The 266,641-nt window shown below is 38.4% G+C and overlaps 15 protein-coding genes, 1 long non-coding RNA gene and 2 pseudogenes across 16 annotated transcripts; 8 read left to right on the top strand and 10 right to left on the bottom strand.

Annotated features, from left to right (window-relative positions):
- Nucleotides 1-4,221: 4,221 nt before the first annotated feature.
- LOC125780455 (tripartite motif-containing protein 16-like) lies at nucleotides 4,222-8,830 on the bottom strand. Its single transcript, XM_049482133.1, has 6 exons — nucleotides 8,210-8,830; nucleotides 7,893-7,988; nucleotides 7,301-7,534; nucleotides 6,408-6,567; nucleotides 5,966-6,025; nucleotides 4,222-4,920 (listed from the first exon to the last, which is right to left on the bottom strand). Exons 1-6 carry the CDS (start codon nucleotides 8,798-8,800, stop codon nucleotides 4,385-4,387), a joined length of 1,677 nt encoding a protein of 558 aa, XP_049338090.1. The 5' UTR covers nucleotides 8,801-8,830; the 3' UTR covers nucleotides 4,222-4,384.
- A 3,382-nt stretch (nucleotides 8,831-12,212) lies between these two features.
- Nucleotides 12,213-32,866, top strand: LOC125803954 (E3 ubiquitin-protein ligase TRIM16-like; annotated as a pseudogene).
- Nucleotides 32,867-33,489: 623 nt separating this feature from the next.
- Nucleotides 33,490-33,874, bottom strand: LOC125803840 (uncharacterized). The gene is made up of 2 exons (XR_007440182.1): nucleotides 33,794-33,874; nucleotides 33,490-33,558 (listed from the first exon to the last, which is right to left on the bottom strand). It is a non-coding gene; the product is annotated as an uncharacterized LOC125803840 (long non-coding RNA).
- Nucleotides 33,875-48,120: 14,246 nt separating this feature from the next.
- LOC125803816 (tripartite motif-containing protein 16-like) lies at nucleotides 48,121-54,472 on the top strand. Its single transcript, XM_049482111.1, has 6 exons — nucleotides 48,121-48,491; nucleotides 48,696-48,791; nucleotides 49,266-49,499; nucleotides 50,231-50,390; nucleotides 50,782-50,841; nucleotides 51,870-54,472. Exons 1-6 carry the CDS (start codon nucleotides 48,168-48,170, stop codon nucleotides 52,403-52,405), a joined length of 1,410 nt encoding a protein of 469 aa, XP_049338068.1. The 5' UTR covers nucleotides 48,121-48,167; the 3' UTR covers nucleotides 52,406-54,472.
- Nucleotides 54,473-63,403: 8,931 nt separating this feature from the next.
- Nucleotides 63,404-69,131, top strand: LOC125780492 (tripartite motif-containing protein 16-like). Its single transcript, XM_049482116.1, has 6 exons — nucleotides 63,404-64,355; nucleotides 64,474-64,569; nucleotides 64,953-65,186; nucleotides 66,476-66,635; nucleotides 67,019-67,078; nucleotides 68,215-69,131. The coding sequence occupies exons 1-6, from the start codon at nucleotides 63,765-63,767 to the stop codon at nucleotides 68,751-68,753; spliced, it is 1,680 nt and encodes a 559-aa protein (XP_049338073.1). The 5' UTR covers nucleotides 63,404-63,764; the 3' UTR covers nucleotides 68,754-69,131.
- Nucleotides 69,132-85,104: 15,973 nt separating this feature from the next.
- Nucleotides 85,105-93,829, top strand: LOC111190795 (tripartite motif-containing protein 16-like). The gene is made up of 6 exons (XM_049482154.1): nucleotides 85,105-85,907; nucleotides 87,880-87,975; nucleotides 88,538-88,771; nucleotides 91,127-91,306; nucleotides 91,868-91,913; nucleotides 93,230-93,829. Exons 1-6 carry the CDS (start codon nucleotides 85,317-85,319, stop codon nucleotides 93,766-93,768), a joined length of 1,686 nt encoding a protein of 561 aa, XP_049338111.1. The 5' UTR covers nucleotides 85,105-85,316; the 3' UTR covers nucleotides 93,769-93,829.
- Nucleotides 93,830-104,367: 10,538 nt separating this feature from the next.
- Nucleotides 104,368-109,912, top strand: LOC125780480 (tripartite motif-containing protein 16-like). The gene is made up of 6 exons (XM_049482132.1): nucleotides 104,368-105,306; nucleotides 105,728-105,823; nucleotides 106,041-106,274; nucleotides 106,577-106,736; nucleotides 107,120-107,173; nucleotides 108,104-109,912. The coding sequence occupies exons 1-6, from the start codon at nucleotides 104,716-104,718 to the stop codon at nucleotides 108,637-108,639; spliced, it is 1,671 nt and encodes a 556-aa protein (XP_049338089.1). The 5' UTR covers nucleotides 104,368-104,715; the 3' UTR covers nucleotides 108,640-109,912.
- A 7,146-nt stretch (nucleotides 109,913-117,058) lies between these two features.
- Nucleotides 117,059-121,310, bottom strand: LOC125803819 (tripartite motif-containing protein 16-like). The gene is made up of 6 exons (XM_049482124.1): nucleotides 120,619-121,310; nucleotides 120,403-120,498; nucleotides 119,786-120,019; nucleotides 118,899-119,058; nucleotides 118,462-118,515; nucleotides 117,059-117,883 (listed from the first exon to the last, which is right to left on the bottom strand). The coding sequence occupies exons 1-6, from the start codon at nucleotides 121,204-121,206 to the stop codon at nucleotides 117,348-117,350; spliced, it is 1,668 nt and encodes a 555-aa protein (XP_049338081.1). The 5' UTR covers nucleotides 121,207-121,310; the 3' UTR covers nucleotides 117,059-117,347.
- Nucleotides 121,311-144,904: 23,594 nt separating this feature from the next.
- On the bottom strand, nucleotides 144,905-149,855 carry LOC125780435 (tripartite motif-containing protein 16-like). Its single transcript, XM_049482155.1, has 7 exons — nucleotides 149,237-149,855; nucleotides 149,023-149,118; nucleotides 148,430-148,663; nucleotides 147,686-147,845; nucleotides 147,386-147,393; nucleotides 147,237-147,291; nucleotides 144,905-146,018 (listed from the first exon to the last, which is right to left on the bottom strand). Exons 1-7 carry the CDS (start codon nucleotides 149,825-149,827, stop codon nucleotides 145,483-145,485), a joined length of 1,680 nt encoding a protein of 559 aa, XP_049338112.1. The 5' UTR covers nucleotides 149,828-149,855; the 3' UTR covers nucleotides 144,905-145,482.
- A 6,068-nt stretch (nucleotides 149,856-155,923) lies between these two features.
- On the bottom strand, nucleotides 155,924-253,046 carry LOC125803953 (tripartite motif-containing protein 16-like). Its single transcript, XM_049482767.1, has 5 exons — nucleotides 252,944-253,046; nucleotides 252,548-252,703; nucleotides 252,111-252,164; nucleotides 250,730-250,866; nucleotides 155,924-156,611 (listed from the first exon to the last, which is right to left on the bottom strand). The coding sequence occupies exons 1-5, from the start codon at nucleotides 253,044-253,046 to the stop codon at nucleotides 156,153-156,155; spliced, it is 909 nt and encodes a 302-aa protein (XP_049338724.1). The 3' UTR covers nucleotides 155,924-156,152.
- LOC125803818 (E3 ubiquitin/ISG15 ligase TRIM25-like) lies at nucleotides 165,736-166,384 on the bottom strand. The gene has a single exon (XM_049482113.1). It carries the CDS (start codon nucleotides 166,356-166,358, stop codon nucleotides 165,756-165,758), a length of 603 nt encoding a protein of 200 aa, XP_049338070.1. The 5' UTR covers nucleotides 166,359-166,384; the 3' UTR covers nucleotides 165,736-165,755.
- Nucleotides 169,787-187,638, top strand: LOC111188272 (tripartite motif-containing protein 16-like). Its single transcript, XM_049482137.1, has 6 exons — nucleotides 169,787-170,398; nucleotides 173,268-173,363; nucleotides 180,058-180,291; nucleotides 184,126-184,285; nucleotides 184,606-184,665; nucleotides 187,030-187,638. The coding sequence occupies exons 1-6, from the start codon at nucleotides 169,808-169,810 to the stop codon at nucleotides 187,563-187,565; spliced, it is 1,677 nt and encodes a 558-aa protein (XP_049338094.1). The 5' UTR covers nucleotides 169,787-169,807; the 3' UTR covers nucleotides 187,566-187,638.
- On the top strand, nucleotides 194,392-199,277 carry LOC111188271 (tripartite motif-containing protein 16-like). Its single transcript, XM_049482119.1, has 7 exons — nucleotides 194,392-194,513; nucleotides 194,629-195,251; nucleotides 195,456-195,551; nucleotides 196,026-196,259; nucleotides 196,993-197,152; nucleotides 197,544-197,603; nucleotides 198,644-199,277. Exons 2-7 carry the CDS (start codon nucleotides 194,661-194,663, stop codon nucleotides 199,177-199,179), a joined length of 1,677 nt encoding a protein of 558 aa, XP_049338076.1. The 5' UTR covers nucleotides 194,392-194,513; nucleotides 194,629-194,660; the 3' UTR covers nucleotides 199,180-199,277.
- LOC125803829 (tripartite motif-containing protein 16-like) lies at nucleotides 206,452-210,676 on the bottom strand. The gene is made up of 6 exons (XM_049482144.1): nucleotides 209,982-210,676; nucleotides 209,766-209,861; nucleotides 209,152-209,382; nucleotides 208,266-208,425; nucleotides 207,816-207,875; nucleotides 206,452-207,239 (listed from the first exon to the last, which is right to left on the bottom strand). The coding sequence occupies exons 1-6, from the start codon at nucleotides 210,567-210,569 to the stop codon at nucleotides 206,701-206,703; spliced, it is 1,674 nt and encodes a 557-aa protein (XP_049338101.1). The 5' UTR covers nucleotides 210,570-210,676; the 3' UTR covers nucleotides 206,452-206,700.
- Nucleotides 217,216-221,776, bottom strand: LOC125803820 (tripartite motif-containing protein 16-like). Its single transcript, XM_049482125.1, has 6 exons — nucleotides 221,109-221,776; nucleotides 220,895-220,990; nucleotides 220,300-220,533; nucleotides 219,502-219,661; nucleotides 219,064-219,117; nucleotides 217,216-217,843 (listed from the first exon to the last, which is right to left on the bottom strand). The coding sequence occupies exons 1-6, from the start codon at nucleotides 221,697-221,699 to the stop codon at nucleotides 217,305-217,307; spliced, it is 1,674 nt and encodes a 557-aa protein (XP_049338082.1). The 5' UTR covers nucleotides 221,700-221,776; the 3' UTR covers nucleotides 217,216-217,304.
- LOC125803817 (tripartite motif-containing protein 16-like) lies at nucleotides 236,862-242,294 on the top strand. Its single transcript, XM_049482112.1, has 7 exons — nucleotides 236,862-237,487; nucleotides 237,602-237,957; nucleotides 238,179-238,274; nucleotides 238,749-238,982; nucleotides 239,709-239,868; nucleotides 240,254-240,313; nucleotides 241,389-242,294. The coding sequence occupies exons 2-7, from the start codon at nucleotides 237,634-237,636 to the stop codon at nucleotides 241,919-241,921; spliced, it is 1,407 nt and encodes a 468-aa protein (XP_049338069.1). The 5' UTR covers nucleotides 236,862-237,487; nucleotides 237,602-237,633; the 3' UTR covers nucleotides 241,922-242,294.
- A 999-nt stretch (nucleotides 253,047-254,045) lies between the features above and the next one.
- On the bottom strand, nucleotides 254,046-257,743 carry LOC125803952 (E3 ubiquitin/ISG15 ligase TRIM25-like; annotated as a pseudogene).
- A 3,408-nt stretch (nucleotides 257,744-261,151) lies between these two features.
- LOC125803833 (tripartite motif-containing protein 16-like) lies at nucleotides 261,152-266,270 on the bottom strand. The gene is made up of 6 exons (XM_049482151.1): nucleotides 265,649-266,270; nucleotides 265,444-265,539; nucleotides 264,849-265,082; nucleotides 263,956-264,115; nucleotides 263,519-263,572; nucleotides 261,152-262,288 (listed from the first exon to the last, which is right to left on the bottom strand). The coding sequence occupies exons 1-6, from the start codon at nucleotides 266,237-266,239 to the stop codon at nucleotides 261,753-261,755; spliced, it is 1,671 nt and encodes a 556-aa protein (XP_049338108.1). The 5' UTR covers nucleotides 266,240-266,270; the 3' UTR covers nucleotides 261,152-261,752.
- Nucleotides 266,271-266,641: the final 371 nt, after the last annotated feature.

Here is a 266,641-nt window from a genome sequence, read left to right as displayed (position 1 = left end):
CTGACGGGTTGAATACTTATGTATTTCTGCATTTGTAATAAAATAATTTATAAATTGTTCTGGAAAATTTTCCTGATTCGAATAAATTTTAAAAATAAAGATACATATTTGGAATATATTAATATTATAAATAGAGAGAATTTGAAGTTTCTGAAATAAAGGAGCAGCTGAAGTATTTAGATGTGATCGTGTTGCAATACGGACAAATCGTTTCTGAAGAACCAGAATTTTACTAAGACTAGTAGAATATGTACTCCCCCAAACTATATTACAATATGAAAGATATGGATAAATAAGACTATAATAAAGAGTAAGAAGACATTTTGTGTTAACCAAATAACTAACCCTCCTTATTATACCAATAGATTTATTTATTTTTCTACTAACCCAGTCTATTTGCTCTTTCCAACTTAAGTTTTCATCAATAATGATTCCCAAAAACTTAGAACTTGACACTTTAGGCAACACCATAGATTCAATTGTAATTTTTGATAAGCTTTTAGAATACATTTTTCTTCCACTAAAAATTATATAATTTGACTTTTTTATATTTAAAACAAGTTTATTTAATTTAAACCAGGTTACATAAGCAGCTAAACCAGTATTTGCATCCTTAATCAATGTATCAAAATTTGAATGGCTATTTATTAGAGTTACATCATCTGCAAACATTATTGGGGAAAAATATGAAACATTAGACAAGTCATTAATATAAATAAGAAATAACAATGGTCCTAGAATAGAACCCTGTGGGACACCACAAAGCAATTCAGCTCTACTAGAATAACAACCATTTACACAAACAAACTGCCTTCTATCTGAGATATAGCTTTTTAAAAGATTATATGTAGTATCCTGAAAACCATATTTATGTAACTTTTCTAATAATATATGATGGTTAACTGTATCAAATGCCTTTGAAAGGTCTAAAAAAATACTACAAACAAATTTACTTTTTTCTAGTGCAGAGGTAATTTTGTCAGTCAGATGAAGCAGAGCCATATAAGTAGAATGATGTTTCCGAAAACCATACTGATGTTTGTAAAAAACTGAATTAGAATCTAAATGAAAAATAATCCTTTTATATATTATTTTTTCTAATATTTTTGAAAAACATGGCAAAATTGATATAGGTCTATAATTGTTAAAACAACATGGGTTATCTGCTTTAAACATTGGAATAACTTTGGCAACTTTTAAATCTGATGGCACAATACCAGTTTTTAAAGATAATGAAAAAATATAAGCTAGTGGCTGCAATATTTCATGCTTCACCTGTTTAACCAGAAATGCAGAAATATTGTCATGACCAGCTGAAGATATCTTTAATTCATCAATTATATCACTTATTTCTTGGATATCAACAGATTTAAAAGAAGATATAACAGGAAAAGTTCTGGTTATAAAGTCCAGTGGGTTACCATAACAATAGGGAATGTTATTTACTAATTCACAACCAATATTTGCAAAAAAACTGTTAAAATGATTAGCAATATCAGATGGATTATTGAAATGATTTTCACCATCTGACATAACTGATGGTACCTCTATAGCAGCTTTCTTCCTTTGTAACATCTGATTTATCACTTTCCATGTTGCTTTAGTATCTTGTGAATTAGTCATAATTTTTTTACTGAAATATTTCTTTTTTGCATATCTAATAAAATGAGTATACTTGTTTCTATAGTTTTTATAAGTACTATGTGTTAAAGGAGTAGGATTTACAACATATTTTCTATACAAACCATTTTTTTTCCTCAACATCCTTAGTAAATCTTTAGTAAACCAAGGCTTATTAAAATCATTACTGTTTTTCTTAGTAGAAGTACTAACTCGTGTGGATTTATAAATAAGAGGAAAAAAATAATTTGAATAGAGAACACTAAGAAAATCCTCTACTTGAGTATCTAATTTATTTTTAAAAAGATTTATGTTGAAATCCCCTAATATATAACAAATTTTGCCTTCTACATTAATCAAGTCAAGTGACCTCGACAAACTTTCATTGAAATCTTTGATAGCTATATCAGGTGGTCTATAAATAGCACCAATAATTACATTTTTCCCATTAAAAGCATCTAAAAGTTCCAAAAAAACAGATTCCGCCTCAAACCCATCTGACTTTAAATTAAGATCATTCCTAATTTTAAATTCATAATTTTCATGAATGAACAGAGATACTCCACCTCCAGACCTATTATCTCTAATATAATGCATATAATTATAACTAGGAAATTTAAAAATATCTTTAAGATCCTGAGTAAGCCATGTTTCTGATAAAGCAATAACCGAAAATTTGTGTTTAAGCGAAGATAAGTAGTGAATAAAATTATCATAGTTACTAGAAAGACTCCTTATATTCAGATGAAAAGTAGAAAATACCCTAGAGGACATAGAAAAACATAAATCATTAAATTGTATTTCATTATAAAAACTGCAGAGATTAGAAACATCAACTGATGAAAAAAAATTTAAATCTGGATCAAGATTCAAAGTATAAGAATCAGTTGTAGCATGATCAAAAGGTTCAAAGATCTGATTTTCAAAGTCACATTTACAGTTCATAATTAAAAATTATGATATAAATATGTAAATTAAAAAAGTTTCTGTCAATATTTAGTGAAGAATCAGTAAGCTAATTTCTTCTTTTTTGCTGTGATGGATTTTGAGGTGGATGGACAATGAGTCTGTCATATCTCAAGTATGCAATGTCACCTCTTTCTCGAGCTGCCTTCATTTCTGGAACCAGTTCTTTTCTTCTTTGTCGAACAGCTTCAGAAAAATCCTCATTGATAAAGATGTTGGAACCTTTCAAGTTCTTTGCTTTATCCAGAACAGCAAGTTTATCCTTCAGCCGCAGGAATCTGACCATAATAGGTCGAGGTTTTTCTGACGAGGACAGTAGTTTCCCTGTTCTGTGTGCACAATCCAGTTCTATCTTCAGCTGATCCAACTGTAATTTTTCTCTGAAGAGCTTTCTCACTTTTTCTTCAGATTCAGATGCCTTCTCTTTAATCGACTCTTTGATGCCATGGACAACAATATTGTGTTGCTTTGATTGGCCCTCTAAAGAATCTGTCTTATCTGAGAGCGAGATCATGCTTTTGCATACTGTATCCAAATCTGCTCTGGTTTCATCACTGTTTTTAGACCAAGTCTTACACAAAACTTTAAAATCATCAAACTCCTTTTGAGTCATTTCTAGACTCACCTTGAAATCATAAACTTGCTTTGATAGATCATCAATCCTCCTGTTTGAAGAATCAACTATGATCTGTACACAAGCTTTGAAGGTTCTTTCCTGTTGTTCAAGCAAGGTTCTGTAGAAATCCTTCTGCTGATCCAGTAATTCACGCACTTGAGCCATTGTGACGTATTCCTCAGTGTTGTTAGAGGCTTTAGGTGGCATGGTTTGGCACTCAGCCTTCAAGGCCTAGTAGGCCCAAAGTTCCAGCCAAACAAAGGTCTAAATTTACACAAAAAAATGCTTGCAATGTCCAAAATTTCAGGTGACAAAGTTTCTTCAGCTCTTCTTATTTCAATAAAGAACAAAAAGACTTGCAATTATATACAGGATTTCTTAGATAATCATTAGATTGTAGAAAGAGACACTGTCGTTGCCACATCTACAACAGGAAGTGATAGTTCCTACCCCACATCTGCTCCTAGTGCTCTGAAAACCAGAACTAATAGTAATAATTAGACAAATTAGATCCTCTGTTCTGAGCTTTCAGCTTCAGCTTTATTATTAATAAGATATATCCCACAACATTACAAGATTACAGGAATACAATCTGAGTACATTACAAATAAAATCAAATTAATACAGAGAACTGTGTAGAGTTAAATGATAAAATGCTCAAATAAATTAACTCAACATAGAATCACATATATTAGATTAATTAGTTTAAAACTGCTGTAACACAAAAACCTTATGTCTACTGTATCTTATGTTCATACTTTATCTTCATACTGTGTCAATATTTCCTGATTAAAGGGCAAATAGAAATGTAAAGTTGCTACTTTAGAGATATAATGTTTTTATGTGACAGCGATGATAAATATATTAAATTTAAGCTACAATCAACAGTGCAATATTGTAAAACTGTGTGTTTCATAGTGTAAGTTAATGTGTGTAGTGTACAGTAAGTTAAATGTATATTTTATATTATATTTGACTATATGTTGTATATATTCTGTTCTTTCAGGAAATGTACCTGCAGTTCTAATCTGGGACAGACGTAATTACCGTTCAGAATTATGATTATTTATATTAACAATATCTCCCAGCACTATTATAACTTTATTTGATCAGTTCTACAGTCTAGATTCTGCAGTTCTTATCTGATCTAATCCAGCTCTTCCCTTTGTTCTGCATGTTCATCTATTTTGCTGAAAGTAAAAGATTTACTGATGAGCCGGAGCCCAACCAAAACCCAGCGTAGAGCGGCTGAGTGAAGGTGGTCTGGACTCTGTGGATGAGGGTCATGGTATCAGAGATGCTGTAGAAGGACAGAGTTCCTGCCCTGTGATCCACATACACTCCTACTCTAGAGGAGACGGGCACTCCGGAGATTTCAGTTTCTCTGTTATTGTAACTGAATGTGTATCTGGAGGAATAACAGAACAATTTCCAAGACTGATCATTACATCCAAACCCACACTCCCAGCCTTCTCCCTTCCTGGAGATGCTTTTATAAGACACTGCTATATAAACCCATTCATCTCCTCTCCACTCAACCTCCCAGTAGCAGCGTCCACTCACACTCTCTCTACACAGAACCTGCCACCATTCATCAAATCTGTCTGGATGGTCAGGATATGGCTGGACTGTGTTGCTGTGGGTCACCACTGTGTTCCTCTCAGACAGGAGGAGGAGTTTATGGGCTGTGTTTGGATCCAGTGTGAGCTGACAGGAATCTGAAAGAGAGAGAAAACCCATCAGCTTTTAGAAAATGATCTAAAAACAGCCCCTAAAACTGAAATAACCAGAGAACATACTGGAAGCATATATAAAAAGTGTTTGATTATGTTAAAAAAATATTTATTCTCATTATTATTCAATTACACAACATAACAATTTTATGTATATTTTTGTTCTCAGGTGTTAAGTGTGTTTTCCTAATTCTTTGTGGCTAAAATAATAAAAAAAGAGTTTTATTCCCCAGAAACTTTGCTTTAGTGGTGGCACAATCATATCTGAAACTGATCTATTTTTTTGAATATTTGTGAAATATAAAGTGCTGAGTATACTAAAGACTTCCAGAAGCTTCTGGAACTGTGATAACTATCAAGAAGTTTTCAGAACTGTCCAGAATTGTGTAGAACTTAACAGTATAAATAAAGAAGTTTATCAGTATAAATAAAGAAAATGATCAGAGACTATATTTGGGGAAAGATTGGTGAAAGTGATTTGCAGTTTAGTCACAAATCTCAGAAAACAATACATTTCTGAACATTTTTGGTTATGCTTGTAGATGCACTTTAAAATTACTGTTCTTTGTTGTTTGTTGTTTAATTGGGGCATTTTAAAATTTTCCATGTTCACTTTGCCTCTGAAACAGCCTGGATACAAGTGCTCACTATTGCACAGAGATTCAGTACAGTCACTAATCCAGAAAACATACTCATTTTTTTAATCCATTATACAGAGAATCGATTGAGTTGTATAATAATTGCAGATTTGTAGTAAAATGTTCATTGTTTTTATCTAAATAAATACAAAACTATGATTATGATATGGCCATTATCACAAAATCAAAGTTCATAAGGAATGTTGGTGTTTTTTTTATCAAGTTTATACGTAAGCAGTTGAAATATAACAGTTAATTATTTAATATAGACGTATAAATGTCAGATTAAACTTTGTGTATTTGTAGATTGTGGTGTTATTTCTGAGAGTGTGTGAGAAAGAAAGGGGGAGTGAGAGAGAGAGAGAGAGAGAGAGAGAAAGGGCTGGACTTACACTCCAGAAACTCTTCTCTGCTTTTGAGTTCAGGAGGAAGAATGATCTGCACTTCCTTCACTACAGGAAAATGTACACAGTTACTACACAGCATCACTGAGCTTCTGTTCCCTCTGTACATTTACTACAACATTAAAATAATCTAATACTGGATTTTCTCTCCATGTAGATGTAGAGTCTTAATCTACCCTACCTGGACTTTCAATCACAATAAAGTCACACCTTATATACAGTCTCAACCACTTCAGTCCAGAAACTACTGACCACTTCATCAGGATTTAGAGAAGAACCTACAGTGCATTCTGAAACTCTTCACACTCTTTTACTTAAAAAAAATCCTAAATAGTTTTTATTTTGTCATTATGAGGTACTGAGTGCAGAATGACTATTTATGGACTTTTCATTTCATATATTTACTTTATTTAATTTTTATTTAATATACCTGCAGCTGATGTCTTCTCAAATTCCTCTTTCCAGAATTCGTCTAGTTTTACTCTCAGCTGAGAAACAGACTTCATAACAACTTCAAAAGTGTTGAGAGGACTGAGAGTAAAAGCAGGTGAAGCTGAAGATCCAGGAGGAGCTGAGAGAGTCTGAAAACTCTACATGTAGAAAAGAACAAACACATAATACCTTCAACAATTTCTAAATTATATTTATATTGAATTAAATCAGGTAAAATCTGGCCTAAATCTGATCTTATTAGTCATTCATGATTCAGATTAATTATGTATGAGACAGTGTGAAAGGAAAATAAAAGTCTGTGTAATTGAAATCTGATACATATCCAATATCCAAGACCGATCAGAATTCATGCAACATTTACGTCAAAACTTACATTGAGCATAAGGGAAAATGGCGACAGCAGTTAATGAGGGATTCATTGGTGTGATAGAGAGATAACAGACCCCATAAACATTTGGACTGATGTCTCTGTTCATACTGAATTAAATAGTACACATCACAACCGCTCTCTCTTTAAAGATATATCCAATCAAATTGCTGAACACAGCCAATAGATGGTGCTGCTGCAGCACTAAGTAAAATAAAAAAACTTAAAATTGTTTAAACAAAAAAGATAAAGGACAGACATTAAAGAGGAGGGCGTGGCCAAACAACATGCCCTTTTTTAAAGTGAGCTGGAACTCATTCTCTGTTAAGATCAGCTTTCAGTCACTGGTGAAACTGAAACTTCATGTGAAGCTCTGCTCTTTAGTGCATGAGCTTCAGTTTAAGAACTGTTCAGACTAATATCAGATATAGATCACATTAAAAAGATGGTGTAAACAGTCTAAAATAAACTTTGTATTTGGGGAGAAAAACAGAGTCTGTTACCTGGAGGAAATGGATGTGATCCTCTGTGAATGAAAGCTTCTCCAGATCAGCATCTCTCCTCTTCAGCTCTGTGATCTCCTGCTCCAGTCTCTTCAGACGTTCTTCAGCTTCACTCACTGCAGCTTTCTCCTGATCTCTGATCATCTGCCTCACCTCAGAGCGTCTTCTCTCAATGGAGAGGATCATCTCAGTGAAGATCTTCTCACTGTCCTCCACTGCTGTCTGAGCAGAGCGCTGGTAGTGGAATCACAGAGAGAGGAGAATGTTAGGAGCAGTTCATTCACATCAATAAGTGGATTTACATGCACTTCATAATCTGATTACTGAGGAACATCAGAGTTTATCAGTAGTCAGAGTTTTTATTTGCAACCAGCCAATAATCTCACAGAATAAGACGTGACATAAATATTGTGTAAATCCGAACTTCATGAAGCTGTAAATATTATTTAATTTTGATAGTTGATGACTAAAACTAAAATAAAATGTGACTTTAAATGACATAAAAATGAGGACACCTTTAGTTAAGTAATTAAATAATTACCCTTAATGGGAAAAATCAGATCTTTATTCTTCTACTTATTTTAAAAATCACCTTGTGAGTCTCCACAGCTTCTATTAACTCCTGAAGCTCCTTCTCTCTCTCCTGGATTCTCTCCTTGTATTTCCTCTGTGTTTCCACCACCTGATTCTGCAAATAAACCAACCAACAAAACACAATAATTAAAAATTCAAATACCACACGTCATGGGACAGGTGATGGTATTGGGTCCCATAATTTTGGTGTCTCTCATGTAAGCCACGTAATATATTTTAACTACAGAATGTAAGGAAAAAATATGATTTGCATGAGATAAGGAATATCAGTGTAAATGACTAAGATGGGAGTAGCTACTCCATTTACACACTTACCTGTTTCTCAGATCTTTCTGCTTTAAGTGACACTGTATCATGTCCTTTATGGTCATCCATGGTACACAGCATGCAGATACACTGCTGGTCAGTGTGACAGTAAACCTCCAGCAGTTTATCGTGCTGAGAGCAGATCTGCTCCTGGAGTCGTCTGGAGGCTTTGACCAGCTTGTGCTTCTTAAAGGCTGGAGATTGGTAGTGAGGCTGGAGGTGAGCTTCACAGAAAGAGGCCAGACACACCAGGCAGGACTGGACGGCTTTGTGTTTTCTCCCAGTACAGGAATCACACTCCACATCTTCAGGATCAGCAGAAGAGTGATCAGGAGGAGCAGCCTGGAGTCTCGTCTTCTTCAGTTTCTCCACCACCTCAGCCAGCATGGTGTTTTTACTCACGACAGGTCTTGAGGTGAAGGTGTGTCTGCACTGAGGGCAGCTGTAGATCTTCTTCTGATCCTCCTCATCCCAGCACTTGTTAATACACACCATACAGAAACTGTGTCCACAGGAAATAGTAACTGGATCCTTCAGGAGATCCAGGCAGACTGAACAGCTGAACTCATCCTGAACCACCAAAATACCAGCTTCTGCCATTTTACAGTGTGAAGATTTTGTTTCCTGGTTCTCTGTTGGAGAGAAGTGAACAGAACTATCCTGTAATTCTTATTAACCAAGATAACAATACTCACATTGTCTGACTCAACCGGCAATTATTGTAGAGATTTAGGAAAACTTACATTAACGACAAATGACAACTGAAAATCCAGACACGACGCACATTGATTTACACACTCACACACCTGCAGGGAAAACTGGAAATGATGAGATTTTACTTTCACTCTCACTTAAATAGACAGCCTGCAAGTTTGTGAGATTTGGGGATTTGGAGACCTCTCTGGTGAGAATGTGTAATTGCACCGAATATTCAGAAGAGTAGACAAGATAAGACACAACAATCAGATGGGATTTGGACTCAACAAAGGTGTTCAAGAACCCAACATTGGCAGCTTGAACCTCTCAAACACCCAAATAATCAGCTCATTAACAAAGCCTTTCAGAGCTGCAGGAGTGTGTTTAAAAACTCCAGCAGCACTGCTGTGTCTGATCCACTTCTACCAGCACAACACCCACTAACACCTCATACACCACCACCATGCTAATCAGTGTTACTGCAGTCCTGTGGGGTCCTGAGCATTAAAGAAAGAGAAACAGAGACAGGACCAAAATCTGTTCAGCTACTGAGAGACTCTTATTGCTGAGTTTTAGCCAAAACTGATCTGATATTTATGTTATTATAAATAATACAGCCCTTCAGTTCAGATTATTACTAAGTAGTAGTAAAATAACATTGTTAAATATATAACACAAGATTCTGAACTGATTTATCTAGTTTAGTAGTGACTTTCAACTCACTTTGTGTGTGTGTGTGTGTGTGTGTGTGTGTGTGTGGTAGTAGTAGTAGTAGTAGTAATAGTAGTATTATGAGATACTTTCAGCTGCCGTGGAAAGAGCTAAAAACAGGTAATATTATGTATATTTTTCTAACAAACCTGTACTAGATAAGGAGATAAATGCAGTTGATTTAGGATGTGCTGAAATGACTGTAAATCATTTTTTTTATCTTCACAGAGAGTTATTTAAAAGAAACAAGAAAAAAAAAGAAAAACACATCAAGGAAACAAAATGTTTATTTTTCCACTGCAGTGAATTCAGTAGAGATGTGTTTGCTGGTATCTTATTCTACAGGTTTGACTACATGTTCCACATTCCTAAAGAAAGCCATGAGCCCTCTGGCCAGTGTTCAACTTCCCTTACAATAAACCACCTCACAACGTTTACGAAGTTTTAATGCCACACCCTGACTAAACTTAACCATCAGTTTACATTCTGCAATCATTGGAATTGCATCAAGTGTGGAGGCTGTGCTGTTTGATGAGGAGATCATTTTCTCTAGTTCTAGCTGTGGAAGTGGGTTATAAAGATTTCCAACCTTGCTTAGGTAACTGAGTTTTGTTCTATATCAGCCACACCAGATGACAGAGAGGATGTGCTATTTATCTGAAGAAGTCCATAAAAGCGTTGCTGGTCTGAGTGGCTGGAATCTGAGGTTCACTACCTGCCTGGTTTTTAGTCAATTTGGAAATAACACTAAAGAGAGCTCTAGGATTATTATTTTTATTAATCTCGATCTGTGAGGCCAGATACGCTGAGCAGGCTGTATTACCCCCCAACTACACCCCCCCCCCCCCCCCGCCCCCCACATTTTTTAACACATTTTTCTAAAAGCCATAACGACTATAATGCTACATTAAAATGTTAATGTTGATAATATAATTTGGGATGCACTGGGTTGTTCCTTGTTTCAGCTGCATATATGCTGATTGCAAATGAATGTATTTTAGCAGAATGTAAATATATTAAAGAAGTTTAGTTTGACTGGAGTTTGTCTGGAGTTCTCTTGACTCTCTGCACGGATCATCTTCATACTAGGCTACATACGTCTGATATGTTCTTGCTGGAGAGATTTCTTTAAGGAAAAGAAAAGAAGAAAGCACATCAAGGAAACACATGACGTTTATTTTTCCACTGCAGTAATTCCAGTAGAGATGTGTTTGCTGGTATCTGATCCTACAGGTTTGACTACATGTTCCACATTCCTAAAGAAAGCCATGAGCCCTCTGGCCAGTGTTGAACTTCACTTACAATAAACACCTCACAACGTTTAAGAAGTTTTCATGCCACACCCGGTCTAAACTTAACCATCAGTTTACATACTGCAATCATTGGAATTCTGGCACTTTAGTTTATATAACATGACCGAAACTTTTCGGGGGATGAACACACCTGAAGCACCCTCCTCCAAACTAAAACCCTATAAATATCATTTCTACCTTGCTCACATGTTTAACAAGTCTTTGCAACCATTTACCACTCTTTAATACTGTTATCCCTCATTGCTGACCCCATACAAATATCCATTTAGGGAACTGGATCAAACCAGCTCAAACTGCATCAAACAGGCCAAACTGGGTCAAACCCAAACCAAACCAAATCCAGGCCAAACTGTGAAAAGAAGGGCCAAATAAAACTACTGTACTACTGTAAGTAGCAGTATTAACATTCATATTTTTGTGTTTCTGCAGAAGAAGTTGGAGTAGACCAGAAGGGAGTCCCAGAAAAAAAATCAGGAGAGGATAGGGATGCTGTGGCTATATTATTTGCCTGGATAAATAGTTGAGTAAAGCCTTTAAGGAGGACTGTAGTAAGACGTACTACAGGGTATTTTTCTAGTCACTAAGTTACTTAATACCTAACTAGCTAGCAAGCGAGCTAACACGCGAGTTTTCATTACAGCAAACAAAAGTGATTACCTAGCTATGTTTCATGTCCAGTTACCGTAGCCTTTTATTAAAAAACAGCCTGGGGAATCTTGCACTTATTTTCTGCTCATTTTTCGACAACTTTCACCATTAATTCAGGTTGGTTTATGAGGTTAGTTAACCACACAGATGCTGCCATTGAAACTTATGGATATTCTGAATCATTCAGTTTTGAAGCGTACCCCCAGCCTCACTTGTTTCAACATGAGCACGGAGTGAAAAAGGTGCATGTTGGGTTATTGAACACCTTTGTTGAGGCCAAATTCCATCTGATTGCTGTCTTATCTTGTCTACTCTTCTGAATATTCAGTGCAATTACACATTCTCACCAGAGAGGTCTCCAAATCCCCACATCTCACAAACTTGCAGGCTGTCTATTTAAGTGATAGTGAAAGTAAAATTTAATCATTTCCAGTTTTCCATGCAGGTGTGTGAGTGTGTAAATCAGTGTGCGTTGTGTCTGGATTTTCAGTTGTCATTTGTCGTTAATGTAAGTTTTTCTAAATCTCTACAATAATTCCTGTTTAAGTCAGACAGTGTGAGTATTGTTATCTTGGCTAATAAGAATTAAAGGATAGTTCTGTTCACTTATCTCCAACAGAGAAACAAGATCTTCACACTGTAAAATGGCAGAATGGCAGGCTCAGGATGAGTTCAGCTGTCCAATTTGCCTGGATCTCCTGAAGAATCCAGTTACTATTTCCTGTGGACACAGTTTCTGTATGCCGTGTATTAACAAGTGCTGGGATGAGGAGGATCAGAAGGAGATCTACAGCTGCCCTAACTGCAGACACACCTTCACCTCAAGACCTGCCTTGAGTAAAAACATCATGCTGGCTGAGGTGGTGGAGAAACTGAAGAAGACGAGACTCCAGGCTGCTCCTCCTGATCCCTCTTCTGCTGATCCTGAAGATGTGGAGTGTGATTCCTGTACTGGGAGAAAACACAAAGCCGTCCAGTCCTGCCTGGTGTGTCTGGCCTCTTTCTGTGAAGCTCACCTCCAGCCTCACTACCAATCTCCAGCCTTTAAGAAGCACAAGCTGGTCAAAGCCTCCAGACGACTGCAGGAGCAGATCTGCTTTCAGCACAATAAACTGCTGGAGGTTTACTGTCGCACCGACCAGCAGTGTATCTGCAAGCTGTGTACTATGAATGACCATAGAGGACACAATACAGTGTCACTTGCAGCAGAAAGATCTGAGAAACAGGTAAAAAATACAAGTAAAGTACTCTTCTTTACCTACTTGTTGAGATGTGAGGTGTGGTTTGCTAGTATTGACCCACGCCCTTGACTGGGCAGAGAAGAAGAAAAGACGGGGAGTGAACTCAGAGTATTGGGGTGGAGTTCGGGGCACCTTCGCTGTAAAGCGTGAAGCCGAAGCCCCCCCTCACATGAAAAGAAACACGAGAAGAGAATAAAATTAAATAAGGAGGAAGATGGGGAGGAGGTGGGTGTGAGGTTTGTTCAATGAGCAGGTAGAGAGGAAGTGGCGGGAAGGAAGTGGGAGGAGTGAGGGCGTGGATCACTCCCAAAACTTAGTTATGATACATAACTCCACTTTGCTAGTATTGACCCACGCCCTTGACTGGGCAGAGAAAAAAAAAAGAGGGGGAGCAAACTCAGAGTATTGGGGTGGAGTTCGGGGCACCTTCGCTGTAAAGCGTGAAGCCTAAGCCCCAAAAATTAAATCAGAACTTTCGACCACAGCAAGGATTTAAGAAGAGGTCTGACTGTGAAAGGCTTGGGAACTCCAGCAACTGAGTGTTGGAAGTCCGACCTTGTAGTCTTTGAGAAAGCCAGAGGATGAACCGATGCATGGGGAAGGCAGTGTGGAAGTCAAACGAAAGAAAGGTAGGGAATAATTAAGTAAGGTGTTTAAAGGTGCTGCCAGCCTATTCGAGTATTGGAATGTACTGGAATGACAGCATGGAGGGTGAGGTCCTTGGAGGCAGAAATCGGTTAAAGTGGAAAGGTAGTGTTGAGCGACTTAGTGGAATGATGCACATGTTGTACATGTAGTTTAAAGGCCCCAAAAGCAGCCACCGACCCACCTGCGTAGCAGGAGCGATCGGGTAAGGTAGAAGGGGTGCTCCTGCAGTCCAACAGAAGCGGGGGGGGGGGGGATGGGGGGGTTGGGGTAGAGAGTGGGAAGACAGGGCGATGAAGTGGGAAGACGGAGTGGGAAGACTGAGTGGGAAGATGGGGGCGATGGAGTGGGAAGGCGGAGTGGGAAGACTGGGCGATGGAGTGGGAAGACGGAGTGGGAAGACGGAGTGGGAAGATGGGGGCGATGGAGTGGGAAGGCGGAGTGGGAAGACGGAGTGGGAAGACTGAGGCGATGGAATGGGAAGAAGGAGTGGGAAGATGGCAGCAACGGGAGATGGAAAAAGAGTAGGGAGGACAGACAGACTGAGGAATGGGAGAGGAAATGAGTGGCCACGCCTGAGCAATGCCCTATGAGACTGCAAGGAGGCGGAGCCACAGCCCGCCAGCGGGCCGGGCGGAAAACGCGGGTTGCACGGGAAAAAGGGGAGGGTGGGCCTCGGGACCAATGTTAGGAGGATGGGCAGGGAGGACAGACGGACTGGCGTCGGGAGGATGGAGGATGGGCAGGGAGGGCAGACGGACTGGCGTTGGAAGAATGGGGGATGGGCAGGGAGGACAGACGGACTGGCGTAGGGAGGATGGGCAGGGAGGACAGACTGACTGGCGTTGGGAGGATGGAGGATGGGCAGGGAGGACAGACGGACTGGCGTAGGGAGGATTGAGGATGAGCAGGGAGGATGGGCAGGGAGGACAGACAGACTGGTGTAGCAAAGATGGGTAAGGAGGCGAAGACGATGGTGGCGGTGACGACGATGGTGACGAAGGTTAGTATGGTGAGGGTGATTGTTATGATGGCAGCGAAAGAATGGAATGAAAAGGGCAAGATTATGTCCCAGATGTTGGCGATTATGCGGGTGGTGAAAGTGAAAGCTATGAAGTTGCGGCGATGATGGCGATGACATAGGCAGAGATGGTGGCAATGATGCCGATGGTGGTGAAGATGGCCAAAGTGAGGGCAAGATGATGCCCAAGACGATGACAACGAAGGCGAAGAAGATGAAGACGTAGGCGAGAAGATCGCAGCGATGACGATGGCGATGACAGACAGACGGCGACAATGAGGATGGCCATGACAACTGTGGCAGAGATGATGAAGGTGATGCAGGCAGAGATGGTGGCGATGATGACTATGGGGGCGAAGATGGCCATAGCGAGGGCAAGGTGATGCCCAAGACGATGGCGACGAAGACGAAGAAGACGAAGACGTAGGCAAGAAGATCGCGGCGATGATGGTGATGTAGGCAGAGATTGCGGCAATGATGAGGATGAAGATGGCTACTACAATGACGATGATAGCCACAATGATAACTATGGCAGCGACGATGAAGGCGATGCAGACAGAGAAGGAGGCGGAGACGACAAAGGTGAAGATGGCCACGATGAGGACGAGATGATGCTCAGCATGGCGTTGATGAGAGCGAAGAAGGAGAAAGCAACGAATATGCAGGTGAGAAGATGGCGGCGATGAAGATGAAGGCGGTGATGTAGGCAGAGACAATGGCAATGGTGATGAAGACTACGGCGGTGATGAAGGTGATGCAGGCGGAGATGGCGGTGATGATGACGATGGCTATAAAGAGGGCCAGATTATGAGAGCGAGATTATGCTCAAGACAATGGCGATGACAAAGGCGACGATGCAGGCGAAGCAGGTGAAAGTGATGAAGATGCAGGTGAGAAGATGGCAGCGATGATGGTGATGTGGGCAGAGATGGAGGTGATGATGACGAAGACTGCCATGAAGATGACTACTATGGTGGTGATGATGAAGGTGATGCAAACGATGAAGACTGCCACGAAGATGACGACTATGGTGGTGATGATGAAGGTGATGCAAACACGGTGGCGATGACGACGATGGTGAAGATGGCCATGCTGGTGATGGCAGGGATGATGAAGGCAATGGTAATAGTGATGAAGGCAGAGATTGTGTCATGACAACAAAGGGGATGAAGGTGATGAGGGTGTGATTGTGATGACGACTGCGATGGTGATGATGGAGGTGAGGATGATGAGGGTGCCAAGGATCGTGGTGACGACAATGGCACAATATAGTAGACAGAGCAGCGATGGTGGCAGAGATATGGTGGCAACGATTACAAAGGTGAAGATGCTGATGGCAAAGACGAATATGATGGCATGATAATTATAATGATGGCGAAAATGATTAAGATCATGATGAGGAGGATTATGACGGAAGCAGGGAGCACATGCGACCTACGCACCCTGTCCCGCTCAAAGGATAGACACCACGTTGGATAATTGTCTACAAGTCCGAAATGAGGTCAGCATTCACAGGAACGTCAGTTCCGGGCCATCAGCAAGCCGGCCCATGGCAGGGATATATCGGGCAGCTGGGGGTCTCCCGACATGCAGTCTTCTACACTGAAACTAGCAGCATGGGACCAGCAGGCGGCGCCAAAATCAGCAACAGGAATGTCACAGTGGCCATGCTCGAGTACCGCCCAGTGAGGCGGAGCCACACCCGGCCAGCGGGTCGGGTGGAAAAAACGCAGGTTGGAAGGGGAAACAGGAAAGAATGGGCCGCGGGAGCAGCGTGGGCGCCGGCAGCGGTAACGGCGTGGGCGCCGGTAGAGGCAGAGAGAGAAAGAAGACGCTGAGAGAGAGAGAGAGAGGCGCTGAACTCATATGCAGGAATTTCACTGAACTATGGATTTCGCTCAGGAGAGAGAGAGAGAGAGGTGTGGCTACGCTCGAGAACCGCCCAGTGAGGCTGTAGGAAGGCGGAGCCATACCCGGCCAGCGGGTCGGGCGGAAAAAAAACGCAGGTTGGAAGGGGAAACAGAAAAAGAGGCGCCGGTAGCGGCAGAGAGAGAAAGAAAGAGAGAGAGGCGCTAAACACATTTGCAGAAATTCCGCTGAGAGAGAGAGACCGCCGCGGACGACAAGGTCGCTTGGAGGCCTCACGAAGGAAGCAAGAGAGGACTAGTAGCAGCAGCAGCGTCGGGAAGGTGGCAGAGAGAGAGAGAACGCGGAGAGACCGCTTAAGGCCCGAGGAGACCGCACGGGAGTTGCCAGACCAGGTCGAGGAGACCGCACGGGAGTTGCCAGACCAGGTCGAGGAGACGACAGCCACAGCAGGCGAGACAAGATAAAACCACTACCAGGGAAGGCAGCCTAGAGCAGTGGCAGTGGAGGAGCTAGGGTGGATGGGAGCAGCTGGTCGCAGGAGACAGACAGGTGCAGAACCATAGTGGACCAGGTAAGGAGCAGGAGCTAACACCACATGCGAGGTTTGTTCAATGAGCAGGTAGAGAGGAAGTTTAAATAGGGAAGGAAGTGGGAGGAGTGAGGGCGTGGATCACTCCCAAAACTTAGTTATTATACATCCACTTTGCGATAAACACAGAATTTCACTTCTATTAATTTTGTACTTTACTAGATGATAGATAGATAGACAGACAGACAGATAGATAGATAGATACTTTTTTATCCCGAAGGAAATTTAGGCATCCAGCAGCAACAATACAATACAATAAGAAACATATTCAAACATAAGAAGAACAAAGAAGAATAGAAAATATATAAGGCTATAAAAAACGTACTATACAAGGTAAAGGTATATCTGTAAACGGAGCAGTGCAGTAGATGTTGCTAATGGTCATTACATAATTCAGTAATTAACAGAGCAAAGTGCAATGACATTGATTATGAAAGTGACTGATGTGACATAGTAATGTAATATAAATATGCATCTGTCACAAATGTAGTTCTAAAAAGAGAATGTGAATATGTGAATACCCAAAGTAAAGTGTACTTGAATGTAAGTGAGGTTGGGGAAGTGTTAATATAAATAGATTTTCTGAGTCTGTCTGTTGTGCAGCTCTGTGACAGCAGACTGCCACTGAACACACTCCTCTGCTTTTTATGGTGGTGTGAAGTGGGTGACTATCATTGTTCATGATAGAAAGCAGTTTATCCAAAGTCCTCCTCTCAGCTATTGTAACCAGAGTGTCCAGCTCCACTCCAACCACTGCCCCGGCCTCTTCATGTTGCCTCCCCAGCACACCACAGTGTAGAAGAGAATGCTGGCCACGATTGACTGGTAGAACATCTGCAGAAACTTCTTACAGATGTTAAAGGACCGCAGTCTCCTCAGGAAATAGAGCCGGCTCTGTCCCTTCCTGTACAGGGTGTCTGTATTTGTTGACCAGTCCAGTTTGTCGTCCAGCTGCAGACCAAGGTACTTGTAGGTCTTTACTGTCTCCACATCAACCCCCTCGATGGAGACCACTATTTCTTTGGACAAAAGTGTCTGCCAAATGTAATGTAATGTAATGAAAATGGTCATATTGATATATACTGTCATGCCCAAAGTCATGGTACAGCAGTATTTAAAATTGTCCTGATACCTAAGCTGACAGCTTGGAAACATTTAGACCTTTAAAAGCTGTGAGGTGTTTGTGTAAATCGAGTAGTTACTTCCAATCTCAGTCATTTATACTGATGGTTTATTTGTTTTCCTGATGATCTATAGTTAACATACAGTTGCAAGAAAAAGTATGTAAACCCTTTGGTATAACTTGGATTTTTGCATGAATTGGTCATTAAATGTGTTGTGATCTTCATCTAAGTCACAACAATAGACAAACACAGTCTGCTTAAATTAATAGCACACTGTGAACACATGAACATCAAGGCTTTTAGAAATATTTTTGTAAACCTTTCCAGCTTTATGAAGGTCAACGATTCTTGAGCGTAGGTCTTCTGAGAGCTCTTTTGTGCGAGACATGATTCACATCAAGCAATGCTTCTTAAGAACAGCAAACTCAAAACTGATGTGTGTTTTTATAGGGAAGGGCAGCTTTAACCAACACATTCAATCTCATCACATCCTGGCTCTAATTAGTTCTTAGAAACGTCTTTAGCCTAAGGGTTCACTTACTTTTTTCCACCCTGCTCTGTGAATGTTAAGATGTTGTATTCAATAAAACCATGCAAACATAATTTTCTGTGTGGTATTAGTTTAAGCAGACTGTGTTTGTCTATTGTTGTGACTTAGATGAAGATCAAAACACATTTAATGACCAAGTAATCCCAAAGGGTTCACATACTTTTTCTTGCAACTGTACATTTCCTCAACTCCCCATGTAAAACCTATCCTGTACAAACAGGTCTACAGAAGGAATTACCGCCCACAGGGGACAGCAGAGTGGGTGGTAATGATTGTGACCGGCAGTGTCTGGCTATACTTGCTAATGTAAACATACAAGTGACTCAAAATTCACTTTAACATTCAATAAAGGAGACCCCACCCACATACTCTACAGGTCAGTGCAGTGTTCTTTAGCTTCCATGGGAGACGCAAAAATTATAGGACCCATTTCCAACACCTGTCCCATGACATATGGCATTTGATTTTTTTAATTATTGTGTTTTGTTGGCTGGTCTATTTGCAGAAGCAGGTGGTGGAAACACAGAGGAAATACAAGGAGAGAATGCAGGAGAGAGAAAAGGAGCTTCAGGAGTTAATAGAAGCTGTGGAGACTCACAAGGTTCTTTTTAAAAATAAGTAAAATGATAAAATCGAAAAAGAAAAAAGAAAAGATCTCTTTGAGAAACATTACTTTTTATTTTCACTTCAGTTTCTCCAATTTCTGGCATTTATCCAATCTGTTGTGTCAGTTTTGATGAACTGCATAATAAATGTCAAAACTATAATCAAAATGCAATGGTAACGTTTTTATTTATTTGTCCTTGCATTAGGTAGCATTTCTGACAGAATTAAAATTAAAACAAAATGAAAAAAATCAATAGCAAAGTGACAGTTTGTGATTCAGTGTTGGGCCTGGACGGTGCTTAAAGTGTCAAAATAATAAGCCAATACAAAAGACGATTAGTGCTCTCTGCTGGTGATTTACTTTTCATTTCATGCATGCAAATACATGTAAATTAACAGTAAAGAAGTTATTTAAAACATTTTAATGTGAAAGTGAAACATTCCTCTGTGTGTAATATGTTAATTTATACAACAGTTAGTTCCGACCTCACAATCTGATTGGTTGAGAAGTGATCTAGCCGTGATGATATTTCGTGATAACATCACGGCCTTCTCGCACTAAACTTGTATCTCTCCGCCGACGCGTTGCCGAGTAACGGCGTATATACACAGGACACCCGCAGCAGCGTTAGCTTAGCACAGACTAGCGCTCAGCCGCGGCACGCTCGCCCGCAGCGTTGGCTCGTCTTTCGTGGAAAAAAGGGAGCGAAAATCGCTCGGTTACTGCCGTCTTACAGCCAGAACGCTAACCAGCCAGGCTAGGCTAAGCTAAGTTAATGCTGAGCTAAAGCAAGCTACGCTAACCTAACCACAGTCCAGTCGGCTAGCTAAAAACAACACCATCCAGGAAAATAAGCAGAAATGCTAAAATTCGCGGCTTTCACCTGAAGACGACTCCACAGAGCAGGAGAGGAGAGTATTAGCGTTATTTCACGCTCCTAACGTTACCATCTTCACTATTCCCAATTTTGCTTTCAAGCTAACTTTCGTGGTGTTAGTCTGCCTGAACCATACACTGTATGTAGTTAAGTTGTGGTGGAACTACTTTTTGGCAGAAGGCTCAGTCCATATTAAAGCATATTCAAACTGAATTTCGTAAAGTTCTTTGATTTATTTTCTTTATTTATTTAGTAAAAAAATAAACTGTTTTATAAAAGCAATAGAACACTCGAGGTCGTGTGTTATCGCAAAATAACATTACGGCCGTGATGTTATTTCGCGATAACACACTCCCTTTCGTGTTCTATTGCTTAATTATACTAAATCCAAAAATATATCTTTTTTACACAGAGGTAGTTTTTCCACTTATTTGAATAAACTGCTCCTAACATTCTCCTCTCTCTGTGATTCCACTACCAGCGCTCTGCTCAGACAGCAGTGGAGGACAGTGAGAAGATCTTCACTGAGATGATCCTCTCCATTGAGAGAAGACGCTCTGAGGTGAGGCAGATGATCAGAGATCAGGAGAAAGCTGCAGTGAGTCGAGCTGAAGAACGTCTGAAGAGACTGGAGCAGGAGATCACAGAGCTGAAGAGGAGAGATGCTGATCTGGAGAAGCTTTCATTCACAGAGGATCACATCCATTTCCTCCAGGTAACAGACTCTGTTTTTCTCCCCAAATACAAAGTTTATTTTAGACTGTTTACACCATCTTTTAAATGTGATCTATATCTGATATTAGTCTGAACTGTTCTTAAACTGATGCTCATGCGCTAAAGAGCAATGTGAATGCTTCACGTGAAGTTTTGGTTTCACTTGTGACTGAAAGCTGAGCTTATCAGGGAAAGCGTTTCAGCTTACTGTAAAAAGAGGAATGTCATTTGGCCACGCCCTACTCTTTATGTTTATCCTTCATCTTTTCTGTTGTTTTTTATTTTTGTTTAATGCTGCAGCAGCGCCATCTGTTGGCTGTATTCAGCTAAATCAGAACAGGTGTAATATGTACCTTTTCATTTAGTTTAAACCAAGTCATAAGACTTTTTATTGCCTTTCACACGGTCTCATACATAATTAATCTGAATCACGAATGTCAAAAATATCAGATTTAGGCCATTTTACCTGCTTTAATTCATTGTAAATATGATTTAGGAACTGTTCAAGTGGTATTATGTGTTTGTTTTTCTACATGTAGAATTTTCAGACTCTCTCAGCTCCTCCTGGACCTTCAGCATCACCTGCTTTTACTCTCAGTCCTCTCAACACTTTTGAAGTTGTTATGAAGTCTGTTTCTCAGCTGAGAGGAAAACTAGACAAATTCTGGAAAAAGGAATTTGAGAAGGCATCAGCTGCAGGTATATTAAATACTGTAAATGTTACTACAAGTGTAAATATCTAAAATAAGAAACCCATAAATCCAATATTCTGCGCTCAGTACCTCATAATGACAAAGTGAAAACAATTTTAGATTTTTTTTTTTATTGGAGGGATGAAGATGTCCAGAATGCACTGTAGGTTCTTACCTATATCATGATGAAGTGGTCAGTAGTTTCTGCACTGGAGTGGTTAAAACAAGGTTATATGATAAAGTGTAATTTTATTGTAATAAGTCCACTGCAGGGTAGATTATGACTCTACAGGTTAATAAAATCCAGTATCAGATGTAGTAAATGTAGAGAGGGAATAGAAGCTCAGTGTTGTAACTGTGTACATTTTTCTGTAGTTTCTATAGTACAGATCATTCTTCCTCCTGAACCTCAAAGCTGAAAAGATTTCCTGGAGTGTAAGTCCAACCCTTTCTCTTTTTCTCTTTCTCTCTAGCCCTTTCATTCTCACACACTCTCAGAAATAACACCACAATGTACAATTACACAGAGTTTAAACTAACATGTATACTTTAATAGAATTCAAGGATTGACACACAAAGACCAATTGTTAAAATAGAAAAATATAAGATAAAATAAAACAGAATAAAATAGGTACCAAGATAAATACAGGAAAAGAGGGAGTAGACAGGCAGCAGAAACATGAGTCCAAAGTTGCTATAGCTGCATGATGGTGTGAACAGATATGTATAAAGTACTAGAGATACAGACTTACAAGTACAAGTAGTCTGTCAAAAAGTGACTTGAGTAGAAGTTGAGGTGTTCTTTAAGCATTATACTTAAGTAGAAGTATTAAAGTATTCAAAAATGTTTGTACTTAAAGCTCCACAAGGTAGGATTGAGATTTTGTTGCAGAGTGTAATAAATCTATACAGCACTGTCGTACTTTTTCTATTACAAAGTAAAAAGCACACAAAAATAATTACAACCATCATCAATTTGTCTCTTTTAGCATGAAATGTTTATTTTATTGTAATCATGACTAAAACAAGACATTTCTTCTGTGTCTTCAACTGATAAAACAGCGTGTTTACAGAGTAGCACTGTTAGCCCTCACCACCAAACAAGCACAGCATGAAATAATATTAAAACAAAAACACAGTATCAGTAAAAGCTTTTGTAGCCCGGGTGACCAGTGAAGGAACGTTTGCGCATGCTCACTGGAGTTGTAATTTGGGCTGGCGTTAAAAGGGGCAGCGGTGGGTCCTTCCGGAGCAGAGCCGGGGTCCTCCCGAAAGCAGCGGTAGAAACACATGGGATTGCGGATGGCAACGCTGTGAGTGTGTTTGGGGTGAGAGAAGAAGTACTCGCGCTGGATGGCCGGCATGTGTGACGGCAGTATACAGTGGGGACGGCGGTTGGTGCCCGGTGACTGCATGTAACGTGATTCCAAGTGCTAACTAAGAGATAATGGGAAATGTGGTTTCTATTGTCTAATAAATTTTCAAGAAAATACTCTGATCCGAGTGGGTTCTCATTTTTTGGGTCTTACCCTGGTTATCCTTAAGTGTTCTTTTTTGTGTTGCTCTGGCTGTTAGTCTCCCAGGGGTTACATTTTGGCGTAGTCGGCAGGGTGGACCAATATAGTTATTTTTTATTGGTATAGTTGATTATTGGAAACTGATAGTTTTGTCTGTATATATTTTCTTTCGTTTTTTTTTCTCTTCTTTTCTCTCTTTTTTTGGGGGGGTGAGCAGCCCAGATCTGAGTATAGGTGTTGAATATTAGGATAAGAACAGCAATTGGCAGCGGAGGATCGACTACTACAAACATGGAACCTGAACCCTCGGCCTCACAGCAATCTGCAGGCCTGATGGAGGAAGAGGCAGAGGGACCAAGGCCATTGTCTACTTTAGACAGTGCGGGTGGCAGTGGACTGGAGTCAGTACCAAGAAGGGAGCAGTTTGTGTACCTCCCTAGGGAACGTAAATGCCCCAGATTTTCAGGTTTAATGGGGGCAGGGGCATTGACTGTGGAGGAGTGGATAGAGGAGGCCCAAGGTTGCATACGATCCCGGTACTTGTCTGAATTTGATAAGGCAATGTTTTTATATGATCATTTAGAAGGTCAGGCACGTAATGAAATTAAATATCGTGCCCAAGAGGTAAGAGAGAATCCTTTACGGATTATACAAGTGCTTTGTGAAGTTTTTGGGTGTACCAAGTCTTATGTGTACTGGCAGCAGAAATTCTTTGATCGTAAACAGAAAGAAGGTGAATCCTTATATGAATTTTCTCATGCACTGATGGAATTAATGGAAAAAATAAAAAATTGTAAGGGTCATTCTTTGTCAGATCCCGACCGGGTAATCAGAGATCAATTCTGTGAAAATGCTAGAGACCCTACATTGCGTAGGGAGTTAAAACGCTTGGTGCGAACTAACCCTGATTTGTCTATTTTAGAGGTACGACAAGAGGCGCTACAGTGGGTGGAAGAGGGTCAACCAGGTCGGGATCGAAGGTCACAGGTTGGAGTGGTATGTGAACAGCAGTTTACTAGCCAAGGGGCGGTAGGTACAACAAAACAATCACCTGAATTGATGGAATTGAAAGAGATGGTTCTGAAGCAACAAGCTCAGTTAGACTTGCTGTTAAAACACTTGGGTCCTCCTGGTATACCTACGAGAGCCTCTAGTTCTATTGGCTCTCGTCGGTTTAGGAGGGCGCCAGATGGCCAACCTATTTGTAATCGCTGTAATTTGCCTGGCCATATAGCTCGCTATTGCCAAGTTTCTGTTATGCCTGAGAATTCGCCCCCTTCCACAGGTAGCTCTCTTTCTGGTAGCCAGTCGGGAAACTAGTCGCTCCCAGCGTGCAGAGCCACACGCTGGGGAATGATTTGTTAGGCTCTACTGCTGTTCCTCACTCAAACTATGACCAATTGGTGGGAGGTTGTCCTATTTTAAATGTGAAAATGAATAATGTGTGGGTCCCATGTTTGATAGATACTGGGTCTATGGTTACCACCATTACTGAGAGTTTTTTTTCGAAGTATTTTTCACAAGTGCCCATTCGAACATGTGATTGGTTAGGACTGAAGGCTGCTAATGGCTTGGGGATACCATATGTGGGCTATTTTGAAGTAGATGTAAGTATTTTGGACTCATTTATTCCAAAAAAGGGCGTGTTAGTTGTGAAGGATCCCGCTGACCCCAGTTGTAGTCGTAAATTAGATGTTCCCGGCATATTGGGCATGAATGTTCTTAGTGCGTGTTATTGTGCCTTATTTGAGTGTTTTGGTGCAAACCTCTTCTATGCCCCCCCAGTGAAATCGGCACCCTTGGCGTTTCAACGTGCCCTTCGTCAGTGTGAGAAGACTGAGGCGATCCTAAATGCCCCTCAGCCTTTTCGTGTTCGAGTTCAAGGATCGTTGCCTATTCGTATTTCTGCAGGTACCCTGACCATGGTCCCAGTCACGTGCCCTCAGACGTATTTAAAAGAGTTTCTGTTGGAGCCAATGAGGCCTGAGGATGGTTGTCTCCCCGAGGGGTTGCTATTATCCCCAAGTTTGGTTCAAGCAGAGTTAGGCACTTTGTTTGCTCCTATTACTAATGTAAGTAACAGTGATGTGTGGTTGCCCCCACGACATGTGGTGGGTGTGGTGCAGGCATTGATTTTTGGTTCTGCTTGTGGGTCACTTATCAGGTCTCAGGAGACATTCTCTAGCAATGGGGAAGTTATGATGTCTGTACAGGAGGCCTCTATTGTAAATGGGGGGGAGGATTTATTGGGGGCTGTGGAGTTTTCAACACTTACACCCTCTCAGGTTGTGCAGGCTAAAGCTCTTTTCTGTAAATATAGTTCTATTTTTTCCCAGCACGAAAGTGATCTGGGTTGTACTAAGCTGATTACACATGATATTTCGCTGGTAGATGATGTTCCTGTACGACAGCCATATCGCCGCTTGCCTCCCTCCCAGTATGAAGTAGTGAGGGCACATATTAAACAACTGCTTGATGCTGGGATAGTAAGAGAAAGCTGTAGTCCTTATTCCTCTCCTATTGTGCTTGTGCCAAAAAAAGATGGCAGTATTCGCCTATGTGTAGACTATAGACAACTGAATGCTAAGACACGTTGCGACGCCTACCCCCTCCCGCGAATTGAAGAATCTTTAGATGCCTTGTCGGGGGCCAGGTGGTTTTCTACGCTTGACCTGGCAAGTGGCTATAATCAGGTACCAATGTCTGAGAAGGACAAATCCAAAACCGCTTTTTGTACTCCCTTTGGCCTTTTTGAGTTTAACCGCATGCCGTTCGGGTTATGTAATGCTCCTGCAACATTTCAGCGGTTGATGGAACGCATGTTTGGTGATCAGCGACATCAGTCTGTTTTATTATATTTGGATGATGTCATTGTTTTTTCCTCTACCATTGAACAACATATAGAAAGATTAGGAGAAGTTTTTTCCCGGTTGCAGTGTCAAGATCTAAAGGTTAAACTTTCCAAATGTCGTTTTTTTCAGAGTCAGGTGAAGTACTTGGGGCATGTGGTTTCTGCTGAAGGTGTGTCCGCTGATCCAGACAAGGTAGGAGTGGTACGGGATTGGAGACGGCCGGTGCACCTTGCTGAGTTGCGTTCTTTTTTGGGGTTCGCAAGTTATTATCGGCGATTTGTGGAGAACTTTGCTAAATTGGCCGCCCCATTACATCGGCTAGTGGGCCAGTTATGTACTCCAAAGAAAAGAGGTAAGACTCCCCCTGTGCCTTTGTCCTCAGTATGGGATGGAACCTGTGAGTCTGCTTTTCAAGAGCTGAAACATAGACTTATTGGTAGTCCAGTACTAGCATACGCAGATTTTCAGAAACCTTTTATTGTTGAAGTGGATGCTAGTCATGGGGGGTTGGGTGCAGTCCTGTCGCAAGAGCAAGGGGGTAGAGTTAAACCAATTGCCTATGCTAGCAGGAGTTTAAGGCCAACTGAGAAAAACATGGATAATTACAGCTCCATGAAACTTGAGCTACTTGCAGTTAAATGGGCCGTCACAGAAAAGTTCAGGGAGTATTTATTGGGGAATTCGTTTACCCTTTTCACCGATAATAACCCATTATGCTACATTCAGACAGCGAAGTTGGGGGCAGTGGAGCAGCGTTGGGTGTCCCAGTTGGCTTCTTTTAATTTTGAGGTGAAGTACCGTCCTGGCCGTAAGAACGGAAATGCAGATGCCCTTTCTAGACAGTATGTGGACCAGTGTAGCCTAAGTACGACGATGCCTGTTGGGTTGGTAGGGAGACCTCAGGAGGATCTGCTTCAATGTTTTGAGGTGCAGTGCAGGGAAATTTTAGCTCTTCCGGGTCGTTCTATGGCAGACCTCGCTTGTTTGCAGGATGGGGATCCAAGTATTAAGCCCATAAAGGAATTCCTGAGGCGGGGTAAGTGGCCTGGAGCGGGTGAGAGGGGAGAGTTTTTACAGGAGAGTAGGGAGCTATTGCGACATTGGGAGCGACTGGTGGAGAGAGAGAGGGTGTTATGGCGGAGGTCACACCTTTCAGGGGGTGGTAAGGAAATTTACCAGTTGGTGGTGCCGACCTGTCTACGAGAAGAGGTTTTGCAAAGTGTGCATGATAACCATGGGCATCAGGGCATTGATCGGACACTTCAGCTGCTTAGAGGTCGCTGTTTCTGGCCCAGGATGGCCAGACACGTGGAACAGTGGTGCCAACGGTGCGAGAGATGTATTCTGGGGAAGGCAGTGCAGCCGAAGGTACGAGCTTACCAGGGCACATTACAGGCATCTCGACCTCATGAGATATTGGCAATAGATTTCACGGTTTTGGAGCCAGCTAGTGATGGGCGAGAGAATGTGTTGGTGTTAACGGATGTTTTTTCTAAATATTCTCAGGCCATACCTACTAGAAATCAGAAGGCTAGCACTGTGGCTCAGGTTTTAGTTCAGCAGTGGTTCCATCGTTTTGGCCCTCCCAGTCGCATACATTCAGATCAGGGGAGGAATTTTGAAAGTTCATTAATTCAGCAACTTTGTAAGATATATGGCATTCACAAGAGTAGAACCACCCCCTATCGGCCTCAGGGTAATGGTCAGTGCGAGAGGTTCAATCGCACCTTGCATGACCTGCTTCGAACTTTACCTCCAGCTGAAAAGAGACACTGGCCCCGTCACTTATCTCAGTTGACATATGCCTATAATACAACCCCCCATCAGACTACAGGGATGGCACCTTATTATTTAATGTTTGGCTGTGAACCCCGGTTGCCGGTGGACTTTTTGCTTGGGAGTAATATGGAGGAGACGGAACCAGTAGAGGACTGGGTTCAAGACCATCAAGCCAGTTTACAGGTGGTTTATGAGCATGTGAGGCAGCGAATGGAAGAACAGGCAGTCAAGCGTAATCAGAGGCACAATGAGCGGGCCAATGATCAGGGACTTGAGGAAGGTCAGTTGGTATATTTGCGAAATCATGCAAAGGGGCGGGCTAAGATACAGGACTACTGGGATCCTCGTGTATATCAAGTGGTTAAAGGTCAGGGTGCAGTCTATTCAGTTACCCCAGCTAATGCAGAGGGACCAGTTCGACAAGTCCATCGAACAGAGTTAAGGGCAATACCTGAGGGTTGTGGTCAGCAAGATGAGGGTATATTAGGTGGGTCCAGTGAAGCTGAGGTTCCTACTCCTGAAGAGGAGAATTCAGAGGGGGAGTTGGAAGGGGGGGGGGTATTGTTTTTTGGAGGATGAGACAGAAGAGACAGGTGCTCTCCCTTCAACTCCTGTGCAGGAGGAACTAGATCTTACCTTTAGGGGTATGCCAGTCCGTAGGTCTACTCGGGCTACTGCAGGACATCATTCTAATCCTTTCCATCTGCCTAGATCTGTCATCCCGGGTGAAGAGAGGGGGACTGAAGTAGAGACTGGGCCAATGGGCGAGATTTAGTTTGAATCGTCGGGTCGCCGATTCATTTGGAGGGGGTAGATTGTAGCCCGGGTGACCAGTGAAGGAACGTTTGCGCATGCTCACTGGAGTTGTAATTTGGGCTGGCGTTAAAAGGGGCAGCGGTGGGTCCTTCCGGAGCAGAGCCGGGGTCCTCCCGAAAGCAGCGGTAGAAACACATGGGATTGCGGATGGCAACGCTGTGAGTGTGTTTGGGGTGAGAGAAGAAGTACTCGCGCTGGATGGCCGGCATGTGTGACGGCAGTATACAGTGGGGACGGCGGTTGGTGCCCGGTGACTGCATGTAACGTGATTCCAAGTGCTAACTAAGAGATAATGGGAAATGTGGTTTCTATTGTCTAATAAATTTTCAAGAAAATACTCTGATCCGAGTGGGTTCTCATTTTTTGGGTCTTACCCTGGTTATCCTTAAGTGTTCTTTTTTGTGTTGCTCTGGCTGTTAGTCTCCCAGGGGTTACACTTTTACAAGCCCCAGAGACTAAAATGTAGATTTCAGTTTGGGGCAATTTACTGCAAACTGAGCTTAAAACCGGCCATATTTTACACTGAACATGATATATTTACACATTTAACCCGATCGCTAATGCTAATCGCAAATGCTAATCGCTGCTAGCTTACGCCTGCTAGCCTACAGCTTTAGCAGTTAAAACAAACACTTTAACTCAACTTATACCTCACATATTTACACTCTGGATGTTTTAATAACCTTTTAACTCTCTTATTAACATTTTAAGCTCCTTACAAAACAGAAATACCCACTGATTTACTTATAATCTGTTTTTATCTGGTACTTTCTGAACTCACCGGTACAGCAGGGGAACAGAACGGGTAGGTAATGCCAAGGTGTACTTCCGCCCACACTGTCGCAAACAGTTTTTTTAAGGATTTTAAGATTTACAGAGCTGTAAATAGTACATTTTCATTAAATTCAGCATTCACGCCATCCTGCAACAAAGGAACGGGCAAGGAAAGTGAGTGAGTGAGTGAGTGAGTGTGTGTGTGTGTGTGTGTTGAGATGGATGGGGGTTCGCTCTCATGCTTTCGCTGAGAGTAAAATAAACTGATATTTTGATGAATGTGTTGTACATGTTATTTACAATAATTTGCTGTGAATTTTAAGAATAAAATATTTTTTTTATATACATAAATTCGTTGTTAGCTTGAGAAATACTACAACTGGTCAAAGACCACCCCCATAATATGGGTATAACCCAAACAGGTTTGTTATAATATTAAACTAATTAAATTTCTAAAATGTCTTACACACCCATTAATACTAAATTTACACAGTGTAAAAGGCACAGTTTATATATCAACTGCTCAAGGACAAAGAAAATTATTAATAATTATTCATTAATTATTATTATTAATTACAAATTATTTTCTGGTTTCTGGTTGATGATAAACTAATAAAATGTGAAGTAGTTTAGACTTGGGTATATGTAAAAATAAATAAATAAAAACACCACAGGCTTTTACATGTTAACTGAATTATAATTGGTTTAAACAGCTATCAGTCTATCTAGAATTCAGCTTTTCCCTTCCAAAACGTGCCACCGGAAGTGTGCTGCTAAGAGATGAGAGGACCATTTGAGCGAAGCTGTCCATTCACTTCCATTCATTTCGGGGTGTCTTTGAACCAATTATAAATGTATTTCCAAGCCGTTTTTGATTATGACACGGCCCATGTTCTTTTTTACAAAGAACAAATTTTCTGTCATTTGATCCATAAGATTAATAATCTGTTCATAGCTTTAGAAAATAACATTTTAATACAACTATGCTAACGATGATGTAAAAAGACAGCGACCCAAAATACCGTGCTGTAATGTTTGGAGAAGTTGCTCCTTATAATTCAAAAGTACGGAGCCGGGTCAAAGTAACCTCTTATTATGCAAATATAATACTACTACTAACAGTGATAATACATTGTAGATAGAAATATAGTAGTAAATAGAAGTAAGAATTATAATGTGTAGATATAACTGTAATTTATATTACACATTTATTATTCTTATTACTGAGTTTCTAAATGCTTGTTATATAGCCAAACTATGAATATTCTTCAGTAAATCCGTGGACTGATATTGATATTATCAGTAATTCTAGTTTATATCTGCTGTTCAATAAAAGCTCCATTCTGGGACGGAATGGAGCTTTTCTCACTGAGGAGTGAATAGTTCTGTGCAGCTCCTATAAGGAAGTGACACGATTGGCCTCACCTGGCTCCACTGAAATCAGCGGAATGGCTTGGTCCAGTTAATATATACTGTCAATGCATACTACACTGTTATGGAGCCAAATTAGGGACAAAAGTTTTGTCAATTTGAAAAAAAAAAATTGAAACTAAAACTTTAAGTATTAAGCTTGCACTTTGAAAAATACAAAAATATATTCAAAATAAATATAAGTGATTCAATATAAATATAAATATAAGATTCAATTCAGGAATAGTTTAAAAAAAAAATTAAACAATCCTTTTTTTTAGGCTTCAAATCTTTTTTTCAGTTCAGATCTTGGTTTTCAGGTTTATTACAGCTTCTGGAATAAAGCCGTTCCTTAGTTCAATAAATAACTGATAAACATAATTGTTCAATAAATAACTGTAATAATTCAACTGCTTACGTATAAACGTAATAAAAAAAAAAAAACATTTCACATGACCTTTGATTTTGTGATAATGGCCTATCGTATTTCAGAGTTTAATATGTCATGTTGAAAGTTCTCGCCTTGCTCCTCTGAATTAGCTCTAAATTCTCTGTGAATTTATTGAGATGGCAATCACAGAGTACTTTTTAATTGTCTTTATAAACAGGCCACAGATGTAGAGAAATCCGTCTGCTAAATATCTGCAACCTGGTGATATCTTAATCCAAATTAACTTGTGCTGTAAACAAGTTCAATAACTCAGCAGAACATATAATTAAATAGATAATTTAAGATATTAAACTGTATTTATAATGATATGTAAACTTCTGGACAGTCCCAGAAAACTCTTGAAAGTTCTATACAATTTTGCACAGTTCTAGAAACTTCTTTATAGTTCTCACAGTTACAGAAGCTTATGGAAGTCTTCATTATACTCAGCTCTATATATTTCACCAATATTCATAAAAAAGATACATTTAAGATATTATTGTGCTGACCTCTCAAGAAAAGTTAAATAATAATAATCAGATTAATAATCTTTTCTATTAATTAATTAAAAAATACACTTACCAACTGGGAACAACAAATATATGTAAAATTGTAATTTAGTGTAATTTAAAAGTGGGACAGTCCCAGAAAGTTATAGAAAGTTCTTTACAATTTTGGACAGTTCTAGCAACTTCTTGATAGCTCTCACAGTTCCAGAAGCTTTTGGAAGTCAACATTATACTCAGAAATTAATATTTTACAAATTTTACAAAAAAGTAGATCAGTTTCAGATGTCATTGTGCTGACCACAAAAGTAAAGTTTATGGGGAATAATAACCTTTTTCTATTAATTTAGGCACAAAGAATTAGAAAACACACACTTAACACCTGCGAACAAAAGATATACAAAAATTGATAATAAGAATGAATATTTTATTCACATAATCAAACACTTTTTGTAGATGCTTCCAGTATCTTCTCTCATTATTCCAGTTTTAGGGGCTGTTTTTAGATTGTTTTCTAAAAGCTGATTGTTTTTCTCTCCCTTTCAGATTCCTGTCAGCTCACACTGGATCCAAACACAGCAAATAAATACCTCCTCCTGTCTGAGAGGAACACAGTGGTGACCCGCAGCACCACAGTCCAGCCATGTCCTGATCATCCAGACAGATTTGATAGATGGCCTCAGGTTCTGTGTAGAGAGAGTGTGAGTGGACGCTGCTACTGGGAGGTTGAGTGGAGAGGAGATGGAGGGGTTGGTATAGCAGTGTCTTATAAAAGCATCTCCAGGAAGGGATCAGGCATGGAGAGTTTATTTGGATTTAATAATCAGTCTTGGAGATTGCTCTGTGATTCCTCCAGTTACACTTTCGGATACAATAATGAAGCTACTGTAATCTCCAGAGCCCCCGTCTCCTCTAGAGTAGGAGTGTATTTGGATCACAGGGCAGGAACTCTGTCCTTCTACAGCATCTCTGATACCATGACCCTCATCCACAGAGTCCAGACCACCTTCAATCAGCCGCTCTACGCTGGGTTTTTGTTGAGCCCCGACACATCAGTAAATCTTTCACTTTCAGCTAAATAGATCAGCAAGAACAAAGAGAAGAGCTGGATGATATCAGATAAGAACTGCAGAATCTAGACTGTAGAGCTGATCAAATAAAGTTATAATAGTGCTGGGAGATATTGTGAACATAATTCAAATCAAATAAAATCAGATTTATTGTCACATCACATAAGTACAGGTGTACAGGTGAGTAAAAACCTGGGTGCATGATCCTACTTAGTATGCAGAAGGAACACAATATATACAACATATAGTAAAATATAAAAGAAAATATACATTTAACTTACTGTACTCTACACACATTAACTTACACTATGAACACAGTTTTACAATATTGCACTGTTGATTGTAGCTTAAATTTAATATACTCTATTATTGCTGTCACATAAAAACTTTATATCTCTTTGGTGTAAAGTAGCAACTTTACAGCAAAAGGTAAGGTAAACATTTCTATTTGCCCTATTATCAGAAAATATTGACACAGTATGAAGATCAACAGCTATAAAAGTATAAACATAAGATACAGTAGATATAAGGTTTTTGTGTTACAGCAGTTTTATACTAATTAATCTAATATATGTGATTCTATGTTGAGTTGATTTATTTGAGCATTTTATCATTTAACTCTACACAGTTCTCTGTATTAATTTGATTTTATTTGTAATGTACTCAGATTGTATTCCTGTAATCTTGTAATGTTGTGGGATATATCTTATAAATAATAAAGTGGGAGCTGAAAGCTCAGAACAGAGGATCTAATTTGTCTAATTATTACTATTAGTTCTGGTTTTCAGAGCACTAGGAGCAGTGTAGCGGCCCACTTGGATTAATCACAAGACAATGCTCGGAGCTTCTACTGGTGCAACTTTATTTCTCTCCTCTTCTCACCACAGACGTTTTGACACCGTGAAAACTACATAATAGATACAAAACACAAATGCCATAGTACCATATTTCACAGATAATGAATAGAACAGTATTTAAACTTTTAAATGAGTAAGTCTTAGCAAACTTCCACATGAATTTAACCTTTTAAGTTATTATGAGTTACAGTTCCTACTGAAAATAAAATAATAATAACCATTTCTCTTTGTCTTAAATGAAATAAATCACTCATTTGAATTAATGCACAATTTGTCTCTTCATACCTCCTTCTGCTTCCAAGGGCGCTAAGTTTGAGCTTTGTCTGCCAACAGCCTATCTTCCACACACCTCTCAGTGACAGTCTATGCGTGACATACTGTGGCGTCTGTGTGTGTGTGTGTGTGGCTGCTGTATGCCTGTGTGTGCCTGTCTCTGTGTGCCCGCCTCTGTGTGTGTCTGTTCTGTGCGTATGTGGCCTCTTGTGTGCTGTGTGCCAGGCTACGTGGTTGGTCCCTCCCCCGTTGCCTAGGTTATGGGGAGGGGCCATGCAGATGAGTGCCAGTTAGGGCACTCACCATAATGTAGCTTAGTAGGGGGTTTAGTGACCTGGCTGTGTTTGTGCTGTGTGTGGCAGTTGGGTTTCGCTCTCCTAGCCTTGTTAAAGGCTGTAAGCGAGTGGCAAGCCAGTTCAAATAAAGAGCTTTGAGTACTTGTCATGAGTCTCACGGGTCCTCCTTCCTCTTCCACGCCACATTTGGTGTCAGAAGCGGCCCTGCTGGATGATATGGAGATGCTGGCAGGGGAAATCGAACGGCTGAAGAGGATAACGGCGGACCAGCGGACGAGGGGCAAGACTCACCAGCGGAGCGGACCCAGACCTGACGGCGCCAGCAGGCTGTCCGAAGGTCGAGCCCGCGGAGCGGATGGCGCGAGGACGGCGGCACCGGCTCACGGAGTGGACGGCGCGATGACGTCAGCGCCGGCTCGCGGAGCGGATGGCGTGGAGACGGCGGCGCTGGCTCCCAGAATGGACGGCGCGCTGACGGCGAGCTTGACGGCTCATCCCCGCCTGGCATGCTATGACGGCAGCGCTGACTGGACGGCTGCTGACTGGACGGATGCTGAGACGGCGGCCAACCTCTGTCTGGCGCTGCAGGGAGACGCACTGAGGGTGCTGATCGAGCTCCCCGCGGAGTGCCGCTGCGAGCTGTCTGACTTGACACGGGCGCTGAGAACCCGTTTCAGCCGTCAACCTTCCGAGGCGGCCGCCAAAATGCTAGTGGCGGACCGGCGCCGGCAGCGGGGAGAGACTTTGGGCGTGCTGGCATCTGAGATGGCTCTGCTAACCCGCCAAGCGTACCCGGCATTTCCGCGAGCGGCTCAGAGAAGTCTCGCGCTGGATAATTTCCTGCGCGCCCTAGAGCCAGGCGAGCTGCGCAAACATGTGAGACTGGCCGACCCACAGACCCTGGAGGCCGCGGTGGAGGTGGCTGAGCGGTCCGAACTCATCCTGTCCAGCCATCCGGAACCATGGGGGGCGTCGCCCGGAGCCCATGATCCACCGAGATGGAGGCGGAGCCGGCCTGAGGCACAACTGGAGTGCTGGCATTGCGGGGGGCGTGGCCACAAGCGAGCGCAGTGCGGCCGGTCGGGGAAACGGTGCTGGGACCACCAAGTGAGGGTTACGGTGGCCCCAGGGATTCTAGGATTACCCTCGGGACCTGATCACGGAGCTGTCGGACCCGGCGGCTATTTTCTGAAGTGCACGCTGAATGGAGTAACGGTGGACGCGCTGGTGGACACGGGCTCGTCAGTCTCGCTGATAAAGCCTGAGCTCGCGATGGATGTGGCAGGCGAGCTTGGGATGGACTGCAGCCGGCGCATCGCTCTCTCTTCGGCCACCGGAGATCCTATCGCTCTCCTGGGATTAACGGAGCTGACTGTTGATGTTGGCAAGGGCCCCTTTCAGCAGGAGTTCTGGGTTGGGCACATCAACGATCCGTGCATTCTGGGCAAGGACCTGCTCGCACGCGTTGGTGCCATCATTGATTGTGCACAGGGCTCGGTTCTGGTGACTGGACTCCCCGTAGAGGAACATGACGAGTGCGGGGTAAGTGAGCCGTTGGGGGGGGATGCGTGTGATTCGGTGCACGTTATGTTCGAGGGTCCGTTAGATGAGGGGTTAATTATCGATCCGATTGAAGAGATGCTGGAGCGCAGTTGTGTGGGCTTATCAGAGCCCCAACAACTGCGCTTACGCGACCTGATTGAGCGTTTTCGCGCTAGCTTCGCTGTGTCTGAGCGTGAGTGTACTAGGACTAGCCTTGCATTTCATTCTATAAACACAGGTGACGCCCAGCCCATCAGGCTGAGACCGCACCGTCTGGCATTAGCGAAACGCGTAGCGGCTGAGCAGTTAGTCCGTGAGATGGCGAGTGCGGGCGTTATTGAGCCTTCGAGCAGCCCGTGGTCGGCCCCGGTGGTCCTTGCAAAAAAGAAGGACGGGAGCTGGCGTTTTTGCGTTGATTATCGCCGACTTAACGCCGTCACGAAGCTCGACTCTTATCCGCTTCCCAGGATCGACGATACGCTAGATCAGCTATCGGGCTCGGCCTGGTTCAGCTCGCTAGATTTGAGGAGCGGGTATTGGCAGGTGCCCCTAGCTGAAGGGGATAGGGAGAAGACCGCTTTCTCGCTCGGCTCGGCTCTATGGCATTTCACGGTGCTCCCGTTTGGGTTGTGTAACTCGCCGGCTACTTTCGAGCGTCTTATGGAGCGCGTGTTAAGCGGGATCCCGCGTTCGTGCTGCGTTGTTTACCTGGATGACGTCATGGCGCACGGGACCGACTTCGACTCCGCGCTCTCTCACCTCGAGGTGGTGCTCGGCGCGATTCAGGCGGCTAACCTGAAGCTCAACCCGGCAAAGTGTAACCTGCTGAGGCAGCGCGTGAATTTTCTGGGCCATGTAGTGAGCGGTGCTGGTGTGGAAACCGACCCTAAAAAGACGGAGGCTGTCCGTGACTGGCCTGTCCCACGTAACGCGAAAATGGTTCGTAGTTTTGTGGGGCTCGCGTCGTATTACAGGCGGTTTATCAGGGGGTTCGCGGACGTGGCGGCACCGCTTCACAATTTAACTAGACCGGGTGTGACATTCCGTTGGTCTGACGAGGCGGAGCGAGCGTTCGGGGAGCTAAAAAGCCGTCTATGCAATGCTCCCGTTCTTGCGTATCCGAATATGTCGGGAAGCTTCATTGTGGATACTGATGCGAGCGACCGTGGCCTCGGAGCGGTTCTATCACAGGTTCAGGACGGCTCGGAGCGCGTAATAGCATACTATAGTCGCCGCCTAGACAAGGCGGAGCGTAACTATTGCGTGACGCGCCGGGAGCTACTCGCGGTGGTCGAGGGCCTTAAGCATTTCCGACCGTATGTGTATGGGGTCCCGTTTCTGCTGCGCACCGACCACGCCTCGCTTCAGTGGCTCATGCGTTTCCGCGAGCCCGAGGGCCAGCTCGCGCGCTGGATATCTAGACTCCAGGAGTTTAGCTTCGAGGTTGTGCACCGACCGGGCCGTAGCCATGGTAACGCGGACGCTTTGTCGCGCCGGCCGTGTGTGGCCGTGGACTGTAAGCATTGAGCTCGTGCGGAGGAGAAATCCGCTGAGACTGCTCATTGCGCTGCAGTCTCAGCGGATGTGACCGGCGGTGTAGTGGTGGCGCAGGTGTCCGTGGAACAGATACGAGATGCGCAACGGGCGGATCGCGACTTAATGTGGGCCGTACACGCGCTCGAGGCGAATGTCACGCCGTCGTGGGAGGAGGTGGTGCCGTTGGGTCCGGTCGCTAAAGCGCTACGCTCCAACTGGGCTAGCTTTAGCTTGTCTGATGGCGTGCTGTGTCATACCTGGGAGGATCCGGCGAACGGGCAGCGCGTGTTTCGGGTGGTGATACCGCGGGCGCTTAGGGATTCGGTCCTACGGGGAGTCCATGGGTCGCCTGGGGCTGGGCACTTTGGCGTTACCAAAACCCTGAAGCGCCTGAGACAACGCTTTTATTGGCCTGGGTGCAGGACTGATGTGGAGCTATTCGTGCACTGCTGTGACGTGTGCGCCGCCAAGAAAGGCCCCGCGAGGGCGCCCCGCGCCCCACTTCACCCCTATCAGTGCGGCGGCCCGATGGAGCGGGTGGCCGTGGATGTGTTGGGCCCCTTCCCGGTGACGGACTCTGGGAACCGCTATGTCTTAGTGGCGATGGATTACTTTACAAAGTGGCCGGAGGCCTACGCGGTGCCGGACCAAGGGGCGGTCACTACTGCGGATGTCCTGGTGCGGGAGTTCTTTTGTAGATTCGGGGTTCCGGAGGAGCTGCATAGCGACCAGGGGAGGAACTTCGAGTCGGAGGTCATGGCGGAGGTCTGCCGCATTTTGGGCATCCACAAGACCAGGACGACGCCCCTTCATCCGCAGAGTGACGGGCTGGTGGAGCGGTTTAACCGCACGCTGGCAGCGCAGTTGGCCATGGTGTCGAGCAAAGGCCAGCGCGACTGGGACAAACATCTACCGGTCGTGCTGCTGGCCTGCCGCTCGGCCGTGCAGGAGACGACAGGATTTACGCCGGCGCTGCTTATGTTTGGTCGCGAGCTGCGGACGCCGGTGGCTCTGGCCTTCGGGGCGCCTCCTGACGGGGGTGGGGACGCTAAGGACACGCCCGCTTTCGTTTCGGGCCTTCTGTCTTCGCTGGACTTAGCGCACGGGCTTGCACGCTCGAACCAGTCGGCTGCCGGACAGAAGCAGAAGCGCGCGTATGATACGCGCTGCTTCGGGGACCCGTTGGAGGCGGGGGCGAGGGTTTGGCTGTACAACCCGCAGCGTAAAAAGGGACTGTGCCCGAAACTTCAGTCGGCCTGGGTGGGTCCATGCCGGGTGCTATCCAGACTTGGGGAGGTCGTTTATAGGATCCGGTGGGGCAGACGCACTATGATTGTGCACCGGGACAGGCTGGCCCCATATAGGCCGAAGCTGATGGACACTGGGGACGGCGGCGCGGAGCCCGCCGGCCCTGCACCTGAGCCTGGCCCGAACTCTGGCTCTTCGGAGCCGCTGGCAGGCGGCGCTGTGCCCGGCCCCTCCAGGCTGCCGCGAGTAAGGAGGCCGCCCGCCCGCCTTAATGACTTTGTCTGTGAGTAATTGTAAAAGAAAAAAAAAACAGTGTTTTGTTGTTCACGGGGTTATGCTGGGTTTGTGGGGTCGCCGGGACGGCTGACCCTTGAGGGGGGGGCTATGTGGCGTCTGTGTGTGTGTGTGTGTGGCTGCTGTATGCCTGTGTGTGCCTGTCTCTGTGTGCCCGCCTCTGTGTGTGTCTGTTCTGTGCGTATGTGGCCTCTTGTGTGCTGTGTGCCAGGCTACGTGGTTGGTCCCTCCCCCGTTGCCTAGGTTATGGGGAGGGGCCATGCAGATGAGTGCCAGTTAGGGCACTCACCATAATGTAGCTTAGTAGGGGGTTTAGTGACCTGGCTGTGTTTGTGCTGTGTGTGGCAGTTGGGTTTCGCTCTCCTAGCCTTGTTAAAGGCTGTAAGCGAGTGGCAAGCCAGTTCAAATAAAGAGCTTTGAGTACTTGTCATGAGTCTCACGGGTCCTCCTTCCTCTTCCACGCCACAATACAAATGACACAAAAAACGGAGCAAACTACAATAAAATATCTTTCAAAAGTGTCAACACAGAAAATAATAAATAATTAATTTGTTCTCATGTTTTTTACCGTTTCTGGAGCAACGTGCACAGCATTATGGTGAGAACTCGAACAGAAGGTTTAGCGTCAGTAATAACAGGAGGTAGTAGAATAAGAGCGAAGCTCTTCAAAATAAAAGCCCAAAATGTAGAGTGGTAGAACTGCATCATTTACCAAAGAAAAATAAATAAATAAATAAAATATTCAGCTGTCATTTACAAGCAGATGTCTGGGATAAATGGCTGAAGATGAAGCTGTTTTCTCATTGGTTTCTTTTGCAGCATTAAACGTAGCATTCTTAGACTACGCTAGAACTTGAACAGATCCAATCTGGTTTATTATCACAACAATCAAAACTCTATATATAGAAATAAAAATATAATAAACACATTAACTTGCATTCTTTACTCTACAACTTTACACTGTTTTAAAATGTACTGATCAGTATTGGCGTTTATAGGTTTTTGATTAATCAACATCACTAAACTAATCCCTCTCAAAGGTGAGAAAAATATCTTTATTCATTACTCTGTAGGTAGAAGTATAGATACTAGAGTTTAAAATACTTCAGTAGAAGTTGAAGTATCAACTCAAGCTTTTTACTCTTTAAGTAAAAGTGTAAAAGTACTGGTTTCAAAACTACTTAAAGTATAAAAGTAAAAGTACTGTAAGGGAAAAAATGAAGCCAATAAGAATAAAAGCTTAGGCCACGCCCACAGAGTCCTATAGTGCACTACCCCCCTCCCCAAAACACATTTTTCTATAAGCTATAATGACTATATGGTGCTATTACAATGTTAATGTTGATAATATAATGTGGGATGCACTAGGCTCCTCCCTGTTTCAGCTGCATATATGCTGATTGTAAATAAATGTATTTTAGTAGAATGTAAATATATTAAAGAGGCTCTAACTAAAAACCAGGGGTTTCGTGCAGGTGTGATGGATCACTGTATAAACCAATAGGGTGTCAGAATGGTATATGTTTATACTTCTCATCCAACCACAGTCAGATTCACTCTATCTGGATGGAGAGATTTATCTGGATAGGGGATTTATTGAACAATGTAAAGACGCTACATTTAAAATAATTAAGCTGGCTTTTATTTGTGTTTATACAGCTAATACGTTATGTAGTCCAGGTTTAAATGTTAGAAATGTAAGACAATTTGTATATAAGACATTTTGCTATTCAAGAAAATGATTTTTATGTAGCATAAAACCCTCAAAGCTATGAAAGCTGGGCTAGTTTACTCCACCTACTGATTTCAAACGACTAAAATTAATAAGTTCTATTACATGAAATGGTGTGTGTATATTTGGTATTTGTGTAAAATAATGATAACATTTAAAAAAGTTAAAAAGAAGAGAGGAGAATTAGCTCTAGAGAGTGTCTTTCAAGTTTATCAGACGCTCCTGAGTGACTCTGAAATTAATGTGTTTTTATGGAGGATTTGAGCAATAAATCTGAGTTCATAAATAGGGTTGCCACCTATGTCTGACAAAAAACAAGGACACTGTCATACTGGCAGCTGCCCAAAAATATACGGTTGATGTAACATAATCAGAGACGGCTTTGAGAAGTAGGGTTGTTCAAAGCAATGAATATTGCTTATTAAGTATAAGAAGGAACTTCTGCTTACCTGCTTATCTAAGTACTGGAGTGAGCTTTGCTTGTGCTTGCTTTTGCACCCTCTTGGCTAAAAGGTGAAGGAGGGAGAACACATCAGATTTGACATCACCACATTTATACCAACTCTATAGACATTTACTGTGTATAATCTTTAGAGATTGAACTGAAAATAAAAAACCTGAAACACACATCATAGGCCTTTCCTTACCTAGTTTTCCATTTATATTTGGCATTTCCCTTTGCTGCAGCTACCAGCTTTCTCTGTTCTTCAATGAATGACTTAAACTCGGTGCATGACAAGTTAAAATTCAGACGGACTTGAAGCTCAGACTTAACCATTGAAACCGACAGTCTGTTTCTTTTGTCTGAGCAAATATCCTCCATGTGACTGAACACTCGCTCTGTGTAGGCATTGCTGACTGGTATAGAAAAAACAAAAGCAACTACTTTCATCAGCTCAGTGGATTCAGTAGCCTTGCTGAAAAAATAGGCCCACTTCTTGTCAAGGGTAAGGTCTTTTGGAATGGTGCCTGATACTTCATTCAGGATGACCACATCACCATACAGCTTGTCTTCATCAACATCCAGGGCTAGTTTGTCCAGTAAATGATTCAGCTGAGACCACTGGAGTGACTGACCCTCATCAAGGCTAAGGCAGCCAGCATGTGCAAGAAGCTGGTCATTGAAGTCAAATTTATCCTCGATATACAGTACTGCTTTCTCAAAGAATCTGTCTACCAGGCTTCTGAAGTGATCTTGTTGCTGGGGTGAGAGACTTCTTGTTATTTGTTTTGCTTTACTTCCATAGAATCTGTCGGTGCGCCTTGCGTTCAGCTGGTTGCGCAATCGGTTCATCACTGAGTAAACGTCTATGACAGTAGCACTGTCACTCTCTAGCTTCCTGATAGAGGAATCAAATTCCTGCATCACATTGTGCATAAATGCCAGGATGCATTCAGCCATAGTATGGTCCACATGTTCTGTGTCAGAAGCACCGCCCACAAATGTCCAGACAATGCTCGGACAGTCATCCTTTCCAAGGGATAGAAAATAAGACTTCAAGGCTGGCCAGCACTCTAAAATTCTCTGGATTGCAGGCAGCAAAGACAGCCAACGTGTGGGGACATGCCTCAGAATCTCCCTGTATTTTGTAGAAGTGAATTCGCAAAACTCCTTAAGTAATTCTACCTTTTTAGCAGAACAGCTAAATTCACTATACACCTTCAGCACGAAGGCTTCTACGTCACATCCTGAAGAACTAAAGACGCGATTCGCTGTTTTTACAGCATTATTTATCATGTGACACTTGCAGTTGCCCTTCAAAATGTGTGGATTAACTTCTCTGAGTTTCTGAAAAACCGAGTTGTGCCGACCATAATTAACTGATGCATTATCTGCACCATATGCACTAATCTGGTTGACTGAAAGTCCACTGTTTTCAGTGATGGAGACTATCTGTTTAAATATAGCTTCACTGGATTCATCTGGGTCTTCATAAAAATCTAGCAATCCACATTTCACACCCTCAGATGGACAGAAGTACTGGACTGTGTATGGGAACAGCTTTGTGTGGCCAGAATTGGAAGCATCAGAACACACTGCAAAATAGTGCACTTTCTGCAACTCTGCTGCTAGTCTCTCCTGACTAAATGGTGCTAACACATTCTCAACTAAGGCCTCGCTCTTAGTTCTGCCACATGACATCTTGGTTGCAATATTAGAATCACTGAATATTTTCGCACTGACCTTGTTCCCACAGTCAGTGGACAGGTAGCTGTGGCCATGTCGCACACCGTGATAAGTAGAGGTTAGTTCGGCGACAGCAATTTTGTCCTCCTCAGAGTCTTTCTTGATCATAAATGATGAAATTGCTCTGGTTTGTCGAGTGGTTTGCATTCGATTTAAATGTTTTTTGGTTTTAGCATGGTCATCCAATGCAGTTTTGCCCTCATGTTTAATCACAATTTTAGCTGAGCACATGGTGCAGGTGGCCGAAAATGGATCCTCATGGGTTGGCTTTAGCCATGCGACATACTTTTCATTTTTCATCCAGTCATTATTGAAATAACATGAACGTTTCATTTTCTTTTTGACTGGCTTATCAGACTCACTAGGCACAGACTCGTCGTCCTCCTCCGTTTCGCCGCCCATCTCAACCGCTGTATTCCTTAAACTCCTCAAACGACGCTATAGCAATGCCACTGATTCACTGCCCGTAACAGCCGCCTGTACTGAGATGGCCGTAGCTGCAGAACCACACGTCCAGGGGGTGGGGCTAGATCTGATCCAACTCTTCCTACGTCGTGTTTTCATTGGTCTGAAGCACATCGGGGCTCGAATCCTAACCCTATCCCCTTGGACTTATGGGAGGAGTCAGATCAGATCCAGTTCAGATCAATGAGGCACAATGGTGCAAGTCAGCGAGAAAAAAAAGACAGATTTAATGCAGGCAGAAAAAGCCTAAATACTCAGTTAAACTAACCTAGTGAAAACCGGGACATTCATTGAGATTTTTTTTTCCGGGACCGAATATTAAAAAGAAGGACAGTCCTGGGAAAACCGGGACAGGTGGCAACCCTATTCATAAATGTTTTGGGATAATAAAAATAAAAACAGAACAATATCACATGATATTCATCACTGCAGAAACATTTTCTAAAGCTTTTAAACTCCAGTTATAAACCTTTTAAACTCCAGTTAGCTCTCTAACCACTCAGCACACATTAGCATCAATGCTAACTAGCTCCTCTCTTCTCTAGAACCTGTTTTATGTAGAAAAATGTACATTTAAAGGTAAACTTTCTTTGCTGTTTTAGTAAAATTAATCATTTTGCTTTGTAAAATCAGAAAAATATTCAAAACAAGTAGTTAGACTCTATTTTAACTTGGGGTTTTTAAAGGAGTTGAGGCTAATACTAATGCTAATGCTAATAACCATGAAGGAGGGGGCATGTTTGTTTACTTTGTGTTAGATCCTGTGCTGCACTGATATAGATTTACACCCACAGTGATAATAAACGTACAGAATAAGTAATATAATAAACTCAGGTAATTAGAAGAACAGTAATTAGAAGAAGAGGAGAATTTAGCTGCAACAACAGAGTTTTAAACAGACACAACACAGAAATATGGGGTTTTGAGGAGCTCCATTTAACTTATATCCTCCACCTTAAACAGAAGAGGAGCTGGTAAATTAGCTAGTTAGATTATTAATAAATATTTACAGCTTCTAATTATCTCAGTGTTTTATTATATACATAAAAAACGAGTGAAATGGTTCTGTTACACCAGCCAGAGCCGTACAGAGTGAGAGAGAGTCGCTTCAGCTCCGTTTACTCCAATCTTCACTTTTTAACAGCAATGTCGACTCATGGAGCTTCTCATTAGTTCCTGTAATTTAGCGACTAATACAAGCAGCCCCACAGAGCTGCAGCAGAGTACAGCGTTAGTGCTGCACTTTTACAGGATAAAATCATTAAATATCCTGATTTAATACTGTCAGCACACCTGAATCTATTTCACATGTAGAGTACAGCATGATCCCCACTAAATTACCATCGTTAAGATCGTTAACAGAACAGATTAGGGTTAATTAGACAGAGCTAGATAAATGATCCTGTCTGTGTTTGTAGGTTTTGTATTCTTGTTACTGAATGTAACTACTCCATTAATTTTAAGATAAGACTATTAATTCTGAATAAATAAATAATATCATAAGGTCTGAACTTATGAAACTTATTTATATTAAGAAATGTATAGAGAATGTATAAATAATGCCCAAGGCAAAAAAAAAAAAAAAAAAAAAAAAAACTATGCGCTTATGGATTAATCATTTTTACTAACCCTTTGTTTTTGTTTTTTTATTCTGTTTTTATTTTAGATTACATTTTATTGTTAATGACTGTTTACAAAGTTGAGTTTTCATTGTACATATTTAAAAATTCTCAGTTTAAAAAGTTAAATTATACAGACTTCTCATGAAATAAATGTGTTGTTGTTAGTACGTCAGAATCTGATTTTAAAACATCCCCAAACCCCCATCAGTGTAATTATATCAGTTAACATTAGGATATAAATGCTTTTCATTACAATACGATAATCAAAACTCAAAGCTCATAAAAAATAAGTTTTTACATTTAAACAAAGCCTATCAATGGAATTACATGTACAGAAAGGTTTGCTAAATAAATATTGTAAATTACTGCATTCTTTAACTGCTAATGCCTAAAACTGCAGTTCTGTCTCAGTGTTTAAATTGCTGATATTAACTTTCTGGAACTATTGGAGCTCCTCATGGGTCTCGAGAACACCAAGCATTTAGGACTTCCGCTGTAGCGACTCTCTCTCTATACGGCTCTGACACTAGCTAGCTAACTGACTATATTATATAAAAGAGAGAGAGAAAGAAGGAGAGAGAAAGAAGGAGAGAGAAAGAAGGAGAGAGAAATTAGGCTAAATAGCAGAACATTAACTGGTTATAAACTGACACACAGCAGAGGAGCTCAGTTCCCCAGAACCTGCAGAGCTTCAGACACAGCTGCAGAGAACGGCTTCACTTCAGCTTCAACTGGATCCAAACTGGACAGATAAGTGAATCTATCTGACTGGCTTTAGTAAAGAGCAGTGGAGCTTCTGTGTTAGACGGAGTTTTACTGTCTAGTAGCCTCTGTGCTAGCTAACACTAACAGGCTAGCTAACACTAACCAACTAGCTAACGCTAACAGACTAGGTAACGCTAACAGGGTAGCTAACGCTAACCGGGCAAGCTAATGCTAACAGACTAGCTAACGCTAACAGACTAGCTAACGCTAACAGACTAGCTAATGCTAACCGGCAAGCTAACGCTAACAGACTAGCTAACGCTAAGAAGCTAGCTAATGCTAACCGTTTGCTTTAGCTCAGCTCAGCTAACTCAGTTAACCTACAGGAGAGAAACTCCTGTTTATGATTTAAACTATAGAACAGTGTGTGCTGAAGCCAAACGCTCAATACAGCCAAACAATTAAACAGTGGGGAAATCCCAGCTCCCTAACTAGTAAGTTAAATATAGCCTTCGCATTTATATTACATTATATTTATATGTGTTCATCTCGTAAATATAATATACTGCATGTTTTAAAGGCATTATTAATTGGGACTCGAAAAAATGCAAGAATATACCAACCTTAATAGTTATTCACACAAAGTAGCTAGCTAACCTTTCTAACTCCTTCATTGATTTCACTGATTTAGTAAATACTGCGGTAATAAGAAGCTCTAAATATCAGTTAATTGGTTAATTTACCCACTGTTGTTACCGGATTCAGCGTTTTACCGGGCCCATTGTAAGTGTGGGTGTCGTACTGAATCAGGTGTAAATGATAGAGATTATTAAAACTTGTGTGTAGTGAGTAAATATAAAGTGATTAGGTTGGTGTGGGCTATTGTAATGCAGGTGTCATGTGTGGCTGCTGTAATGATTAAATGGCAAATTCTGTAGTTAGGAACTTTACTTACATTGTATCTAACTTGTATTATTTATTCTCACAGATGACAGCCACACTCCCCTGGATATCTTTAAAATGTACTTTCCAGAGGATGCTCTGGCAGCCTGCTCAAGGAATAACCTGGACAATTTACACTAGAAAAGAGCTACTTTCCTACAGACCAGATTCTCTTATTACTCTGTAATGTCACTGACTTTCCTCCTATGGGAAAATTTTGAGCCAAAAAATGCCCGCTGTATGAAAACGGTATGAAGTATTGTTCCAAAAAGCACAAGCAACGTAATTCAGTTATGTGGTTGTAATGTGAAAGCTGTAGGAGGAGTAGCATATAGAAAAGCGCAAACAGAATAATAATAAGAAGAAGTAGCACTGATTAGCATAGTGGTGGTAAATGAGGTGTTAGTGGGTGCTGGTACGAGTGGATTAGACACAGCAGTGCTGCTGGAGTTTTTAAACACACCAGCAGCTCTGAAAGGGCTTGTTAATGTGCTGATTATTTGATTTCAGTTAGTTGGAAGCAGGGAAAGGACTAAATGTGCAGTGCAGGGGGCGGCAGGACCAGGATTGAGAGGTTCAAGCTGCCAATGTTGGGTCCTTGTGGAGTTCAAATTCCAGCTATCGATTAATTTTGTAATCGAGTACTCTACTGAAAAATCGATTTGATTAATCGAGTAATCGGATAAAACATTTTTGCTTGCTTAAAGAGCAATTAAAAAGACACAAGAGAAAACAAGTCATTTCACTTATTAATGAATGACCAATTCGGTTTCCTTGTTTAGAAACGTTATATATTTAAATTCACAACATACATTTCCAAATTGCAAATACAAATAAATAAAACACAATAAAGAAATAAATACCACAAGTAAAAATACAATTACTTACATTACTTTTAAATTAGGATTCCTTGTAAGTATCAAATATAGGGTATTAATCAATAAAAAAGGCGGAAACATTGTCTTTGTGTTTTGCATCTTAGCTTCTGAACAGCAGAGACGTTGCCAGGTCTGCCAGTGTAGGATAAGCTCGCTGCATTCTTTTACCACCAAGCCGGTTCTCCAAAATATACCAGGACTTGTGGAATAATTGTGACAACAGAAGTATTAAAAATGTTGCTTTTTAGTTTATTTACATTTTGGTTTGTGCATTGGGGCACATTAGGCACTAGTGGTAATTAATATTTTATCCAATAATATTTCATTCAATAAATAAGAGACAAACACTGACCTATATCAACCAAGAAATCAAGCATATTGTTAACAGCTAACTTTAACATGTATTTAACATGTTTATATTCTGAACTCCTCAGCGCTGTGTTTACTGTTTACATAAAGCCTATATTATTACCCACACATTAGACCGTTTTCCTAGTAATCAGTACTCCACAGGGCAGTCGTTATGTTAAGGTACATTAATGTTAATCTCATTGATTTATTATAAGTTATATTTAACTGGTCTCTCAGCGTCCTCGCGTCTCGTCAGCTGAGAAGGTGCAATTACACATTCTCACCAGAAAGGTCTCCAAATCCCCAAATCTCAGAAAATTGCACGCTGTCTTTTTATGTGATAGTGAAAGTAAAATTTGATGATTTCCTGGATTTTTTGCAGGGTGTGTGAGTGTGTGAATCGGTGTGTGTTCTGTCTGGATCTACAGTTTTGTTATTAAAGTAAGTTATCCTGAGTCTCTACAATAGTTCCTGTTCGAGTCAGACAGTGTGAGTATTGTTATCTTGGCTAATAAGTAGAATTACAGGATAGTTCTGTTCACTTCTCTCCAACAGAGAACCAGGAAACAAAATCTTCACACTGTAAAATGGCAGAAGCCAATGCTGATCCTGAAGATTTGGAGTGTGATTTCTGTACTGGGAGAAAACACAAAGCCGTCCAGTCCTGTCTGGTGTGTCTGGCCTCTTTCTGTGAAGCTCACCTCCAGCCTCACTACCAATCTCCAGCCTTTAAGAAGCACAAGCTGGTCAAAGCCTCCAGACGACTCCAGGAGCAGATCTGCTCTCAGCACGATAAACTGCTGGAGGTTTACTGTCGCTCAGACCAGCAGTGTATCTGCATGCTGTGTACCATGGATGACCATAAAGGACATGATACAGTGTCACTTGGAGCAGAAAGATCTGAGAAACAGGTAAGTGTGTAAATGGAGTAGCTACTCCCATCTTGGTCATTTACACTGATAGTCCTTATCTCATGCAAATCATATTTTTTCCTTACATTCTGTAAGCTTACATGGGAGACAACAAAATTATGGGACCCAAAACCAGCACCTGTCCCATGACATGTGGCATTTTAATTTTTAATTATTGTGTTTTGTTGTCTGGTTTATTTGCAGAAGCAGGTGGTGGAAACACAGAGGAAATACAAGAAGAGAATCCAGGAGAGAGAGAAGGAGCTTCAGGAGTTAACAGAGGCTGTGGAGACTCACAAGGTGATTTTTAAAATAAGTTGAAGAATAAAGATCTGATTTCTCCAATTCAGGGTAATTATTTAATTATTTAACTAAAGGTGTCCTCATTTTTTAAATGCTATTTAAAGTCAAATTTTATTTAAAAAAAGGTTAGCAATATTTAGTACTTTTCGTTAGTATTAGTTCATACAATTATTTTTATTATATTATATTTTTAGTTTTAGTCATCAGTTATCAAAATTAAACAATATTTACAGGTTCATGAGATTAGAAAAGCTGCAGCATGAAGTTTGGGTTTATGCGATATTTAAGTCACATCTTATACTGTGAGATTATTGGTTGGTTGCAAATAAAAAGTCTGATTATATTGTTAAATGGATTACTGATAAACTCTGATGTTCCTCAGTAATCAGATTATGAAGTGCATGTAAATCCACTTATTGATGTGAATGAACTGCTCCTAACATTCTCCTCTCTCTGTGATTCCACTACCAGCGCTCTGCTCAGACAGCAGTGGAGGACAGTGAGAAGATCTTCACTGAGATGATCCTCTCCATTGAGAGAAGACGCTCTGAGGTGAGGCAGATGATCAGAGATCAGGAGAAATCTGCAGTGAGTCGAGCTGAAGAACGTCTGAAGAGACTGAAGCAGGAGATCACAGAGCTGAAGAGGAGAGATGCTGATCTGGAGAAGCTTTCATTCACAGAGGATCACATCCATTTCCTCCAGGTAACAGACTCTGTTTTTCTCCCCAAATACAAAGTTTATTTTAGACTGTTTACACCATCTTTTTAATGTGATCTATATCTGACATTAGTCTGAACAGTTTTTAAACTGAAGCTCATGCACTAAAGAGCAGAGCTTCACATGAAGTTTCAGTTTCACCAGTGACTGAAAGCTGAGCTTAACAGAGAATGAGTTCCAGCTCACTTTAAAGAAGGGCAAGTAATTTGGCCACACCCTCCTCTTTAATGTCTGTCCTTTATCTTTTTTGTTTAAACAATTTTAATTTTTTTTATTTTACTTAGTGCTGCAGCAGCACCATCTATTGGCTGTGTTCAGAAATTTGATTGGATATATCTTTAAAGACAGAGCGGTTGTGATGTGTACTATTTAATTCAGTATGAACAGAGACATCAGTCCAAATGTTTATGAGGTCTGTTATCTCTCTATCACACCAATTAATCTTTCATTAACTGCTGTCGCCATTTTCCCTTATGCTCAATGTAAGTTTTGATGTAAATGTTGCATGAATTCTGATCGGTCTTGGATATTGGATATGTATCAGATTTCAATAACACAGACTTTTTTTTTTCCTTTCACACTGTCTCATACATAATTAATCTGAACCATGAATGACTAATAAGATCAGATTTAGGCCAGATTTTACCTGATTTAATTCAATATAAATATGATTAAAAAATTGTTGAAGGAATTATGTTTTTTTTGTCTACATGTAGAGTTTTCAGACTCTCTCAGCTCCTCCTGGATCTTCAGCATCACCTGCTTTTACTCTCAGTCCTCTCAACACTTTTGAAGTTGTTATGAAGTCTGTTTCTCAGCTGAGAGGAAAACTAGACGAATTCTGGAAAGAGGAATTTGAGAAGACATCAGCTGCAGGTATATTAAATAAATCTCATCACATTTTCTATGTAAATATATGAAATGATAAGTCCATAAATAGTCATTCTGCACTCAGTACCTCATAATGACAAAGTAAAAACAATTTTGGATTTTTTTTAAAAGTAAAAGAGTGTGAAGAGTTTCAGAATGCACTGTAGGTTCTTCTCTAAATCCTGATGAAGTGGTCAGTAGTTTCTGGACTGAAGTGGTTGAGACTGTATATAAGGTGTGACTTTATTGTGATTGAAAGTCCAGGTAGGGTAGATTAAGACTCTACATCTACATGGAGAGAAAATCCAGTATTAGATTATTTTAATGTTGTAGTAAATGTACAGAGGGAACAGAAGCTCAGTGATGCTGTGTAGTAACTGTGTACATTTTCCTGTAGTGAAGGAAGTGCAGATCATTCTTCCTCCTGAACCCAAAAGCAGAGAAGACTTCCTGGAGTGTAAGTCTCTCTTTCTCTCTCTCTCTCTCTCTCTCTCTCTCTCTCTCTCTCTCTTTAACCCTTTCATTCTCACACACTCTCAGAAATAACACCACAATGTCCAAATACACAAAGTTTAATCTGACATTTATACGACTATATTAAATAATTAACTGTTATATTTCAACTGCTTACATATAAAGAAAAAAGACCCACCAATATTCCTCATGAACTTTAATTTAGTGATAATGGCCTATCATAGTTTTGTATTTATTTAGATGAAACACAAAATTATTTTTTTATGATAAAATCAATGAACATTTTACTACAAATCTGCAATTATTATACAACTCAATCGATTCTCTGTATAATAGATTAAAAAATGAGTATATTTTCTGAATTAGTGACTGTACTGAATCTCTGTGCAATAGTGAGCACTTGTATCCAGGCTGTTTCAGAGGCAAAGTGAACATGGAAAATTTTAAAATGCCCCAATCAAACACCAAACAACAAAGAACAGTAATTTTAAAGTGCATCTACAAGCATAACCAAAAATGTTCAGAAATGTATTGTTTTCTGAGATTTGTGACTAAACTGCAAATCACTTTCACCAATCTTTCCCCAAATATAGTCTCTGATCATCTTCTTTATTTATACTGATAAACTTCTTTATTTATACTGTAAAGTTCTACACAATTCTGGACGGTTCTGAAAACTTCTTGATAGTTCTCACAGTTCCAGAAGCTTCTGGAAGTCTTTAGTATACTCAGCACTTTATATTTTTTAAAATCTCCTTGAATCCTTGAAAATGTCTGGGGAATAAAAACCTTTTTATTTTTTTTAAGAATTAGGAAAACACACTTAACACCAGAGATTAAAAATATACATAAAATTGTTATGTTGTGTAATTGAATAATAATGAAAATAAATCTTTTTTTTAACATAATCATTTTTCATAGATGCTTCCAGTATGTTCTCTGGTTATTTCAGTTTTAGGGGCTGTTTTTAGATAATTTTCTAAAAGCTGATGGGTTTTCTCTCTCTTTCAGATTCCTGTCAGCTCACACTGGATCCAAACACAGCTTTTAAATACCTCCTCCTGTCTGAGAGGAACACAGTGGTGACCTGCAGCTACACAGTCCAGCCATATCCTGGTCATCCAGACAGATTTGATGGATGGGCTCAGGTTCTGTGTAGAGAGAGTGTGAGTGGATGCTGCTACTGGGAGGTTGAGTGGAGAGGAGATGGAGGGGTTGATTTAGCAGTGTCTTATAAAAGCATCTCCAGGAAGGGAGGCAGGGAGTGTGGGTTTGGATGTAATAATGATCAGTCTTGGAAATTGTTCTCTAATTCCTCCAGATACACATTCAGTTACAATAACAGAGAAACTGAAATCTCCGGAGTGCCCGTCTCCTCTAGAATAGGAGTGTATGTGGATCACAGGGCAGGAACTCTGTCCTTCTACAGCATCTCTGATACCATGACCCTCATCCACAGAGTCCAGACCACCTTCACTCAGCCGCTCTACGCTGGGTTTGGGTTGAGCTCCAACTCATCAGTAAATCTTTTACTTTCAGCAAAATAGATGAACATGCAGAACAAAGAGAAGAGCTGGATGAGATCAGATAAGAACTGCAGAATCTAGACTGTAGAGCTGATTAAATAAAGTTATAATAGTGCTGGGAGATATTGTAAACTTAAAAAATCAAAATTAAAATGAAATAAATCAGGTACATAAGTACAGGTGTGTAAAAACCTGGGTGCATGACCCTACTTAGTATGCAGAAAGAACACAATATATACAACATATAAATACAAAATACAATAGAAAAACACTTAAATTACTGTACACTACACACATTAACTTGTTGATTGTAGCTCAATTCTTCAGTTCTTTAAATAAATTAGATAAAAAATAGATTCAGTTCAGAGCTATCAAATTTGCAAACTAATATTTTAATCACATTTATTTTCCAGAGTCAAAACATGATTTTAACCTTTTAGAAGTTAAAGGGGACATATTATGTAAAACTCGCTTTTAGCTTTTGTATTTCCGCTTGGGTCTCAACTGACCCTATAAATGTTATAAACAATCCAAGCTCCAAAAAATCTATCCATCCATTTTCTATGAATCAGCTGAAAGAGTTTGGAGTAAGGAATTATTTGTTTCTATGAACTGTTTGGATACTTCCTTATTGTAACATAACAATAAGTGTCACGCCTGACCCTGTTTCCTGTCTGTCCTCGTGCCTGTGTTGTCCCACGTGACCCGTGCCCCTGTGTTCTGCCTGTGATTTTCCATTACCTGTGTCTCATTTGTAGCTCCACCCCTTCCCCAGGTGTTTCCACTCCCAGTGTGTTTCCTGTTTAGTTAAATAGCTTTCCTCTGTCACTTGTCCTGGTCGGTCTTTGCACTGTCTCCTGTTGTTTGTCTCTTTCTCTGCGTTTCTTAGATTCTTAGTGTTTCCTTGTTCCTCGTAGCCTTTAGCTCTCTTCCCTTGTTATTTTGTTCCTAGTTTAGTAGTTATTCCCTGTTTAAGTTCTTAGCTCTGTTTAGATTCTTGTCTACTCCCTTGCCCTGTCTAGCTTTAGTTATTAGTTTATTTCTTTGTTTATCTACTCCCGCTTTGTTTGTTAGTTATTATCTATCTAGTTTAGTTCCTTATTGTTTTCCTCGTTTGTTTTTGTCAGCCTCCCTATTTGTTTGTAGTATATATTTATCTTCCTGTTTATTCTGTTATTTTCTAGTTCCCTGTGTTTTCCCTAGTTTATTCCCTTGCCCTGTTTTAGTTTATCCTGCCTAGTTTTATAGTCTCCCCGTTTGTTTATCTTTAGTATCTCTTGTTTGTTTGTTAGTTTTAGCTCCCCTCTGTTTCTTGTTTTCTTTGTTTCTTGTTTACTTGTTTATTTGTTTTTATATTTATGTATGTTTATTTAATAAATTCGCCCTACCTGTGAATACGTCCGCTTCCACGTCTCTCTGCCTGGGTCAACCCTGACAATAAGGAAACCTGCATAGAACCACCCTGGCTCCACCCCTCACACGTCAACCGCCACCAGAGTCCCACACACTAGATCAGTTTAAGAAAAAAACATTTTGATCATTTTGGTTGAGAACCTCAGTTGAGACAGTACACAGCAGGATTAGCCAGCAGACTTCGTCTGTGGGAGGGATCTGTACCTGTGGCATGTCAAGCTACAGTTGATTAATCCCTATTGAATAACCACGAATCCACAGATAAAGGAAACACATTCATTGATTAATATTGAAACAATTAAATGTAATATACCTATTATTGTTGTCATATAAAACCAGTAGCAACTTTACAGCAAAATAAAATTTTGGGAACATTTTTATTTGTCTTTAATTAGGAAATATTGACACAGTATGAAGATCAACAGCTGTAAAATAATAAAGGTAAGATACAGTAGATAAAAGGTTTTTGTGTTAAAATAGTTTTATACTAATTAATCTAATATATGTGCTTCTATGTTGAGTTGATCTGTTTGAGCATTTTATCATTTAACTCTAAACAGTTCTCTGTATTAATTTGATTTTATTTGTAATGTACTCAGATTGTATTCCTGTAATCTTGTAATGTTGTGGGATATATCTTATAAATAATAAAGTGGAAGCTGAAAGCTCAGAAAAGAGGATCTAATTTGTTTAATTATTACTATTAATCCTGCTGTTCTACAAGCATGATCAACTTGACCAAGATAGACCATCAATATAATCAAACTTTACTAAGCTGTTCTACAAGCATGATCCACATCACTAAGCTGATTCCTGTTAAAGGTGAGAAAAGTATCTCCATTCATTACTCTGTAGGTAGAAGTATAGATACTAGAGTTTAAAATACTTCAGTAGTAGTTGAAGTATCAACTCAAGCTTTTTACTCTTTAAGTAAAAGTGTAAAAGTACTGGTTTCAAAACTACTTAAAGTATAAAAGTAAATGTAATGTAAGAGGAAAATAATAAAGCCATTAAGAACAAAAGCTTAAGCCACGCCCACAGAGTCCTATAGTGCACTACACCCCTCCCAAAACACATTTTACTATAAGCTATAATGACTATAATGTTCTATTATTAAAATGTTAATGTTGATAATATAATTTGGGATTTTGCTCTAGGCTGTTCCCTGTTTCAGCTGCATATATGCTGCATATATGCTGATTGTAAATGAATGTATTTTAGTAGAATGTAAATATATTAAAGAAGCTTAGTTGGACTGGAGTTTGTCTGGAGTATCTTGAGTCTCTGCACGGATCATCTTCATACTTGGCTCTACAATACATGAGGTGCATTCATCAATACCACTTCAAACTTTACTGTGCAGAACAGAAGCCTTATGTTAACCATGTCCAGAAGCCGTGTACACTTCTCTACTGGGCTTGGATGGATATAAGATGGACCACCACACCGTGGCAATGTGTAATGTGGTCAGATGAATCAATCTTCCAGATATTTTTCAGATGAAATGTAAGACGGCATTGTTTTTAGGGACATCCATGCATTTTTCAACAAGACAGTGCAAAAGCTGTTCCCTGTAGAGCAGAACTGCTAAAACAGGACCCCCTAAAGCAGATATTGTGAATATGGAAGGAGTTGAGTCCTTATATGGATATTCGAAGTGTTTCTCCAACAAAAGCAAAATTATATCTTTTTGATAAACTTGATTTAGGAATTAACAGTGAATGAGCAGTATTGACAATACTTTTGTCCATATAATGTATTTGTTTTAGTCATATTTATTTGATAAACCAAAGAGAAGAGTTTCAGCAACTTTGTGTTCAAATTTATGACCAAAGTACAGTACAGGCCAAAAGTTTGGACACCTTCTCTTTTTCAGTGCGTTTTCTTTATTTTCATGACTATTTACATTGAAGATTCTCACTGAAGCATCAAAACTATGAATGAACACGTGGAGTTTTATACTTAACAAAAAAAGGTGAAATAACTAAAAACATGTTTTATATTCTAGTTTCTTCAAAATATCCCCCTTTGCTCTGATTACTGCTTTGCACACTCTTGGCATCATTCTCTCAATGAGCTTCTCAAAGAGGTGGCCACCTGAAATGAAAAGTTTTCCAACAGACTTGAAGGAAGGAGTTCCCAGAGGTGTTTATTAGCACTTGCTGCTCCTTTGCCCTCTTCACTCTGTGCTCCAGCTCACCCCAAACCATCTGGATTGGGTTCAGGTCCGGTGACTGTGGAGGACAGCTCATTTTTTGTTAAGTACATAAAACTCCACATGTGTTCATTCATAGTTTTGATGCTTCAGTGAGAATCTACAATGTAAATAGTCATGAAAATAAAGAAAACGCAATGAAAAAGAGAAGGTGTGTCCAAAGTTTTGACCTGTACTGTACCTCAAAAAGGTGCATGTTGGCACAGTAATAGGCAGTGTAGAATATCATATACCTGTATAAGCACATATAAGCTCTGAACCATTAAAGCAGGGGTATTTAATTAGAATACCATACCGCCACCATTTTTAACTTGTGTTATGATTCAGTATTAGATACTGTATTCTGAAGAAGCCTATAGTAGTTCGGTCAGTGTTTTATGTCATCAACGCCTGAAAGACAAAACAAATTACACATACTAGTATATTTCAACAATATGTATTGTTTTAAATTGGCCTGTCACAATAAGTACATTATCAACCTATCATAAAATAAATGGAAACACCCTCAATAATTTAACTTATCGAGTCTATTAATGTGAATCTGTATGTTAACTTTGTTTCAAAAGGCTATTTTTATTCTATTTAATTTTATTTATATTAGATTTAGGCCTGTCATGATAATTACCCGAATGACAAATCATACAGTGTATGGAGAAATGTTTGCTGAACTTGGCCAAAATATCAGCTTTTTTTAAAAACAGCAGTTTTATTTTATTTAATATTATTACTGTATCAGACTTTATTATGTTGTGGGTAAAACTGATGGGGGAAGTTGCCAATGCTTTTTGTCCTCTGGGGGCTGCCGTAGTTTTGAGTTCTGATCAGGTGGAGTAAAGTGGAATATTTTGCACTCTTGTCTCGGTTGTTTCTCTTTAATTCCTCCAAGTAACACCGCGAGGTTACATTACTGTTAGTATGTTTTATAAAGATAGTGTTTTGATTTCTTTTTCTGGTGCGCACCATCTGAATTCTCATCTTTTCTCGCTTTATTCTCCTACTTCTCACCAATGCCTGCAAATTATATACAATATCCCAGAAATCCTTTTTTTTAGCACAAGCAATAGAGAGTTAATAAGAGTTACAAGAGCGAGAAAAAAAAACGATATTTTAGTAATCTATAGGCGAAGCATCAACTGTGCACCGTGCAGCTTGAGTTAGGGCCCACCCTGTGTTAAGATCATATTTTAAACTTTATATTACAGATTTTTTTTCATTTTTAACACATTATCATTTATTATAAACTGAATGAAAGATCACAATAAAATGTTTAAATTATTATACTGTTGTTTTATCCTCAACATTTTTATATTAAACCAAAGAGAGAGGAAATCTGTGTGTTAATGCTTTAACTTTAATTTTACAATTAATGTAATATCAAAAGGAAAGAACAGAATATATACAACATATAGTCAAATATAATATAAAATATACATTTAACTTACTGTACAGTACACACATTAACTTACACTAAGAACACACAGTTTTACAATATTGCACTGTTGATTGTAGCTTAAATTTAATATATTTATCATCGCTGTCACATAAAAACTTTATATCTCTAAAGTAGCAACTTTACAGCAAAATGCAATTTTGGAAACATTTCTATTTGCCCTTTAATCAGGAAATATTGACACAGTATGAAGATCAACAGCTGTAAAAGTATAAACATAAGACACAGTAGATACAAGGTTTTTGTGTGACAGCTGTTTTTACTAATTCATCTAATAGATATATTCTTCTATGTTTAGTTGATTTGTTTGAGCATTTTATCATTTAGCTCTACACCCGTTCTGTATTAATTACATTTTATTTGTAATGTTCTCAGATTGTATTCCCGATTATCTGTCACGTTGTGGGTTATATCTTATTTTTAATAAAGTGTGAGCCAACAGCTTAGCACAGAGGGTCTAATTTGTCAAATTATTACTATTATTTCTGGTTTTCAGAGCACTAGGAGCAGATGAATGGCTGAAGATTGCTGTTTTTTTTTCTTCTTTTCTTTTGCAGCATTCTTAGGCTACACTAGAACTATCACAGATCCAATCTGGTTTATTATCACAACAATCAAAATAAAAATATAATAAACACAATAACTTGCATTCTTTACTCTACAACTTTACACTGTTTTAAAATGTACTGACCAGTATTGGCGTATTCAGATTTTTGATTAATCAACATCACTAAACTAATCCCTGTCAAAGGTGTGAAAAGTATCTCCGTTCATTACTCTGTAGGTAGAAGTATAGATTTGAAATACTTCAGTAGAAGTTGAAGTATCAACTCAAGCTTTTTACTCTTTAAGTAAAAGTGTAAAAGTACTGGTTTCAAAACTACTTAAAGTATAAAAGTAAAAGTACTGTAAGGGAAAAAATGAAGCCAATAAGAATAAAAGCTTAGGCCACGCCCACAGAGTCCTATAGTGCACTACCCCCCTCCCCAAAACACATTTTTCTATAAGCTATAATGACTATATGGTGCTATTACAATGTTAATGTTGATAACATAATGTGGGATGCACTAGGCTCCTCCCTGTTTCAGCTGCATATATGCTGATTGTAAATAAATGTATTTTAGTAGAATGTAAATATATTAAAGAGGCTCTAACTAAATACCAGGGGTTTCGTGCAGGTGTGATGGATCACTGTATAAACCAATAGGGTGTCAGAATGGTATATGTTTATACTTCTCATCCAACCACAGTCAGATTCACTCTATCTGGATGGAGAGATTAATCTGGATAGGGGATTTATTGAACAATGTAAAGACGCTGCATTTAAAATAATTAAGCTGGCTTTTATTTGTGTTTATACAGCTAATACGTTATGTAGTCCAGGTTTAAATGTTAGAAATGTAAGACAATTTGTATATAAGACAGTTTGCTATTCAAGAAAATGATTTTTATGTAGCATAAAACCCTCAAAGCTATGAAAGCTGGGCTACTTTACTCCACCTACTGATTTCAAAAGACTAAAATTAATAAGTTCTATTACATGAAATGATGTGTGTATATTTGGTATTTGTGTAAAATAATGTTAACAATTAATAAGAAGAGAGGAGAATTAGCTCTAGAGAGTGTCTTCCGTGTTTATCAGATGCTCCTTAGTGACTCTGAAATTATGGAGGATTTGACCAATAAATCTGAGTTTATAAATGTTTTAGAATAATAAAAATAAAAACAGAACTATATCACATGATTCAGCACTGCAGAAACATTTTCTAAAGCTTTTAAACTCCAGTTATAAACCTTTTAAACTCCAGTTAGCTCTCTAACCACTCAGCACACATTAGCATCAATGCTAACTAGCTCCTCTCTTCTCTAGAACCTGTTTGATGTAGAAAACTGTACATTTAAAGGTAAACTTTCTTTGCTGTTTTAGTAAAATTAATCATTTTGCTTTGTAAAATCAGAAGAATATTCAAAACAAGTAGTTAGACTTTATTTTAACTTGGGGTTTTTAAAGGAGTTGAGGCTAATGCTAATGCTAATAATGATGAAGGAGGGGGCATGTTTGTTTACTTTGTGTTAGATCCTGTGCTGCACTGATATAGATTTACACCCACAGTGATAATAAACGTATAGAATAAGTAATATAATAAACTCAGTTAATTAGAAGAACAGTAATTAGAAGAAAAGGAGAATTTAGCTTCAACAACAGAGTTTTAAACAGACACAACACAGAAATATGGCGGTCTTGAGGAGCTCCATTTAACTTATATCCTCCACCTTAAACAGAAGAGGAGCTGGTAAATAAGCTAGTTAGATTATTAATAAATATTTACAGCTTCTCATTATCTCAGTGTTTTATTATATACATAAGAAACGAGTGAAATGGTTCTGTTACACCAGCCAGAGCCGTATAGAGAGAGAGAGAGAGTCGCTTCAGCTCCGTTTACTCCAATCTTCACTTTTTAACAGCAATGGCGACTCGTGGAGCTTCTCAATAGTTCCTGTAATTTAGAGACTAATACTAGCAGCCCCACAGAGCTGCAGCAGAGTACAGCATTAGTGCTGCACTTTTACAGGGTAAAATCATTAAATATCCTGATTTAATACTGTCAGCACACCTGAATCTAATTCACATGTAGAGTACAGCATGTTCCCCACTAAATTACCATCGTTAAGATCGTTAACAGAACAGATTAGGGTAAATTAGACAGAGCTAGATAAATACTCCTGTCTGTGTTTGTAGGTTTTGTATTCTTGTTACTGAATGTAACTACTCTATTAATTTTAAGATAAGACTATTAATTCTGAATAAATAAATAATATCATAAGGTCTGAACTTATGAAACTCATTTATATGAAGAAATGTATAGAGAATGTATAAATAATGCCCAAGGCAAACAAAAAAAAATAAACAAAAAAAATACTATGCGCTTATGGATTAATCATTTTTACTAACTCTGTGTTTTTGTTTTTTATTCTGTTTTTATTTTATATTACATTTTATTGTTAATGACTGTTTACAAAGTTGAGTTTGTCATTGTACATATTTAAAATTTCTCAGTTTAAAAAGTTAAAATTATAAAGACTTCTCATGAAATAAATGTGTTGTTGTTAGTAAGTCATAATCTGATTTTAAAACATCCCCAAACCCCCATCAATGTAATTATATCAGTTAACATTAGGATATAAATGCTTTTCATTACAATAAGATAATAAAAACTCAAAGCTCATAAAAAATAAGTTTTTACATTTAAACAAAGCCTATCAATGGAATTACATGTACAGAAAGGTTTGCTAAATAAATATTGTAAATTACTGCATTCTTTAACTGCTAATGACTAAAACTGCAGTTCTGTCTCAGTGTTTAAATTGCTGATATTAACTTTCTGGAACTATTGGAGCTCCTCATGGGTCTCGAGAACACAAAGCATTTAGGACTTCCGCTGTAGCGACTCTCTCTCTATACGGCTCTGACACTAGCTAGCTAACTGACTATATTATATAAAAGAGAGAGTGAGAAGGAGGGAGAAAGAAGGAGAGAGAAATTAGGCTTAATAGCAGAACATAAGCTGGTTATAAACTGACACACAGCAGAGGAGCTGAGGAGCTCAGTTCCCCAGAACCTGCAGAGCTTCAGACACAGCTGCAGAGAACGGCTTCACTTCAGCTTCAACTGGATCCAAACTGGACAGATAAGTGAATCTATCTGACTGACTTTAGTAAAGAGCAGTGGAGCTTCTGTGTTAGACAGAGTTTTACTGTCTAGTAGCCTCTGTGCTAGCTAACGCTAACAGACTAACAGAAAAAATAGCTAGCTAACCTTTTCCAACTCCTTGATTGATTTCACTGATTGAGTAAATACTGCTGAAATAAGAAGCTCTAAATATCAGTTAATTGGTTAAGTTACCCACTGTTGTGACCGGATTCAGCGTTTTACCGAGCCCATTATTAATGTGGGTGTGGTACTGAATCAGGTGTAAATGATAGATATTATTAAATGTGTGTCTTTGTGCTAAAATGTGTGTGTAGTGTGTAAATATAAAGTGATTAGGTTGGTGTGGGCTATTGTAATGCTGGTGTCAGGTGTGGCCGCTATAATGAGTAAATGCAAATTCTGTAGTTAGGAACTTTATTTACATTGTATTATTTATTATTATTAAAAGTGACAGCCACACTCCCCTGGATATCTTTAAAATGTACTTTTCAGAGGATGCTCTGGTAGCCCACTCAAGGAATAACCTGGACAATTTACACTGGAAAGAACTACTTTCCTACAGACTAGATTATCTTATTACTCTGTAATGTCACTGACTGAGGTAAGATAAAATTGTTGTAATTTTATGTGTCAGGATTTTACCCATATTCTGTGTGTGTTTTAAATAATCTGTAAAAGAGTTTTCTTTGCCTCTTTTTTTCTTCCACTGCACACTTTCCAAATGTTTGAGCCATTAGAATTTACGTGAGTTTAGAGTATTAAACTTTTTAAATAGTGTAATTCCAGATAGCTTAACTGTGTAACATTATTATTGTGAGTACATGGGGAGAGTACAAGCTTAAAATCAGTTGTGACGAAATATTGGCTTTAAATATCGGTCATCTGCCACTTGTGATTTTTAAATATCGGCATCGTCATCAGCAATAAAAAAAAAAAACAATAAAGGTCGATCACTAGTCTATACGTTCCTCTATATACACACAGCACTAAGGAGTGGTTCAGAGGGAGCTGTGCCATGTGTGGCTGTGCTGGGGGTGTGTGATGAGATGTTGGAAATTAAAAAAAAAAAGCGTAAATCAGATTGATTCACACAGCATATCATCACATGTCGTAAGTTCTTCGAGTCTACTGATTTTCAAGCTTCTAGCTAAAAAACTGTGACCTGCAGAGCCTTTTAATTTTTTTGTCCAAAACTTTTAAATGTATTCCTATGGGAAAATGTTTAGCTGAAAAATGTCCTCTGTAAGAAAACCGTACAAAGTATTGTTCCAAAAAGCACAAGCAACGTAATTCAGTGGTTGTAACATGAAAGCAGTAGGAGGAGAAGCATATAGAAAAACGCAGATATAATAATAATAATAATAATAAGATTTTTTCCAAGCCAACTTAATAATTCTCAATCACAGTGGATATAAGTTGCCTAGCTGGTGAACTATCTCTGTTTTGTGTGTGAAAGCTGGTTAGCTATGCTAGTGTAAATAAGGTTAAATAGGCTGTTGGAATGCTGGGTTAGCATATCTAGCTACTTTATGATCAGTGTTCAGAGCAGTAGCTACTTTAGACTGCATTTACTTTAAATACGATACGATCAGAAACCACTTAATATGAACTGCTCATACTACTACTACTACTACTACTACTACTACTACTACAAACACACACACACACAAAGTGAGTTGACCGCAGTGTTTTAAAGGAACTGGGAGCTGGATGATTAGAGAGGTCAGTCATATCTGGATTATAAGATATTAAACCCGCTATAAAACAGTCCTTCTGTGAAAACAGAAAGTCACTACTAAACCATATAAATCAGTTCAGAATGTTGTGTTATATATTAAAAATATATATTTTACTACTTAGTAATAATCTAAACTGAAGGGCTGTATTATTTCTAATAACATAAATATCGAATCAGTATTGTTTAAAACTCAGCTTTAAGAGACTTGAGTAGCTGAACAGACTTTAGTACTGTCTCTGTTTCTCTTTCTTTAATGCTCAGGACCCCACAGGACTGCAGTAACACTGATTAGCATGGAGATGGTGTATGAGGTGTTAGTGTGTGTTGTGCTGGTACGAGTGGATCAGACACAGCAGTGCTGCTGGAGTTTTTAAACACACTCCTGCAGCTCTGAAAGGGCTTGTTAATGAGCTGATTATTTGGGTGTTTGAGAGGTTCAAGCTGCCAATGTTGGGTTATTGAACACCTTTGTTGAGGCCAAATTCCATCTGATTGTTGTGTCTTATCTTGTCTACTCTTCTGAATATTTGGTGCAATTACACATTCTCACCAGAGAGGTCTCCAAATCCCCAAATCTCACAAACGTGCAGTCTGTCTCTTTAAGTGATAGTGAAAGTAAAATCTGATCCTTTCCGGTTTTCCCTGCAGGTGTGTGAGTGTGTGAATCGGTGTGTGTCGTGTCTGGAGCTACAGTTTTGTCATTAATGTAAGTTTTCCTGAGTCTCTACAATAATTCCTGTTTGAGTCAGACAGTGTGAGTATTGTTATCTTGGCTAATAAGTAGAATTACAGGATAGTTATGTTCACTTCTCTCCAACAGAGAACCAGGAAACAAAATCTTCACACTGTAAAATGGCAGAAGCCAATGTTTCACTGGCTCAGGATGAGTTCAGCTGTTCAGTCTGCCTGGATCTCCTGAAGAATCCAGTTACAATTCCCTGTGGACACAGTTTCTGTATGGCGTGTATTAACAAGTGCTGGGATGAGGAGGATCAGAAGAAGATCTACAGCTGCCCTCACTGCAGACACACCTTCACCTCAAGACCTGTCGTGAGTAAAAACACCATGCTGGCTGAGGTGGTGGAGAAACTGAAGAAGACGAGACTCCAGGCTGCTCCTCCTGATCACTCTTCTGCTGATCCTGAAGATGTGGAGTGTGATTTCTGTACTGGGAGAAAACACAAAGCCGTCCAGTCCTGCCTGGTGTGTCTGGCCTCTTTCTGTGAAACTCACCTCCAGCCTCACTACCAATCTCCAGCCTTTAAGAAGCACAAGCTGGTCAAAGCCTCCAGACGACTCCAGGAGCAGATCTGCTCTCAGCACGATAAACTGCTGGAGGTTTACTGTCGCACCGACCAGCAGTGTATCTGCATGCTGTGTATGCTGGATGACCATAAAGCACATGATACAGTGTCACTTGCAGCAGAAAGATCTGAGAAACAGGTCAGTGTGTAAATGGAGTAGCTGCTCCAGATTATAGGACCTAATACCTTCACCTGTCCCATGACATGTGGCATTTTAATTTTTAATTATTGTGTTTTGTTGGTTGGATTATTTGCAGAAGCAGGTGGTGGAAACACAGAGGAAATACAAGGAGAGAATCCAGGAGAGAGAGAAGGAGCTTCAGGAGTTAATAGAAGCAGTGGAGAATCACAAGGTGATTTTTAAAATAAGTAGAAGAATAAAGATCTGATTTCTCCCATTAAGGGTAATTATTTAATTACTTAACTAAAGGTGTGCTCATTTTTAAAATGTCATTTAAAGTCGCATTTTTTTTCAGTTTTAGTCATCAATTATCAAAATTAAATAATCTTTACAGCTTCATGAGTTAAGAGAAGCCACAGCATGAAGTTTGGGTTTATGCAATATTTATGTCACGTCTTATTCTGTGAAATTATTGGCTGGTTGCAAATAAAAAATCTGATTACTGATAAACTCTGATGTTCCTCAGTAATCAGATTATGAAGTGCATGTAAATCCACTTATTGATGTGAATGAACTGCTCCTAACATTCTCCTCTCTCTGTGATTCCACTACCAGCGCTCTGCTCAGACAGCAGTGGAGGACAGTGAGAAGATCTTCACTGAGATGATCCTCTCCATTGAGAGAAGACGCTCTGAGGTGAGGCAGATGATCAGAGATCAGGAGAAAGCTGCAGTGAGTCGAGCTGAAGAACGTCTGAAGAGACTGGAGCAGGAGATCACAGAGCTGAAGAGGAGAGATGCTGATCTGGAGAAGCTTTCATTCACAGAGGATCACATCCATTTCCTCCAGGTAACAGACTCTGTTTTTCACCCCAAATACAAAGTTTATTTTAGACTGTTTACACCATCTTTTTAATGTGATCTATATCTGATATTAGTCTGAACAGTTCTTAAACTGAAGCTTGTGCACTAAAGAGCAGAGCTTCACATGAAGTTTCAGTTTCACCAGTGACTGAAAGCTGATCTTAACAGAGAATGAGTTCCAGCTCACTGTAAAAAAGGGCATGTTGTTTGGCCACACCCTCCCCTTTAATGTCTGTCCTTTATCTTTTTTGTTTAAACAATTTAATTTTTTTTTTTTTTATTTTGATGCTGCAGCAGCGCCATCTATTGGCTGTGTTCAGCAATTTGATTGGATATATCTTTAAAGCTCACCTTCCGCGAAAATCCGATTTTTCTTGTTTTTTGTGGAATACAGTAGGTCTCTCTGAGTTGAATGTGTACACCTGCACATTAAACTGTTTTGCAGCCCCCATTGTCTGCAGGAGCTAAGCAAAGAAATCCCCCCTCCGAAAAACGGGTGAATTTTGAATTATCTTTCTGCCTACGTAGGCAGAAACTCACAGACCAGCCCACCTTGGCTCGAGAAACTCCCAGAGGCGGAGCTGAAGCGACGCAACATCACCGCTCAACAGTTAGGAGGTGGGAGGCAGTGAGCGGCAGAGCGGTGGAGGGGCGTCGCAGTGCTCCTAGCCAATCAGAGGAGAGATATTTGCATGCTGTTTGCATGTATGAATATTCATGAGCAAAGCTGGAATCCGGTCATTTTGGACACACCCCTAAAACAGTCCATTAAAAAAGAGCTATACAGAGACACCTGAGCACTTTTTTTTTTACAAAAACGGCTCACATGTCATTCATTCATACTAGAGACCACAACTAGACATTTTAAAATGAAAGAAAAAACGACGGAAGGTGAGCTTTAAAGACAGAGCGGTTGTGATGTGTACTATTTAATTCAGTATGAACAGAGAAATCAATCCAAATGTTTATGAGGTCTGTTATCTCTCTATCACACCAATGAATCCCTCATTAACTGCTGTCGCCATTTTCCCTTATGCTCAATGTAAGTTTTGACGTAAATGTTGCATGAATTCTGATCTGTCTTGGATATTGGATATGTATCAGATTTCAAAAATAGATCCTTTTTGCCTTTCACACTGTCTCATACATAATTAATCTGAATCATGAATGACTAATAAGATCAGATTTAGGCCAGATTTTACCTGATTTAATTCAATATAAATATGATTTAGAAATTGTTGAAGGTGTTATGTGTTTGTTTTTTTCTACATGTAGAGTTTTCAGACTCTCTCAGCTCCTCCTGGATCTTCAGCATCACCTGCTTTTATTCTCAGTCCTCTCAACACTTTTGAAGTTGTTATGAAGTCTGTTTCTCAGCTGAGAGGAAAACTAGACGAATTCTGGAAAGAGGAATTTGAGAAGACATCAGCTGCAGGTATATTAAATAAAAATTAAATAAAGTAAATATATGAAATGATAAGTCCATAAATAGTCATTCTGCACTCAGTACCTCATAATGATAAAGTAAAAACAATTTAGGATTTTTTAAAAAGTAAAAGAGTGTGAAGAGTGTCAGAATGCACTGTAGGTTCTTCTCTAAATCCTGATGAAGTGGTCAGTAGTTTCTGGACTGAAGTGGTTGAGACTGTATATAAGGTGTGACTTTATTGTGATTGAAAGTCCAGGTAGGGTAGATTAAGACTCTACATCTACATGGAGAGAAAATCCAGTATTAGATTATTTTAATGTTGTAGTAAATGTACAGAGGGAACAGAAGCTCAGTGATGCTGTGTAGTAACTGTGTACATTTTCCTGTAGTGAAGGAAGTGCAGATCATTCTTCCTCCTGAACCCAAAAGCAGAGAAGAGTTTCTGGAGTGTAAGTCCAGCCCTTTCTCTCTCTCTCTCTCTCTCCCCCTTTCATTCTCACAGACTCTCAGAAATAACACCACAATCTACAAATACACAAAGTTTAATCTGACATTTATACGTCTATATTAAATAATAAACTGTTACATTTCAACTGCTTACGTATAAACTTGATAAAAAAAACACCAACATTCCTCATGAACTTTGATTTAGTGATAATGGCCTATCATAGTTTTGTATTTATTTAGATAAAACACAAAATTTGTGTTTTATAATAAAAACAATGAACATTTTACTACAAATCTGCAATTATTATACAACTCAATCGATTCTCTGTATAATAGTTTAAAAAAATAGTATATTTTCTGAATTAGCGACTGTACTGAATCTCTGTGTAATAGTGAGCACTTGTATCCAGGCTGTTTCAGAGGCAAAGTGAACATGGAAAAATTCTAAATGCCCCAACCAAACACCAAACAACAAAGAACAGTAATTTTGAAGTGCATCTACAAGCATAACCAAAACGTTCAGAAATGTATTGTTTTCTGGTATTAAACTGCAAATAATTTTCACCAATCTTTCCCCAAATATAGTCTCTGATCATCTTCTTTATTTATACTGATAAACTTCTTTATTTATACTGTAAAGTTCTACACAAAAACTTCTTGATAGTTCTCACAGTTCCAGAAGCTTCTGGAAGTCTTTAGTATACTCAGCTATTTATCTTTATCTATTTTGTATATTCTAATTTTATTGTTTTCTTTTATTTTATCTTATTTTATCTATATATCTATTTTAATAACAGCTCTTGGTTGTAAACTGGATCATGAGATCACAATTTCGTTCCACCTCATGTACCACATGTGATGCGAATGACAATAAAATCTCCTTGAATCCTTGACATTTTCTGGGGAATAAAAACCTTTTTATTTTTTTAAGAATGAGGAAAACACACTTAACACCTGAGAACAAAAATATACATAAAATTGTTATGTTGTGTAATTGAATAATAATGAAAATAAATCTTTTTTTAACATAATCAAACACTTTTCATAGATGCTTCCAGTATGTTCTCTGGTTATTTCAGTTTTAGGGGCTGTTTTTAGATCATTTTCTAAAAGCTGATGGGTTTTCTCTCTCTTTCAGATTCCTGTCAGCTCACACTGGATCCAAACACAGCCCATAAACTCCTCCTCCTGTCTGAGAGGAACACAGTGGTGACCCGCTGCACCACAGTCCAGCCATATCCTGACCATCTAGACAGATTTGATGTATGGCCTCAGGTTCTGTGTAGAGAGAGTGTGAGTGGACGCTGCTACTGGGAGGTTGAGTGGAGAGGAGCTGGAGGGGTTGGTATAGCAGTGTCTTATAAAAGCATCTGCAGGAAGGGAGGAGGCAGGGAGTGTGGGTTTGGGGGTAATAATGATCAGTCTTGGAGATTGTTCTGTTATTCCTCCAGATACAAATTCAGATACAATAACAGAGATACTGTAATCTCCGGAGTGCCCGTCTCCTCTAGAATAGGAGTGTATGTGGATCACAGGGCAGGAACTCTGTCCTTCTACAGCATCTCTGATACCATGACCCTCATCCACAGAGTCCAGACCACCTTCACTCAGCCGCTCTACGCTGGGTTTGTGTTAAACCTTCACTCATCAGTAAATCTTTTACTTTCAGCAAAATAGATGAACATGCAGAACAATGAGAAGAGCTGGATGAGATCAGATAAGAACTGCAGAATCTAGACTGTAGAGCTGATTAAATAAAGTTATAATAGTGCTGGGAGATATTGTTAATATAAATAATCATAATTCTGAACGGTAATTACGTCTGTCCCAGATTAGAACTGCAGGTACATTTACTGTATGGAAAGATTTATTCAGATTTAGCGTTAAATAGTTTAAACTGTTTATATCATTAACAGAGCTCACAGTAACAGAGTTCATATTTTAAACTTCATATTACAGAATTTTATTAATTTTAACACATTATCATTTATTATAAACTGAATGAAAGATCACAATAAAATGTTTAAATTATTGTACTGTTGTTTTATCCTCAACATTTTTGTATTTAAACAAAGAGAGAGGAAATTTGTGTGTTAATGCTTTAACTTTAATTTTACAATTAATGTAATATCAAAAGGAAAGAACAGAATATATACAACATATAGTCAAATATAATAGAAAATATACATTTAACTTACTGTACACTACACACATTAACTTACACTATGAAACACAGTTTTACAATATTGCACTGTTGCTTAAATTTATTATATTTATCATCGCTGTCACATAAAAACGTTATATCTCTAAAGTAGCAACTTTACATTTCTATTTGCCCTTTAATCAGGAAATATTGACACAGTATGAAGATAAAGTATAAACATAAGATACAGTAGACATAAGGTGTTTGTGTTACAGCAGTTTTAAACTAATTAATCTAATATATGTGATTCCATGTTGAGTTGATTTATTTGAGCATTTTATCATTTAACTCTACACAGTTCTCTGTATTAATTTGATTTTATTTGTAATGTACTCAGATTGTATTCCTGTAATCTTGTAATGTTGTGGGATATATCTTATAAATAATAAAGTGGAACAGAGGATCTAATTTGTCTAATTATTACTATTAGTTCTGATTTTCTCATTGGTTTCTTTTGCAGCATTGAACCTAGCATTCTTAGACTACGCTAGAACTAGAACAGATCCAATCAGGTTTATTATCACAACAATGGAAACACAATATATAGAAATAAAATAAAAATATAATAAATACATTAACTTTAACTCTTCACTCTACAACATAATTACACTGTTTTAAAATGTACTGACCAGTATCGGCATATTCAGGTTTTTGATTAATCAACATCACTAAACTAATCCCTGTCAAAGGTGTGAAAAGTATCTCCATTCATTACTCTGTAGGTAGAAGTATAGATACTAGGGGTTAAAATACTTCAGTAGTAGTTGAAGTATCAACTCAAGCTTTTTACTCTTTAAGTAAAAGTGTAAAAGTACTGGTTTCAAAACTACTTAATGTATAAAAGTAAAAGTAATGTAAGTGGAAAATAATAAAGCCATTAAGAACAAAAGCATAGGGCGCCGAGTGGTCCAGCGGTCTAAAGCGCTGCCACTATGAGCAGGAGGTCGCTGGTTCGAACCCCAGCTCATGCAGCTTTGCCATCAAGCTGCCGGCGTTAGAGGGAGCAAAATTGGCCCTGCTCCCTCTGGGTGGGTAGATGGCGCTCTCTCCCCACATCACTCCTATGGTGATGTCTGGAGCACAGGGCGTCTGTGAGCTGATGTACCAGAGCCGAGCCGCTGTGCTTTCCTCCGAGCGCGCTGGCTGCTCGGCAATGCTGCATCAGCAGCAGCTCGAAAAGAAGCGGTGGCTGACTTCACATGTATCGGAGGAAGCATGTGCTAGTCTTCACCCTCCTGGTGTGTTGAGGTATCATTAGTGATAGGGGGAGTCCTAATGAATGGGTTGGGTAATTGGCCGTGTAAATTGGGGAGAAAATGGGAAAAATTAGAAAAAAAAAATTATAAGAACAAAAGCATAGGCCACGCCCACAGAGTCCTACAGTGCACTACCCCCCTCCCAAAACACATTTTTTAATAAGCTATATAATTACTATAATGTTCTATTAAAATGTTAATGTTGATAATATAATTTGGGATTTCGCACTAGGGTGTTCCCTGTTTTAGCTGCATATATTCTCATTATAAATGAATGTATTTTAGTAGAATGTAAATATATTAAAGAAGCTTAGTTTGTCTGGAGTTATGTTTCATAGTTACTGACCGCCAGGGCGGTGCTAATGTGAATGTATTCCCTGCCGTGCCCACGGCGAACCGAGAGTTGTATACCAACGAAGTCACTACACGTGACACAGCGTGTGACGCAAGCGGGGTATAAATGCCCCCTGGCACTCGCTGCTCCTCCTCTTTTTCTTCTCGCCCAGAACCGATTGAGTGCAGCTCGCTTCAGAGCTCGGATTCCGACCTCTAGAGCTGTTTTTTCATCATCCTTTTCTTCTCCTTTTTTCTTCTCCTATTTTGGATTACTCGTCGCCAGTACCCACACGAAGCTTGGGGCTTGGGGTTACTGTGCATTTCCCGTCGAAGCTCGAAACCAGTGAGGACTCCCACCGTAGTTCTAACCTAGCTTCAGTACCTGTCCGCTGCCTCAGTTATCGTGCGCTCTGTACACCGAGTTCACTTTAACCGCAGCGAAGCGCTAGGCGCCGGGATTAGCCTCAGCTAACGCCCCCACGAGCGGCTATCTACACTGTGGTGTCTTCGCTGGAGCTGACACGGTGAGTACTCTCTCCTTAGCTCTACTAGTGTTACGCCTCGCGAGCTATCTGCCCTAGCTAGCTAGTGCTCGGTACACTGAGTTCATTTAGCCGGCTACGAATCGCTCGACGCCGGGGTTAACCAGAGGCTAGCGGCCCCACGAGTAGCTATCAGCCGAGCGGCTGTCAGCACTGCTGTGTTTTTTTGCCGGAGCCTGACACGGTGAGTACTCTCAACCGTAGCTCTAACTAGCGCAAACTCCTCGTGAGCTATCTGCTTCAGCTAGCTGGTGCTCGGTACACCGAGTGACTTAGTGGGCAGCGAGGCTTTCGACGCCCGAAGCGAGCCAGCGGCCACCGCGAGCGGCTGTCAGACCCCCCCCGGAGCCGCGGCCTACCTAGCGCTGCTATGCTATCCTCGATTAGCTGCATGCACTGCCAGGCCGTCCTGGAGCCCGACGACGGACACCGACTGTGCCCGTCGTGCCTGGGCTTGGACCATCTGCGCGAAGCGCTCACAGACCCATGCATCGACTGCGCGATGATTCCCATGGCTATCCGCCACGAGTGGCTAGCGGGCCTGGAAGCACGAAGCGAGGCATCCCTCCCCGCGACAACGCCCAAGGCTCGGGGAAAACGGAGCGCGGATAGCTCGTTAGAGCCACCGCAAAAAAAGAAAGGCTATGGAGCTCTCTCTAACCGTGTGGACTCGGTTGTATCGGAGTTACACCAGCTAAAGAACCTGATCTTAGCTATGAACAGCCAGACACAGGACCGAGCAGGTGAGAGCCCCTCGGTCGAGTTTAAGGAGTCTGTTTCGCCAAGGCGGGAGGCTGAGTTTGACGTTCTCTCAACGGCTGCCTCCAACGCGAACTCTCGAGCACGAGATGGGGTTCGGATCTTTTCCGACCGATAGCTCTCCTGCACCCCCACACTCCCTGTCTTCGGATGGAGCCAAGGAAAGTGAGGACACACACCCCGCAGCCTCTCGCAGGGCTTCAGTGGAAGAGACGCTTAAGTTAGCCTTAGCTAGGCTAGGCCTGGATACACCAGCAGCAGGGAGCGTACGCTCTAACGCGCTGTTTAAACGCCTGGAAGCGGGTGCTTTCGCGGTGCCGCCTTGTCAGGACTTCGTGTCTGAATTCTCGGCTGCCTTTCAGAGCGAAAAAGCAGGTCGGCCGACGGAGACGGCGCGCTTGCTAGCATCCATGGCCGGAGCGGCTGACTATGGACTGGCCACCATGCCTGCGATCGACCCCTGTGTGGCTTCCACGGTGGTTTCGCCAGACGAAGCGCTACGGCCGGAACCTCGCTGCCCGAGCGCGGAGTGTAGGCGCACGGACGAGCTGGTTGTTAAAATGCACAACTCAGCGACGCGGATGGGGAATTCCCTCTGCATCCTGCTCATTGCGCTGCAGAATTCCCCCGCATCCACAGAGGACTCAAATAGCTCGGAGGAGCTTCTGAATCTAGCCCTCTTGACCGCGGGTTACATGACCCACGATACTGGTCGGCTCGTCGCTACGAGCCTGCATGCTCGACGCCAGGTGTGGCTGGCCCAATCCTCTCTGCCCGAACCTTGCCGAGCTACACTGCGGTCCGTGCCTCTCAAACCCGGGTCTCTCTTCGGACCAGCAGCCAAGGAAGCCCTGGAACGGCGATCCTCCCTGACGGAGGCTCGAAAGCTGCATAATACCGGGCAACCACAGAGTTTTCGTCGCCCACTACAGCGGGCTCGAGGACACGATAGAGAGAGACGCTTCGGAGCCGCAGCTCCGCCGCCGCGCCCCGCAGGCCCCACGGTCCCGCCTAGAGCGCCTAGGCGTCCTCCCCACCCTTCCAAGCCGCGCGCAGCTGCCGCTGCTGACCGCCGCTGACATGCTACGGCCGGTGACGCTGTTGCTCTCACCATCACATTTGGCCTACTGGACAAAGATGATCTCAGACCCGTGGGCTCTGAGCACCATGACAGTGGGTTACAGACTGCAGTTTCGCCGCCGGCCACCAGTATGTTCTCGCCCTACGGTGACCAAAGTTCGGGATCCCGTTCGGGCTGCAAGCCTCTCCCAGGAGATAGGCTTCCTGCTGGCCAGAGGAGCCATAGAGTTAGTAGACCCTCAAGTTCACCCCGAGGGGTTCTACTCAATTTATTTTGTTGTTCCGAAGAAAGACGGCGGTTTGAGACCGATCTTAGATCTCCGTCGCCTGAACAAATTTTTGAAAGTTCTTCCGTTCCGGATGTTACACACCGCAACTGTTCTCCACGCGGTTTCCGAAGCGGAGTGGTTCACTCTAGTGGATCTCAAAGACGCCTACTTTCACGTTCCAATCGTTCCAGAACACAGACGGTTTCTCAGGTTCGCCTTCCGAGACAGGGTATTCCAGTTCAGAGTGCTACCGTTCGGCCTTTCACTGGCACCAAGGGTGTTCACGAGATGTATGCGGGCGGCCCTGTCCCCCCTTATGGCTCAGGGGCTGAAAATCTTGCCCTATCTAGACGACTGGCTGCTGTGTGCCCCCTCGGAGCAGAGGGCTCACACAGACACACTCAGATTACTGCAGCACAGGCAAGCGCTGGGGCTCGCGGTGAACTGGAACAAGAGTGTTTTAATTCCTGCTCAGTCCATAACCTTTTTAGGCATGGTCTTGGATTCTCGTCGCATGTTGGCCACCCTGCCTTCAGCTCGCGCTGCGGCTATACTATCGGCCATTCACAGCCTCAGGTGGGGCGCCAAGGTGCAGTATGTGAGGCTTTTGCGACTACAAGGTCTTCTCACCGCCGCTGCGCAGGTGGTGGCACTGGGGAAGCTCCACATCCGACCATTTCAGATGTGGCTCATCAGTCTGAAACTGGATGCGGCACGGCACAGGCACACACGCGTTCGCATTACCAGCGAGTGCTTGGCTGCCCTCGATGTCTGGAACTCTGCACCCTTCCTGCTGTCAGGGGTAACGATGGGCCAGATTCCTTCTCGCAGAGAAGTGATCACTACAGACGCGTCAGCCACAGGCTGGAGGGCTGTCTGGAACCACAGCGCAGTGCAGGGTGTTTGGTCCATGCGGCAGGCGCGAGACCACATCAACATCCTGGAGTTACGTGCCATAGTGCTCACCCTGAGACATTTTCTCCCGGTGCTCCACGGCAGACATGTCTTGGTGAGATCGGACAATGTGTCAGCAGTCTATCATGTAAACCACTTCGGCGGAACACGGTCCCGCAGGCTATTAATGCTGGCACAAGAACTCTGGACGTGGGCTCACCCCAGAGTGTTATCTCTGAGTGCATCTCATGTGACAGGCGCCACCAATGTCACGGCGGATGCGCTATCTCGCCGTTCTCTTCACCCAGGACGATGGAAGCAGACCTGCTTTCACAGCTGAACGGACAGGTGTGGCACCCACGTCCGGAGCAACTCCGGCTATGGCTGTGGCCCTTAGGCCCACCAGCACATTAGATTCGTGCACGGCCCAGGTCAGACGCACGATCGATAATGCTAGAGCTCCTTCTACGCGGGCTCTATACGAGGGCAGGTGGAAGGCTTTTGAAGCTTGGTGTATTAACCAGGGTGTGGTACCACACCTCTGCACACTACAGACTGTCTTGTCCTTTCTCCAGACGCTACTGGAGGAAGGCAGGGCCGCTTCGACGCTCAGGGTATACGTGGCGGCCTTAGCCTGTCACGTGATGCCGGCGGACGGTACTTCCTTGGGCTCTCATAAGCTTGTGACTGCTTTTTTGAAGGGAGCTAAGAGACTGGCTCCCCCTCGTAAGCCGTGGTATCCCCCCTGGGATCTTCCGCTAGTCTTGAACGCTCTCTGCAAGGCTCTTTTTGAACCGCTAGAGCGGGCAGAGCTGAAATGGATTTCTCTAAAGGCTGCTTTCCTGTTGGCTGTTTGCACAGCAAAGCGGAGCTGTGAGCTGCATGCGCTGTCTATCAGCCCCCTGTGTTTACAGTGGGGCTTGGATGATTGCAGTGTGAAACTGAGGCCGAAAGCTGCGTTTCTGCCTAAGGTGTTGAATCCTGCTTTTGTGAACCAAACCATTGATCTTCCAGCCTATGTGGACGATTCTGATACCAGGAGGCTAAAGTTATGCCCTGTAAGAGCTCTACGGGCATATGTTTCAGCTACGATGGCTGTTCGTCAAACGGACCAGCTGTTTGTATGTTTTTCTGCTGCGAAGTTGGGGAAACCACTTTCGAAGCAGCGGCTATCCCACTGGCTTGTGGAGGTTATTCAGGGGGCCTACAGGGCTGCAGATCGCCCTTTGCCTGCCCCGACTACAGGACATTCTGTTAGAGGCATCGCCACATCTTGGGCTGCGCTTCAAGGAGTGTCTCTACTAGAGATTTGTGCTGCGGCCACATGGTCGTCACCATGCACCTTCTCTCGTTACTACAGTGTGAACGTGGCAGCCGCCGAGGGCTTATCTACGGCGGTTCTGTCTGGAATCTCCTTGTGACATCGCTGGTATGCATCATCCACATTAGCACCGCCCTGGCGGTCAGTAACTATGAAACATAACGCTAGTTACGTATGTAACTGTGGTTATGTGAATAGTGGATGACCGCCAGGGTTCTTGGTCACTCGGATTGCGAGAAGAACCAAGTTTTGAGGAGGAGCAGCGAGTGCCAGGGGGCATTTATACCCCGCTTGCGTCACACGCTGTGTCACGTGTAGTGACTTCGTTGGTATACAACTCTCGGTTCGCCGTGGGCACGGCAGGGAATACATTCACATTAGCACCGCCCTGGCGGTCATCCACTATTCACATAACCACAGTTACATACGTAACTAGCGTTTTTTCTGTAGCATAAAACCCACAAAGCTATGAAAACTGTTCTATTTTACTTCACCTACTGATTTCAAAAGACTAAAAGACATTTTTTTTCTCTTTAAAGCCCTTAACAGATATGTTCTATTACATAAAATAATATTAACAATTAAAAAAGTTAAAAAGAAGAGAGAAGAATTAGCTCTGGAGAGTGTCTTTCGTGTTTTTTCAGATTGCTTCTAAGTGACTGAAATTAATGCGGTTTTATGGAGGATTTAAGCAATAAATCTGAGTTTATGAATGTTTAAGGATAATAATATCACATGATTCAGCACTGCAGAAACAGTTTCTAAAGCTTTTAAACTCCAGTTAGCTCTCTAACCACTCAGCACACATTAGCATCAATGCTAACTAGCTCCTCTCTTCTCTAGAACCTGTTTGATGTAGAAAAATGTATATTTAAAGGTAAACTTTATTTGCAGTTTTAGTAAAATGAATCATTTTGATTTGTAAAATCAGAAGAATATTCAAAACAAGTAGTTAGACTCTATTTTAACTTGGGGTTTTTAAAGGAGTTGAGGCTAATACTAATACTAATGCTAATAATGATGAAGGAGGGGGCATGTTTGTTTACTTTGTGTTAGATCCTGTGCTGCACTGATATAGATTTACACCCACAGTGATAATAAACGTATAGAATAAGTAATATAATAAACTCAGGTAATTAGAAGAACAGTAATTAGAAGAAAAGGAGAATTTAGCTTCAACAACAGAGTTTTAAACAGACACAACGCAGAAATATGGGGTCTTGAGGAGCTCCATTTAACTTATATCCTCCACCTTAAACAGAAGAGGAGCTGGTAAATTAGCTAGTTAGATTATTAATAAATATTTACAGCTTCTCATTATCTCAGTGTTTTATTATATACATAAGAAATGAGTGAAATGGTTCTGTTTTACACCAGCCAGAGCCGTACAGAGAGAGAGAGTCGCTTCAGCTCCGTTTACTCCAATCTTCACTTTTTAACAGCAATGTCGACTCGTGGAGCTTCTCAATAGTTCCTGTAATTTAGCGACTAATACTAGCAGCCCCACAGAGCTGCAGCAGAGTACAGCGTTAGTGCTGCACTTTTACAAGATAAAATCATTAAATAACCTGATTTAATACTGTCAGCACACCTGAATCTAATTCACATGTAGAGTACAGCATGATCCCCACTAAATTACCATCGTTAAGATCGTTAACAGAACAGATTAGGGTTAATTAGACAGAGCTAGATAAATAATCCTGTCTGTGTTTGTAGGTTTTGGATTCTTGTTACTGAATGTTAATTATTAATTAAAATTAATTTTAAGATAAGACTATTAATTTTGGATAAATAAATAATATCATAAGGTCTGAACTTATGAAACTTATTTATGTGAAGAAATGTATAGAGAATGTATAAAGAATGCATAATAAGGCAAACAAAAAATAAATAAACAAAAAAAAACTATGCGCTCATGGATTAATCATTTTTACTAACTCTGTGTTTTTGTTTTTTATTCTGTTTTTATTTTATATTACATTTTATTGTTAATGACTGTTGAGTTTGTCATTGTACATATTTAAAATTTCTCAGTTTAAAAAGTTAAAATTATACAGACTTCTCATGAAATAAATGTGTTGTTGTTAGTAAGTCGGAATCTGATTTAAAAACATCCCCAAACCCCCATCAGTTTAATTATATCAGTTAACATTAGGATATAAATGCTTTTCATTACAATACGATAATCAAAACTCAAAGCTCATAAAAAAGAAGTTTTTACATTTAAACAAAGCCTATCAATGGAATTACATGTACAGAAAGGTTTGCTAAATAAATATTGTAAATTACTGCATTCTTTAGCTGCTAATGCCTAAAACTGCAGTTCTGTCTCAGTGTTTAAATTGCTGATATTAACTTTCTGGAACTATTGGAGTTCCTCATGGGTCTCGAGAACACCAAGCATTCAGGACTTCCGCTGTAGCGACTCTCTCTCTATACGGCTCTGACACTAGCTAGCTAACTGACTATATTATATAAAAGAGAGAGCGAGAAGGAGAGAGAAAGAAGGAGAGAGAAAGTGAGAGAGAAATTAGGCTAAATAGCAGAACATTAACTGGTTATAAACTGACACACAGCAGAGGAGCTGAGGAGCTCAGTTCCCCAGAACCTGCAGAGCTTCAGACACAGCTGCAGAGAACGGCTTCACTTCAGCTTCAACTGGATCCAAACTGGACAGATAAGTGAATCTATCTGACTGACTTTAGTAAAGAGCAGTGGAGCTTCTGTGTTAGACGGAGTTTTACTGTCTAGTAGCCTCTGTGCTAGCTAACGCTAACAGACTAGCTAACGCTAACAGGCTAGCTAATGCTAACCGGCAAGCTAACGCTAACAGACTAGCTAATGCTAACCGGCAAGCTAACGCTAACAGACTAGCTAACGCTAAGAAACTAGCTAATGCTAACCGGCTAGCTAATGCTAACCGTTTGCTTTAGCTCAGCTCAGCTAACTCAGTTAACCTACAGGAGAGAAACTCCTGTTTATGATTTAAACTATAGAACAGTGTGTGCTGAAGCCAAACACGCAATACAGCCAAACAATTAAACAGTGGGGAAATCCAGCTCCCTAACTAGTAAATATAGTCTTTGCATTTATATTACATTATGTGTTCATCTCGTAAATATAATATACTGCATGTTTTGAAGGCATTATTAATTAGGACTCGAAAAAAATGTGAAATGTACCAATCTTAATAGTTATTTACACAAAAATAGTTAGCTAGCCTTTCTAACTCCTTCATTGATTTCACTGATTGAGTAAATACTGCGGTAATAAGAAGCTCTAAATATCAGTTAATTGGTTAATTTACCCACTGTTGTTACCGGATTCAGCGTTTATTAGTGTGTCAGAGTAATTTTATGTGTCAGGATTTCACACATATTCTGTGTGTGTTTTAAATAATCTGTAAAAGAGATTCCATTGCCTAGACTTTTCTTACACTGCAAACTTTCCAAATGTTAAAGTGTCTCAAACATTCAATGTTTGAGATTAGAATTTAAGGAAGTTTAGAGTACAATTTTTTTTTAATAGTGTATTTCCAGATAGCTTAAATGTGTATCATTATTATTATAAATACATGGGAAAAGTACAAGCTAAAAATCAGTTGTGACAAAAACGAAATATTGGCTTTAAATATTGGCCTTCGGCCATTTGTGATCTCTAAATATCGGTATCGTCATCGGCCATTAAAAAAAAAAAATAAATAAATGCCCGCTGTTAGAAAACCGTATGAAGTATTGTTCCAAAAAGCACAAGCAACATAATTCAGTTTTGTGGTTGTAACGTAAAAGCTGTGGGAGGAGTAATATATAGAAAAACACAAATAGAATAATAATAATAAGAAGAAGATTACAAAGAACAATAAGTCTTTTCCAAGCCAATTTAATAACTCTAAATCGCAGTGGGAATAAGTTAGCTAGCTGGTGAAGTAGCTCTGCACAGCACTCCTATCTTTTATCTGTGTTTTGTGTGTGAAAGCTGGTTAGCTATGCTAGTTTAAATAGCTGTAAATAATAGGGTTGGGCGGTATTTTGACGGTATTTATTTAAACTGCTGTAGTGGAAACAGCACTTATAAATAAATTAACAAACACGAAAATGAGGGTATTCAATCTGTAATTTCAGTTTGTTTTCGTTTTTTTTAATCACATTTTTATTAGTTTCAGTTAAGGAGAACTTTCACTTTTAGTTTTCGTTATTTTGTTCTTTTCGTTAACAATAATACCTGGTTACTCAGCTATATGGTGATTTTCATGCCATAGCTTTATATAAAACAAAAATAGTATTAAAAAACAGATGACTACATCACAGGCTATTTCCTGGAGCCCGACCCGGCCCGAGGAAAGTGATGGGAAATCAGTCCAGGCAGAGAAATAAAAGTCAAAGTATCCTGCTATTTAAAAAATGGAAAATTAACAACAATAATAATATAGAGTTTAGATTGTCTACCCGAACCCGAGCCTGAACCCGAGCCTGAATGCCAGCCTGACTGACGCGATGCCCGAATTTGGGCTGGCGAGAATTCTCTCGCTGAGCAATGTATGTTTTAAAACGTATATAGTTTGATGTCAAATATGAAATGCTTGGATTATATTAGCAAACTATATTATAACCTATTGGGGTGTGTGTGTGTGTGTGTGTGTGTACGCTGCATAATGTATTTGGTTTTTATTTAGGTTATTTCAATTAATAGGGACACATACAGTTATGGAAAAAATTAAGAGACCACTTCAAAATAAATCAGTTTCTTTGATTTTACTATTTATAGGTTTATGTTTGAGTATAATAAACATTGTTGTTTTATTCTATAAACGTTTGACAACATCTCATAAATTCCAAATAAAAATATTGTCATTTAGAGCATTTATTTGCAGAATGAAATCTGAAATGGGATTAAAAATCAGGGTTATTTCACTAAATATTGATTTCTAAACTCCTAACACATTGGTATTGTTGTTTCTAAAAGAATATGAACTTATTTGCATTGTTCTTTGCATAATTTGAGATCTGAAAGCACTGCGTTGTTTTTGTTAATTTGATCAATTATCATAAATAAGCTAATTAATGCTTTAAATTAATATATTTTTATTTAGAATTCTGAAAAAATCTTGCCAGTGGTTTATAGAATAAAACAACTATGTTTCTTTGTACTCAAACATAAACCTATAAATGGTAAAATCAGAGAAACTGATCATTTTGCAATGGTCTCTTAATTTTTACCAGAGCTGTACATAATGCTGTATTCACACAGAAATACTAAATAATAAAATGTTTATATTTGGTATTTTCTTAGAGGAGGAGTGCAGGAAAAAATGGAAGAACCTCAGGGACCAGTACAGGCGAGAGAGAAACAGGGAGAGAGAGGGGAGCAAGAGTGGTTCTGGGGGTGCCGTCCAAAAGCCATGGCGATACTCCCAGATTATGTCTTTTTTAAATCCATTTTTGGAAAGCAGACTGACGTCTAGCAACTTGTCTCTGCCCTCATCTAGCCAGTCTTCTGAGGGTCAGATGAGCCAGATGATTGACTGTGAGATACATTTTGAGGTGGAGGAAGAAAGGGAGGTTTTAGTAGCAGAGACGCAGCCAGAGCCAGAGCCAGGTACAGTGCAGCCAGGGAAGAGACGGTCAACAGGATCCCAGATGAGCCTGTTTGAAAAAAGACTCATTCAAGCAGTAGAGACAGCATCAACTGCTGGGCAGGGCTCATCATCATCTGATGAAGATCAGTTGTTCTTATGAAGTCTTTTACCATCTCTGAAATGGCTCACTTTAGCAAAAAGGGCTGAAGCCAAACTCAGGATCCATCAGATCATGTTTGAGATGGAGTTCTCTGAATAGTTAGTTACCAGGGTACAGCTGACAAGATGGTGAGGGGTGTCAGTAAGCTTATTTCCCTTGCAGTCTTGTCAGCTGCACCTTGAATAACCAGACACATTGTGTTAACCTTTGTTCTGTATACAGGGTGTAGGTGATAAAAAAATATTTTTCTCTGCAGTAAAATAAGTTATTTACATTCTGAAATGTAAATCTCCTACAGGAAACTTGGAGAAGCTGCCTGTTTTTTCTCTGCTCCACTTAATAATTCCAGATCAGTGACATAAATCAACCCGAGTTCTGCAGGTTTAAAAATAGACATAAAAACTAGAAAATTATAACGGAACTATAGGTCTGGAGGAAATTAAATGTTTGATTTGTATTCAGGAAAATATTGATTTTGAAAATTAAGTTTTTTCAATTTCATGATTTTATTCATTATATTTTGACATTAGCAGATTTACTTGACTATTCTTTTTAGATTTTCTATTACAATTACAGTTACACTTTTTAGTAATGTTCCTTAGTAAACATCAAAGATTTTAATGTAATGCTTGAATAGAAATCCTCAAGATTTAGTGCTGTAATGTCAGGAAGACAATTGACAAAAATCCTGGCCTGTTAAGGGGTTTTAAGGTGGGCATATCAGGGTGTCACATAGTTATTTATATGTATATAGTTTTGTTTGAGTTTAAGTTTTTTGTCACGCATGGCCCTGCTTCCTGTCTGTCCTCGTGCCTGTGTTGTCCCACGTGACCCATGCCCCTGTGTTCTGCCTGTGATTTTCCATTACCTCATGTCTCATTTGTAGCTCCACCCCTTCCCCAGGTGTTTCCACTCCCAGTGTGTTTCCTGTTTAGTTAAATAGACTTCCTCTGTCACTTGTCCTCTGTCGGTCTTTGCACTGTCTCCTGTTGTTTGTCTCTTTCTCTGCGTTTCTTAGATTCTTAGTGTTTCCTTGTTCCTCGTAGCCTTTAGCTCTCTTCACTTGTTATTTTGTTCCTAGTTTAGTAGTTGTTCCCTGTTTAAGTTCTTAGCTCTGTTTAGTTTCTTGTCTACTCCCTTGCCCTGTCTAGCTTTAGTTATTAGTTTATTTCTGTGTTCCCTAGTCCCCTAGTGTTTAGTCTTTTAGTAGTTTATTCCCTATATTTATACATCTCTGCCTTGTTTAGTTTTGTATTTATTCAGTTCCTCGTTTATTGCTTTGTTTATCTACTCCCGCTTTGTTTGTTAGTTATTATCTATCTAGTTTAGTTCCTTATTGTTTTCCTCGTTTGTTTTTGTCAGCCTCCCTATTTGTTTGTAGTTTATATTTATTTTCCTGTTTATTCTGTTATTTTCTAGTTTCATGTGTTTTCCCTAGTTTATTCCCTTGCCCTGTTTTAGTTTATCCTGCCTAGTTTTATAGTCTCCCCGTTTGTTTATCTTTAGTACCTCTTGTTTGTTTGTTAGTTTTAGCTCGCCTCTGTTTCTTGTTTTTCTTTGTTTCTTGTTTACTTGTTTATTTGTTTATATTTATTTAATAAATTCGCCCTACCTGTGTTTACGTCCGCCTCCTCGTCTCTCTGCCTGGGTCAACCCCTGACATTTTTTGTCAATGTAGGGGTATTGAAAGTTTATTTACATCCGTTTTCCCCTTTATATAATATTTTGTATGTTAAGTGAATAACATTTCAGAATTTAACATAGTGTATTTTGTCATCTTTTTAATATAATCAGATTGTATTGTATTTTAAATTCTTTAATCATTGGGAAACATGTTGTATGATGGATAATAAGATGTAATACAATTGTAAGTATGTAAATTACTGTATTATTTATTTGTAAGATATCTGAACAGGGAGGTCTTGTGCTTGTGCATTACAAGAAGGAACTGTGATCTTTGGTAAAATAATTGTTTGGCTCTTAAAAGAGCCGTTGCGTTGTTGATGGCTTTTATAAAAGCCTTTGGTTTTTCTTCTAACTCAGGCCATCTGGTCTTGCCAGGCAACAGCACCTTCTGCAGAAAAATAGTTGGCAAAATTTTCCCTCACTCGAATTGCCTCCCTAGCAGCATAGTTGCTTCCAGCTCTTGGGGCATTCTGTAGGGCAGATGCTGCCTCTCCCTCAGACACTGCGACAGTAGATGGATTCCTATCAGTTATTTGCATGAAGTTGTGTAGAATACATGTGGCTTTCACACATGCTCCAGCATTGTCAGGGTTAGTACCAATGACCCATCTGTACATGCGCCACTGTGCTGCCAGAATACCAAAAGTATTCTCTACTACCATGCGTGCCCGTGAAGGCCGGTAGTTGTAGATCCTGTTTCTGTGGGAACTCCTGGATCCAGGGAAAGGTCGCAGAAGATTTCGCCTGAGAGGGAAAGCTTCATCTGCCACAAACATATGAGGTTGAGGTCCCAAATGCTCTGCTCCTGTAAGTAGTGAGTCTTCTGGAAGATCAAGTGACCCATTTCTGAGAGCTTGGCCAAAGATGGAGTTTGCTATTGTTCCACCATCACTTGTTTTTCCATATGCACCTACATCCACAACCCGAAAACAGTAGGAAGCATCCACAAATGCCAGGAGAACTATAGAAAGGGTTCCCTTGTAGTTGTGGTACATAGATCCAGAGTTGTTTGGAGCCTGGATGACTATGTGCTTCCCATCTATGGATCCCAAGCAGTTTGGGAAATTCCATCGCTCATGGAACCCAGCCGCAATGGTTCTCCAGTCCTCCTTGGTGGGCACTGGCATGTATTCTGTGACCAGGCAATCCCATATGGACCGTGTCACTTGGGAAACTATGCCAGCCACAGTGGAAACCCCAACACGGTAACTGAAGGCAAGAGAACGGAAGGAGTCCCCAGTTGCAAGGTACCTAGAAAAAGGGAGAGAATTTTTTTAACTATAAAAAGGATTGAATTATTTTATATGTCTCTGAATTATTGTTTTAAAAGGATGGCCTAATTAATTATGAACGTACAATTAAAGTATGCAATAAATAAATTGTGAATAATAAAGAAAATTGTGATTTTAATATAAAAAAAACGATACAGATTATTTAAAATGGTGAATGCTCTGTTTATATGAAACTTAAATCTTTCATCTTACAATATGCTTCCGGTAAATAGAGAAATACATTAAAAATATGAACTTTTATATAAAACATTTATATAAAATATATTACTTACCGAAGGCAAATAGCAAGGCGTTCGGATGGGCTGATGGCTCGTCGACACCTTGTATCCTGTCTTGCTATTTGGGGTCCAATCAGTTTATTTTTAACCATTTTAGTGATCTTAATTTAGTTAACAAATACAAATTTAATACAAACACATTTAATAAAAATATTTTTCTAAGGCGGTTGAAGCAATACAATTGTTTGAGCCTTTTTTCTTGTCGGAAGCTGGACCATGATACACGTGCGCGTTTAGCTTTGACACACCCCCAAGCGACAAACGCGGGGCGATGCAAGCGACTGTGAACGCAGGATTAGTAGCTGAACAGACTTTAGTCCTGTCTCTGTTTCTCGTTCTTCAATGCTCAGGACCCCAGAGGACTGCAGTAACACTGATCTCAGAATCTCAGAAACGTGCAGTCTGTCTCTTTAAGTGAGAGTGAAAGTAAAATCTGATCCTTTCTGGTTTTCCCTGCAGGGTGTGCATCAGTGCGTATCGTGTCTGGATCTACTGTTTTGTCATTAATGTAATTTTTCCTGAGTCTCTACAATAGTTCCTGTTTGTGTCATTGTGAGTATTGTTATCTTGGCTAATAATTCACTGTAAAATGGCAGAAGCTGGTATTTTAGTGTTTCAGGATGAGTTCAGCTGTTCAGTCTGCCTGGATCTCCTGAAGAATCCAGTTACTATTCCCTGTGGACACAGTTTCTGTATGGTGTGTGTTAATGATTGCTGGGATGAGGAGGATCAGAAGAAGATCTACAGCTGCCCTCACTGCAGACACACCTTCACCTCAAGACCTGTCGTGAGTAAAAACACCATGCTGGCTGAGGTGGTGGAGAAACTGAAGAAGACGAGACTCCAGGCTGCTCCTCCTGATCACTCTTCTGCTGATCCTGAAGATGTGGAGTGTGATTTCTGTACTGGGAGAAAACACAAAGCCGTCCAGTCCTGCCTGGTGTGTCTGGCCTCTTACTGTGAAGCTCACCTCCAGCCTCACTACCAATCTCCAGCCTTTAAGAAGCACAAGCTGGTCAAAGCCTCCAGACGACTCCAGGAGCAGATCTGCTCTCAGCACGATAAACTGCTGGAGGTTTACTGTCGCACCGACCAGCAGTGTATCTGCGTGCTGTGTACCATGGATGACCATAGAGGACATGATACAGTGTCACTTAAAGCAGAAAGATCTGAGAAACAGGTAAGTGTGTAAATGGAGTAGCTACTCCCACCTTAGTCATCTTAGTCATGTAAAATTAATCCTTTACAAATAGGTCTACAGAAGGCATTACCACCCACAGTGGACAGCACAGGGATTAGGGATGCAACGGTACAGTGTGGCCACCGTTCGGTTTGTATCACAATTATCAATATTATCTAGCTCCAACATGCAGTACGTTTTTAGCCCTTTCTATTTCAAATCAACAAGGTGCTCCTACTCACACTCGCAGAGCCAATATTAAATAGAAAAAAGGCACAGATTAATTCAAATCACAAAATGTATTTTTATTTATATGTCTGCTGACTGTGTTTTTTCCTTGTTCATCATACTCAACGCTGAAGCCAAAACGGTCCCAAATAGCAGATTTATAAGCTGAAAGCGCCTGTTCAACTTTCATTTTCTCCGTTTTGCATGATCACGCAGCTGAGAAAGTTTTGTTTAATTAGCACTTAAATCTTCAGAGTCTGCCTTCAGAGCGCTGATTGGCTCCTGGGAAATTCAGAAAACATTATGATCATAGACTGTATATAGCTGGACAGAGCATCGTCTCTCAAAAGTGAAGCCACCACAGGTCGGGCGCCCCCTGCTGTTCGGCTGCAGAAAGCTGTGTAACTCCACCCATCCCCATAGGTTTCAATGGCAAAACAGACATCTTTTAATCACGTTTTTTTCTAATATGCTGTAATTCTACCTCCATTATTTAAATGCAGCAGCTAGTGTAACCTCTGCTTATATTGTCAATTTTTTATATTCTCACAGAGTTCGTTTTTTAAAACGTTATTCAGCTCTATTCAAAAAAGGTGTGGTTATGGTAAAAGGGCTGCTTATGGGCGGGACCAATAACAGACCGTCAGCTCCGCTCCACTTCGCTCTGCAGTCTGTGACCGCGAGGCAGCCCTCAGGGGCGGAGTTATTTAAATGAGTAGGAGCTCTCCACAGCCTTTCTCCCTCCTCTGGTCTCTACTGCGCAGACTCTGGTCTCTGAATCGCCAAAATGGCGGAAGATTTTGGCTTCATTTTCATTGAATGAATGGGAACGGCGACACGGCGTCCATCTTTATATACAGTCTATGATTATGATTGGTTGTTGCATGGTGGAGAGACACGCCTAGAGAAGTTTATAAAGAAGTCTTCCCCGGGTCCTAAGCAGTCCTGTCTATCGCCCAATACACAGAATACAGTGTCCAATCAATAACCACAAATAAAAAAATAAAGTTTTATCACCAGCGAACCAAATAAGGACCAGAACCAGAAAGAGACAGCTGGACTAAAAAGTCAAACTTTTTATTTTCTTAACAGGGAATTAGCAAACTCAAATGAAAGTGTTAATTCTTCTGTAGAAGGGAAAGACAGCAGTTGGGTTGGGGGTGGGTTTGTGGGGTGGAGACAGAGGAGCAGGGCAAAAAAAATACACAGCGTTGATGTGTCTGTCTCATGGAGCAAAAAAACTCACTGCCCTGTGCTGAGTGAGTGTCTTCATGTGCGTTTATCAGCAGCACGCTCTCAGCCCCTCCACCTGGTCATGTTGCATAGTCTGCTTTCCTAAACAGTGCTGCTTAACTGCGGATCTGTGCATTCAGCACCATGTACAGCGGGAGAGCATTCGCTCGCTCTGTTAGTGTGCGTACCGAAATATCGCGTTCATCCGGGTGTATCAAACAGAACAGGCCGAACCGAACGGTTTGATGAAATACAGAGAACCTTTACGTACCTAGTGGTAATGATTGTGACCGGTGGTATCTGGCTATAATTGTGAATCCAATCACTGACTTAGAATTCGCATTCACTTTCAATGCAGGAAAACACACACACATATCCTACAGATCAGTGCAGCGTTCTTTAGCTTTCATGGGAGAAGCCAAAATTATGGAACCCAATACCAGCACCTGTCCCATTACATGTGGCATGTAAATGTTTAATTATTGTGTTTTGTTGTCTGGTTTATTTGCAGAAGCAGTTGGTGGAAACACAGAGGAAATACAAGGAGAGAATCCAGGAGAGAGAGAAGGAGCTTCAGGAGTTAATAGAGGCTGTGGAGACTCACAAGGTGATTTTTAAAATAACGAAGTATAAAGATCAGATTTTTAAAAAAACTCTTTGAGGAACATCACTTTTTATTTTCACTTTTCATTATTTCTAATGCATTCATCCACTCGGTTATGGCAAGCTTCATGACTAGGTGAACAATGACAATGGAGTAGTTATAGTGAACATTGGCATTTGATGGGAATGCGGTTGATCTAGAGCTGCAATTGTGTTGAACTGTTTATGGAGACGTTCTTGTTCTGTCTCAAAGATGCATTTTTACTTTCTGAATTTTTTGGACTAAAGCTCAATCTTCACCTCAGTATGGAGATGATATGATAAATATTAGGTGAAAAGTGTAAAGATTGTCATGGATGTCAAAAGTTACTTTCTTAAAGAAACAGGGTTATCTGTTCTCCCAAGATGATAGGGTGGACAAGGAATTCCTGTACATGTTTTAATTATATTAAACATACTTCTTGCTTAAATCTAATCTAATTTGTGATCTGAAATAGTTTTACAGTAATTTTTACTGATGTTAATGGGCTGTTTCTAACAGATACCTGTCTCTGTTCCACTACCAGCGCTCTGCTCAGACAGCAGTGGAGGACAGTGAGAAGATCTTCACTGAGATGATCCTCTTCATTGAGAGAAGACGCTCTGAGGTGAGGCAGATGATCAGAGATCAGGAGAAAGCTGCAGTGAGTGAAGCTGAAGAACGTCTGAAGAGACTGGAGCAGGAGATCACAGAGCTGAAGAGGAGAGATGCTGATCTAGAGAAGCTTTCATTCACAGAGGATCACATCCATTTCCTCCAGGTAACAGACTCTGTTTTTCTCCCCAAATACAACGTTTATTTTTTTAGTGTGATCTACACTACTGCTCACAGAGATCACAGTGAAATTTTCTTGCTTTCAATGGAAACACACTTAAGATTATGAAATAAAGCAAATAAACAGGACAAGCAGACATTTTCAGAGTAAGAAATATTGATTTGAATGAAAATGATGACTGTGTACTTCAAATTTTGCCTTCATCAAAGAAGCCACCTTTTGCAGCAATTACAGCCTGGCAGACTTTAGGCATTCTAGCTGTCAACTTTTAGAGGTAATCTGATGTGATTTCACCCCGTGCTTCCTGTAGCATCTCCCACAACATGGATTGGCTTGATGCAGTCTTCCTCCGTACCATACGATCAAGCTGCTCCACAACAGTTTAATAGGGTTCAGACCCGGAGACTGTGCTGATCCACTCCATTACAGTCAAAATCCCGACTCCTTATTTCTTAAATATTGCCGACACAGTTTGAAGGTGTGTTTGGAGTCGTTATCCTGTTGCAAAATAGTGTGGTAGTCGTCTTTTCTTTAAGATTCCTTCCTCTCTGTATAAATCTCCTATTTTACCACCTCCAAAGCATCCTCAGACCATCACGCTACCTCCACCATGCTTGACAGATGACATTAAGCATTGGTCATGCATCTTTTCATTGGTCCCGCGCCTCACAATTGTTCTTCTGTTTGATCCAAAGACCTCAAACAACATCCTTCTTCCAATCTTCCAGTGTCCAATGTCTTTTCTCTTTGGCCAGTTTTTTCTTTTTATTAGCCATTGTGAGGTATGGCTTTTTCTTGCCAATTCTGCCTAAAGTCCAGCATCCTGAAGCCGCCTCTTGACTGTTGATGCTGACAATGGTGTTTGACGGGTCCCATTTAGTGCAGCTGTTAGTTGACAGTCTAGGAGAGCACACTCTAAGATATTTATCTTTTTTGCACAGTTGTGCATCAGGGCCTCCCACTCCTTTTTCTGTCCTTGTTAGAGCCAGTTTGTGTCACTCTTCGAAGGGAGTAGTTACCAGCATGGTAAGATATTTTTAGTATCTTGGCAATATCTTGTATTGAGTAGCCTTCCTTTCTTAATACAACAAAGGACTGACGGGCCTATTAAGAAAGTTCTCTCTTTATGGCCATTTTGAGCCTGTAAGCAAGCCAACAACTGCTGATGCTTCAGATACTAAACTAACCTTGAATGTTGTGCTCCCATTTATGCTCATTTATTAGTATAATGTTTTTCAGCTGTGCATCACAGTTGAGAAAGGGTGTCCTAACAACCAACTAGCCAAATAACATTCTTAATATGCAAAATAAGCCTCTGTACAAAAATAGGCTTTAATACAAACATTTGTATTATTTAAAATCATGTAATGCACCTAAATTAATTGTAAAATGGACAATATTGTTTGTGAATTGCAAGAAAATGTGTTTTTCTTTCAAAAAGAGGGAAATTTGCAAGTGATCTTAAACTTTTGAGCGGTAGTGTATATCCAGACAAACCAAGTCTCCCTGAAGCTGTGGGAGTCTCCCGCATTTCAGTAGTGGCTCCCTGATGCCCGCGAGTCACATATAATCTCCCGGAAATTCAGAACGAGTGCCCCAAGAGCGCACTGCACATAAACGCGCACACAGGCCACAGACTTTTTCAAATTTTGCAACTTGGGATGTCTGTATATCTGACATTAGTCTGAACAGTTCTTAAACTGAAGCTCATGTGCTAAAGAGCAGAGCTTCACATAAAGTTTCTGTTTCACCAGTGACTTAAAGTTGAGCTTATCAGAGAATGCGTTCTAGCTCACTGTAAAAACGGGCAGACTGTTCTGTCCTCCATTTATTTTGTTTAAACAATTCTAAGCTTTTTATTTTACTTTGATGCTGCAGCAGCGCCATCTATTGGCTGTGTTCAACAATTTTATTGGAAATATATGTAAAGTCAGAGCAGTTTTGATATGTACCTTTTATGTTTATGAGGACTGTAACCTCTCTATCCCACCACTGAAACCCTCCCTCACTGCTGTCGTCCAGTTTCCCTTCTGCTCGATTAATGTTTTAATTTAAATATTGCATGAATTCTGATCTGGCTGTTCACACTGAGTCACTTTGCTGTTTCGGATCTGATATATCAGATTTCAATATTTCAGTATCACATAAGAAAACTCTTAAATCTGAATTTTCCCTATATACACTTTCAAACACATAACAAATCTGTATAACAAATGACAAACAAGATTAAGCTGAATTTTCCTGCTTTAAGTCAATATAAATATGATTTAGGAATTGTTGAAGATAAAACTGCTCTAAATTGTGTTTGTCTTTGTTCGTCTTATTTGTGTTTTTAAATAGAGTTTTAAGTCTCTCTCAGCCCCTCCTGGATCTTCAGCATCACCTGCTTTTACTCTCAGTCGTCTCAACACGTTTGAAGTTGTCAAAAAGTCTGTTTCTCAGCTGAGAGGAAAACTAGACGAATTCTGGAAAGAGGAATTTGAGAAGACTTCAGCTGCAGGTAAAAACTCTTTCAGTAATGTTGAGCAGTGTGATGTTGAGCAGTGTAATCTGTGTTAGAGCTTTAAGAGGCAGATAATAAGAGAAAGTGGCTCTCAGTTCAGCAGCGCTTCCCAGAAGGGTTTAGTATTTAATTACGGTCATTAGTTTATACTAATTACAACACCTGACCCAAATAATCAACTAACAACTAACTAATCAACTACCTGCCCTCACTGAGGCAGCAACGAACCTTAAACACCAATTTATTTAGGGTGACTCATATGAACAGCTCCTGCATATCATGTGAAAGTCTAGGTTTTTGTCACCAGTGTCAGGTTTTCTATCTGGAAAAAGACATATTTTATATGAAAAATGTGAGAAGGTTGCACCTGTACATTTCTAAACAGCCGAGACCTTAATTTACAGTGTTATACCTTCAGATTTTCTAATTTAACAAACTTATTTTATTTAAAATTAAAACCAGTTTAATCCAAATTCTAAAGAAAGTCCAAAGTATTGTAGATTCTACATTGAGAGAAAATCCAGTATTAGATTAATTTAAAACATGTTTTACATTTTCCTGTAGTGAAGAAAGTGCAGATCCTTCTTCCTCCTGAACCCAAAAGCAGAGAAGAGTTTCTGGAGTGTAAGTCCAGCTCTTTCTCTCTCTCTCTCTCTCTCTCTCTCTCTCTCTCTTTGTTTAATCCTTTCATTCTCACACACTCTCAGAAATAACACCACAATGTTCAAATACACAAAGTTTAAACTGACATTTATACCTGTATTATATAATTAACGGTTATATTTCAACTGCTTACGTACAAAATTGTTACTTGTCTTTGTGTTTTATTTCACTACAGTTATACAATTATTATGAAACTTAATTAATGCTGCGTATAATAGATCAAATATACGTATATTTTATGAATTTGCAGTTGTACCAAGTACCCCTCGCTGCAGAACCACAAGTCCAGGGGGTGGGGCTGGATCTGATCCAAGGGGTGGAGCCTGACCTCCTGACCACCCATATCTTCTTTTAGGTTAGGGTTAGGGTTAGGGTTAGGGGTAGGGTTAGGACTCCGAAAGGCGAGTGAGTAAAACCGGATGGGGAAGAGTCCGATCTGCTTCAGACCAATGAAAACACAACGTAGGAAGAGTTGGATCAGATCCAGCCCCACCCCCTGGACTTGTGGTTCTGCAGCGAGGGGTATCTCAGTTGTACTGCATATCACTTCTTTATGCAATAGTGAGCACATGTAAAAAAATATAAAAAATACCCCAATCACTTCCTATCAACAAAGAACAGTAGTGTGTTTTTCTGAGATTTACGACTAAACTGCAAATCACTTTCACCAATCTTTCCCCAAATATAGTCTCCCATTATCTTCTCGCTACACTGTCCTTGGTAACGGTGTTCAGAATTTATTATGTCCTGGTGAAAGTTCTCGCCTTGCTCCTCTAAATAATCTTCATGATCTCTGTACATTTACTGAGATGGAGATCACAGAGTACAGAGTTTTTCACTTTTGTCTTCATAAATTGGCCAAAGATGTAATAAAATGCATCTGCTAGACGTCTCCAACCTGTTGATGTCTAAATCAAAATGAACTGTGAAGTTCTGGTCAGTCCTGTAAAGTTCTAGCGAGTTCTATACAATTCTGGACAGTTCTGAAAACTTTTTAATAGTTCTCACAGTTCCAGAAGCTTCTGAAAGTCTACAGTTTACTCAGCACTATATGTTTTGCAATCACTTGTAAAAATAGATACATTTCAGATATCATCGTGCTTACCACTAAAATAAAGTTTATGGGGAGAAATAACCTTTTCTATTAATTTTACCCACAACGAATTAGGAATATAGAATTCTTATAGATACTTCCAGTATGTTCTCTGGTTATTTCAGTTTTAGGGGCTGTTTTTAGATAATTTTCTAAAAGCTGATGAGTTTTCTCTCTCTTTCAGATTCCTGTCAGCTCACACTGGATCCAAACACAGCCTTTAAACACCTCTTCCTGTCTGAGAGGAACACAATGGTGACCCGCAGCACCACAGTCCAGCCATATCCTGACCATCCAGACAGATTTGATGTATTTCCTCAGGTTCTGTGTAGAGAGAGTGTGAGTGGACGCTGCTACTGGGAGGTTGGGTGGAGAGGAGATGGAGGGGTTGGTATAGCAGTGTCTTATAAAAGCATCTCCAGGAAGGGATACGGCGGGGAGTGTAGGTTTGGGGGTGATAATGATCAGTCTTGGAGATTGTTCTGTTATTTCTCCAGATACACATTCAGATACAATAATGAAGCTACTGAAATCTCTGGAGTGCCCGTCTCCTCTAGAATAGGAGTGTATGTGGATCACAGGGCAGGAACTCTGTTCTTCTACAGCATCTCTGATACCATGACCCTCATCCACAGAGTCCAGACCACCTTCACTCAGCCGCTCTACGCTGGGTTTTGGTTAAACATCGACTCATCAGTTAATCTTTTACTTTCAGCAAAATAGATGAACATTCAGAACAAATAGAAGAGCTGGATGAGATCAGATAAGAACTGCAGAATCTAGACTGTAGATCTGATCAAATAAAGTTATAATAGTGCTGGGAGATATTGTAAACATTAAGAGTATTATAATTTAAATAAAATAAAATCAGGTTTATTGTCACATCACATAAGTACAGGTGAGTAAAAACCTTAGTTACAAATTATATTAGAAAGCTGATTCTTCTTTTTCTCATTATTATTATTATTAGATGTAAATTATTCTTAATTTACTATGAATAATGTTATAGTTTTGTTGTTGTTGTTTAACCATAATATTTTTAATATTATTTTTATGTTTCAGCCCATCTAGTAACTTTTCCATTTCCATAAGGAAATAAGCAATGTTATACTTATATACTACACTCACTTAGAATACATCAATGAAGTTATTTTTTAAATGGTTTAGATCATAAAAAAGCGCGTACTATTAACGTAATTTGTAATTCCCGCGCTGACCAATCTAGCTGAAGATACAAAACATACCCTATGCTGGTTGGCTAGCTGGTTACTTAGCTTTTGACCAGCATAGGGCACGTGTTTTTACGACGGCGTTTTAGGGCTACTAAAAAAATAAAACCAGTTCACTTCGAGATTGAAGTTGCAATATTAGCAAAATAAAGTCGTAGTATTAATGAGGGAAATGTAACTGCGTGGAACGGAGCACTGAGGGAGGGAAGGGGGCATTTTCCGCCCAGGACCGGTAACAGGGCTGATCACCAACAGTTATCTACCTTTTTAACCTGCTGATTATTAAAGCTTTAGTGTTACAGGTAGATAATACAGTGTGCAGATTTCCCTGTGGTGGCGTCCCGCTAGCCGAGCCTCCTGTGTGGAGACCGCTTGCTTCTGTGCGGACATTTCAGCTAGCCTCTAGATGGGTTTTTATATAGGATATACAGTAAATTCCAGTCATGAATAAAGTAAATAAGCCTTTTACTTAATGATATACTAGGTAACTTTTTTGAACATCATGGGGACATCTTAGACAGGTGCAGGAAATTTACCTTATTAAAGAATATGTTTATTTTTTATTTATAATATATCAACATTGTTGTTATCAATATCGTTAATCACTATGAATAGAATATTTATGATTAATCATTATTATTTATTTATTTATTTATCTGAGTACATTATATATTTTTATCTATTTCATTAATCAACAAATTTATGTATTTATTTATTATTATTATTTATTTATTTGTTTGGAAATGCAATCTTCCAAAAAAATTTGGAAGATTTTTAGGTTGATTTCAACCAGTTAACACCACGCTGATTCGCTGATTGATCTCAAAGCAATATTACAGCTAAACTACAACCTAGAAGCTTTTATTTTCATCCTCATTTACATAACATTACATAACCTGATATTTAAGTAAAAAAGCAGAAATTGAATTATTTTTACAAGAGAATGGGAGAAATTTAATAAAATATCCATAATTGTGATACAGATTATCATAACCCCAACATTTGTCACAATGCTCAATCTCATGTCTAACATATATTTATTCTTTCTCACCTGTGAGCCTCCAGCCTCTCCTGTTCTACCGCCTCCTGTCTCCCCTGTTCTACCTCCTCTAGTCTCTCCTCCTTCATCTCCTTCAGTAAAAATGCATATTTTAAATGTATCAGATTTGTTAAGGGAAATATTTAGTGTAAGGTTTCTTCTAAACATGATAATCCTAATAAAATCTGAATGATTTAAACCTTTTAGAAGTTAAAGGGTACATATTATGGAAAACTCACTTTTTGCGTGCTTTTGTATTTCCACTTGGGTCTCGACTGACCCTATAAACATTATAAACCATCCAAGCTCCAAAAAAATCCATCCATCCATTTTCTGTGAATCAGCTGAAAGGGTTTGGAGCCAGTAATCATTTGCTTCTATGAGCTGTTTCGATGCTCCCTACATAGAACCACCCTTACCCGTAAACCCCCACCAGAGCCCCTCCCACTAGATCAGTTGAAGAAACCATTTCTGTCATTCAGTTGAGACAGTACACTGCAGGATTAGCCAACAGACTTTGTCTTAGGTAGGAATCTGTACCTACTGCCCATGGCAAGTCAATGATGGAGACGTGCTTCTATCACAGTTAAGCATGAACTAGTTTGTTCGTTTTATGCGGCATGGCCATCAACAGCTTATTTGCATAAAAGTGACAGAGCCCTAAAGGGCTCATTCTAAATGTGAGAGTGATTTTGTGTAAAGAGTTTCATGAACATTGTATAGGCCATAGATCTATTCTGCAAGATTTCAACCCCCCTAAAGGGGTATTAACAATAGTTTGGGGAGGGGGGGGGTCAAACATTTAAATATACTTCTTACATATAATGTTAAATACTACAAAAACAATGCAGTAACTATGCCTGGAAGAATATTGTGAAACTATTTTGAGCACCCCTAACGTGGATCATACCATTCCATGATGATAATCATTCCTCTTGTTTACCTGGCTGCTGGCTCTTTATTGGTCAGGTGGTTGGCATGTTTTGGTTTAAGTTAAGGTAAGCAGACTGCGCAAGCTACAGCATTACGTGTAGGTAGCTTTCTATCTACTTAGCTTTCTTAAATATGCACTTTAAACACACTTTTCCTTACATAAATAACTCATGAATTTGCTATCCCACCTTAAATGCTGCTAATTTACCATTCCGCCTTAAATGCTGCTAATTTACCATTCCGCCTGAAATGCTGCTAATTTAGCATTCTGCCTTAAAAGCTGATGTGGCGGCACTCAGGCTTCAGGTTGTGGTTACTACTTTTGGCGCTTTTAATGTGATGCAGAACATTCAAATGGGAATCCATGTTCTGTTTTATATGGACTGTGTGTGATAAAACACTTTTATCATCTACTACAGTCTAAAAAGGTAACTGTGTTTTAACGTAGGAAAAAAAGTGTTTTAATGCCGGGAAACTGTTAAGGTGGAATGGAAATGTAAACAAGAAATTAAAAGCTTCATACGCTGCAGTAGACCTAGTGAGGAGTTAGTTACTCAAGTAGTTTTACAGTAAACTGGGGTATTAAATTTTTTAAGGTAAGATTTATTTTCTATGTTTTTATTAGGCTACTTTGAAAATTAACAAATTAACAAAGCTTTTTAAAAGGCATTAGCCAAGATATATAAATGCATTCGTACATTTAATATTGTAGTCCCAGTGTCAAAATATTTGGAAAGGGATTTTCATTTACTTTGTCATTTTCTATTTATTAATTTATTTATGCTATTTTGCTGTATAATATATTAGTTATGACTATAAAGGTTATTGTATGGTCTGTGCTACATTAGCCAATGTAATGGATTTATCTTTTACGTGCTGTAGACATAACAGTAAGGACCTCAGTTTAGTAAAGCACGCGCCTGCACTGTACTGGTTTCCATTTATCACTGTATATTTCGCACATATACTATGTAAAATAGGTGTGTGTTCTACTCGCTTGATTTATAATAATCCACATATATACTCTACTCTTTTTTTCCTTTTATGGCTATCTGATTAATCTTGATTCTCGTGGCTCGTACAAGCAGCCCAGAAACTTTTGGACTTTAATGAACACACTGTAATTTGCATATGTACTTTTTGCATGATATAAGACATTATTACATTACATTTGGCGGAAGCATTTGTCCAAAGCGACTTACAATAGTGAAGTACAAAAAGTAATAGAGGTTAAAGGTAAAAACATCTTTAGATAGGGCCAAAGGGAAATAATGGGATCGAGGAGTGAAGGAGGGGAAGAAGGAAATGAGGTTAGAAGTAGTTAGTTAGTTAGAGGTGTTAGGAGAGTAAGTGCTCTTTGAAGAGCTCTGTCTTCAGGAGTTTATTAAAGATAGTGAGAGATTCTCCTGATCTGGTAGTAGAAGGTAGTTAGTTAGAGGTGTTAGGAGAGTAAGTGCTCTTTGAAGAGCTCTGTCTTCAGGAGTTTATTAAAGATAGTGAGAGATTCTCCTGATCTGGTAGTAGAAGGTAGTTAGTTAGAGGTGTTAGGAGAGTAAGTGCTCTTTGAAGAGCTCTGTCTTCAGGAGTTTATTAAAGATAGTGAGAGATTCTCCTGATCTGGTAGTGGAAGAAAGTTTGTTCCACCATTGGGGAACTCTGTATGAGAACAGTCTTATTTTCGTACACTGTGATCTTACTGTACACTTTAGTTTGATATTAACGAGCAAATAGTCTTCACACCTCTTTTTTTTCAGCTAGACTCTTACACCTTTGCTGAATGAATGAGAGAGGGGACTTCCTCTCTCGCTGTCCTTGCATGTATGTACCACTATAAATGATTGTCTTTCATCTTAATAAATTCAGATTGGAAGGCAACTTGTGAGTGTGATCCTTTCAGTCTCCCTCGAGGTTTATCAGGGTGTGGCTGAAGAACCAGACTAGGGCAGGGATAACTAAATCCGGGGAGGGTGTAGGCAATCAGCCGTTTTACCCTTTTATAGAGGTAGAGTAGATGATACGGTAATATCTATAACTAACTTTTTTCAAAGGGGGGAGTGGGATGAAAGTCAAGCTAGTGTTAATTAATCACTAATGAATAACCATGAATCAAAAATAAAGAGAACACATTCGTTGACTAATTTGGAACTAACTGAATGTAATATTTGTATCATCGCTGTCACGTTTATTTGAGCATTTTATCATTTAGCTCTCCACAGTTCTCTGTATTAATAAGATTTTATTTGAATTGTACTCAGATTGTATGTTGTGAGGTATATCTTATTAATAATAAAGTGTAAGCTGACAGCTCAGTACAGAAGGTCTAATTATTACTATTAGTTCTGGGGTTTTTTCAGAGCACTAGGAGCAGATGTCTGGGATAAATGGCTGAAGATGAAGCTGTTTTCTCATTGGTTTCTTTTGCAGCATTGAACCAAGCATTCTTAAGCTACGCTAGAACTAGCACAGATCCAATCTGGTTTATTATCACAACAATGAAAACACAATATATAGAAATAAAAATATGAAATAGACCATCAATATAATCAAACTTTACTAAGCTGTTTTAGCAGCATGATCAACATTACTAAACTGATCTCCATTCATTACTCTGTAGGTAGAAGTATAGATACTAGGGGTTAAAATACTTCTGTATAAGTTGAAGTATCAACTCAAGCTTTTTAGTCTTTGAGTAAAAGTGTAAAAGTACTGGATTCGGTCCTCTAGTGCACTGTAGAATATAACCCTCAAACCTATGAAAACTCTGTTACTTTACTTTACCTACTGATTCCAAAATATTTTTTTTTTTCTTTTTTAAAATGTTTTGTTACGTGAAATGATGTGTGTATATTTGGTACGTTTGTATTTTCTATGTTAACATTTAAAAAATGTGATAAAGAGGGCAGAATGAGCTCTGGAGAATGTCTTCTGTGTTTATCAGACGCTCCTGAGTGAGTCTAAAATTAATGTTTTTTTATGGAGGATTTGAGCCAAATCTTACTATATAAATGTTTTAGAGTAATAAAAATAAAAACAGAACAATATCACACTATTCAGCACTGCAGATTATTTTTTCTAAAGCTTTTAATCTCTAGTTAGCTCTCTAACCATTCAGCACACATTAGCATCAATGCTAACTAGCTCCTCTCTTCTATTATTCTTGTTTTTTGTAGAAAAATTAAAATTTAAAGGTAAACTTTCTTTGCTGTTTTAGTAAAATACACCAGTCTGCTTTCTAAAATTAGAAGAATATCCTGTATTTAGACTCTATTTTAACTTTGAGTTTTTAAAGGAGTTGAGACTAATGCTAATAATGATGAAGAACATGTTTGTTTACTTTGTGTTAGATCCTGTGGTGCATTGCTGTAGATTTACACCCACAGTGATAAAAAAAAAAACCTGCAGAATTCAAGGATTCAAGGAGATTTTATTGTCATTCGCATCACATGTGGTACATGAGGTGGAACGAAATTGTGATCTCACGATCCAGTTTTACACCCAAAGAGCTGTTATTAATAGATATATAGATAAAAAAAAAGAATACAATAAAAAAGAAATCGAATATACAAAATAGATAGATAAATACCCCAAAAGAATAAAAATAAATAGAGAGTAGAAAGGTTTCAGCAACATGAAGTCCAGAGTGCAAGTGTGCTATAGCAGCATGATAATGTGAATTAGAGCAGTGGAGATAAAGTGTCTCAGTGCAAGTAAAGTGACCATGTTTGTAAACAGTAAACAGTAATTTGTCCTTGGTGTCAGTGCAGTGTGTTGTTAAGTGGAGTTTAAGAGTCTTATAGCTTCCGGAATGAAGCTGTATATGAAGAATAAGTAATATAATAAATTCAGTTTATTAGAGGGTCACAGGAATTAGAAGAAGAGGCGAATTTAGCTTCAACAACAGAGTTTTAAACAGACACAACACAGAAATATTATTATTAATATTATTATCTATTATCCAAGATGGCGGCGCGTGCACACACTGCGGCTTCTCTCCCCCCTGAGGAAACAGCGTTTTCGTGTTTTTTGTCTCGTAAGTCGCAGTGTTTTTGTACGTCTTTGTCGTGCGTTCACGTCCTGAAACGCACCTACAGCCGTGAGTTTCTGCTTGGAGTCGGCAGAAACTCACTTTTGGAGTTAAACCGCGGACTCCGAGAAGAACTGCGAGTCTGCGGCGTGCTCCGGACACCCGCACCCCCACCGACCCCCACCGCTGCAGCTCGCCCACAATGGAAGCGCCACAGGCGGCAGGCGAGAAGGCAGAAACAGGGTAAGCGCGGGGGTATCCGCGCGAGGCTAGCGGCTAGCCCACACAAGCCAGCTATCCCCACCGTACTTTTGGCCAATGTACGCTCTCTGGACAATAAACTGGATTACATCCGCTTACTTCAGTCAACTCAGAAGACCGTGAGAGACTGTTGTGTTTATGTTTTCACCGAAACCTGGCTCAACAACAGCGTCCCGGACCACGCCGTTCAGCTGGAGCGGCTAACATGCTATCGGGCGGACCGCGCTAGCTGACGGAGGTAAGAGCCGCGGCGGCGGGCTCTGTGTTTACATCAGCGATGCTTGGTGTCGGAACGTTGTTGTGGTCTGTAAACACTGCTCACCGGTAGTGGAACTGATGATTATCAAATGCCGTCCGTTCTATCTACCGAGAGATTTCTCCGCCGTGCTGATCGCTGCTGTTTACATCCCTCCGACCTCCAACAACAGCGTGAGGAGTGAAGCACTGAATGAACTGTACCAGTACATCAGTGAACAGCAGACAGCGCACCCAGATGCTTTTCTCATTCTGGCTGGAGATTTCAACCATGCAGACCCAAAGAGTGTGTTTTCTGGACTTTTTAAACACATAGACTTTCCAACCAGGGGAAACAACACTTTGGACCAGGTCTTTACTACACACAGAGGAGCCTACCGAGCCTCCCCCCTCCCCCACCTGGGAGCCTCTGATCACCTCACCATTATGCTAATGCCAGCCTACAGACCACTGGTTAAAGTCACCAAACCAGTTCTTAAGCAGGTACGAGTATGGCCAGAGGGTTCCTCAGAGGCACTTCAGGACTGTTTCAGCACAACAGACTGGAACATGTTTAGAGAGGCTGCCACCCACAACAACTCCACAGACATTCAGGAGTACACAGAAACTGTCTCTGCCTACATCACCAAGTGCACTGATGATGTAACCGACCTCAAGACCATCACTGTTCGGGCTAATCAGAAGCCATGGCTGACAGGAGAGGTCCACAAGCTCCTGAAGGCTAGAAATGCAGCCTTCAGAACAGGTGACCAGGCAGGCCTGAGGTCAGCCAGGGCCAACCTGTCCCGCGGGATCAGGAAAGCTAAGAGGCTGTACTCAAAGAAGATTTCCCAACACTTCAGTGACAGCAGAGACACACAGAACCTGTGGCAGGGTATCCAGTCTATCACAGGCTATAAACCACATCCACAGACCTGCGACAGTGACACATCTCTGCTGAACGACCTGAATGGGTTCTTCGCAAGGTTCGAGCCACTCAACAACACACCCGCCCAGAAATCCATCCTTCCTCCTGGTGACCAGGGGCTGACGCTGTCCCCAGACAGTGTGAGGAGAGCATTCAGCAGGATCAATGCTCGGAAAGCTCCTGGGCCTGACAACATTCCTGGCCGTGTGCTGAGAGACTGTGCCTGGGAACTCGCAGAGGTTTATACTGACATTTATAACACCTCTCTGAGTCAGGCGGTGGTTCCCACATGCTTCAAAGCCACCACCATCATCCCTGTCCCAAAGAAGGCATCGCCATCCTGTTTCAATGACTATCGTCCAGTTGCACTCACCCCCATCCTCATGAAGTGCTTCGAACGACTAGTCATGCATCACATCAAGTCTTTGCTCCCCCCCCTCCCTGGACCCCTACCAGTTTGCTTATCGGTCAAATCGCTCGACCGATGATGCCATCTCCACTGTTCTCCACTCAGCCCTCACACACCTAGACAAGAAGAACACCTACGTCAGAATGCTGTTTGTTGACTTCAGCTCAGCATTCAACACAATCGTCCCCCAACAGCTCATACACAAACTGGACAGTCTGGGGCTGAGCACTTCACTGTGCAACTGGCTGTTAGACTTCCTGACTGGAAGACCACAGGCAGTGCGGGTTGGCAGCAGCACATCCAGCATCACCACACTGAACACAGGGGCTCCCCAAGGATGTGTGCTGAGCCCCCTTCTGTTCACTCTGCTGACCCACGATTGCACACCAGCACACACCTCCAACCTCTTCGTCAAGTTTGCGGATGACACGACGGTGGTGGGTCTCATCAGCAACAACGATGAGTCACACTACAGGAGCGAGGTGAGCCGCCTGGCCTCCTGGTGCAAACACAACAATCTCTCTCTGAACACAGAGAAGACCAAGGAGATTGTTGTGGACTTCAGGAGAACTCACACACTGCACACCCCTCTGTTCATCAACGGAACTGCTGTGGAGAGGGTGAGCAGCACCAAGTTCCTGGGTGTGCACGTCACAGAGGACCTCTCCTGGAGCACCAACTCAGCGTCACTGGCCAGGAAGGCAAATCAGCGTCTCTACTTTCTCCGCTGAGAAGCTGAGAAGAGCTGGAGCCCCCACCCCCATCATAACCACCTTCTACAGAGGGGCCATCGAGAGCATACTGACCAGCTGTTTCACCGTGTGGTACGGGGCCTGCACAGCATCCTGCCGCAGGACTCCCAGCGCATCGTGAGAGCAGCTGAGAAGATTGTTGGCACCTCTCTCCCCTCCCTTCAGGACTTGTACAGCTCCCGCCTCACACGGAAAGCCCTCCGTCTGGCAGGAGATCCCTCTCACCCACTACACAGCTTCTTCATCCTGCTGCCATCAGGGAGGAGACTGCGGAGTCTCGGGGCGAGGACCAGCAGACTGCGAGACAGCCCCTTCCATCAGGCTGTGAGGATGCTGAACTCTCTTCCTGCTCTACCCCCCATCCCAATCCTGCCCCCAGCACACACTCACTCAGCATCCTGACCCCCCCACTAATAAAGTACTGAAACTCTGCACTACAATGCACAAAGTACTGGTCCCTTCCAAACGGACTTGCACTACACAACACCTGCACTACTGATATACTTGCACTGTCTATACGCACTTTAATTCCACTTAATTAAACTGTGAACTTTAAGGACTTACGCACCCATTCACTTTACCAGCCTTAAGCTATATACCATATACCGTATTTGCACTACTGTTATTTACTATTTTTACTGTCATTCCATCTCAATCACCATCAATATTGCACTATTGTCTTACGTATGTTTATTGTGTCTTGCTGTATTGAACATATAGTGTCTCCCACTCTTTTATATTATAATTATATATCTATTTTTACTTATTTACTTATATTTATATATCTATTCCTCCCCCACACCACTGCACCTTGTTTTTGTCTCATGTATGTCTATTTGTGTCCCTGCTGTATTGTACACATAGTGTCTCCCATTCTCCTTTATTATATCTATTATCTGTACTTGCTGTAAAATTGGGAAGGAGAGTAATGTAATTTCAATTCTCTGTATGTCCTGTACATATGCAGTATTGACAATAAATCTACTTGACTTGACTTGACTTGACTTATTATTATTACAAATGACAGCCACTCTCCCCTGGATATCTTTAAAATGTACTTTTTAGAGAATGCTCTGGCAGCCTGCTCAAGGAATAACCTGGACAATTTACACTGGAAAGAACGACTTTCCCACAGACTAGATTCTCTTATTACTCTGTAATGTCACTGACTGACTGAGGTAAGATAAAATTGTTGTAATTTTATGTGTCAGGATTTTACCCATATTCTGTGTGTTTTAAATAATCTGTAAAAGAGTTTTCACTGCCTCTTTTTTCTTACACTGTTGTGTGTTGTGCTGGTACGAGTGGATCAGACACAGCAGTGCTGCTGGAGTTTTTAAACACATTCCTGCAGCTCTGTAAGGGCTTGTTAATGAGCTGATTATTTGATTTGAGTGTGTTGAAAGGAGGGAAAGCACTAAATGTGCAGTGCAGAGGGCGGCAGGACCAGGATTAAGAAGTTCAAGCTGCCAATGTTGAGTTCTTGTACACCCCATCTGATTGTTGTGTCTTATCTTGTCTAATCTTCTAAACATTCTGTGCAATTACACATTCTCACCAGAGAGGTCTCCAAACCCCCAAATGTTAGAAAATTGCGGTCTGTCTCTTTAAGTGAGAGTGAAAGTAAAATCTGATCATTTCCTGGATTACCTGCAGGGTGTGTGAGTGTGTGAATCGGTGTGTGTCGTGTCTGGATCTACAGTTTTGTCATTAATGTAAGTTTACCTGAGTCTCTACAATAATTCCTGTTTGAGTCAGACAGTGTGAGTATTGTTATCTTGGCTAATAAGTAGAATTAAAGGATAGTTCTGTTCACCTTTGTCCAACAGAGAACCAGGAAACAAGATTTTCACTTTTTAAAATGGCAGAAGCCAATGTTTCACTGGCTCAGGATGAGTTAAGCTGTTCGGTCTGCCTGGATCTCCTGAAGGATCCAGTGGCTATTCCCTGTGGACACAGTTTCTGTATGGTGTGTATTAACAAGTGCTGGGATCAGGAGGATCAGAAGAAGATCTACAGCTGCCCTCACTGCAGACACACCTTCACCTCAAGACCTGTCGTGAGTAAAAACACCATGCTGGCTGAGGTGGTGGAGAAACTGAAGAAGACGAGACTCCAGGCTGCTCCTCCTGATCACTCTTCTGCTGATCCTGAAGATGTGGAGTGTGATTCCTGTACTGGGAGAAAACACAAAGCCGTCCAGTCCTGCCTGGTGTGTCTGGCCTCTTTCTGTGAAGCGCACCTCCAGCCTCACTACCAATCTCCAGCCTTTAAGAAGCACAAGCTGGTCAAAGCCTCCAGACGACTCCAGGAGCAGATCTGCTCTCAGCACGATAAACTGCTGGAGGTTTACTGTCGCACCGACCAGCAGTGTATCTGCATCCTGTGTACCATGGATGACCATAGAGGACATGATACAGTGTCACTTAAAGCAGAAAGATCTGAGAAACAGGTCAGTGTGTAAATGGAGTAGCTGCTCCCATCTTAGTCATTTACACTGATATTCCTTATCTCATGCAAATCATATTTTTTTCCTTACATTCTGTAGTTGAAATAGACTAACTCACCCCACCCATGTAAAACTAGTCCTTTACAAACAGGTCTTCAGAAGGCATTAACACCCACAGTGGACAGCACAGTGGGTGGTAATGATTGTGACTGGTGGTATCTGGCTATAATTGTGAATGTAATCAGTGACTTAGATTTCACTTTCAATGCAGGAAACTCCACACACATATCCCACAGGTCAGTGCAGTGTTCTTTAGCTTCGATGGTAGATGGCGAAATTATGGGACCCAATACCATTACCTGTCCCATGACATGTGGCATTTGATTTTTTAATTATTGTTTTTTGTTGGCTGGTTTATTTGCAGAATCAGGTGGTGGAAACACAGAGGAAATACAAGAAGAGAATCCAGGAGAGAGAGAAGGAGCTTCAGGAGTTAACAGAGGCTGTGGAGACTCACAAGGTGATTTTTTAAATAAATAGAAGAATAAAGATCTGATTTGTAAAATAAATCTTTCAATAACACTTAAAACTTTCTCCCATTCAGGATAATTATTTAGTTATTTAACTAAAGGTGTCCTTGTTTTTACAATGCAATTTTAAGTACCTTTCATTAGTATTAGTATTCCCACTTATTGATGTTAAATAACATTCTCCTCTCTCTGTGATTCCACTACCAGCGCTCTGCTCAGACAGCAGTGGAGGACTGTGAGAAGATCTTCACTGAGATGATCCTCTCCATTGAGAGAAGACGCTCTGAGGTGAGGCAGATGATCAGAGATCAGGAGAAAGCTGCAGTGAGTGAAGCTGAAGAACGTCTGAAGAGACTGGAGCAGGAGATCACAGAGCTGAAGAGGAGAGATGCTGATCTGGAGAAGCTTTCATTCACAGAGGATCACATCCATTTCCTCCAGGTAACAGACTCTGTTTTTCTCCTCAAATACAAAGTTTATTTTAGACTGTTTACACCATCTTTTTAATGTGATCTATATCTGATATTAGTCTGAACAGTTCTTAAACTGAAGCTCATGCACTAAAGAGCAGAGCTTCACATGAAGTTTCGGTTTCAACAGTGACTGAAAGCTGAGCTTATCAGAGAATGAGTTCCAGCTCACTTTAAAAAAGGGCATGTAATTTTAACTCTTTCTGTCGTTCATTTCTTTTGTTCAAACAATTCTAAGCTTGTTATTTTTCTTTGTTGTTTGTCTACATGTAGAGTTTTCAGACTCTCTCAGCTCCTCCTGGATCTTCAGCATCACCTGCTTTTACTCTCAGTCCTCTCAACACTTTTGAAGTTGTTATGAAGTCTGTTTCTCAGCTGAGAGTAAAACTAGACGAATTCTGGAAAGAGGAATTTGAGAAGACATCAGCTGCAGGTATATTAAATAAAAATTAAATAAAGTAAATATATGAAATGATAAGTCCATAAATAATCATACTGCACTCAGTACCTCATAATGACAAAGTAAAAACAATTTAGGATTTTTTAAAAAGTAAAAGAGTGTGAAGAGTTTCAGAATGCACTGTAGGTTCTTCTCTAAATCCTGATGAAGTGGTCAGTAGTTTCTGGACTGAAGTGGTTGAGACTGTATATAAGGTGTGACTTTATTGTGATTGAAAGTCCAGGTAGGGTAGATTAAGACTCTACATCTACATGGAGAGAAAATCCAGTATTAGATTATTTTAATGTTGTAGTAAATGTACAGAGGGAACAGAAGCTCAGTGATGCTGTGTAGTAACTGTGTACATTTTCCTGTAGTGAAGGAAGTGCAGATCATTTCTGAACCCCAAAGCAGAGAAGAGTTTCTGGAGTGTAAGTCCAGCCCTTTCTCTCTCTCTTTAACCTTTTCATTCTCACACACTCTCAGAAATAACACCACAATGTTCAAATACACAAAGTTTAATCTGACAAGTATACCTCTCCATTAAAAACACCAGATGGGATGAACAGAGATTACGTCTGTCCCAGTCTAGAACTGCAGGTACCTTTCCTGAATGGACCAATTCATTCCGATTCAGCGTTAAATAGTTTAAACCATTTATATCATTAACAGAACAGAATTTTTTACATTTTCAACTTCATATTATAACCTTAAACTATATTCCACAGCACGTCTAAATACAGATTTGTATTCATTTTTAACACATTATTTTTTTTTTAACTAAATGGAAGATTTCCTGAAAGATCTCAATAAAATGTTTAAATTATTATACTGTTGATTTATCCTCAACATTTTAAATTAAAACAAAGAGAGAAGAAGATTAAGTGTTAATGTTTTAACTGTTTTGAAAATTTTACCATCAGTTTAATATAAAAAAGTTTCACAGCCAACCAGAACACTGGGACAGACATAAAATACATATTGTTTAGTTAATGGCATTTAATATTTGATTATATTGCTGTTAACAGAGTAGAAACATAAAACTGAAAATGAAAATTGGAAAATAATTTTTTTTTAGCTATAATTCATCTCCAATACCAAAATAACCATTCTACAGTTTACTAACTACAAAACAACCCAATCACATCTAATCTTACAGTTTTATTATAATTTTTATATATTCAACCACTGCAAGCTGTAAAGCTATAAATTAAGTTATTAAGGGGGGATTTAAAGACGTCTCCTAAATATAATTAAACAAATTAAACACGTTATAAGTCTAGAATAATACATTTTAATGATAATTAAATTATTAAAACATTGTCCAGTTTTTAAGCTGATGAGTTTTCTCTCTCTTTCAGATTCCTGTCAGCTCACACTGGATCCAGACACAGCCAATAATCACCTCCTCCTGTCTGAGAGGAACACAGTGGTGACCGGCAGCAACACAGTCCAGCCATATTGGATATATAAATTGGGCATTGTTATGTGGCCTCAGGTTCTGTGTAGAGAGAGTGTGAGTGGACGCTGCTACTGGGAGGTTGAGTGGAGAGGAGATAGAGGGGTTGCTATAGCAGTGTCTTATAAAAGCATCTGCAGGCAGGGAGGAGGCGGGGAGTGTGTGTTTGGTAATAATGATCAGTCTTGGAGATTGTTCTGTGATTCCTCCAGATACATATTCAGATACAATAACACAGAAACTGAAATCTCCGGAGTGCCTGTCTCCTCTAGAGTAGGAGTGTATGTGGATCACAGGGCAGGAACTCTGTCCTTCTACAGCATCTCTGATACCATGACCCTCATCCACAGAGTCCAGACCACCTTCACTCAGCCGCTCTACGCTGGGTTTTTGTTAGACTTCGACTCATCAGTTAATCTTTTACTTTCAGCAAAATAGATGAACATGCAGAACAAAGAGAAGAGCTGGATGAGATCAGATAAGAACTGCAGAATCTAGACTGTAGAGCTGATCAAATAAAGTTATAATAGTGCTGGGAGATATTGTAAACTTAAAAAATCTAAATTAAAATCAAATAAATCAGGTACATAAGTACAGGTGTGTAAAAACCTGGGTGCATGACCCTACTTAGTATGCAGAATGAACACAATATATACAACATATAAATATAAAATATAATAGAAAAACACTTAAATTACTGTACACTACACACATTAACTTGTTGATTGTAGCTCAATTCTTCAGTTCTTTAAATAAATTAGATAAAAAATAGATTCAGTTCAGAGCTATCAAATTTGCAAACTAATATTTTAATCACATTTATTTTCAAGAGAGTCAAAACATGATTTTAACTTTTTAGAAGTTAAAGGGGACATATTATTTAAAACACGTTTTTAGCATTTGTATTTCCGCTTGGGTCTCAACTGACCCTATAAATATTATAAACAATCCAAGCTCCAAAAAATCTATCCATCAATTTTCTATAAATCAGCTGAAAGAGTTTGGAGTCAGGAATTATTTGTTTCTATGAACTGTTTGGATACTTCCTTATTGTAACATAACAATAAGGAAACCTGCATAGAACCACCCTGGCTCCACCCCTCACACGTCAACCGCCACCAGAGTCCCACACACTAGATCAGTTTAAGAAAAAACATTTTGATCATTTTGGTTGAGAACCTCAGTTGAGACAGTACACAGCAGGATTAGCCAGCAGACTTCGTCTGTGGGAGGGATCTGTACCTGTGGCATGTCAAGCTACAGTTGATTAATCCCTATTGAATAACCACAAATCCACAGATAAAGGAAACACATTCATTGATTAATATTGAAACAATTAAATGTAATATACCTATTATTGTTGTCATATAAAACCAGTAGCAACTTTACAGCAAAATGAAATTTTGGGAACATTTTTATTTGTCTTTAATTAGGAAATATTGACACAGTATGAAGATCAACAGCTGTAAAAGTATAAAGGTAAGATACAGTAGATAAAAGGTTTTTGTGTTAAAATAGTTTTAAACTAATTAATCTAATATATGTGCTTCTATGTTGAGTTGATTTATTTGAGCATTTTATCATTTAACTCTACACAGTTCTCTGTATTAATTTGATTTTATTTGTAATGTACTCAGATTGTATTTCTGTAATCTTGTAATGTTGTGGGATATATCTTATAAATAATAAAGTGGAATCTGAAAGCTCAGAACAGAGGATCTAATTTGTCTAATTATTACTATTAATCCTGCTGTTCTACAAGCATGATCAACTTGACCAAGATAGACCATCAATATAATCAAACTTTACTAAGCTGTTCTACAAGCATGATCCACATCACTAAACTGATTCCTGTTAAAGGTGAGAAAAGTATTTCCATTCATTACTCTGTAGGTAGAAGTATAGATACTAGAGTTTAAAATACTTCAGTAGAAGTTGAAGTATCAACTCAAGCTTTTTACTCTTTAAGTAAAAGTGTAAAAGTACTGGTTTCAAAACTACTTAAAGTATTAAAGTAAATGTAATGTAAGAGGAAAATAATAAAGCCATTAAGAACAAAAGCTTAGGCCACGCCCACAGAGTCCTATAGTGCACTACACCCCTCCCTAAAACACATTTTACTAAAAGCCATAATGACTATAATGTTCTATTAATAAAATGTTAATGTTGATAATATAATTTGGGATTTTGCTCTAGGCTGTTCCCTGTTTCAGCTGCATATATGCTGATTATAAATGAATGTATTTTAGTAGAATGTAAATATATTAAAGAAGCTTAGTTGGACTGGAGTTTGTCTGGAGTTCTCTTGAGTCTCTGCACGGATCATCTTCATACTAGTCTCTACAATACATGAGGTGCATTCATCAATACCACTTCAAACTTTACTGTGCAGAACAGAAGCCTTATGTTAACCATGTCCAGAAGCCGTGTACACTTCTCTACTGGGCTTGGATGGATATAAGATGGACCACCACACCGTGGCAATGTGTAATGTGGTCAGATGAATCAATCTTCCAGATATTTTTCAGATGAAATGAAAGACGGCATTGTTTTTAGGGACATCCAACCATTTTTCAACAAGACAGTGCAAAAGCTGTTCCCTGTAGAGCAGAACTGCTAAAACAGGACCCCCTAAAGCAGATATTGTGAATATGGAAGGAGTTGACATGTCCTTATATGGACATTCGAGGTGTTTCTCCAACAAAAGCAAAATTATATCTTTTTTAATAAACTCGATTTTAGAATTAACAGTGAATGAGCAGGACTGACAATACTTTTATCCATATAATGTATTTGTTTTAGTCATATTTATTTGATAAACCAAAGAGAAGAGTTTCAGCAACTTTGTGTTCAAATTTATGACCAACGTACAGTACAGGCCAAAAGTTTGGACACACCTTCTCTTTTTCAGTGTGTTTTCTTTATTTTCATGACTATTTACATTGTAGATTCTCACTGAAGGCATCAAAACTATGAATGAACACGTGGAGTTTTATACTTAACAAAAAAAGGTGAAATAACTAAAAGCATGTTTTATATTCTAGTTTCTTCAAATTAGCCCCCTTTGCTCTGATTACTGCTTTGCACACTCTTGGCATCATTCTCTCAATGAGCTTCTCAAAGAGGTGGCCACCTGAAATGAACAGTCTTGAAGGAAGGAGTTCCCAGAGGTGTTTATTAGCACTTGTTGCTCCTTTGCCTTCTTCACTCTGTGCTCCAGCTCACCCCAAACCATCTGGATTGGGTTCAGGTCCGGAGACTGTGGAAGTTCAGCTAATTTTTTGTTAAGTACATAAAACTCCACATGTGTTCATTCATAGTTTTGATGCTTCAGTGAGAATCTACAATGTAAATAGTCATGAAAATAAAGAAAACGCACTGAAAAAGAGAAGGTGTGTCCAAACTTTTGACCTGTACTGTACCTCAAAAAGGTGCATGTTGGCACAGTAATAGGCAGTGTAGAATATCATATACCTGTATAAGCACATATAAGCTCTGAACCATTAAAGCAGGGGTATTTAATTAGAATACCATACCGCCACCATTTTTAACTTGTGCTATGATTCAGTATTAGATACTGTATTCTGAAGAAGCCTATAGTAGTTCTGTCAGTGTTTTATGTCATCAACGCCTGAAAGACAAAACAAATTACACATACTAGTATACTTCAACAATATGTATTGTTTTAAATTGGCCTGTCACAATAATTACATTATCAACCTATCATAAAATAAATGGAAACACCCTCAACAATTTAACTTATCGAGTCTATTAATGTGAATCTGTATGTTAACTTTGTTTCAAAATGCTTTTTTCTATTTCATTTTATTTATATTAGATTTAGGCCTGTCATGATAATAATTACATGAATGACAAATCATACAATATATGGAGAAATGTTTGCTGAACTTGGCCAAAATATCAGCTTTTTTTAAAAACAGCAGTTTTATTTTATTTAATATTATTACTGTATCAGACTTTATTATGTTGTGGGTAAAACTGATGGGGAAGTTGCCAATGCTTTTTGTCCTCTGGGGGCTGCCGTAGTTTTGAGTTCTCATCAGGTGGAGTAAAGTGGAATATTTTGCACTCTTGTCTCGGTTGTTTCTCTTTAATTCCTCCAAGTAACACCGTGAGGTTACATTACTGTTAATATGTTTTATAAAGATAGTGTTTTGATTTCTTTTTCTGGTGCGCACCATCTGAATTCTCATCTTTTCTCGCTTTATTCTCCTACTTCTCACCAATGCCTGCAAATTATATACAATATCCCAGAAATCCTTTTTTTTTAGCACAAGCAATAGAGAGTTAATAAGAGTTACAAGAGCGAGAAAAAAAAACGATATTTTAGTAATCTATAGGCGAAGCATCAACTGTGCACCGTGCAGCTTGAGTTAGGGCCCACCCTGTGTTAAGTTCATATTTTAAACTTTATATTACAGAATTTTTTTCATTTTTAACACATTATTATTTATTATAAACTGAATGAAAGATCACAATAAAATGTTTAAATTATTATACTGTTGTTTTATCCTCAACATTTTTATATTAAACCAAAGAGAGAGGAAATCTGTGTGTTAATGCAATTACAATTTTACAATTAATGTAATATCAAAAGGAAAGAACAGAATATATACAACATATAGTCAAATTGATCAAATTGATACAAGAAAGGTTTATGATGGAGGGAGAAGTCATACCATCTATATTGGAAAAGTCAGTTAAGAGTTTAGGTAGGTGGTATACTGCAGCACTGAATGATAAAGAGCAGGTGGAAGGGTTGAGGACAGAAATGGTGGAGGCCATTAATAGAATTGATAAGTCTTTTCTGCCAGGTAAATTAAAATTGTGGTGTCTGCAGTTTGGTTTGTTGCCTCGTCTAAGGTGGCCACTTACAGTTTATGATATTCCGATTTCTGAGGTTGAGAGGTTAGAAAGGGTTATGAGCAAGGCTATAAGGACATGGTTGGGGGTGCCGCGTTGCCTTAGTAGTTTGGCGTGGTGTGGGAGAGGGATGCTGGAACTGCCGTTGACGAGCTTGGTAGAGGAGTTCAAATGTGCTAAGGTAGGACGTGAAATGCAGTTGTTAGGGTCAAAAGACGGGCTGGTTAAAGCAACAGCACCAGTGACTAGGTCTGGGAGAAAGTGGAATGCTCGAGAAGCTACTCAAGCCGCAAGGAGGGCACTGGAGCACAGGGATGTTGTGGGGCAGGTGCAAAATGGGAGGGCAGGATTAGGTTTAGGTGATTCTTGGAAAGCATTCGGCAAGGCCACATCACCTGAGAAAAGGCGTATGGTTACAGGGTTTATTCGTGAGCAGGAGGAGGAAGCAAGGAGGGCAAAAGCAGCAGGGCAGAGTAAACAGGGGCAGTGGATGAGATGGGAAAGTGTAGAGAAGCGGAGAATCACCTGGCGAGAGTTATGGGGATTGGATACAGGCCGTATAAAGTTTCTTTTGGGAGCTACATATGATGTTCTGCCAACGCCACAAAACCTTGCTCAGTGGATGGGTGAGGATCCAAGTTGTAAGCTATGTGCAGGAAGTGGCACGCTGAAGCACATTTTGTCAGCATGTAAGGTGAGTCTATCTCAGGGGCGCTACACATGGAGGCATAATCAGGTACTTAGATCTCTTGCAGGTGCACTTGATAAGAAACGGTTAGAAGTTAATAACATGCCCGTGGTAGGTTGCAGTAGGGTAATCACGTTTGTGCGTGAGGGGCAGCATAGTGGAGAAACAGCACAGTGCTTGAAAACTGCTGGTAAGTGGGCCAATGCACGAGATTGGAAGTTATTAGTGGATGTAGGTAGTAAACTGCAGATCCCAGAGTGCATTCTGGTTACAACCTTGAGGCCGGATGTAGTGTTGTACTCTGAAAGTAAGCGGATAGTGTATTTTATAGAGCTGACTGTTCCGTTTGAAGATGAGGTAGATGGAGCTTATGAAAGGAAAAGGCTGAAGTATACAGACTTGGTGGCTGAGGTGAGAGAGCGTGGGTGGCAAGCGTATATTAGACCGGTAGAGGTAGGTACTAGAGGCTTTGTTGCGAAGTCTGCCACAAGACTGCTGTCTGAATTCGGAATTAGAGGTCATGTGCTAAGGACTGTAGTGAAGGAGTTGTCAGATGTAGCTGAAAGATCTAGTCAGTGGTTGTGGTTCAGAAGGGCTGAGGCTGTGTGGGGAAGGGAGTGAGTTTGTGCTTCTACAGCAAGCTTGGAGGGGGGTGGGTCTGGGACGCCAGACTTCACTGTTGAGCCTTCTGGAGGTGTCGTGGGCCTAATTCAGCGAAACACTGACGAAGGAAGGTGCCTGCCTGATGACCCCTGAGAAGAGCTTGCACTGAAGTTTGTGTTAGAGTTTGGATGAAGGGGATTGGTGTGGTCCTGCTCTTGTAATAATTTCTCTCATGAGTTTTTGTAGACGTCTGAGTACTTGGCAGTTGAGGCACGGACCATGAACATAGTTCGCTATGCTTCTGGATTCTTGTCGAGCCAGTATCAGATGGTAGTGGTTGCTGTGTTCTGCTCACGCAACTTATAATGTGATTTATTGTGTGTGATTGTGCTTAGGTAAGTGTGTTGTTGCCATAGTTAAAGGAAGTGAGCTTAGATTAAGGAGGGATTCTGTTTGTTCATAGGTTATTTTCTGGTAGGTCTGTTACTTGGCAGTTGAGGCAATGGACCATGAACATAGTGTTAGGCTGTGCTTCTGGATTCTTGTCGAGCCAGTATCAGATTGTGGTGGTTTTGCTATTGTTGTTAGTTGAGTGAATAGGAGATCCTGGCTGAGCCCTATGCATAACCCCAGCTGTTAGGTGCAGGATTTGTCAATTTCCTGTATTATATTACTTATATTCTGATTTTATAGGACTCCAAAATCTGGTTTATGCAAAAGCGAATAGGCATTCTTCCTAAGTTTGGTATCCAATTACTCCAAAATGATACAGTAATATCCTTTGTCACATTAATAATAAGCAATGTGTTCTTTAAGACAGTCTTTGTGTCATTGAATAACAATTTGATTTGCTGGTTTTATAGGACTAGACATAGTGAATAGATATTTTCCTAAGTTTGGTATCTAATTACTCCAAAATGATACAGTAATATCACTCCAAACATATATCTGGGATACATGAGAATAAGATCTCTAAGAGTTTAGTGCTGTGATATGATAATAATTTGATTAGCTTATTTATTAGCCCTACAAACGTTTCCAAAATGTTACACTGTTCTACAGATAAGCAGTGGTCTTTCTGGTGTATTTTTGTGGATTAGATCTCGTTAAATCATGTTTATTTAGGTGTAAAACTAGTTTCTGTTCCATAAAACACGGTTGCTACCGTAAAACACGGTTTAGACGGGCACTCCAGTTTTCGGTGTAGATAGCGCGACCAAGCGTTTTCTAAGTGCAGTTGGCGTGACCGCGGTGGTTTTATGCTACAGAAAAAAAACCCAGACAAACTAAGCTTCTTTAATATATTTACATTCTACTAAAATACATTCATTTATAATGAGAATATATGCAGCTAAAACAGGGAACAGCCTAGTGCAAAATCCCAAATTATATTATCAACATTAACATTTTATAGCTTATAAAAAATGTGTTTTGGGAGGGGGGTAGTGCACTATAGGACTCTGTGGGCGTGGCCTAAGCTTTTGTTCTTAATGGCTTTATTATTTTCCCCTTACATTACATTTACTTTTATACTTTAAGTAGTTTTGAAACCAGTACTTTTACACTTTTACTTAAAGAGTAAAAAGCTTGAGTTGATACTTCGGCTTCTACAGAAGTATTTTAAACTCTAGTATCTATACTTCTACCTACAGAGTAATGAATAGAGATACTTTTCTCACCTTTGACAGGGATTAGTTTAGTGATGTTGATTAATCAAAAACCTGAATACGCTGATACTGGTCAGTACATTTTAAAACAGTGTAATTATGTTGTAGAGTGAAGAGTTAAAGTTAATGTATTTATTATATTTTTATTTTTATTTCTATATATTGTGTTTCCATTGTTGTGATAATAAACCTGATTGGATCTGTTCTAGTTCTAGCGTAGTCTAAGAATGCTAGGTTCAATGCTGCAAAAGAAACCAATGAGAAAACAGCTTCATCTTCAGCCATTTATCCCAGACATCTGCTCCTAGTGCTCTGAAAACCAGAACTAATAGTAATAATTAGACAAATTAGATCCTCTGTTCTGAGCTTTCAGATTCCACTTTATTATTTATAAGATATATCCCACAACATTACAAGATTACAGGAATACAATCTGAGTACATTACAAATAAAATCAAATTAATACAGAGAACTGTGTAGAGTTAAATGATAAAATGCTCAAATAAATCAACTCAACATAGAAGCACATATATTAGATTAATTAGTTTAAAACTATTTTAACACAAAAACCTTATGTTTACTGTATCTTATGTTTATACTTTATCTTCATACTGTGTCAATATTTCCTGATGAAAGGGCAAATAGAAATGTAAAGTTGCTACTTTAGAGATATAATGTTTTTATGTGACAGCGATGATAAATATAATAAATTTAAGCTACGATCAACAGTGCAATATTGTAAAACTGTGTTTCATAGTGTAAGTTAATGTGTGTAGTGTACAGTAAGTTAAATGTATATTTTCTATTATATTTTACTATATGTTGTGTATATTTTGTTCTTTCCTTTTGATATTACATTAATTGTAAAATTAAAGTTAAAGCATTAACACATAGATTTCCTCTCTCTTTGTTTTAATGTAAAAATGTTGAGGATAAAACAACAGTATAATAATTTAAACATTTTATTGTGATCTTTCATTCAGTTTATAATAAATGATAATGTGTTAGAAATGAATAAAATTCTGTAATATGAAGTTTAAAATATGAACTCTGTTACTGTGAGCTCTGTTAATGATATAAACAGTTTAAACTATTTAACGCTAAATCTGAATAAATCTTTCCATACAGGAAATGTACCTGCAGTTCTAATCTGGGACAGACGTAATTACCGTTCAGAATTATGATTATTTATATTAACAATATCTCCCAGCACTATTATAACTTTATTTGATCAGCTCTACAGTCTAGATTCTGCAGTTCTTATCTGATCTCATCCAGCTCTTCCCTTTGTTCTGCATGTTCATCTATTTTGCTGAAAGTAAAAGATTTACTGATGAGTGAGGGTTTAACCTAAACCCAGCGTAGAGCGGCTGAGTGAAGGTGGTCTGGACTCGCTGGATGAGGGTCATGGTATCAGAGATGCTGTAGAAGGACAGAGTTCCTGCCCTGTGATCCACATACACTCCTACTCTACAGGAGACGGGCACTCCGGAGATTTCAGTTTCTCTGTTATTGTATCTGAATGTGTAACTGGAGGAATTACAGGACAATCTCCAAGACTGATCATTCTTACATCCAAACCTACACTCCCAGCCTCCCTTCCTGGAGATGCTTTTATAAGACACTGCTATACCAACCCCTCCATCTCCTCTCCACTCAACCTCCCAGTAGCAGCGTCCACTCACACTCTCTCTACACAGAACCTGAGGCCATCCATCAAATCTGTCTGGATGGTCAGGATATGGCTGGACTGTGTAGCTGCAGGTCACCACTGTGTTCCTCTCAGACAGGAAGAGGTGTTTAAAGGCTGTGTTTGGATCCAGTGTGAGCTGACAGGAATCTGAAAGAGAGAGAAAACCCATCAGCTTTTAGAAAACGATCTAAAAACAGCCCCTAAAACTGGAATAACCAGAGAACATACTGGAAGAATCTATGAAAAGTGTTTGATTATGTTAAAATATATTTATTCTTATTAATATTCAATTACACAACATAACAATTTTTGTATATTTTTAATCTCAGTTGTTAAGGGTGTTTTCCTAATTTTTTGTGGCTAAAATATAGAAATGGGTTTGAGTTGTATAATAATTGCAGATTTGTAGTAAAATGTTCATTGTTTTTATCATAAAACATACATTTTGTGTTTTATGTAAATAAATACAAAACTATGACAGGCCATTATCACAAAATCAAAGTTCATGAATGTTGGTGTTTTTTATAAAGTTTATACGTAAGCAGTTGAAATATAACAGTTAATTATTTAATATAGACGTATAAATGTCAGATTAAACTTTGTGTATTTGTAGATTGTGGTGTTATTTCTGAGAGTGTGTGAGAATGAAAGGGGGAGAGAGAGAGAGACAGAGAGAGAGAGAGAGAGAGAGAGAGAGAGAGAGAGAGAGAAAGGGCTGGACTTACACTCCAGAAACTCTTCTCTGCTTTGGGGTTCAGGAATGATCTGCACTTCCTTCACTACAGGAAAATGTACACAGTTACTACACAGCATCACTGAGCTTCTGTTCCCTCTGTACATTTACTACAACATTAAAATAATCTAATACTGGATTTTCTCTCCATGTAGATGTAGAGTCTTAATCTACCCTACCTGGACTTTCAATCACAATAAAGTCACACCTTATATACAGTCTCAACCACTTCAGTCCAGAAACTACTGACCACTTCATCAGGATTTAGAGAAGAACCTACAGTGCATTCTGAAACTCTTCACACTCTTTTACTTTTTAAAAAATCCTAAATTGTTTTTACTTTGTCATTATGAGGTACTGAGTGCAGTATGATTATTTATGGACTTATCATTTCATATATTTACTTTATTTAATTTTTATTTAATATACCTGCAGCTGATGTCTTCTCAATTTCCTCTTTCCAGAATTCGTCTAGTTTTACTCTCAGCTGAGAAACAGACTTCATAACAACTTCAAAAGTGTTGAGAGGACTGAGAGTAAAAGCAGGTGATGCTGAAGATCCAGGAGGAGCTGAGAGAGTCTGAAAACTCTACATGTAGAAAAAAACAAACACATAACACCTTCAACAATTTCTAAATTATATTTATATTGAATTAAATCAGGTAAAATCTGGCCTGAATCTGATCTTATTAGTCATTCATGATTCAGATTAATTATGTAAGAGACAGTGTGAAAGGAAATAAAAAGTCTGTGTTATTGAAATCTGATACATATCCAATATCCAAGACAGATCAGAATTCATTTACGTCAAAACTTACATTGAGCATAAGGGAAAATGGCGACAGCAGTTAATGAGGGATTCATTGGTGTGATAGAGAGATAACAGACCTCATAAACATTTGGACTGATGTCTCTGTTCATACTGAATTAAATAGTACACATCACAACCGCTCTGTCTTTAAAGATATATCCAATCAAATTGCTGAACACAGCCAACAGATGGTGCTGCTGCAGCATCAAAATAAAATAAAAAAAAATAAAATTGTTTAAACAAAAAAGATAAAGGACAGACATTAAAGGGGAGGGTGTGGCCAAACAACATTCCCTTTTTTACAGTGAGCTGGAACTCATTCTCTGTTAAGATCAGCTTTCAGTCACTGGTGAAACTGAAACTTCATGTGAAGCGCTGCTCTTTAATGCATGAGCTTCAGTTTAAGAACTGTTCAGACTAATATCAGATATAGATCACATTAAAAAGATGGTGTAAACAGTCTGAAATAAACTTTGTATTTGGGGAGAAAAACAGTGTCTGTTACCTGGAGGAAATGGATGTGATCCTCTGTGAATGAAATCTTCTCCAGATCAGCATCTCTCCTCTTCAGCTCTGTGATCTCCTGCTCCAGTCTCTTCAGACGTTCTTCAGCTCGACTCACTGCAGCTTTCTCCTGATCTCTGATCATCTGCCTCACCTCAGAGCGTCTTCTCTCAATGGAGAGGATCATCTCAGTGAAGATCTTCTCACTGTCCTTCACTGCTGTCTGAGCAGAGCGCTGGTAGTGGAATCACAGAGAGAGGAGAATGTTAGGAGCAGTTCATTCACATCAATAAGTGGATTTACATGCACTTCATAATCTGATTACTGAGGAACATCAGAGGTTATCAGTAATCAGATTTTTTATTTGCAACCAGCCAATAATTTCACAGAATAAGACGTGACATAAATATTGCATAAACCCAAACTTCATGCTGTGGCTTTTCTTAACTCATGAAGCTGTAAAGATTATTTAATTTTGATAATTGATGACTAAAACTAAAATACAATGTGACTTTAAATGACATTTTAAAAATGAGGACACCTTTAGTTAAGTAATTAAATAATTACCCTTAATGGGAAAAATCAGATCTTTATTCTTCTACTTATTTAAAAAATCACCTTGTGATTCTCCACAGCTTCTATTAACTCCTGAAGCTCCTTCTCTCTCTCCTGGAGTCTCTCCTTGTATTTCCTCTGTGTTTCCACCACCTGCTTCTGCAAATAAACCAGACAACAAAACGCAATAATTAAAAAATAAAATACCACATGCTTCATGGGACAGGTGAAGGTATTGGGTCCTATAATCTGGAGCAGCTACTCCATTTACACACTGACCTGTTTCTCAGATCTTTCTGCTGCAAGTGACACTGTATCATGTCCTCTATGGTCATCCATGGTACACAGCATGCAGATACACTGCTGGTCGGTGCGACAGTAAACCTCCAGCAGTTTATCGTGCTCAGAGCAGATCTGCTCCTGGAGTCGTCTGGAGGCTTTGACCAGCTTGTGCTTCTTAAAGGCTGGAGATTGGTAGTGAGGCTGGAGGTGAGCTTCACAGTAAGAGGCCAGACACACCAGGCAGGACTGGACGGATTTGCGTTTTCTCCCAGTACAGGAATCACACTCCACATCTTCAGGATCAGCAGAAGAGTGATCAGGAGGAGCAGCCTGGAGTCTCGTCTTCTTCAGTTTCTCCACCACCTCAGCCAGCATGGTGTTTTTACTCACGACAGGTCTTGAGGTGAAGGTGTGTCTGCAGTTAGGGCAGCTGTAGATCTTCTTCTGATCCTCCTCATCCCAGCACTTAATACACACCATACAGAAACTGTGTCCACAGGGAATAGTCACTGGATCCTTAAGGAGATCCAGGCAGACTGAACAGCTTAACTCATCCTGAACCACCAAAATACCAGCTTCTGCCATTTTACAGTGTGAAGATTTTGTTTCCTGGTTCTCTGTTGGAGAGAAGTGAACAGAACTATCCTGTAATTCTACTTATTAGCCAAGATAACAATACTCACATTGTCTGACTCAAACAGGAATTATTGTAGAGACTCAGGTAAACTTACATTAATGAGAAAACTGTAGATCCAGACACGACACACACCGATTCACACACTCACACACCCTGCAGGTAATCCAGGAAATGAACAGATTTTACTTTCACTCTCACTTAAAGAGACAGACTGCACGTTTGTGAGATTTGGGGATTTGGAGACCTCTCTGGTGAGAATGTGTAATTGCACCAAATATTCAGAAGAGAAGACAAGATAAGACACAACAATCAGATGGAACCGCCCCCCTTCCCCTGCACTGCACATTTAGTGCTTTCCCTGCTTTCAACACACTCAAATCAAATAATTAGCTCATTAAAACGCCCGCTCAGAGCTGCAGGAGTGTGTTTAAAATCACTTTGTGTGTGTGTGTGTGTGTGTGTGTGTGTGTAGTAGTAGTAGTATTAGCAGTTCATATTAAGTGGTTTCTGGTCGTATTGTATTTAAAGTAAATGCAGTCTGAAGTAGCTACTGCTGTGAACACTGATCATAAAGTAGTGTACAAGTAAAGACAGGAGGCTCCGCTCTCAGATAAGTGTCTTTTACTCCCTCGCCATCTTTTACTCTCCCCTCCTATGTCACACACACGTACACAACATCCCTCTTTTGCTTGAACATAAACTCCCACATAAGATGAGTTACCGCCCATAACATTTTTTTTTTCTAACAACAGAAACATATCCCCACAGTGCAGCAATCATAACACCATACTTCCAAAATAAAGAATCACATAACATTTACTCCAACAGTTTATTTTGCTGTCACTTCTTATTATGTTTCCTATTAACCTCAATGTATTGAACAATGTTCTTTACTGAACTATTCACGATTATATTTCTTGAATCCCTTCATTCACCTCTCAGTCAATGACAAAGTCTTTCAAACGTTCAGGGAGTTTAACCAGCCTGCGTGGCCTCATCTCTTGTGTTAGAGCTCCCCCGTGTGGGTCATTTGACTCATTGTCTCTGTTCTGCATTACTTTCACACACTCAGTATCAGATGGTGTTGTTTTACTGATAGGATGCTTCTTCTCTGTAGTTGCCTCCATGGGCATCTGCTCTGTACTTCTTGCAATGAATTTCTTTACACAGGTGGTGTTTCTAGTGTACTGTGCCCCTGAAGATGACTGAATAATCACAGAAGCACCAGCTGCCAGAGTCGCCATCCCGCCGGTCCCTGCTCCTAGAACTGTTTGGCCCCGGGGCCCGTTAACTCAGGCAGGCACCGAGGCACCAGACCTTGACCCCAGAACTGTTCCCAGGCTGGCTCCTTGGACTTCCCCACAGACCTTTGCCAGTCCTGGGCACCCACCTGTTTGTTGTACCCCTGTCTCTCCCTGTCCTGGTCCCCGTGTCTGTGTATGTTCCTGTTCCTGTCCCCAGTGATTTTTCACTCCGAGCCCTGTTAAGTCTCCTGTCCAGTCTCTGTTCTCTGTCCAGTCTCTGTTCTCTGTCCAGTCCCCGGTTTCATCCCTTGTTTTTCCCAGCCCCTCCCCGCCGCCAACCCCTGGGTACGTTTTTACGCGCCTCGGGAGCTGCGCGTTTAGGGGGGATTTCTGTCATGTCCTGGCCCTGTTTCCTGTCTGTCCTCGTGCCTGTGTGTGTCCCACGTGACCTGTGTTCTGTATCAGCAGTTTTTCACCTGTGTTAATTTGTAGCTCCGCCCCCTAGCCCCAGGTGTTTCCACTTCCCTTGTGTGCTATAAAGGCTTCCTTTGTCACTTGTCCTTCGTAGGTCTTTGCACCTTCTCCTGTTGTTTGTCTCTCCGTGTCTCTCTGTATTTATAGCCTTAGCCCTTGTTCCATATTTATATCTTCTTGTTTATTTCTTGTTTCCTGTAGTTCCCTGTTTATTTCCCTTGTTTCCCCCCTTGCCCTGTATACAACCCCTGGCAAAAAGTATGGAATCACCAGTCTTGGATGAGCACTCCTTCAGACATTTCATTCTGTAAAACAAACTCTGATCAAAAACATGATACAATAATAAGGTCATTCCAAAGTGCAACTTGTTGGCTTTCAGGAACACTCAAAGAAATGAAGAAAAAACATTGTGGAAGTCAGTGAATGTTACTTTTATTGACCAACCACAGGGAAAAAAATATGGAATCACTCAATTCTGAGGAAAAAAGTATGGAATCAGTCAAATTGAAGGTAGAAAATAAGGACACACCCAGTCAATTTCCTTTCCCTAAATGGACACCTGCCTCAGATTAGATCTGCTCGTTAGTCTGCAGTTAAAAAGACCTGCAGTCATGACACCTTGGAGGGCTGCTGGGTGAATTAGAGTGGCAAGAACCATGGCTCCAACAAGAGAAATGTCTCTTGAAACAAAAGAGAGGATTGTGAAACTTCTTGAAGAAGGTAACTCTTCACGCATGGTTGCTAAAGATGTGGGCTGTTCACAGTCAGCTGTATCCAAGATATGGACCAAATACAAACAGCATGGAATGGTTGTTAAAGCCAAGCGTACTGGTAGACCGAGAAAGACATCAAAGCGTCAAGACAAGCAACTTAAGGCCATTTGTCTTGAAAACCGAAAAAGTACAACTAAACAGATGAAGCATAAATGGGAAGAAGTTGGAGCCAATGTATGTGACCGAACCGTAAGAAATCGCCTAAAGGAAATGGGATTTCAATACAGGAAAGCTAAAAGAAAACCATCATTGACACCTAAACATAAAAGAACAAGACTGCAGTGGGCTAAGGAGAGGCAATCATGGACTGTGGATGACTGGATGAAAGTTATCTTCAGTGATGAGTCAAGAATCTGCATTGGACAAGGTGATGATGCTGGAACTTTAGTTTGGTGCCGTTCCAGTGAGATTTATGAAGAGGCCTGCCTGAAGAAAACAACCAAATTTCCACAGTCCTTGATGATATGGGGCTGCATGTCAGGCAAAGGCACTGGGGAGATGACTGTGGTTAATTCTTCTATCAATGCACAAGTTTACATTGACATTTTGGACAGTTTTCTCATCCCTTCAATTGAACAGATGTTTGGAGATAATGAAATAATTTTCCAAGATGACAATGTATCGTGCCATAGGGCAAAAACAGTGAAGGCATTCCTTGGAGAAAGACACATTCAGTCGATGTCATGGCCTGCAAATAGTCCAGATCTCAACCCAATTGAAAACCTGTGGTGGAAATTGAAAAAAATGGTCCACAAGAAGGCTCCGACCTGCAAAGCTGATCTGGCAACTGCTATCAAAGAGAGTTGGCACCAAATTGATGCAGAATACTGTTTGTCACTCATCAAGTCCATGCCTCAGAGACTGAAAGCCGTTATAAAAGCCAAAGAGGGTGCAACTAAATACTAGTGATGTATTTTGAATCATCTTTTGTTTATCTGTTTTTCATGATTCCATACTTTTTTCCTCAGAATTGAGTGATTCCATATTTTTTTCCCTGTGGTTGGTCAATAAAAGTAACATTCACTGACTTCCACAATGTTTTTTCTTCATTTCTTTGAGTGTTCCTGAAAGCCAACAAGTTGCACTTTGGAATGACCTTATTATTGTATCATGTTTTTGATCAGAGTTTGTTTTACAGAATGAAATGTCTGAAGGAGTGCTCATCCAAGACTGGTGATTCCATACTTTTTGCCAGGGGTTGTAGTTTATTTATGCTTGGTCTAGTTTAGCTCTTTGTTGTTTTTCCTTGTATATATTTCCCTGACCTGTTTAGTTTGTTTATTTTTATTAGTATCTATTGTTTGTTTGGATTTATGTTCCTTTGTTTCACTCGTTTGTTTATTTATTTATTATTTATTTATTAAATCACGCCCTTACCTGCACTTGCGTTCGTCTCCCTGCCTGGGTCAATCCTGACACTAATCACTTTTTATTTACACACTACACACACATTTTAGCACAAAGACACACATTTAATAATCTCTATCATTTACACCTGATTCAGTACCACACCCACACTAATAATGGGCCCGGTAAAACGCTGAATCCGGTAACAACAGTGGGTAACTTAACCAATTAACTGATATTTAGAGCTTCTTATTACCGCAGTATTTACTCAATCAGTGAAATCAATGAAGGAGTTAAAAAAGTTAGCTATATATATATATTTTTTAAATAACCATCAAGGTTGGTACATTCTGCATTTGATCGAGTCCCAATTAATAATGCCTTCAAAACATGCAGTATATTATATTTACGAGATGAACACATAATGTAATATAAATGCGAAGGCTATATTTACTAGTTAGGGAGCTGGGATTTCCCCACTGTTTAATTGTTTGTCTGTATTGAGCGTTTGGCTTCAGCACACACTGTTCTGTAGTTTAAATCATAAACAGGAGTTTCTCTCCTGTAGGTTAACTGAGCCAAAGCAAACGGTTAGCATTAGCTACCTGGTTAGCATTAGCTAGTTGCTTAGCGTTAGCTTGCCAGTTAGCGTTAGCTAGTTGCTTAGAGTTAGTTTGCCGCTTAGCTTAAGCTAGCCTGTTAGCGTTAGCTTGCTGGTTAGCGTTAGCTAGTCTGTTAGCATTAGCTAGCCTGTTAGCGTTAGCTAGCACAGAGGCTACTAGACATTAAAACTCCGTCTAACACAGAAGCTCCACTGCTCTTTACTAAAGCCAGTCAGATAGATTCACTTATCTGTCCAGTTTGGATCCAGTTGAAGCTGAAGTGAAGCCGTTCTCTGCAGCTGTGTCTGAAGCTCTGCAGGTTCTGGGGAACTGAGCTCCTCAGCTCCTCTGCTGTGTGTCAGTTTATAACCAGCTTATGTTCTGCTATTTAGCCTCATTTCTCTCTCACTTTCTCTCTCCTTCTCGCTCTCTCTTTTATATAATATAGTCAGTTAGCTAGCTAGTGTCAGAGCCGTATAGAGAGAGAGAGTCGCTACAGCGGAAGTCCTAAATGCTTGGTGTTCTCGAGACCCATGAGGAGCTCCAATAGTTCCAGAAAGTTAATATCAGCAATTTAAACACTGAGACAGAACTGCAGTTTTAGTCATTAATAGTTAAAGAATGCAGTAATTTACAATATTTATATAGAAATCCTTTCTGTACATGTAATTCCATTGATAGGCTTTGTTTAAATGTGAAAACGTATTTTTTTATGAGCTTTGAGTTTTGGTTATCGTACTGTAATGAAAAGCTTTTATATCCTAATGTTAACTGATATAATTACACTGATGGGGGTTTGGGGATGTTTTAAAATCAGATTCTGACGTACTAACAACAACACATTTATTTCATGAGAAGTCTGTATAATTTTAACTTTTCAAACTGATGTAGCCGGCTCGTGTTTGAGTGTGTTTGTGTCCCCCTCTCTCTCTTCTAGTAGGCTTGGCCACCCTCTGCGTTGTGAATGCGATGATGGAAACACGGGACACACTCTGCCATACAACGGGAGTTTTATTCTCTCTATTTCCTGTTCCTGTGCATGAGAGTAGCATACAACACAGCATAGAGTGAATTCTGGTCCTTCTCACACACACACATGCAGCTCTCCTCAGCAGTATTTAGCGCGAACTGATCTACACTTTTTTTTTCTACATCAGGTTGATAAAACACACAATAAAATAGACATTATAAAATATTGTATCACAAATATAGAGTACTATGTTATGAAAATAAACATTAATTAAGAATATATCTATAGCTATGAAATAAAATACAATATTATACATTACCATAATACATTACCCCATGCACATATATAGAGAGACTCCCATAAATGACGTATTTTTTTTTTCTTTTCTGAACATTAATTTCATTATAACAAAACAAATTCCAATAAAAATAAACAGCTGGTGCAATTAAACAATTAGCTAAATTAATTAGACAATTAACCAATTAACCTGTGGCAGTACCTGTGCATGAGAGTAGCATACAACACAGCATAGAGTGAATTCTGGTCCTTCTCACACACACACACATGCAGCTGTGAGAAGAAAAGCACACCATATTAGCTTAACTGGTAGCCGTATCTCCCTTAACTCCACTAAGTCTGCTGTACTTAAATTAAAAAACTCTCTACACAAACGAACTACCCACACATCCAGAGATATCTTACTCTTAGTACTAAAACACATGTAAGAGTACAGATTTAGTGCACTATAAGTGCTTGAACAGCTTTAAAACAGTATTTTATCAGGAGCACAGTAAACACCCACCTCTCCTCAGCAGTATTTAGCGCGAACTGAGGAGAAGCCCGCGCTGACACTGAAAACTCGCGCGATTTCAAAATAAAAGTCTGCTCCGCAGTTCAGCTTAAAATCAATATTACAGCTTGAAATCGCCCCAAAAAAAATCACAAGTATAAAATAAATAATACCCAGAAATACAGAAAAATACTCAAAAATATAACAAAGATAATTAGAGAAGGATTTCATGTGAAATTAAATAATAAAATGTTATTTATATTCTCATCCGCTACACTGAGACATTTAAAATATGTACAATGACAAACTCAACATTGTAAACAGTCATTAACAATAAAATGTAATATGAAATAAAAACAGAATAAAAAACAAAAACAAAGGGTTAGTAAAAATGATTAATCCATAAGTGTGTATAGTTTTTTTTCTTTTTTTTTTGCCTTAATTTAATTTATACATTCTCTATACAATTCTTCATATAAATCAGTTCCATGAATTCAGACCTTATGATATTATTTATTTATTCAGAATTAATAGTCTTATCTTAAAATTAATGGAGTAGTTACATTCAGTAACAAGAATACAAAACCTACAAACACACACAGGATTATTTATCTAGCTCTTTCTAATTTACACTAATCTGTTCTGTTAACGATCTTAACGATGGTAATTTAGTGGGGATCATGCTGTACTCTACATGTTAAATAGATTCACGTGTGCTGACAGTATTAAATCAGGATATTTAATGGTTTTATCCTGTAAAAGTGCAGCACTAACGCTGTACTCTGCTGCAGCTCTGTGGGGCTGCTAGTATTAGTCGCTAAATTACAGGAACTATTGAGAAGCTCCACGAGTCGACATTGCTGTTAAAAAGTGAAGATTGGAGTAAACGGAGCTGAAGCGACTCTCTCTCTCTATACAGCTCTGGCTGGTGTAAAACAGAACCATTTCACTCATTTCTTATGTATATAATAAAACACTGAGATAATGAGAAGCTGTAAATATTTATTAATAATCTAACTAGCTAATTTACCAGCTCCTCTTCTGTTTAAGGTGGAGGATATAAGTTAAATGGAGCTCCTCAAGACCCCCATATTTCTGTGTTGTTTCTGTTTAAAACTCTGTTGTTGAAGCTAAATTCTCCTCTTCTTCTAATTACTGTTCTTCTAATTACCTGAGTTTATTATATTACTTATTCTATACGTTTATTATCACTGTGGGTTTAAATCTATATCAGTGCAGCACAGGATCTAACACAAAGTAAACAAACATGCCCCCTCCTTCATGGTTATTAGCATTAGCATTAGTATTAGCCTCAACTCCTTTAAAAACTCCAAGTTAAAATAGAGTCTAACTACTTGTTTTGAATATTCTTCTGATTTTACAAATCAAAATGATTAATTTTACTAAAACAGCAAAGAAAGTTTACCTTTAAATGTACATTTTTCTACATCAAACAGGTTCTAGAGAAGAGAGGAGCTAGTTAGTATTGATGCTAATGTGTGCTGAGTGGTTAGAGAGCTAACTGGAGTTTAAAAGGTTTATAACTGGAGTTTAAAAGCTTTAGAAAATGTTTCTGCAGTGCTGAATCATGTGATATAGTTCTGTTTTTATTTTAATTATTCTAAAACACTTATAAACTCAGACTTATAGCTTAAATCCTCCATAAAAACCCATTAATTTCAGTCACTTAGAAGCAATCTGATAAACACGGAAGACACTCTCCAGAGCTAATTCTCCTCTCTTCTTTTTAACCTTTTTAATTGTTAACTTTATTTCATGTAATAGAACATATCTGTTAAGAGCTTTAAAGAGAGAAAAATGTCTTTTAGTCTTTTGAAATCAGTAGGTGAAGTAAAGTAGCACAGTTTTTATAGCTTTATGGGTTTTATGCTACAGAAAAAACTCCAGATAAACTAAGCTTCTTTAATATATTTACATTCTACTAAAATACATTCATTTACAATGAGAATATATGCAGCTAAAACAGGGAACAGCCTAGTGCAAAATCCCAAATTATATTATCAACATTAACATTTTAATAGCACAATATATTCATTATAGCTTATAAAAAAAATATTTTTTTGTGCGCTATAGGACGATGTGGGCGCGGCCTAAGCTTTTGTTCTTAATGGCTTTATTATTTTCCCCTTACATTACATTAACTTTATACTTTAAGCAGTTTTGAAACCAGTACTTTTACACTTTTACTTAAAGAGTAAAAAGCTTGAGTTGATGCTTCAACTTCTACAGAAGTATTTTAAACTCTAGTATCTATACTTCTACCTACAGAGTAATGAATGGAGATACTTTTCTCACCTTTGACAGGGATTAGTTTAGTGATGTTGATTAATCAAAAATCTATATACGCCGATACTGGTCAGTACATTTTAAAACAGTGTAATTATGTTGTAGAGTGAAGAATATAAGCTAATACATTTATTATATTTTTATTTTTATTTCTATATATTGTGTTTTTCCATTGTTGTGATAATAAACCTGATTGGATCTGTTCTAGTTCTAGCGTAGTCTAAGAATGCTAGGTTCAATGCTGCAAAAGACACCAATGAGAAAACAGCTTCATCTTCAGCCATTCATCCCAGACATCTGCTCCTAGTGCTCTGAAAACCAGAACTAATAGTAATAATTAGACAATTTAGATCCTCTGTTCTGAGCTTTCAGCTCCCACTTTATTATTTATAAGATATATCCCACAACATTACAAGATTACAGGAATACAATCTGAGTACATTACAAATAAAATCAAGTTAATACAGAGAACTGTGTAGAGTTAAATGATAAAATGCTCAAATAAATTAACTCAACATAGAAGCACATATATTAGATTAATTAGTTTAAAACTGCTGTAACACAAAAACCTTATGTCTACTGTATCTTATGTTTATACTTTATCTTCATACTGTGTCAATATTTTCTGATTAAAGGGCAAATAGAAATGTAAAGTTGATACTTTAGAGATATATAATGTTTTTATGTGACAGCGATGATAAATATATTAAATTTAAGCAACAGTGCAATATTGTAAAACTGTGTTTCATAGTGTAAGTTAATGTGTGTAGTGTACAGTAAGTTAAATGTATATTTTCTATTATATTTGACTATATGTTGTATATATTCTGTTCTTTCCTTTTGATATTACATTAATTGTAAAATTAAAGTTAAAGCATTAACACACAGATTTCCTCTCTCTTTGTTTTAATGTAAAAATGTTGAGGATAAAACAACAGTACAATAATTTAAACATTTTATTGTGATCTTTCATTCAGTTTATAATAAATGATAATGTGTTAAAAATTAATAAAATTCTGTAATATGAAGTTTAAAATATGAACTTTGTTACTGTGAGCTCTGTTAATGATATAAACGGTTTAAACTATTTAATGCTAAATCTGAATAAATCTTTCCATACAGGAAATGTACCTGCAGTTCTAATCTGGGACAGACGTAATTACCGTTCAGAATTATGATTATTATCCAGCTCTTCTCTTTGTTCTGCATGTTCATCTATTTTGCTGAAAGTAAAAGATTTACTGATGAGTTGGAGCTCAACCCAAACCCAGCGTAGAGCGGCTGAGTGAAGGTGGTCTGGACTCTGTGGATGAGGGTCATGGTATCAGAGATGCTGTAGAAGGACAGAGTTCCTGCCCTGTGATCCAAATACACTCCTATTCTAGAGGAGACGGGCACTCCAGAGATTTCAGTATCTGTTTTATCGTATCTGAATGTGTATCTGGAGGAATCACAGAACAATCTCCAAGACTGATCATTAAATCCAAACAAACACTCCCCGCCTACTCCCTTCCTGGAGATGCTTTTATAAGACACTGCTATATCAACCCATTCATCTCCTCTCCACTCAACCTCCCAGTAGCAGCGTCCACTCACACTCTCTCTACACAGAACCTGCAACCATCTATCAAATCTGTCTGGATGGTCAGGATATGGCTGGACTGTGTTGCTGCAGGTCACCACTGTGTTCCTCTCAGACAGGAGGAGCTGTTTATGGGCTGTGTTTGGATCCAGTGTGAGCTGACAGGAATCTGAAAGAGAGAGAAAACTCATCAGCTTTTAGAAAATTATCTAAAAACAGCCCCTAAAACTGAAATAACAAGAGAACATACTGGAAGCATCTATGAAAAGTGTTTGATTATGTTAAAAAAAGATTTATTCTCATTATTATTCAATTACACAACATAACAATTTTATGTATATTTTTGTTCTCAGGTGTTAAGTGTGTTTTCCTAATTCTTTAAAAAATAAAAAGGTTTTTATTCCCCAGAAAGTTTCAAGGATTAAAGGATTCAAGAAGATTTTATTGTCATTCGCATCACATGTGGTACATGAGGTGGAACGAAATTGTGATCTTACGATCCAGTTTACACCCAAGAGCTGTTATTAAAATGGATATATAGATAAAATAAGATAAAATAAAAGAATACAATAAAATAGAATATACAAAATATAGGTTTTGCTCTAGTGGTGGCACAATCATATCTGAAACTGATTTTTTTTTTTGAATATTTGTGAAATATAAAGTGCTGAGTATACTAAAGACTTCCAGAAGCTTCTGGAACTGTGAGAACTATCAAGAAGTTTTCAGAACTGTCCAGAATTGTATAGAACTTTACAGTATAAATAAAGAAGTTTATCAGTATAAATAAAGAAGATGATCAGAGACTATATTTGGGGAAAGATTGGTGAAAGTGATTTGCAGTTTAGTCACAAATCTCAGAGAAACAATACATTTCTGAACATTTTTGGTTATGCTTGTAGATGCACTTTAAAATTACTGTTCTTTGTTGTTTGGTGTTTGATTGGGGCATTTTAAAATTTTCCATGTTCACTTTGCCTCTGAAACAGCCTGGATACAAGTGCTCACTATTGCACAGAGATTCAGTACAGTCGCTAATTCAGACAATATACTATTTTTTTAATCCATTATACAGAAAATCGATTGAGTTATATAATAATTGCAGATTTGTAGTAAAATGTTCATTGTTTTTATTATAAAACACAAATTTTGTGTTTTATCTAAATAAATACAAAACTATGATAGGCCATTATCACAAAATCAAAGTTCATAAGGAATGTTGGTGTTTTTTTAACAAGTTTATACGTAAGCAGTTGAAATATAACAGTTAATTATTTAATATAGACGTGTAAATGTCAGATTAAACTTTGTGTATTTGTAGATTGTGGTGTTATTTCTGAGAGTGTGTGAGAATGAAAGGGTTAAAGAGAGAGAGAGAGAGAGAGAGAGAGAGAGAGAGAGAGAAAGGGCTGGACTTACACTGCAGAAACTCTTCTCTGCTTTTGGGTTCAGGAGGAAGAATGATCTGCACTTCCTTCACTACAGGAAAATGTACACAGTTACTACACAGCATCACTGAGCTTCTGTTCCCTCTGTACATTTACTACAACATTAAAATAATCTAATACTGGATTTTCTCTCCATGTAGATGTAGAGTCTTAATCTACCCTACCTGGACTTTCAATCACAATAAAGTCACACCTTATATACAGTCTCAACCACTTCAGTCCAGAAACTACTGACCACTTCATCAGGATTTAGAGAAGAACCTACAGTGCATTCTGAAACTCTTCACACTCTTTTACTTTTTAAAAAAAATCTTAAATAGTTTTTTCTTTGTCATTATGAGGTACTGAGTGCAGAATGACTATTTATGGACTTATCATTTCATATATTTACATAAAATGTGATGAGATTTATTTAATATACCTGCAGCTGATGTCTTCTCAAATTCCTCTTTCCAGAATTCGTCTAGTTTTCCTCTCAGCTGAGAAACAGACTTTATAACAACTTCAAAAGTGTTGAGAGGACTGAGAGTAAAAGCAGGTGATGCTGAAGATCCAGGAGGAGCTGAGAGAGTCTGAAAACTCTACATGTAGACAAAAACAAACACATAACACCTTCAACAATTTCTAAATCATATTTATATTGAATTAAATCAGGTAAAATCTGGCCTGAATCTGATCTTATTAGTCATTCATGATTCAGATTAATTATGTATGAGACAGTGTGAAAGGAAATAAAAAGTCTGTGTAATTGAAATCTGATACATATCCAATATCCAAGACAGATCAGAATCATTTACGTCAAAACTTACATTGAGCATAAGGGAAAATGGCGACAGCAGTTAATGAGGGATTCATTGGTGTGATAGAGAGATAACAGACCCCATAAACATTTGGACTGATGTCTCTGTTCATACTGAATTAAATAGTACACATCACAACCGCTCTGTCTTTAAAGATATATCCAATCAAATTGCTGAACACAGCCAATAGATGGCGCTGCTGCAGCATCAAAATAAAATTTAAAAAAATTAAATTGTTTAAACAAAAAAGATAAAGGACAGACATTAAAGAGGAGGGTGTGGCCAAACAACATTCCCTTTTTTACAGTGAGCTGGAACTCATTCTCTGTTAAGATCAGCTTTCAGTCACTGGTGAAACTGAAACTTCATGTGAAGCTCTGCTCTTTAGTGCATGAGCTTCAGTTTAAGAACTGTTTAGACTAATATCAGATATAGATCACATTAAAAAGATGGTGTAAACAGTCTAAAATAAACTTTGTATTTGTAGAGAAAACAGTGTCTGTTACCTGGAGGAAATGGATGTGATCCTCTGTGAATGAAAGCTTCTCCAGATCAGCATCTCTCCTCTTCAGCTCTGTGATCTCCTGCTCCAGTCTCTTCAGACGTTCTTCAGCTCGACTCACTGCAGCTTTCTCCTGATCTCTGATCATCTGCCTCACCTCAGAGCGTCTTCTCTCAATGGAGAGGATCATCTCAGTGAAGATCTTCTCACTGTCCTCCACTGCTGTCTGAGCAGAGCGCTGGTAGTGGAATCACAGAGAGAGGAGAATGTTAGGAGCAGTTTATTCACATCAATAAGTGGATTTACATGCACTTCATAATCTGATTACTGAGGAACATCAGAGTTTATCAGTAGTCAGATTTTTTATTTGCAACCAGCCAATAATCTCACAGAATAAGGCGTGACATAAATATTGCATAAACCCAAACTTCATGAAGCTGTAAATATTATTTAATTTTGATAGTTGATGACTAAAACTAAAATACAATGTGACTTTAAATTACATTTTAAAAATGAGGACACCTTTAGTTAAGTAATTAAATAATTACCCTTAACGGGAGAAATCAGATCTTTATTCTTCTACTTATTTAAAAAATCACCTTGTGATTCTCCACAGCTTCTATTAACTCCTGAAGCTCCTTCTCTCTCTCCTGGATTCTCTCCTTGTATTTCCTCTGTGTTTCCACCACCTGCTTCTGCAAATAAACCAGACAACAAAACACATTAATTAAAAATTAAAATGCCACATGTCATGGGACAGGTGAAGGTATTAGGTCCCATAATCTGGAGTAGCTACTCCATTTACACACTGACCTGTTTCTCAGATCTTTCTGCTGCAAGTGACACTGTATCATGTCCTCTATGGTCATCCATGGTACACAGCATGCAGATGCACTGCTGGTCGGTGCGACAGTAAACCTCCAGCAGTTTATCGTGCTGAGAGCAGATCTGCTCCTGGAGTCGTCTGGAGGCTTTGACCAGCTTGTGCTTCTTAAAGGCTGGAGATTGGTAGTGAGGCTGGAGGTGAGCTTCACAGTAAGAGGCCAGACACACCAGGCAGGACTGGACGGCTTTGTGTTTTCTCCCAGTACAGGAATCACACTCCACATCTTCAGGATCAGCAGAAGAGTGATCAGGAGGAGCAGCCTGGAGTCTCGTCTTCTTCAGTTTCTCCACCACCTCAGCCAGCATGGTGCTTTTACTCACGACAGGTCTTGAGGTGAAGGTGTGTCTGCAGTGAGGGCAGCTGTAGATCTTCTTCTGATCCTCCTGATCCCAGCAATCATTAATACACACCATACAGAAACTGTGTCCACAGGGAATAGTCACTGGATCCTTCAGGAGATCCAGGCAGACTGAACAGCTGAACTCATCCTGAACCACCAAAATACCAGCTTCTGCCATTTTACAGTGTGAAGATTTTGTTTCCTGGTTCTCTGTTGGAGAGAAGTGAACAGAACTATCCTGTAATTCTCCTTATTAGCCAAGATAACAATACTCACACTGTCTGACTCAAACAGGAATTATTGTAGAGACTCAGGTAAACTTACATTAATGACAAAACTGTAGATCCAGACACGACACACACCGATTCACACACTCACACACCCTGCAGGTAATCCAGGAAATGATCAGATTTTACTTTCACTCTCACTTAAAGAGACAGACTGCACGTTTGTGAGATTTGGGGATTTAGAGACCTCTCTGGTGAGAATGTGTAATTGCACCGAATATTCAGAAGAGAAGACAAGATAAGACACAATCAGATGGAAATTGGACTCAACAAAGGTGTTCAATAACCCAACAATGGCAGCTTGAACCTCTCAACCCTTGTCCTGCCGCCACCACAACCGCCCCCCTTCCCCTGCACTGCACATTTAGTGCTTTCCCTGCTTTCAACACACTCAAATCAAATAATTAGCTCATTAAAACGCCCGCTCAGAGCTGCAGGAGTGTGTTTAAAATCACTTTGTGTGTGTGTGTGTGTGTGTGTGTGTAGTAGTAGTAGTAGTAGTAGTAGTATTAGCAGTTCATATTAAGTGGTTTCTGGTCGTATCATATTTAAAGTAAATGCAGTCTGAAGTAGCTTCTGCTGTGAACACTGATCATAAAGTAGCTAGATATGCTAACCCAGAATTCCAACAGCCTATTTAACCTTATTTACATTAGCATAGCTAACCAGCTTTCACACACAAAACAGAGATAGTTCACCAGCTAGGCAACCTATATCCACTGTGATTGAGAATTATTAAGTTGGCTTGGAAAAAATCTTCTTCTTCTTATTATTATTATTATTCTATTTGCGTTTTTCTATATGCTTCTCCTCCTACTGCTTTCATGTTACAACCACTGAATTACGTTGCTTGCGCTGTTCTGTCCTGCCCTTAATCCAGCCTACACAGTGTACAAGTAAAGACAGGAGGCTCCGCTCTCAGATAAGTGTCTTTTACTCCCTCGCCATCTTTTACTCTCCCCTCCTACGTCACACACACGTACACAACATCCCTCTTTTGCTTGAACATAAACTCCCACATAAGATGAGTTACCGCCCATAACATTTTTTTTTTCTAACAACAGAAACATATCCCCACAGTGCAGCAATCATAACACCATACTTCCAAAATAAAGATTCACATAACATTTACTCCAACAGTTTATTTTGCTGTCACTTCTTATTATGTTTCCTTTTAACCTCAATGTATTGAACAATGTTCTTTACTGAACTATTCACGATTATATTTCTTGAATCCCTTCATTCCCCTCTCAGTCAATGACAAAGTCTTTCAAACGTTCAGGGAGTTTAACCAGCCTGCGTGGCCTCATCTCTTGTGTTAGAGCTCCCCCGTGTGGGTCATTTGACTCATTGTCTCTGTTCTGCATTACTTTCACACACTCAGTATCAGATGGTGTTCTTTTACTGATAGGATGCTTCTTCTCTGTAGTTGCCTCCATGGGCATCTGCTCTGTACTTCTTGCAATGAATTTACACAGGTGGTGTTTCTAGTGTACTGTGCCCCTGAAGATGACTGAATAATCATAGAAGCACCAGCTGCCAGAGTCGCCATCCCGCCGGTCCCTGCTCCTAGAACTGTTTGGCCCCGGGGCCCGTTAACTCAGGCAGGCACCGAGGCACCGGACCTTGACCCCAGAACTGTTCCCAGGCTGGCTCCTTGGACTTTGCACAGACTTTTGCCAGTCCTGGGCACCCACCTGTGTTTGTTGTACCCCTGTCTCCCCCTGTCCTGGTCCCCGTGTCTGTGTATGTTCCTGTTCCTGTCGCCAGTGATTTTTCACTCCGAGCCCTGTTCAGTCTCCTGTCCAGTCTCTGTTCTCTGTCCAGTCTCCGTTTCAGTCCCCGGTTTCGTCCCTTGTTTTTCCCAGCCCCTCCCTGCCGCCAACCCCGGGGTTCGTTTTTACGCGCCTCGGGAGCTGCGCGTTTAGGGGGGACTTCTGTCATGTCCTGGCCCTGTTTCCTGTCTGTCCTCGTGCCTGTGTGTGTCCCACGTGACCTGTGTTCTGTATCAGCAGTTTTTCACCTGTGTTAATTTGTAGCTCCGCCCCCTAGCCCCAGGTGTTTCCACTTCCCTTGTGTGCTATAAAGCCTTCCTTTGTCACTTGTCCTTCGTAGGTCTTTGCACCTTCTCCTGTTGTTTGTCTCTCCGTGTCTCTCTGTATTTATAGCCTTAGCCTTAGCCCTTGTCCTTGTTCCATATTTATATCTTCTTGTTTATTTCTTGTTTCCTATAGTTCCCTGTTTACTTCCCTTGTTTCCCCCCTTGCCCTGTATAGTTTATTTATTCTAGTCTAGTTTAGCTCCTTGTTGTTTTTCCTTGTATATATTTCCCTGACCTGTTTAGTTTGTTTATTTTTATTAGTATCTATTGTTTGTTTAGATTTATGTTCCTTTGTTTCACTCGTTTGTTTATTTATTATTTATTTATTTATTTATTAAATCACGCCCTTACCTGCACTTGCGTCCGTCTCCTCGTCTCCCTGCCTGGGTCAATCCTGACACTAATCACTTTTTATTTACACACTACACACACATTTTAGTACAAAGACACACATTTAATAATCTCTATCATTTACACCTGATTCAGTACCACACCCACACTAATAATGGGCACGGTAAAACGCTGAATCCGGTAACAACAGTGGGTAACTTAACCAATTAACTGATATTTAGAGCTTCTTATTACCGCAGTATTTACTCAATCAGTGAAATCAATGAAGGAGTTAAAAAAGTTAGCTATATATATATTTTTTTAAATAACCATCAATCTCTCTGGTTCCCACTGATCAGCTCCATCACATGATGGGGGTGGGCGGCTGTAGTCGTGTCTCCTGGTGCGTCCGGCAGGTGGCTGGGGGGGGGATCGGGGGATTCGGGTGTCTGATGGCTCTTGGACTGGGGACGGTGGCTGCCGCTTGGTGATTTCTGTGTGCGGGCCCTGGTTGTTGGTGGGGGGGGCCTGAGTGTATGCTCTTGTGGTCTTGGGGTGTGGGTCTGGGGGGCCCATGGTGGTGGGTGCTGGCCCTGTCCGGTTGGCTGGGTTCCCCTGTGGCGGTCGGGGTGAGGAGTCCGGGGCCCTGGTGCCCGTGGGCGTCTGTCGCCTGTTTCGGTCCCTCCCTGCGCTGGGGAGGGTTTATGCCTCTCTTGGGCGCGCCGTCGTGGGGGGTGGTGGTTTGGTCCGTGTTGGGGTGTCTGGTTGGCATTCCGGGATTCTGGGTGCCCTCCCTGTGGGGAGGTAGGGGCGCTCAGTTGGTGAAGCGGCAGTCTCCCACTTAAGACCGGTTGGTCCTGGGCTCAGGACCACTGTGTGTGTGTATGAGAAAGAGTGGGATGTTTATTGTAAATGTGTCTGTGTGTGTGTGTGTAATATCTGTTGTCTTTTGTATGTGAGTGGGGATGTGTATTGCAATAAGTTGTATTGCAGTGTGGGGGGGAGGGGGTTTGGGGAGCTGTCTTGCAGAGCGGCGGTGTCCTGGGGCCGTAGCCGCTCTACACCCTGGACTTGCCTTCCCTGTACTGCGGTTGGGTGTATGGAACTGGGTGCCTAGTGAGCCAGCAGTAGTTGGCTCTCTTCCTCCGGGGGGTAGTCCTCTGCCCCTCGGTCCTTTCCTGGCCCTTCCCCGACTCCTACTCAGTCTAACATCGCATTACACATACAAACTCATCATACAGCTTACACACATCATATTACACATAGGGTTTTGGGGGGCAGGTGCTCCCTGCTCCTCAATTTTATTTCGCATTTTAGACATTGAGGGCCTTTGGGGGGGCAGTGTGGTTGGGTGCTGTTATTCAGTTCTCATATTACAGCTGTCCCTCCAATTTTAATAGCACTGTAGCTTTCATTCATTCTTCTCATTATACACATTCATATCACTGCAACATGCTGGGTGGGGGGAGGAGGGGGGTCAGGTCTTCTCACGGGTTTTTGCCCTCCCTACCGCTCCACGCTGCTCTCCGCCGATCGTCACTGCCGTTCCTGGGGGGGTGGGCGTCCGTGGTTCCCTGGGTGCGTGGCCGGATGCCCTAATGTGGTCTCTGGCCCGCCCCCTTGGTGGCCGTGGCCTGGGGGTGGCTTGGGCCCCCTTGGCGTGGGGGGGGGGGCCTGCCGGGTGTCGGGCTGTTCCCGGGTGCTTGGGATCTCGGGGGCCGCATGCTCGGCTCGTGCAGGGGGTGCTGGCCTGCCGGGGGGGTGGGCTGCTCGCTTCCTTTGGCTCTCTGGACTCTTGCTCTTTGCCATGGGGGCTTCGTCTGGAGTCTCCCCCGTCCTCATCTGGGGTGTGCGCATGGTTACCATCGGGATGTGTGGCCGCGGGTCTTCTGGGCTCCTAATGGGCTGTGGATGGTCTGGGTCCACTGGGTTCTTCCCTATCTGCCTCTGGATCGCAGGGGCATGGTGGCGGTTTCTTGCCTCCATTGTGGTAGGCATTTCATGACATATTTTTGCAAAAAACAATAGAATAGAAGTAACTGTGCGTGTGTGTGTATGTATTTATGTGTATGTATTAATATGTATGTATATTTATGTATGTGTGTATATGTATAAGCATATGTATAGTTAGATATGTGAGTATGTGTATGTATGTATGTTTGTTTATTTTATGTTTATTTTATTTTATTATTATTATTTTGTTTGTTTGTTTTTTTTTTTTCTTTCTTTTCTTTTTCTTCTTCTTGTACCCCCCTCCTGTACCTCACACTCCGATCCTTCCAACCCTGAATTCCCACAACTATATCCACACAAAATATATATATATACATATATATATATATAAAAAATAATAATAATAAAATATATAAAAGAAAAAAATAATAATAATAATAATAAAAAATAAAATAAATAAATAAAAATAAAGTATTAATTGTCCTCCGAAGAGGGGGGGTGGTGGTTGGGCCAAAAAATAAATAAATAAAATAAAATAAAATAAAATAACCATCAAGGTTGGTACATTCTGCATTTGATCGAGTCCCCATTAATAATGCCTTCAAAACATGCAGTATATTATATTTACGAGATGAACACATAATGTAATATAAATGTGAAGGCTATATTTACTAGTTAGGGAGCTGGGATTTCCCCACTTTTTAATTGTTTGGCTGTATTGAGTGTTTGGATTCAGCACACACTGTTCTATAGTTTAAATCATAAACAGGAGTTTCTCTCCTTTAGGTTAACTGAGTTAACTGAGCTGAGCTAAAGCAAACGGTTAGCATTAGCTAGTCTGTTAGCATTAGCTAGTTGCCTAGCGTTAGCTAGGCGGTTAGCGTTAGCTAGCTTGTAAGTGTTAGCTTGCCGGTAAGCGTAAGCTAGTCTGTTAGCGTTAGCTAGCACAGAGGCTACTAGACAGTAAAACCCCGTCTAACACAGAAGCTCCACTGCTCTTTACTAAAGCCAGTCAGATAGATTCACTTATCTGACCAGTTTGGATCCAGTTGAAGCTGAAGTGAAGCCGTTCTCTGCAGCTGTGTCTGAAGCTCTGCAGGTTCTGGGGAACTGATATGGCGTCAAAACCGTGTCAAAATTCGCGAGCGAGCAAAGTCACTTGGCGCAAGCAAAACCACACTCGCGCGCGCGCGGAGAGGGCTTGGCGCAAGCAAAACCAACGCGCGCGCGAGTGTGGTTTTGCTTGCGCGCGCGTGCAGCCAGCCCTCTCCGCACGCGCGCGCAAGCAAAACCACACTCGCGCGCGCGCGGAGAGGGCTGGCTGCACGCGCGGGGAGGGCTGCGCGCGCGGAGAGGGCAAATTCCACTCTCGCGAGTGTTTTGCCTCCTCGCGCGCGTAGCTCTCCCCGCGCGCGCGCAGCCAGCCCTCTCCGCGCGCGCGCGAGTGTGGTTTTGCTTCCGCGCGCGCGCAGCCAGCCCTCTCCGCGCGCGCGCGAGTGTGGTTTTGCTTGCGCCAAGCCCTCTCCGCGCGCGCGCGAGTGTGGTTTTGCTTGCGCCAAGTGACTTTGCTCGCTCGCGAATTTTGACACGGTTTTGACGCCATAAACTGAGCTCCTCAGCTGTGTGTCAGTTTATAACTAGCTTATGTTCTGCTATTTAGCCTAATTTATCTCTCCTTCTTTCTCCTTCTTTCTCTCTCCTTCTTTCTCTCTCCTTCTCGCTCTCTCTTTTATATAATATAGTCAGTTAGCTAGCTAGTGTCAGAGCCGTATAGAGAGAGAGAGTCGCTACAGCGGAAGTCCTAAATGCTTGGTGTTCTCGAGACCCATGAGGAGCTCCAATAGTTCCAGAAAGTTAATATCAGCAATTTAAACACTGAGACAGAACTGCAGTTTTAGTCATTAGCAGTTAAAGAATGCAGTAATTTACAATATTTATATACCAAACCTTTCTGTACATGTAATTCCATTGATAAGCTTTGTTTAAATGTAAAAACTTATTTTTTATGAGCTTTGAGTTTTGATTATCGTATTGTAATGAAAAGCATTTATATCCTAATGTTAACTGATATAATTACACTGATGGGGGTTTGGGATGTTTAAAATCAGATTCTGACTTACTAACAACAACACATTTATTTCATGAGAAGTCTGTATAATTTTAACTTTTCAAACTGAGAAATGTGAAATATGTGCAATGACAAACTCAACATTGTAAACAGTCATTAACAATAAAATGTAATATAAAATAAAAACAGAATAAAAAACAAAGGGTTAGTAAAAATGATTAATCCATAAGTGTGTATAGTTTTTGTTTTGTCTTGTTTTGTTTGCCTTATTTATACATTCTCTATACATTTCTTCATATAAATAAGTTCCATAAATTCAGACCTTATGATATTATTTATTTATTCAGAATGAATAGTCTTATCTTAAAATTAATAGAGTAGTTACATTTAGTAACAAGAATACAAAACCTACAAACACAGACAGGATTATTTATCTAGCTCTGTCTAATTTACCCTAATCTGTTCTGTTAACGATCTTAACGATGGTAATTTAGTGGGGATCATGCTGTACTCTACATGTGAATTAGATTCAGGTGTGCTGACAGTATTAAATCAGGTTATTTAATGGTTTTATCCTGTAAAAGTGCAGCACTAACGCTGTACTCTGCTGCAGTTCTGTGGGGCTGCTAGTATTAGTCGCTAAATTACAGGAACTATTGAGAAGCTCCACGAGTCGACATTGCTGTTAAAAAGTGAAGATTGGAGTAAACGGAGCTGAAGCGACTCTCTCTCTCTCTATACGGCTCTGGCTGGTGTAAAACAGAACCATTTCACTCATTTCTTATGTATATAATAAAACACTGAGATAATGAGGAGCTGTAAATATTAATAATAATCTAACTAGCTAATTTACCAGCTCCTCTTCTGTTTAAGGTGGAGGATATAAGTTAAATGGAGCTCCTCAAGACCCCCATATTTCTGTGTTGTGTCTGTTTAAAACTCTGTTGTTGAAGCTAAATTCTCCTCTTCTTCTAATTACTGTTCTTCTAATTAACTGAGTTTATTATATTACTTATTCTATACGTTTATTATCACTGTGGGTGTAAATCTATATCAGTGCAGCACAGGATCTAACACAAAGTAAACAAACATGCCCCCTCCTTCATGGTTATTAGCATTAGCATTATTATTAGCCTCAACTCAACTTAGTCTAACTACTTGTTTTGAATATTCTTCTGATTTTACAAAGCAAAATTATTCATTTTACTAAAACAGCAAAGAAAGTTTACCTTTAAATGTAAATTTTTCTACACCAAACAGGTTCTAGAGAAGAGAGGAGCTAGTTAGCATTGATGCTAATGTGTGCTGAGTGGTTAGAGAGCTAACTGGAGTTTAAAAGGTTTATAACTGGAGTTTAAAAGCTTTAGAAAATGTTTCTGCAGTGCTGAATCATGTGATTTTGTTCTGTTGTTATTTTTATTATCCTAAAACACTTATAAACTCAGACTTATTGCTTAAATCCTCCATAAAACCCCATTAATTTCAGTCACTTAGAAGCAATCTGATAAACACGGAAGACACTCTCCAGAGCTAATTCTCCTCTCTTCTTTTTAACCTTTTTAATTGTTAACTTTATTTCATGTAATAGAACATATCTGTTAAGAGCTTTAAAGAGAGAAAAATGTCTTTTAGTCTTTTGAAATCAGTAGGTGAAGTAAAGTAGCACAGTTTTTATAGCTTTATGGGTTTTATGCTACAGAAACAACTCCAGACAAACTAAGCTTCTTTAATATATTTACATTCTACTAAAATACATTCATTTACAATGAGAATATATGCAGCTGAAACAGGGAAGAGCCTAGTGCAAAATCCCAAATTATATGATCAACATTAACATTTTAATAGCACAATATATTCATTATAGCTTATTAAAAAAAAAAAGTTTTTGGGAGGGGGGTAGTGCACTATAGGACTCTTTGGGCGTGGCCTAAGCTTTTGTTCTTAATGGCTTTATTATTTTCCCCTTACATTACATTTACTTTTATACTTTAAGTAGTTTTGAAACCAGTACTTTTACACTTTTACTTAAAGAGTAAAAAGCTTGAGTTGATACTTCAACTTCTACAGAAGTATTTTAAACTCTAGTATCTATACTTCTACCTACAGAGTAATGAATGGAGATACTTTTCTCACCTTTGACAGCGATTAGTTTAGTGATGTTGATTAATCAAAAATCTGAATACGCCGATACTGGTCAGTACATTTTAAAACAGTGTAATTATGTTGTAGAGTGAAGAATATAAGCTAAAACATTTATTATATATATTTTTTTATTTCTATATATTGTGTTTTTCCATTGTTGTGATAATAAACCTGATTGGATCTGTTCTAGTTCTAGCGTAGTCTAAGAATGCTAGGTTCAATGCTGCAAAAGAAACCAATGAGAAAACAGCTTCATCTTCAGCCATTTATCCCAGACATCTGCTCCTAGTGCTCTGAAAACCAGAACTAATAGTAATAATTAGACAAATTAGATCCTCTGTTCTGAGCTTTCAGCTTCCACTTTATTATTAATAAGATATATCCCACAACATTACAAGATAAAAGGATTACAATCTGAGTACATTACAAATAAAATCAAATTAATACAGAGAACTGTGTAGAGTTAAATGATAAAATGCTCAAATAAATCAACTCAACATAGAAGCACATATATTAGATTAATTAGTTTAAAACTGCTGTAACACAAAAACCTTATGTTTACTGTATCTTATGTTTATACTTTATCTTTATACTGTGTCAATATTTCCTGATGAAAGGGCAAATAGAAATGTAAAGTTGCTACTTTGGAGATATAATGTTTTTATGTGACAGCGATGATAAATATAATAAATTTAATCAACAGTGCAATATTGTAAAACTGTGTTTCATAGTGTAAGTTAATGTGTGTAGTGTACAGTAAGTTAAATGTATATTTTCTATTATATTTGACTATATGTTGTGTATATTTTGTTCTTTCCTTTTGATATTACATTAATTGTAAAATTAAAGTTAAAGCATTAACACACAGATTTCCTCTCTCTTTGTTTTAATGTAAAAATGTTGAGGATAAAACAACAGTATAATAATTTAAACATTTTATTGTGATCTTTCATTCAGTTTATAATAAATGATAATGTGTTAAAAATTAATAAAATTCTGTAATATGAAGTTTAAAATATGAACTCTGTTACTGTGAGCTCTGTTAATGATATAAACGGTTTAAACTATTTAACGCTAAATCTGAATAAATCTTTCCATACAGGAAATGTACCTGCAGTTCTAATCTGGGACAGACGTAATTACCGTTCAGAATTATGATTATTTATATTAACAATATCTCCCAGCACTATTATAACTTTATTTGATCAGCTCTACAGTCTAGATTCTGCAGTTCTTATCTGATCTCATCCAGCTCTTCTCTTTGTTCTGCATGTTCATCTATTTTGCTGAAAGTAAAAGATTTACTGATGAGTCGTAGCCCAACCCAAACCCAGCGTAGAGCGGCTGATTGAAGGTGGTCTGGACTCTGTGGATGAGGGTCATGGTATCAGAGATGCTGTAGAAGGACAGAGTTCCTGCCCTGTGATCCACATACACTCCTACTCTAGAGGAGACGGGCACTCCGGAGATTTCAGTATCTCTGGTATTGTATCTGAATGTGTATCTGGAGGAATTACAGAACAATTTCCAAGACTGATCATTACATCCAAACCCACACTCCCAGCCTACTCCCTTCCTGGAGATGCTTTTATAAGACACTGCTATATAAACCCCTGCATCTCCTCTCCACTCAACCTCCCAGTAGCAGCGTCCACTCACACTCTCTCTACACAGAACCTGAGCACGTCCATCAAATCTGTCTGGATGGTCAGGATATGGCTGGTCTGTGTTGCTGCGGGTCACCACTGTGTTCCTCTCAGACAGGAGGAGGTATTTATGGGCTGTGTTTGGATCCAGTGTGAGCTGACAGGAATCTGAAAGAGAGAGAAAACCCATCAGCTTTTAGAAAATGATCTAAAAACAGCCCCTAAAACTGAAATAATAAAAGAACATCCTGGAAGAATCTATGAAAAGTGTTTGATTATGTAAAAAAAAGATTTATTCTCATTATTATTCCATTACACAACATAACAATTTTATGTATATTTTTGTTCTCAGGTGTTAAGTGTGTTTTCCTAATTCTTTAAAAAATAAAAAGGTCTTTATTCCCCAGAAAATTTCAAGGATTCAAGAAGATTTTATTGTCATTCGCATCACATGTGGTACATGAGGTGGAACGAAATTGTGATCTTACGATCCAGTTTACACCCAAGAGCTGTTATTAAAATAGATATATAGATAAAATAAGCTAAAATTAAAGAATACAATAAAATTAGAATATACAAAATATAGGTTTTGCTTTAGTGGTGGCACAATCATATCTGAAACTGATTTTTTTTTATGAATATTTGTGAAATATAAAGTGCTGAGTATACTAAAGACTTCCAGAAGCTTCTGGAACTGTGAGAACTATCAAGAAGTTTTCAGAACTGTCCAGAATTGTGTAGAACTTTACAGTATAAATAAAGAAGATGATCAGAGACTATATTTGGGGAAAGATTGGTGAAAGTGATTTGCAGTTTAGTCACAAATCTCAGAAAACAATACATTTCTGAACATTTTTTGGTTATGCTTGTAGATGCACTTTAAAATTACTGTTCTTTGTTGTTTGGTGTTTGATTGGGGCATTTTAAAATTTTCCATGTTCATTTTGCCTCTGAAACAGCCTGGATACAAGTGCTCACTATTACACAGAGATTCAGTACAGTCGCTAATCCAGAAAATATACTCATTTTTTAATCCATTATACAGAGAATCGATTGAGTTATATAATAATTGCAGATTTGTAGTAAAATGTTCATTGTTTTTTATCATAAAACACAAATTTTATGTTTTATCTAAATAAATACAAAACTATGATAGGCCATTATCACAAAATCAAAGTTCATGAATGTTGGTGTTTTTTATAAAGTTTGTACGTAAGCAGTTGAAATATAACAGTTAATTATTTAATATAGACGTATAAATGTCAGATTAAACTTTGTGTATTTGTACATTGTGGTGTTATTTCTGAGAGTGTGTGAGAGTGAAAGGGGGAGAGAGAAAGAGAGAGAGAGAGAGAGAGAGAGAGAGAGAGAAAGGGCTGGACTTACACTGCAGAAACTCTTCTCTGCTTTTGGGTTCAGGAGGAAGAATGATCTGCACTTCCTTCACTACAGGAAAATGTACACAGTTACTACACTGCATCACTGAGCTTCTGTTCCCTCTGTACATTTACTACAACATTAAAATAATCTAATACTGGATTTTCTCTCCATGTAGATGTAGAGTCTTAATCTACCCTACCTGGACTTTCAATCACAATAAAGTCACACCTTATATACAGTCTCAACCACTTCAGTCCAGAAACTACTGACCACTTCATCAGGATTTAGAGAAGAACCTACAGTGCATTCTGAAACTCTTCACACTCTTTTACTTAAAAAAAATCCAAAATAGTTTTTACTTTGTCATTATGAGGTACTGAGTGCAGTATGATTATTTATGGACTTATCATTTCATATATTTACATAGAAAATGTGATGAGATTTATTTAATATACCTGCAGCTGATGTCTTCTCAAATTCCTCTTTCCAGAATTCGTCTAGTTTTCCTCTCAGCTGAGAAACAGACTTCATAACAACTTCAAAAGTGTTGAGAGGACTGAGAGTAAAAGCAGGTGATGCTGAAGATCCAGGAGGAGCTGAGAGAGTCTGAAAACTCTACATGTAGAAAAAAAACAAACACATAACACCTTCAACAATTTCTAAATCATATTTATATTGAATTAAATCAGGTAAAATCTGGCCTCAATCTGATCTTATTAGTCATTCATGATTCAGATTAATTATGTTTGAGACAGTGTGAAAGGAAATAAAAAATCTGTGTTATTGAAATCTGATACATATCCAATATCCAAGACAGATCAGAATTCATGCAACATTTACATCAAAACTTACATTGAGCATAAGGGAAAATGGACAACAGCAGGTAATGAGGGATTCATTGGTGTGATAGAGAGATAACTTAAAATTGTTTAAACAAAAAAGATAAAGGACAGACATTAAAGAGGAGGGCGTGGCCAAACAACATGCCCTTTTTTACAGTGAGCTGGAACTCATTCTCTGTTAAGATCAGCTTTCAGTCACTGGTGAAACCGAACCTTCATGTGAAGCTCTGCTCTTTAGTGCATGAGCTTCAGTTTAAGAACTGTTCAGGCTAATATCAGATATAGATCACATTAAACAGATGGTGTAAACAGTCTAAAATAAACTTTGTATTTGGGGAGAAAAACAGAGTCTGTTACCTGGAGGAAATGGATGTGATCCTCTGTGAATGAAAGCTTCTGCAGATCAGCATCTCTCCTCTTCAGCTCTGTGATCTCCTGCTCCAGTCTCTTCAGACGTTCTTCAGCTCGACTCACTGCAGCTTTCTCCTGATCTCTGATCATCTGCCTCACCTCAGATCGTCTTCTCTCAATGGAGAGGATCATCTCAGTGAAGATCTTCTCACTGTCCTCCACTGCTGTCTGAGCAGAGCGCTGGTAGTGGAATCACAGAGAGAGGAGAATGTTAGGAGCAGTTCATTCACATCAATAAGTGGATTTACATGCACTTCATAATCTGATTACTGAGGAACATCAGAGTTTGTCAGTAGTCAGATTTTTTATTTGCAACCAGCCAATAATTTCACAGAATAAGATGTGACATAAATATTGCATTAACCCAAACTTCATGAAGCTGTAAATATTATTTAATTTTGATAACTGATCACTAAAACTAAAATAAAATGTGACTTTAAATGACATTAAAAATGAGGACACCTTTAGTTAAATAATTAAATAAACACCCTGAATGGGAGAAATCAGATCTTTATTCTTCTACTTATTTTAAAAATCACCTTGTGATTCTCCACAGCTTCTTTTAACTCCTGAAGCTCCTTCTCTCTCTCCTGGATTCTCTCCTTGTATTTCCTCTGTGTTTCCACCACCTGCTTCTGCAAATAAACCAGACAACAAAACACAATAATTAAAAAATAAAATGCCACATGTCATGGGACAGGTGATGGTATTAGGTCCCATAATCTGGAGTAGCTACTCCATTTACACACTGACCTGTTTCTCAGATCTTTCTGCTGCAAGTGACACTGTATCATGTGCTTTATGGTGATCCAGCATACACAGCATGCAGATACACTGCTGGTCGGTGCGACAGTAAACCTCCAGCAGTTTATCGTGCTGAGAGCAGATCTGCTCCTGGAGTCGTCTGGAGGCTTTGACCAGCTTGTGCTTCTTAAAGGCTGGAGATTGGTAGTGAGGCTGGAGGTGAGCTTCACAGTAAGAGGCCAGACACACCAGGCAGGACTGGACGGCTTTGTGTTTTCTCCCAGTACAGGAATCACACTCCACATCTTCAGGATCAGCAGAAGAGTGATCAGGAGGAGCAGCCTGGAGTCTCGTCTTCTTCAGTTTCTCCACCACCTCAGCCAGCATGGTGTTTTTACTCACGACAGGTCTTGAGGTGAAGGTGTGTCTGCAGTGAGGGCAGCTGTAGATCTCCTTCTGATCCTCCTCATCCCAGCACTTATTAATACACACCATACAGAAACTGTGTCCACAGTTAATAGTCACTGGATTCTTCAGGAGATCCAGACAAACTGAACAGCTGAACTCATCTTGAGCCAGTGAAACATTGGGTTCTGCCATTTTACAGTGTGAAGATTTTGTTTCCTGGTTCTCTGTTGGAGAGAAGTGAACAGAACTATCCTGTAATTCTACTTATTAGCCAAGAAAACAATGCTTACACTGTAGGACTCAAACAGGAATTATTGTACAGACTCAGGAAAACTTACTTTAATGACAAAACTGTAGATCCAGACATGACACACCGATTCACACACTCACACACCCTGCAAAAAATCCAGGAAATGATCAGATTTTACTTTCACTCTCACTTAAAGAGACAGACTTTACGTTTGTGAGATTTGGGGATTTGGAGACCTCTCTGGTGAGAATGTGTAATTGCACCGAATATTCAGAAGAGTAGACAAGATAAGACACAACAATCAGATGGAATTTGGACTCAACAAAGTTGTTCAATAACCCAACATTGGCAGCTTGAACCTCTCAAACACCCAAATAATCAGCTCATTAACAAGCCCTTTCAGAGCTGCAGGAGTGTTTTAAAAACTCCAGCAGCACTGCTGTGTCTGATCCACTTGTACCAGCACAACACACACTAACACCTCGTACACCACCACCATGCTAATCAGTGTTACTGCAGTCCTGTGGGGTCCTGAGCATTGTAGTAAGAGAAACAGAGACAGGACTAAAATCTGTTCAGCTACTAAGAGACTCTTATTGCTGAGTTTTAGACAATACTGATCTGATATTTATGTTATTATAAATAATACAGCCCTTCAGTTGAGATTATTACTAAGTAGTAAAATATAGGTTTTTAAACATATAACACAACATTCTAAACTGATTTATATAGTTCAATATGTTTAATATCTTATAATCCAGATCTGACTGACCTCCCTGATCATTCAGCTCCCAGTTCTTTTAAAACACTGCGGTCAACTCACTCTGTGTCTGTGTGTAGTAGTAGTAGTAGTAGTAGTAGTAGTATTAGCAGTTCATATTAAGTGGTTTCTGGTCGTATCATATTTAAAGTAAATGCAGTCTGAAGTAGCTACTGCTGTGAACACTGATCATAAAGTAGCTAGATATGCTAACCCAGCATTCCAACAGCCTATTTAATCTTATTTACAGCTATTTACACTAGCATAGCTAACCAGCTTTCACACACAAAACAGAGATAGTTCACCAGCTAGGCAACTTATATCCACTGTGATTGAGAATTATTAAGTTGGCTTGGAAAAAATCTTATTATTATTATTCTATTTGCGTTTTTCTATATGCTTCTCCTCCTACTGCTTTCATGTTACAACCACTGAATTACGTTGCTTGTGCTTTTTGGAACAATACTTCGTACGGTTTTCTTACAGCGGGCATTTTTCAGCTAAACATTTTCCCATAGGAATACATTTAAAAGTTTTGGACAAAAAAATTGAAAGGCTCTGCAGGTCACAGTTTTTAGCTAGAATCGTGAATATCAGTAGACTCAAACAACTTACGACATTTTAAATTATATGTTGTGTGAATCAATCTGATTTACGCTTTTCTTTAAAATTCCCAACATCTCATCACACACCCCCAGCACAGCCACTCACGGCACGGCTCCCTCTGAACCACTCCTTAGTACTGTGTGTATGTAGAGTAACGTATAGACTAGTGATCGACCTTTATTGTTTTTATAATTGCCGACGACGATATTTAAAGATCACAAGTGGCAGATGACCGATATTTAAAGCCAATATTTCGTCACAGCTGATTTTTAGCTTATACTCTCCCCATGTATTCACAATAACAATGAAGCTATCTGGAATTACACTATTTTAAAAGTTTAGTACTCTAAACTCACTTGAATTCTAATGGCTCACACATTGAATGTTTGAGACACTTTTACATTTGGAAAGTGTGCAGTGTAATAAAAAAGAGGCAATGAAAATTCTTTTACATATTATTTAAAACACACACAGAATATGTGTAAAATCCTGACACATAAAATTACAACAATTTTATCTTACCTCAGTCAGTCAGTGACATTACAGAGTAATAAGAGAATCTGATCTGTGGACAAGTAGTTCTTTCCAGTGTAAATTGTCCAGGTTATTCCTTGAGCAGGCTGCTAGAGCATCCTCTGGAAAGTACATCTTAAAGATATCCAGGGGAGTGTGGCTGTCATCTGTAATAATGAAAAATAATACAAGTAATGTAAGTAAAGTTCCTAACTACAGAATTTGCCATTTACTCATTACAGCGGCCACACATGACACCTGCATTACAATAGCCCACACCAACACATTTAATAATATCTATCATTTACACCTGATTCAGTACCACACCCACACTAATAATGGGCCCGGTAAAATGCTGAATCCGGTAACAACAGTGGGTAACTTAACCATTTAACTGATATTTAGAGCTTCTTATTACTGCAGTATTTACTCAATCAGTGAAATCAATGAAGGAGTTATAAAGGTTAGCTAACTATTTTTTTGTAAATAATAAAAACTTACATTCTGCATTTTATCGAGTCCCAATTAATAATGCCTTCACAACATGCAGTATATTATATTTACGAGATGAACACATAATGTAATATAAATACGAAGGCTATATTTACTAGTTAGGGAGCTGAGATTTCCCCACTGTTTAATTGTTTGGCTGTATTGAGCGTTTGGCTTCAGCACACACTGTTCTATAGTTTAAATCATAAATAGGAGTTTCTCTCCTGTAGGTTAACTGAGTTAACTGATCCAAAGCAAACGGTTAGCATTAGCTAGCTGGTTAGCATTAGCTAGTTGCTTAGCGTTAGCTTGCCGGTTAGCGTTAGCTTGCATTTTAGCAGTATCTACGTAACGTTACTTGAGCCTGTTAGCGTTAGCTAGTCGGTTAGCGTTAGCTAGTCGGTTAGCGTTAGCTAGTCTGTTAGCGTTAGCTAGTCTGTTAGCGTTAGCTAGCACAGAGGCTACTAGACAGTAAAACTCCGTCTAACACAGAAGCTCCACTACTCTTTACTAAAGCCAGTCAGATAGATTCACTTATCTGTCCAGTTTGGATCCAGTTGAAGCTGAAGTGAAGCCGTTCTCTGCAGCTGTGTCTGAAGCTCTGCAGGTTCTGGGGAACTGAGCTCCTCAGCTCCTCTGCTGTGTGTCAGTTTATAACCAGCTTATGTTCTGCTATTTAGCCTAATTTCTCTCTCCTTCTTTCTCCCTCCTTCTCGCTCTCTCTTTTATATAATATAGTCAGTTAGCTAGCTAGTGTCAGAGCCGTATAGAGAGAGAGTCGCTACAGCGGAAGTCCTAAATGCTTGGTGTTCTCGAGACCCATGAGGAGCTCCAATAGTTCCAGAAAGTTAATATCAGCAATTTAAACACTGAGACAGAACTGCAGTTTTAGTCATTAGCAGCTAAAGAATGCAGTAATTTACAATATTTATATACCAAACCTTTCTGTACATGTAATTCCATTGATAGGCTTTGTTTAAATGTAAAAACTTATTTTTTATGAGCTTTGAGTTTTGATTATCGTATTGTAATGAAAAGCATTTATATCCTAATGTTAACTGATATAATTACACTGATGGTGGTTTGGGGATGTTTTAAAATCAGATTCTGACTTACTAACAACAACACATTTATTTCACGAGAAGTCTGTATAATTTTAACTTTTCAAACTGAGAAATTTAAAATATGTACAATGACAAACTCAACATTGTAAACAGTCATTAACAATAAAATGTAACGTAAAATAAAAACAGAATAAAAAAACAAAAACAAAGAGTTAGTAAAAATGATTAATCCATAAGTGTGTATAGTTTTTTGCCTTGGGCATTATTTATACATTCTCTATACATTTCTTCATATAAATAAGTAAATAAGTCTTATCTTAAAATTAATGGAGTAGTTACATTCAGTAACAAGAATACAAAACCTACAAACACAGACAGGATTATTTATCTAGCTCTGTCTAATTTACCCTAATCTGTTCTGTTAACGATCTTAACGATGGTAATTTAGTGGGGATCATGCTATACTCTACATGTGAAATAGATTCAGGTGTGCTGACAGTATTAAATCAGGATATTTAATGGTTTTATCCTGTAAAAGTGCAGCACTAACGCTGTACTCTGCTGCAGTTCTGTGGGTCTGCTAGTAGTCGCTAAATTACAGGAACTATTGAGAAGCTCCACGAGTCGCCATTGCTGTTAAAAAGTGAAGATTGGAGTAAACGGAGCTGAAGCGACTCTCTCTCTCTATATACGGCTCTGGCTGGTGTAAAACAAAACCATTTCACTCATTTCTTATGTATATAACACTGAGATAATGAGAAGCTCTAAATATTTATTAATAATCTAAGTAGCTAATTTACCAGCTCCTCTTCTGTTTAAGGTGGAGGATATAAGTTAAATGGAGCTCCTCAAGACCCCCATATTTCTGCGTTGTGTCTGTTTAAAACTCTGTTGTTGAAGCTAAATTCTCCTCTTCTTCTAATTACTGTTCTTCTAATTACCTGAGTTTATTATATTACTTATTCTATACGTTTATTATCACTGTGGGTGTAAATCTATATCAGTGCAGCACAGGATCGAACACAAAGTAAACAAACATGCCCCCTCCTTCATGGTTATTAGCATTAGCATTAGTATTAGCCTCAACTCCTTTAAAACCCCAAGTTAAAATAGAGTCTACTTACTTGTTTTGAATATTCTTCTGATTTTACAAAGCAAAATTATTAATTTTACTAAAACAGCAAAAAAAGTTTACCTTTAAATGTACATTTTTCTACATCAAACAGGTTTTAGAGAAGAGAGGAGCTAGTTAGCATTGATGCTAATGTGTGCTGAGTGGCTAGAGAGCTAACTGGAGTTTAAAAGGTTTATAACTGGAGATTAAAAGCTTTAGAAAATGTTTCTGCAGTGCTGAATCATGTTATATTGTTCTGTTTTTATTTTTATTATTCTAAAACATTTATAAACACAGATTTATCGCTTAAATCCTCCATAAAACCCCATTAATTTCAGTCACTTAGAAGCAATTACTAATACTTTTATACTTTAGGTAGTTTTGAAACCAGTACTTTTACACTTTTACTTAAAGAGTAAAAAGCTTGAGTTGATACTTCAACTTCTACAGAACTATTTTAACCCCTAGTATCTATACTTCTAGTAATAAATGGAGATACTTTTCTCACCTTTGACAGGGATTAGTTTAGTGATGTTTATTAATCAAAAACCTGAATAAGCCGGTACTGGTCAGTACATTTTAAAACAGTGTAATTATGTTGTAGAGTGAAGAGTTAAAGTTAATGTGTTTATTATATTTTTATTTTTATTTCTATATATTGTGTTTTCATTGTTGTGATATTAAACCTGATTGGATCTGTTCTAGTTCTAGCGTAGTCTAAGAATGCTAGGTTCAATGCTGCAAAAGAAACCAATGAGAAAACAGCTTCATCTTCAGCCATTTATCCCAGACATCTGCTCCTAGTGCTCTAAACCAGAACTAATAGTAATAATTAGACAAATTAGATCCTCTGTTCTGAGCTTTCAGCTCCCACTTTATTATTTATAAGATATATCCCACAACATTACAAGATTACAGGAATACAATCTGAGTGCATTACAAATAAAATCAAATTAATACAGAGAACTGTGTAGAGTTAAATGATAAAATGCTCAAATAAATCAACTCAACATAGAAGCACATATATTAGATTAATTAGTTTAAAACTGCTGTAACACAAAAACCTTATGTACTGTATCTTATGTTTATACTTTATCTTCATACTGTGTCAATATTTCCTGATGAAAGGGCAAATAGAAATGTAAAGTTGCTACGTTTTTATGTGACAGCGATGATAAATATATTAAATTTAAGCTACAATCAACAGTGCAATATTGTAAAACTGTGTTTCATAGTGTAAGTTAATGTGTGTAGTGTACAGTAAGTTAAATGTATATTTTCTATTATATTTGACTATATGTTGTGTATATTTTGTTCTTTCCTTTTGATATTACATTAATTGTAAAATTAAAGTTAAAGCATTAACAGATTTCCTCTCTCTTTGTTTAAATATAAAAATGTTGAGGATAAAACAACAGTACAATAATTTAAACATTTTATTGTGATCTTTCATTCAGTTTATAATAAATGATAAAGTGTTAAAAAATAATAAAATTCTGTAATATGAAGTTTAAAATATGAACTCTGTTACTGTGAGCTCTGTTAATGATATAAACGGTTTAAACTATTTAACGCTAAATCTGAATAAATCTTTCCATACAGGAAATGTACCTGCAGTTCTAATCTGGGACAGACGTAATTACCGTTCAGAATTATGATTATTTATATTAACAATATCTCCCAGCACTATTATAACTTTATTTGATCAGCTCTACAGTCTAGATTCTGCAGTTCTTATCTGATCTCATCCAGCTCTTCTCTTTGTTCTGCATGTTCATCTGTTTTGCTGAAAGTAAAAGATTTACTGATGTATGAAGGTTTAACCTAAACCCAGCGTAGAGCGGCTGAGTGAAGGTGGTCTGGACTCTGTGGATGAGGGTCATGGTATCAGAGATGCTGTAGAAGGACAGAGTTCCTGCCCTGTGATCTACATACACTCCTATTATAGAGGAGACGGGCACTCCGGAGATTACAGTTTCTCTGTCATTGTATCTGAATGTGTATCTGGAGGAATCACAGAACAATCTCCAAGACTGATCATTATTACATCCAAACCCACAATCCCAGCCTCCCTTCCTGGAGATGCTTTTATAAGACACTGCTATATAAACCCCTCCATCTCCTCTCCACTCAACCTCCCAGTAGCAGCGTCCACTCACACTCTCTCTACACAGAACCTGAGCCCATCCATCAAATCTGTCTGGATGGTCAGGATATGGCTGGACTGTGTTGCTCCAGGTCACCACTGTGTTCCTCTCAGACAGGAGGAGCTGTTTATGGGGTGTGTTTGGATCCAGTGTGAGCTGACAGGAATCTGAAAGAGAGAGAAAACCCATCAGCTTTTAGAAAACGATCTAAAAACAGCCCCTAAAACTGAAATAACCAGAGAACATACTGGAAGTATCTATGAAAAGTGTTTGATTATGTTAAAAAAATATTTATTCTCATTATTATTCAATTACACAACATAAAAATTTTATGTATATTTTTGTTCTCAGGTGTTAAGTGTGTTTTCCTAATTCTTTGTGGCTAAAATAAAAAAAAGTGTTTTATTCCCCATAAATTTTGCTTCAGTGGGTGGCACAATCATATCTGAAACTGATCTATTTTTATGAATATTTGTGAAATATAAAGTGCTGAGTATACTAAAGACTTCCAGAAGCTTCTGAAACTGTGAGAACTATCAAGAAGTTTTCAGAACTGTCCAGAATTGTGTAGAACTTTACAGTATAAATAAAGAAGTTTATCAGTATAAATAAAGAAGATGATCAGAGACTATATTTGGGGAAAGGTTGGTGAAAGTGATTTGCAGTTTAGTCACAAATCTCAGAAAACAATAAATTTCTGAACGTTTTTGGTTATGCTTGTAGATGCACTTTAAAATTACTGTTCTTTGTTGTTTGGTGTTTGATTGGGGCATTTTAAAATTTTCCATGTTCACTTTGCCTCTGAAACAGCCTGGATACAAGTGCTCACTATTGCACAGAGATTCAGTACAGTGTGACGCCTACCACAGACTCTGTAGTCCTTTTTTCTGACTCTGCCGTTCCCGTCTATGGACAATCCCCGGTCCGGAACTACACTTCCCAGCATGCACCGGACAACACCACGTGTTCGGACTCAGCCAACCGCGGCTCATTCGTGCGATCAACGTCACCGGAATTTTAGATTGTTTTCAGGTGTTAGTCATTTAGTTTAGGTATAAATATCTGTCTGTTTGTCTCGCTTGTTGCGAGGTATTTTCCCTGTTCACCAGCGATATACTGAGCGTTATTTTCCTGTCTGTATTACCCGTGTATGACCTTTACTTGTTCTTTTCGACTCCGTTTTTGCCTTATCCTTTTGTTCTGTTTGTATTGTGATTTTCTGGTTATTTGAACTCTGCTTCTGGTTTATGGTTTCGTTTTCGGTTTGTGATTCGGCTCTGATGTTTTGGTTGATTGTGTTTCTGGCTTTGACCCACGCCTGTTATCTGACTATGCTATCTGCTTACGTGCTTTCTAATAAAGCCTCGTTTTGTTTTTACCGCGAGCGTCTGACTCCCGTCTGTGGCGTTACAGAATACCTCGCCATTATGCAGACGGCGGACTTCGAGGCTCTTAAAAACGCGGTTAGTGATCAGAATAAGATGCTACAACAACACCAGCAGCTTTTTGAAGGATTTTCTCAGTCTGTTACTGCTATGGCTCAGCGTCAGGGAGATCAGCAGGACCAGCTGGCCCAGGTTATTGAAGGTATGAAGCAATTATCTACTCAGTTACAAACTTTGGGTGCTTCTGCTGCTGTTCAGTCTGCTCCCAGCCCCGCTTTAGCTCAGGAGTCTACTAGTCACGTTTTTTCGGTAAGTAAACCTGACAAGTTTGATGGCTCCCCTAATTTGTGCAAGGGATTTCTGTTACAGTGTTCTATCTATTTTAGTAATTCTCCTCCTAGCCCCGACAGCTCACGTATTGCATTCGTAGTTTCCCGTATGACTGGTAAAGCACTAGATTGGGCTACAGCAGTATGGTCTAATTTACAATCATGCACTTATGAACAGTTCATTGATCAGATCAGTACTGTTTTTGACCACCCTCACGAGGGAAAATCTAGTGGAGAATTACTGGCTAAAATTAAGCAGGGTAATCGGTCTGTGGCTGAGTTTGCTTTGGAGTTTCGGACATTGGCTGCTAGTAGTGGGTGGAATGAGCCAGCCCTGGTAGTGATGTTTCGTAATGGTCTTAATGCTGATGTACTTACAGAGCTAGCTTGCAAAGATGATAATCTGTCTCTGGATGATTTGATCAAGTTAGCTATTAGGTTAGATCAGCTATTGCGTGAACGTAAACCCCGTAATTTTTTTCAAAACGCTGGTCCAGTTACTCATAGACCTTCCACTACTTCCACTCATCCTCATCCCCTTCAAACAACTCTGCACCACCGTGATGAAGACAGGACCCCGGAACGCATGCAGTGTGACTCATCTCGTTTGTCTCCTGAGGAAAGACTTCGTCGTTTACATGGTGGTCTATGTATGTACTGTGGCTGGTCACGTTTTACGTGATTGTCAGTCCCGTCCGCATAGACGTCAGGCGCTGACCCCTGGAAAGCGCGTGGATCCTACTCCACGCGCTAAAGTGGTGAGTCTTCCCACTCAGGGGTTAGTTTCACAGTCTTTCTTGTTACCTGTTACTCTCCACTGCCCTCCATCTGTTTCTGTTTTCTCAGCCCTGATTGACTCCGGTGCAGAAGGAAACTTCATAAACAAGACCATCGTGGACCAGCTGAAGATTGCTACAACGCCGTTGGAAGCATCACTGAAAGTTTCTGCACTGGATGGGGGTCCTGTAGGTACTGGAACTATTACACACAAGACTGAGCCAGTTAAGTTAGCCACCAGTTTTCTACATGTGGAATTTATTAGTTTTCTCATCCTAGACACGTCAGAATTTCCCATAATTTTAGGTCTGCCCTGGTTAAAACAGCATGACCCTCTGATCTCGTGGTCAGACCAAGAGCTGCTTTCTTGGTCCCCCTTCTGTTTGGAGAACTGTTTAACTACCCCTGTCTTGTCTGTTGGTGCCACTTCTGTTGAGAACCCTGCTATTAATACTAAGTTACAGATCCCTCCTGAATATCAGGATCTCCAAGAAGTATTTAACAAAGTAAATGCCACCAAATTGCCTCCTCATAGAGAATATGATTGCGCTATTGAGCTCCTTGATGGAGCTACTCTACCAAAGTCCAGAGTTTATCCCCTTACTCAGGCTGAGGAGAAAGTTATGGAAGAATACATAGAGGAGTTCCTAGCTCAGGGTTTCATCCGACCGTCCAAATCTCCAGCTGCTTCTGGGTTCTTTTTTGTTCAAAAAAAGGATGGAGGATTACGTCCCTGTATAGATTATAGAGGGCTAAATCAGATTACTAAACCATATCCCTATCCTCTACCTCTTATCCCAGTAGCTTTAGAACAGTTAAGAGGAGCCACTATTTTCACTAAACTTGATCTTAGAAGTGCCTATAATCTAGTTTGAATTAAAGAAGGTGATGAGTGGAAGACCGCTTTTGTTACCACTAGGGGGCACTATGAGTACCTTGTTATGCCTTTTGGTTTACGTAATGCCCCTTCCGTCTTCCAGGCTTTTGTCAATGATGTTTTTCGTGATATGATTGGCCAGTTTGTCATTGTATACATAGACGATATCTTGATCTATTCAGATTCATTCGAAAATCACGTTCGTCAGGTCCGTCAGGTACTCACTAGACTGCTTGAGCACCAGTTATACGTCAAAGGTGAAAAATGTGAGTTCCATCTCCCTTCCACCACGTTCCTCGGTTACATCATTAGCCCCACGGGTATCACCATGGATGACCACAAGGTGGAGGCTGTTGTCAGTTGGCCCCGACCCAGATCAGTTAAAGATCTTCAAAAATTTTTAGGGTTTGCCAACTTTTATCGGAGATTTATTCGAAATTTCAGCAGTATTGCTGCTCCCCTCACGGCTCTTTTGAAGGGAGCCACCAAAACTTTGACATGGTCTAGTCAGGCTGAGCAGGCTTTTCAGACTCTTAAGGATTCATTCACTTCAGCTCCTATCCTTAAACACCCTGATCCTAGTCAGCCCTTTGTAGTAGAAGTTGATGCTTTGGAAACCGGTGTAGGTGCAATCTTATCTCAGAGATTAGGGGATCCTCAGAAACTTCACCCTGTAGCTTTTTTCTCCCACAAACTCACACCCACTGAACGAAATTATGGCATTGGTGATAGAGAACTACTGGCTATTAAACTTGCATTTGAGGAGTGGAGACATTGGTTAGAGGGGGCTAATCATCCGTTTATGGTGTTAACTGACCACAAGAATTTAGAATATTTGAATTCAGCCAAGAGGTTAAACCCTCGTCAAGCCCGTTGGTCCCTGTTTTTCTCTCGTTTTGATTTTTCAATCACTTATCGGCCTGGTTCTCGTAATGGTAAAGCTGATGCCCTGTCTCGTATGTATACTGATGAGGCACCTCAAGACACTTCCTCTGAGACCATCCTGTAACCCGGTGTGGTCGTGTCCAGCATCAGATGGGAGGTCGATGATGAGATCGAGAGGGCTTTACAGGATATTGAAATACCTTCTCAGTGCCCTTCAGATAAGTTATATGTACCTGTTAACTTTCGAGATCGTTTGATTACGTGGGCCCATTCATCTATTACTTCTGGGCATCCTGGTGAGACCCGTACTCAGCGACTTTTGCTTAATAGATACTGGTGGGAGAGCATGTCTAGTGATGTACACAAATTTGTGTCCTCATGTTCTGTCTGTTCTCAGTGCAAAACCCCCAAGACTCTGCCCGCTGGCAAACTAGTCCCCTTACCTGTTCCCAGTCGTCCCTGGTCTCATTTGGCTGTAGATTTTGTCACGGATCTTCCCCTGTCTCAGTCTTACACTACCATTCTTACAGTCATTGATAGATTCTCCCGTGGCGTTATATTTATTCCCTTTCCATCACTTCCCACAGCGTTCCAGACAGCTGAGGCCCTGTTTAACTATGTATTTCGCATTTTTGGCATTCCTGAGAATATTGTCTCTGATAGGGGCCCTCAATTTACCTCTCAGGTCTGGTCAGCCTTTTTTGAACTTTTAGGTGTCTCTGTAAGTCTGTCCTCTGGTTATCACCCAGAAACTAATGGTCAATGTGAACGGATGAACCAGGAGCTAGGTAAATTCCTTAGACTGTATTGTTTTGAGAATCCAACAGACTGGTTTCGTTTTCTTCCCTGGGCGGAAATGGCTCAAAACTCCCTCACTAGCTCTACCACAGGACTGACCCCTTTCCAGTGCATATTAGGATATCAACCCCCCATAATGCCTTGGTCTGGTGCCGCCTCTGACATACCTGCCGTCGATGATTGGATGAGGAGAAGTGAGGAGGTGTGGGAACTTACTCATCAGCGTATTGATGCTGCCCTTCGTCGACAAAAGGCCAAAGCGGACCGCCATCGAGGAGAGACCCCCTCCTATCAAGTTGGAGATAGAGTCTGGTTGTCAACCCGTGACCTTCGTTCTTCAGAGGGAAGCAAAAAACTTTTTGCCAAGTATATTGGTCCTTACAAAATTTTGAAACAAGTTAATGAAGTTACCTATCGTTTAGATTTACCTGCTCATTCACGTCATCAATCAACTCATTCCATGTTTCTTTGCTCAAACCCGTTATTCCAGGTCCGTTGGACGAGGCTACGCCTGGGGAGACTCCCCCACCTCCGGTGACTGTCGATGGGTCTACTGTTTATGCTGTTCGACAGTTGCTGGACTCGCGGCGACGTGGGGGCACTCTGCAGTATCTGGTCGACTGGGAGGGTTATGGTCCAGAGGAGAGGAGCTGGATCCCTGCATCATATGTGGCAGATCCTGGCTTGATTGCTGACTTCCATCAGCGTCACCCCGAGAAACCGGCTCCTCGTCCTAGAGGTCGGCCACGACTCAGATCTCCCAGCTCATCCAGCACTCACCCCAGGGGCCGTCCTGCATACAGGTCTTTGAGCTCATCAGGTGCCCGTCCTGGTAGCCGTCCGAGAGGTCGTCCAAGGAAGTCCAGTTCTGTCCAGCAACGACGTGGCATCAGTAGGTCACCCGGAGATGTCACCGGGGAGTTGGTTGCGAGTCGTCACGGGCAGCCTCGCTCCTCGGCCTGCCCGGACTCTTCGGGGGGGGGTACTGTGACGCCTACCACAGACTCTGTAGTCCTTTTTTCTGACTCTGCCGTTCCCGTCTATGGACAATCCCCGGTCCGGAACTACACTTCCCAGCATGCACCGGACAACACCACGTGTTCGGACTCAGCCAACCGCGGCTCATTCGTGCGATCAACGTCACCGGAATTTTAGATTGTTTTCAGGTGTTAGTCATTTAGTTTAGGTATAAATATCTGTCTGTTTGTCTCGCTTGTTGCGAGGTATTTTCCCTGTTCACCAGCGATATACTGAGCGTTATTTTCCTGTCTGTATTACCCGTGTATGACCTTTACTTGTTCTTTTCGACTCCGTTTTTGCCTTATCCTTTTGTTCTGTTTGTATTGTGATTTTCTGGTTATTTGAACTCTGCTTCTGGTTTATGGTTTCGTTTTCGGTTTGTGATTCGGCTCTGATGTTTTGGTTGATTGTGTTTCTGGCTTTGACCCACGCCTGTTATCTGACTACGCTATCTGCTTACGTGCTTTCTAATAAAGCCTCGTTTTGTTTTTACCGCGAGCGTCTGACTCCCGTCTGTGGCGTTACATACAGTCGCTAATTCAGAAAATATACTAATTTTTTAATCTATTATACAGAAAATCGATTGAGTTGTATAATAATTGCAGATTTGTAGTAAAATGTTCATTGTTTTTATCGTAAAACACAAATTTTGTGTTTTATCTAAATAAATACAAAACTATGATAGGCCATTATCACAAAATCAAAGGTCATGAGGAATGTTGGTGTTTTTTTTTTTCTTTATACGTAAGCAGTTGAAATATAACAGTTAATTATTTAATATAGTCCTATAAATGTCAGATTAAACTTTGTGTATTTGTACATTGTGGTGTTATTTCTGAGAGTGTGTGAGAATGAAAGAGTTAAAGAGAGAGAGAGAGAGAGAGAGAGAGAGAGAGAGATAGAGAGAGAGAGAGGGAGAAAGAGAAAGGGCTGGACTTACACTCCAGAAACTCTTCTCTGCTTTTGGGTTCAGGAGGAAGAATGATCTGCACTTTCTTCACTACAGGAAAATGTACACAGTTACTACACAGCATCACTGAGCTTCTGTTCCCTCTGTACATTTACTACAACATTAAAATAATCTAATACTGGATTTTCTCTCCATGTAGATGTAGAGTCTTAATCTACCCTACCTGGACTTTCAATCACAATAAAGTCACACCTTATATACAGTCTCAACCACTTCAGTCCAGAAACTACTGACCACTTCATCAGGATTTAGAGAAGAACCTACAGTGCATTCTGAAACTCTTCACACTCTTTTACTTTTTAAAAAATCCTAACTTGTTTTTACTTTGTCATTATGAGGTACTGAGTGCAGTATGATTATTTATGGACTTATCATTTCATATATTTACATAGAAAATGGGATGAGATTTATTTAATATACCTGCAGCTGATGTCTTCTCAAATTCCTCTTTCCAGAATTCGTCTAGTTTTCCTCTCAGCTGAGAAACAGACTTCATAACAACTTCAAAAGTGTTGAGAGGACTGAGAGTAAAAGCAGGTGATGCTGAAGATCCAGGAGGAGCTGAGAGAGTCTGAAAACTCTACATGTAGACAAAAAAAAAACATAATTCCTTCAACAATTTCTAAATTATATTTATATTGAATTAAATCAGGTAAAATCTGGCCTAAATCTGATCTTATTAGTCATTCATGATTCAGATTAATTATGTAAGAGACAGTGTGAAAGGAAAAAAAAAGTCTGTGTAATTGAAATCTGATACATATCCAATATCCAAGACAGATCAGAATTCATGCAACATTTACGTCAAAACTTACATTGAGCATAAGGGAAAATGGCGACAGCAGTTAATGAGGGATTCATTGGTGTGATAGAGAGATAACAGACCCCATAAACATTTGGACTGATGTCTCTGTTCATACTGAATTAAATAGTACACATCACAACCACTCTCTCTTTAAAGATATATCCAATCAAATTGCTGAACACAGCCAATAGATGGTGCTGCTACAGCACTAAGTAAAATAAAAAAACTTAAAATTGTTTAAACAAAAAAGATAAAGGACAGACATTAAAGGGGAGGGCGTGGCCAAACAACATTCCCTTTTTTACAGTGAGCTGGAACTCATTCTCTGTTAAGATCAGCTTTCAGTCACTGGTGAAACTGAAACTTCATGTGAAGCTCTGCTCTTTAGTGCATGAGCTTCAGTTTAAGAACTGTTCAGACTAATATCAGATATAGATCACATTAAAAAGATGGTGTAAACAGTCTAAAATAAACTTTGTATTTGGGGAGAAAAACAGAGTCTGTTACCTGGAGGAAATGGATGTGATCCTCTGTGAATGAAAGCTTCTCCAGATCAGCATCTCTCCTCTTCAGCTCTGTGATCTCCTGCTCCAGTCTCTTCAGACGTTCTTCAGCTCGACTCACTGCAGCTTTCTCCTGATCTCTGATCACCTGCCTCACCTCAGAGCGTCTTCTCTCAATGGAGAGGATCATCTCAGTGAAGATCTTCTCACTGTCCTCCACTGCTGTCTGAGCAGAGCGCTGGTAGTGGAATCACAGAGAGAGGAGAATGTTAGGAGCAGTTCATTCACATCAATAAGTGGATTTACATGCACTTCATAATCTGATTACTGAGGAACATCAGAGTTTATCAGTAGTCAGAGTTTTTATTTGCAACCGGCCAATAATCTCACAGAATAAGATGTGACATAAACATTGCATTAACCCAAACTTCATTCTGTGGCTTTTCTTAACTCATGAAGCTGTAAAGATGATTTAATTTTGATAATTGATGACTAAAACTAAAATAAAATGTGACTTTAAATGACATTTTAAAAATGAGGACACCTTTAGTTAAATAATTAAATAATTACCCTTAATGGGAGAAATCAGATGTTTATACTTCTACTTATTTAAAAAATCACCTTGTGAGTCTCCACAGCTTCTATTAACTCCTGAAGCTCCTTCTCTCTCTCCTGGATTCTCTCCTTGTATTTCCTCTGTGTTTCCACCACCTGCTTCTGCAAATAAACCAACCAACAAAACACATTAATTAAAAATTAAAATGCCACATGCGTCATGGGACAGGTGAAGGTATTAGGTCCTATAATCTGGAGTAGCTACTCCATTTACACACTGACCTGTTTCTCAGATCTTTCTGCTGCAAGTGACACTGTATCATGTGCTTTATGGTCATCCATGGTACACAGCATGCAGATACACTGCTGGTCGGTGCGACAGTAAACCTCCAGCAGTTTATCGTGCTGAGAGCAGATCTGCTCCTGGAGTCGTCTGGAGGCTTTGACCAGCTTGTGCTTCTTAAAGGCTGGAGACTGGTAGTGAGGCTGGAGGTGAGCTTCACAGAAAGAGGCCAGACACACCAGGCAGGACTGGACGGCTTTGTGTTTTCTCCCAGTACAGAAATCACACTCCACATCTTCAGGATCAGCAGAAGAGTGATCAGGAGGAGCAGCCTGGAGTCTCGTCTTCTTCAGTTTCTCCACCACCTCAGCCAGAATGGTGTTTTTACTCACGACAGGTCTTGAGGTGAAGGTGTGTCTGCAGTGAGGGCAGCTGTAGATCTTCTTCTGATCCTCCTGATCCCAGCACTTGTTAATACACGCCATACAGAAACTGTGTCCACAGTTAATAGTAACTGGATTCTTCAGGAGATCCAGGCAGACTGAACAGCTGAACTCATCCTGAGCCAATGAAACATTGGCTTCTGCCATTTTACAGTGTGAAGATTTTGTTTCCTGGTTCTCTGTTGGAGAGAAGTGAACAGAACTATCCTGTAATTCTACTTATTAGCCAAGATTACAATACTCACACTGTCTGACTCAAACAGGAATGATTGTAGAGACTCAGGAAAACTTACTTTAGTGACAAAACTGTAGATCCAGACACGACACACACCGATTCACACACTCACACACCTGCAGGAAATGATCAGATTTTACTTTCAATCTCACTTAAAGAGACAGACTGCACGTTTGTGAGATTTGGGGATTTGGAGACCTCTCTGGTGAGAATGTGTAATTGCACCGAATATTCAGAAGAGAAGACAAGATAAGACACAACAATCAGATGGAATTTGGCCTCAACAAAGGTGTTCAATAACGAAAGAGAAATAGAGACAGTACTAAAGTCTGTTCAGCTGCTCAAGTCTCTTATTGCTGAGTTTTAGACAATACTGATCTGATATTTATGTTATTATAAATAATACAGCCCTTCAGTTCAGATTATTACTAAGTAGTAGTAAAATAACATTGTTAAATATATAACACAAGATTCTGAACTGATTTATATAGTTTAGTAGTGACTTTCAACTCACTTTGTGTGTGTGTGTGCGTGTGTGTGTGTGTGTAGTAGTAGTAGTAGTAGTAGTAATAGTAGTATTATGAGATACTTTCAGCTGCCGTGGAAAGAGCTAAAAACAGGTAATATTATGTATATTTTTCTAACAAACCTGTACTAGATAAGGAGATAAATGCAGTCTATTTAGGATGTGCTGAAATTACTGTAAATCATTTTTTTATCTTCACAGAGAGTTATTTAAAAGAAACAAGAAAAAAAAAGAAAAACACATCAAGGAAACAAAATGTTTATTTTTCCACTGCAGTGAATCCAGTAGAGATGTGTTTGCTGGTATCTTATTCTACAGGTTTGACTACATGTTCCACATTCCTAAAGAAAGCCATGAGCCCTCTGGCCAGTGTTCAACTTCCCTTACAATAAACCACCTCACAACGTTTAAGAAGTTTTAATGCCACACCCTGACTAAACTGCATGATCAGTTTACATTCTGCAATCATTGTAAATATGGCACGTTAGTTTATATAACATGACAGAATTTAGTGATGTTATTAAAATAACTTTAGGGGTGAGGAACACACCTGAAGCCCCTCCAAACTAGCACCCTATAATTACCATTCTACCTTGCTCACATCAAATCATATCAAACCAAATTTATTTATATAGTGTCTTTTACAACTGATGAGGCCTAAATCCAGATTGGAATTTTTCATAGATCTGGTTTCTTTGCAGGTAAGAGTAAAATTGTTGGGCCACAGCTTTTTTCTAGAATATTAAAAATAAAGGGTAGGTTTGAAATAGGTCTATAGTTAGACAGTACAGTAGAATCAAGATTTGGTTTCTTGATCAGAGGTTTAATTACTGCTATTTTAAAGGCTGTGGGTACATGCCCCAGGGTGAGTGATGAGTTTACTATAATTAACAGAGGTTTAATTATATCTGGTAGTACCTGTTTTAGTATTTTTGTGGGAACTGCATCAAGTGTGCAGGTTGTGCTGTTTGATGAGGAGATAATTTTTTCTAGTTCTAGCTGTGGAAGTGGGTTATAAAGATTTCCGACCTTGCTTAGGTAACTGAGTTTTGTTCTATATCAGCCACACCAGATGACAGAGAGGATGTGCTATTTATCTGTTGATTTTTATCCCAAATGTTTTCAGTTTTCTATCGAAGAAGTCCATAAAATCGTTGCTGGTCTGAGTGGCTGGAATTTGAGGTTCAGTACCTGCCTGGTTTTTAGTCAATTTGGAAATAACACTAAAGAGAGCTCTAGGATTATTATTTTTATTAATCTCAGTCTGTGAGGCCAGATATGCTGAGTGGGCATATTACCACCCAACTACAATGTATTTTAGCAGAATGTAAATATTAATTAAATATTTAAATATGTAAATATAATTAAAGAAGTTTAGTTAGACTGGAGTTTATCTGGAGTTCTCTTGAGTCTCTGCACGGATCATCTTCATACTAGACTACATACGTCTGCTATGTTCTTGCTGGAGTGTGGGGGGAGGGGGGGACGTGTGGAAATTACTGTAAATCATTTTCTATTATCTTTACAGAGATTTCTTTAAGCAAAAGAAAAGAAGAAAACACATCAAGGAAACAAAGTTTATTTTTCCAGTAGCAATGTGTTTGCTGGTATCTGATCCTACAGGTTTGACTACATGTTCCACATTCCTAAAGAAAGCCATGAGCCCTCTGGCCAGTGTTGAACTTCACTTACAATAAACACCTCATAACGTTTAAGAAGTCCGAACTGCATTAAACAGGCCAAACTGGGTCAAACCCAGGTTTAACTGTGCCAACTTGGACCAAACTGACCCAAACCAAATCCAGGCCAAACTGTGAAAAGAAGGGCCAAATCAAACTGAGCCAAGATAAGCAAAGCTGGACCAAACCGGGCCCGAGTTCTGATTCGGCTCGGGCTCAGGCAGAGAATCTAAACTCTACTGTAAGTAGCAGTATTAACAGTCATTTTCTTGTGTTTTTTCAGAAGAAGTTGGAGTGGACCAGAAGGGAGTCCCAGATAAAAATCAGGAGAGGATAGGGATGCTGTGGCTATATTATTTGCCTGGATAAATAGTTGAGTGAAGCCTTTAAGGAGGACTGTGGTTAGACGAACTACAGGGTATTTTTCTAGTCATTAAGTTACTTAATACCTAACTAGCTAGGAAGCGAGCTAACATGCGAGTTTTTATTACAGCAAACAAAAGTGATTACCTAGCTATGTTTCATGTCCAGTTACTGTAGCCTTTTATTAAAAAACAGCCTGGGGAATCTTGCACTTATTTTCTGCTCATTTTTCGACTACTTTCACCATTAATTCAGGTTGGTGTATGAGGTTAGTTAACCACACAGATGCTGCCATTGAAACTTATGGATATTCTGAATCATTCAGTTTTGAAGCATACCCCCAGCCTCACTTGTTTCAACATGAGCACAGAGTGAAAAAGGTGCATGTTGGGTTCTTGAACACCTTTGTTGAGGCCAAATTCAATCTGATTGTTGTGTCTTATCTTGTCTACTCTTCTGAATATTCAGTGCAATTACACATTCTCACCAGAGAGGTCTCCAAATCCCCAAATCTCACAAACTTGCAGGCTGTCTATTTAAGTAATAGTGAAAGTAAAATCTCATCATTTCCAGTTTTCCCTGCAGGTGTGTGAGTGTGTAAATCAGTGTGTGTCGTGTCTGGATTTTCAGTTGTCATTTGTCGTTAATGTAAGTTTATCTAAATCTCTACAATAATTCCTGTTTAAGTCAGACAATGTGAGTATTGTTATCTTGGCTAATAAGGCTAATAAGAATTAAAGGATAGTTCTGTTCTCCAACAGAGAACCAAGAAACAAAATCTTCACACTGTAAAATGGAAGAACCCAATGTTTCACTGGCTCAGGATGAGTTCAGCTGTTCAGTCTGCCTGGATCTCCTGAAGGATCCAGTGGCTATTTCCTGTGGACACAGTTTCTGTATGGTGTGTATTAACAAGTGCTGGGATGAGGAGGATCAGAAGAAGATCTACAGCTGCCCTCACTGCAGACACACCTTCACCTCAAGACCTGTCGTGAGTAAAAACACCATGCTGGCTGAGGTGGTGGAGAAACTGAAGAAGACGAGACTCCAGGCTGCTCCTCCTGATCACTCTTCTGCTGATCCTGAAGATGTGGAGTGTGATTCCTGTACTGGGAGAAAACACAAAGCCGTCCAGTCCTGCCTGGTGTGTCTGGCCTCTTTCTGTGAAGCTCACCTCCAGCCTCACTACCAATCTCCAGCCTTTAAGAAGCACAAGCTGGTCAAAGCCTCCAGACGACTCCAGGAGCAGATCTGCTCTCAGCACGATAAACTGCTGGAGACTTACTGTCGCACCGACCAGCAGTGTATCTGCATGCTGTGTATGCTGGATGACCATAGAGGACATGATACAGTGTCACTTGCAGCAGAAAGATCTGAGAAACAGGTAAAAAAAAAATACAAGTACAGTAATCTTCTTTAACAACTTGTTGAAATTTGAGGTGAACTTGTAAGTTGTTGTATTTAAATTGTAGCATTTAAATTGACCTGTTATCTAAGCGAATGGCTTGAAAACATATAGACCGGTGAGGTGTGTTTGTAAACTGAACTGAGTTTTATATTATTTACCTCGCGCTGAATTCAGCTCCGCGCTGCGAAAGAAAAAGAGAGAGAGAGGCGCAGCGCATTTTGCCTGGTTTCTCTTGATTAATTATCAGTACATTTGTTGGCTTTAGTGAATTTAATAACATGAATTTTACTATACTTGTCTGACCTTATTTATTAAAACATTTTTTTTTTAGAAGAGACATGTTATTCTGCGCGCAATGCCGCGCGCGTTGCGCCAAGCACCACTTTGCGTGCATGCGACATTTTAAAGCGTTGGACGAGATTTTAATTAATGAATTAATATATTTAATATTTTAATAAATTTGCCCTGGTGATAAGAAACGAATGCTAACATATAGCTTTATATTTCCTTGTATTTCAAATGTTTAAAGTTTTATATAATTGACAGACAGCACCAGACGCCGACAATTTGCTTTATTTTTCAGATATAAGTGAAATTCAGTTAAATAATAGCAAAGTTAAATAAAAAAAATATGTTTAGTCAAAGTTCTTTTCTCTTTTAATTTTCTATTTCAAAAACTCCAGCATTTGAGTGAGAATAAGCATCTGTTGAAATTCTTAAACAGCAGAATGCCTGTCTGCTATAATAAGTAGTTATTTAGTCTGTGTACTAAACATAAATATAAATCCTTATAACTGACAGAAATAAATATAACTAATAATAATTTATAGTTAGAAGTGATGGTATGGGGTATTTTGGAGCACAGGGTGATCAATCGCGCAAAGCTTAGATAGAAACACGCCAGAAATTTACCTGAACACACATCATTTCCAGACCACCACGCCCATCGGCCTTAATATATTCCAAAAGTCCAACGCTATTTTAAGGATGCATGCAAGGCGTAAAAATAGACTGTTGACGGGTGGCAAAGCGCCACGCTACACGCCTTGTGCGGGGTGTACGATAGGGCCCTTTGTCTGTATACGCGAAGTTAAAAAAAAAAAAGTTCATTCAGCTGCTAAAGTAACGTGCAGTAACGGGGTGTCGGAAATGGTAATGGCGTTGTAGTTACAGTCAGAGTAATTAGTTAGATTACTCGTTACTGAAAAAAGTAACAGCGTTAGTAACGCGCTGTTACTACCATCACTGCTTTTAATCACAAATAAACCATTTTCTGTGCTTCTGTTTATTATTAGTTGCATCCAAGTAAAGATCACTTTACAACCTAAACATGTTACTGCACTTTACATTTACTGTTAAAAAAAATATGCGTGCAATGTCTGAGGTTGTCAGTATCATGAGCTTTTACCAAAGGACCAGATATATTCCATTAGTAAATCTAAGGGGCTAAAGGATTTTAACAGGTAAACTCAATAAATTGTTAATGATTGTTTATTAGCTGATCAGATGGATCAATTTTATGGCAGTAATCAGGGTTATGAAACTGCTTTAAACTACCAACATGAAGTATTGTACTAAATTCTGGCTATCCTCTACATCCAGCTTCTAGTTAGCTAGCTAAAAGAATTTTCCCATAGGAAAGAAAAAATAAAAAGGAGATTTCCTTAATGTCTCTGTTGTTTCTCCTAGACAGATATGAGATTAGAAGGAAACCCAAGAGAGATTTTACTTTAAATCTCCTGCTGCTCAGATGTTTCTCCTGAGACAAAGACTTCCATAATCTCACATGCATCTCCTCCTGAGTTTTACTACAATCTCAATACAGTCTTGCATTGTGTTCATATTTGATAAAAAAAATAACAGTAATAGTTTACTAAATACAGAAAAGCTTAAATAAAAGTAGTCCATGAGAAAAAAATCTTTCCAAGAAGAAGCTTCCGAAATGAATAGACTATACCTAAACAACGCAGAACGTGAATTACACAATTTAGCATAAAAAATCTGATGTCTCATTTTTGTCTAAATTTATTTTTCCTAGGCAATTTTAGGAGAAACATATGTGACAAAGTTGATATCTAAACGAGACAAGGGAGAATCACAAATATGTCTCCTGAGACATCATAGAGCAACATTTAAGCAATAAAATTTTCCTCTGGGTTTCCTTCATTATAGCTTACAGCAAGAACTGCAATCCTAGTTTACAAGTCGCAATGACTATCAAAAACTGTATTTTATTAAGCTCATAGTGGGTTTGTTCTGTGGGTTTTGACTTGTGTATTTTTAACCAGCTATCAGAAATAATCTCATAACAGTTTACATGGGTAACTCAGTTACCTTTCTTGTAGAAATATCGCACAACACCCCGCTGCTAAATCTAAAAAATTAAATAAAATAAAATCCTCCACAGCGAAGATGGGGCTTCCCCACTCTCCTCCGCGCTCCGCACAACCAGCGAGCTGATTGAGTGTTTCTCCTGAGAGGCGGAACTTTCTCCCTGAACCGGCTCTGTGATTGGCGCTAAGAGATTTCTGTCTCCTCATTAATAATACAGCTGAGCTGAGCAAAACGATTCGCTCCTAGCGACGCCCCTGTTCTGCGGTATCATTTTTGGGGGGGACAAATCCACCTATTTTTAATATCCCCCCGGTTCCTACACCAATGCAAGCGACTCAGAATTCACATTCACATTTAATACAGGGGACCCCACCCATATATCCCACAGCGCAGCGTTCTTTAGCTTCTATGGGAGACACCAAAATTATGGCCCCCAGTACCAGCACCTGTCCCATGACATGTGGCATTTGAGTTTTTAATTATTGTGCTTTGTTGGCTGGTTTATTTGCAGAAGCAGGTGGTGGAAACACAGAGGAAATACAAGGAGAGAATCCAGGAGAGAGAGAAGGAGCTTCAGGGGTTAATAGAAGCTGTGGAGACTCACAAGGTGATTTTTAAAATAAGTATAAGAATACAATCTTATTTTAAAATCTCTTTGAGGAACATCACTTTTTAGTTTCACTTAGTTTCAATTTCTTTCTTTTATCCAATCTGTTATGTCAAGCTGCACAACTAGATGAGCAATGACTATGGGAGGAAAATACTGCCAAAAATAAAACTGAAATGAAAATGAAAATACCATACCACCTTTCTTTTTCCAAACATGGGTGAAAATATTATGACTAAGCAAACAAACCAACAAATTAAAAATAAAAAAGTAAAACTACTCTTAAAAAATAACACTATTTAAACATGAATTTTGCCCTTCTTTCCTTCTGTCCTACAAATTTCTCAGTTACATTTTTGTTAAAGTCAGTCATCTCTGTGACTAGTCTTTGCTCCATTGACAACATGGCCAACGCATTGAGCTTGTCCTGAGTCATTGAGTTTCCCAGAAAAGTCTTAATTCTTTTCAGGGTTGAAAAGCACCTTTCAACTTCTGCTGTGGTAATGGGTGTGGTGATGAGAATCTTCAGGAGGGTGACAGTTTCTGAAAAGACTTCTTCTAAATTATTGTCCATAAATAGCTGGAGTAGGCCCACAGCACCACAACAGGCTTTGAACTCCTCCTTGCTGTAGATGAGACTAGGCTCGGTCTTCAGCTTACCTCGATTGAGCGCTGGATAGGCTTTTAAGGTGTTGTTCAGTGCATCTTCAGAAAATTCTGTGTTGTACTGTTCAAACCTGTCCCCCTGCAGGAGTGTGGCACTAACAAGGTGGTTTGTAAAGAAAAAGTGCTCCCTAGTGTGTCCCAGTATGATATCACAGACCTTGAGAAAAAAAGATAAACATGAAGATTATGAAGTTATTTTATAAAATCACATTTTCATTTTAAATATTAGTGATGTACAATGCACTTTTTTCAGCTCTGATATAAAACTGCCGATACAACTGCTGATAAAAGGGCTCTTTTTGTTTATTATTAGTGCTATGATTAAGGCTGAAACAGACCACACAACCCTTTGAAGAGTATACAGTGCATCCGGAAAGTATTCACAGCGCTTCACTTTTTCCACATTTTGTTACTTTACAGCCTTATTCTAAATTGTATTACATTAATTTCTTTCCTCAAAATTCTACACAAAATACCCCATTATGACCATGTGAAAAAATGTTCTTGAGAGTTCTGAAAATTGATTAAAAATAAAAAAACTAAGAAATCACATTTACGTAAGTATTCACAGCCTTCGCCATGAAGCTCAAAATTAAGCTCAGGTGCATCCTGTTTCCACTGATCATCCTTACGATGTTTCTACAGCTTAAATGGAGTCCACCTGTGGTAAATCAAGTTGATTGGACATGATTTGGAAAGGCACACACCTGTCTATATAAGGTCCCACAGTTGACTGCATGTCAGAGCGCAAACACCAAGGACCAGGACCACCAGCCATCGGGGGAGAAGGGTCTTTGTCAGGGAGGTGACCAAGAACCCGATGGTCACTCTGTCAGAGCTCCAGCGTTCCTCTGTGGAGAGAGGAGAACCTTGCAGAAGGACAACCATCTCTGCAGCAATCAACCAATCAGGCCTGTATGGCAGAGTGGCCAGGTAAAAGCCACTCCTTAGTAAAAGCCACAGGGCAGCCCATCTGGAATTTGCCAAAAGGCACCTGAAGGACACTCCGACCATGACAAACAAAATTCTCTGGTCTGATGAGACAAAGATTGAACTCTTTGGTGTGAATGCCAGGCGTCATGTTTGGAGGAAACCAGGCACTGCTCATCACAGGCCAATACCATCCCTACAGTCAAGCGTGGTGGTGGCAGCATCATGCTATGGGGATGTTTTTCAGCAGCAGGAACTGGCAGACTAGTCAGGACAGAGGGAAAGATGAATGCAGCAATGTACAGAGACATCCTGGAGGAAAACCTGCTCCAGAGCGCTCTCAACCTCAGACTGAGGCGACGGACACACAGCCAAGCACACAGCCAAGATCTCAAAGGAGTGGCTTTAGGACCACTCTGTGAATGTCCTGGAGTGGCCCAGCCACAAAAAGACTTGAGGCTGTAGTTGCTGCCAAGGGTGGTTCTACAAAGTATTAAGCAAAGGCTTTGAATACTTATGTAAATATGATTTGTTTTTTAATTTTAATAAATTTTCAAAAATCTCAAGAAAACTTTTTTCACATGGTCATAATGGGGTATTTTGTGTAGATTTTTGAGAAAAAAAAATTAATTTAATACAATTTGGAATAAGGCTGTAACATAACAAAATGTGCAAAAAGAGAAGCGCTGTGAATACTTTCCAGATGCACTGTACACAAGTGCATTTAATGTAAATGCATTCCAAAGTCATTTATTGGACACACTATATACAAACACAATAGTTTTCTTTCAAATTAAATATTTTAATTTTATTAAATATAAAAAAGGTAAATATTAAATGTGTTAAATATTAAATACAGGGCTCTAGACTAATCTTTTGCACTGGTTGTGCAAGAGACTTTTTGATTTTGACAGGTAGCGTAGGGGATTAGCTGCAATGGCTAACGGCTAACCGGCAGCGCTAACTGTATTTCCGAGCTGAATTAATCAAGACTGTCTGTGTGCAGCAGGGGCTTCACAGTGCACATTGTAACTTTGTGCACCTCCGAGCCCCAGAAATGCACTCTCAAGCCCCAAACCTTCAGTGGCCAATGAAATTGTGTGTGTGTGTGAGCTTGGGAATGCGAGGACATGTGTGACGGTTTTATTAGCATATTGATTAGCAAATACCATGTATTGTATTTTAGATTTTCTTGTAAATTAAACTGATTAAATTAAATAAGCAGATAATTCATGCATTCATTTCTTATTGTTATACAACAGCACATTACTAGATATTTTAAGGTGAAATACCTGATGGACTCAATTGCATAACTTGTATTTTATGCTAACATTTTGTTGTAGAAATGCTTCCAGAACTAGTGTTACAGAATGAAAACCAAAATACACTTTTTAAAATATTTAGTTTTATCTCCAGCACTAACCCAGCACACCTAGTATTATGTAAAAAAAGGTCAGAATATCACATATTCACACACTTATTAAATGTAAAGGTATCAAAGTTTCAGGTAGATTGTTTTAGCTTCTATGAGCAGCTAGCTAGCTAGCATTAAGCACATTTTGAAGCGAAATTGTCAGTTATAACAGTAGCAAGAAGCTAACTGGTTAGGTTGGCTAACTAGCTTACCTAACTGCTAACCAGTGATGTCAGTAACGCGTTAATTAGTAACGCGTTACTCTAATCTGACCCTTTTTTACAGTAACGAGTAATCTAACGCGTTACTATTTCCAATCCAGTAATCAGATTAAAGTTACTTATTTAAGTCACTGTGCGTTACTCTCTCTCTCTCTCCACCTCATCTCCTCCACACACACACACACACCGCTCCCTTACCCATTCCCCCTCCGCTCTTCACCAATCACACGCGTCTCGCTTTCTCCCCTGTCTCTCTCTCTCGCGCTCGGCGTGTCTTTAGTTTCCGCCCGTTTTCGTTTTTCGCCAGTTCTCGGCGCCCTATCTCTTTATAAAGGCGTTTTTTTGCGGCCGCGTCCCAATTCACTAGCCAGGGCAGCGGTCTGCCACAAATTTGATTGGCAGAGGAGAGCGTTTGAAGATTTTACACCACACGTGATTGGAAGTTCACTGTGGCGCAGAGCTCACATACCGTAAAAACAAAAAAAATTCCGGTGCTTTAAATTAACACTGTCAGAATTAAATCCTTCTCAGTAGTTGGGTCCGGTATGGGTCCGTATTGGACAACGACTGGGTCCGGACCCGGACCGCAGTCTGCAAATATGTGATCCCTGGTCTAGACCATATACACGGTTCTGTTTTATAAAACCACTCCTTGCTGCCCTGCAGAGAACAACAGGTTCAATGTTCAGTTTTACAGTGTTAAATATGTCAGGTCAAGAAAGACTTTCTTTATTATATATATATTTTTTTATAAAAACAAGTATTTATGTTTAGTAAAATCAAGAAAGACCATATTTTATTTTATTTTTTTTAAATATGTTAAGTTAATTATTTTATTTTTATTAAAAATATATATATTTTTAGGAAATAGTTTAACTTAATAGAGATACATTGTTGCTGTTAAAAATGCATTTTCCAATAAAGGGAGTATTGGCAAAACTGGTTATAATGTTTATGTTAAGGCTGCGGGAGGTGGTGTCTGCAGCTGCTTAAAGTAACTAATAAAGTAATTGTAAAGTTACTTTTAAAATCAAGTAATCCATAAAGTAACTAAGTTACTTTTTAAAGGAGTAATCAGTAATCGGATTACTTTTTCAAAGTAACTTTACCATCACTGCTGCTAACCAAGCTAACTCGCTATCTACAGCGTAACAGTAAGACAAAACATAGACACTAACGCTAAACACATTTAATATTCATGGGTTTACCTAACAATGAGTCCACCCACAATGCAACAACTTGGGGCTTGAGAGTGCATTTCCGGGACTCGGTAGTGCATGTGCACTGTGAAGCCCCTGTTGCACACAGACCCATCTCGAATTAATCACTGTTTTTTAATAACAGATTGATTTACTGCTGGTTAGAGTGGTTAGGGTCTGTGGTTTGATATTAGATGAGGATTATGGCTGTAGTTCACTTGAGTTACTTTATTATACCTTCTTAACACGGGATTGCAGCTGACGGCCCGATGCTAGCTAGGCTAAAAGACTGCAGATCTTAATGGAGATGGATAACGGCTAACAAGCAATGCTAACTGTATTTCCGAACTAAATTACTCGCTGTTTTTAACAACATATTGATGTGTTGGTGCTGGTTAGTGTTTGTAGATCCTGTGGTTTTATAGGATATGTGGATTATGACTATAGTTTCCTCCAGTCTATAAGTTAGTTAAATAGCTTTACAACACCAGAATGCAGCTGTGGGTTCAGTGCTAGCTAGGCTAAAAGACTGCTGGTGTTAATCTGTTCACTCCTCGGACGCTGACTTTACAAATATCACATGTAGTCATTCTGCTGTTCGGCGTTCCCAAAATGAAAACATTCCAGATAGTCTAATTTTTTTTGTAGGGTTCAGGGTAAACTGTGAAGCTGGAATCCGGATCAGTGATGCGTCTTGTGTTAACATAACGGTGGGTTTATTGTCCAGCTGAAGCTGTGGACTGGAATATGTATCGGTCCCATCTCTACTAAATATAAAATTTCATTTTGTCCTTTCTATTTAGTCATTTAAAGGAGGAACACCTTTTATCAATTGATTAAACTGATTTCAATAACCTTTGTTGCCATTTTGTTATGAAATGTTTTACAGCATTTCTGAAACCATTTTAAAAGGGACAAGATTATACAAAATTCAGGAACCAAATGCTGTAAGAATTTGTTTTATTTCTGTTACCCATAAATTGCTGTACAACTTAAGTAATATATCTTTGACATTACATCAACATACCTTGATCACTCATGTATAGCATAGAAACAACTATAAAGCACATCTTTCTATTATATTAAATAACACTACTATAAACCAGTGTAACAGTGATTTTCCTCAACAACTCACCTCTGCAGCAATATTTTCATGGTCTTGCACACTGAGTGTCCGATGCCTCTTTACTGGCTGACTGCCACCTTCATGGTTGTCCAACCATGGAGTGGAGAGAATTTCGCCAAAGAGAAAAACTTACAATATTATAATAAAGAAGAAGAAGAAGAAGAAGAAGAAGAAAAATGAGAATAAGGTAAAAGGAAAAGGAAGAAGAAAGAAGAAAAGAAAAGAAGAAAAATAGAAAAATAATAAAGAAGAAGCAGAAAAAGAAGAAGAGGAAGAAACAGAAGAAAATTCACAACTATTTCAACTTTTACCGGATCTTGTGAATGTTCTGCTGTCTATGTCTATGGACACACTCTCAGTCTTGCTGATGCCTATAACACTATTTTTACAGTTCTACCCTTTTTTGCACTAGTAGTTCATTCTCTAGTTCATTCATCTACTGTTTACGTATCTTTTGCACTGCTAAATTTAAATTATTATATAACTGTGTATTTGCACTTTCTGTATGGCTGACATCAGTTATCCTCACTTTATGCACATTAACTGGTGTTCACTGTCTATTGTGTTCAACTGCACTACCTCCATTCTCCATCTCCATTACACACACACACACACACACACACACACACACACACACACACACACTAAAGACTGTACTTTTATACTTTTCATTTTATTTTTTATTTTATTGTATTTATATGTATCGTTATATTTTATCTTTTTGTAACTTTGTGTACTATACATACCTGCTGCTGGATGTCTAGAATTTCCCCTCAGGGATCAATAAAGTATCTATCTATCTATCTATCTATCTATCTATCTATCTATCTATCTATCTATCTATCTATCTATCTATCTATCTATCTATCTATCTAAAAAAGTTATTTAAAGTGAAAGTTAACATGGAAATGTTATATAGAGTAAATGATAAAACATATATATATTTTACACAGTGTTTGTATAAAATGTAAACTAGTTTGCTATGAAGATGAAGACAAATTATATACATTTTTGATTAAATCTAAATAGTTGTGGTCTAAAATATATATATTTTTATTTTTACTGTATTTTTTCCTGCTGTCTCAGTGGTAATTGGGCTCTTTCTAACAGATCATTCTCTCTGTGATTCCACTACCAGCGCTCTGCTCAGACAGCAGTGGAGGACAGTGAGAAGATCTTCACTAAGATGATCCGCTGCATTAAGAGAAGACGCTCTGAGGTGAGGCAGATGATCAGAGATCAGGAGAAAGCTGCAGTGAGTCGAGCTGAAGAACGTCTGAAGAGACTGGAGCAGGAGATCACAGAGCTGAAGAGGAGAGATGCTGATCTGGAGAAGCTTTCATTCACAGAGGATCACATCCATTTCCTCCAGGTAACAGACTCTGTTTTTCTCCCCAAATACAAAGTTTATTTTAGACTGTTTACACCATCTTTTAAATGTGATCTATATCTGACATTAATCTGAACCCAGATGGGCACCATTGTCAATAGACGTTAATTTCAGGTTAAATGTTGGTCATGACGTCAGGAAAATTGTATGTCAGAATAACATCTAATACTGTTACAAGCCTGCAGAGAACAGTCCTTAGACTGAAGCTCATGTTTTAAAGAGCAGCGCTTCACATGAAATTTCGGTTTCACCAGTGACTGAAAGCTGAGCTTATCAGAGAATGAGTTCCAGCTCACTTTAAAAAAGGTTTAATAGGTTTAGTACTCTCCCCAGTAACCAGTGGTGGAAAAGTACTGAAAAAAGTAATTAAGTTAAGGTACCTTACTTTAATTATTTGATGTAAAAAAGTACAACAAATCATGACTTAAATCGTTTTTAAAGAACTATTATTCCACATAATAATTTGGACCTTTCACGCAGTATTTGTTCAGACCACCCCATAAAACAGTTTCAAGAACAAGTGGCACAGGTTTCTGTGATCCTTTTTTTCTTTAATGTTAAAAATTATGGTCATATAGGTGACTATAATAGTTTTAAAGTTTATTATTATTTTTTTTACTTGCCATTGCTATGCTTTAACTGCTATTTACATGTTTTAACATTCATTTATAATATTTACATTTTAACATTCAAGCAGATTGTTTAATGTTTCCAATAAAAACATAAGGAATTATAATTAAACACATGAAAAATTAAATAATAATATTGGCCGGCACATGCGCAGTGCCGTAAAGAAGCATATATAGATGGCTAGCATAACTCGACAGAACACCAGGTTCCCCCGAGCCGCGCGCACAGACCCCAGACTACCCAGCTGATTACAGTGTCTCTCTCGCTAACCGTAATAAACACTGCTGGGAAAAGTTGAGCTGCGCTGCCATGGAGAACAAAACTATGTGTGATTTTTACTTAAATTGAACGGTATTTGCTGGTGCCTTTCTTATGAGTTGAAAGGAAGTCAGGTTATCCAAACAGTTATCCAAACCTCACTTATTATTATATTTTCTGTAGTGTTTACTGGACACTGTATTGCTTAAAAAATGAACATTTTGACACAAAATACACAGAAATCTGTACACACATTTTTAATCTGACAAATATTTCCTTAGATGCTTTTTTTTACAGATGTCTGTGTGTATTTTGTGTTAAAATGTTTATATTTTTGTGAGGAATACCGTGCCCAGTGATCTCCCAGAGACATTGTGGATCAACAAATCAAAATAAATAAGTATGTATTAAATCCTTATATAAATATTTAAGAATTTATATTTATATATTCTTATATATATATATATATATATATATATATATATATATATATATATATATATATATATATATATATATATATATAAGAATATATATAAGTATTTAATATATAATTTATTTAGATTTGTTCTTTAAATTACCATATATATATTCATTCTTTCAACAAAGGTCAACATATAAATCGATCATACCACAAGGAGCGGTGCGGAGAGAGGAGAGTGTCAGACATGTGGATTGGACATTTATGGAAATACGGAACAAATCGCGTCCCGTATTGGTTCAATTTTTTTTTTATTCAGACAATTTTTTTTCCCAGCAATTTATTTTTTACTCAGTAACGGGGAGTTTTCCATTGTAGCGAAGTAAATTAACTTGAGTAAAAGTAAAATTACCTATTTTAAAAACTACTTTAAATAGTACAAATTACTAATAAAATCTACTTAATTACAGTAAAGTGAGTAAATGTGATTTGTTACTTTCCACCTCTGCCAGTAACATTAGTATTTTAGCTACCTCATGATAGCTAGCTCGTCACAAGCTTTAGTACTCTCCCCAGTAACATTTGTGTTTTAGCTAGCTCGTCACTAAGGTTAACTAGCTCTTTAAAAACTTTAGTTCTCTCCTCAGCTATATTAGAATTTTAGCTAGCTCTTCACTAGCTTTAGTACTATCCCAGGTAACTTTAGTACTTCAGCTAGCTCATTGCTAAGGTTAACTAGCTCATCACTAGCTTTACTTCTCTCCCCAGTAACATTAGTATTTTAGGTAGCTTATTGGTAATGTTAGTTAGCTTGTTGCTAAAGTTAGGAATGTTTTTTGTTTATGCAAATGATGCATACAAATTCACAAATTATTCACATAACCTGCAGCAAGCCGGTAAAAAAAGCACAATTAACTTAACCCCTTTTCACAGGGGCCAAGAAACAAATTTCGCCTATTTTGAGGGCTTTATTAAAGATTGACCAAAGAGTCTCCAAGTTCCCAAACTGTACCCAAATGGCACAGAGTTTCCCAATGGCCAAAAACTCTCTCTCTCTCTCTATGGCTCTGAATCAGATAACCGGCTTACAGACTAGGGTTGGGCGGTATGACGGTATTTCGGTATACCACCGCATTTAAATATGGTGATGTATATTAAATTACACGTGACGTGCCAAATCTGTACTTTGAAAAAAACGGGACATTTAAGACATTCTGCACATCCACAATGAAAGAGCAGTGGGACTGGTAAGCAGTTGGAGCTCACTGATTGGTTATGTGGTGGGGGATCTCACTGAGGAGATCATATAGCAAAAACCCAATAAACTCTACAGGTTTCACTAATTTTCACCGAAATGAACAGATTTATCAGTTTATCCTGCAGCGTGGGGTGTTCTGGTGTATGAGTTACTCACAGGTAGTTACAGCTGCTTCTCAAATGGACTTATAACTGAGTGGAGTTTATTCCTCATCTGTTTCTCTACAAAACACGCCATATAATCTGACGAAGCTATGATGGTATGGAAAACTTCAATACCGCCCACCCCTACTTGGAAGTATGATTGGGGTTTTCTGCATTGAATGCTTAATCCTATTTAGATTCAACTATGTATGTAGTCTCTCCAAATAGCCTACGACAAGGGAATACAAACACTTGCTGTTTTATTATAATGGGAGACTCAAATTGAAAATGCAAAAAAAAAAATTAGTTAAATAAATAAAGAAATGCCACAATAATAGTTGAGAATTTAATATGTTCATTTAACAGTAAATTAGATTGATTGTACATAATACACACATTTTATAAATACCAAAAGTTCACCGTGACTGTTTTATACTAATTTATAATTTATAATTTTATAGTTTTATAATTTAATTACATCTAGTATATGTAATCTACTTTATATTACCTGAATAAATCATCTCAGTGACGCACATGTTTTTACTCTAATCTGAACTTTTGCAGCTTTTTGTTAAAGCATGTACTTATTTCGCTACTGGTTACATAATCATATTTATTAATTTGAACAGCGCTAACAGCGACAGTGCTCAGCGCCGCCTAAAGCTGCACATTTTCTCCCTCTGGTTCTGAATATAGTGCTACCTACAGCACTGGAGGACTCCACCAGAGGCGTCTTGAAACAGCTTCAGACATGATTCTGCTCTGCCGTTGTGTACAGACTGAGTGCATACCATTTAGACAAGATCTCAATAGTTTAGTTACTTCCCACTGTGTTCCTGTTTGTGATATATATTGCCTCAAATGACTAAAGTATCAAAAGTATTGATATTTTGATTTGAAAATCGATTTTAGAGCATAAAGATCTGGTATCAGAGGTATCGATATTCAGTATGGTTTTTTTGTCTTGAGACCAACTCGAGCACTACAAAACTATCTTGTACATAAATAATCATAAGATTTAGGCCAATTTTACCTGGTTTAATTTAATATAAACATTATTTAGAAATTGTTTAATGTGGTATTATGTGTTTTTTTTCTACATGTAGAGTTTTCAGACTCTCTCAGCTCCTCCTGGATCTTCAGCATCACCTGCTTTTACTCTCAGTCCTTTCAACACTTTTGAAGTTGTTATGAAGTCTGTTTCTCAGCTGAGAGTAAAACTAGACGAATTCTGGAAAGAGGAATTTGAAAAGACATCAGCTGCAGGTATATAAAAAAATTTACCCATGTAAATTTTCCCATGTATTTTGTGTAAATATATATAAAATGACAAATCCACAAACCCATCATTATTCTCTCAGTACCTCATAGTGACAAAGTGAAAACAATTTTTGAAATTGTTTGAATTTATTTATTTTTTAATTAGAGGGATGAAGACTTTCAGAATGGTCTTTAGATTCTGATCTAAATCCTGATGAAGTGGTCAGTAGTTTCTAGACTGAAGTGATTAAAACAGGCTATATTATAAAGTGTGATTTCCAAAAGTGATTTCATGCTGTGTAGCAAATGTGTACATTTTTCTGTAGTTTCTATAGTACAGATCATTCTTCCTCCTGAACCTCTAAGCAGAAAAGACTTCCTGGAGTGTAAGTCCAGCTCTTTCCCTCTCTCTCTTTCTCTTTAACCCTTTAATTCTCACACACTCTCAGAAATAACACCACAATGTACAAATACACAAGGTTTAACGTGGCATTTAATATACTTCTATATTAAATAAATTTAGCGATTAGTGATTGTACTGAATAAGATAATAATACAGGAGATGTATAAAGATACTTTAAAAATTATATATAGTAAAGGAAAATATATATACATCTAGTGTCGCTAAAATTAGGTCAGAGGAGATATGATTATGGTAGGGTGTGACCAGTATTATTGCACAAAGAGTAACAGTGAATAAATATCAAATAAACAGTAGATGAAAAGGTGAGAAAAGTATTGCACATTAAACATATTGCAAAAATGGTGATAAGGAGATCACAGTACACGTAGTGAGATGGATATTGCACACAGTAAGCATTACAACTATACTGAGTAAGTATGTATGTTTTGCATGAAGTACTAAAATAGTAAACTAGTGAAAGGAAGGACCTGCGGTATCTCTCCTTCACACAGCGCGGGTGCAGCAGCGGGGCACTGAAGGAGCTGTTCAGTGCTGTCAGAGAGTGGTGCATGGGGTGGGACAGGTTCTTCAGCATGTTCTTAAGCTTAGTCCTCATTCTCCTGTCTCCCACCACCTCCACTGGGTCCAGAGGACACCCCAGGACAGAGCTGGACTTCCTGATGATTCTGTTCAGTCTCTTCCTGTCAGCGGTGGAGATGCTGCTGCCCCAGCAGACCACTGCATAAAAGATTGCTGATGCCACCACGGCATCAAAGAGTCCTCAGGAGTGTCCCCCGCACGCCAAAGGACTGGGCGTCTCCTCAGGAGATGCAGTCTGCTCTGACCTTTCCTGTAGAGAGCAGCCGTGTTGTCAGTCCAGTCCAGCTTGTTGTTAAGGTGGACACCCAGGTACTTGTAGGACCTCAATATCTCAATATCCGTTCCCTGAATGTTCACAGGCCCTGGAGGAGACTGTTTGGTCCTGTGGAATATCTGTTTTTTATGCAATAGTGAGCACATGTATCCAGGCTGTTCCAGAGGCAAATATCCTGGTGAAAGTTCTCGCCTTTGTCCTGTGAATAAGCTGCAATTTCTCTGTGAATTTATCAAGATAGAGAGTACTTTTTTAATGTGTTTATAAATTGGCCACAGATGAATAGAAATTCCGCTGGGGTTCCCCAGGGTTCGGTACTGGGACCCCTTCTCTTTTCAATATCCACCACCTCTCTAGGTCAGGTTATCCGCTCACATGGCTTACCATGTGTGGCGTGTGAGCGTGTGAACTCGCTGAGGTGCATGTGTCACACGCTCAAAGCGTGAAACTTGAGAACACTGAACTAACTAACTTCTACCACCAGATCAGGAGCGTCCCTCACTATCTATAATAAACTCCTGAAGACAGAGCTCTTCAAAGAGCTCGTACTCTCCTAACACCTCTAACTAACTACCTTCTACTACCAGATCAGGAGAATCTCTCACTATCTTTAATAAACTCCTGAAGACAGAGCTCTTCAAAGAGCACTTACTCTCCTAACACCTCTAACTAACTACCTTCTACTACCAGATCAGGAGAATCTCTCACTATCTTTAATAAACTCCTGAAGACAGAGCTCTTCAAAGAGCACTTACTCTCCTAACACCTCTAACTAACTACCTTCTACTACCAGATCAGGAGAATCTCTCACTATCTTTAATAAACTCCTGAAGACAGAGCTCTTCAAAGAGCTCTTACTCTCCTAACACCTCTAACACACTAACTACTTCTAACATCATTTCCTTCTTCCTGTCCTTCACTCCTCTATCCCATTATTTCCCTTTGACCTCCTTTAGGCCCTATCTAAAGATGTTTTTACCTTTAACTTCTATTACTAAATGTACTTCACTATTGTAAGTCGCTTTGGACAAAAACATCTGCCAAATGTAATGTAATGTATTGTAATGTAATTCGTCTGCTAAACATCTGCAACCTGTTGACACCTTAATCCAAATGAACTTTAACTGTAAACAAGTTCACGTACTCAACAGAACATCAAATAAAATTAATAATTCAAGATGTTAAACTGTATTTTTACTGATATGTAAACAAAAGCAAAGTTTATGGGGAATAATAACCTTTTTCTATTAATTTTGGCACAAATAATTAGGAAAACACACTTAACATATCTGAACAAAAAATTATACAAAAAATTGTTACGTAGTGTAATTTAATAACAATGAGAATTAATCTTTTATTTACATAATCAAACATTTTTTCATGCTTCCAGTATGTTCTTTTCTTATTCCAGTTTTAGGGCTTGTTTTTTTTAGATTGCTTTCTAAAAGTTGATGGGTTTTCTCTCTCTTTCAGATTCCTGTCAGCTCACACTGGATCCAAACACAGCCAATAATCACCTCCTCCTGTCTGAGAGGAACACAGTGGTGACCTGCAGCAACACAGTCCAGCCATATCCTGACCATCCAGACAGATTTGATATATGGGCTCAGGTTCTGTGTAGAGAGAGTGTGAGTGGACGCTGCTACTGGGAGGTTGAGTGGAGAGGAGATGAAGGGGTTTATATAGCAGTGTCTTATAAAAGCATCTCCAGGAAGGGAGAAGGCAGGGAGTGTTTGTTTGGATTTAATGATCAGTCTTGGAGTTTGTTCTGTGATAACTTTAGTTATACATTCAGTTACAATGACACAGATACTGTAATCTCCGGAGTGCCCGTCTCCTCTAGAGTAGGAGTGTATGTGGATCACAGGGCAGGAACTCTGTCCTTCTACAGCATCTCTGATATCATGACCCTCATCCACAGAGTCCAGACCACCTTCACTCAGCCGCTCTACGCTGGGTTTGGGTTGGGGTCCAACTCATCAGTAAATCTTTTATTTTCAGCAAAATAGATGAACATGCAGAACAAAGAGAAGAGCTGGATGAGATCAGATAAGAACTGCAGAATCTAGACTGTAGAACTGATCAAATAAAGTTATAAAGCAGATTGCATATATATATATATATATATATATATATATATATATATATATATATATATATATATATATATATATATATATTAGGGGTGGGCATAGATTAATTTTTTTAATCTAGATTAATCTCACTGAAATCTTGAAATTAATCTAGATTAATCTAGATTAAAATGGCTCATTCAGAATATGCGTGCTACCCAAGTAATGACTAAAAGTCAGTCTTTGAGATAGGGTTTCTTAATACAGAGGGTGCATTAGACCAGGGGCTCATCTCCTGTTTCCAAAATGCATCAATGACTGCTTGAGAAAGCTGTTCTACTTTGATACTTGAAGAAAAAAAACATGCTCAATAAAATGTACTCGGGGTTAATAAATTCATGTCTAATATATATGTTCTGATTTTCTCTAATATAACAGCTCAATTTTAATTCTTCAGGTTAAAGGTGATAACTCCTTTAAACAGCTATAACATGTATTTGTATCAGGCTACAAACAGGGCTGCTTTATGAATTCATGCAACACGACTATGTCTTAAAAGCATTTGACTCTTATTCTGTGTGGGCATACCTCTTGCTAATATTACTTTTATATTTTTACACCTACTTTTTAAGTTAACTGATTATTTATTAGTTTTAAAATATGTTATTTCACTTGTTTTAGTGCTTTTTAAAACATGTAACAATGTAAACAATGCAGCCTTTCAACACACCTTTAACCTTAATACCTAAGTCCCTGTGTTATCCTAACTTTACTAACGTTACTACCTCACATTCCTGCTCAGTCTGTCCCTCAGTTTCTCCATCACACCCGGTCTGCTGCTTCACCTACGGAGGACGTGGAGGCTACAGCAGCGAACGTCTGTGATTTTTACACATTTTTCCGCTTTTGTTTCTCCATACTGCCTCTCCTTTAACACACGCGCTCAACACTGAACGTACCACGCAGAGAAAAGGTGTAGAACCGGCGGATACACACGTGCTTTCGCGTGTAAACACTCGTGTAGACTGGCAATCCCACGCTTTCTTCTTCACACACACACACACACACACACACATAGTGGCGCAAAAAGGGGGTATGCAGCGTATGTCAGGGGCGCTGCACTAGAGGGGGCGCCAAATCAAAGCCCCAAAAAAAATCCTCTCCGGAGAAACAGCTGGTTACCTATTACCTATTTTGACCCAGCTCCCAACCCAACTTTAGAATAGATTAATGGCGATGTTTTATATCGCCCGATAAGAGTATCACATTATCGCCGCACGTTAACGCCGATAACGGCCCACCACTAATATATATATATATATATATAGGGTTATTTAGGGAAAACATGTCATGTAAAGCTTCTTCTAAATATAATAATGTAAATAATCTGAGAGTTTTGGAGATTGAGGCAAATGAATTTGTAGAAACTAGGGGTCTTCAGATGTAGAGTGGTGGCTGATGTAGAATTTTGTTTGTAGGTATTTATATGGTATTGTTGATGTAGTGTGTAAAATAGGCACAGAACTGGAAGCACTGAGTATGCATTAACAGTGCCAGTGGGGTTGGGTAAAGGGTCCTACTTTAGCTGTTCCTGTCATCTTATCATGTTGTGGAGTATATCTTGTAAACCAATAATTGTTGTGATAAAAATGAATAAAAATGAGGGCTGACAACACTCTACAGAGGGCCTGATTTGTCTAATCATTACTATTAGTCCTGTTTTTAAAGCACTAGGCTGAAGATCTTCGTTCTTTGTAACATTTGTGTGAATAAAGATTCATTAAAATACAAAAATTAGCAGAAAGTTGTTAGAGATATACAGTATTTACAGCATTTGTTACTGACTTATGTTCATTACAGGACGCTGCCATCAGTTCACTGCATTTACAATAATTAACCTGGTATTTATTCGTATTCATACAGCTAATAATTTATGTAGTCCAAGTTTTAATGTTAGAAAATATGGGAGCATATGTCATGTAAAACTTCTTTTAAATATAATAATTTAAAAATATTAAAATAATAAAAACCTGGTATTTATTCGTATTCATACAGCTAATACGTTATGTAGTCCGGTGTTAAATGTTAAAAATATAAGACAATTTTTATATGAGACTTTTTGCGATTCCAAAAGAGGATTTTTCTGTAACATATAATCCCCTTAAACCTATGAAAACTGTGCTGCTTTACTGGACCTACTGATTCCAAAAGTCTAAAAGACATTTTTTTCTCTTTAAAATCTTTAAATAATATGTTCTATTACATGAAATTATGTGTGTATATTTGGTATTTGTGTAAAATAATGTAAAAGTTAAAAAGAAGAGAGGAGAATTAGCTCTGGAGAGTGTCTTCCGTGTTTATCAGTGACTGAAATTAATGGGGTTTTATGGAGGATTTGAGCAATAAATCTGAGTTTATAAATGTTTTAGAATAATAAAAATGAAAACAGAACAATATCACATGATTCAGCACTGCAGAAACATTTTCTAAAGCTTTTAAACTACAGTTATAAACCTTTTAAACTCCAGTTATAAACCTTTTAAACTCCAGTTAGCTCTCTAACCACTCAGCACACATTAGCATCAATGCTAACTAGCTCCTCTCTTCTCTAGAACCTGTTTGATGTAGAAAAATGTACATTTAAAGGTAAACTTTCTTTGCTGTTTTAGTAAAATTAATCATTTTGCTTTGTAAAATCAGAAGAATATTCAAAACAAGTAGTTAGACTCTATTTTAACTTGGAGTTTTAAAGGAGTTGAGGCTAATGCTAATGCTAATAATGATGAAGGAGGGGGCATGTTTGTTTACTTTGTGTTAGATCCTGTGCTGCACTGATATAGATTTACACCCACAGTGATAATAAACGTATAGAATAAGTAAGCGTTAGTGCTGCACTTTTACAGGATAAAACCATTAAATATCCTGATTTAATACTGTCAGCACACCTGAATCTAATTCACATGTAGAGTACAACATGATCCCCACTAAATTACCATCGTTAAGATCGTTAACAGAACAGATTAGTGTAAATTAGACAGAGCTAGATAAATAATCCTGTGTGTTTGCAGGTTTTGTATTCTTGTTACTGAATGTAACTACTCTATTAATTTTAAGATAAGACTATTCATTCTGAATAAATAAATAATATCATAAGGTCTGAACTTATGAAACTTATTTATATGAAGAAATGTATAGAGAATGTATAAACAATGCCCAAGGCAAACAAAAAACTATGCGCTTATGGATTAATCATTTTTACTAACTCTGTTTTTGTTTTTTTATTCTGTTTTTATTTTATATTACATTTTATTGTTAATGACTGTTTACAAAGTTGAGTTTGTCATTGTACATATTTAAAATTTCTCAGTTTAAAAAGTTAAAATTATACTGACTTCTCATAAAATAAATGTGTTGTTGTTAGTAAGTCAGAATCTGATTTTAAAACATCCCCAAACCCCCATCAGTGTAATTATATCAGTTAACATTAGGATATAAATGCTTTTCATTACAATATGATAATCAAAACTCAAAGCTCATAAAAAATAAGTTTTTACATTTAAACAAAGCCTATCAATGGAATTACATGTACAGAAAGGTTTGGTATATAAATATTGTAAATTACTGCATTCTTTAGCTGCTAATGACTAAAACTGCAGTTCTGTCTCAGTGTTTAAATTGCTGATATTAACTTTCTGGAACTATTGGAGCTCCTCACGGGTCTCGAGAACACCAAGCATTTAGGACTTCCGCTGTAGCGACTCTCTCTCTATACGGCTCTGACACTAGCTAGCTAACTGATTATATTATATAAAAGAGAGAGCGAGAAGGAGAGAGAAAGAAGGAGAGAGAAAGTGAGAGAAATTAGGCTAAATAGCAGAACATAAGCTGGTTATAAACTGACACACAGCAGAGGAGCTGAGGAGCTCAGTTCCCCAGAACCTGCAGAGCTTCAGACACAGCTGCAGAGAACGGCTTCACTTCAGCTTCAACTGGATCCAAACTGGACAGATAAGTGAATCTATCTGACTGGCTTTAGTAAAATGCAGTGGAGCTTCTGTGTTTTTTCTTGTCGGAGGCTGGACCATGATAAACGCTGGCGTTGAGCTTGACACCCCCACAAGCGATAAACGCTGGGCGACACAAGCGACTCGTCGCGTTCCAGTGTGAACGCAGGGTTAGACGGAGTTATAAGCTGCGGTCCAATCTGAAGGGAGCTGCCCAACTAGGCAGCATTTTCAGGCAGCATAGGCGCGCTCCCGAGAAAAGGACTGTCCCATTCGGAAGGTGGCATGTGCTGCCTACCTGGGCAGCTGCCTTATTTTACCCCGATTCTGAAGGCAGCGTGAGATGTATCCTTCAAGGCGAAGGCAATCCCATGATGCATTTCACCAGCTCAGAGTTCCAGCGCTCAGATTTAAAAACATGGCGGACGGAGCCGGCACTGCCAGGGAGTTTCTGTACAAATGTAAGTAATTCCCTCATGTATTTCCACTCACCGCTGCGTGGGTTTATCAAACTAGCATATTTTAGACTGTTTTAAGTTGTTTTCCATCGTTGTTTTCGCCTGTACTTTAATTTAATTTGTTTTAAGTCACTGTTGCGTATAACTAAGTGATTTACTGTGTAAATAGTGTAACACTGTAGAATAACCTGTAATTCAGTGATTTAATGTGTACATAGTTTAATTGTTAAGAGGGAATAACTAGAGTTACCTGTAACTGAGTGATTTACTGTGTAAATAGTGGAATTATGAGCGTGTTCTCCATAAACCGCTGTTACTAATTCAGATTTATTTTTTCCACAGGGATTAATGTGGGCCGGGGAAGGTGAACTCTGGTCAGACCTGCTGGAGGCAGCGTTAGCTCCCTTTATGAATATATATATTTTTTCTTTGATTGTAATAAAGTTCTCTCTCTTAACATTATTATTATTTTTGCTTACTGTGTGTTTATTGTCACTATGCTTATTGTAGTATCACATCTCAACTAGTGGGTATGGGTAAATAATAAAAAAAAAGTTTATGAATCATGTGTTTTATGCAACTAAAAGATAAAGATAAATTAGCTGACTGTGTATGAATGTACTATTGTGTGAAACGTAGCTTAGTTTGATAATTTAGCTCTGATGGCTCATACAAAATATTTATTATATTATGGTTTCATTACTCATGCATTTCTATGAAGCATCTAATCAAAAATAAATTAAATACATAAATAAAACTGACCATACTCTGAGAATGAAGTGAGGAAAAGTGTATAATTAAAGTAAATCATGAATATTTAAATGTCTGTAATATTTGGATGAGTAAAAGAGAAATAGCTGCCGCTGCATTGAGATTTATCCCGAGGTAAGTGATCATTAACTTTAGTTATTTATAAACAGCTCACGGGCACAGCGCGCTAGACGTGATGGCGTATGCTGACTCCAGAGCGTGTCCCGAACGCACTGCCTTATTAGATCCCTTATGGGTGGAAATGCTGCCGAACGAGGGAGCTGCCTTTGAAGGCAATGACTACCTAGGCAGCTCCCTTCAGATTGGACCGCATAATGTCTAGTAGCCTCTGTGCTAGCTAACGCTAACAGGCTAGCTAACGCTAACAGGCTAGCTAACGCTAACAGGCTAGCTAACGCTAACAGGCTCAGGTACGTAGATACTGCTAACCTTCAAGCTAACGCTAACCGACAAACTAACGCTAACAGGCTAGCTAACGCTAACCGGCAAGCTAACAGCCTCAAGTACGTAGATTCTGCTAACCTGCAAGCTAACGCTAACAGGGTAGCTAACGCTTACAGGCTCAAGGACGTAGATACTGCTTACCTGCAAGCTAACGCTAACCCTAACAGCTTGCTAATGCTAACCGGTTACTTTTGCTCAGCTTAGTTAACCTACAGGAGAGAAACTCCTGTTTATGGTTTAAACTATAGAACAGTGTGTGCTGAAGCCAAACGCTCAATACAGCCAAACAATTAAACAGTGGGGAAATCCCAGCTCCCTAACTAGTAAATATAGCCTTCGCATTTATATTACATTATGTGTTCATCTCGTAAATATAATATACTGCATGTTTTAAAGGCATTATTAATTGGGACTCGATAAAATGCAAGAATATACCAACCTTAATAGTTATTCACACAAAGTAGCTAGTTACCCTTTCTAACTCCTTCATTGATTTCACTGATTGAGTAAATACTGCTGTAATAAGAAGCTCTAAATATCAGTTAATTGGTTAATTTACCCACTGTTGTTACCGGATTCAGCGTTTTACCGGGCCCATTATTAGTGTGGGTGTGGTACTGAATCAGGTGTAAGTTTATTTACATTTTGGTTTGTGCATTGGGGCACATTAGGCACTAGTGGTAATTAACATTTTATCCAATAATATTTCATTCAATAAATAAGAGACAAACACTGACCTATATCAACCAAGAAATCAAGCATATTGTTAACAGCTAACTTTAACATGTATTTAACATGTTTATATTCTGAACTCCTCAGCGCTGTGTTTACTGTTTACATAAAGCCTATATTAAGTTCAGAACTTGTCTCGGTTCTAATAATTATTACCCACACATTAGACAGTTTTCCTAGTAATCAGTACTCCACAGGGCAGTCGTTATGTTAAGGTACATTAATGTTAATCTCATTGATTTATTATAAGTTATATTTAACTGGTCTCTCAGCGTCCTCGCGTCTCGTCAGCTGAGATGGTGCAATTACACATTCTCACCAGAGAGGTCTCCAAATCCCCAAATCTCAGAAAATTGCACGCTGTCTTTTTATGTGATAGTGAAAGTAAAATTTGATAATTTCCTGGATTTTTTGCAGGGTGTGTGAGTGTGTGAATCGGTGTGTGTTGTGTCTGGATCTACAGTTTTGTCATTAATGTAAGTTATCCTGAGTCTCTACAATAATTCCTGTTTCTAGTCAGACAGTGTGAGTATTGTTATCTTGGCTAATAAGTAGAATTACAGGATAGTTCTGTTCACTTCTCTCCAACAGAGAACCAGGAAACAAAATCTTCACACTGTAAAATGGCAGAAGCCAATTTTTCACTGGCTCAGGATGAGTTCAGCTGTTCAGTCTGCCTGGATCTCCTGAAGAATCCAGTGACTATTCACTGTGGACACAGTTTCTGTATGGTGTGTATTAATGATTGCTGGGATCAGGAGGATCAGAAGAAGATCTACAGCTGCCCTAACTGCAGACACACCTTCACCTCAAGACCTGTCGTGAGTAAAAACACCATTCTGGCTGAGGTGGTGGAGAAACTGAAGAAGACGAGACTCCAGGCTGCTCCTCCTGATCACTCTTCTGCTGATCCTGAAGATGTGGAGTGTGATTTCTGTACTGGGAGAAAACACAAAGCCGTCCAGTCCTGCCTGGTGTGTCTGGCCTCTTACTGTGAAACTCACCTCCAGCCTCACTACCAATCTCCAGCCTTTAAGAAGCACAAGCTGGTCAAAGCCTCCAGACGACTCCAGGAGCAGACCTGCTCTCAGCACGATAAACTGCTGGAGGTTTACTGTCGCACCGACCAGCAGTGTATCTGCATGCTGTGTATGCTGGATAACCATAAAGGACATGATACAGTGTCACTTGCAGCAGAAAGATCTGAGAAACAGGTAAGTGTGTAAATTGAGTAGCTACTCCCATCTTGGTAATTTACACTGATATTCCTTATCTCATTCAAATCATATTTTTTCCTTACATTCTGTAAGCTTACATGGGAGACACCAAAATTATGGGACCCAAAACCATCACCTGTCCCATGACATGTGGCATTTTAATTTTTAATTATTGTGTTTTGTTGGCTGGTTTATTTGCAGAAGCAGGTGGTGGAAACACAGAGGAAATACAAGAAGAGAATCCAGGAGAGAGAGAAGGAGCTTCAGGAGTTAATAGAGGCTGTGGATAATCACAAGGTGATTTTTAAAATAAGTAGAAGAATAAATATCAGATTTCTCCCATTAAGGGTAATTATTTAATTACTTAACTAAAGGTGTCCTCATTTTTAAAATGCTATTTAAAGTCAAATTTTATTTAAAAAAAGTTTAGCAATATTTAGTACTTTTCGTTAGTATTAGTTCATACAATTATTTTTATTATATTATATTTTTAGTTTTAGTCATCAATTATCAAAATTAAACAATATTTACAGGTTTATGAGTTAAGAAAAACCACAGCATGAAGTTTGGGTTTATGCGATATTTACGTCACATCTTATACTGTGAGATTATTGGTTGGTTGCAAATAAAAAGTCTGATTATATTGTTAAATGGATTACTGATAAACTCTGATGTTCCTCAGTAATCAGATTATGAAGTGCATGTAAATCCACTTATTGATGTGAATGAACTGCTCCTAACATTCTCCTCTCTCTGTGATTCCACCACCAGCGCTCTGCTCAGACAGCAGTGGAGGACAGTGAGAAGATCTTCACTGAGATGATCCTCTCCATTGAGAGAAGACGCTCTGAGGTGAGGCAGATGATCAGAGATCAGGAGAAAGCTGCAGTGAGTCGAGCTGAAGAACGTCTGAAGAGACTGGAGCAGGAGATCACAGAGCTGAAGAGGAGAGATGCTGATCTGGAGAAGCTTTCATTCACAGAGGATCACATCCATTTCCTCCAGGTAACAGACACTGTTTTTCTCCCCAAATACAAAGTTTATTTTAGACTGTTTACACCATCTTTTAAATGTGATCTATATCTGATATTAGTCTGAACAGTTTTTAAACTGAAGCTCATGCACTAAAGAGCAGAGCTTCACATGAAGTTTCAGTTTCACCAGTGACTGAAAGCTGAGTTTAACAGAGAATGTGTTCCAGCTCACTTTAAAGAAGGGCAAGTAATTTGGCCACGCCCTCCTCTTTAATGTCTGTCCTTTATCTTTTTTGTTTAAACAATTTTAATTTTTTTTATTTTATTTTGATGCTGCAGCAGCACCATCTATTGTCTGTGTTCAGAAATTTGATTGGATATATCTTTAAAGACAGAGCGGTTGTGATGTGTACTATTTAATTCAGTATGAACAGAGACATCAGTCCAAATGTTTATGAGGTCTGTTATCTCTCTGTCACACCAATGAATCCCTCATTAACTGCTGTCGCCATTTTCCCTTATGCTCAATGTAAGTTTTGATGTAAATGTTGCATGAATTCTGATCTGTCTTGGATATTGGATATGTATCAGATTTCAATTACACAGACTTTTTTTTTTCCTTTCACACTGTCTCATACATAATTAATCTGAATAATGAATGACTATTAAGATCAGATTTAGGCCAGATTTTACCTGATTTAATTCAATATAAATATGATTAAAAAACTGTTGTAGGAATTATGTTTTTTTTTGTCTACATGTAGAGTTTTCAGACTCTCTCAGCTCCTCCTGGATCTTCAGCATCACCTGCTTTTACTCTCAGTCCTCTCAACACTTTTGAAGTTGTTATGAAGTCTGTTTCTCAGCTGAGAGGAAAACTAGACAAATTCTGGAAAGAGGAATTTGAGAAGACATCAGCTGCAGGTATATTAAATAAATCTCATCACATTTTCTATGTAAATATATGAAATGATAAAGTCCATAAATAGTCATTCTGCACTCAGTACTTCATAATGACAAAGTAAAAACAATTTAGGATTTTTTAAAAAGTAAAAGAGTGTGAAGAGTTTCAGAATGCACTGTAGGTTCTTCTCTAAATCCCGATGAAGTGGTCAGTAGTTTCTGGACTGAAGTGGTTGAGACTGTATATAAGGTGTGACTTTATTGTGATTGAAAGTCCAGGTAGGGTAGATTAAGACTCTACATCTACATGGAGAGAAAATCCAGTATTAGATTATTTTAATGCTGTAGTAAATGTACAGAGGGAACAGAAGCTCAGTGATGCTGTGTAGTAACTGTGTACATTTTCCTGTAGTGAAGGAAGTGCAGATCATTCTTCCTCCTGAACCCAAAAGCAGAGAAGAGTTCCTGGAGTGTAAGTCCAGCCCTTTCTCTCTCTCTCTCTCTTTCTCTCTCTCTCTCTCTCTCTCTCTCTCTCTCTCTCTCTTTAACCCTTTCATTCTCACACACTCTCAGAAATAACACCACAATGTCCAAATACACAAAGTTTAATCTGACATTTATACGTCTATATTAAATAATTAACTGTTATATTTCAACTGCTTACGTACAAACTTGTTAAAAAAACACCAACATTCATGAACTTTGATTTTGTGATAATGGCCTATCATAGTTTTGTATTTATTTAGATAAAACACAAAATTAGTGTTTTATGATAAAAACAATGAATATTTTACTACAAATCTACAATTATTATATAACTCAATCGATTCTCTGTATAATAGATTAAAAAATTAGTATATTTTCTGAATTAGTGACTGTACTGAATCTCTGTGCAATAGTGAGCACTTGTATCCAGGCTGTTTCAGAGGCAAAGTGAACATGGAAAATTTCTAAATGCCCCAATCAAACACCAAATAACAAAGAACAGTAATTTTAAACTGCATCTACAAGCACAAACAAACACGTTCAGAAATGTATTGTTTTCTGAGATTTGTGACTAAACTGCAAACTTTCACCAATCTTTCCCCAAATATAGTCTCTGATCATCTTCTTTATTTATACTGATAAACTTCTTTATTTATACTGTAAAGTTCTATACAATTCTGGACAGTTCTGAAAACTTCTTGATAGTTCTCACAGTTCCAGAAGCTTCTGGAAGTCTTTAGTATACTCAGCACTTTATATTTTTAAAATCTCCTTGAATCCTTGAAAATGTCTGGGGAATAAAAACCTTTTTATTTTTTTTAAGAATTAGGAAAACACACTTAACACCAGAGATTAAAAATATACATAAAATTGTTATGTTGTGTAATTGAATAATAATGAGAATAAATCTTTTTTTAACATAATCATTTTTCATAGATGCTTCCAGTATGTTCTCTGGTTATTTCAGTTTTAGGGGCTGTTTTTAGATCATTTTCTAAAAGCTGATGGGTTTTCTCTCTCTTTCAGATTCCTGTCAGCTCACACTGGATCCAAACACAGCTTTTAAATACCTCCTCCTGTCTGAGAGGAACACAGTGGTGACCTGCAGCAACACAGTCCAGCCATATCCTGACCATCCAGACAGATTTGATGGATGGGCTCAGGTTCTGTGTAGAGAGAGTGTGAGTGGACGCTGCTACTGGGAGGTTGAGTGGAGAGGAGATGGAGGGGTTGATATAGCAGTGTCTTATAAAAGCATCTCCAGGGAGGGAGGCTGGGAGTGTGGGTTTGGATGTAATAATGATCAGTCTTGGAAATTGTTCTGTAATTCCTCCAGATACACATTCAGATACAATAACAGAGATACTGTAATCTCCGGAGTGCCCGTCTCCTCTAGAGTAGGAGTGTATTTGGATCACAGGGCAGGAACTCTGTCCTTCTACAGCATCTCTGATACCATGACCCTCATCCACAGAGTCCAGACCACCTTCACTCAGCCGCTCTACGCTGGGTTTGGGTTGAGCCCCGACTCATCAGTAAATCTTTTACTTTCAGCAAAATAGATGAACATGCAGAACAAAGAGAAGAGCTGGATGAGATCAGATAAGAACTGCAGAATCTAGACTGTAGAACTGATCAAATAAAGTTATAATAGTGCTGGGAGATATTGTTAGTATAAATAATCATAATTCTGAACGGTAATTACGTCTGTCCCAGATTAGAACTGCGGGTACATTTCCTGTATGGAAAGATTTATTCAGATTTAGCGTTAAATAGTTTAAACCGTTTATATCATTAACAGAGCTCACAGTAACAGAGTTCATATTTTAAACTTCATATTACAGAATTTTATTAATTTTTAACACATTATCATTTATTATAAACTGAATGAAAGATCACAATAAAATGTTTAAATTATTATACTGTTGTTTTATGCTCAACATTTTTATATTTAAACAAAGAGAGAGGAAATCTGTGTGTTAATGCTTTAACTTTAATTTTACAATTAATGTAATATCAAAAGGAAAGGACAGAATATATACAACATATAGTCGAATATAATATAAAATATACATTTAACTTACTGTACACTACACACATTAACTTACACTATGAAACACAGTTTTACAATATTGCACTGTTGATTGTAGCTTAAATTTATTATATTTTTCATCGCTGTCACATAAAAACATTATATCAATATATTATATCAACTTTACATTTCTATTTGCCCTTTAATCAGGAAATATTGACACAGTATAAAGATAAAGTATAAACATAAGATACAGTAGACATAAGGTTTTTGTGTTAAAGCAGTTTTAAACGAATTAATCTAATATATGTGCTTCTATGTTGAGTTAATTTATTTGAGCATTTTATCATTTAACTCTACACAGTTCTCTGTATTAATTTGATTTTATTTGTAATGTACTCAGATTGTATTCCTGTAATCTTGTAATGTTGTGGGGTACATCTTATTAATAATAAAGTGGGAGCTGAAAGCTCAGAACAGAGGATCTAATTTGTCTAATTATTACTATTAGTTCTGGTTTTCAGAGCACTAGGAGCAGATGTCTGGGATAAATGGCTGGAGATGAAGCTGTTTTCTCATTGGTTTCTTTTGCAGCATTAAACCTAGCATTCTTAGACTACGCTAGAACTAGAACAGATCCAATCAGGTTTATTATCACAACAATGGAAACACAATATATAGAAATAAAAATAAAAATATAATAAATACATTAACTTTAACTCTTCACTCTACAACATAATTACACTGTTTTAAAATGTACTGACCAGTATCAGCGTATTAGGGGTTAAAATACTTCAGTAGAACTCAAGCTTTTTACTCTTTAAGTAAAAGTGTAAAAGTACTGGATGTGTTCGATCCTGTGCTGCACTGATATAGATTTACACCCACAGTGATAATAAACGTACAGAATAAGTAATATAATAAACTTAGGTAATTAGAGGGTCACAGTAATTAGAAGAAGAGCAGAATTTAGCTTCAACAACAGAGTTTTAAACAGACACAACACAGAAATATGGGGGTCTTGAGGAGCTCCATTTAACTTATATCCTCCACCTTAAACAGAAGAACCCACACATGAAAGACCGTCTAACAGCCGTCCCAGTAAAAGTTCTGACCCCCCTCTGATCTGACTCCATGTTTATACCCCAAATGACGTGAAACCTGCTGATGAGGTGTTGCTAAAATCATCTCATGTTAGTATGCATAATTTCGCGTGTTAGTAATCCATTTCACGTGTCTGACCGGACCAACAGTGTTTGGCCTTGACTGTATCCAGCCAGACAGTGTGGTATTGTTTCAGGAATTGGACAGCGCCGTCCTCCCTACGTGCGCGCGTCCTCCTACCGCTTTGGTAGGTGAAGAACTTTGCACGCACAGAGAGAGAAAGGCCGCACTGTTCGTCTCGAAGTCTCCTTTGTATCATTCCAGTTCGTACAGAGTGCACTAGCTGATGATTGATGGCCGTTAGTCAGAGACATGCAGTGAACGAAATGCTTCAAGCATGAGCTACACAAGTCACACAATGGATTCCATATATTATATGTTAATGTGTTGGTAGCGCGTGGTTAGTCCGCCATATAATAGATCCTATGTGTTAGTAAACGCCTTATGTATCATGTGGGTTAATTTGTCATACAATAGATGTGTTAGTCACATGCCCACATGCCTGATCAAACAATGTTTATCTATATGTGTAAATAATATGTATTGTGAGTATTGGTTAATATTCTATATAAATGTGTATAAAATACACTGTGAGTAATAAAAATGATCAAATACAATGTGAGTATTGGTTAATGCATATAAAATACAAGGTTTCACACAATGATTATGTAATTATAGATACTAAGATAAGTAATCATAATTGAAAGATATTTGTCGATACACCCAAGGTAAAATAAACAGTTACTCTTCAATCTCTTATCTCTGAGTTTAGAGTATTAAACTTTTTAAATAGTGTAATTCCAGATAGCTTAACTCTGTATCATTACTTTGTGAGTACATGGGGAGAGTACAAGCTAAAAATCAGTTGTGACAAAATATTGGCTTTAAATATCGGTCATCTGCCACTTGTGATCTTTAAATATCAGCATCATCATCGGCCATAAAAAAAAAACAATAAAGGTCGATCACTAGTCTATACGTTCCTCTATATGCACACAGTACTAAGGAGTGGTTCAGAGAGAGCCGTGCCGTGAGTGGCTGTGCTGGGGGTGTGTGATGAGATGTTGGGAATTTTAAAGAAAAGCGTAAATCAGATTGTTTCACAGCATTTCTTTTGAAAAGTTCTTAGAGTCTACTGATTTTCATGGTTCTAGTTAAAAGAAACTGTGACCTGCAGAGCCTTTTAAATTTTTTGTCCAAAACTTTTAAATGTATTCCTATGGGAAAAGTTTTAGCTGAAAAATGCCCGCTGTAAGAAAACAGTACGAAGTATTGTTCCAAAAAGCACAAGCAACGTAATTCAGTGTAACATGAAAGCAGTAGGAGGAAACGCAAATAGAATAATAATAATAATAATAATAATAATAATAATAATTTTTCCAAGCCAAATTAATAACTCACAGTGGATCATACCTGTCAAGTTTTAGATTTAAAAATAAGGGATATTTTCCTCTGTCCGCTTAAAGCTGTCCCACCAGCCCAACGAAGGTTCAGTATCCCTTACATTTTAAGACAGGCTTACAAAAAATCTAAAATAACCACATGTGAACCACTTACACACTACAATTAGATTATCAGAATCTGAAATGTTGTGGACATTCCTACATATGTCATTCTTTTAATACAGCCAAATTAAAAATCCTTTTCTAGATATTAAAAAAAAGTTAAGATTTCATGTCATTTTTGCCATAAATGCACTCTTTTATATTATATATTTATTTATTTATTTAACAGATTTAAAATTGAACAAAGGGTGCACAAATTCTGCAAAATGAATGTAGGTGACCTAAAAATAGTATTATGAGCTTTTACTAAAAGGACATGGACCACATATATTCCATCAGTAAAAATTAGTCCTAAGTGGCCTGCACAATTAATCATTTTTAATTAATACTTCTTTCTTTTGATCACTCAACCCATGATCAGTTAATTTCGGTCCTCTTCACATTTCTAGTTAAACTGAGTCACAAGCTGTATTTTTTTTATTTTAAAAGGTTTAATCTGAAGAAAAATCGCTGAATATCCAGATATGTTTTAACATCAGCAGCTCCGACTAGCTGCCTGAACTCACAGCGACTAGGGGCTTCACCACACTGACTCTCCTTTGCATGCTGATTGGCTGTTTCTCATGAAAGGCGGGACTTTCTCCTTGAACCGGCTCCACGATTGGTTAGGAGACACAGCGCGGTCAGTGCCCTGTCTCCTCAATAATATATATTTTTTAATCTTAATATAATAAGGGAAATTTACGGGAAAATACTAATACGGGAGGACGGCGGGAAAGAGGAGTAAAATACGGTAGTTTCCCGGCCAAAACGGGAGAGTTGACAGGTATGCAGTGGATATAAGTTGCCTAGCTGGTGAACTATCTCTGTTTTGTGTGTGAAAGCTGGTTAGCTATGCTAGTGTAAATAGCTATAAATAAGATTAAATAGGCTGTTGGAATGCTGGGTTAGCATATCTAGCTACTTTATGATCAGTGTTCACAGCAGTAGCTACTTCAGACTGCATTTACTTTAAATATGATACGACCAGAAACCACTTAATTTGAACTGCTAATACTACTACTACTACTACTACTACTACTACTATACACACGCACACATAGACATCAGGTGGTGCTAAAGCACCACCAACTCTGCCCTTTATTAACCAAAGTGCCCTTTTGAAACTTCGTTTTTTTTTTGTTTAAATATTATTATTATTATTATTATTATTATTATTATTATTATTATTATTATTATTATTATTATTATTATTATTAAGATTTTACTGAAGCCGTGTTGAAATGATCTTTTGAAAACCTGTGTGATTAAAAACGAGTGAAAACAGAATGCCCTGAAATCAGCTCACACACAAGACCTCTCTCTTCCTCTGTCACGTGACCCCGTGCGTTCGCGCAAGCATAGGCCAATCACGAAGCCGGTTCAGGAAGAAAGTCCCGCCTCTTAATAGAAACAGCCAATCAGCTCGCAGGAGAGTGGAGGATTTGTAAGGTTTTCTTTTTTAGATTCAGCAGCGGGGTGCAGCGAGCTGACGTTAAAACAGATTTGGATAAACAGCGATTTTTCTAAAAGGTAACGGAGTTTACCATGTAAACTGTTATGAGATTATTTCTGATAGCTGGTTAAAAATAAACGACTCAAAACCCACAGATCAAACCCTCTGTGAGCTTGTGATAGTCATTGTGACTTGTAGACTAGGATTACTGTAAATTATAATGAAGGAAAACTATTTTAGCTAGCTTAACTAGTTAGATAGAAGCTGGATGTAGTGGATAGACAGAATTTAGTACAATACTTCATGTAGGTAGTTTAAAGCAGTTTCTTAACCCATCCATATGATCAGCTAATAAACTCTCATTTATTGAGTTTACCTGTTCAAATCCATTAGCCCCTTAGATTTACTAATGGAATATATCTGGTCCTTTAGTAAAAGCTCATTTAACTAACAGACTAGGAGGGTTTGGGTCATCTAAAGTTTATATTAACATCTGCCAAAAATCTCTATGAAACATAAGGTTACATTCTTTTACGTAAAAGACCACCATCATAAGTACTTTTAGTCGAAAAAAGGTGGCGTGAATGTAAATATACAAATATACAACAGAATTGACATGCCAATACATAATAATAATAGTAATAATAATAATATCTGTTATATTCTTTTAAACATTAGGTGATACCTCATCAGTGTTTTTTTCCATATATTTATATATAGTTCAGACATTGGATGGATATTTTTTTATCAACAGTAAATGTAAAGTGGAGTAACATGTTTAGGTTGTAAAGTGACCTTTACTTGGATGTAACTAATAATAAACAGAAGTACAAAAAGAATGGTTTATTTGTGATTAAAGGTAAATCCACAAATGTTGTTTTAAGAGACTATAAAATGGGCTTATTCAAATAAGCAGATTGCATTATACTATGTTATATTACATTATAGATGTGTCTCCCCAATATCAAACCTGCTCCTACGTCCTTGCTAGCAGCAGTTCAGCACAGCACGCACGGAAACATATAGACACAGAGCTAATTCTCCTCTCTTCTTTTTAACCTTTTTAATTGTTAACTTTATTTCATGTAATAGAACATATCTGTTAAGAGCTTTAAAGAGAAAAATGTCTTTTAGTCTTTTGAAATCAGTAGGTGAAGTAAAGTAGCACAGTTTTTATAGCTTTATGGGTTTTATGCTACAGAAAAAACTCCAGACAAACTAAGCTTCTTTAATATATTTACATTCTACTAAAATACATTCATTTACAATGAGAATATATGCAGCTAAAACAGGGAAGAGCCTAGTGCAAAATCCCAAATTATATTTTCAACATTAACATTTTAATAGAACATTATAGTCATTATAGCTTATAAAAAATGTGTTTTGGGAGGGGGGTAGTGCACTATAGGACTCTGTGGGCGTGGCCTAAGCTTTTGTTCGTAATGGCTTTATTATTTTCCCCTTACATTGCATTTACTTTTATACTTTAAGTAGTTTTGAAACCAGTACTTTTATACTTTTACTTAAAGAGTAAAAAGCTTGAGTTGATACTTCAACTTCTACTGAAGTATTTTAAACTCTAGTATCTATACTTCTACCTACAGAGTAATGAATAGAGATACTTTTCTCACCTTTGACAGGGATTAGTTTAGTGATGTTGATTAATCAAAAACCTGAATACGCAGATACTGGTCAGTACATTTTAAAACAGTGTATTTATGTTGTGCAGTGAAGAGTTAAAGTTAATGTATTTATTATATTTTTATTTTTATTTCTATATATCGTGTTTCCATTGTTGTGATTTATTATCACAACAATGGAAACACGATATATAGAAATAAAAATAAAAATATAATAAATAAGAAATTGGTTTTCAGAGCACTAGGAGCAGATGTCTGGGATAACCAACTAATAGTAAAAATTAGACAAATTAGATCCTCTGTTCTGAGCTTTCAGATTCCACTTTATTATTTATAAGATATATCCCACAACATTACAAGATTACAGGAATACAATCTGAGTACATTACAAATAAAATCAAATTAATACAGAGAACTGTGTAGAGTTAAATGATAAAATGTTCAAATAAATGAACTCAACATAGAAGCACATATATTAGATTAATTAGTTTAAAACTGCTGTAACACAAAAACCTTATGTTTACTGTATCTTATGTTTATACTTTATCTTCATACTGTGTCAATATTTCCTGATTAAAGGGCAAATAGAAATGTAAAGTTGCTACTTTAGAGATATAATGTTTTTATGTGACAGCGATGATAAATATATTAAATTTAAGCTACAATCAACAGTGCAATATTGTAAAACTGTGTTTCATAGTGTAAGTTAATGTGTGTAGTGTACAGTAAGTTAAATGTATATTTTATATTATATTTTACTATATGTTGTATATATTCTGTTCTTTCCTTTTGATATTACATTAATTGTAAAATTAAAGTTAAAGCATTAACACACAGATTTCCTCTCTCTTTGTTTAAATATAAAAATGTTGAGGATAAAAAAACAGTATAATAATTTAAACATTTTATTGTGATCTTTCATTCAGTTTATAATAAATGATAATGTGTTAAAAATTAATAAAATTCTGTAATATGAAGTTTAAAATAAGAACTCTGTTACTGTGAGCTCTGTTAATGATTTAAACGGTTTAAACTATTTAACGCTAAATCTGAATAAATCTTTCCATACAGGAAATGTACCTGCAGTTCTAATCTGGGACAGACGTAATTACCGTTCAGAATTATGATTATTTATATTAACAATATCTCCCAGCACTATTATAACTTTATTTGATCAGTTCTACAGTCTAGATTCTGCAGTTCTTATCTGATCTCATCCAGCTCTTCCCTTTGTTCTGCATGTTCATCTATTTTGCTGAAAGTAAAAGATTTACTGATGAGTGAGGGTTTAACCTAAACCCAGCGTAGAGCGGCTGAGTGAAGGTGGTCTGGACTCTGTGGATGAGGGTCATGGTATCAGAGATGCTGTAGAAGGACAGAGTTCCTGCCCTGTGATCCACATACACTCCTACTCTAGAGGAGACGGGCACTCTGGAGATTACAGTACCTCTGTTATTGTATCTGAATGTGTAACTGGAGGAATTACAGGACAATCTCCAAGACTGATAATTCTTACATCCAAACCTACACTCCTTGCCTGATCCCTTCCTGGAGATGCTTTTATAAGACACTGCTATACCAACCCCTCCATCTCCTCTCCACTCAACCTCCCAGTAGCAGCGTCCACTCACACTCTCTCTACACAGAACCTGAGCACGTCCATCAAATCTGTCTGGATGGTCAGGATATGGCTGGACTGTGTAGCTGCAGGTCACCACTGTGTTCCTCTCAGACAGGAAGAGGTGTTTAAAGGCTGTGTTTGGATCCAGTGTGAGCTGACAGGAATCTGAAAGAGAGAGAAAACCCATCAGCTTTTAGAAAACGATCTAAAAACAGCCCCTAAAACTGAAATAACCAGAGAACATACTGGAAGAATCTATGAAAAGTGTTTGATTATGTTAAAATATATTTATTCTTATTAATATTCAATTACACAACATAACAATTTTTGTATATTTTTAATCTCAGTTGTTAAGGGTGTTTTCCTAATTTTTTGTGGCTAAAATATAGAAATGGGTTTGAGTTGTATAATAATTGCAGATTTGTAGTAAAATGTTCATTGTTTTTATCATAAAACATACATTTTGTGTTTTATCTAAATAAATACAAAACTATGACAGGCCATTATCACAAAATCAAAGTTCATGAATGTTGGTGTTTTTTATAAAGTTTATACGTAAGCAGTTGAAATATAACAGTTAATTATTTAATATAGACGTATAAATGTCAGATTAAACTTTGTGTATTTGTAGATTGTGGTGTTATTTCTGAGAGTGTGTGAGAATGAAAGGGGGAGAGAGAGAGAGAGAGAGAGAGAGAGAGAGAGAGAGAGAGAGAGAGAGAGAGAAAGGGCTGGACTTACACTGCAGAAACTCTTCTCTGCTTTTGAGTTCAGGAGGAAGAATGATCTGCACTTCCTTCACTACAGGAAAATGTACACAGTTACTACACAGCATCACTGAGCTTCTGTTCCCTCTGTACATTTACTACAACATTAAAATAATCTAATACTGGATTTTCTCTCCATGTAGATGCAGAGTCTTAATCTACCCTACCTGGACTTTCAATCACAATAAAGTCACACCTTATATACAGTCTCAACCACTTCAGTCCAGAAACTACCGACCACTTCATCAGGATTTAGAGAAGAACCTACAGTGCATTCTGAAACTCTTCACACTCTTTTACTTTTAAAAAAATCCTAAATTGTTTTTACTTTGTCATTATGAGGTACTGAGTGCAGTATGATTATTTATGGACTTATCATTTCATATATTTACATAGAAAATGTGATGAGATTTATTTAATATACCTGCAGCTGATGTCTTCTCAAATTCCTCTTTCCAGAATTCGTCTAGTTTTCCTCTCAGCTGAGAAACAGACTTCATAACAACTTCAAAAGTGTTGAGAGGACTGAGAGTAAAAGCAGGTGATGCTGAAGATCCAGGAGGAGCTGAGAGAGTCTGAAAACTCTACATGTAGAAAAAAACAAACACATAACACCTTCAACAATTTCTAAATTATATTTATATTGAATTAAATCAGGTAAAATCTGGCCTAAATCTGATCTTATTAGTCATTCACGATTCAGATTAATTATGTATGAGACAGTGTGAAAGGAAAAAAAAGTCTGTGTAATTGAAATCTGATACATATCCAATATCCAAGACAGATCAGAATTCATTTACGTCAAAACTTACATTGAGCATGAGGGAAAATGGCGACAGCAGTTAATGAGGGATTCATTGGTGTGATAGAGAGATAACAGACCTCATAAACATTTGGACTGATGTCTCTGTTCATACTGAATTAAATAGTACACATCACAACCGCTCTCTCTTTAAAGATATATCCAATCAAATTGCTGAACACAGCCAACAGATAGCGCTGCTGCAGTATCAAAATAAAATTTAAAAAATTAAAATTGTTTAAACAAAAAAGATAAAGGACAGACATTAAAGGGGAGGGTGTGGCCAAACAACATTCCCTTTTTTACAGTGAGCTGGAACTCATTCTCTGTTAAGATCAGCTTTCAGTCACTGGTGAAACTGAAACTTCATGTGAAGCGCTGCTCTTTAATGCATGAGCTTCAGTTTAAGAACTGTTCAGACTAATATCAGATATAGATCACATTAAAAAGATGGTGTAAACAGTCTGAAATAAACTTTGTATCTGGGGAGAAAAACAGTGTCTGTTACCTGGAGGAAATGGATGTGATCTGTGAATAAAAGCTTCTCCAGATCAGCATCTCTCCTCTTCAGCTCTGTGATCTCCTGCTCCAGTCTCTTCAGACGTTCTTCAGCTTCACTCACTGCAGCTTTCTCCTGATCTCTGATCATCTGCCTCACCTCAGAGCGTCTTCTCTCAATGGAGAGGATCATCTCAGTGAAGATCTTCTCACTGTCCTCCACTGCTGTCTGAGCAGAGCGCTGGTAGTGGAATCACAGAGAGAGGAGAATGTTAGGAGCAGTTCATTCACATCAATAAGTGGATTTACATGCACTTCATAATCTGATTACTGAGGAACATCAGAGGTTATCAGTAATCAGATTTTTTATTTGCAACCAGCCAATAATTTCACAGAATAAAACGTGACATAAATATTGCATAAACCCAAACTTCATGCTGTGGCTTTTCTTAACTCATGAAGCTGTAAATATTATTTAATTTTGATAATTGATGACTAAAACTAAAATACAATGTGACTTTAAATGACATTTTAAAAATGAGGACACCTTTAGTTAAGTAATTAAATAATTACCCTTAATGGGAAAAATCAGATCTTTATTCTTCTACTTATTTAAAAAATCACCTTGTGATTCTCCACAGCTTCTATTAACTCCTGAAGCTCCTTCTCTCTCTCCTGGATTCTCTCCTTGTATTTCCTCTGTGTTTCCACCACCTGCTTCTGCAAATAAACCAGACAACAAAACGCAATAATTAAAAAATAAAATACCACATGCTTCATGGGACAGGTGAAGGTATTAGGTCCTATAATCTGGAGCAGCTACTCCATTTACACACTGACCTGTTTCTCAGATCTTTCTGCTGCAAGTGACACTGTATCATGTGCTTTATGGTCATCCATGGTACACAGCATGCAGATACACTGCTGGTCGGTGCGACAGTAAACCTCCAGCAGTTTATCGTGCTCAGAGCAGATCTGCTCCTGGAGTCGTCTGGAGGCTTTGACCAGCTTGTGCTTCTTAAAGGCTGGAGATTGGTAGTGAGGCTGGAGGTGAGCTTCACAGTAAGAGGCCAGACACACCAGGCAGGACTGGACGGATTTGCGTTTTCTCCCAGTACAGGAATCACACTCCACATCTTCAGGATCAGCAGAAGAGGGATCAGGAGGAGCAGCCTGGAGTCTCGTCTTCTTCAGTTTCTCCACCACCTCAGCCAGCATGGTGTTTTTACTCACGACAGGTCTTGAGGTGAAGGTGTGTCTGCAGTTAGGGCAGCTGTAGATCTTCTTCTGATCCTCCTCATCCCAGCACTTAATACACACCATACAGAAACTGTGTCCACAGGGAATAGTCACTGGATCCTTAAGGAGATCCAGGCAGACTGAACAGCTTAACTCATCCTGAACCACCAAAATACCAGCTTCTGCCATTTTACAGTGTGAAGATTTTGTTTCCTGGTTCTCTGTTGGAGAGAAGTGAACAGAACTATCCTGTAATTCTACTTATTAGCCAAGATAACAATACTCACATTGTCTGACTCAAACAGGAATTATTGTAGAGACTCAGGTAAACTTACATTAATGAGAAAACTGTAGATCCAGACACGACACACACCGATTCACACACTCACACACCCTGCAGGTAATCCAGGAAATGAACAGATTTTACTTTCACTCTCACTTAAAGAGACAGACTGCACGTTTGTGAGATTTGGGGATTTGGAGACCTCTCTGGTGAGAATGTGTAATTGCACCAAATATTCAGAAGAGAAGACAAGATAAGACACAACAATCAGATGGAACCGCCCCCCTTCCCCTGCACTGCACATTTAGTGCTTTCCCTGCTTTCAACACACTCAAATCAAATAATTAGCTCATTAAAACGCCCGCTCAGAGCTGCAGGAGTGTGTTTAAAATCACTTTGTGTGTGTGTGTGTGTGTGTGTGTGTGTAGTAGTAGTAGTATTAGCAGTTCATATTAAGTGGTTTCTGGTCGTATTGTATTTAAAGTAAATGCAGTCTGAAGTAGCTACTGCTGTGAACACTGATCATAAAGTAGTGTACAAGTAAAGACAGGAGGCTCCGCTCTCAGATAAGTGTCTTTTACTCCCTCGCCATCTTTTACTCTCCCCTCCTATGTCACACACACGTACACAACATCCCTCTTTTGCTTGAACATAAACTCCCACATAAGATGAGTTACCGCCCATAACATTTTTTTTTTCTAACAACAGAAACATATCCCCACAGTGCAGCAATCATAACACCATACTTCCAAAATAAAGAATCACATAACATTTACTCCAACAGTTTATTTTGCTGTCACTTCTTATTATGTTTCCTATTAACCTCAATGTATTGAACAATGTTCTTTACTGAACTATTCACGATTATATTTCTTGAATCCCTTCATTCACCTCTCAGTCAATGACAAAGTCTTTCAAACGTTCAGGGAGTTTAACCAGCCTGCGTGGCCTCATCTCTTGTGTTAGAGCTCCCCCGTGTGGGTCATTTGACTCATTGTCTCTGTTCTGCATTACTTTCACACACTCAGTATCAGATGGTGTTGTTTTACTGATAGGATGCTTCTTCTCTGTAGTTGCCTCCATGGGCATCTGCTCTGTACTTCTTGCAATGAATTTCTTTACACAGGTGGTGTTTCTAGTGTACTGTGCCCCTGAAGATGACTGAATAATCACAGAAGCACCAGCTGCCAGAGTCGCCATCCCGCCGGTCCCTGCTCCTAGAACTGTTTGGCCCCGGGGCCCGTTAACTCAGGCAGGCACCGAGGCACCAGACCTTGACCCCAGAACTGTTCCCAGGCTGGCTCCTTGGACTTCCCCACAGACCTTTGCCAGTCCTGGGCACCCACCTGTTTGTTGTACCCCTGTCTCTCCCTGTCCTGGTCCCCGTGTCTGTGTATGTTCCTGTTCCTGTCCCCAGTGATTTTTCACTCCGAGCCCTGTTAAGTCTCCTGTCCAGTCTCTGTTCTCTGTCCAGTCTCTGTTCTCTGTCCAGTCCCCGGTTTCATCCCTTGTTTTTCCCAGCCCCTCCCCGCCGCCAACCCCTGGGTACGTTTTTACGCGCCTCGGGAGCTGCGCGTTTAGGGGGGATTTCTGTCATGTCCTGGCCCTGTTTCCTGTCTGTCCTCGTGCCTGTGTGTGTCCCACGTGACCTGTGTTCTGTATCAGCAGTTTTTCACCTGTGTTAATTTGTAGCTCCGCCCCCTAGCCCCAGGTGTTTCCACTTCCCTTGTGTGCTATAAAGCCTTCCTTTGTCACTTGTCCTTCGTAGGTCTTTGCACCTTCTCCTGTTGTTTGTCTGTCCGTGTCTCTCTGTATTTATAGCCTTAGCCTTAGCCCTTGTCCTTGTTCCATATTTATATCTTCTTGTTTATTTCTTGTTTCCTGTAGTTCCCTGTTTATTTCCCTTGTTTCCCCCCTTGCCCTGTATAGTTTATTTATGCTTGGTCTAGTTTAGCTCTTTGTTGTTTTTCCTTGTATATATTTCCCTGACCTGTTTAGTTTGTTTATTTTTATTAGTATCTATTGTTTGTTTAGATTTATGTTCCTTTGTTTCACTCGTTTGTTTATTTATTATTTATTTATTTATTTATTTATTAAATCACGCCCTTACCTGCACTTGCGTTCGTCTCCTCGTCTCCCTGCCTGGGTCAATCCTGACACTAATCACTTTTTATTTACACACTACACACACATTTTAGCACAAAGACACACATTTAATAATCTCTATCATTTACACCTGATTCAGTACCACACCCACACTAATAATGGGCCCGGTAAAACGCTGAATCCGGTAACAACAGTGGGTAACTTAACCAATTAACTGATATTTAGAGCTTCTTATTACCGCAGTATTTACTCAATCAGTGAAATCAATGAAGGAGTTAAAAAAGTTAGCTATATATATATATTTTAAATAACCATCAAGGTTGGTACATTCTGCATTTGATCGAGTCCCAATTAATAATGCCTTCAAAACATGCAGTATATTATATTTACGAGATGAACACATAATGTAATATAAATGTGAAGGCTATATTTACTAGTTAGGGAGCTGGGATTTCCCCACTGTTTAATTGTTTGGCTGTATTGAGTGTTTGGATTCAGCACACACTGTTCTATAGTTTAAATCATAAACAGGAGTTTCTCTCCTGTAGGTTAACTGAGTTAGCTGAGCTGAGCTAAAGCAAACGGTTAGCATTAGCTAGTTGCCTAGCGTTAGCTAGTCGGTTAGCGTTAGCTAGCTTGTAAGTGTTAGCTTGCCGGTTAGCGTTAGCTAGTCTGTTAGCGTTAGCTAGTCTGTTAGCGTTAGCTAGCACAGAGGCTACTAGACAGTAAAACTCCGTCTAACACAGAAGCTCCACTGCTCTTTACTAAAGTCAGTCAGATAGATTCACTTATCTCTCCAGTCTGGATCCAGTTGAAGCTGAAGTGAAGCCGTTCTCTGCAGCTGTGTCTGAAGCTCTGCAGGTTCTGGGGAACTGAGCTCCTCAGCTCCTCTGCTGTGTGTCAGTTTATAACCAGCTTATGTTCTGCTATTTAGCCTAATTTCTCTCTCACTTTCTCTCTCCTTCTTTCTCCCTCCTTCTCGCTCTCTCTTTTATATAATATTGTCAGTTAGCTAGCTAGTGTCAGAGCCGTATAGAGACAGAGTCGCTACAGCGGAAGTCCTAAATGCTTGGTGTTCTCGAGACCCATGAGGAGCTCCAATAGTTCCAGAAAGTTAATATCAGCAATTTAAACACTGAGACAGAACTGCAGTTTTAGTCATTAGCAGCTAAAGAATGCAGTAATTTACAATATTTATAAAGAAATACCTTCTGTACATGTAATTCCATTGATAGGCTTTGTTTAAATGTAAAAACTTATTTTTTTATGAGCTTTGAGTTTTGACTATCGTATTGCAGTCAAAAGCATTCATATCCTAATGTTAACTGATATAATTACACTGATGGGGGTTTGGGGATGTTTTAAAATCAGATTCTGACTTACTAACAACAACACATTTATTTCATGAGAAGTCTTTATAATTTTAACTTTTCAAACTGAGAAATTTGAAATATGTGCAATGACAAACTCAACATTGTAAACACTCATTAACAATAAAATGTAATATAAAATAAAAACAAAATAAAAAACAAAGGGTTAGTAAAAATGATTAATCCATAAGTGTGTATAGTTTTTGTTTTGTCTTGTTTTGTTTGCCTTATTTATATATTCTCTATACATTTCTTCATATAAATCAGTTCCATAAATTCAGACCTTATGATATTATTTATTTATTCAGAATTAATAGTCTTATCTTAAAATTAATGGAGTAGTTACATTTAGTAACAAGAATACAAAACCTACAAACACAGACAGGACCATTTATCTAGCTCTGTCTAATTAACCCTAATCTGTTCTGTTAACGATCTTAACGATGGTAATTTAGTGGGGATCATGCTGTACTCTACATGTGAATTAGATTCAGGTGTGCTGATAGTATTAAATCAGGTTGTTTAATGGTTTTATCCTGTAAAAGTGCAGCACTAACGCTTTACTCTGCTGCAGCTCTGTAGGGCTGCTAGTTTTAGTCGCTAAATTACAGGAACTATTGAGAAGCTCCACGAGTCGCCATTGCTGTTAAAAAGTGAAGATTGGAGTAAACGGAGCTGAAGCGACTCTCTCTCTATACAGCTCTGGCTGGTGTAAAACAGAACCATTTCACTCGTTTCTTATGTATATAATAAAACACTGAGATAATGAGAAGCTGTAAATATTTATTAATAATCTAAATAGCTAATTTACCAGCTCCTCTTCTGTTTAAGGTGGAGGATATAAGTTAAATGGAGCTCCTCAAGACCCCCATATTTCTGCGTTGTGTCTGTTTAAAACTCTGTTGTTGAAGCTAAATTCTGCTCTTCTTCTAATTACTGTTTTTCTAATTACCTGAGTTTATTATATTACTTATTCTGTACGTTTATTATCACTGTGGGTGTAAATCTATATCAGTGCAGCACAGGATCGAACACAAAGTAAACAAACATGCCCCCTCCTTCATGATTATTAGCATTAGCATTAGCCTCAACTCCTTTAAAAGCTCAAAGATAAAAAAAAGAGTCTAACTACTTGTTTTGAATATTCTTCTGATTTTACAAAGCAAAATGATTCATTTTACTAAAACAGCAAATAAATGTACATTTTTCTACATCAAACAGGTTCTAGAGAAGAGAGGAGCTAGTTAGCATTGATGCTAATGTGTGCTGAGTGGTTAGAGAGCTAACTGGAGTTTAAAAGGTTTATAACTGGAGTTTAAAAGCTTTAGAAAATGTTTCTGCAGTGCTGAATCATGTGATATTGTTCTGTTTTTATTTTTATTATCCTAAAACATTTATGAACTTAGATTTATTGCTTAAATCCTCCATAAAACCCCATTAATTTCAGTCACTCAGAAGCAATCTGATAAACACGGAAGACACTCTCCAGAGCTAATTCTCCTCTCTTCTTTTTAACCTTTTTAATTGTTAACATTATTTCATGTAATAGAACATATCTGTTAAGGGCTTTAAAGAGAAAAAATGTCTTTTAGTCTTTTGAAATCAGTAGGTGAAGTAAAGTAGCACAGTTTTTATAGCTTTGTGGGTTTTATGCTACAGAAAAAACTCCAGACAAACTAAGCTTCTTTAATATATTTACATTCTACTAAAATACATTCGTTTACAATGAGAATATATGCAGCTAAAACAGGGAACAGCCTAGTGCAAAATCCCAAATTATATTATCAACATTAACATTTTAATAGCACAATATAGTCATTATAGCTTATAAAAAAAATAGTTTTTTGTGCGCTATAGGACTCTGTGGGCGAGATACTTTTCTCACCTTTGACAGGGATTAGTTTAGTGATGTTGATTAATCAAAAACCTGAATATGCCGATACTGGTCAGTACATTTTAAAACAGTGTAATTATGTTGTAGAGTGAAGAGTTAAAGTTAATGTATTTATTATATTTTTATTTTTATTTCTATATATTGTGTTTCCATTGTTGTGATAATAAACCTGATTGGATCAGTTCTAGTTCTAGCGTAGTCTAAGAATGCTAGGTTCAATGCTGCAAAAGACACCAATGAGAAAACAGCTTCATCTTCATCCATTTATCCCAGACATCTGCTCCTAGTGCTCTGAAAACCAGAACTAATAGTAATAATTAGACAATTTAGATCCTCTGTTCTGAGCTTTCAGCTCCCACTTTATTATTTATAAGATATATCCCACAACATTACAAGATTACAGGAATACAATCTGAGTACATTACAAATAAAATCAAATTAATACAGAGAACTGTGTAGAGTTAAATGATAAAATGCTCAAATAAATCAACTCAACATAGAAGCACATATATTAGATTAATTCGTTTAAAACTGCTTTAACACAAAAACCTTATGTACTGTATCTTATGTTTATACTTTATCTTCATACTGTGTCAATATTTCCTGATGAAAGGGCAAATAGAAATGTAAAGTTGCTACTTTAGAGATATATAATGTTTTTATGTGACAGCGATGATAAATATATTAAATTTAAGCAACAGTGCAATATTGTAAAACTGTGTTTCACAGTGTAAGTTAATGTGTGTAGTTTACAGTAAGTTAAATGTATATTTTCTATTATATTTGACTATATGTTGTATATATTCTGTTCTTTCCTTTTGATATTACATTAATTGTAAAATTAAAGTTAAAGCATTAACACATAGATTTCCTCTCTCTTTGTTTTAATGTAAAAATGTTGAAAAAAACAGTATAATAATTTAAACATTTTATTGTGATCTTTCATTCAGTTTATAATAAATGATAATGTGTTAAAAATGAATAAAATTCTGTAATATGAAGTTTAAAATATGAACTCTGTTACTGTGAGCTCTGTTAATGATATAAACGGTTTAAACTATTTAACACTAAATCTGAATAAATCTTTCCATACAGGAAATGTAACTGCAGTTCTAATCTGGGACAGACGTAATTACCGTTCAGAATTATGATTATTTATATTAACAATATCTCCCAGCACTATTATAACTTTATTTGATCAGCTCTACAGTCTAGATTCTGCAGTTCTTATCTGATCTCATCCAGCTCTTCTCTTTGTTCTGCATGTTCATCTATTTTGCTGAAAGTAAAAGATTTACTGATGAGTTGGAGCTCAACCCAAACCCAGCGTAGAGCGGCTGAGTGAAGGTGGTCTGGACTCTGTGGATGAGGGTCATGGTATCAGAGATGCTGTAGAAGGACAGAGTTCCTGCCCTGTGATCCACATACACTCCTATTCTAGAGGAGACGGGCACTCCGGAGATTTCAGTTTCTCTGTTATTGTATTTGAATGTGTATCTGGAGGAATAACATAACAATCTCCAAGACTGATCATTCTTACATCCAAACCCACACTCCCTGCCTCCTCCCTTCCTGGAGATGCTTTTATAAGACACTGCTATATCAACCCCTCCATCTCCTCTCCACTCAACCTCCCAGTAGCAGCGTCCACTCACACTCTCTCTACACAGAACCTGAGCCCATCTATCAAATCTGTCTGGATGGTCAGGATATGGCTGGACTGTGTTGCTGCGGGTCACCACTGTGTTCCTCTCAGACAGGAGGAAGTATTTAAAAGCTGTGTTTGGATCCAGTGTGAGCTGACAGGAATCTGAAAGAGAGAGAAAACCCATCAGCTTTTAGAAAATGATCTAAAAACAGCCCCTAAAACTGAAATAACCAGAGAACATACTGGAAGCATCTATGAAAAATGATTGATTATGTAAAAAAAAAAGATTTATTCTCATTATTATTCAAATACACAACATAACAATTTTATGTATAATTTAGTTCTCAGGTGTTAAGTGTGTTTTCCTAATTCTTTAAAAAATAAAAAGGTTTTTATTCCCCAGAAAGTTTCAAGGATTAAAGGATTCAAGAAGATTTTATTGTCATTCGCATCACATGTGGTACATGAGGTGGAACGAAATTGTGATCTTACGATCCAGTTTACACCCAAAGAGCTGTTATTAAAATAGATATATAGATAAAATAAGATAAAATAAAATAATACAATAAAATTAGAATATACAAAATATAGGTTTTGCTCTAGTGGTGGCACAATCATATCTGAAACTGATCTATTTTTATGAATATTTGTGAAATATAAAGTGCTGAGTATACTAAAGACTTCCAGAAGCTTCTGGAACTGTGAGAACTATCAAGAAGTTTTCAGAACTGCCCAGAATTGTGTAGAACTTTACAGTATAAATAAAGACGTTTATCAGTATAAATAAAGAAGATGATCAGAGACTATATTTGGGGAAAGATTGGTGAAAGTGATTTGCAGTTTAGTCACAAATCTCAGAGAAACAATACATTTCTGAACATTTTTGGTTATGCTTGTAGATGCACTTTAAAATTACTGTTCTTTGTTGTTTGGTGTTTGATTGGGGCATTTTAAAATTTTCCACGTTCACTTTGCCTCTGAAACAGCCTGGATACAAGTGCTCACTATTGCACAGAGATTCAGTACAGTCGCTAATCCAGAAAACATACTCATTTTTTAATCTATTATACAGAGAATCGATTGAGTTGTATAATAATTGCAGATTTGTAGTAAAATGTTCATTGTTTTTATTATAAAACACAAATTTTGTGTTTTATCTAAATAAATACAAAACTATGATAGGCCATTATCACAAAATCAAAGTTCATAAGGAATGTTGGTGGGTCTTTTTTCTTTATACATAAGCAGTTGAAATATAACAGTTAATTATTTAATATAGATGTATAAATGTCAGATTAAACTTTGTGTATTTGTAGATTGTGGTGTTATTTCTGAGAGTCTGTGAGAATGAAAGGGGGAGAGAGAGAAAGGGCTGGACTTACACTGCAGAAACTCTTCTCTGCTTTGGGGTTCAGAAATGATCTGCACTTCCTTCACTACAGGAAAATGTACACAGTTACTACACAACATCACTGAGCTTCTGTTCCCTCTGTACATTTACTACAACATTAAAATAATCTAATACTGGATTTTCTCTCCATGTAGATGTAGAGTCTTAATCTACCCTACCTGGACTTTCAATCACAATAAAGTCACACCTTATATACAGTCTCAACCACTTCAGTCCAGAAACTACTGACCACTTCATCAGGATTTAGAGAAGAACCTACAGTGCATTCTGAAACTCTTCACACTCTTTTACTTTTTAAAAAAATCTTAAATTGTTTTTACTTTGTCACTATGAGGTACTGAGTGCAGAATGACTATTTATGGACTTATCATTTCATATATTTACTTTATTTAATTTTTATTTAATATACCTGCAGCTGATGTCTTCTCAAATTCCTCTTTCCAGAATTCGTCTAGTTTTACTCTCAGCTGAGAAACAGACTTCATAACAACTTCAAAAGTGTTGAGAGGACTGAGAGTAAAAGCAGGTGATGCTGAAGATCCAGGAGGAGCTGAGAGAGTCTGGAAACTCTACATGTAGACAAAAACAAACACATAACACCTTCAACAATTTCTAAATCATATTTATATTGAATTAAACCAGGTAAAATCTGGTCTCAATCTGATCTTATTAGTCATTCATGATTCAGATGAATTATGTATGAGACAGTGTGAAAGGAAAAAAAATCTGTTATTGAAATCTGATACATATCCAATATCCAAGACCGATCAGAATTCATGCAACATTTACATCAAAACTTACATTGAGCATAAGGGAAAATGGACAACAGCAGTGAGGGAGGGTTTCAGTGGTAGAAATATATTGGAAAATATATTTCCAATGAAATTGCTGAACACAGCCATTAGCTGGCTCAAAGAAAAGATCAAAGAAAAATAAAAAGTTTAGAATTGTTTAAACAAAAGAAATGAATGACAGAAAGAGGCTAAATTACATGCCCTTATTTAAAGTGAGCTGGAACTCATTCTCTGATAAGCTCAGCTTTCAGTCACTGGTGAAACTGAAACTTCATGTGAAGCTCTGCTCTTTAGTGCATGAGCTTCAGTTTAAGAACTGTTCAGACTAATATCAGATATAGATCACATTAAAAAGATGGTGTAAACAGTCTAAAATAAACTTTGTATTTGGGGAGAAAAACAGAGTCTGTTACCTGGAGGAAATGGATGTGATCCTCTGTGAATGAAAGCTTCTCCAGATCAGCATCTCTCCTCTTCAGCTCTGTGATCTCCTGCTCCAGTCTCTTCAGACGTTCTTCAGCTCGACTCACTGCAGCTTTCTCCTGATCTCTGATCATCTGCCTCACCTCAGAGCGTCTTCTCTCAATGGAGAGGATCATCTCAGTGAAGATCTTCTCACTGTCCTCCACTGCTGTCTGAGCAGAGCGCTGGTAGTGGAATCACAGAGAGAGGAGAATGTTAGGAGCAGTTCATTCACATCAATAAGGGGATTTACATGCACTTCATAATCTGATTACTGAGGAACATCAGAGTTTATCAGTAGTCAGATTTTTTATTTGCAACCAGCCAATAATCTCACAGAATAAGACGTGACATAAATATTGTGTAAATCCAAACTTCATGAAGCTGTAAATATTATTTAATTTTGATAATTGATGACTAAAACTAAAATAAAATGTGACTTTAAATGACATTTTAAAAATGAGGACACCTTTAGTTAAGTAATTAAATAATTACCCTTAATGGGAGAAATCAGATCTTTATTCTTCTACTTATTTAAAAAATCACCTTGTGAGTCTCCACAGCTTCTATTAACTCCTGAAGCTCCTTCTCTCTCTGCTGGATTCTCTCCTTGTATTTCCTCTGTGTTTCCACCACCTGCTTCTGCAAATAAACCAACCAACAAAACACATCAATTAAAAATTAAAATGCCACATGTCATGGGACAGGTGAAGGTATTAGGTCCTATAATCTGGAGTAGCTACTCCATTTACACACTGACCTGTTTCTCAGATCTTTCTGCTTTAAGTGACACTGTATCATGTGCTTTATGGTCATCCATGGTACACAGGATGCAGATACACTGCTGGTCGGTGCGACAGTAAACCTCCAGCAGTTTTTCGTGCTGAGAGCAGATCTGCTCCTGGAGTCGTCTGGAGGCTTTGACCAGCTTGTGCTTCTTAAAGGCTGGAGATTGGTAGTGAGGCTGGAGGTGAGCTTCACAGAAAGAGGCCAGACACACCAGGCAGGACTGGACGGCTTTGTGTTTTCTCCCAGTACAGAAATCACACTCCACATCTTCAGGATCAGCAGAAGAGTGATCAGGAGGAGCAGCCTGGAGTCTCGTCTTCTTCAGTTTCTCCACCACCTCAGCCAGCATGGTGTTTTTACTCACGACAGGTCTTGAGGTGAAGGTGTGTCTGCAGTGAGGGCAGCTGTAGATCTTCTTCTGATCCTCCTCATCCCAGCACTTGTTAATACACACCATACAGAAACTGTGTCCACAGGGAATAGTAACTGGATCCTTCAGGAGATCCAGGCAGACTGAACAGCTGAACTCATCCTGAGCCAGTGAAACATTGGCTTCTGCCATTTTACAGTGTGAAGATTTTGTTTCCTGGTTCTCTGTTGGAGAGAAGTGAACAGAACTATCCTGTAATTCTACTTATTAGCCAAGATAACAATACTCACACTATCTGACTCAAACAGGAACTATTGTAGAGACTCACATTAATGACAAAACTGTAGATCCAGACGCGACACACACCGATTCACACACTCACACACCTGCAGGTAATCCAGGAAATGATCAGATTTTACTTTCAATCTCACTTAAAGAGACAGACTGCATGTTTGTGAGATTTGGGGATTTGGAGACCTCTCTGGTGAGAATGTGTAATTGCACCGAATATTCAGAAGAGTAGACAAGATAAGACACAACAATCAGATGGAATTTGGACTCAACAAAGTTGTTCAATAACCCAACATTGGCAGCTTGAACCTCTCAAACACCCAAATAATCAGCTCATTAACAAGCCCTTTCAGAGCTGCAGGAGTGTGTTTAAAAACTCCAGCAGCACTGCTGTGTCTGATCCACTCGTACCAGCACAACATACACTAACACCTCATACACCACCACCATGCTAATCAGTGTTACTGCAGTCCTGTGGGGTCCTGAGCATTAAAGAAAGAGAAACAGAGACAGTACTAAAGTCTGTTCAGCTACTAAGAGACTCTTATTGCTGAGTTTTAGACAATACTGATCTGATATTTATGTTATTATAAATAATACAGCCCTTCAGTTGAGATTATTACTTAGTAGCAAAATATAGTTTTTTTAAAAATATAACACAACATTCTAAACTGATTTATATAGTTTAATATGTTTAATATCTTATAATCCAGATCTGACTGACCTCCCTGATCATTCAGCTCCCAGTTCCTTTAAAACACTGCGGTCAACTCACTCTGTGTGTGTGTGTGTAGTAGTAGTAGTAGTAGTAGTAGTAGTTCATATTAAGTGGTTTCTGGTCGTATTGTATTTAAAGTAAATGCAGTCTGAAGTAGCTACTGCTGTGAACACTGACCATAAAGTAGCTAGATATGCTAACCCAGCATTCCAACAGCCTATTTAATCTTATTTACAGCTATTTACACTAGCATAGCTAACCAGCTTTCACACACAAAACAGAGATAGTTCACCAGCTAGGCAACTTATATCCACTGTGATTGAGAATTATTAAGTTGGCTTGGAAAAAATCTTATTATTATTATTATTCTATTTGCGTTTTTCTATATGCTTCTCCTCCTACTGCTTTCATGTTACAACCACTGAATTACGTTGCTTGTGCTTTTTGGAACAATACTTCGTACGGTTTTCTTACAGCGGGCATTTTTCAGCTAAACATTTTCCCATAGGAATACAATTAAAAGTTTTGGACAAAAAATTTAAAAGGCTCTGCAGATCACAGTTTTTTAGCTAGAATCGTGAAAATCAGTAGACTCAAAGAACGTACGACATTTTAAATTATATGCTGTGTGAATCAATCTGATTTACGCTTTTCTTTAAAATTCCCAACATCTCATCACACACCCCCAGCACAGCCACTCACGGCACAGCTCCCTCTGAACCACTCCTTAGTACTGTGTGTATATAGAGGAACGTATAGACTAGTGATCGACCTTTATTGTTTTTTTAATTGCCGATGACGATATTTAAAGATCACAAGTGGCAGATGACCGATATTTAAAGCCAATATTTCGTCACAACTGATTTTTAGCTTATACTCTCCCCATGTATTCACAATAACAATGATACACAGTTAAGCTATCTGGAATTACACTATTTAAATAAGTTTTAGTACTCTAAACTCTAATGGCTCAAACATTTGGAAAGTGTGCAGTGTAAGAAAAAAAGAGGCAATGAAAACTCTTTTACAGATTATTTAAAACACACACAGAATATGGGTAAAATCCTGACACATAAAATTACAACAATTTTATCTTACCTCAGTCAGTCAGTGACATTACAGAGTAATAAGAGAATCTGGTCTGTGGGAAAGTAGTTCTTTCCAGTGTAAATTGTCCAGGTTATTCCTTGAGTGGGCTGCCAGAGCATCCTCTGGAAAGTACATCTTAAAGATATCCAGGGGAGTGTGGCTGTCATCTGTAATAATAATAAATAATACAAGTAATTTAAGTAAAGTTCCTAACTACAGAATTTGCCATTTACTCATTACAGCGGTCACACCTGACCTGCATTACAATAGCCCACACCAACCTAATCACTTTTTATTTACACACTACACACACATTTTAGCACAAAGACACACATTTAATAATCTCTATCATTTACACCTGATTCAGTACGACACCCACACTAATAATGGGCTCGGTAAAACGCTAAATCCGGTAACAACAGTGGGTAACTTAACCAATTAACTGATATTTAGAGCTTCTTATTACCGCAGAATTTACTCAATCAGTGAAATCAATGAAGGAGTTAGAAAGGTTAGCTAACTATTTTTTTGGTTAATAATAAAAAATTACATTCTGCATTTTATCGAGTCCCAATTAATAATGCCTTCAAAACATGCAGTATATTATATTTACGAGATGAACACATAATGTAATATAAATGCGAAGGCTATATTTACTAGTGTTGTAAAAAAGAAAATGAAAGATGGGTTCACACCCACCCCTCCTCTGGGGTACAACTCCCCTACGTGTTCGTTTGATAGAGTCGCAGACAGGTGGAGTGAAGTTGGAAGCAAACCAAGTATTTATTACTGAATTCAGGAGAACCAATACATACAAGACAGTTAACAGCCGTCCCAGTAAAAGTTCTCTGTTATTGTATCTGAATGTGTATCTGGAGGAATAACAGAACAAACTCCAAGACTGATCATTAAATCCAAACCTACACTCCCAGCCTCCTCCCTTCCTGGAGATGCTTTTATAAGACACTGCTATACCAACCCCTCCATCTCCTCTCCACTCAACCTCCCAGTAGCAGCGTCCACTCACACTCTCTCTACACAGAACCTGAATCCATCTATGAAATCTGTCTGGATGGTCAGGATATGGCTGGACAGTGTTGCTGCAGGTCACCACTGTGTTCCTCTCAGACAGGAGGAGGTATTTATAAGCTGTGTTTGGATCCAGTGTGAGCTGACAGGAATCTGAAAGAGAGAGAAAACCCATCAGCTTTTAGAAAATGATCTAAAAACAGCCCCTAAAACTGAAATAACCGTAGATGAGAATATGCAGGAACAGGGTGTAGAAACACTGATTTAACGTGACTTCTGTTCATTTGTAGTTCACAGTAAGACCGCAGTAAGACCTCATATCCTGAGTAAATAGGGGGGTTCCAGGCAAATCCCCATTTTTTTTTTGCAATTTCTTTACTGTAATTATATGTTTTGAGCAGCTATACAGCAACTTAGTCAATAATGTGCCAATGTTTAAGCAAGTTTGAGAAAAGTATAAAGAGAAAGAATGTTGCAAAAGAAATGCTAGTTAATTTATATGTATATATGTGTTGTGAATGTTGTGAAATTATTTTTTTACTAGTTTAGGGCTAGTTTTAGGGATTGTTAGTGTAATTTGGTGTAATTTATTATTTAGAAGGGGTAGAAGAGATGGTTGAGCTGGAGAGAGAAAAAATGTGGAGAGGACTGAAATTAACTGAACTGATCAGGACTGGACTGAAGTATTAATAAAATACTATTATTTGTGTAGGCCCTTTAGGACTAATATTTATTTATGGAATGTATCTGTTCCATGTCCTTTTTGTTAAAGCTCATGATACTATTTTTAGGTCACCAACGGTCATTTTGCAGGATTTGTGAACCCATTTGTTCAATTTTAAATCCATTAAAAATGTATATATCAGGGATTCTCTAGACAAGGGACACACTGGGTTTTTAATTTCAAAATATATATTTTTTCAAAATATATTTATATATTATAGTTGTCTCAGGTGTTGGCCTTTTGATGCTTTGAAAATACAATCTCCAAGGTTTAACAATTAAAAAAAAAATCATATCTGGTGGACAAGCCTGGGATTTTGTCAACACCGTAAGACACAAAGAAACATATAAATTAATATATATATATTTCCCTTATTTTTAAATCCAAAACTTGACAGGTATGCCTATTATCACGATATGGATTTTTAATATCATGATATTTCTGTGTCACGATATATTGTATACGATATAATATTGCCCACCCCTACATCAAACGCAGCAATGCAGGGGAGCGAATACATCATGAGTCAGCATCAGTATTGTTTTATTGGGCTGTAAAAGGCAAGATAGGTACAACAACCAGGAAACATGATCTGAACATGATCTGTTCGAGCGGCTCTGAGACACAGTTGTGTTTTCTGTGCTGCGAGTTAAAAAAAATGGCAGAATCCAATGTTTTGCTGGCTCAGGATGAGTTCAGCTGTTCAGTCTGCCTGGATCTCCTGAAGAAAGATCTGAGAAACAGGAAAATTATATTAAATAAATGTACATTAGATGATCCTTTGAGAGATATCAAATAATGTTCTTTATCAGCAGTGAACAAAGTACACAAAGCATGTCACTGAGTTAAAGTAGACATAGTAAAGGTAGAATATTACTGCAAAGTAGAAGTAGAAAGGTATTTTCTTTCAAAAAGTAAAGTATCATGATTTTTTATAGCTCTAATTTCATATTATCTCTTATTATTTATTTTTGGATTAAATACTTCAGTGTCACTCTTGGTCCACCAGTCATTTATTATTTGGACACTGATTTCTATTAAAATGATCATGAACACAAAACTACAGTACTCTTCTCTAATCTACTGGTTGGAATGTAAGGTGTGGTTTATATCAAACACAGATGGGATTTGTGTAGTCTGAGTTTCATGTACTTTGAACATGGTAATTGTACTGTAATAAACTATGGTAAAGGCAAACTGATAAAAGGTCGTCGAAGCAGACATAAACTACTGGAAGTAACTAATTAACCCATTTAAAAAAAACATACAGTAGTCTATCATGGTAAGACTACATGAAGATTCTCATCCCAGAATTTAAAACTTTAAATAGTACAATATTAAATAAAATAATTTCCATTTCTTGTTTTATGAAGTGTTTTTAACCCATCATGTAAGAAGTCTTAAAGAAGGATTCAACAATGACTATTTATGTTAGGTTTGTGATAAAATGCTCCAAGCCCTATTGGCAGCGGTGCTAAGACAGGCCCGTAGCCAGCATTGTGATGGGGGGGGATCTTTTTCCCCCAAAAGTGGACTTCATTTGGCTCTCTACTCCAATGCCCCCTAAATACACGAGCACACTTCAAACCTTTTAATTTAGACATATTTTATTTATTATAAGTTTGTTGTGAATCTGTTGTTGCTGTCCTTATTTGTTCGTCTGTTGCTCCCCACTGTTAACATAAATTTGATATAAATGTAATTGTTACTCAAACTTCCTACATCTGTGATGTGACTTCATTGTCTGTCTCTGTTGCTCACCTCAGTTGTCTGTTGCTTTGTTCCATTGTCTCTGCTGCTGCCCTCCATTGTCTGTCTCTGATGTTGCTGTCCTTTATTGTCTATCTCTCTACTATTGACATAAATAGATAAAAATTACTTCATTAGGAACACTATCGGTATTGTCAGTAAAACTTAAACTTGAATTAATAATAATATAAATTGAAGTGTTCTGTCTTATCAAAATCTTCCTATAACTGTGCTGGGACTTCGTTGCCCCCCAGCCCCCCCCCCCCCCTCCCTTCAGCTCGCTGAACTCGGCGCCTGATTGGCTGACAGAGCTCATTTGCATACCGTCTGGTCTGTGAGGGTCTGCTGATTCATTAGATCGTCGTGGAGCGACCAATAATCCGCTTTTAATAACGCAGTTACAGTTTATTTTATTTTTTTCTGCCTCAAATTATTTCAAGCACTGTTTGGATATATGTGAGAATTACTGGTGACTGGATTGATGGATTTAAGTTTGGAGGCATTTTGAAGGTAAGAGTGTGGGGGAAGCGCTGGAGGGGGTTGGGTGTGTGTCTGGAGTGGGATTGGGGTGGCTGGGGGGGTTGGGGGTGGATCGAACGAACCCTTCGATCCCCCCTGGAATCTCTACACTTTATTGTTCTGCTCGGATCACACGATACAACATACTTAGTTAAAAATGAGAATTCCTTGTTATGTTTTACTGTATTTATGTTTATTTGCATATGTTCAAATCATATGTGGTGCTTTTTCCCGGTAAAAACACTCATATTTCTGAGATAAATGGATTAGTGTAATTTACGTTGGTGCCTAAAATGTTAACACAGTACTGTATATTATACATGTGTTTCGAATTAATCTAAGTGTCTGCCAAAACCTATTTTTTTCAACAAACTTAGCATACAATTTCATGGTTTGGAGTTATATTATATAATTTATAGACTAATTGTCAGGGCCAGACAGGAATGAGACTGGTGCAGATACAATAAAATAACTTTATTAAAAGTTATAGAGCAGACAGGGGTAGTCAACGGAAACAGGGTCAGTACCAATAATACACAGTGTAGAGAAACCATACCATAAACGGAAAGAGTTCATACACAAGCAGGCAGTATCACAGGGTAGGCAAAAATCCAAAGTAGTAGAAACAGTCCAGGTCATACACGATAATCCAACACAAGGGAGTAGGCAAAAATCAATGTCGGTAGAAAACAAAAACAAGATCATACACGGATAAAGACAAGGGCAAGAGAAACGCTTTGTATAGTAGGAATTACCAAACAGATACTCGGCGAGGTGTGAGCGTGAGCATGGTCCTTATATACTGAGGATAATCAGTACTCGGGACTTCCTGGTGGTGTCATGTGATGCATCATGTGATCAGGAGTTAGAGCTGGATGTGGGAGACTCAGACATGCTTTCAGCACCAGACATGACACTAATATATGTACATTTTCGAAAAGTTGGCAACCCTACTGCTAGCCTAATGCTAGCTAGCATGTTGCTAATGCTGCTAGTTCGACGCTAAAAGCCCTGTTGGTGGTGGTGCTAATGCCGCAAGCCTGACACTAGCCAGCGTGTTGCTAATGCTGCTAACCAGACGCTTCAAGCCCCATTGGCAGAGGTGCTAAAGCCGCTAGCTAACACTCGCTAATGCTGCTAGCCTGACGCTCGCTTTTGTGTTTATAAATGTTTATAAATGTATGAACTACAGCATGCTTTCAGAATAATTTTATGTCAGTAGTGGTCCGTTGTAGCAGTAAAATCTTACAATAAAAACTACTTAAATTTTATTTACTGGAGAAACTAGTCATGTACTGAAACTCAGATTTTGTGGCTAATAATGTTGCCCCATATTTTTAAGGAAAACTAGTACATCATTTTTAGAGTAAACTTTTCCATTACCTCAAATAAAGCCAAGTTTGCAGGAATGAAAGACAATCCAGAAAAATATCAGATGACGACTTTATATTATGTAATTTAATTATTGTTTTGTTGGCTGGTTTGTTCACAGAAGCAGGTGGTGGAAACAGAGGAAATACAAGAAGAGAATCCAGGAGAGAGAGAAGGAGCTTCAGGAGTTAACAGAGGCTGTGGAGAATCACAAGGTGAGTTTGAAAATAAGGAGAAGATAATATTATGATTTGTAAAGTAGCTTTACCGATGGGTTTTCACAAGACAACTTTGACAAAAACCTAAATCTAAGAGTCTTTTCACACCAGCACTATTTGGTCCGGTTAAAACGGACTCTGGTTAATTTGTACCCTTTGAGCTAAACTGCTGATGAGAATCAGATAACACTTTTACAATTACCACAGCAATGAACTGCTGCTCCATACTAAGCTGTTTTACACTGAAAAGTGAAATGCCTAGCTTTTTCTTGTATAATCCTGACATCCTCGTGATTCCACTACCAGCGCTCTGCTCAGACAGCAGTGGAGGACAGTGAGAAGATCTTCACTGAGATGATCCTCTCCATTGAGAGAAGACGCTCTGAGGTGAGGCAGATGATCAGAGATCAGGAGAAAGCTGCAGTGAGTGAAGCTGAAGAACGTCTGAAGAGACTGGAGCAGGAGATCACAGAGCTGAAGAGGAGAGATGCTGATCTGGAGAAGCTTTCATTCACAGAGGATCACATCCATTTCCTCCAGGTAACACAGGCTATATTCCCACAACAGATAAAGTGACAAACCGTTTTCTCACAAAATTCACTTTATTTATCATTTTAACTTGATATGTGTTTGACATTTATTTTAATATTTCTTGCTCCTTGACTGACGTTCATTTGCTAAAGAGCAACGCTTCACATGAAGTTTTGGTTTCATCATCTTCAGCACTTCTGGAGTTCCAGTGACTGAAAACTGGACTTATAATCAAGAATGCATTTTGGCTTCCTGTAAAAAATGTATTCAGTCACGTCCACTTTTTTTAGATTGTATCCATTGTTTCTTTACTTTAGTTAAAATATTTTACAAAGTTTTTTCCCTTGATGCTGCAGCAGTGCAGTGCAGTGTAGTGCATAAAGAAATTTCTATAGGTCTCTAACCTCACCACTAAAACCTTCCTTCACTGCTATCGTCCATTTTTCCTTGTGCTCTGATAATGTTTTAACGTAAATGCTACATGAATTCTTATCTGGCTGTTCATATTAAATGACCCAAATCTGAATTGTCCTTATTTACACACACACACAACAAATATGTATCGCAAATGACAAACTAGATCAATATAATAGAAATATGATTTAGGAATTGTTGAAGATAAAACTGCTCTAAATTTTGTTTGTCTTTGTTTGTGTTGTTTGTGTATTTAAATAGAGTTTTAAGTCTCTCTCAGCTCCTCCTGGATCTTCAGCATCACCTGATTTTACTCTCAGTCCTCCCAACATTTTTGAATTTGTCATAAAATCTGTTTCTAAGCTGAGAGGAAAACTAGACGAATTCTGCAAAGAGGAATTTGAGAAGACATCAGCTGCAGGTATAATAATAAATCCTAATGAAGTGGTCAGTAGTTTCTGGACTGGAATGATTGAGACAGGCTGTATATAAAGCGTTATTTTTATTGTGATTGAAAGTCCAAAAGTCCAAATGAACAAAGCAGGGTAGATTATGACTCAGATTAATTTGAAACATGGTTTACATTTTCCTGTAGTGAAGGAAGTGCAGATCATTCTTCCTTTTGAACAAAAAGCAGAGAAGAGTTCCTGCAGTGTAAGTCCAGCCCTTTCTTTCTTTCTTTCTTTCTTTCTTTCTTTCTTTCTTTCTTTCTTTCTTTCTCTCTCTCTCTTTAACCCTTTCATTCTCACACACTCTCAGAAATAACACCACAATGTCCAAATACACAAAGTATGAACTGACATCTATACTTCAGAATCAAATAATTAACTGTTTTAACTGCACAAATAAACTTGATAAAAACACCAACATTCCTCATGAACCTCATAAATGTTTTGATAATCGTAGTTTTGTATTTCTTGGGATAAAACACAAAACACTTTCATTAATCCAGTTTTTTAGGCGCTGTTTTAGATCGTTTTCTAAAAACTTTTTCTTTCAGATTCCTGTCAGCTCACACTGGATCCAAACACAGCCTGTAAAGTCCTTCTCCTGTCTGAGAGGAACACAGTGGTGACTGACACTAACACAGATCAGCCATATCCTGACCATCCAGACAGATTTGATATATGGGCTCAGGTTCTGTGTAGAGAGAGTGTGAGTGGACGCTGCTACTGGGAGGTTGGGTGGAGAGGAGATAGAGGGGTTTATATAGCAGTGTCTTATAAAAGCATCTCCAGGAAGGGAAGAGGTATAGAGTGTATGTTTGGGGGTGATAATCAGTCGTGGAGATTGTTCTGTACTTCCACCTGTTACATGTTCAGTTACAATAACAGAGATACTGAAATCTCCGGGGCCCCCGTCTCCTCTAGAGTAGGAGTGTATGTGGATCACAGGGCAGGAACTCTGTCCTTCTACAGCATCTCTAAAACCATGACCCTCATCCACAGAGTCCAGACCACCTTCACTCAGCCGCTCTACGCTGGGTTTGGGATGAGCCCCGACTCATCAGTAAATCTTTTACTTTCAGCAAAATAGATGAACATGCAGAACAAAGGGAAGAGCTGGATGAGATCAGATAAGAACTGCAGAATCTAGACTGTAGAAGTACAGTCAAATAGAAGAAGACAAATAAAGTTATGTAATGTAAAGCTTCTTCTTAATATAATAATAAATAAATAATCAGAGAGTTTTAAGTTGTTGGAGGATGGAGCTGGAGTAGATGATTTTTGTACAAACTAGAGGTTCCATATCTTCAGATGTAGAGTGGTGGCTGATATAGAATTTTGTTTGTAGATATGTATATGGTGTTGTTGATGTAGTGTGTAAAATGTACACAGAACTGGAAGCACTGAGTATGCATCAACAGTGCCAGTGGGGCAGGGCACAACCTTAGGGCCCTATTTTAGCTTTCCTGTCATCTTATTGTGTTGTGGAGTATATCATGTAAACCATTAATTGTTGTGATTAAAAACTAATAAAAAATAAAAATGAGAGCTGACAGCACTCTACAGAGGACTGAAGATTGGAATGTGAAAATTGTTATTTGTTCTTTATCAATTGTATGTGAATAAAGGTTGAATAAAATACAAAAATTGTTGTTAAGAGTTGTTAGAGATACACACAGCATGTGTTACTGACCGATGTTCATTACAGGACGGTGCTATCCATTCACTGCATTTAAAATAATGAAGCTGCATTTATATATATTCATACAGCTAAAAAGTTATGTAGTCCAGGTTTAGAACTGTAAGACAATTTGCATATAAGACATTTTGCGATTCCAAAAGAGTATTTTTCTGTATCATAAAATCCTATGAAAACTGTGCTCCTTTACTCAACCTACCAAAAGACTAAAAGAATTTTTTTTTCTCTTTAAAACCCTTAAATAATATGTTATGTTACATGAAATGTTGTGTATATACCTGGTATGTGTGTATAAAAATGTTAACAATTACAAAAAGGTAAAAGTAAGATAGGATAATTAGCTCTTAGTCTTCCATTTTTGTCAGACATTTAAGTGAGTCTTAAATGAATGGTTTTTCATTGGGAATTTGAGCCAAATTTGAGTTTATAAATGTTTTAGAATAATACAAATAAAAAACAGAACAATATCACACGATTGAGCAACGTAGATTATTTTTTCTAAAGCTTTAAACTCAGATATAAACATTTTACAAACTATTATAAACTCCAGTCAGCTCTCTAACCATTTAACCAGTGGCAGACTTAGCAATTTGGGGGCTCAAGGCGAATTTAGCTAGGGGGCCCATCAACATTAATATGCGAGAAATAGGGTTGTGCCGATGGACGATATCATCGTCCATCCTCATTTATGACCCAACATCGCCATGGATGGTAACCACCGCGATGCCACACCCACTGTTTTGTTTTTTCCAGAAACATGCACTGACTTTCTTTAGGTCTCCTTCACCTAAAACTTTAGCAGGGATTGTACAGAAAAATATCAAATCAGGTATTTAACTGATATGAATTAGAGTCAGGGATGAAAATTAAAATACCCTACTGCTACAAATATGCCTAATTGGCATATTATTCTATTATTTATTATTATTTATTATTATTCTATTATTATTCTATTATTATTATTATCCTATTATTATTTATATCTAGGTTACAGCTTGTCTTCGTCTTCGTTTTTCTACATGTCTGTATTCATTTTAAACATTTCATGTCATTCGTGCTGGTTGTGCCAGGAAACTTGCTCATTGTCAGCCAGTGTTGGGCACGGTACTTTGAAAATAAATTATGTAAATTCTATTATTATTAGAAAAATAACAAACGAAAATAAACCCAAAATGTTGACAAAAATATAATCTAATGAATTTCAAAACATAGAAACGAAAAACGTTAAAATGGTATTAATATAATATAATATAAAAACTGGATCAAACAGTTTAGCGTCAGTCACAAGGAATTGTGACGCGCGGCATTGCGATTTAAAAAAAACCTTTTAATTAATAAGGTCCTATCAAGTGAATTAAAATATATGGTATTAAAAGGTATTAAATTCACATGTTTATTGATATTTAATCAAGAGAAATCAGGCAAAATGCGCCGCGCTGCGCCGCGCTCTCTCTCTCCCCCTCCCTCCCTCCCACAGCACGGAGCTAAATTCAGCGTGAGGCTAAAAATAATATAACAACTAAAATTAAGATGAGTGAGGACCTGTAAAGTAATAAAATATTGTCAAATATAAAGGATATGTAGAGGTTTTGGTGAGCTGTTTCAATTATTTGAAACTGAAACTAACTGAAACTGATATTATTCTGTGCACTATTAGATAGCTTTTGATTGTGTTTTAAATGAGTTTTTATTTTATATTAATTACTTTTTATTCATTTTAAATATTTTTAGTATTTAATTCATAAAAAAAGCTTTTCAGTTTTGGAAGAGCATCTCTTTTTAATTTAGCCTCTTCCTTCTTTTTTCTTTTCATGGCTTCGCTCACAACCCACTTGTACACTTAATTTCACCTTAATTCCACTCGTTCAGGGCATGGCCACATGGCATGACTGGAATATTCCATTTTAACGGGAAAGAGAGGGGGTGTGGACGGAACTGTATTTCTTTGTAATTTATTGTGTTGTCTTTGTTTCCATTTTAAACATACAAGAATCACCATTTCTGAACGCACTGTGAATTTGTGAATTTCTGTCCAAAGGGTCCCAATTACCAGCTGTAGGCCTATGAGAAGTTTGCAGCTAGTCAGGGGGCCCCAACAGTGGGCTGCAGTGGGAGGGGCCCAAGGCAGTTGCCTAGCAATGCCTCTATGCAAAGACCGCCTCTGCATTTAACATACATTAGCATCAATGCAAACTAGCTCCTCTCTTCTCTAAAACCTGTTTGATGTAGAAAAACGTAAATTTAAAGGTACATTTTCTTTGCTGTTTTAGTAAAATATCATTCTGCTTTCTAAAATGAGAAGAATATCCTGAACAAGTAGTTCGGCTCAATTTTAACTTGGAGTTTTTAAAGGAGTTGAGACTAATGCTAATAATGATGAAGGAGGGAGCATGTTTGTTTACTACTCTCTGGTAGAGAGAAAAAGGTGAGAGAGAAATGAGGCTAAATAGCAGAACATAAGCTGGTTATAAACTGACACACAGCAGAGGAGCTGAGGAGCTCAGTTCCCCAGAACCTGCAGAGCTTCAGACACAGCTGCAGAGAACGGCTTCACTTCAGCTTCAACTGGATCCAAACTGGACAGATAAGTGAATCTATCTGACTGGCTTTAGTAAAGAGTAGTGGAGCTTCTGTGTTAGACGGAGTTTTACTGTCTAGTAGCCTCTGTGCTAGCTAACGCTAACAGGCTAGCTAACACTAACAGGCTAGGTAACGCTAACAGCCTCAAGTACGTAGATACTGCTAACTGACAAGCTAACGCTAACAGACTAGCTAACGCTAATCGGCGAGCTAACGCTAACAGTCTCAAGTACGTAGATACTGCTAACCTGCAAGCTAACGCTAACCGACAAGCTAACGCTAACCGGCTAGCTAACCCTAACAGCTTTCTTTTGCTCAGCTCAGCTAACTCAGCTAACCTACAGGAGAGAAAATCCTGTTTATGATTTAAACTCTGGAACAGTGTGTGCTGAAGCCAAATCACTCAAACAAAACACTCAATACAGCCAAACAGTTAAACAGTGGGGAAATCCAGCTCCCTAACTAGTAAATATAGTCTTCGCATTTATATTACATTATGTGTTCATCTCGTAAATATAATATAGTGCATGTTTTAAAGGCATTATTAATTGGGACTCGAAAAAATGCAAGAATATACCAACCTTAATAGTTATTCACACAAAGTAGCTAGCTAACCTTTCTAACTCCTTCATTGATTTCACTGATTTAGTAAATACTGTGGTAATAAGAAGCTCTAAATATCAGTTAATTGGTTAATTTACCCACTGTTGTTACCGGATTCAGCATTTTACCGGGCCCATTGTAAGTGTGGGTGTCGTACTGAATCAGGTGTAAATGATAGAGATTATTAAAACTTGTGTGTAGTGAGTAAATATGAAGTGATTAGGTTGGTGTGGGCTATTGTAATGCAGGTGTCATGTGCGGCTGCTGTAATGATTAAATGGCAAATTCTGTAGTTAGGAACTTTACTTACATTGTATCTAACTTGTATTATTTATTCTCACAGATGACAGCCACACTCCCCTGGATATCTTTAAAATGTACTTTCCAGAGGATGCTCTGGCAGCCTGCTCAAGGAACAACCTGGACAATTTACACTAGAAAAGAGCTACTTTCCTACAGACCAGATTCTCTTATTACTCTGTAATGTCACTGACTTTCCTCCTATGGGAAAATTTTGAGCCAAAAAATGCCCGCTGTATGAAAACGGTATGAAGTATTGTTCCAAAAAGCACAAGCAACGTAATTCAGTTATGTGGTTGTAATGTGAAAGCTGTAGGAGGAGCAGCATATAGAAAAACGCAAACAGAATAATAATAAGAAGAAGTAGCACTGATTAGCATAGTGGTGGTAAATGAGGTGTTAGTGGGTGCTGGTACGAGTGGATTAGACACAGCAGTGCTGCTGGAGTTTTTAAACACACCAGCAGCTCTGAAAGGGCTGGTTAATAAGCTGATTATTTGATTTCAGTTAGTTGGAAGCAGGGAAAGGACTAAATGTGCAGTGCAGGGGGCGGCAGGACCAGGATTGAGAGGTTCAAGCTGCCAATGTTGGTTTCTTGTGGAGTTCAAATTCCAGCTATCGATTAATTTTGTAATCGAGTACTCTACTGAAAAATCGATTTGATTAATCGAGTAATCGGATAAAACATTTTTGCTTGCTTAAAGAGCAATTAAAAAGACACAAGAGAAAACAAGTCATTTCACTTATTAATGAATGACCAATTCGGTTTCCTTGTTTAGAAAAGTTATATATTTAAATTCACAACATACATTTCCAAATTGCAAATACAAATAAATAAAACACAATAAAGAAATAAATACCACAAGTAAAAATACAAGTTACTTACATTACTTTTAAATTAGGATTCCTTGTAAGTATCAAATATAGGGTATTAATCAATAAAAAAGGCGGAAACATTGTCTTTGTGTTTTGCATCTTAGCTTCTGAACAGCAGAGACGTTGCCAGGTCTGCCAGTGTAGGATAAGCTCGCTGCATTCTTTTACCACCAAGCCGGTTCTCCAAAATATACCAGGACCTGTGGAATAATTGTGACAACAGAAGTATTAAAAATGTTGCTTTTTAGTTTATTTACATTTTGGTTTGTGCATTGGGGCACATTAGGCACTAGTGGTAATTAATATTTTATCCAATAATATTTCATTCAATAAATAAGAGACAAACACTGACCTATATCAACCAAGAAATCAAGCATATTGTTAACAGCTAACTTTAACATGTATTTAACATGTTTATATTCTGAACTCCTCAGCGCTGTGTTTACTGTTTACATAAAGCCTATATTAAGTTCAGAACTTGTCTCGGTTCTAATAATTATTACCCACACATTAGACAGTTTTCCTAGTAATCAGTACTCCACAGGGCAGTCGTTATGTTAAGGTACATTAATGTTAATCTCATTGATTTATTATAAGTTATATTTAACTGGTCTCTCAGCGTCCTCGCGTCTCGTCAGCTGAGATGGTGCAATTACACATTCTCACCAGAAAGGTCTCCAAATCCCCAAATCTCAGAAAATTGCACGCTGTCTTTTTATGTGATAGTGAAAGTAAAATTTGATAATTTCCTGGATTTTTTGCAGGGTGTGTGAGTGTGTGAATCGGTGTGTGTTGTGTCTGGATCTACAGTTTTGTCATTAATGTAAGTTATCCTGAGTCTCTACAATAATTCCTGTTTGAGTCAGACAGTGTGAGTATTGTTATCTTGGCTATAAAGTAGAATTACAGGATAGTTCTGTTCATTTCTCTCCAACAGAGAACCAGGAAACAAAATCTTCACACTGTAAAATGGCAGAAGCCAATGCTGATCCTGAAGATTTGGAGTGTGATTTCTGTACTGGGAGAAAACACAAAGCCGTCCAGTCCTGCCTGGTGTGTCTGGCCTCTTTCTGTGAAGCTCACCTCCAGCCTCACTACCAATCTCCAGCCTTTAAGAAGCACAAGCTGGTCAAAGCCTCCAGACGACTCCAGGAGCAGATCTGCTCTCAGCACGATAAACTGCTGGAGGTTTACTGTCGCACCGACCAGCAGTGTATCTGCATGCTGTGTACCATGGATGACCATAAAGGACATGATACAGTGTCACTTGCAGCAGAAAGATCTGAGAAACAGGTAAGTGTGTAAATTGAGTAGCTACTCCCATCTTAGTCATTTACACTGATATTCCTTATCTCATGCAAATCATATTTTTTCCTTACATTCTGTAGTTAAAATATATTACGTGGCTTACATGGGAGACACCAAAATTATGGGACCCAAAACCAGCACCTGTCCCATGACATGTGGCATTTTAATTTTTAATTATTGTGTTTTGTTGGCTGGTTTATTTGCAGAAGCAGGTGGTGGAAACACAGAGGAAATACAAGAAGAGAATCCAGGAGAGAGAGAAGGAGCTTCAGGAGTTAATAGAGGCTGTGGAGACTCACAAGGTGATTTTTAAAATAAGTAGAAGAATAAAGATCTGATTTCTCCCATTCAGGGTAATTATTTAATTATTTAACTAAAGGTGTCCTCATTTTTTAAATGCTATTTAAAGTCAAATTTGATTTAAAAAAAGGTTAGCAATATTTAGTACTTTTCGTTAGTATTAGTTCATACAATTATTTTTATTATATTATATTTTTAGTTTTAGTCATCAGTTATCAAAATTAAACAATATTTACAGGTTCATGAGATTAGAAAAGCTGCAGCATGAAGTTTGGGTTTATGCGATATTTACGTCACATCTTATACTGTGAGATTATTGGTTGGTTGCAAATAAAAAGTCTGATTATATTGTTAAATGGATTACTGATAAACTCTGATGTTCCTCAGTAATCAGATTATGAAGTGCATGTAAATCCACTTATTGATGTGAATGAACTGCTCCTAACATTCTCCTCTCTCTGTGATTCCACTACCAGCGCTCTGCTCAGACAGCAGTGGAGGACAGTGAGAAGATCTTCACTGAGATGATCCTCTCCATTGAGAGAAGACGCTCTGAGGTGAGGCAGATGATCAGAGATCAGGAGAAAGCTGCAGTGAGTCGAGCTGAAGAACGTCTGAAGAGACTGGAGCAGGAGATCACAGAGCTGAAGAGGAGAGATGCTGATCTGGAGAAGCTTTCATTCACAGAGGATCACATCCATTTCCTCCAGGTAACAGACAGTTTTTCTCCCCAAATACAAAGTTTATTTTAAGACTGGTTACACCATCTTTTTAATATGATCTATATCTGATATTAGTCTGAACAGTTTTTAAACTGAAGCTCATGCACTAAAGAGCAGAGCTTCACATGAAGTTTCAGTTTCACCAGTGACTGAAAGCTGATCTTAACAGAGAATGAGTTCCAGCTCACTTTAAAGAAGGGCAAGTAATTTGGCCACGCCCTCCTCTTTAATGTCTGTCCTTTATCTTTTTTGTTTAAACAATTTTAAGTTTTTTTTTACTTAGTGCTGCAGCAGCACCATCTATTGGCTGTGTTCAGAAATTTGATTGGATATATCTTTAAAGACAGAGCGGTTGTGATGTGTACTATTTAATTCAGTATGAACAGAGACATCAGTCCAAATGTTTATGAGGTCTGTTATCTCTCTATCACACCAATTAATCTTTCATTAACTGCTGTCGCCATTTTCCCTTATGCTCAATGTAAGTTTTGACGTAAATGTTGCATGAATTCTGATCGGTCTTGGATATTGGATATGTATCAGATTTCAATAACACAGACTTTTTTTTTCCTTTCACACTGTCTCATACATAATTAATCTGAATCATGAATGACTAATAAGATCAGATTTAGGCAAGATTTTACCTGATTTAATTCAATATAAATATGATAAAAAAATTGTTGAAGGAATTATGTTTTTTTTGTCTACATGTAGAGTTTTCAGACTCTCTCAGCTCCTCCTGGATCTTCAGCATCACCTGCTTTTACTCTCAGTCCTCTCAACACTTTTGAAGTTGTTCTGAAGTCTGTTTCTCAGCTGAGAGGAAAACTAGACGAATTCTGGAAAGAGGAATTTGAGAAGACATCAGCTGCAGGTATATTAAATAAATCACATTTTCTATGTAAATATATGAAATGATAAGTCCATAAATAGTCATTCTGCACTCAGTACCTCATAATGACAAAGTAAAAACAATTTAGGATTTTTTTAAAAGTAAAAGAGTGTGAAGAGTTTCAGAATGCACTGTAGGTTCTTCTCTAAATCCTGATGAAGTGGTCAGTAGTTTCTGGACTGAAGTGGTTGAGACTGTATATAAGGTGTGACTTTATTGTGATTGAAAGTCCAGGTAGGGTAGATTAAGACTCTACATCTACATGGAGAGAAAATCCAGTATTAGATTATTTTAATGTTGTAGTAAATGTACAGAGGGAACAGAAGCTCAGTGATGCTGTGTAGTAACTGTGTACATTTTCCTGTAGTGAAGAAAGTGCAGATCATTCTTCCTCCTGAACCCAAAAGCAGAGAAGACTTCCTGGAGTGTAAGTCTCTCTTTCTCTCTCTCTCTCTCTCTCTCTCTCTCTCTCTCTCTCTCTCTCTCTCTCTCTCTCTCTCTCGTTAACTCTTTCATTCTCACACACTCTCAGAAATAACACCACAATGTCCAAATACACAAAGTTTAATCTGACATTTATACGACTATATTAAATAATAAACTGTTATATTTCAACTGCTTACGTATAAACTTGATAAAAAAACACCAACATTCCTCATGAACTTTGATTTTGTGATAATGGCCTATCATAGTTTTGTATTTATTTAGATGAAACACAAAACTATTTTTTTATGATAAAATCAATGAACATTTTACTACAAATCTGCACTTATTATATAACTCAATCGATTTTCTGTATAATGGATTAAAAAATTAGTATATTTTCTGAATTAGTGACTGTACTGAATCTCTGTGCAATAGTGAGCACTTGTATCCAGGCTGTTTCAGAGGCAAAGTGAACATGGAAAATTTTAAAATGCCCCAATCAAACACCAAACAACAAAGAACAGTAATTTTAAAGTGCATCTACAAGCATAACCAAAAAAACATTCAGAAATGTATTGTTTCTCTGAGATTTGTGACTAAACTGCAAACTTTCACCAATCTTTCCCCAAATATAGTCTCTGATCATCTTCTTTATTCATACTGATAAACTTCTTTATTTATACTGATAAAATCCTTTATTTATACTGTAAAGTTCTATACAATTCTGGACAGTTCTGAAAACTTCTTGATAGTTCTCACAGTTCCAGAAGCTTCTGGAAGTCTTTAGTATACTCAGCACTTTATATTTTTTAAAATCTCCTTGAATCCTTGAAAATGTCTGGGGAATAAAAACCTTTTTATTTTTTTTTAAGAATTAGGAAAACACACTTAACACCAGAGATTAAAAATATACATAAAATTGTTATGTTGTGTAATTGAATAATAATGAAAATAAATCTTTTTTTTAACATAATCATTTTTCATAGATGCTTCCAGTATGTTCTCTGGTTATTTCAGTTTTAGGGGCTGTTTTTAGATAATTTTCTAAAAGCTGATGGGTTTTCTCTCTCTTTCAGATTCCTGTCAGCTCACACTGGATCCAAACACAGCTTTTAAATACCTCCTCCTGTCTGAGAGGAACACAGTGGTGACCTGCAGCAACACAGTCCAGCCATATCCTGACCATCCAGACAGATTTGATGGATGGGCTCAGGTTCTGTGTAGAGAGAGTGTGAGTGGACGCTGCTACTGGGAGGTTGAGTGGAGAGGAGATGGAGGGGTTGATATAGCAGTGTCTTATAAAAGCATCTCCAGGAAGGGAGGCAGGGAGTGTGGGTTTGGATGTAATGATCAGTCTTGGAAATTGTTCTCTAATTCCTCCAGATACACATTCAGTTACAATAACAGAGAAACTGTAATCTCCGGAGTGCCCGTCTCCTCTAGAATAGGAGTGTATGTGGATCACAGGGCAGGAACTCTGTCCTTCTACAGCATCTCTGATACCATGACCCTCATCCACAGAGTCCAGACCACCTTCACTCAGCCGCTCTACGCTGGGTTTGGGTTGAGCTCCAACTCATCAGTAAATCTTTTACTTTCAGCAAAATAGATGAACATGCAGAACAAAGAGAAGAGCTGGATGAGATCAGATAAGAACTGCAGAATCTAGACTGTAGAACTGATCAAATAAAGTTATAATAGTGCTGGGAGATATTGTTAATATAAATAATCATAATTCTGAACGGTAATTACGTCTGTCCCAGATTAGAACTGCAGGTACATTTCCTGTATGGAAAGATTTATTCAGATTTAGCGTTAAATAGTTTAAACCGTTTATATCATTAACAGAGCTCACAGTAACAGAGTTCATATTTTAAACTTCATATTACAGAATTTTATTAATTTTTAACACATTATCATTTATTATAAACTGAATGAAAGATCACAATAAAATGTTTAAATTATTGTACTGTTGTTTTATCCTCAACATTTTTGTATTTAAACAAAGAGAGAGGAATCTGTGTGTTAATGCTTTAACTTTAATTTTACAATTAATGTAATATCAAAAGGAAAGAACAGAATATATACAACATATAGTCAAATATAATATAAAATATACATTTAACTTACTGTACACTACACACATTAACTTAAAAATTGAACACACAGTTTTACAATATTGCACTGTTGATTGTAGCTTAAATTTACTATATTTATCATCGCTGTCACATAAAAACATTATATCTCTAAAGTAGCAACTTTACATTTCTATTTGCCCTTTAATCAGGAAATATTGACACAGTATGAAGATAAAGTATAAACATAAGATACAGTAAACATAAGGTGTTTGTGTTACAGCAGTTTTAAACTAATTAATCTAATATATGTGCTTCTATGTTGAGTTGATTTATTTGAGCATTTTATCATTTAACTCTACACAGTTCTCTGTATTAACTTGATTTTATTTGTAATGTACTCAGATTGTATTCCTGTAATCTTGTAATGTTGTGGGATATATCTTATAAATAATAAAGTGGAATCTGAAAGCTCAGAACAGAGGATCTAATTTGTCTAATTATTACTATTAGTTCTGGTTTTCAGAGCACTAGGAGCAGATGTCTGGGATAAATGGCTGAAGATGAAGCTGTTTTCTCATTGGTTTCTTTTGCAGCATTGAGCCTAGCATTCTTAGACTACGCTAGAACTAGAACTGATCCAATCAGGGTTATTATCACAACAATGGAAACAGAATATATAGAAATAAAAATAAAAATATTATAAATACATTAACTTTAACTCTTCACTCTACAACATAATTACACTGTTTTAAAATGTACTGACCAGTATCGGCGTATATAGATTTTTGATTAATCAACATCACTAAACTAATCCCTGTCAAAGGTGAGAAAAGTATCTCCATTCATTACTCTGTAGGTAGAAGTATAGATACTAGAGTTTAAAATACTTCAGTAGAAGTTGAAGCATCAACTCAAGCTTTTTACTCTTTAAGTAAAAGTATAAACGTACTGGATGTGTTCGATCCTGTGCTGCACTGATATAGATTTACACCCACAGTGATAATAAACGTACAGAATAAGTAATATAATAAACTTAGGTAATTAGAGGGTCACAGTAATTAGAAGAAGAGGAGAATTTAGCTTCAACAACAGAGTTTTAAACAGACACAACACAGAAATATGGGGGTCTTGAGGAGCTCCATTTAACTTATATCCTCCACCTTAAACAGAAGAGGAGCTGGTAAATTATCTACTTAGATTATTAATAAATATTTACAGCTCCTCATTATCTCAGTGTTTTATCTTGTTGTAGAAAAGAAAATGAAAGGTGGGCTACTCGCAGACAGGTGGAGTGAAGTTGAAAGCAAACCAAGTATTTATTACAAAGTACTGAATATTCAGGAAAACCCACACATGAAAGACCGTCTAACAGCCGTCCCAGTATAAGTTCTGACCCCCCTCTGATCTGACTCCATGTTTATACCCCAAATGACGTGAAACCTGCTAATGAGGCGTTGCTAAAATCATCTCATGTTAGTATGCATAATTTCACGTGTTAGTAATCCATTTCACGTGTCTGACCGGACCAACAGTGTTTGGCCTTGACTGTATCCAGCCAGACAGTGTGGTATTGTTTCAGGAATTGGACAGCGCCGTCCTCCCTATGTGCGCGCGTCCTCCTCCCGCTTTGGTAGGTGAAGAACTTTGCACGCACAGAGAGAGAAAGGCCGCACTGTTCGTCCCGAAGTCTCCTTTGTATCAATTCAGTTCGTACAGAGTGCACTAGCTGATGATTGATGGCCGTTAGTCAGAGACATGCAGTGAACGAAATGCTTCAAGCATGAGCTACACAAGTCACACAATGGATTCCATATGTTATATGTTAATGTGTTGGTAGCGCGTGGTTAGTCCGCCATATAATAGATCCTATGTGTTAGTAAACGCCTTATGTATCATGTGGGTTAATTTGTCATACAATAGATGTGTTAGTCACATGCCCACATGCCTGATCAAACAATGTTTATCTATATGTGTAAATAATATGTATTGTGAGTATTGGTTAATCTTCTATATAAATGTGTATAAAATACACTGTGAGTAATAAAAATGATCAAATACAATGTGAGTATTGGTTAATGCATATAAAATACAAGGTTTCACACAATGATTATGTAATTATAGATACTAAGATAAGTAATCATAATTGAAAGATATTTGTCGATACACCCAAGGTAAAATAAACAGTTACTCTTCAATCTCTTATCTCTGAGTTTAGAGTACTAAACTTTTTAAATAGTGTAATTCCAGATAGCTTAACTGTGTATCATTACTTTGTGAATACATGGGGAGAGTACAAGCTAAAAATCAGTTGTGACAAAATATTGGCTTTAAATATCGGTCATCTGCCACTTGTGATCTTTAAATATCAGCATCATCATCGGCCATAAAAAAAACAAAACAATAAAGGTCGATCACTAGTCTATACGTTCCTCTATATACATACAGTACTAAGGAGTGGTTCAGAGAGAGCCGTGCCGTGAGTGGCTGTGCTGGGGGTGTGTGATGAGATGTTGGGAATTTTAAAGAAAAGCGTAAATCAGATTGTTTCACAGCATTTCTTTTGAAATGTCATAAGTTCTTAGAGTCTACTGATTTTCATGGTTCTAGCTAAAAAACTGTGACCTGCAGAGCCTTTTAAATTTTTTGTCCAAAACTTTTAAATGTATTCCTATGGGAAAAGTTTTAGCTGAAAAATGCCCGCTGTAAGAAAACAGTACGAAGTATTGTTCCAAAAGCACAAGCAACGTAATTCAGTGTAACATGAAAGCAGTAGGAGGAAACGCAAATAGAATAATACTAATAATAATTTTTCCAAGCCAAATTAATAACTCTAAATCACAGTGGATCATACCTGTCAAGTTTTAGATTTAAAAATAAGGGATATTTTCCTATGTCCGCTTAAAGCTGTCCCACCAGCCCAACGAAGGTTCAGTATCCCTTACATTTTAAGACAGGCTTACAAAAAATCTAAAATAACCACATGTGAACCACTTACACACTACAATTAGATTATCAGAATCTGAAATGTTGTGGACATTCCTACATATGTCATTCTTTTAATACAGCCAAATTAAAAACCCTTTTCTAGATATTAAAAAAAAGTTAAGATTTCATGTCATTTTTGCCATAAATGCACTCTTTTATATTATATATTTATTTATTTATTTAATAGATTTAAAATTGAACAAAGGGTGCACAAATTCTGCAAAATGAATGTAGGTGACCTAAAAATAGTATTATGAGCTTTTACTAAAAGGACATGGACCACATATATTCCATCAGTAAAAATTAGTCCTAAGTGGCCTGCACAATTAATCATTTTTAATTAATACTTCTTTCTTTTGATCACTCAACCCCTGATCAGTTAATTTCGGTCCTCTTCACATTTCTAGTTAAACTGAGTCACAAGCTGTATTTTTTTTATTTTAAAAGGTTTAATCTGAAGAAAAATCGCTGAATATCCAGATATGTTTTAACATCAGCAGCTCCGACTAGCTGCCTGAACTCACAGCGACTAGGGGCTTCATCACACTGACTCTCCTTTGCAAGCTGATTGGCTGTTTCTCATGAAAGGCGGGACTTTCTCCTTGAACCGGCTCCACGATTGGTTAGGAGACACAGCGCGGTCAGTGCCCTGTCTCCTCAATAATATATATTTTTTAACCTTAATATAATAAGGGAAATTTACGGGAAAATACTAATACGGGAGGACGGCGGGAAAGAGGAGTAAAATACGATAGTTTCCCGGCCAAAACGGGAGACTTGACAGGTATGCAGTGGATATAAGTTGCCTAGCTGGTGAACTATCTCTGTTTTGTGTGTGAAAGCTGGTTAGCTATGCTAGTGTAAATAGCTATAAATAAGATTAAATAGGCTGTTGGAATGCTGGGTTAGCATATCTAGCTACTTTATGATCAGTGTTCACAGCAGTAGCTACTTCAGACTGCATTTACTTTAAATATGATACAACCAGAAACCACTTAATATGAACTGCTCATACTACTACTACTACTACTACTACTACTACTACTACTATACACACGCACACATAGACATCAGGTGGTGCTAAAGCACCACCAACTCTGCCCTTTATTAACCAAAGTGCCCTTTTGAAACTTCGTTTTTTTTTTAAATATTATTATTATTATTATTATTATTAAGATTTTACTGAAGCCGTGTTGAAATGATCTTTTGAAAACCTGTGCGATTAAAAACGAGTGAAAACAGAATGCCCTGAAATCAGCTCACACACAAGACCTCTCTCTTCCTCTGTCACGTGACCCCGTGCGTTCGCGCAAGCATAGGCCAATCACGAAGCCGGTTCAGGAAGAAAGTCCCGCCTCTTAATAGAAACAGCCAATCAGCTCGCAGGAGAGTGGAGGATTTGTAAGGTTTTCTTTTTTAGATTCAGCAGCGGGGTGCAGCGAGCTGACGTTAAAACAGATTTGGATAAACAGCGATTTTTCTAAAAGGTAACGGAGCTTACCATGTAAACTGTTATGAGATTATTTCTGATAGCTGGTTAAAAATAAACGACTCAAAACCCACAGATCAAACCCTCTGTGAGCTTGTGATAGTCATTGTGACTTGTAGACTAGGATTACTGTAAATTATAATGAAGGAAAATTATTTTAGCTAGCTTAACTAGTTAGATAGAAGCTGGATGTAGTGGATAGACAGAATTTAGTACAATACTTCATGTAGGTAGTTTAAAGCAGTTTCTTAACCCATCCATATGATCAGCTAATAAACTCTCATTTATTGAGTTTACCTGTTCAAATCCATTAGCCCCTTAGATTTACTAATGGAATATATCTGGTCCTTTAGTAAAAGCTCATTTAACTAACAGACTAGGAGGGTTTGGGTCATCTAAAGTTTATATTAACATCTGCCAAAAATCTCTATGAAACATAAGGTTACATTCTTTTACGTAAAAGACCACCATCATAAGTACTTTTAGTCGAAAAAAGGTGGCGTGAATGTAAATATACAAATATACAACAGAATTGACATGCCAATACATAATAATAATAGTAATAATAATAATATCTGTTATATTCTTTTAAACATTAGGTGATACCTCATCAGTGTTTTTTTCCATATATTTATATATAGTTCAGACATTGGATGCATATTTTTTATCAACAGTAAATGTAAAGTGGAGTAACATGTTTAGGTTGTAAAGTGACCTTTACTTGGATGTAACTAATAATAAACAGAAGTACAAAAAGAATGGTTTATTTGTGATTAAAGGTAAATCCACAAATGTTGTTTTAAGAGACTATAAAATGGGCTTATTCAAATAAGCAGATTGCATTATACTATGTTATATTACTTTATAGATGTGTCCCCCCAATATCAAACCTGCTCCTACGTCCTTGCTAGCAGCAGTTCAGCACAGCACGCACGGAAACATATAGGCTTCCCCCCCAGTCACACCAGCCAGGTAACATACACATCAACTATGCCCTCTAAACCCAACCTGAAATCAGTTTCTTGTGCAGTAATACGTCTCATACAGCACCAAACTACTATGTATTTTATCAGTTGGTGGTGTGCTAAAAAGTGCCCTTTTCCCCCCTGAGCACTTGCCCCCCAAAATGTCTTTGCACGCAACTGAGCATTAGCATTAGCATTAGTATTAGCCTCAACTCCTTTAAAAACTCCAAGTTATAATAGAGTCTAACTACTTGTTTTTAATATTCTTATGATTTTTCAAAGAAAATTGATTCATTTTACTAAAACAGCAAAGAAAGTTTACCTTTAAATGTACATTTTTCTACATCAAACAGGTTCTAGAGAAGAGAGGAGCTAGTTAGCATTGATGCTAATGTGTGCTGAGTGGTTAGAGAGCTAACTGGAGTTTAAAAGGTTTATAACTGGAGTTTAAAAGCTTTAGAAAATGTTTCTGCAGTGCTGAATCATGTGATATAGTTCTGTCTTTATTTTAATTATTCTAAAACACTTATAAACTCAGACTTATAGCTTAAATCCTCCATAAAACCCCATTAATTTCAGTCACTTAGAAGCAATCTGATAAACACGGAAGACACTCTCCAGAGCTAATTCTCCTCTCTTCTTTTTAACCTTTTTAATTGTTAACTTTATTTCATGTAATAGAACATATCTGTTAAGAGCTTTAAAGAGAGAAACATGTCTTTTAGTCTTTTGAAATCAGTAGGTGAAGTAAAGTAGCACAGTTTTTATAGCTTTATGGGTTTTATGCTACAGAAAAAACTCCAGACAAACTAAGCTTCTTTAATATATTTACATTCTACTAAAATACATTCATTTACAATGAGAATATATGCAGCTAAAACAGGGAACAGCCTAGTGCAAAATCCCAAATTATATTATCAACATTAACATTTTAATAGCACAATATAGTCATTATAGCTTATAAAAAAAATAGTTTTTGTGCGCTATAGGACGATGTGGGCGCGGCCTAAGCTTTTGTTCTTAATGGCTTTATTATTTTCCCCTTACATTACATTAACTTTATACTTTAAGTAGTTTTGAAACCAGTACTTTTATACTTTTACTTAAAGAGTAAAAAGCTTGAGTTGATGCTTCAACTTCTACAGAAGTATTTTAACCCCTAGTATCTATACTTCTACCTACAGAGTAATGAATGGAGATACTTTTCTCACCTTTGACAGGGATTAGTTTAGTGATGTTGATTAATCAAAAACCTGAATACGCCAATACTGGTCAGTACATTTTAAAACAGTGTAATTATGTTGTAGAGTGAAGAGTTAAAGTTAATGTATTTATTATATTTTTATTTTTATTTCTATATATTGTGTTTCCATTGTTGTGATAATAAACCTGATTGGATCAGTTCTAGTTCTAGCGTAGTCTAAGAATGCTAGGTTTAATGCTGCAAAAGAAACCAATGAGAAAACAGCTTCATCTTCAGCCATTTATCCCAGACATCTGCTCCTAGTGCTCTGAAAACCAGAACTAATAGTAATAATTAGACAAATTAGATCCTCTGTTCTGAGCTTTCAGCTTCCACTTTATTATTTATAAGATATATCCCACAACATTACAAGATTACAGGAATACAATCTGAGTACATTAGAAATAAAATCAAATTAATACAGAGAACTGTGTAGAGTTAAATGATAAAATGCTCAAATAAATCAACTCAACATAGAAGCACATATATTAGATTAATTAGTTTAAAACTGCTTTAACATAAAAACCTTATGTCTACTGTATCTTATGTTCATACTTTATCTTCATACTGTGTCAATATTTCCTGATGAAAGGGCAAATAGAAATGTAAAGTTGCTACTTTGGAGATATAATGTTTTTATGTGACAGCGATGATAAATATAGTAAATTTAAGCTACAATCAACAGTTCAATATTGTAAAACTGTGTTTCATAAAGTAAGTTAATGTGTGTACTGTACAGTAAGTTAAATGTATATTTTCTACTATATTCGACTATATGTTGTATATATTTTGTTCTTTCCTTTTGATATTACATTAATTGTAAAATTAAAGTTAAAGCATTAACACACAGATTTCCTCTCTCTTTGTTTTAATATAAAAATGTTGAGGATAAAACAACAGTATAATAATTTTAACATTTTATTGTGATTTCATTCAGTTTATAATAAATGATAATGTGTTAAAAATGAATAAAATTCTGTAATATGAAGTTTAAAGTATGAACTCTGTTACTGTGAGCTCTGTTAATGATATAAACGGTTTAAACTATTTAACGCTAAATCTGAATAAATCTTTCCATACAGGAAATGTACCTGCAGTTCTAATCTGGGACAGACGTAATTACCGTTCAGAATTATGATTATTTATATTAACAATATCTCCCAGCACTATTATAACTTTATTTGATCAGTTCTACAGTCTAGATTCTGCAGTTCTTATCTGATCTCATCCAGCTCTTCTCTTTGTTCTGCATGTTCATCTATTTTGCTGAAAGTAAAAGATTTACTGATGAGTGAAGGTTTAACACAAACCCAGCGTAGAGCGGCTGAGTGAAGGTGGTCTGGACTCTGTGGATGAGGGTCATGGTATCAGAGATGCTGTAGAAGGACAGAGTTCCTGCCCTGTGATCCACATACACTCCTATTCTAGAGGAGACGGGCACTCCAGAGATTACAGTACCTCTGTTATTGTATCTGAATTTGTATCTGGAGGAATCACAGAACAAACTCCAAGACTGATCATTAAATCCAAACACACACTCCTCGCCTCCTCCCTCCCTGGAGATGCTTTTATAAGACACTGCTATACCAACCCCTCCAGCTCCTCTCCACTCAACCTCCCAGTAGCAGCGTCCACTCACACTCTCTCTACACAGAACCTCAATCCATCTATCAAATCTGTCTGGATGGTCAGGATATGGCTGGACTGTGGTGCTGCAGGTCACCACTGTGTTCCTCTCAGACAGGAGGAGGTATTTATAAGCTGTGTTTGGATCCAGTGTGAGCTGACAAGAATCTGAAAGAGAGAGAAAACCCATCAGCTTTTAGAAAATGATCTAAAAACAGCCCCTAAAACTGAAATAACCAGAGAACATACTGGAAGCATCTATGAAAAGTGTTTGATTATGTTAAAGAAAGATTTATTTTCATTATTTTTCAATTACACAACATAACAATTTTATGTATATTTTTGTTCTCAGGTGTTAAGTGTGTTTTCCTAATTCTTTAAAAAATAAAAATGTTTTTATTCCCCAGAAATTTTCAAGGATTAAAGGATTCAAGAAGATTTTATTGTCATTCGCATCACATGTGGTACATGAGGTGGAACGGAATTGTGATCTTACGATCCAGTTTACAACCAAGAGCTGTTATTAAAATAGATATATAGATAAAATAAGATAAAATAAAAGAATACAATAAAAATAGAATATACAAAATAAAGGTTTTGCTTTAGTGGTGGCACAATCATATCTGAAACTGATCTATTTTTATGAATATTTGTGAAATATAAAGTGCTGAGTATACTAAAGACTTCCAGAAGCTTCTGGAACTGTGAGAACTATCAAGAAGTTTTCAGAACTGTCCAGAATTGTGTAGAACTTTACAGTATAAATAAAGAAGATAATCAGAGACTATACTATTTGGGGAAAGATTGGTGAAAGTTTAGTCACAAATCTCAGAGAAACAATACATTTCTGAACGTTTTTGGTTATGCTTGTAGATGCACTTTAAAATTACTGTTCTTTGTTGTTTGGTGTTTGATTGGGGCATTTTAAAATTTTCCATGTTCACTTTGCCTCTGAAACAGCCTGGATACAAGTGCTCACTATTACACAGAGATTCAGTACAGTCGCTAATCCAGAAAATATACTAATTTTTTAATCTATTATACAGAGAATCGATTGAGTTGCATAATAATTGCAGATTTGTAGTAAAATGTTCATTGCTTTTATTATAAAACACAAATTTTGTGTTTTATCTAAATAAATACAAAACTATGATAGGCCATTATCACTAAATCAAAGTTCATGAGGAATGTTGGTGTTTTTTTATCAAGTTTATACGTAAGCAGTTGAAATATAACAGTTTATTATTTAATATAGACGTATAAATGTCAGATTAAACTTTGCGTATTTGTACATTGTGGTGTTATTTCTGTGTGTGTGTGAGAATTAAAGGGTTAGAGAAAGTGAGAGAGAGAGAGAGAGAGAGAGAGAGAGAGAGAGAGAGAGAGAGAGAGAGAGAAAGGGCTGGACTTACACTGCAGAAACTCTTCTCTGCTTTTGTGTTCAGGAATGATCTGCACTTCCTTCACTACAGGAAAATGTACACAGTTACTACACAGCATCACTGAGCTTCTGTTCCCTCTGTACATTTACTACAACATTAAAATAATCTAATACTGGATTTTCTCTCCATGTAGATGTAGAGTCTTAATCTACCCTACCTGAACTTTCAATCACAATAAAGTCACACCTTATATACAGTCTCAACCACTTCAGTCCAGAAACTACTGACCACTTAATCAGGATTTAGAGAAGAACCTACAGTGCATTCTGAAACTCTTCACACTCTTTTACTTTTTAAAAAATCCTAAATTGTTTTTACTTTGTCATTATGAGGTACTGAGTGCAGAATGACTATTTATGGACTTATCATTTCATATATTTACTTTATTTAATTTTTATTTAATATACCTGCAGCTGATGTCTTCTCAAATTCCTCTTTCCAGAATTCGTCTAGTTTTCCTCTCAGCTGAGAAACAGACTTTATAACAACTTCAAAAGTGTTGAGAGGACTGAGAGTAAAAGCAGGTGATGCTGAAGATCCAGGAGGAGCTGAGAGAGTCTGAAAACTCTACATGTAGACAAAAACAAACACATAACACCTTCAACAATTTCTAAATCAAATTTATATTGAATTAAATCAGGTAAAATCTGGCCTCAATCTGATCTTATTAGTCATTCATGATTCAGATTAATTATGTATGAGACAGTGTGAAAGGAAATAAAAAATCTGTGTTATTGAAATCTGATACATATCCAATATCCAAGACAGATCAGAATTCATGCAACATTTACGTCAAAACTTACATTGAGCATAAGGGAAAATGGCGACAGCAGTTAATGAAAGATTAATTGGTGTGATAGAGAGATAACAGACCCCATAAACATTTGGACTGATGTCTCTGTTCATACTGAATTAAATAGTACACATCACAACCGCTCTCTCTTTAAAGATATATCCAATCAAATTGCTGAACACAGCCAATAGATGGTGCTGCTGCAGCACTAAGTAAAATAAAAAAACTTAAAATTGTTTAAACAAAAAAGATAAAGGACAGACATTAAAGAGGAGGGCGTGGCCAAACAACATTCCCTTTTTTACAGTGAACTGGAACTCATTCTCTGTTAAGCTCAGCTTTTAGTCACTGGTGAAACTGAAACTTCATGTGAAGCTCTGCTCTTTAGTGCACAAGTTTCAGTTTAAGAACTGTTTAGACTAATATCAGATATAGATCACATTTAAAAGATGGTGTAAACAGTCTAAAATAAACTTTGTATTTGGGGAGAAAAACAGAGTCTGTTACCTGGAGGAAATGGATGTGATCCTCTGTGAATGAAAGCTTCTCCAGATCAGCATCTCTCCTCTTCAGCTCTGTGATCTCCTGCTCCAGTCTCTTTAGACGTTCTTCAGCTCGACTCACTGCAGCTTTCTCCTGATCTCTGATCATCTGCCTCACCTCAGAGCGTCTTCTCTCAATGGAGAGGATCATCTCAGTGAAGATCTTCTCACTGTCCTCCACTGCTGTCTGAGCAGAGCGCTGGTAGTGGAATCACAGAGAGAGGAGAATGTTAGGAGCAGTTCATTCACATCAATAAGTGGATTTACATGCACTTCATAATCTGATTACTGAGGAACATCAGAGTTTATCAGTAGTCAGATTTTTTATTTGCAACCAGCCAATAATTTCACAGAATAAGATGTGACATAAATATTGCATAAACCCAAACTTCATGCTGTGGCTTCTCTAAACTCATGAAGCTGTAAAGATGATTTAATTTTGATAATTGATGACTAAAACTAAAATACAATGTGACTTTAAATGACATTTTAAAAATGAGGACACCTTTAGTTAAGTAATTAAATAATTACCCTTAATGGGAAAAATCAGATCTTTATTCTTCTACTTATTTAAAAAATCACCTTGTGATTCTCCACAGCTTCTATTAACTCCTGAAGCTCCTTCTCTCTCTCCTGGATTCTCTCCTTGTATTTCCTCTGTGTTTCCACCACCTGGTTCTGAATATAAACCAGCCAACAAAACACAATAATTAAAAATTAAAATGCCACCTGTCATGGGACAGGTGAAGGTATTAGGTCATATAATCTGGAGCAGCTACTCCATTTACACACTGACCTGTTTCTCAGATCTTTCTGCTGCAAGTGACACTGTATCATGTCCTTTATGGTTATCCAGCATACACAGCATGCAGATACACTGCTAGTCGGTGCGACAGTAAACCTCCAGCAGTTTATCGTGCTGAGAGCAGATCTGCTCCTGGAGTCGTCTGGAGGCTTTGACCAGCTTGTGCTTCTTAAAGGCTGGAGATTGGTAGTGAGGCTGTAGGTGAGCTTCACAGAAAGAGGCCAGACACACCAGGCAGGACTGGACGGCTTTGTGTTTTCTCCCAGTACAGGAATCACACTCCACATCTTCAGGATCAGCAGAAGAGTGATCAGGAGGAGCAGCCTGGAGTCTCGTCTTCTTCAGTTTCTCCACCACCTCAGCCAGCATGGTGTTTTTACTCACGACAGGTCTTGAGGTGAAGGTGTGTCTGCAGTGAGGGCAGCTATAGATCTTCTTCTGATCCTCCTGATCCCAGCACTTGTTAATACACACCATACAGAAACTGTGTCCACAGTTAATAGTAACTGGATCCTTCAGGAGATCCAGGCAAATTGAACAGCTGAACTCATCCTGAGCCAGTGAAACATTGGCTTCTGCCATTTTACAGTGTGAAGATTTTGTTTCCTGGTTCTCTGTTGGAGAGAAGTGAACAGAACTATCCTGTAATTCTACTTATTAGCCAAGATAACAATACTCACACTGTCTGACTCAAACAGGAATTATTGTAGAGACTCAGGAAAACTTACATTAATGACAAAACTGTAGATCCAGACACAACACACACCGATTCACACACTCACACACCTGCAGGTAATCCAGGAAATGATCAGATTTTACTTTCACTCTCACTTAAAGAGACAGACTGCACGTTTGTGAGATTTGGGGATTTGGAGACCTCTCTGGTGAGAATGTGTAATTGCACCGAATATTCAGAAGAGTAGACAAGATAAGACACAACAATCAGATGGAATTTGGACTCAACAAAGGTGTTCAATAACCCAACATTGGCAGCTTGAACCTCTCAAACACCCAAATAATCAGCTCATTAACAAGCCCTTTCAGAGCTGCAGGAGTGTGTTTAAAAACTCCAGCAGCACTGCTGTGTCTGATCCACTCGTACCAGCACAACACACACTAACACCTCATACACCACCACCATGCTAATCAGTGTTACTGCAGTCCTGTGGGGTCCTGAGCATTAAAGAAAGAGAAACAGAGACAGGACTAAAATCTGTTCAGCTACTAAGAGACTCTTATTGCTGAGTTTTAGACAATACTGATCTGATATTTATGTTATTATAAATAATACAGCCCTTCAGTTGAGATTATTACTAAGTAGTAAAATATAGTTTTTTAAAAATATAACACAACATTCTAAACTGATTTATATAGTTTAATATGTTTAATATCTTATAATCCAGATCTGACTGACCTCCCTGATCATTCAGCTCCCAGTTCCTTTAAAACACTGCGGTCAACTCACTCTGTGTCTGTGTGTGTAGTAGTAATAGTAGTAGTAGTAGTAGTATTAGCAGTTCATATTAAATGGTTTCTGGTCGTATCATATTTAAAGTAAATGCAGTCTGAAGTAGCTACTGCTGTGAACACTGATCATAAAGTAGCTAGATATGCTAACCTAGCATTCCAACAGCCTATTTAATCTTATTTACAGCTATTTACACTAGCATAGCTAACCAGCTTTCACACACAAAACAGAGATAGTTCACCAGCTAGGCAACTTATATCCACTGTGATTGAGAATTATTAAGTTGGCTTGGAAAAAATCTTATTATTATTCTATTTGCGTTTTTCTATATGCTTCTCCTCCTACTGCTTTCATGTTACAACCACTGAATTACGTTGCTTGTGCTTTTTGGAACAATACTTTGTACGGTTTTCTTACAGCGGGCATTTTTCAGCTAAACATTTTCCCATAGGAATACATTTAAAAGTTTTGGACAAAAAAAATGAAAGGCTCTGCAGGTCACAGTTTTTTAGCTAGAATCGTGAATATCAGTAGACTCAAAGAACTTACGACATTTTAAATTATATGCTGTGTGAATCAATCTGATTTACGCTTTTCTTTAAAATTTCCAACATCTCATCACACACCCCCCGCACAGCCACTCACGGCACGGCTCCCTCTGAACCACTCCTTAGTACTGTGTGTATGTAGAGTAACGTATAGACTAGTGATCGACCTTTATTGTTTTTTTAATTGCCGATGACGATATTTAAAGATCACAAGTGGCAGATGACCGATATTTAAAGCCAATATTTCGTCACAACTGATTTTTAGCTTATACTCTCCCCATGTATTCACAATAACAATGATACACAGTTAAGCTATCTGGAATTACACTATTTTAAAAGTTTAGTACTCTAAACTCACTTGAATTCTAATGGCTCACACATTGAATGTTTGAGACACTTTTACATTTGGAAAGTGTGCAGTGTAATAAAAAAAGAGGCAATGAAAACTCTTTCACAGATTATTTAAAACACACACAGAATATGTGTAAAATCCTGACACATAAAATTACAACAATTTTATCTTACCTCTGTCAGTCAGTGACATTACAGAGTAATAAGAGAATCTGATCTGTGGAAAAGTAGTTCTTTCCAGCGTTAATTATCCAGGTTATTCCTTGAGCAGGCTGCCAGAGCATCCTCTGGAAAGTACATCTTAAAGATATCCAGGGGAGTGTGGCTGTCATCTGTAATAATAATAAATAATACAAGTAATGTAAGTAAAGTTCCTAACTACAGAATTTGCCATTTACTCATTACAGCGGCCACACATGACACCTGCATTACAACACATTTAATAATATCTATCATTTACACCTGATTCAGTACCACACCCACACTAATAATGGGCCCGGTAAAACGCTGAATCCGGTAACAACAGTGGGTAAATTAACCAATTAACTGATATTTAGAGCTTCTTATTACCGCAGAATTTACTCAATCAGTGAAATCAATGAAGGAGTTAGAAAGGTTAGCTAACTATTTTTTTGTAAATAATAAAAACTTACATTCTTCATTTTATCGAGTCCCAATTAATAATGCCTTCACAACATGCAGTATATTATATTTACGAGATGAACACATAATGTAATATAAATGCGAAGGCTATATTTACTAGTTAGGGAGCTGGGATTTCCCCACTGTTTAATTGTTTGGCTGTATTGAGCGTTTGGCTTCAGCACACACTGTTCTATAGTTTAAATCATAAACAGGAGTTTCTCTCCTGTAGGTTAGATGAGTTAGCTGAGCTGAGCTAAAGCAAACGGTTAGCATTAGCTAGCCGGTTAGCATTAGCTAGTTTCTTAGCGTTAGCTTGCCGGTTAGCGTTAGCTTGCATTTTAGCAGTATCTACGTAACGTTACTTGAGCCTGTTAGCGTTAGCTAGTCGGTTAGCGTTAGCTAGTCTGTTAGCGTTAGCTAGCACAGAGGCTACAAGACAGTAAAACTCTGTCTAACAGAAGCTCCACTGCTCTTTACTAAAGCCAGTCAGATAGATTCACTTATCTGTCCAGTTTGGATCCAGTTGAAGCTGAAGTGAAGCCGTTCTCTGCAGCTGTGTCTGAAGCTCTGCAGGTTCTGGGGAACTGAGCTCCTCAGCTCCTCTGCTGTGTGTCAGTTTATAACCAGCTTATGTTCTGCTATTTAGCCTAATTTCTCTCTCACTTTCTCTCTCCTTCTTTCTCTCTCCTTCTCGCTCTCTCTTTTATATAGTCAGTTAGCTAGCTAGTGTCAGAGCCGTATAGAGAGAGAGTCGCTACAGCGGAAGTCCTAAATGCTTGGTGTTCTCGAGACCCATGAGGAGCTCCAATAGTTCCAGAAAGTTAATATCAGCAATTTAAACACTGAGACAGAACTGCAGTTTTAGTCATTAGCAGTTAAAGAATGCAGTAATTTACAATATTTATATACCAAACCTTTCTGTACATGTAATTCCATTGATAGGCTTTGTTTAAATGTAAAAACGTATTTTTTTATGAGCTTTGAGTTTTGATAATCGTATTGTAATGAAAAGCATTTATATCCTAATGTTAACTGATATAATTACACTGATGGGCGTTTGGGGATGTTTTAAAATCAGATTCTGACTTACTAACAACAACACATTTATTTCATGAGAAGTCTGTATAATTTTAACTTTTCAAACTGAGAAATTTAAAATATGTACAATGACAAACTCAACATTGTAAACAGTCATTAACAATAAAATGTAACATAAAATAAAAACAGAATAAAAAAACAAAAACAAAGAGTTAGTAAAAATGATTAATCCATAAGTGTGTATAGTTTTTTGCCTTGGCCATTATTTATACATTCTCTATACATTTCTTCATATAAATAAGTTTCATAAGTTCAGACCTTATGATATTATTTATTTATTCAGAATTAATAGTCTTATCTTAAAATTAATTGAGTAGTTACATTCAGTAACAAGAATACAAAACCTACAAACACAGACAGGAGTATTTATCTAGCTCTGTCTAATTTACCCTAATCTGTTCTGTTAACGATCTTAACGATGGTAATTTAGTGGGGATCATGCTGTACTCTACATGTTAAATAGATTCAGGTGTGCTGACAGTATTAAATCAGGATATTTAATGGTTTTATCCTGTAAAAGTGCAGCACTAACGCTGTACTCTGCTGCAGCTCTGTGGGTCTGCTAGTATTAGTCGCTAAATTACAGGAACTATTGAGAAGCTCCACGAGTCGCCATTGCTGTTAAAAAGTGAAGATTGGAGTAAACGGAGCTGAAGCGACTCTCTATATATATACGGCTCTGGCTGGTGTAACAGAACCATTTCACTCATTTCTTATGTATATAATAAAACACTGAGATAATGAGAAGCTCTAAATATTTATTAATAATCTAAGTAGATAATTTACCAGCTCCTCTTCTGTTTAAGGTGGAGGATATAAGTTAAATGGAGCTCTTCAAGACCCCCATATTTCTGTGTTGTGTCTGTTTAAAACTCTGTTGTTGAAGCTAAATTCTCCTCTTCTTCTAATTACTGTTACCCTCTAATTACCTGAGTTTATTATATTACTTATTCTATACGTTTATTATCACTGTGGGTGTAAATCTATATCAGTGCAGCACAGGATCTAACACAAAGTAAACAAACATGCCCCCTCCTTCATCATTATTAGCATTAGCATTAGTATTAGCCTCAACTCCTTTAAAAACTCCAAGTTAAAATAGAGTCTAACTACTTGTTTTTAATATTCTTCTGATTTTACAAAGCAAAATGATTCATTTTACTAAAACAGCAAATAAATGTACATTTTTCTATGTCAAACAGGTTTTAGTGAAGAGAGGAGCTAGTTAGCATTGATGCTAATGTGTGCTGAGTGGTTAGAGAGCTAACTGGAGTTTAAAAGGTTTATAACTGGAGTTTAAAAGCTTTAGAAAATGTTTCTGCAGTGCTGAATCATGTGATATTGTTCTGTTTTTATTTTTATTATCCTAAAACATTTATGAACTCAGATTTATTGCTTAAATCCTCCATAAAACCCCATTAATTTCAGTCACTCAGAAGCAATCTGATAAACACGGAAGACAGTCTCCAGAGCTAATTCTCCTCTCTTCTTTTAAACCTTTTTAATTGTTAACATTATTTCCTGTAATAGAACATATCTGTTAAGGGCTTTAAAGAGAAAAAATGTCTTTTAGTCTTTTGAAATCAGTAGGTGAAGTAAAGTAGCACAGTTTTTATAGCTTTGTGGGTTTTATGCTACAGAAAAAACTCCAGACAAACTAAGCTTCTTTAATATATTTACATTCTACTAAAATACATTCATTTACAATGAGAATATATGCAGCTAAAACAGGGAACAGCCTAGTGCAAAATCCCAAATTATATTATCAACATTAACATTTTAATAGCACAATATAGTCATTATAGCTTATAAAAACATTTATTTTTGGGGAGGGGTGTAGTGCACTATAGGACTCTGTGGGCGTGGCCTAAGCTTTTGTTCTTAATGGCTTTATTATTTTCCCCTTACATTACATTTACTTTTATACTTTAAGTAGTTTTGAATCCAGTACTTTTACACTTTTACTTAAAGAGTAAAAAGCTTGAGTTGATACTTCAACTTCTACAGAAGTATTTTAACCCCTAGTATCTATACTTCTACCTACAGAGTAATGAATGGAGATACTTTTCTCACCTTTGACAGCGATTAGTTTAGTGATGTTGATTAATCAAAAATCTGAATAAGCCGATACTGGTCAGTACATTTTAAAACAGTGTAATTATGTTGTAGAGTGAAGAATACAAGCTAATACATTTATTATATATATTTTTATTTCTATATATTGTGTTTTCATTGTTGTGATAATAACCCTGATTGGATCAGTTCTAGTTCTAGCATAGTCTAAGAATGCTAGGTTCAATGCTGCAAAAGAAACCAATGAGAAAACAGCTTCATCTTCAGCCATTTATCCCAGACATCTGCTCCTAGTGCTCTGAAAACCAGAACTAATAGTAATAATTAGACAAATTAGATCCTCTGTTCTGAGCTTTCAGCTTCCACTTTATTATTTATAAGATATATCCCACAACATTACAAGATTACAGGATTACAATCTGAGTACATTACAAATAAAATCAATTAATACAGAGAACTGTGTAGAGTTAAATGATAAAATGTTCAAATAAATCAACCAAACATAGAATCACATATATTAGATTAATTAGTTTAAAACTGCTGTAACACAAAAACCTTATGTCTACTGTATCTTATGTTTATACTTTATCTTCATACTGTGTCAATATTTTCTGATTAAAGGGCAAATAGAAATGTAAAGTTGATACTTTAGAGATATAATGTTTTTATGTTACAGCGATGATAAATATATTAAATTTAAGCAACAATCAACAGTGCAATATTGTAAAACTGTGTTTCATAGTGTAAGTTAATGTGTGTAGTGTACAGTAAGTTAAATGTATATTTTCTATTATATTTGACTATATGTTGTATATATTTTGTTCTTTCCTTTTGATATTACATTAATTGTAAAATTAAAGTTAAAGCATTAACACATAGATTTCCTCTCTCTTTGTTTTAATGTAAAAATGTTGAGGATAAAAAAACAGTATAATAATTTAAACATTTTATTGTGATCTTTCATTCAGTTTATAATAAATGATAATGTGTTAAAAATTAATAAAATTCTGTAATATGAAGTTTAAAATATGAACTCTGTTACTGTGAGCTCTGTTAATGATATAAACGGTTTAAACAATTTAACGCTAAATCTGAATAAATCTTTCCATACAGGAAATGTACCTGCAGTTCTAATCTGGGACAGACGTAATTACCGTTCAGAATTATGATTATTTATATTAACAATATCTCCCAGCACTATTATAACTTTATTTGATCAGCTCTACAGTCTAGATTCTGCAGTTCTTATCTGATCTCATCCAGCTCTTCTCTTTGTTCTGCATGTTCATCTATTTTGCTAAAAGTAAAAGATTTACTGATGAGTGAAGGTTTAACACAAACCCAGCGTAGAGCGGCTGAGTGAAGGTGGTCTGGACTCTGTGGATGAGGGTCATGGTATCAGAGATGCTGTAGAAGGACAGAGTTCCTGCCCTGTGATCCAAATACACTCCTATTCTAGAGGAGACGGGCACTCCGGAGATTACAGTAATTCTGTTATTGTATCTGAATGTGTATCTGGAGGAATTACAGGACAAAATCCAAGACTGATCATTACATCCAAACCCACACTCCCTGCCTCCTCCCTTCCTGGAGATGCTTTTATAAGACACTGCTATACCAACCCCTCCATCTCCTCTCCACTCAACCTCCCAGTAGCAGCGTCCACTCACACTCTCTCTACACAGAACCTGAGGCCATCTATCAAATCTGTCTGGATGGGCAGGATATGGCTGGACAGTGTAGCTGCAGGTCACCACTGTGTTCCTCTCAGACAGGAGGAGGTATTTAAAAGCTGTGTTTGGATCCAGTGTGAGCTGACAGGAATCTGAAAGAGAGAGAAAACCCATCAGCTTTTAGAAAATGATCTAAAAACAGCCCCTAAAACTGAAATAACCAGAGAACATACTGGAAGAATCTATGAAAAGTGTTTGATTATGTTAAAGAAAGATTTATTTTCATTATTATTCAATTACACAACATAACAATTTTATGTATATTGTTGTTCTCAGGTGTTAAGTGTGTTTTCCTAATTCTTTAAAAAATAAAAAGGTTTTTATTCCCCAGAAAGTTTCAAGGATTAAAGGATTCAAGAAGATTTTATTGTCATTCGCATCACATGTGGTACATGAGGTGGAACGAAATTGTGATCTCATGATTCAGTTTACAACCAAGAGCTGTTATTAAAATAGATATATAGATAAAATAAGATAAAATAAAAGAATACAATAAAAATAGAATATACAAAATAAAGGTTTTGCTCTAGTGGTGGCACAATCATATCTGAAACTGATCTATTTTTATGAATATTTGTGAAATATAAAGTGCTGAGTATACTAAAGACTTCCAGAAGCTTCTGGAACTGTGAGAACTATCAAGAAGTTTTCAGAACTGTCCAGAATTGTATAGAACTTTACAGTATAAATAAAGAAGATAATCAGAGACTATACTTTTTGGGGAAAGATTGGTGAAAGTGATTTGCAGTTTAGTCACAAATCTCAGAGAAACAATACATTTCTGAACATTTTTGGTTATGCTTGTAGATGCACTTTAAAATTACTGTTCTTTGTTGTTTGGTGTTTGATTGGGGCATTTTAAAATTTTCCATGTTCACTTTGCCTCTGAAACAGCCTGGATACAAGTGCTCACTATTGCACAGAGATTCAGTACAGTCGCTAATCCAGAAAATATACTAATTTTTTAATCTATTACACAGAGAATCGATTGAGTTATATAATAATTGCATATTTGTAGTAAAATGTTCATTGTTTTTATCATAAAACACTAATTTTGTGTTTTATCTAAATAAATAAAAAACTATGATAGGCCATTATCACAAAATCAAAGTTCATAAGGAATGTTGGTGTTTTTTTTTTCTTTATACGTAAGCAGTTGAAATATAACAGTTAATTATTTAATATAGACGTATAAATGTCAGATTAAACTTTGCGTATTTGTACATTGTGGTCTTATTTCTGAGAGTGTGTGAGAATTAAAGGGTTAGAGAAAGTGAGAGAGAGAGAGAGAGAGAGAGAGAGAGAGAAAGGGCTGGACTTACACTCCAGAAACTCTTCTCTGCTTTGGGGTTCAGAAATGATCTGCACTTCCTTCACTACAGGAAAATGTACACAGTTACTACACAGCATCACTGAGCTTCTGTTCCCTCTGTACATTTACTACAACATTAAAATAATCTAATACTGGATTTTCTCTCCATGTAGATGTAGAGTCTTAATCTACCCTACCTGGACTTTCAATCACAATAAAGTCACACCTTATATACAGTCTCAACCACTTCAGTCCAGAAACTACTGACCACTTCATCAGGATTTAGAGAAGAACCTACAGTGCATTCTGAAACTCTTCACACTCTTTTACTTTTAAAAAAATCCTAAATTGTTTTTACTTTGTCATTATGAGGTACTGAGTGCAGAATGACTATTTATGGACTTATCATTTCATATATTTACTTTATTTAATTTTTATTTAATATACCTGCAGCTGATGTCTTCTCAAATTCCTCTTTCCAGAATTCGTCTAGTTTTCCTCTCAGCTGAGAAACAGACTTCATAACAACTTCAAAAGTGTTGAGAGGACTGAGAGTAAAAGCAGGTGATGCTGAAGATCCAGGAGGAGCTGAGAGAGTCTGAAAACTCTACATGTAGAAAAAAAACAAACACATAACACCTTCAACAATTTCTAAATTATATTTATATTAAATTAAATCAGGTAAAATCTGGCCTGAATCTGATCTTAATAGTCATAAAAGATTCAGATTAATTATGTATGAGACAGTGTGAAAGGCAAAAAGGATCTATTATTGAAATCTGATACATATCCAATATCCAAGACAGATCAGAATTCATGCAACATTTACGTCAAAACTTACATTGAGCATAAGGGAAAATGGCGTTAAGCAGTTGATGAAAGATTAATTGGTGTGATAGAGAGATAACAGACCCCATAAACATTTGGACTGATGTCTCTGTTCATACTGAATTAAATAGTACACATCACAACCGCTCTCTCTTTAAAGATATATCCAATCAAATTGCTGAACACAGCCAATAGATGGCGCTGCTGCAGCACTAAATAAAATAAAAAAAACTTAAAATTGTTTAAACAAAAAAGATAAAGGACAGACATTAAAGAGGAGGGCGTGGCCAAACAACATGCCCTTTTTTACAGTGAGCTGGAACTCATTCTCTGTTAAGATCAGCTTTCAGTCACTGGTGAAACCGAAACTTCATGTGAAGCTCTGCTCTTTAGTGCATGAGCTTCAGTTTAAGAACTGTTCAGACTAATATCAGATATAGATCACATTAAAAAGATGGTGTAAACAGTCTAAAATAAATGTTGTATTTGGGGAGAAAAACAGAGTCTGTTACCTGGAGGAAATGGATGTGATCCTCTGTGAATGAAAGCTTCTCCAGATCAGCATCTCTCCTCTTCAGCTCTGTGATCTCCTGCTCCAGTCTCTTCAGACGTTCTTCAGCTTCACTCACTGCAGCTTTCTCCTGATCTCTGATCATCTGCCTCACCTCAGAGCGTCTTCTCTCAATGGAGAGGATCATCTCAGTGAAGATCTTCTCACTGTCCTCCACTGCTGTCTGAGCAGAGCGCTGGTAGTGGAATCACAGAGAGAGGAGAATGTTAGGAGCAGTTCATTCACATCAATAAGTGGATTTACATGCACTTCATAATCTGATTACTGAGGAACATCAGAGTTTATCAGTAGTCAGAGTTTTTATTTGCAACCAGCCAATAATCTCACAGAATAAGGCGTGACATAAATATTGTGTAAATCCAAACTTCATGAAGCTGTAAATATTATTTAATTTTGATAATTGATGACTAAAACTAAAATACAATGTGACTTTAAATGACATTTTAAAAATGAGGACACCTTTAGTTAAGTAATTAAATAATTACCCTTAATGGGAGAAATCAGATCTTTATTCTTCTACTTATTTTAAAAATCACCTTGTGATTCTCCACAGCTTCTATTAACTCCTGAAGCTCCTTCTCTCTCTCCTGGATTCTCTCCTTGTATTTCCTCTGTGTTTCCACCACCTGATTCTGCAAATAAACCAGCCAACAAAACACAATAATTAAAAATTAAAATGCCACATGTCATGGGACAGGTGAAGGTATTAGGTCCTATAATCTGGAGCAGCTACTCCATTACCTGTTTCTCAGATCTTTCTGCTTTAAGTGACACTGTATCATGTCCTCTATGGTCATCCATGGTGCACAGCATGCAGATACACTGCTGGTCGGTGCGACAGTAAACCTCCAGCAGTTTATCGTGCTGAGAGCAGATCTGCTCCTGGAGTCGTCTGGAGGCTTTGACCAGCTTGTGCTTCTTAAAGGCTGGAGATTGGTAGTGAGGCTGGAGGTGAGCTTCACAGAAAGAGGCCAGACACACCAGGCAGGACTGGACGGCTTTGTGTTTTCTCCCAGTACAGGAATCACACTCCACATCTTCAGGATCAGCAGAAGAGTGATCAGGAGGAGCAGCCTGGAGTCTCGTCTTCTTCAGTTTCTCCACCACCTCAGCCAGCATGGTGTTTTTACTCACGACAGGTCTTGAGGTGAAGGTGTGTCTGCAGTGAGGGCAGCTGTAGATCTTCTTCTGATCCTCCTGATCCCAGCACTTGTTAATACACACCATACAGAAACTGTGTCCACAGGAAATAGTCACTGGATTCTTCAGGAGATCCAGGCAGACTGAACAGCTGAACTCATCCCGAACCACCAAAATACCAGCTTCTGCCATTTTACAGTGTGAAGATTTTGTTTCCTGGTTCTCTGTTGGAGAGAAGTGAACAGAACTATCCTGTAATTCTCCTTATTAGCCAAGATTACAATACTCACACTGTCTGACTCAAACAGGAATTATTGTAGAGACTCAGGAAAACGTACTTTAATGACAAAACTGTAGATCCAGACACGACACACACCGATTCACACACTCACACACCTGCAGGTAATCCAGGAAATGATCAGATTTTACTTTCACTCTCACTTAAAGAGACAGACTGCGCGTTTGTGAGATTTGGGGATTTGGAGACCTCTCTGGTGAGAATGTGTAATTGCACCGAATATTCAGAAGAGTAGACAATAGAGGTGGGCGATACCGGGAATTTTGGTATCGACCCGATACCAAGTAAACGCAGGG

This window comes from Astyanax mexicanus, chromosome 8 (genome assembly GCF_023375975.1).
Source record: "Astyanax mexicanus isolate ESR-SI-001 chromosome 8, AstMex3_surface, whole genome shotgun sequence".
Taxonomy (NCBI): domain Eukaryota; kingdom Metazoa; phylum Chordata; class Actinopteri; order Characiformes; family Acestrorhamphidae; genus Astyanax; species Astyanax mexicanus.
The sequence above is the reverse complement of the archived record's forward strand: the minus strand, read 5'-3'. Positions and strand labels throughout refer to the sequence as shown.

Coding starts and splice junctions, on each gene's coding strand:
- LOC125780455 (XM_049482133.1), bottom strand. CDS start 8,800: ATGGCAGAAGCTGGTATTTTGGTGGTTCAGGATGAGTTCAGCTGTTCA. Junction 7,989..8,209: donor CAGAAAGATCTGAGAAACAG/GTAAGTGTGTAA, acceptor GTTTATTTGCAG/AATCAGGTGGTGGAAACACA. Junction 7,535..7,892: donor AAGCTGTGGAGACTCACAAG/GTGATTTTTAAA, acceptor TTCCACTACCAG/CGCTCTGCTCAGACAGCAGT.
- LOC125803816 (XM_049482111.1), top strand. CDS start 48,168: ATGGCAGAAGCCAATGCTGATCCTGAAGATTTGGAGTGTGATTTCTGT. Junction 48,492..48,695: donor CAGAAAGATCTGAGAAACAG/GTAAGTGTGTAA, acceptor GTTTATTTGCAG/AAGCAGGTGGTGGAAACACA. Junction 50,842..51,869: donor CAGAGAAGACTTCCTGGAGT/GTAAGTCTCTCT, acceptor TCTCTCTTTCAG/ATTCCTGTCAGCTCACACTG.
- LOC125780492 (XM_049482116.1), top strand. CDS start 63,765: ATGGCAGAAGCCAATGTTTCACTGGCTCAGGATGAGTTCAGCTGTTCA. Junction 65,187..66,475: donor ATCACATCCATTTCCTCCAG/GTAACAGACTCT, acceptor TTCTACATGTAG/AGTTTTCAGACTCTCTCAGC. Junction 66,636..67,018: donor TGAGAAGACATCAGCTGCAG/GTATATTAAATA, acceptor ATTTTCCTGTAG/TGAAGGAAGTGCAGATCATT.
- LOC111190795 (XM_049482154.1), top strand. CDS start 85,317: ATGGCAGAAGCTGGTATTTTAGTGTTTCAGGATGAGTTCAGCTGTTCA. Junction 87,976..88,537: donor AGGCTGTGGAGACTCACAAG/GTGATTTTTAAA, acceptor TTCCACTACCAG/CGCTCTGCTCAGACAGCAGT. Junction 91,307..91,867: donor GTAAAAACTCTTTCAGTAAT/GTTGAGCAGTGT, acceptor AAGAAAGTGCAG/ATCCTTCTTCCTCCTGAACC.
- LOC125780480 (XM_049482132.1), top strand. CDS start 104,716: ATGGCAGAAGCCAATGTTTCACTGGCTCAGGATGAGTTAAGCTGTTCG. Junction 105,307..105,727: donor CAGAAAGATCTGAGAAACAG/GTCAGTGTGTAA, acceptor GTTTATTTGCAG/AATCAGGTGGTGGAAACACA. Junction 106,275..106,576: donor ATCACATCCATTTCCTCCAG/GTAACAGACTCT, acceptor GTCTACATGTAG/AGTTTTCAGACTCTCTCAGC.
- LOC125803819 (XM_049482124.1), bottom strand. CDS start 121,206: ATGGCAGAAGCTGGTATTTTGGTGGTTCAGGATGAGTTAAGCTGTTCA. Junction 120,020..120,402: donor AAGCTGTGGAGAATCACAAG/GTGATTTTTTAA, acceptor TTCCACTACCAG/CGCTCTGCTCAGACAGCAGT. Junction 118,516..118,898: donor TGAGAAGACATCAGCTGCAG/GTATATTAAATA, acceptor ATTTTCCTGTAG/TGAAGGAAGTGCAGATCATT.
- LOC125780435 (XM_049482155.1), bottom strand. CDS start 149,827: ATGGCAGAACCCAATGTTTCACTGGCTCAAGATGAGTTCAGCTGTTCA. Junction 149,119..149,236: donor CAGAAAGATCTGAGAAACAG/GTCAGTGTGTAA, acceptor GTTTATTTGCAG/AAGCAGGTGGTGGAAACACA. Junction 147,846..148,429: donor ATCACATCCATTTCCTCCAG/GTAACAGACTCT, acceptor TTCTACATGTAG/AGTTTTCAGACTCTCTCAGC.
- LOC125803818 (XM_049482113.1), bottom strand. CDS start 166,358: ATGGCAGAAGCCAATGTTTCATTGGCTCAGGATGAGTTCAGCTGTTCA.
- LOC111188272 (XM_049482137.1), top strand. CDS start 169,808: ATGGAAGAACCCAATGTTTCACTGGCTCAGGATGAGTTCAGCTGTTCA. Junction 170,399..173,267: donor CAGAAAGATCTGAGAAACAG/GTAAAAAAAAAA, acceptor GTTTATTTGCAG/AAGCAGGTGGTGGAAACACA. Junction 180,292..184,125: donor ATCACATCCATTTCCTCCAG/GTAACAGACTCT, acceptor TTCTACATGTAG/AGTTTTCAGACTCTCTCAGC.
- LOC111188271 (XM_049482119.1), top strand. CDS start 194,661: ATGGCAGAAGCCAATTTTTCACTGGCTCAGGATGAGTTCAGCTGTTCA. Junction 195,552..196,025: donor AGGCTGTGGATAATCACAAG/GTGATTTTTAAA, acceptor TTCCACCACCAG/CGCTCTGCTCAGACAGCAGT. Junction 197,604..198,643: donor CAGAGAAGAGTTCCTGGAGT/GTAAGTCCAGCC, acceptor TCTCTCTTTCAG/ATTCCTGTCAGCTCACACTG.
- LOC125803829 (XM_049482144.1), bottom strand. CDS start 210,569: ATGGCAGAAGCTGGTATTTTGGTGGTTCAGGATGAGTTAAGCTGTTCA. Junction 209,383..209,765: donor AAGCTGTGGAGAATCACAAG/GTGATTTTTTAA, acceptor TTCCACTACCAG/CGCTCTGCTCAGACAGCAGT. Junction 207,876..208,265: donor TGAGAAGACATCAGCTGCAG/GTATATTAAATA, acceptor ATTTTCCTGTAG/TGAAGGAAGTGCAGATCATT.
- LOC125803820 (XM_049482125.1), bottom strand. CDS start 221,699: ATGGCAGAAGCCAATGTTTCACTGGCTCAGGATGAGTTCAGCTGTTCA. Junction 220,534..220,894: donor AAGCTGTGGAGACTCACAAG/GTGATTTTTTAA, acceptor TTCCACTACCAG/CGCTCTGCTCAGACAGCAGT. Junction 219,118..219,501: donor TGAGAAGACATCAGCTGCAG/GTATATTAAATA, acceptor ATTTTCCTGTAG/TGAAGGAAGTGCAGATCATT.
- LOC125803817 (XM_049482112.1), top strand. CDS start 237,634: ATGGCAGAAGCCAATGCTGATCCTGAAGATTTGGAGTGTGATTTCTGT. Junction 237,958..238,178: donor CAGAAAGATCTGAGAAACAG/GTAAGTGTGTAA, acceptor GTTTATTTGCAG/AAGCAGGTGGTGGAAACACA. Junction 239,869..240,253: donor TGAGAAGACATCAGCTGCAG/GTATATTAAATA, acceptor ATTTTCCTGTAG/TGAAGAAAGTGCAGATCATT.
- LOC125803953 (XM_049482767.1), bottom strand. CDS start 253,046: ATGAACAGAGACATCAGTCCAAATGTTTATGGGGTCTGTTATCTCTCT. Junction 252,165..252,547: donor TGAGAAGACATCAGCTGCAG/GTATATTAAATA, acceptor ATTTTCCTGTAG/TGAAGGAAGTGCAGATCATT. Junction 250,867..252,110: donor CAGAGAAGAGTTTCTGCAGT/GTAAGTCCAGCC, acceptor TCTCTCTTTCAG/ATTCTTGTCAGCTCACACTG.
- LOC125803833 (XM_049482151.1), bottom strand. CDS start 266,239: ATGGCAGAAGCTGGTATTTTGGTGGTTCGGGATGAGTTCAGCTGTTCA. Junction 265,083..265,443: donor AAGCTGTGGAGAATCACAAG/GTGATTTTTAAA, acceptor TTCCACTACCAG/CGCTCTGCTCAGACAGCAGT. Junction 264,116..264,848: donor ATCACATCCATTTCCTCCAG/GTAACAGACTCT, acceptor TTCTACATGTAG/AGTTTTCAGACTCTCTCAGC.